General features: G+C 33.5%; 2 protein-coding genes across 4 annotated transcripts in view; both read right to left on the reverse strand.

The window, feature by feature from the left end:
• Window positions 1-2,749: 2,749 nt before the first annotated feature.
• On the reverse strand, window positions 2,750-132,526 carry LOC114339180 (septin-2). Of its 2 annotated transcripts, none has more exons than XM_028289816.2 (8): window positions 132,193-132,526; window positions 65,289-65,541; window positions 59,964-60,152; window positions 18,308-18,458; window positions 14,921-15,086; window positions 7,709-7,862; window positions 3,960-4,038; window positions 2,750-2,987 (listed from the first exon to the last, which is right to left on the reverse strand). In XM_028289816.2, the coding sequence occupies exons 2-8, from the start codon at window positions 65,453-65,455 to the stop codon at window positions 2,889-2,891; spliced, it is 1,005 nt and encodes a 334-aa protein (XP_028145617.1). In that variant the 5' UTR covers window positions 65,456-65,541; window positions 132,193-132,526; the 3' UTR covers window positions 2,750-2,888. The 2 variants fall into 2 exon arrangements, with proteins under 2 accessions (XP_028145617.1, XP_028145611.1); XM_028289810.2 differs by having other exon boundaries at window positions 132,242-132,525.
• Window positions 132,527-170,902: 38,376 nt separating this feature from the next.
• Window positions 170,903-288,358, reverse strand: part of LOC114339167 (uncharacterized) — a 123,240-nt gene continuing 5,784 nt past the window's right edge. Inside the window, exons 2-6 of one of the 2 annotated variants that reach the window (XM_050652538.1) lie at window positions 265,046-265,120; window positions 256,688-256,857; window positions 251,663-251,883; window positions 206,646-206,782; window positions 170,903-171,307 (exon numbers count right to left, since the gene is read on the reverse strand). In XM_050652538.1, the coding sequence (XP_050508495.1) occupies window positions 171,021-171,307; window positions 206,646-206,782; window positions 251,663-251,883; window positions 256,688-256,857; window positions 265,046-265,120 (890 nt within the window). In that variant the 3' untranslated portion in view covers window positions 170,903-171,020. Of the gene's footprint in view, window positions 171,308-196,217; window positions 199,254-206,645; window positions 206,783-251,662; window positions 251,884-256,687; window positions 256,858-265,045; window positions 265,121-288,358 lie in introns of those variants that run through there. The other variant, XM_050652537.1, reaches the window with a different exon arrangement.

Genomic DNA, 288,358 nt, shown 5'->3' on the forward strand with positions numbered 1-288,358 from the left:
TAGGCGCCGCCTACCCTCTTCAAATGTAGTACAATAATATAAATTATTAATATAAATTACTTATTTCAAAATTGTAATTTATAAATTTTGACACAATATCTACAATAAAATAGCAAAAATTATCCAAATTATTTTTAAAAATATCCAAAAAATTTTCTCCGTAGTTATAATTATTGTACGCTCCTTGTAGTATCAGTAGTACTGTATAGATTCTATATTCTCCTTAGTCAGGCACTCGGGAACGTAGCCTGAAATAGAACGACGCCAACACCGAATTGACGTGCGATCTCTCTCTGTTTACGCGAGCAGAACTGCTGCAGGTCTGCTCGTAGCGACCGTATTCTACGATTTTGAACGGGCGGATAGGCACAGAGTCTTATAGCCGGACCTACAAAATTTTATCAGTTGCTTCTCTTGTGTCTTGTGAAACTGTTTTAAAATAATTGTTTTTTGATTTTGGCTGTTATTAGTAGGTTAAGTATTGAATAAAACTAGGTAGGACAATTTAAATTTGTTTATAAAAACTGAATAATGTGTTATTAGATTATATAGATAATTAAAAATTTAAAGCGAGGTTAATTGTTAACTTATCAATTTATTCGAATAGTAAATTATTATTTGATACATAAATAAAATAAGTAATATTTGACGTTGTTGAAACGTAGGTGTGTTAGTTTTATTGGTGGAAAAACTTTAGTTATCGAATATGAATATTTTAAACGATGTAATATGCAGTTTGATCGAGACGCCTTTTTCAAGGCGCCAAAATCAAGAAAGATTAGTAATTATTTCAATGGGCCGGCCTTTACAAAATTTAACAATTTTATCCACAGATAAGACAAAAGACAATCAACCATTTTCGAGATCGTTTAAAACAATATGGTATGAAAATCATAAATGGCTAAGCGGAAGTTATTTTAAAAATTCACTTTTTTGTTGGCCTTGTGTGTTGCTCTCAAATTTGAAGCAAAATGTTTGGGTGAGTTAGGGATATTCAGATTTGAAAAATTTATCAGCTAGTGTAAAAAAACATGAATCTTCGAAAGAACATTTAAACAATTGCTTAGATTTAAAACGGTTAGAAAAAAATAAACAAACTACTGACAGTCAGTGCTTTCGCTAGACATATTTCTCTATCTAATAAGATATATAATGAAGAAGTTGAAAAAGATTGAAGAAGTTGAAGACATTGATGTTACAATTCTTTTAGCAAAACAAGAACTTACATTTCGCGGTCGTGATGAGAGCCATAATTCTTCAAACATGGGTAATTTTAAAGAAATTTTTAATTTAGTAGTTAAACGCGATCAGGAAATCCAGGATCATGTTAAAAAATAGAAGGGGTGTTCACGGGTTTGTCAAAAACAATACAAAATGATTTAATAGATTGTCTTGCCGATTACGTAAAAAATGAAATTTCAACAGAAATTAATGAAAGTCAATTATTTTCTATACTAGCTGACCATACTACTAATATAACCGAAAAATCACAGTGTACTTTAACAATCCGTTTTGTTAACAAAGTTGGTCAGGTAACAGAAAGATTTTTAGGGTTTTTTGATGTTAGCGATAATAGATCTGCAGACGCTCTATATAGTTTAATTTCAAACGTGCTTGAGCCATATGATTACAAAAATAAATAAATTGCTCAATTTTACGATGGTGCAAGTGTAATGGCTGGCTCTTTAAACGGATTACAATCAAAAATTAAAGTAGATGCTCCAAAAGCAATTTTTACACATTGTTGCGCTCATAGATTACATTTAGTATTGCAAGGCGGCTCAAAATGTATTACAAACTGTAGGATATTTTTTGTCGCCTACCCGAAGTATATGTGTAGCCTACCCGCATACTGAGGTCACGAGCCGCCACTGGTTCTAGGTCGTCAATTATTACTCTTGTAGGTGTCGGGTTGCTTGACCTAGTGCAACACATATATTCGGTCTTTTGAACATTTATATTTAGGCTCATTCTCTGTGCAGATGCTCTTAATGACCGAACTGCTTCAATCAGAGATTCTGTGGACCTACCTATGATGTCTATGCCATCTGCGTATCCGACAATTTATACTGATTTGTTAAAGGTAGTATACTATTTGTTAAAGATATTATACCATTCGTATTAATCTGGGACTCTCGAATTATATTTCCTAATGCCAGGTTAAATAAGAGACACGATAGACCATCACCCTGTCTGCATGGACTAAGCCATTTTTGCAATGGAAGGGTCTTGAGAAATTGTTTTGGATTTTTACCATGCTCTCTGCTTCTGTGAGTGGACAATTTCAGTTAACTGGACAAGATGAAGCGGTAATTGAAATTCTACCATAGCAAGTAGAAATTTACCTGTATTAACTGAGTCGTATGCGGCTTTGAATTCCAAGAATATGTGCTGGCTGTCGATGCCGATGTCTAGGGTTTTTTTCAAGAATCTGCCTTACTGTAAATATCTGGTCCGTTGTTGATTTATTAGGACGGAAACCGCACTGATATCGTCCCATTATATATGTTCGGCGTAGGGGAGGAGTCTTTTGTACAATATGTTGGACATATATGCCATGTTGAACAACACACTGTATATGAAGAAAAAAAGAATAATCATTGATTTATTAGGACGGAAACCGCACTGATATCGTCCCATTATATATGTTCGGCGTAGGGGAGGAGTCTTTTGTACAATATGTTGGACATTATATGCCATGTTGAACAACACACTGTATATGAAGAAAAAAAGAATAAAACACGACAACAGTTTTTAACTATATATTTTTTATAACATACATTACGCATATAAATATTGATATAAATATGAAAAAAACATTTTAACTAGACATCTTTGGTCTTAAATTGATAAATTAAAAACTAGTTTAATCAATAAATAATAAAAATCTACACATCAATAATACTTTCGTGTTTTTTATTGTTGTCTTGAGCATCAACTTTGAGTTTCTCCTGCATTTGCTTTAGCATTTCTTGCATCCGACGAATCTGAAACAAATAGAAAAAATAAATTAAAAGCTAATTGTAGAAACCTAATCTATTGTTATAATCGATAAAAGCAGTATAAAATTATTATTGTTGCCTTGGACTAGCCAACCAAATAGTGAATACTAGGTTTCTTCTTCTTCTGACGATGTCTAGCCGTTCCGAATGTTGGCGATTAACATGGATATCTTTATTTTGCTGGTGGCTATTCGAAGTAGTCCGGTTCTACACTTATTGAACTATTTTCTCAGATTCTGGAGCCAAGAAATCTTCTCCCTGGTCCTCTTTTTTCATACAATTTGATCTGAAAAACAAGTTGTAACAAGCCATATCTCTGCTAATTTCCCATAATAAGACTCACACATTCTAATTTACACTCTTGGATTGTCCGAACGATCTCACGTTTCTTCCCCATTCTAAATATAAACTTAATTCAGTATTAATATAAATAGTCAAACTACAGTCGAACCCGCTTATTATAACACCTGTTATAGGAATATCCCGGTTTAAGGAATAGAAATTTGAGTTCCCGATTCATTTCTACGAGGCATAAATGATCGATAATTAGAATATCCCGGTTATAGGAATACTTTTCTTTGACACGAAGGCTATTTCAATAAGAGGGTTCGACTGTATTAATAATAAATTAAGTATAAACTCAATTATATATACGCTAAACGGTGCATTTAAGCTTCTTTTAAATCATCATAACAGGTGGCAGAGTTCACCCCTGCTAGGACCCTATTTCATTAGACTATTATACGATTAATCCACCTAGCATCATTCATTCTCGCCTCTTGTCCGATCCTGTTCCACTTCATATGTGCTTCCCTTTCTACAGAAGCCGTGGTCACTGGCTCTTGGACCACTCAATGCCTGGTTTTCAAAGTCACTTTCATTTTTTCCATGAATTTTTTAGTGGGTGTTAAAATTTCTGCACCGCACTTCACCTATATTCACTTATTTTCAACTTACCTCTTCGTCCTTCTGTATTAGCAGCCTATCTGTTTCAGAAATATCTGAATCATATGGAGTTGAGTCTCTTTTTAGTTTCCTGAAATAATAAAATATAATTATTAATACAGTATATAAAAAGAATCACGCAAAATCATTATGCTTTACAAAAATAAGAAGTGATAAAAGTTTTAAGTAAGTATAGCTGTTAAGGTAAACAATGCATGTGAAAACCTATGTGTTGTAACGATAGCGTCGCCAAGCTTGTGCCGTCGACGCGCGACGTGCCACCGCTCCGTACGCATGCACTCACATCATTCTTTCCATCACCATCCACTCGGGCTAGGAGATGGATCATCGGCAACGATATAAAACGAAGTTCGCCACAAGCATTAAATTCTGAAAAGGACCGTTCATCACCATGTTCATCACAACTCTTTCTCCTCTGACGATTCTCGAAGAGCCTGCTTCTACTCCGCCAAATCCAAAACAAAAGATATCACCAGTGGTTCTGCGAACACAACGACCCAGTGCTATATACCAGCCAAAAACAAACCACGTTCTGAAGAGGTGTTAGATCACCTAAAATAGGACATAACGAATAAACCAGTCCAAAACAACGAAACTTCAAAACACACGGCACATTGGACAGAAGGAGAGTTATGTCGGAGTGTTGATCTCGTGTACGATATCCAGTGTACGATACAGTAAAGCACGACAAGCTGATGGAGATATTAACCAATATTGGAATAAACACCTGTGATTTAAGGATTATCAGCAATCTGTACTGGAATCAAACATCATCTATCCGGACAGAGGCAGGAGAATCCGACGATATCAAAATCAAACGTGGGGTCCGTCAGGGATGTATACTATCCCCACTGCTGTTTAACATCTACTCTGAGGAAATCTTTCAAGAAGCATTGGATGATGTTGAAGCCGGAATTAGAATTAACGGAGAATGTATCAATAACATAAGATACGCAGACGACACTGTGGTATTCGCTGACAGTTCTGAAGCCCTACAGGAGTTAATGAGCAGAATCGCAGAAGTCAGTCAGAGATACGGACTTTCACTAAACACTAAGAAAACCAAATGTATGATGATCTCTAAGAATGAACAGCAATTTGGACGAATCAGTGTGAATGGTCAACAAATAGAAAGAGTAAAAACATACACCTACCTTGGTACGAACGTCAATGAAAATTGGGACCATTCTATAGAAATCAAATGTAGGATAGAGAAAGCAAGATCTGCATTTCAAAAAATGGCAAAGTTGTTCAAATGTCATGATTTGTCGATACCCATAAAAGTCAGATTACTACGATGTTATATATTTCCTATACTGTTGTACGGAGTTGAGTCGTGGACTCTCACAGACGCCAACTGCAAGAAAATTGAGGCTTTTGAGATGTGGCTTTATCGTCGAATCCTGAAGATATCTTATACCGACCACATTACTAATGAGGGTGTTTTGCTGAGAATGAAAAAAGAAAAAGAGCTGTTAATCAAAATAAAAACAGCCAAAATCGAATACCTCGGTCACATCATGAGGAACAGTGAGAGATATGGACTGTTGCAACTGGTCTTGCAGGGAAAAGTAGAGGGAAAGCGAGGACCAGGAAGGCGAAGGATTTCCTGGCTGAGAAATCTACGAACGTGGTTCAACACAACCACTACAAATCTTTTCAGAGCAGCAGTGTGCAAAGTGCAGATTGCCATGATGGTCGCCAACATCCGAAACGGATAGGCACTACAAGAAGAAGAAGTTGATCTGGTAGTAACTCCACTGGCTCTAAGTATTGATTCGTCGCTTTCCGGTTCCTTACTGGATCGAGTATTTGTGACGATAATATAATTTTATCGTCTAGAGTACGCCAATGAATGAAGTAAAACGTGTTTTTGTACCGTCTTGGATGATATAAAAGTCGGATCGAAAAGCCTAGTTGATGATTATTCTTGGAGCGTTGATCGAAGAATAATAAACAACAGCGAGGTATAAGAGGTGAGTTTATGTAGGTAGTATTTTCCTCTTACCTATCCTTATACGAGCGGTGATCGTATATCCATAATATGTCTTTTCATCTGGCGAGCTGAGCGAGATTCCCTTTTTCCCTTTCCTTATACATACATTCATGTCGTATTAATAAAAGCAATTCCTATTTCACGCTATCGTCAAAACCATTCATTCATGTACAAAATATCGTCACATCGGCCCGAACAGAAAGCTCGATGCGTAGATTATAAATATATTTTATTAACGAAATTAACGAGTAATTAAGGCTAATTATCTTATCTTTTGTATGTTTTGATTTCAAATAAAAATGTCTTGAAAGGCGAACTCTTTTTTTCGACTGATTTAGTTACCTGGAGCAACAACGCAACGACCTCGTTACATATTGATCCATCTATAACCTAGAACAAGTACTTATTCCTTAGCGCGTGTGTGTACTAACTAACGCATGGTATTTTCGTTGTAATTTTCTTTTCCATTAACCATATTTATTGTTCGTAGGTAACAACAGTGGGTCGTGGCATCATCGAAATCTTCGCCGGGATTGATATTTTATTTTTATTGTACAGAGAAGTTAATTTCTTCGTCTTTTTGTGTAGACATTACTCTGTCTGTTTTTCAATGTGCCTCCAGTAAGTTGTCATTCCATCTTTTTCGTGGTCTTCCCACTGATCGTCTTCCTATTCGGGAAACGTCTCTCGCCGTCCTTACTACTCTATTTGTTGTCATTCGGCTTATGTGGTCGTTCCATTCTACTCTTCTGTTTTTCACTCAGTTATTAATGTTGTCCACCTTGCATCTCCGTCGTATATCTGCACTTCTAGCTCTATCCGATAGTGTCTTATCATCGATTTTTCGAAGTGTTTTCACCTCTGCTGTTTCTAGCATTCTTTTTGTCCTTTCTGTATCAGGTAGTGTTTCTGCCGCGTATGAGAATATTGGTCTGATGATTGTTTTGTAAATTCTGCCTTTCACTTCTTTTCCGATATTTTTATTTCTCCATATTGTTTCATTCAGACAACCTGCAGCTGTTTGCTTTATTTATCTGATCTTCCACTTCTGTTTCGAGCTTTTCGTAGCTATATAGATAGTGTGATCCCTAAATGTCTAAACTCCATGACTTGTTCTATTATCTGACCCTCCAGCTCTAATTTACACCTTATTAGATTTGCTGTTATAACCATGCATTTTAGTCTTTTTTGGAGAAATTTACATGTTAAATTTTCCAGCGGTTTTATTAAATTAGTGCAGCATACGTTGTAAATCATGTTCACTTTGAGATATTAGTATTGCGTCGTCTGCATAGCAGATTATTTTAAGTTGCTTTTCTCCCAATTGGTATCCTTTTTTGTTCTTACTTCTTTATTATTTCATCCAAGATCAGGTTAAACAATAGAGGGCTCAGTGAGTCTCCCTGTCTTATTCCATTGCCTGCTTCAATTGGGTTAGTTAGTTCTTCATCTACTTTTACTTTTATTGTGTTGTTTTGGTAGATATTTTCGATCGTTTTATTTATTCCTAGAGGTACCTCTCTTTTGTACAATATACGGATAACGTCCATTTACGGATAATGGTAAGTTAATTTTATTTTGTTATTTATTTATTCAGAGCACATTTTTATTTAAATTAAATTGATGTTTTACTGAGTCTGGTATTTAATAGTGTATGAAATGTACACATTTGCCTACACACCACAATAAACGTTATTTTTATAATTTTGTTAATTATTTGTTACAAATAAGTAAATATTCTTACCCTCGTTCTCGTGCATGCTGAGAAATTTGGGAAATACACGCAGCCCTGAAATTTTCATAATGGACGTCTTCTGTAACATCCTTTAAGTCTTGCATATGAGTTGAGATCAACATTGTCCTGAGTTTGATAAAATCACTGTGTTTTGGATTTTCCACTGAAAAAGACAGATGATTATTAAATTTTTAATATAGCCAGGCATTAGACTGGCATTAGACCAGCAATAGAGCATTAGACAAGCTATAGCCTGACATTAGACCAGGATACCTCAACGTATATCGACTTAAATACATCATCCAGATAAACAAATTATAGCAGCTATAGTCATTTATGGTGGTAACGTGTCTCTACTACCCTAACACTGGGCTTGATTAACTGGAAGATACTATATTTCCCATTAATGCTTTATTATTATATAAGGTACATTTATTAGTGGTTTCTAGTACCCAGTTGCCGATGGAATGAACGTCCTCTCTTCGAGGTGGCACTCTCTAAAGTAACCCCAACATTAGACTGCCCTAAATATCTCTGTGTACGAATACTTATTGATTACCTATGTTTGTGACACTTTCGTATATGTATGTCAAGATTATTATGTCAATAATAATATACAGAAATGCAATCTTGCACTAATACCTACATGTGTAAATTTTGTTTACAAGACTACTTAAACATTCGGCGTGCTTGATTGTTTACTAATATATTTAAATATATTACAGTGGATTAATTTTAAGATATTTGAAATTATCTGAAATATTGTTAAAATCTAGGACACATTGGTTAGAAATTAAGTTCACGTGTCTGAAAGTCTGACCTCGAGCTTAGTCTGGGATTAAATGGACTATAGACTACCAGAGGTAGCTGGCAATTATGGGCAGATTTAGGAAACTTGAAACACATTTTGAGGAATAATAATAATATCGTATTGCATTTTCACTGGGGAGGTCATTTCGGGTACGTTCCTGTGACACTTGCATCTTTAATCCTGTTTGAAGTGGCTATAGTGTTGATGCTCACACTAGACCAGGGGTCTGACGGTTTAACGTATAATAGAAACGAAAATCGGTCTGAATACGCAACAAAGTGGCAATATCAAGGTTTGGTGTCACTGTTTAAGAAATTCGAGTAGCCGCTTTAAAGATAAGCACATGCTGGTATTTTAACATCCCATTAATCATTGTAAATTAGTCATTTTAGAATTTACAGTAAACACTGGCATATTAGTACAATTAAAATAGTTAGACGATAAATATTATGCAAGAGAAATTAAACTTTTTTCTACTTGTAGGGACAAAAAAAGCAAGTTCATCAAAGCAAGCATATTTGAAACATTATTTGGTTAAAACATCTCATTTTTGCTGTTGAAAAAATATATTCATTTTCTGGACTAAATTACGGTTTGGTTGATATCCGAGAAGACCTGGTATTCACACAATGTTGCCAAGCTGAATTTTGTTATAATTTTCTAGCCGATTTCCGAGCCTATTATACCCTCCGAAACACGGTGAACGGCTCGTATCATTTTTAGAAATGAAAATGTCGTTATTAGTGCCGAGATTCGAACTTGTGCGCACTGGCTTATGAAGCCAGTATCTTTCAGCTGAGCTACGGCCGTTCATATTTTGCGGAATAACGATATTCAAGTGTATATGTATTTTGCCTTTTTGTGCATATGGATTGGAGACTGCGCCGCATATATGAAACAGTATGAAAGAGAACTTAAAACATCACAGAAAGTCACAGAATGAGAAATTCTGAGGATTTCAGTACAAGACTGAATCAGAAACGAAGAGATTAGAAACATAACCGAAATTAAAGATGTAAAAGAGGATACAACAAAAATGAAGTAACACTCTATCAGGCACGTATTAAGATTGGGATTATCGGAAAATAGATCGATAAGTACAGTGATAGAGTGAAGACCAAGACAAGCAGAAAGATATACCTAGAGGTAGATTCCAGAAACTATAATTAGATGAAATCTGAACTATTGCAGAAAAATAAGGAGTACTTAAAATTCATGACAGAGATCAGTGAAGAAATTTAGGTGAGACCTGTGTCCAGTGGTAGATGAATATGAGATGATAAACAATAAAAATAAGAAGTTCACACTCTTATTGTAAGAAGCAGTCAACTGTAGATCTAATGTAGAAACGATACTGGAACAACTTAACCGATATGTAATGCATTAGGGTAACAGTAACTGACTAATAGCTATTAAATAGTAAGAAATTGTTTAATTATCATTGGTCTGTTAAATATATATCATATATAATATTGTTTGTACAAAAATTGTTTGTTTATATATCACACCCCGACTTCAATCAGGGCTGGATTTACATATGGGCTGAATGGGCTATAGCCAAGGGCGGCAGAATTCAGGGGACGACAAATTTTGGTAAAAAAGTAAAAAATGGCGGGCGGGAGGGCGATAAATTGTGGATAGCCCAGGAGTAGCAAATCTTTAAATCCGCCTCGGACTTCAATAATGCCATAACCCTAAAAAATGGAAAATATATTTTTGGCCAAACACGTTCCTTTAAGCGTTGCCTTCATTGTGGAATAATGTCATATTATAATTTAGTTATATTAGAATCTGTATAGTGCGCCTGTGTCGTTATTACCATTTCCGGATTTGGCTCTCTCAGCATTAGCAAGCGCGCCACAAGGCAGTTTACATTATGCTGTAGTCGAGAGTGGATGTGTAATAAGTACCGTTTATTTTTAAATATTACAAAAAAAAATTACTCAAGTAAAACTACTCTAGTGCTGTATTAAATAGTGTGATGTTACTGCCTTCTGGTTCTAATTAATTAAAAAGACTAAACACGTCTTACTATACATTATATTTTATTCACTGGTATCCAATATCTAAACAATAACATTAATGATTCATAGCGCCTCGCCTTACTACATACTAACTTCTAATAATTATTTGTATATCTATATCCATACTGATTGCTCAGCGTGTTTTTATACCTATCTGAACCATAACAAATATAGTTCAAGTTCACTCGTAATAAACATGTGATACAAACTATAAGCTATTGTTTTTATGTATGTTCAATACCCTAAAGGTTAATAACATCATATTTAAATTATGATTTATACAGAGGGTTCATAATATACCACAGTGCCATAACCTGTAATGATACACCCTAAGACTCTAATTTTGAATATGGGTGCCTTAGAGCAATAGTGCCTTATCATATTTTAAGGTCGAATTTCAGGGTAAAACAATGTAAATAACTAACAATAAATACTAGCATTAGATATCTACACACATAATCAACACGAGCATTTGTAGACTACGAAGAAGCTTTCGACACTATAGAACACACGGCCGTAATAAACGCAATGCAAAATTGTAATGCAAGCTACAGCTACATACTACCTAAATGAAAATGAATACACGAACCCTGTACCATTAAACAGGGGAGTCAAACAGGGAGACACTCTATCACCCAAACTGTTCACCTTAGTTTTGGAGGACGTGTTTAAAAATCTAAATTGGAAATATAAGGGAATAAACATCAATGACCCCACCATGCTTTCAGAACTCATCATCATCATCAATGGTGCTAAAACTCTTCGTGAGTCTTTGCCGCGTTTACTATTGCCTTCCATGTTCGTCGGTCCTGCGCCACTAATTCCCATTGTCGCACTCCCATTTTCTCTAGATCTTCTTTAACTGCATCTTTCCACCTCTTTCTAGGCCGCCCTACAGACCTTCTTCCATCTGGCCTTTCCCAGAACACATTGTTTATAAGGCGATTGTCGTTACTGCGTATCACATGCCCTGCCCATCTGAGTCTATCTATTTATACAGGGCGTCCAGAAAATCTACCGACAAACGAAGACAGGAGATTCCTCAGATAATTTTAAGACAATTTAACCCAATTCACCTAGTCCGAAAATGCTTCTTAAGGGAGCTAGAGCTCTTTGAAGATGGCATGGCGTCATGAAATTAGTTTTTCATACATACCTCCAGAACGCTTCTATTTAGAAAAACGAAAATTGGTATGCATATTTACTTTTCAGAGATAAATCGATTCCATCCATTGTAAATTTCTAGTACCAGTCATAGGCGTCCGTTTTGGGTAGAGCAACGGGTATTTTATCGCATAACTTTTTTGTCCTTAACTTTTATGCATTTTTCTCACCGGATTATTAAATTGTGAGGTAAGTACTAAAAGGTACTCTTGCTTTAAGTCGGTAGGACACACCGTTTTCTAGAAAAATCGATTTAAAAGTTTTTCGTTTTTGGAATTTGAAAAAAAAATTAAAAGAACTTTTTAACAAAAAACCGAAGTATTTTACCAACATAAAGTAAGAGTAACTTTAAGTACTCGAATACCTCATAATTTAATAATCTAGTGTCAAAAATGCTCAAAAATTCAAGACAAAAAAGTTATGCTATAAAATAACTGTTGACCGTTGACCTACCCAAAACGGACGCCTATGACCAGTACTAGAAATTCGAAATTAATGAAATCGATTTATCTCTGGAATATAAATCAATGTACCAGATTTCATCTTTCTAAACAGTTTTTTTTTTAATTTTTTTTAATTCAAATAGCGAAAAATCTTCAAATCGATTTTTCTAGGAAACGGTGTGTCCTACCGATTTAAAACAAGAGTACATTTTAGTACTAGAATACTTTACAATTTAATAATCCAGTATCAGAAATGCATAAAAGTTAAAGATAAAAAAGTTATGCGATAAAATAACCGTTGTCCTACCCAAAACGGACGCCTATGATCGGTACTAGAAATTTGCAATGGATTAATTAGATTTATATCTTGAAGATAAATACGAGCACCGATTTTTGTTTTTCTAAATAGAAGCGTTCTGGAGGTACTTAAGAGAAACTAATTACAAGACGCCATCTTCAAAGAGCTCTAGCTCCCTTAGGAAGCATTTTCGGACTAAGTGAATTGGGTTAAATTATCTTAAAATTATCTGAAGAATCTCCTGTCTTCGTTTGTCGGTAGAGTTTCTGGACACCCTGTATATCTGACAAGATTTTCTTTCCCGAATAGAGAGCCTAGCTCGTTATTGTGTCTGCGCCTCCATTCGTTTGTCATGCTGTCTCTGCAAGGGCCATATATCATTCGAAGGATTTTACGTTCCCACACCAGCAATTTATTAACTTCTCTTTTTGTTAGCGTCCATGTTCGCTTCCATACGCGACTGCTGGTCCTATTATGGTCTTATATATCTGGATTTTTGCACCTCGTGAAAGAAGTTTTGACTTCATTAGATGTTGCATTGCAAAGAAAGATCTGTTTCCTGCCATTATTCTTGTTTCAACTTCTTGCTCTAATTTGTTGTCATTTGTGATTGTTGCTCCTAGATATTTAAATTCTTTAACCACTTCAAAGTTGTGATCGTTTATAGTAATGTTTTGCCTTATTCGCCTTCGTTCTTGTTTTGAGACGACCATGTATTTTGTTTTGTCTTCATTTATTTTGAGACCGATGTTTAATGCAGCTTCTTCAAAGCTCGAGAAAATATCTTTAATTTCTAATGTTGATTGTGCTACTGCGTCTACGTCATCGGCAAAGGCGAGTATGATTTTTGCTCCCCGAGCAGTTATGTCTGGTGTGATTTTGTGATATATTTTCCGCATGACATATTCTAAGGCCAGGTTAAACAACAATGGGGACAACGGATCTCCCTGTCTCAGTCCAGAATTTACGCAGAAAGCGTTTGATATTTCCGCCCCTATTCTAACTTGTGCAAAGGAGTTACTTACACACATTTGTGTTACCGCAGCTAGTTTCTTGGGTACGCCGAGCTCGATCATTGCCTTCCATAATGTTGCACGATTAATTGAATCATAAGCCTGTTTGAAGTCTATAAAGATCTGATGCACGTCCTGATTATATTCCCAATACTTTTCAAGCATTTGTCTTATTGGAACCAGTCTCGTTGGAACTTTACCGCGCTGAGCAGATGTGACGTGAATTGTAAATTGTAGAATTCCCTCATCTTCCTTAGTCTCAGCATCCGTATGGCTTGCAAATTGTAGAAGCCTCGGAGGTGTAACCAGAGAAGGTTCCCATTGTTTTCATTCTGGTGGGATATGTTATATGCCATTAGAGTGAAAACTTAGTCTTTAGTCATTTGTCTTATTGTAAATATTTGATCAATAGTCGATCTGCCAGGCCTGAAACCACACTGGTAGTCACCAACTATTTCTTCAGCGTATGGTACTAATCTTTTTAATAATATCGAAGCCAATATTTTATACGTAGTGTTGATTAGTGAGATTCCTCTGTAATTCATGCATGATTCCTACACACAGAATATTCATGCTTTCAGAACTACACACAGAATATTCTAAAATAGGACTGAAAATGAATTTAAACAAAACAAAAGTCATGCACTCCGAAGAAACCGTGACAATAATAAACGACAAAGTTAGAAAAAGTTGAAGAATATTATATATATTTAGGATAAAAAATAATAATAAATAGGGAAATTCAAACGGAAGAAATAAAAAGAAGAAGAAAGTTAGCATAGGTAGCATTCGGCAAACTGAACTATATACTCAGAAATCAGCAAATTTTTAGATCTAAAGTATTTGATGCATGCATTACTCCGATATTAACATATGAGGCACAAACATGGACAATCACAAAAAAGAATATGAACATACGCAGAGTCACTCAACACGCCATGGAAAGAGCAATGCTTGGCATATCACTTAAGGACAGGAAAACAAACACATGGATAAGACAGAAAACCAAAGTCACCGATGTGGTACAAAAATCATTAAAATTGAAATGGGTATACGCTGGACATGTAGCTAGGAGCGATCTAAACAAATGGCACAGAACAATTCTAACCTGGAGACCATACGAACACAAAAGACCCAGAGGCAGACCTCCTATGAGATGGACAGATGATCTGAAACGAACTGCCGGGAAAAATTGGCTACAAGTAGTGTACAACAAAAAATAATGGAAAGGAAGACTTGAGGAGGCTTATGTTCAGATGTGGACGTGAATGGCCAGACGAAGGACAAGAACAAGAATCAACACGAGTGCAGAATTTGGTTAACTTAGATAAGAAAGTCGCACAGAAAAAATGAAGAGTTCACATAATATCTTGTTTTTGCTCTCCTGAAAAGTTTGCGATTTCAGGGTTATGGCACTAATGAATTCGGGGTGCCATATGTTGTTAATACATAAAAGGAGTTTTCTTACCGTCAACAACACCCCATGGATATTGCCTTCCTCTGATTTTCTTTCCAGCTATTTCTAAAGTGGTATTGCTGCCAACCACAGCAAATGGAACGCTTGCTTTTAGTTCTTTGTCTTGTTGCTTAAATTCTTCATCTTCGTCGCTATCACATTCTGGAAATTCATACATCTGAAAAACCAAGGTATTGATTAATTATTTATAATAAATATTAAAATGGAATCGGCATCGGGTTGCATAATTATTTTTGTGTGAGGAAAGGACAATGTTGCTCAGGGGTAAATAATTAAATTGCAATAGTACCTATGTATGTTTTTTTTATAATTGATTGAGCAATTGGCAAAAGATAAATGGGTAAAAATATAAACAACATCCGTAATGCCGACGATACAGTCATCATCGCTGAAAGTGCAGACGCTACTAAACACAATCCGTAAGAGGTGTACAGTCGTAACAAGGATCCATATAAAGTGGACAAAATGAAATACGTAGCAGTCTTGATTACAGAAGATTTAAATCCGAAATCAGAAATTGGATCAAGAATAGAGCAATCAACAGCAGTCTTTTTGAAGCTGAGGAAATTTATGGGTAACCAAAGACTCTGCAAATCCGATATCGCATGGTAAAATGTTATATTAATTCTATTCTTCATTATGATGTCGAAGCTTGGACTAATAATGTTGACTTAATGAGAAAGCTTTTGAGATGTGGGTTTTTAGGAGAATTTTGAAAATACCGTGGACCGATCATATTACGAACGAAATAGTGTTGCACAGAATGGGAAGAGGAAGAGACAGAGAACTTTTGACCACCATTAAAAAGAGAAAAACAGTATATTTGGGGCACATACTTAGAGATGATAAGTACGAGTTATTACACCTGATTATGAAGGGTAAAATCGAAAGAAAAGGGGTCCTGGTAGACGACAAATACTCTGGCTAAAAAACATTCTCGACTGGACCGGGTTAAACACACAGACGCTTTTCAGAAAAGCAGAAGATAGATACTTATGAGAAGAATGCAATGGTTATAGTCAACCTTCATTAGTGGAGTCGGCACTAGAAGAAGAATTGGCAATTAAAGGAGTTTCTTCCAGGGTTGGGCTGATTAAAATCAAGTGATTAAAATCACGATTAAAATCATGATTTAAATCGCTTGATTTTTAAAATTAAAATCAATTTTTTTCTTTTTTATTCAGAACCAGATAACAACATAATATAAAAGTTTTCTCAAAGATGAAAAGAAGTATCTGCTTTTAGCAAAAACAACAAAAAAGAAGTACATAATTCCAAATTCTTAAACTAAACGTAACACCTAAATTTTATTACTGTATATTTTCAGTCTATTCATTTTCGTTATACAATTTAAACAAAAACACGAGTTTTCCTCCTTTTTCTATGCCTAATCTGTTTCTAATATCCGAGTGTACAAGACCAAAAGAGCTAAATACGCGTTCTACTGAAGCTGAAGAAGCAGTTGCACACAGGAACTGTTTTATTATTGGCAACTGTTTCAAGATTTCCGGCTCATCTTTTTGTGATAACCACCATTGTAGTCCGTTTACATTTTTTATTACTTCGTCCGAAAACATAACTTGCTTAAATGAAGCACTGCGGGCATTTAACTTTATTACTAAAGATAACAGTCCAGTGTTTTCATATAACTCGTTAATTGTTTCTAAAGCTATATTCTTTTCTTCTGGTGTTAACTGGTATTTTGTTTTTTGTGGATTCAACATATACGCTATAAAATGATATGGCGTTAGTGCTTGCTTATATCGATTATTAAATTGTTGTGTTTTTTGTAATGGTAATTCCACAGATTCATCAAAGATATATTGTACATGTTTCCACTGCTCTACAGCATCTGCGATAGTAGCATTTTTCCTCTGCACAGTATCAAGAGCAACTGATATAGGTTTTAAGATGTTTAAATAATCTTGCGCTGCATGTTTAATTGCAATATTTGAAACTTTTCGGGAAATAGTAGAATCAATCTCCTTTTTATTTTCTTCGCAGATTTTTAATATGATGTCCCACTGAGTGACATACATCTCTAAGCAGTCGCCAAGGCTATTCCATCGCACATCGCTTGGAAGGACTAAAGCGCTGCCTCCTGCTTGACTGAATTTAGCTCTAGCCAAATGGTTATTTCGAAAATATTAACAATTTGGACCACATGTTCTTTAACGTCTTTAACTTGAAAGTCCTTGCACAGTAAATTAAAATGAATATCTTTCCTGCACTTTCTACAAATAGCCCTACACCCCAATTTATTTGGATTTGTTGTCTTAATATAGAACTGCCATATTGGGTCCTCTTTTCTTCCACTCATTTTACTTTATTTTTATTTATATGTTTTCACTTCACTTAACTAACCTAACTAGCGAAATGCGTGAAATTGTTGGGCAACGTCAATTTATAGGTTGAGAAGGAAAACAAGCCTCGACAGGAATATTCTTGCAAAAAGCACAACAAACGCGTTCGTGTTCGTGCCTCGCCTCACTCGGCACTGTATAGCGAGTGTATAGGACAGAAGGAAAACAAATCGCGACAAGAATTTTCTCGCAAGAAGCGCGATAAATGCGTTGTCACAAGTTTTTGAGCCGCAAATTGTATTATAATTTTTAGACTTATACATTAAAATAATTAACAATAATTTCAAAGAATCAAAATGTTCAAATTTTATATTCAAATTTAAAAAATCAAAAAAATCAAATAAATCGTGATTTTTTTAAAAAAATCAATGGTTTTTGATTTTTTTAGTAAAAATCAGATTTTGCCCCACCCTGGTTTCTTCATCAGTAAATTTCCATGGATTTCATTCTTTATATTATGCGTATTCTCGATATCAATATCTAGTCGAGAAGAAATATCGTTGAAATCACATTCAAATTCCATTTAAACTTTTTCGTTCATTTGTATTTCTAACGAGTATCTACAAGTATTGCAACTCAAATAATAACACATAGGGAGTTGTTTGAGATAAGTATGTTTATGATTTGGCATAAACGAGTTAAGCGAAAAAGACGTGAAAAAAGTTGTATTTGATTTTAAATCTCACACTTTCAATAAATCCTACGAAATATTTGGTGTCAGAAGTGGGGTACATGGGTCGATTTTAAACGTTGGAAGCTACAAAACACCCAGAACTATTATACTCAAGACCCAATATATGCAAGGCAAGATGCCATAGTAAGAACACTAGATAGCTTCGTAAGGAGATTCAAAATAACAAAGATGAGATCACTCACTACACAGATACCTAGAGAGATGCATAATAGTACAGGGAACAGAAAGTAGTACTGTTTTAATTTAAAGAAGAAGAAATCTTATTGCCTGTAATGTTAACTGTATAAAACAATAATTATAAACTAGAAAATAAATTCCTACCTGAATATCGTTGTCTCGAATATCGTTAAGAATATTTGCTTTTAATTTGGCAACTTCAGATGATGTGAGGGTATCTGCTTTGGCAATTACTACTACTATGTTAACTTTACGGTGCAGTCTCTTCATTACTTCAAGGTCCATTTGTCTCAAACTAAAATTAAAAAAAATATATTTAGATACAAAAGTTACCTTTAATAAGAGAAAAGAGAATACATGGTAAAAAAATAATAGCTTAACTAACTAAAAACATCACTGACAATCTCGTTCCGTGACTGTCAGTAGATCCTTGGAGAAAATTGTAAGAGATAAATTTTGTATGTGAGTACAATTATATCAGATTATACCTCTAATAGTCTAGGCGCCAGAGGGGTCACCGTGTCATTCAATTCTGATGGACGAACTCAACGGTTTCTTATGGATTTTTGGCTGCTGATTACGAATTTTAAGGGGGGATTTCGATCAGAGTGGTCAAAAAATTGTTATAAACAATTTAATTGTTTATAAATTGTTTATAAGGCTCTGGCTCATAAATTAAAAGAGACAAAAAAGATGTTTCAAATAAAATTTGTTCCTTAATAAAAATTGAAGAAAAAACCGTTTACTAAACTTAAATCTAACAATTAGAACTCAAGATATTGTAAAATTAGTGCACAATGCAAATTGCAAAATAAGTATTTTTCGAAGCTTTATTGATCGTAACTCGGCTTCTACGCATGAAAATGAGCCTTAGAAGGTGTCGTTTTAAAGCTTAATTAACAGGCTTCCACACAAAGTTTGTTAAATTAATTGATCTTCATTTGTTTTAAAGTTATACCCGTTTGAAGTTACAATTTTCTTAAAAATATTGTACATTCATTTGTTTATAAGGGTTCCAAGCAAATTTGAACTATAAACATTTATACTTTAATGAACAATAATGATAGAAAAACTCAAAAGGAACAATTTGAGGTTACGAAAATGTTAATAAGTTTATTTTTGGCCAAGATGTCGATATTTTAATGGCGCGCGCTATGAGGCGCAAGATCGGCTCACCGCGTAAAGGTTCACGCGCTAACTTCTCAATAAAAAAATCAAAAATAAACTTACAAACATTTTCGTAAGCTCAAATTGTTCCTTTTGAGTTGTTTTATCATTATTGTTAATTAAAGTATAAATGTATATAGCTCAAGTTTGCTTGAAACCTTTATAAACAAATTAATGTACAATTTTTTAAAGAAAATTATAACTTCAAACGGGTATAACTTTAAAACAAATGAAGATCAAATAATTTAACAAACTTTGTTTGGAAGCCTGTTAATTAAGCTTTAAAATGAGACCTTCTAAGGCTCATTTGCATGCGTAGAAGCCGAGTTACGATCGATAAAGCTTCGAAAAATACTTATTTTACAATTTGCAATTTGCATTGTGCACTAATTTTACAATATCTTGAGTTCTAATTGTCGGATTTAAGTTTAGTAAACGGCTATTTCTTCGTTTTTTTATTAAGAAACAAATTTTATTTGAAACATTTTTTTATCTCTTTTAGTTTATGAGCCAGAGCCTTATAAACAATTAAATTGTTTATAACAATTTTTTGACCACTCGGATCGAAATCCCCCCTCGAAATTCGTAATCAGCAGCCAAAGATCCATAAGAAACCGTTGAGTTTGTCCATCAGAATTGAAAATGACACGGTGACCTCTATTTGGCGCCTAGACTATAAGGTAATAATGCTATGCTTTACTTATCTAGTTCCGTCAAATCAAATTTGCCATCCAAAAAATAACGGTCTAGATAACGGTGTTATTTACATGCAAAATGTCTAAATAGCTCTGTAAATGGTTTCTCCAACAGAGGGCAGATAAGTAGATGAACTGGATCTTGTAGCTCAGCATTATTGAAAAGTTTGTCAACTGAATGGTTCTATCTTTTCTAATTCTGAATTTGTCTTTGTTTTTTCTCCCTAATGCTATTTGAAAGCCACTTGGTTTCCTGAGATCTTTGAGAACCTGTTACTTCTTTCAGTGGAGTCTACTGTTCTGTGTCATGTTCAGATTTTCCAGGAGATTGCTCCAATTTCATCCTGTGTCTATTTGTAACAGTTGAGAAATGGGAGAAGGTTTAGAGTTACTCCTTGCAAATAGTGAGCCCGGTATCGTCAAGGAATAGGCCTGAATCCCGCGTACCAAAAAAAGTTTATTAATAGCAAACTGAAAATTTGTTAATAACTTAACTGTGTCTAGTCGGACAAACTTTGATATATGGGAACACTGGAACAGGGGAAGTTTTAATTGTGGAACGTGATTTTAATTGTGGAACGTGTCATTCTGACAAGTTTATGATTGTGAAAACTAGCAGGTTGTTTTTAAGTTTATTCACTTGAAAACTTTATAGAATATGTTTGTCCGCCAAATAGGTTGGGCATTTTAATAAGTCCGACACGTAGAACATGTCAAATGGGTCTAGGACGTTTCATCGCCGCCGTTTGGATGCCGCCAGTTCGATGCCGATGCCGGCCGATTCATCGCCAGTCAATTAATCGCTATCTGATATATTTCCGAATTTTCGACAGTTACAATTATTAGTTATTTTTAGTATTAATTAGGAATTCTAGGAAATGCGAGATATGACGGCGATGAAATGGACTGGCGATGAACCGGCGGCATCGAAACGGCCGGCGATGAACCGGCGGCATCGAAACGTCCCATTCCGTGTCAAATGACAGGAATTATGTTGGTGGTAACTAGCAGTCTGATTTTTGCATGAGAGTTTAATGAAAGGGTAACAAATCAATTCAATTCAAGTTCTGCCCGACAAAATATACCTATGGGACGTTTTCGTAGTCTGACGTTCGAAACCTGTAACCTGTTCCACATTTAAAACTCTCCCTGTTCCAGTGTTCCCGTACATCAAAGTTTGTGCGAATAGACACCGTTTAGCTATTAACACGTTGACGGACAGTGCGTCAAATGTATAAGCAAGTGTTGTGGCACTATATGTATTTTGCATAGTAGAATAGGGAAAATGCAACGTCTATAGACGTTGTGTTACATTCCATCAATGGAAATTAGACGTCTATAGACGTTCTGTTCGTCAACGTGTTAACAAATTTTCAGCTTGCTATTAATAATCTTTTTTTGGTACGCGGTATCCAGGCCTAGAATATTTCTGCTAGAAACAGTTCTCATAATATTGACAAATTTATCATAGTTTTTAGATTTTGGATGAATTTCACCAATTTCTTTGTCCAGATCTGAGGCGAATTAATCCCAATTTGTTTGGCTGTAATGTTATCTTCTTTTAAATGATGTTTTTGCGGTTTTATTAAAGCGTTAAAGTACCTATATCTGATTGGTTTGTATTGGGTGCAGTATTTGTCTCTGCGACATTATTTTTCCACTGAGCTGTTATCTATCTTGAGGCAAAAATATAATCTTAATTGCAGCCTCTATTCCATTTAGCACTGCTGCAATAGGAGAAATCTTTGGCGTATTGAAGTTAACGGCATATTCATTAATAACATCAGGCATACCGATGACACAGCGATAGTGGCAGATAACATCGAAGATCTTCAATGCCCTTTAAATGATCTCACTCTTGTAAGTGAAGCTCTGGGTTTGAAAATAAATATCAAGAAGACAAAAACAATGATTATAAGTAGAAGTAATTACCCAAACGGAAAGATATATAGGTATCTCTGGAGAAGAAATCGAACAAGTCAGGCAATTTAAATACTTGGGTTGTTTGCTGAACGAGGGTTGGGACCCTGAGAATGAAATAAAAAACAGAGTAAAACAAGCCAGAAATGCTTTTTTGAGGCTTCCTAAATTTCTGACTGATCGCAAGTTGGATTTCAAGCTCCGATACAAGAGGCTTAAGTGTTAAAATTGGCCTGTTCTCTTGTACGGAATGGAAGCATGGACATTAAAGGCCAGCTCCATGAAGTCTTTGAAATGTGGTATGTATATACACCGTTCTTAGGCGTCAACGCCCTTCGGTAGGGATATATGGGGGAGTTTCACCGAACCGCAAGCCATCCCTTGCCGTACTGCTCCCTCATAGGTCGATCAGATGCCCGCACATTCAGGTCTAAGCGCCAGATTCATATTTAGAATTTTATACTTTTTGTTTTCCGATGGCCTGGGCTGGGCTTGAACTCTCGTACCTCACGGCGAAGTGAAGTGCGGCTCAGCCGCTAGTCGCACTGAGCTATCTGATCGACACATCTGAAATGTGGTGCCTGCGTCAAATGCTTAGGATATCATGGACGGACAGAGTCAGAAATGAGGAGGTACTAAGTAGAGCGGGCTTACAGGATAGGGAACTTTTTAATTATGTAAAAAGTATGAAGACTGCATACTTGGAGCACATATTACGAGGAGAACGATACTTATTCTTCTTTAAGTACCGTGCCCAAATTTTTAGGCGTGGGTCGCTTCCATAACAATTTGCCGATATCGTTCTCGATCTTGTGAGGCATGTAACAATTGATCTGCTGATAAGGCAGTCCATTGAAGAAGCTTTAAGAAGCTTTCGGAGCCATGAATATTTCTTCCGACCAAATCCTCTTTTTCCGTCGATCTTTCCATTGAGTATTAACTGCAGCATCCTGTATCTGCTACCTCTCATTATATGCCCCAGATATTCAAGTTTTCTCTTTTTTATCATCTTCATTAAGTCACCTTCACCTTGACCTACTCTGTTTAAGACTTCTCTGTTTGAAATGCGTTGAACCCAAGATATTCTGAGCATTCTACGATACGACCACATCTCAAAGGCTTCTAATTTGTTCATCATGTTAACCTTCATGATCCAGGTTTCACATCCATATAGTAATACAGGATACACATAACATTTTAGAAACTTGATTCTTAGTTGCAAGTTCAGCTGAGAGTTGCTCAGAATAGATCTAAGTTTCATAAATGCTCCTCTTGCAATTTCTATACGAGTTTTAATTTCTTCATCCGGATTTAGTGTCTCGTTTATCCAACATCCTAGGTATTTAAAATGGTTAACTTTTGTTATTGATTCATCACTGACAATTAGTTGCATAGGGCCGACGACTTGTTTATTAACCACAAGTAACTTTGTCTTTGTTGCATTTATGTTAAGTCCGTTATTGGAGCATTCTCTAGTGACTCGATCTATAAGGAATTGAAGATATTCGATATTTTCAGTCATGATCGCGGTGTCGTCTGCATATCTGATGTTGTTAATAGTTTCTCCCCCGATTCGAACTCCACACTGTCCTTCCAAGGCTGCATTAAAAAATTATTTCTGAGTATACGTTAAACAAAGTTGGGGATAACACACAACCCTGTCTGACACCTCTTTGAATGCAAATTGTGTCTGTTTCTTTGCCGTCTACCAGAATAGAAGCTTCTTGATTCCAATATAGATGTTGTAAAAGTCTCAGATCTTTATCATCTATTCCAATCATTTCTAGATATTCAAACAACCTATCATGTTGAACTCTATCAAACGCCTTCTCAAAATCTATAAAGCAGACGTAAATTGGTTTCTGTACTTCCCATGATCGTTGAAGTAATGTTAACATTGAGAACAAAGCTTCCCTTGTTCCCAATCCTTCTCTGAAACCGAATTGTTTGTTTCCCATTGTCTCTTCACATTTCTGCTTGATTCTATTAAGAATTATCTTAAGAAGTAGCTTGAGAGAGTGGCTCATGAGACTAATTAGTCTAAAGTCTTTACATGACGATATATTAGGTTTTTTTGGCAGTGGAATAAATGTAGACTCTAACCATATCTGTTGCATCATTCCAGTCTCGTATATATGGTTATAAATGTTTGTTAGTTGTGAGACATTGTCGTCATCCAGAAGTTTGAGCCAGTTTGATGGTATTTGGTCAGGGCCTGGAGATGTCCCATTTTTGCTCTGTTTGATGGCTTTCTCTACTTCCGCTTTTAAAATACTAGGAACAGTATTCGTATACTTTGTGGTGTTAAGTGGTGGCCTCGTATCCAGAAAGAGCTCTTTTATATAGTTAGTCCATTCTTCCTTTTTTTCATCGTCGAGAATTATTTTACCTTTGGAGTTTCTCATAAAGTGAGGAGTTCTTTTTCTCTGAGTGTAGGTAATTTCTTTAAGCTTTTTATGTATATTAAACCCGTCATGTTTTCTTTCTAGTTCTTCCATTTCACGACATCTTTGTTCCATCCAGTCCTCTTTTGCTCGCTTAACCTCGTATCTTATTTGTCGATATATCTCTCTATATCGAATCTCGTCTTTGATTTTCCAATTTCTTCTTTGTTGAATAAGGTCTAGTATTTTAGCGGTCATCCAATCCTTTTTCTTTATTGGGTCTTTTTCTGGTTTCAAAACTTCGTTTGATATGGTGACCATGGCGGAATTCATGATATCTAGATTTTGACCGATATTTTCTTGTTCAGATCTTTCTAACTGTTTTTTAATCTCACGATTTATCTTATTTCCGAACTCATCTGCTATTACGGCATTTCTTAGGAGTCAAGTATTAAGTTTCTTCTGCGTTGTGGGGGCTTTTATTCTTTTTAGTTTTAGTTTGAATCCAGCACAGAGCAGATTATGGTTAGTTGTTGCGTCTGCACTTGGGTATGTTTTTGCAGATGTAATACTGTTTCTAGCCTTCTATTAATGATAATGTAGTCAATTTGATTTCTGACTATCTTTCCCTCTTGATCAGCTGGAGATTTCCAGGTATATAGTCGTCTTTTAGGTTGCTGAAACAAAGTATTTGCTATAATGCATTTCTCTTTTTGGCAGAACTGTATTAGTCTTTGCCCTCTTTCGTTCCTTTCTCCAAGTCCATACTTTAAGGTTATATCTTGTGTGATTTCGGCACCAACTTTTGAGTTGAAGTCTCCCATAATAATTGTAGCTTCATGTTTTTTGTGCTCCGGAGAATTTGTTTAATTTGGCTGTAGAATTGCTCAATTTCTTCATCTGGTTTGTCAGCTGTTGGTGCATAGACTTGTATTATATTAATATTCACTAGTTTATTTTGCAGCTGAATCATCATGATACGATCATTGAAGGGGACGAAATTTCGGATACAGTTACGAATTTCTTCTTTGACAATGATTGCGACTCCGTTACGTCTGGGTCCTTCTGCCTTTCCCGAGTGGTATACAATGTACCCATTACTCTCAAACGGTGATACCCCGTGGTAGCGGGTAGGAACTCTTTAAAATCTTGAAGATAGTCCTATCAGGGAAATTGAATCAATCTCTGCCCTCCGCAGATTCCGGGGGTTTCCTGATCCGGGAAACTAGTACCTGTTTAGGGTCCCTTGTCCAGGGTTACGGATGAAGTCCACAACGGCAGCCACGGCGGAGAAGCGGAGCTTCGGTACGGTACGGATGGCGGAAGCGGCAACCCTCGATTTTAGGGTTACTATAGAATCAAACCAAACCTGCAGCGTCTGATCCAGAATGGGCGGCTGCAAACAGCGTCTGACCCAGAGTGGGCGGCTGATTTAGAAACTCACCAACACGCAAGGCAAGCGTGGTGTTTTAATTGCCAAATTTACCCCCATCATGGCGAATTTCAAACAAATCGTGAATAGTAAACCCCAGGTGGGTAGATCAGTAATGGTAAGTCCCACACCTCATAAGGTCTGTCTCAAGGATTCTGGGGGAGGCAAAAATTCGCAAACGACAAAATCCAAAAAACACATATTGATGCATATTGCTACCTACAATGCGAGAAGTCTGTTGTCAGAAGAAAGACTTACAGATATGGAAAGTGAAATGTCAAATATCAAATGGGACATAATAGGAGTCAGCGAAGTGAGAAAGAAAGGAGAAAGTCTGAAGACCCGAAGTACAGGGCATCTTTTCTACAGTATGGGTAATGAAGAAACATCAGAGGGAGGCATTGGGTTTTTTATACATAGAAAGCATAGCGATAAAATTACATCTATTAAAGGAATACCGAACAGAGTTGCCTACTTAACATTACAACTCAATAAAAGATACAGTATTAAAATAATTCAAGTCTATGCACCAACAACCACCCATTCAGATGAAGAATTCTACGACGATACCTCAATAGCCCTAAACGACGTACCCACACAATACGTGATAATATGTGGTGATTTCAATGCGAAAATAGGAATCAAAGCATGTCCAGAAGAAACATCACTTGGACAATTTGGACTAAATGGAAGGAATGAAAGAGGAGAGACCTTAATTAGTTTTCTCCTTCAGAATAATCTAGTCCAAATGAATAGCTTTTCTATAAGAAACCACATAGAAGATGGACCTGGGCAAGCCCAGATAATAAAACAAAAAACGAAATTGACTTCATAATTATATATATTGTTATATTTCTATTTGATATGAAAATTAAATTTTAATAATTATAAACAAAATTCAATTTAATATAAAATATTTTCAATTTTCTCAACCACGCGCATATAAATTTAGAACAACCTGTATACAACAAATTGTTATATTTAATTTTAAGAAGTGATTAAATAAGACTCAAGTGAAATCGATAATAGGTCATTATCGTTGTTCGCGGAAGGATCGATCATTAGCCGATGCTAAATAAGACTAAATGGAAATAGAGAATAGGTCATTAAAATTTGTATATAGTAGAAAGTAATTTTAGAATGGGAATTAACTATTTTCTTTGAAATCCATTAAGCATATTTAGAAAGATTAAAAATTGGTTTTGAGGAAGACTGCGAATGAGAGTTGGTGGTGGAAGTTTGATTTGTGAATCTGGAAGGGATATTTAGAAAGTAGGGGAATGAATGACAAATAGAGATCAGAATGTTTTGAGCTGTCGAGAAGTGAAGTCCAGTAGTAGACGGTAGTGTACGGAGAGTGAGAAAGCCGATGTAGTTCCGTGAGTGTGTAGTATCTATCGTGCAACGAGAGGTAGGCCAGGTTGAGAGTAAAAGAACCTCCTTGAGCCAAGAGTTCCCGGTAGCTGATTGCAGTTTCGAAAAAGGTAGAACACAGCATCACGACAGAAGCAGGAAACGAGAGCTATACGAGCTAGTTTCAGAGGAGAACATTACTGGAAGCCAGGACGAGGTTTTGATTGCAGCCAAGGATAGCAGGAAACGGGTCTTGTGTGAAGACATTCTCAGTTCACCAGAAAAAGGTCAGTCTCATTTGTTTGGACATGAATGTATGGGTTTTTCGTATTAAATACCACATTTAAAATTGAAGAAACATAATCAATAATATCAGAAAAGCTTCATCAAACTTAAATAGAATTGTTGCTAATAAATCATAATAGTTAAATGTTAATAAAAACTTTCAATTGGAAACCAAAAGGAAATAAGATTCCCATGTGTAAATGTTATGTTTAAGAATAATAAGATATAGCAAATATTAAGCAGTGATTGCCATTTAAATAAAATAAACAATATTTTGATTACAATTGTAACCCATATGTGTTATTATTTTACTCTTTTCTTTCCTATCCCGATTAGGAACCATTGAGAAATACTTAGAAGCCACGTATGTAAGTAATTAATTTTATAAAAAGCCCTGAGATTGAAAACATATTGATATGTGATCTGGTAAATTAATTAGATTATTATTAATGCATTGATTAAATTAAATGACATATAAAAATATTATCTCATATCAATAATCAAGATCACATCAACTGGCGCCCAACGTGGGGTATGGAAAAGTATTTCTAGTGGCAAATTTGAAGGATAGAAAGAGTAAAGCCGGTATTTGAAAATTTATATGCCTGTGGTAAAAAGTGAGATACTTACATTTGATAACATAAAATTTTAGATCTCTTTAGGTACAAATTTTACATAACTGATTTAATATTTTATTTTACGATATTTACATTTGATATATTTATTGACAATTTATAATATTTGGGTGAGAAAAAGTCGTCTTGGTAACATACTAGTAAAATTTCATATTTGGCGGGGACATTACTTCTTGAAAACAAATGTCTGTGACAAGAAGCCAAAGCAAAGACAACAAAAAACAAAAAGAACATTCAGACCAAGAAGATAGTTTAGAGACGACAATCATGGCATCAGAAAATCAGGAATTATCAGGAATAGATAAACTATTACAACTGATGCAACTCCAGTCACAAAAACTGGATGAAAATCAAAGAGAAACACAACAAAAAATGGATGAAAATCAACGTGAAACGAAACAAGCCATGGAAGAAACATCAAAGAAAATGGATAAAGTGGATCAAAAAATGGATGAAACACAGCAAAAAATGGATGACAATCAACAGGAAACAAAACAAGCCATAGAAGAAAACAACAGAAATATAGAGAGTATTAAGAAGGAAATGGTTAAAAAAATAGAAGAGATTGCAGAAAAGAGCGAAAAACAGGAGTTAGAGATTAAAGAAATCAAAATCAAAATAAAGGAGGTAACGAATTGCCAGAAAAAGGAAATAGAAAATTTGAAAAACAAGTTTAAACACGCTATTCAAGCAGACAGAGAAGAAGTGGAAAGAAAGATTGCGGAAATCAATACTCAACAAAATGTCGGAGAAAGAAGAGAAATGGTTATACATAGCACAGATGACGTGAAGATAAGGTTTGGCGGGGATGTAAGAAGATTACACCCAGTGCCGTTCATAAATAGCCTGAAAAAGAAAATACAACACATCGGAAATTTCGAAACAGCAAAAGAAACTATCAGAAACCATCTCAAATATGAAGCAAGCCTATGGTTCGATAGCAAAGAAGAAGAATTCGGAAATTGGCAACAATTTGAACAAAAATTTTTGAATTATTTCTGGGGAAAGGTCCAACAATTGGAAATTAACAAGGAATTGCAAAATGGGAAATACAATGATAGGATGGGTGTATCAGAAAGGACATATGCTTTGCAAATTTACAATAATGCAAAACATTTACAATATAATTACTCATCGGAACAATTAGTCGAACTGATTGCAAGACATTTCGAGGAAACGCTGGAAGACCATATCACATTGCAAAATTACAAAGACATAGATAGTTTATGCCAATTCCTACAAATAAGAGAATCACGTCTAAGAGAAAAAAAATCAAGAAGGTCGCGAGAAGATTACAGGCCCCGAGAAACACAAGATTACAGAGATAGAAATCAAAATAGGAGGGACTATACAAGACGAGATTTTAATCCCAGAAGGGAAAACGAAAATAGAGACAACGGAAGAGGAAATTATGAACAAAGAAATAGGCAATGGAATGAGGACAGAAATCGAGAATACCAGAATAGAAACACCACACGCTCAAATCAAGAAAACAGAAATAATGGTAGACAAAATGAACAGGGATATCGAGAAAACCGAAACAGATCCGACAGACCTAGAGAAAATAGAAGAGAAGTAAATAATACCCAGACAGATGAATATGACGGAGAGAGACATTATGACGAAAATATAAACAACGATGAGCAACCGGCGTTTTTTTTCACGACGGCGCTCACTAAAAACAAAAAAACAAACAGGAATCTTTTGTCACCCCAAGGAGTTTATTAAATTGGCAGGAAACAACGAAAAGAAAAATGGAATTAATTTAAAATTTGTGGATGGATTTATCAACGAGACACCAATTAAAATTATGATAGATACTGGATCGGAAATAACATTGGTCAACAGAAAACTAATAGAAGAAGTTAACTTAACAAATTTAATTTACAAAATACCTAGGGTAAATTTAGTGGGCGCAAACAAACGGACATTGGCAACTATAAATGAAGGCATACGAGTAATGGTATGACTGGGTAAGAATATGTATGCACTACAATGTGTAATAATGCCAAATATGTCACATGACATGATAGTAGGAGTTGACGAATTGGCAGAAAAACATGTAGTGATAGATTTTAAAAATAATACGATGAAACTAACAGAAGAAAAAGAAAAGGAACAGGACAAGGAACAGGAGAAACAAAATACGGACGAATCAGGTAAAGAACAAAGAGTGGAAATGAATTTGGCAACGAAGCAAGGACAAAGAAGAAAAGGGAGAAAAAGTCAGAAAAGGATAAAAGAAAATGAAACCTGTGGCTCCTCAAAAGAAGAGTTGAGCCCAGAAGAAGAAAATTTGAGAGTATCCGAAACAAAGGAAACCTGGGATTCCTCAAAAGAAGAGACGAGCTCAGGAGAAGAAGAAATAAAGCTAAAAAATGAAAGTGAAAAGAATATGATTGAAACAGTGGTATTTGAAGAGGAGGTATATGCAAACGAGGATGCAGAATGCACGGTAAACATGTGTGAAGAATCTGAAAAAAAAGACAGAAAATTGATATGTGGAGAAGGGAAAGAAAAAGAATTGCGGTTGATGTTAAGAAACTACGAAAATTTGATCAATGAGGAAAACAGAGTGGCTAAAAAGTACGAACATTCATTTGAGGTGAAAAACTTGGGAAATTTTCGATCAAAGACTTACCCGATTCCATACAAGTATCGACCAGAGGTGAAAGAAGAAATAAATAAAATGTTGGAAGATCAAATCATCGAAAGATGTGATTCACCGTATGTTAACCCGATTGTGATAGTAAAGAAAAGCAATGGAGAATTGAGATTATGTTTAGATGCCAGGAATATCAACCAGCACACTGTATCACAATATGAATCACCTCTAAACATCGAGGCCATTTTTGGAAGAATCACCGGGTCACACATATTTTCGAAAATTGACTTAAAACACAGTTTTTGGTTGATACCGTTAGCTGAAAAGTGTAGAAACTACACCGCTTTTTCTATTGATGGTATTGTCTACCGGTTTAAAGTAGTGCCATTTGGATTGCAGAGTGCTTGTGCTGCACTCGTCCGAGCTCTACATACCATTTTGAATCGCCATGAAGATTTCATAGTTCATTATATCGATGATTTATTAATTTTTTCACAAGATACTCAGAGTCATCTGGAACACATAGAAATAATTCTGAAAGAATTGGACACAGCGGGATTGAAATTAAACATTGAAAAATGTCAATTTTTTCAAAAAGAAGTCATTTATTTGGGTTTTCAATTGGACACCAAAACAGTAAGATTAGCCGAAGACAGAGTCAAGCTCATAGATGAATACCCAAGACCAACGAATTTGAAAACATTGAGAGGTTTTCTTGGCACGATAAATTATTTTAAAAAGCTGATTCCCGATTTGAGCCAAAAGGAAATCCCTCTGATAAAATTGCTTAAAAAAGGAATAAAATGGAATTGGAAAGAAGAACAGGAGGAGGCTTTCGAAACATTAAAACGAGAATTCGCAAAAGGAACGAAAATATACCACCCCATTTACAATTTACCTTTTATACTCCGAACTGATTCGTCCATACAAAAATTTGCAGGAGTTCTGTCTCAAATACAAAACGACCAAGAAGTGCCGATATGTTTTATATCTCGAGTGACAAAAACACATGAGAGAAAATATAGTGTTACAGAATTGGAGTTTGCCAGTGTACTATATTGCGTAAACAAATTGAGGTTTTACTTATTGGGAGCAAAATTCACAATCGAAACAGACCATGCAGCTTTAGTACATATCATGAAGAATAGATTAGTAAATAATAGAATACATAGAGGCATTCTATTATTACAGGAGTATGATTTTGAGTTCCGATATATAAAAGGAAAAGACAACATAATAGCCGACGCTCTAACACGGGATGAGGACACCGGAAAAAAGGAAACAATTACTCTGCAGGTGGGACTAAATAGATTAATACAAGAAGAAGGGATATATTCATTAAATGAGATAAGGACAAACCAGGAAGACCTAGAGGAAAGAGAGAAAAGAAGAGCGGAAGTAGAAAATAACATGTATTTTAAGAGAATAGACGGAAAGGAACTATATTTAGTGACACAGACATTGGCCGAAAAGATAATAAAGAAATTACATGAGGACAATGGGCATATCGGTAGCAGAAAAGTTTGGCTCGTTTTTAGGGAAAATTACATCAGCCGACAGGATTACCGCATTGCAAAGGAAATTACCCAGAAGTGCGATGTATGTCAAAAATATAAGAGTCGGAATTTCAAAAACGAAAATGTTGCCAAAAATATTGAAGCCCGAAACAAACTAGACATTGTAGCAATAGATATGTTAAGCGATCTAATTATGACCACTAAAAGGAACAAACATATTCTGGTAATGGTGGATGTGTTTTCAAAATACGTAAAATTATATAGTTGCCGCACCACAAAGGGGGAAGAAATATTAAGAAAAATCGACAATTTTATAGCCATAGTAGGAACACCAAAAAAGATTCTACTGGACAATGCAACGTATTTCCGAAATGATCGTTTCAAGGGACAACTTCGAGAACGAGGAATAGAGACAAATTTTGTCAGCATCAGGCATCCACAGAGTAATCCGTCGGAACGATTCATACAGGAAGTGACGAAATTTCTTCGCATTGCAACAGATGGTCAACATCGCCACTGGGACAGGAAAATGGCGGAAATAGAAAGGTATCTAAATACAATTCCGAGCACAGTAACAAAAGAGACCCCAGAATACATCATGAAGGGTGTACTGCCGATAAGGCCATGGGAAGACCAAGAGCCAAAAGAATATCAACAGGTGATTGAAACCGTACAGAGAAGGTTACGGCGAAGCAACGAAAAATATATCCAAAGACAGGAACAAAATAGAAAAAGAAGACCAGTGACTTTCCAAAAGGGTGAAAAAGTACTCGTGAGGGCATTACGAGTATCAAATCTTCCTGGGGGCATTTGCGCAAAGTTGATGCCTGTTTTCGAAGGCCCGTACATCGTAAATAATGAAAATGGGATAAATAGTTATGAGTTGAGGCACAGGAACTCGGAAAAGATCCGAGGAATTTATAATATTCACGATGTATACAAATATCACGAATAAAAGACAGGTATCTACTTCATTTACATGAAGTAGATAGTAAGTTAGGATATAAGACGTAGATTAAAGTAAGGAAATATACAGGGAGTTGGTTTTGCCTCGAGAAAATTTATTTAAAAATGCAGATAAATTTTATCGAATACAAGGCGGGGATTTGTTATATTTCTATTTGATATGAAAATTAAATTTTAATAATTATAAACAAAATTCAATTTAATATAAAATATTTTCAATTTTCTCAACCACGGGCATATAAATTTAGAACAACCTGTATACAACAAATTGTTATATTTAATTTTAAGAAGTGATTAAATAAGACTCAAGTGAAATCGATAATAGGTCATTATCGTTGTTCGCGGAAGGATCGATCATTAGCCGATGCTAAATAAGACTAAATGGAAATAGAGAATAGGTCATTAAAATTTGTATATAGTAGAAAGTAATTTTAGAATGGGAATTAACTATTTTCTTTGAAATCCATTAAGCATATTTAGAAAGATTAAAAATTGGTTTTGAGGAAGACTGCGAATGAGAGTTGGTGGTGGAAGTTTGATTTGTGAATCTGGAAGGGATATTTAGAAAGTAGGGGAATGAATGACAAATAGAGATCAGAATGTTTTGAGCTGTCGAGAAGTGAAGTCCAGTAGTAGACGGTAGTGTACGGAGAGTGAGAAAGCCGATGTAGTTCCGTGAGTGTGTAGTATCTATCGTGGAACGAGAGGTAGGCCAGGTTGAGAGTAAAAGAACCTCCTTGAGCCAAGAGTTCCCGGTAGCTGATTGCAGTTTCGAAAAAGGTAGAACACAGCATCACGACAGAAGCAGGAAACGAGAGCTATACGAGCTAGTTTCAGAGGAGAACATTACTGGAAGCCAGGACGAGGTTTTGATTGCAGCCAAGGATAGCAGGAAACGGGTCTTGTGTGAAGACATTCTCAGTTCACCAGAAAAAGGTCAGTCTCATTTGTTTGGACATGAATGTATGGGTTTTTCGTATTAAATACCACATTTAAAATTGAAGAAACATAATCAATAATATCAGAAAAGCTTCATCAAACTTAAATAGAATTGTTGCTAATAAATCATAATAGTTAAATGTTAATAAAAACTTTCAATTGGAAACCAAAAGGAAATAAGATTCCCATGTGTAAATGTTATGTTTAAGAATAATAAGATATAGCAAATATTAAGCAGTGATTGCCATTTAAATAAAATAAACAATATTTTGATTACAATTGTAACCCATATGTGTTATTATTTTACTCTTTTCTTTCCTATCCCGATTAGGAACCATTGAGAAATACTTAGAAGCCACGTATGTAAGTAATTAATTTTATAAAAAGCCCTGAGATTGAAAACATATTGATATGTGATCTGGTAAATTAATTAGATTATTATTAATGCATTGATTAAATTAAATGACATATAAAAATATTATCTCATATCAATAATCAAGATCACATCAATATATATATATATATATATATATATATATATATATATATATATATATATATATATATATATAAATCGGTTTTAAAACGTCTTGCGAGGTTGTCCGATGCCTAATTTCCATGACACTCTATCATCCCATTGGCCCTCTCTAAGATCTCTTGCGCTCATCGCCTTCGTTATTCCCTCTCTCCAAGATTTCTTGGGTCTTCCTCTCTTTCTGCGGTTTGGTGGTACCCATTGCATAATTATTTTAGGGAGTCTTGAGTTATCCATCCTCTGGACGTGTCCGTACCATATCAGCTGTTTTCTTTCTATGTCTGTTGTTAGAGAGCCGTCAACCCCCATTCGCTGTCTTATCTCATCATTACGTATTCTCTCTCTGCGTGACACTCCTACTGATCTTCTAAAAGCGTCCATTTCTACTGCCTCCAGTTTTCTTCTGTTGTTTTCGGTTATCCGCCAAGTTTCTGCTCCGTACAATAGACTGCTTTTAATACGAGATTCGTAGATATTGTGTTTTCTTCTTTTTCCTATTTCATGACTCCATAGTACGCTGTTTAGACAACCTATTGTTTTTCTGGATTGTGTTATTCTTCTCTTTATTTCTTCATCATCTTTCCCCGTTGTGTCAAAAACGATTCCTAGATATGTGTAATGGTCGCAGGGCATGATGATTTCATTATTTTCTAATGTGATGTTCGATAGTTCGGTACCTATTGGCAGGTATTTTGTTTTTTCTGTATTAATTTCTAATCCCCACTTTCTATATTCTTCTTGTAATTTCCTTGCCATGTACTCTAGATCATCTTTATCGTTTGCTATAACAACCTGGTCATCAGCAAACTGCAATGTATATAAGCAAATCTCTCCAAGGTCTACGCCCATGCCTCTGCATTTTCGTTTCCACTCTTTCAATGCTTTTGCAACATATATTTTAAATAAGGTCGGTGATACACAACACCCCTGACGTAGACCTTTATTAACCAGGAAGCTTTGCGATAATCTGTTTCCAGTTTTTATTTGTGATGTTGACCCTTCATACAAATTTCTTAAGGCTTTTATTAAGGTGACACTAATATTCGTCTGTCGTAACACGTTCCAGAGTTTGTTTACAGGAACTGTATCGTACGCCTTCTGCAAGTCAATAAACATGAGGTGAGTTTCTTGATTTGTGCTTAATTTTTTTTCTATTAGTTGTTTGAGGCAGAAGATATTATCAGTACAGCTTCTTCCTGTTCGAAAACCGGATTGTTCTTCTTCCTCTTGGTCTTTGTACTCCTTCTCAATGCGGTCTCTAATTATTCGTCCATACAAACGGCTGAATGTACTAGTCACTGATATCCCTCTATAGTTTTCACATTTAAGCTTATCTCCTTTCTTATGGATCGACGAAATATAAGCAATTTTCCACTCGTCTGGCAATTTTCCACTTCATAATTACAAACAAAAAAGAAATCATCCAAGACGTAACGGTCCTAAATGCATTCTTCACTGGTAGTGACCATAGAATGGTAAGAGCAGAAGTTAAAATAAGCACAAAACAAGAGAGACGCAAATCAGTAAATACGAAACCAATACCAATATGGACCCAACCTAGAGACATTAAAAAATATCAAAACGACATCGAAACCAAACTGAGAAACAACACAGACATAACTCTCAACGAAAACATAGATGCACTAAACCAACATATTATGCAAGCCATTGGAGAAAGCATGAGAAAACACTGTCCAAGAAGTAAGAACGAAGAAAAACTTAGTACTGACACCAGGAATTTAATGAAACAAAGAAATCTTATTACAGAAAGAAATGATCCAAATGGAGAACAAAAGAGAGAGATAAACAGAGAAGTCAAGAAAGCAATAAGAAAAGACTTAAGAAAGTATAATACACTTAAAATCGAACAAGCCATAGAAAATAATAAAGGCTTAAAAAGTCTGCGAAGAAAACTAAATAATGGAAAAAGTCAGATCATTAAATTAAAAAACAAAAAGGGCGAAATAACAACAAATAGAGAGGAGCTTTTAACAATAGTAGAAGACTTCTATGGAGAACTTTATAAAAGCAGACGGATGAACCAAACACAGCTAAAAGATGCAATAAGCAAAACAATATTAAATCAAGGCTCTGAACTCATGCCAGAAGTAACTCTCAGTGAAATTAGACAAGCGATGAATAAAATGAAATCCAATAAATCACCAGGAGACGATGGAATAGTGATCAAGGCTGTTAAGAATGGCGGTGAACCTCTAATGAGAAAAATAAAAGATCTCTTTAACCTATGTTTGACAAAGAAATCCATACCATCTGAATGGAATAGAGCCAAAACAATTCTTCTGCACAAAAAAGGAGAAAAAACTGATCTGGGAAAATTACCGACCAATCAGTCTGTTAAATCATCTTTATAAACTTTTCACGAGAGTAATCCTTACAAGATTAAACAAGAAATTAGACCTGTATCAAAGTAGAGAACAAGCTGGATTCAGAGCAAACTTTGGAACCAACGATCACCTCCAAACAATAAAACAACTCATCGAAAAATCCATAGAATATAACAAGCCCTTAGTTTTAGCATTCGTATATTTCCACAAAGCATTCGACTCAGTAGAACTCGACAGTGTTATAGAAGCACTAAACGAGAGCCGCATTGATAGCCGATATTCGAGGCTAATATGTAATATATATAAAAATGCGACAAGCTCGATACAACTACACGCTAACAGCAAACAAATAAAAATCCAAAGAGGTATCCGTCAAGGGGATACGTTGTCACCTAAACTTTTCATATCGGCTCTAGAAAAAGCGATCAAAACCCTCGAATGGGGTGATAAAGGAATAAATGTGGACGGAGAGATGCTACACCACCTAAGCTACGCAGACGATATAGTCCTGATTGCAGACGATTTGGGACAAATATAGAAAATGTTGGAAGAACTTGGTACGGCATGTCATAAAATAGGCTTAAAAATGAATATAACAAAAACAAAATATATGACGAACTTAGTACCAAGTAAACACCTTGAAATACAAAATGAACAAATAGAACTGGTAGACAAATAGATATATATATATATATATATATATATATATATATATATATATATATATATATATATATATATATATATATATCTGGGTCACGAAATTAAGATAGGTAAGGACAATCAAGCAACAGAAGTATCCAAAAGAATAATACAAGGATGGGCAGCATACGGAGCTCTTAGGGACATTTTTAAGAGTGACATTCCAACTAACATGAAGAAAAAAGTTTTCGACCAATGCGTGCTACCGGTGATGACCTATGGTGCAGAAACATTATCGCTCACAAAGAAAAACGCACAAAAGCTAAGAGTAGCGTAGAGAAGAATGGAGCGATCAATGATAAAGGCCACTCTGCGAGACAGCTAAGACCAAAGTCATAGACGTCATTGAAAGAAGCTGTAATTTAAAATGGAAATGGGCTGGACACGTTGCCAGAATGAAGGACGGAAGATGGACTCGCAAACTAGTTGAATGGAGACCAAGAGCCGATAAACATAGCAGAGGAAGACCATCAATACGATGGCAAGACGACTTACGAAAGACAACAAAAAACTGGATACAGAAAGTACAAGATAGAACACTTTGGAGACAAACAGGGGAGGTCTATGTCCAGCAGTGGATTGAGAGAGGTTGATGATGATGATGATTACTCTCAAATATGTTTGACCCTAGCCATTTCGTCTCACATATTCCTAGGATAGGATTGTCTAGTCTGGCCATTTCTAGCTGAATATTTTGTAATTTCGCACCTTCAAACATAGTTCTTACGTTCCACGTAGCTATCTTGTGGATTTCCACGACACGGGGTTTTCGTGTGTTGACGACCTGAGAGGGCCCGTGGTCTGGTTGTGATCTTCCTCCCCTGCCGGATCTTGGATTCCGAAATCCATGATCATTAAATGTATGTATAGTTTCCTTATTTGTCATGGGAAGCTGTTCTAGAGATATCCACAAGGATCTTTAATGTAGTGGTTTCTCCTGACCTTCTACATCCTGATGCCGTTGACCATTTCCTGGTTCCTCCGCCTTTGAGACCGATTTCTCGGTCTCAGGACAACAGAGTGCCCTACCACTCACCAACTCATCCGCCCGAAGCCGTTGGTCAGTAAGTGGGGGGATTGCTTATACCGGTAATCATTCGGTGAGAAGTATTGATAAAAGAAGTGATAGAAGTAGAAAATAGTGACCCGTCTGCCCTCGGAAACCCAATAGCCATTCGGGGTCGGAAAAAGTAAGAATTGGCCAAGTGAGGCCGATAGGAAAGATTAAAGAAATTTTACTCAAGACAAGTTGAAAGAGAGTAAAATGTGAAGGCCCTCATGACTCGTGAGATGCGACTCATGAGAGTATGAGTATTTTTCACCTTTTGTTACCGCTCATACATCGGGGTGTTGACTACGATACAGTTGAGAACGATACAGTTTTCAGCAAATGATACTCGAAGGAAAGATAGATGATAAGAGAAGTCTGGATCCTAAACAGATGTCATGCTGCGTAATGAAATAAGAAATATGAAATGGTTCCCAATATATACTGCTAAAAACAGAATTATTTAATCCTGACTATCTAACATTTCACCTGACAAGACAATGTACGGTGGAAGCCTGCGCAAAAATGCACGGTACCTTAAGAAAAAGAAGAATACTCTAATAATTTAAATTGACGTGAATGAAGTTGGTGTTGCTGCTGTTGAAGTTATTAAAGTTGTCAAGTTCTATGAGAGTGAAATCTTCCCCAGGTGGCTTCTATCTAGAGGTCACAGAGAAATTTGATTTGCAGACAAATAGAATTTTTACATTGTCGAGTTCAGCGAGGGCTGATAATGTTGTGTTCAGACCAGGCCGAGGAGAGATATCAGTGCCATATTTTTCATGTTGTCTTTCAATGATCAACTCCATACCAGATATACTATAGGTTTGGGGAGAAGTTATAGACGGAGAGCTAGAGGCGAGAAATCATCGTCATAAGTAATATGGAGTTTGGCATGTGAAATGTGTCTATTGTATATTGATAAATATGACCCCTTTCAGGCTGACACCTCAGTGGATACAGGAAGTAGCAATAAGGGATGAAAGGGGAAAGTTGTTGCAGTCATTAAATGTTTTCACCTTCTATTTTGTTAAACCTCCATCGATTTGCATGAAAATTGGTGAGTAGTTAGAGCATAACTCAAGAAATAAAACTGATATGGTGCCAACGTGCGCTTTTACCCTGGGGGTGGATGCCACCCCTTCTCGGGGGTGAAAACTATTTTATTAAAAATAACCCCACTAATCGATAGAGGGACAAATTTTAAGGAAAATTTGTTACTTCTAATTATTAAAATAAATCAATACTTTTTGAGTTATTAAAGATCAAAAATTTGATTTTTTCGTGAAATAAATGCATGATGTAAAGCGGTTTTTCGTGAATAATTCAAAAACTGTAAGTTTTATCAAAATAGTTATGATTACCAAAATTGAAGATAATAAAATATAAAAGAGATTTATTATTCGAAAAACCTTTGAGAATTAATAAAAAGTGAGTTATAGGTGATGGAATGTATATTTTTTTCGGCTAGTACCCAAATCTAAGTATTCAAGCTCAAATAACGGGAAAACGGTGCATTTTATAAAATATATTTACTGAACACTTGTCAAAGTACTCAAGAATACCTATCAAGTGAGCTCCAGATGAAGTTTATAACATCAATGCTGAGCAAGTGATGATGAAAATAAGAGAACCCTTTCGAGTTTTTAGGAAAAAGTGAAAATAAAACATACGCTATTTATATATTTAATTTGTAATTTGTTAACAGAATAATTTTTAAAGGAATTTCGGGAATGAAGTTAGGATTATAATTTATTATCTATCAAGTTCGTTTTATTACAATTTAAATATAACAAATTAAAAATGCGAGCATTATTATGACGAAAACTTTGTTTTTTATGTATTTAAATTCCTAATATGGAAAATTGCTATTATGAAAAGTTGTTTAGAATGAAAAATTATGTTTAATGTGCAATTATATCCTACTATTTAAATATTGTGAGCTATAAAGGTACTTTACTGAGCGAATTTCTTGAGCGAAATTCATATTTTTTACACATCGACTAAAATCGATACAATTTTATATAATCTTATGTTTATGATTGCATCTTGGATTTTAGACCGTGCAGATCTTAAAATTAATAATAAAAGAGTTATAAATGAAAATGATGATTGGTAGGTATCTCTAATTTGAGAAAAAAATTAAATATTTTCTTTTTATTAGAAGAATGTAGATAATAGTTACATTATTATAATAATTATTAATTATTTAATTATAATAATAACAACTATTGCATATATTAGAACACAGTTTTTAATTCCAAACAATTTTTCGTAGTAACAATAATTTACAGCACTGTGAAAAAAAGGTACTTTAATCTTGAGCGAAATTCATATTTTTTAAAATACCTCCTATAATATAGATAAAATTTGCTATCTGATGATTGGATCGTAGGTTTTAGACGATGCAGAACTTTTTATGAATTATAAAATTATTTCGTAAAATTAAAAATAAAAATGTGTCCCATAATATATGTGTCCAACTTAAGTAGACACTCTGTATATTATACTATATAATATACATAATACATAAATCATTGGGTAGACAGCACCAAAAATTTGTAACCTGCCATTTAACATTACTTACATTAAAATTAATAAGTAATATTTATTTATTTGATATTTCAATTCTTTTACAGTTTATATGAAGTAATATATTTTTGAAATAATATGAAATTTTCATTAACATTTTTACGTACAGTGTCTCCATTGTAGAATTATCTCGCTATTTAAAATTGCTAAAAAATCATAAATTGCTGTCCCGAGATGCAACTTGTCTTTGAGGTCGGTTATCTCGAAGATAGTTTGCGATATCGAAATGCCGCTTAAAGATTTGGATTCAGGAGACAAAACTACATTGACATCGGTACATAAGCTCCAGATATTGCAGGGGTGGCAACGCAGGAACGAACGAACGGACTTTGCGAATTTATAAACGAAATCAAAATTTTCGTTGAAAATACTATTTATTTTTCACTTTCGCTGTCACATTCACTAAAATCGCTATCATAATTATTTTCATCACTTTCGCTATTATGAATGTCATCATCAGCTTGCTCATCATCCATCTCATCGTCTGTTTCATTCTCAAAAATAATATCTCTAACAATCTCTGGCATTTGAGGCCCTTCAAACCATTTGAATTTATATGTGTTATCTTCTGCAAGTTCCCAACCATTTTGTTCAATAACCAGATCTGTTAATTTTTTTTTATAGGCCCAGTTTTATAGTTCAACCAAATACTTGTAATGTATCGTGCTCGTAAAAGATGATGATATAGCTCAGATTGAGATGGATATATTCAATACAAACGCCGACTCCGAAATCACAGTAGCAAGTGGCATACAATAGCGTCAATTTAAGAGCACATGCGTGAAGTTACGAATGATAAAAAGAAAATATTATTATTAATTAAATGTATGTTACTAAAATATTATTTTTATATTATTTCGATATTTAATTGAATTTTTTCTATCGATATAAACTTAGTGGCGGTTCTAGCCAGGGGCAGGGGGTAGCTGTCGCCCTTCAGTTTTTACAGTACTTTTGTACTATAATTTTCGTTAAAAAGGCACGTTATCTTGTTTATTCAGCGGTTGTGTTCACTTGCCCCTCACTTTTTTTGGTCTAGAACCGCCCCTATATAAACTGAATATTTACAGAAACTGAGGGTGTCCAATAATGGGCACATTTGACATAATATTCAAATAAATTTTTGCTATATTTTATATAAATGTCTTAAAACAATTTTAAAAACTTATATAAATAATATAATAATTAAGCTCCAAATTTTTGGAGCCTAAATTTTGAAAAATGTTTGTAGCATAATGTTTTATGGTATCAACTTTTCCGGGAGCTCATTTGATACATATTTCTAAGTACTTTGACAAGTGTTTAGTAAATATATTTTATAAAATGCACCGTTTTCCCGTTATTTGAGCTTGAATACTTAGATTTGGGTACTAGCCGAAAAAAATATACATTCCATCACCTATAACTCACTTTTTATTAATTCTTAAAGGTTTTTCGAATAAGAAATCTCTTTTATTTTTTATTATCTTCAATTTTGGCAATCATAACTATTTTGATAAAACTTACAGTTTTTGAATTATTTACGAAAAACCGCTTTACATCATGGATTTATTTCACGAAAAATTCAAATCTTTGATCTTTAATAACTCAAAAAGTATTGATTTATTTTAATAATTAGAGGTAATAAATTATGCTTAAAATTTGTCGCTCTATCGATTAGTGGGGTTATTTTTAGTAAAATAGTTTTCACCTCTGAGAAGGGGTGGCATCCACCCACAGGGTATAAGCGCACGTTGGCACCATATCAGTTTTATTTCTTGAGGTATGCTCTAACTACTCACCAATTTTCATGTAAATCGATGGAGGTTTAACAAACTAGGAGGTGAAAACATTTAATGACTGCACCAACTTTCCCCTTTCATCCCTTATTGCTACTCCCTGTATCCACTGAGGTGTCAGCCTGAAAGGGGTCATAATTATCAACATACAATAGACACATTTCACATGCCAAACTCCATATTACTTATGACGATGATTTCTCGCCTCTAGCTCTTAGACTATTAGGTCTTTGTACGATACCTAAAGCACGTCAAATTTCTTTTTGGCAAAAGATGCAATTGGGTTAAAGTGCGGTGAACAAAATTAAATAAATTGTTAATGAAAATCCAAAAAAATCAAAATATTTATACAAAAGTTATGTGAAGAGCTTTAGAATAGCAACGAAAAAATAGTTGCAGTGGTGTGCAAATGCGGTATAAGGAAGCAATAAGTAGGTAAAGAATGCTTAATAAAACAAGAAAATTATGTACAAGACAAATAGATTATATTGAAAGAAATGACTTTACAGAAAATTGACACATATTTCTATGTTTTTTTCTTTAAAAACACACAATATGTCTACTAGTCTACTAGTCTACAATCATTCTATTTATATTTTTGTTGTTAGAGTTTTAGAATAACATAGTAAAATCACTTTTTAAAATAGACCTACATTCGCTGCATACTACACCTAATTATCGTAAATATGTTTTCAATAAATATATCGCAAACAAAAACAATTAGTATAAAAACGTCGCTTGGTTCTGGCATAACTAACATCAGGAAGTAGTTAGCTGCTATATTTGTATGTATAATTTGTAACCAGGAAGTCAAATATTAACACGATAAACATGGCACAGATAAAAGTACTTCTTGCCATTCTAATCGAAGGTGAAGGGAAACTATTATGTATTAAAGGTAAATAAACACCAGATGGCAGGTTAGGAGTCAAATTTAATTATATAATGTAACTAGATGACCCGGTGAACTTCGTTGCACCTTAGATAGTGTGTCAGAATTAGATAATGTGTCATAATTTTACTCAAAATCAACTGCTCGAAAATGAATTGCTCGACATAAAAATTGATTGAAATACAAATTCCTCGAATTAAAAATAAAATTATATGTCTAAATATTTATTCACAATAATGCAAAATTTGTAGGTATATAAAAAAAGGTACATTTAATAGGACAATTATATGATATTCGGAAACTAGAAAAAAATTAGACGGAAAGGTACATTTAATAGGACAAATTATGTGAAATTCATATTTTGTTCAATTTGAGTTCAAAAGTTAAACTGTTGCACTTTTCTTTTATAAAATTTCCCGCTCGTTCTTCTTCTGTGCTCAGAATTTTTCTACTGCTTACGGTTCGCTATTTCGGAAACGGACGGCGCTAGAGACAAAAAAAAATAGTACCATTATGTTCGGAATTCAGTAGGGAGTATGCGCTAACACAGACGGAACGGCGTACGTCGACTGAACCCCCGCTAAAATGTCGAAAGCGACGCATCCCTTACTATACTTTGATGCAGTGACACACACCAGGCGCTCTTAAAATTTTCGTTGCAGCGGCGTTACCGCGACCCATCCTAGAAACCATATCGCGCCCTAATGTCGCCAATCGGTTTTACGACTTCGACGGCATATCATAAATGCGTGTATCGTGGTATAACACAGACGTTTGAGCTGTTTTCTAGCGAATTTTGTTGTGAGTGTTACCAAAGCTTGTTTAATGATGGAAATTACAGACTTGAACTATATTTTGCCTTGAATTTTTTACTCCCATATCAAATTATTTTTATATGGGACTCATTTTATTTTTAATTTTTTATCTTATAGCTTAAGGAGCAACTTAATTAGGTACAATATTTCTATCTGGAAAAAAGTAATCTACTAAAAATAATTTTTTTTTCAAATTTTACACAATACAGTTTATACTAATAACTTATATATAATTTTATTTGATGTCTAGGTATGTAAAATAGTTCTCCAGTTCTCTAGTTCTCCACTATATCCTATTTTTCGCCTTTCCTTTCCAGTGTATAATTTTCATCGATACTATTATATTCCTGAAACTTTTTTGCAGTCCTAGTCTACCTCGTCCCTAGTCCCAACTGGTCTTCTTAGCAGTACCATCTTTGGCATTCTTTCCTTATCCATCCCCTCAAAATGACCTGCCCATCTGATTCTTTATGACTTTGTTTATCTTGTTATACTTGGTTCATTGTAATGCATCCTTAATTCTTGATTGCTGCTTCTATGCCAGCCGTCTTCCGTATCTGTAATATTTTCCCTGAAAATAGCTGTCAGTACGTTCCGTTCTCAACTCTTTATCATTTCTCCTTCTGTTTTATTTAGCACCCATGTCTCACATCCGGCAGGTGACTGTTGCTCTTATTACGGTTTTGTATATTCCGGTTTTCGTCTTTCTCGATAAGTACTGTGCCTTTAATTTGAATAATTTTTTTGTTAATAATAATTTGTGAAACATCACTATTTCCCAATAAATTGGGTATAATAGAGGGGCATCAATTTAACACCTGTATTTGCTCAGTGGCGTACCATTGAATGGACAGCCTCTTAGCGTTATAAATAGTTTTTCTTAGGTGATATGCTTTCCCTCATAATGGTGTTATTTCTTGAAAACGGCTCTTTTATACTTACTAATAACTCCTGAAAATATTTTTTAGACATTCTTGTAAAATTAAAAAACTTTTCTGGGCCTTTATTATATTAATTTCGTTATATAATGTGTAACAAAATTCCTTATAATTTCGTTCTTTTATGATGGGATGTATATAATATCTGTGTTTCTTTTTTTCTTTAATATAAGATAAAATAAACTTGCATTTATTACAAAAGACAAATCGTCATAAATTTCAGATATCGTATTGTACAGCAGCCAACACGCGACTAAATTTGGCAACTACAAACCTCCACCAAAAGCGTCCGCCAAAATTTTGATTATACCAGATTTGCGCCTCCGCCAAAATTTGATTCTTACACCAGAGATCTGGTCCTTCGGCAAAATTTTAAAATATTTTTTGTACATTAAAAATAGTAATCGTAAAGTTAAAAACTTTATATTTTCACGGATTTTAGTACAATTTTCGCTCATTAGTTTCGTGTGCTTAGTGTTGTCTCTAGTGCTCTCGTGTTGTCCTACGGCCTCGTTTTGCTATCTCGGAAACTAATTGAGCTAGAGAGACGATGTATACGCCGTTTTTTTCGCAATTGAGCAAGGAGTCCACCTGCCAAATTTCATGAAAATCGGTCAAGCGGTTTCGGAGGAGTACGGTAACAAAGCCTGCGAATTAGAATTTTATATATATAGATGTTAAACCACGAAATTTTTTTAAAAAAATAACGGTTAAAGATAGAAAAGTGAAAATTTAGGATTGTATGTATCTTTTGCTTCTGAATCATATACAATTAAGAAAAATCGGTTTGTCGAAAAATAAAAAAAAAATTTAGGGGGGACAAAGCCCCCTTATAACGTACGGCTATGAAATATAGATAACAACCTACTCCCTGTCCGGTCGAGTCCACCTGCCAAATTTCACGAAAATCGGTCAAGTGGTTTCGGAGGAGTACGGTAACAAAGCCTGCGAATTAGAATTTTATATATATAGATTAACTTTTTTCATATAGTTTTGAATTTTTCACTACCATTGACGTAGAGTCAGAAAAGCAGAAAGGGATGAAATAAAATCTGAAAGTCGAACGAATGAACAAGCAGAATTATTGCTTATAACGAGGAAGAAGAAGAAGAAGAAGAAGACGAAGAAGAATAAGAATAAGAATAAGAATAAGAATAAGAATAAGAATAAGAATAAGAATAAGAATAAGAATAAGAATAAGAATAAGAATAAGAATAAGAATAAGAATAAGAATAAGAATAAGAATAAGAATAAGAATAAGAATAAGAATAAGAATAAGAATAAGAATAAGAATAAGAATAAGAATAAGAATAAGAATAAGAATAAGAATAAGAATAAGAATAAGAATAAGAATAAGAATAAGAATAAGAATAAGAATAAGAATAAGAATAAGAATAAGAATAAGAATAAGAATAAGAATAAGAATAAGAATAAGAATAAGAATAAGAATAAGAATAAGAATAAGAATAAGAATAAGAATAAGAATAAGAATAAGAATAAGAATAAGAATAAGAATAAGAATAAGAATAAGAATAAGAATAAGAATAAGAATAAGAATAAGAATAAGAATAAGAATAAGAATAAGAATAAGAATAAGAATAAGAATAAGAATAATAATAAGAATAATAATAATAATAATAAGAATAATAATAATAATAATAATAACCTGTGGGAGTTTTTTGTCAGTTCTTCTATCAGGCGCGGCCCCCTGCGAATGGGGGATGCTTTCTGGGTATTCGTAGCGCCAATACCCAGAGAGTAGCAGGAATACTTGCCGTGGAACAAAAACTGACACCTGGCAGTAGGTATAAAATGCACACCCATGAGAATGGAGAATAATAATTTGTGTTTAGGATCGCTGCCTGGGGATCGCCAGGGCACGTCTGGAGCCGGCGCTGGACGTGACAGCATGCGGGACGTCGGTGGCAGGGTGTTGAGGAGGCGGGCCCCTGTCATACAATCAGCTACAGCCCAACCACAACCACAAGCGAGCCAAATAACAACAAGAGCTCCACCCGCCGAAGGTGCTGCGCTGGATCATCAGCCGGCGCTCACTCAAGCGGGACGACCGAGGCAGCGCATGAAATGGACTGTGTCCATCAACGAAAGCATTTTGCGCTTCTATTATAAGGTGACAAACCTCGGTCAAGAAACGATCGGCTACAGACAACAGCTGTATGCCGAATTTTGCAGGGAGTACCCAGATATTCAAGTATCGGAGCAAAGAGTATCAGATCAATACCGGGTAATCATAAGAAATAATCTTATCCCAGAGACTAGACGCGATGCCATCAAAAGCGAAGTCGAACGGGAGCTTAATAACCAAGAGCTAGTTTTAGATCAAGTCCCTAATGAAATCCTTGAGGAGCAGATTCATGAGATTCCCATACCAGAAACTCAACCTGACAATACACAGCAGGAAAACAACGAGTTGCGCGATAGTCTAGAAAACGAAATGGCTCGTGCCGTACAAGAGTTTAATGGAACAAATCCACTTAGCAGACCACCGCTACCACGAATAAACTCTTGTAAGAAACTAGGTGCGCTGTTACAAATTGTGAACACTGAAGTCCTACCCAATTATATCGTAGAAGCCCACACATTGGAATATCTGCATATGCTAATCTACTGTGCAGCAACAGCAATTGCCAATGTAATGGGCGTTAAGATCAGAACACGACGGGGGTACTAATAACGGAAGGACTGGTAGCAGAATTGCACCATGGGAAAAAAGACTTCTCGGAAAAATTGAATTACTGCGTAGGGATATTGGTCAAGTCACAGAATATATAAGAGGTGTAACAAGTAGAAAAGTCATTAAGAGAGCTGAAGAAATAATGCGGAGCACTGCAAGACACTCGAGATACGATCCAGAAAATAACACAGCCCAACAGTGTCTGGATACATTAAAACAAAAACTCTCCGTCTATTCAGGACGATTAAGAAGGTATAAAGTTAGTAGCAACCGAAAATGTGACAATGCACTTTTTGAGAACTCTGAGAAGGCGTTTTACCGAAAACTCAATTCCACCGTAGAAAGTGTCGACAAGTCTTACCCAAGCCAAGAAGAAATTCATGAGTTTTGGAGAAATCAACTTTCCACACCAGCTGCTTTTAACAACAATGCTGGCTGGATAGAAGATACGACGCACAACTGTCACCACTACGTCGCTGCTAACTACGAACCATTCACGACTGAAGAAGTCTCAAATGTCATCAAAGAGCTTCATAACTGGAAATCTCCTGGACCAGACGGAGTTCAGAACTTCTGGCTTAAAAAGTTTTGGAGTATTCATGAGTGCTTATCAACATTAATTAATCATGTTATTTCTAATCCGCAGGAATTACCATCATTTCTAACTCAGGGAACTACTTATTTAATACCCAAGGATCAAAATAACACCCAAGATCCATCCAAGTACCGCCCAATTACTTGTCTTCCAACTTTGTATAAATTGGTCACATCCTGTGTAACCCGGCGTATCTACCAACACTGTGCTCTAAACAATATCATAGAGCCTCAACAGAAAGGATGCGCTAAGGGTTCCATGGGCTGCAAAGAACAGCTTATCATCGACTCAGTCATTTCTAACCAGGCATTCACTAAAAAAAGGAATCTTTTTACTGCTTTTATTGACTATAAAAAGGCCTTTGATTCAGTACCGCATGAATGGCTAATAGATATTTTGAAAATATACAAGGTCGATGATAACATAGTGACCTTTTTAAGGCATATAATGAGAGATTGGAAGACTAAAATTCACCTCCAAATACCTGGTGAAAACAATATTGAAACCGAAAATATCGCAATCAACCGGGGCCTGTTTCAAGGAGACTCGTTGAGTCCACTGTGGTTCTGTTTAGCTTTGAACCCCCTTTCCCAGCTATTAAACTCCACAGACTCAGGTTTTAGCATTAAAAGCAATAATACTGTAGTAGCGAAGCTCAATCATCTGTTGTATATGGATGATTTGAAATTAATGGCTTCCACTCGAGAACACCTAGAAGAGATGCTAAAAACTGTAGAAACATTCTCTAATGATATTAGTATGCAGTTCGGTCTAGACAAGTGCCGTGTTTTGAATATAGTCAAAGGAAAGGTACAGCCCGGTGGATTCGATATGCAAAATGGCCAGAACATCGAGGCCATGGGCGATAACGATATGTACAAATATCTTGGAGTAAAGCAGGCGCGGAAAATTGACCATAAGCAAATGAAAACTGAGATAACTACTGAGTTTATAAGAAGGGTTAAACAGCTGCTTCGTTCACAGCTTAACAGTAAAAATTTGTTTAAGGCACTGAACACCTACGCTTGTTCCGCGCTTAGCTATTCATTTGGTATTGTTAAGTGGACAAAAACGGATATAGAAAATCTTCAGCGAAAAGTACGAACACACCTCACAAAGGCACAAAAACACCACCCTAAAAGTGCAGTAGAACGAACGACATTACCCCGGTATTTAGGAGGAAGAGGACTTATGGATATAGGTGAGCAATTAGATAAACAGATTGCTAATTTAAGAACTTATTTTCAGATGCAGGCTGAGACATCTACTCTACACCGCGCAATTTGCGCAGTAGATGACACGACACCGATCAAACTGAGGGAACCAGAAATGCGCATAAACCACCTTACTAAGGATGAAAAACTGCGCACCTGGATGGGTAAACCTCTGCACGGGCGACATCCCAATGAAGTTAGCCAAGACTATGTCGACAATATAGCGTCGAACTATTGGTTGACATCAGGAAAGATGTTCCCTGAAACGGAGGGTTCATTACTGGCCATTCAGGATCAGGTTATACCAACCAGAAATTACCTGAAATATATCGTCAAAGACCCTCAGGTTCAAAACGACAGATGCCGATATGGATGTCAAGCCCAAGAAACCATCCAACATATTACAGGGGGCTGCCAGGCATTTGCTGCAACTGAATACAAGGAACGGCATGACGCAGTGGGAAAAATCCTTCATCAAGAGATAGCTAACAAACTGGGACTTCTCCAAACGGACCATCTCCCATATTATCAATACGTTCCTGAGAGTATGCTTGAGGATGGCAACTACAAGCTATACTGGGACCGCAGTGTGCTCACAGACCAAACAGTGGCACATAATAGACCAGATCTCGTACTAGTCAATAAATTAACAAGACAAACAACACTAATTGATGTGGCGATACCTAACAACAATAATCTACGTAGTAAATTTACTGAAAAGATCGCCAAGTATAGAGATCTGGAAATTCAAATACGGAGACAATGGAGAATGCAAAGTACCCAGACGATACCTATTGTTATGTCTACTACTGGAGTCATTCCGAAGACCCTCCTCGAAAGCATAAAAAAGCTGGGTCTCAATGAACATATTTATAAGACCATGCAGAAAGCTGTACTACTTGCGACGGCCAGAAGTGTAAGAAAATTTTTGGGAGATACACCTGCATTCCAAGTCACCTAGGGCTCGATAACACGGAAAGAGTCCCACCAGAGCTCAATCCTTTTGATACCGTAGGTATCTGGTATGAGTCAATTTTCCCCTCAGAGGGAGTGTGAGCCGTATGGCTAAATCTGATAATAATAAGAATAAGAATAAGCATAAGAATAAGAATAAGAATAAGAATAATAATAAGAATAAGAATAAGAATAAGAATAAGAATAAGAATAAGAATAAGAATAAGAATAAGAATAAGAATAAGAATAAGAATAAGAATAAGAATAAGAATAAGAATAAGAATAAGAATAAGAATAAGAATAAGAATAAGAATAAGAATAAGAATAAGAATAAGAATAAGAATAAGAATAAGAATAAGAATAAGAATAAGAATAAGAATAAGAATAAGAATAAGAATAAGAATAAGAATAAGAATAAGAATAAGAATAAGAATAAGAATAAGAATAAGAATAAGAATAAGAATAAGAATAAGAATAAGAATAAGAATAAGAATAAGAATAAGAATAAGAATAAGAATAGGAATAAGAATAAGAATAAGAATAAGAATAAGAATAAGAATAAGAATATGAATATGAATATGAATATGAATATGAATAAGAATAAGAATAAGAATAAGAATAAGAATAAGAATAAGAATAAGAATAAGAATAAGAATAAGAATAAGAATAAGGATAAGAATAAGAATAAGAATAAGAATAAGAATAAGAATAATAATAAGAATAATAATAATAATAATAATAAGAATAAGAATAAGAATAAGAATAAGCATAAGAATAAGAATAATAATAAGAATAAGAATAAGAATAAGAATAAGAATAAGAATAAGAATAAGAATAAGAATAAGAATAAGAATAAGAATAAGAATAAGAATAAGAATAAGAATAAGAATAAGAATAAGAATAAGAATAAGAATAAGAATAAGAATAAGAATAAGAATAAGAATAAGAATAAGAATAAGAATAAGAATAAGAATAAGAATAAGAATAAGAATAAGAATAAGAATAAGAATAAGAATAAGAATAAGAATAAGAATAAGAATAAGAATATGAATATGAATAAGAATAAGAATAAGAATAAGAATAAGAATAAGAATAAGAATAATAATAAGAATAAGAATAATAAGAATAAGAATAAGAATAAGAATAAGAATAAGAATAAGAATAAGAATAAGAATAAGAAAAAGAATAAGAATAAGAATAAGAATAAGAATAAGAATAAGAATAAGAATAAGAATAAGAATATGAATATGAATATGAATAAGAATAAGAATAAGAATAAGAATAAGAATAAGAATAAGAATAAGAATAAGAATAAGAATAAGAATAAGAATAAGAATAAGAATAAGAATAAGAATAAGAATAAGAATAAGAATAAGAATAAGAATAAGAATATGAATATGAATAAGAATAAGAATAAGAATAAGAATAAGAATAAGAATAATAATAATAATAATATATGGCAGGGTGTTGAGGAGGCGGGCCCCTGTCATACAATCAGCTACAGCCCAACCACAACCACAACCACAAGCGAGCCAAACAACAACAAGAGCTCCACCCGCCGAAGGTGCTGCGCTGGATCATCAGCCGGCGCTCACTCAAGCGGGACGACCGAGGCAGCGCATGAAATGGACTGTGTCCATCAATGAGAACATTTTGCGCTTCTACTACAAGGTGACAAACCTCGGTCAAGAAACAATCGGCTACCGACAACAGCTGTATGCCGAATTTTGCAGGACGTACCCAGATATTCAAGTATCGGAGCAACGAGTATCAGACCAATACCGGGTAATTATAAGAAACAACCTTATCCCAGAGACTAGACGCAATATTATCAGAAGCGAAGTCGAACGGGAGATTCATAACGATGTTGTAATTGAAGATCAAGTCCCCAATGAAGTGCATGAGCAGATTCCTGAGCTTGCCATACAAGAAACTCAACCTGACAATACAGAGCAGGAAAACAACGAGCTACATGATAAACTAGTAAGCGAAATGGCACGTGCTGTACAAGAGTTTAATGGAACAAACCCACTTAGCAGACCACCGCTACCACGAATAAACTCTTGTAAGAGACTAGGTGTGCTGTTACAAATTGTGAACACTGAAGTCCTACCCAATTATGTCGTAGAAGCCCACACATTAGAGTATCTGCACATGCTAATCTACTGTGCAGCAACAGCAATTGCTAATGTAATGGGCATTAAGATCAGAACACGACGGGGTTCTAATAACGGAAGGACTGGTAGCAGAATTGCACCCTGGGAAAAAAGACTGCTCGGAAAGATTGAATTGCTGCGTAGGGATATTGGTCGAGTCACAGAATATATACGAGGTGTAAGAAGTACAAGAGTCATCAGGAGAGCTGAAGAAATAATACGGAATACTGCAAGACACTCAAGATACGATCCAGAAAACAACACAGCCCAACAGTGCCTGGATACGTTAAAACAAAGACTCTCCGTTTATTCAGGACGAATAAGAAGGTACAAAGTGAGTAACAACCGAAAATCCGACAATGCCCTTTTTGAGACTGCTGAGAAGGCGTTCTATCGAAAACTCAATTCCACCGTAGAAAATCTCGATAAGTCTTATCCAAGCCAAGAAGAAATTCATGAGTTTTGGGGAAATCAACTTTCCACACCAGCTGCTCTTAACAACAATGCTGGATGGATCGAAGATACGGCACAGAACTGCCAACACTACACTACTACTCTCTACGAACCCTTCACCACTGAAGAAGTCTCAAATATCATCAAAGAGCTTCATAACTGGAAATCTCCTGGACCAGACGGAGTTCAAAACTTAAACTTTTGGCTCAAGAAGTTTTGGAGTGCTCATGAATGCTTATCAACACTAATTAATTATGTTATTTCTAATCCGCAGGATATACCATCATTCCTAACTCAGGGAACCACTTATTTAATACCGAAGGATCAAAATAACACCCAAGATCCAGCAAAATACCGCCCAATTACTTGTCTTCCAACTTTGTATAAATTGGTCACATCCTGTGTAGCCCGGCGTATCTACCAACACTGTGCGCTGAACAATATCATAGAGCCTCAACAGAAAGGATGCGCTAAGGGTTCCATGGGCTGCAAAGAACAACTTATCATCGACTCAGTCATTTCTAATCAAGCATATTCCAAAAAGAGGAACCTATTTACTGCTTTTATTGATTACAAGAAGGCCTTTGATTCAGTGCTGCATGAATGGCTTATAGATATATTGAGAATATATAAAGTCGATGATAATATAGTGACCTTTTTACAACATATAATGACAGAGTGGAAAACTAGAATTCACCTTCAAATACCTGGTGAAAGTAACATCGAAACTGAAAATATCGCAATCAGCCGGGGCCTGTTTCAAGGAGATTCGTTGAGTCCTCTGTGGTTCTGTCTAGCTATGAACCCACTATCTCAGCTATTGAACTCCACAGATGCAGGTTTTAGCATCAAAAATAACAACAATGTGGTGGCGAAGCTTAATCATTTATTGTACATGGATGATTTGAAATTAATGGCTTCCACTCGAAACCAACTCGACGAGATGCTAAAAACTGTAGAAACTTTTTCTAATGATATTAGTATGTACTTCGGACTAGACAAGTGCCGTATTTTAAATATAGTCAGAGGAAAAGTACAGCCCGGAGGATTCGATATGCAAAATGGCCAGAACATCGAGGCCATGGGTGAAAACGATATGTACAAATATCTTGGAGTAAAGCAAGCGCGGAAAATTGACCATAAACAAATGAAAACAGAGATAACTACTGAGTTTATACGAAGGGTAAAACAGCTGCTTCGCTCACACCTTAACAGTAGAAATTTGTTTAAGGCACTAAACACCTACGCATGTTCCGCGCTTAGCTACTCATTTGGTATTGTTAAGTGGACAAAAACAGATATAGAAGCTCTTCAGCGAAAAGTGCGAACACACCTCACAAAGGCACAAAAACACCATCCTAAGAGTGCAGTAGAAAGAACAACATTACCACGGAATCTAGGAGGAAGAGGACTTATGGATATAGGTGAGCAATTAGATAAACAAATTGCTAATTTAAGAACTTATTTTCAGATGCAGGCTGAGACATCTACTCTACATCGCGCTATCTGCGCAGTAGATGACACAACACCGATCAAACTGAGGGAACCAGAAATGCGCATAAACCACCTTACTAAGGACGAAAAAATGCGCGCCTGGATGGGTAAACCTCTGCACGGGCGACATCCCAATGAGGTCAGCCAAGACTATGTCGACAATATAGCGTCGAACTACTGGTTGGCATCAGGAAAGATGTTCCCTGAAACGGAGGGTTCATTACTGGCCATTCAGGATCAGGTTATACCAACCAGAAATTACCTGAAATATATCATCAAAGACCCTCAGGTTCAAAACGACAGATGCCGATATGGATGTCAAGCCCAAGAAACCATCCAACATCTTACAGGGGGCTGCCAGGCATTTGCTGCAACTGAATACAAGGAACGGCATGACGCAGTGGGAAAAATCCTTCATCAAGAGATAGCTATCAAGCTGGGACTTCTCCAAACAGACCATCTCCCGTATTATCAATACGTCCCTGAGAGTATGCTTGAGGATGGCAACTACAAGCTATACTGGGACCGCACTGTGCTCACAGACCAAACAGTGGCACATAATAGACCAGATCTCGTACTAGTTAATAAATTAACAAGACAAACAACACTAATTGATGTGGCGATACCTAACAACAATAATCTACGTAGTAAATTTACTGAAAAGATCGCCAAATACAGAGATCTAGAAATTCAAATACGAAGGCAATGGAGAATGCAAAGTACCCAGACGATACCGATTATTATTTCTACTACTGGAGTCATTCCGAAGACCCTCCTCGAAAGCATAAAAAAGCTGGGTCTGAATGAACATCTTTATAAGACCATGCAGAAAGCTGTACTACTCGCGACGGCCAGATGCGTACGAAAATTTCTGGGAGATACACCTGCATTCCAAGTCACCTAGGGCTCGATAACACGGAAAGAGTCCCACCAGAGCTCAATCCTTTTGATACCGTAGGTATCTGGGATGAGTCAATTTTCCCCTTAGAGGGAGTGTGAGCCGTATGGCTAAATCTGATAATAATAATAATAATGTGACAATGCACTTTTTGAGAACTCTGAGAAGGCGTTCTACCGAAAACTCAATTCCACCGTAGAAAGTGTCGACAAGTCTTACCCAAGCCAAGAAGAAATTCATGAGTTTTGGGGAAATCAACTTTCCACACCAGCTGCTTTTAACAACAATGCTGGCTGGATAGAAGATACGACGCACAACTGTCACCACTATGTCACTGCTAACTACGAACCATTCACGACTGAAGAAGTCTCAAATGTCATTAAAGAGCTTCATAACTGGAAATCTCCTGGACCAGACGGAGTTCAGAACTTCTGGCTTAAAAAGTTTTGGAGTATTCATGAGTGCTTATCAACATTAATCAATCATGTTATTTCTAATCCGCAGGAATTACCATCATTTCTAACTCAGGGAACTACTTATTTAATACCCAAGGATCAAAATAACACCCAAGATCCATCCAAGTACCGCCCAATTACTTGTCTTCCAACTTTGTATAAATTGGTCACATCCTGTGTAACCCGGCGTATCTACCAACACTGTGCTCTAAACAATATCATAGAGCCTCAACAGAAAGGATGCGCTAAGGGTTCCATGGGTTGCAAGGAACAGCTTATCATCGACTCAGTCATTTCTAACCAGGCATTCACTAAAAAAAGGAACCTTTTTACTGCTTTTATTGACTATAAAAAGGCCTTTGATTCAGTACCGCATGAATGGCTAATAGATATATTGAAAATATACAAAGTAGATGATAACATAGTGACCTTTTTAAGGCATATAATGAGAGATTGGAAGACTAAAATTCACCTCCAAATACCTGGTGAAAACAATATCGAAACCGAAATTATCGCAATCAACCGGGGCCTATTTCAAGGAGACTCGTTGAGTCCATTGTGGTTCTGTTTAGCTTTGAATCCCCTTTCCCAGCTATTAAACTCCACTGACTCAGGTTTTAGCATTAAAAGCAATAATACTGTGGTAGCGAAGCTCAATCATCTGTTGTATATGGATGATTTGAAATTAATGGCTTCCACTCGAGAACACCTAGAAGAGATGCTAAAAACTGTAGAAACATTTTCTAATGATATTAGTATGCAGTTCGGTCTAGACAAGTGCCGTGTTTTGAATATAGTCAGAGGAAAGGTACAGCCCGGTGGATTCGATATGCAAAATGGCCAGAACATCGAGGCCATGGGCGACAACGATATGTACAAATATCTTGGAGTAAAGCAGGCGCGGAAAATTGACCATAAGCAAATGAAAACTGAGATAACTACTGAGTTTATAAGAAGGGTAAAACAGCTGCTTCGTTCACAGCTTAACAGTAAAAATTTGTTTAAGGCACTAAACACCTACGCTTGTTCCGCGCTTAGCTATTCATTTGGTATTGTTAAGTGGACAAAAACGGATATAGAAAATCTTCAGCGAAAAGTACGAACACACCTCACAAAGGCACAAAAACACCACCCTAAAAGTGCAGTAGAACGAACGACATTACCCCGGTATTTAGGAGGAAGAGGACTTATGGATATAGGTGAGCAATTAGATAAACAAATTGCTAATTTAAGAACTTATTTTCAGATGCAGGCTGAGACATCTACTCTACATCGCGCTATCTGCGCAGTAGATGACACAACACCGATCAAACTGAGGGAAGCAGAACTGCGCATAAACCACCTTACTAAGGACGAAAAAGTGCGCGCCTGGATGGGTAAACCTTTGCACGGGCGACATCCCAATGAGGTCAGCCAAGATTATGTCGACAATATAGCGTCGAACTACTGGTTGACATCAGGAAAGATGTTCCCTGAAACGGAGGGTTCATTACTGGCCATTCAGGATCAGGTTATACCAACCAGAAACTACCTGAAATATATCATCAAAGACCCTCAGGTTCAAAACGACAGATGCCGATATGGATGTCAAGCCCAAGAAACCATCCAACATCTTACAGGGGGCTGCCAGGCATTTGCTGCAACTGAATACAAGGAACGGCATGACGCAGTGGGAAAAATCCTTCATCAAGAGATAGCTATCAAGCTGGGACTTCTCCAAACGGACCATCTCCCGTATTATCAATACGTCCCTGAGAGTATGCTTGAGGATGGCAACTACAAGCTATACTGGGACCGCACTGTGCTCACAGACCAAACAGTGGCACATAACAGACCAGATCTCGTACTAGTTAATAAATTAACAAGACAAACAACACTAATTGATGTGGCGATACCTAACAACAATAATCTACGTAGTAAATTCACTGAAAAGATCGCCAAGTACAGAGATCTAGAAATTCAAATACGAAGGCAATGGAGAATGCAAAGTACCCAGACGATACCTATTGTTATGTCTACTACTGGTGTCATTCCGAAGAACCTCCTCGAAAGCATAAAAAGGCTGGGTCTAAATGAACATCTTTACAAGACAATGCAGAAAGCTGTACTACTCGCAACGGCCAGATGTGTACGAAAATTTTTGGGAGATACACCTGCACACCAAGTCACCTAGGGCTCGATAACACGGAAAGAGTCCCACCAGAGCTCAATCCTTTTGATGCCGTAGGTATCTGGGATGAGTCAATTTTCCCCTTAGAGGGAGTGTGAGCCGTATGGCTAAATCTGGATAATAATAATAATAATAAGAATAAGAATAAGAATAAGAATAAGAATAAGCATAAGAATAAGAATAAGAATAAGAATAAGAATAAGAATAAGCATAAGCATAAGAATAAGAATAAGAATAAGAATAAGAATAAGAATAAGAATAAGAATAAGAATAAGAATAAGAATAAGAATAAGAATAAGAATAAGAATAAGAATAAGAATAAGAATATGAATATGAATATGAATATGAATAAGAATAAGAATAAGAATAAGAATAAGAATAAGAATAAGAATAAGAATAAGAATAAGAATAAGAATAAGAATAAGAATAAGAATAAGAATAAGAATAAGAATAAGAATAAGAATAAGAATAAGAATAAGAATAAGAATAAGAATAAGAATAAGAATAAGAATAAGAATAAGAATAAGAATAAGAATAAGAATAAGAATAAGAATAAGAATAAGAATAAGAATAAGAATAAGAATAAGAATAAGAATAAGAATAAGAATAAGAATAAGAATAAGAATAAGAATAAGAATAAGAATAAGAATAAGAATAAGAATAAGAATAAGAATAAGAATAAGAATAAGAATAAGAATAAGACTAAGAATAAGAAAAGAATAAGAATAAGAATAAGAATAAGAATAAGAATAAGAATAAGAATAAGAATAAGAATAAGAATAAGAAGAAGAAGAAGAAGAAGAAGAAGAAGAAGAAGAAGAAGTTTATAAGGATACTTGTTTATTAAAATGCCGAGTTCAAGATTTAAGTTTCGTATTAATATTTAAAATGGGTTGTGGTCATTCATCTTGAATTATTTGTAAATTTTGTTAATGTGGTGGTGAACTAAAGGATGAACTTAACAATTGATACATTACAGATAGATCCATATTAGACTTGTTGAATTCATTCGCGCTATTTCACGCTTCATTTCTCGGCCTTAAAAAATCCAATGACTTATTCTATATGTGTAACAGATGTTAGATCTCTGATTAACATAAAATACTTTTAAAAATTATATAAAACAAAATAAAATATTAAAAGTAGTTATAAAAACTAAACATAATATCTTACCTGTGACCCCAAGGTGGCACAAAGTATAAACAACAGTGGACTCTGTTATCTTGCATATTCCGCCTATTGAGCCCACTTTCGTCTGTGAAATATTGCCTGAATTGCTCATCGATGTAATTGACACAAGTTTTCCAACTTTCTTCACAGTTGATGGCGTCCCCGAAACCAGGTGTGTCAACTACGGTCAACCTATAAAATTTTAACAAAATTGAACTAAATTTACTTAAAAAACTGAAGAGAACACACTTTGAAGTAAAAAAAAATAAACTATCAATGCAGGAGATGTGAGCACTGAGACAATTTACACTGCAGGTTTACACAGCATTACCTATTAGTCCAGAAAGCCACTGCGCATCCGCTAGGAAAAATATTCCGATTCGGATCTTTTGCACAATCTTACTCCAAAAAGGACCCTTTTTAACAAATTTGCATGTTGCCAGGACCAAAAGTGGGTCAAACATTTTTTATAAGTTTTTTTTGTTTTTTCCTAAAATTATTTTTTTTTGCATGGAACAAAGTTTTTTTAGGTTTTTTGGATCATTCCAAACAGAAAAGGTCTTTGCTGACTTTTCTCTAAAGTTGATGGTTTTTGACATATAAGCGATTAAAAATTGAAAAAGTGCGAAATCGGCCATTTTTAACCTTCAAAAACTATGTGAACAAAAAATTTAAATGTTGCCAAGGTAGGTATATATTCTTTAAACATCGATTGATGAAATCCCAAAGAGTTTTTTGCAATACAGTATTCAAAACTCCTTTGTGGGTCAAAGATTTTTTAAACGTTCTTTTTTGTTTTTTTCCTAAAATTATTTTTTTTGCATGGAACAAAGTTTTTTTAGGTTTTTTGGATCATTCCAAACAGAAAAGGTCTTTAGTGACATTTCTCCAAAGTTGATAGTTTTTGACATATTATAAGCGATTAAAAATTGAAAAATTGCGAAATCGGCCATTTTTAACCCTCAAAAACTATGTGAAAAACTGAAAATTTGAATGTTGCCAAGGTAGGTAGATATTCTTTAAACATCGATTGATGAAATCCCGAAAAGTTTTTGCAATACAATATTCAAAACTCCTTTGTTTTTTAATTGGTAATCAAGCGTGCGCGACACTATTTTCCACCGACAGTATGGTGCAAATGAAAGGAATAAATTCGTTATTTCGTAAACCGGCGACTAAGGAAAAATCCCGAAACAGGTCGATTTTTATTTTTAAGTTATGATATTGTGGCATATATGGTATACTAGTGACGTCATCCATCTGAGCGTGATGACGTAATCGATGATTCTTTTAAATGAGAATAATAGGGGTCGTGTTCTAGCCCATTTGAAAGGTTCTTCAATTCTCTATTCAGTAATATAAGCATTTATATAATTATTTTTAAAGGGTGTCCTTCTACTTCTTTTTTTTGTCAAATAATTTAATTTAATAAAAATTTTTTGGACACCCTATACAAATAATTATCTAAATGTTTACGTTACTGAATAGAGAATTGAAGAACCTTTCAAATGAGCTACAACACAACCCCTATTCTCATATAAAAAAATCATCGATTACGTCATCACGCCCAGACGGATGACGTCACTAAAATCCATATATGCCACAATATCACAACTTAGAAATAAAAATCGACCTGTTTCGGGTTTTTTCCTTAAAGTCGCCGGTTTACGAAATAACGAATTTATTCCTTTCATTTGCATCATAATGTATACACATGCAACGGTGGAAAGTAGTGTCGCGCACGCGTGATTAGCAATTAAAAAACAAAGGAGTTTTGAATACTGTATTGCAAAAAACTCTTTGGGATTTCATCAATCGATGTTTAAAGAATATCTACCTACCTTGGCAACATTTAAATTTTTTGTTCACATAGTTTTTGAATGTTAAAAATGGCCGATTTCGCAATTTTTCAATTTTTAATCGCTTATATGTCAAAAACCATTAACTTTAGAGAAAAATCACTAAAGAACTTTTCTGTTTGGAATTATCCAAGAAACCTAAAAAAACTTTGTTCCATGCAAAAAAAATAATTTTAGGAAAAAAAACAAAAAAAACTTATAAAAAATGTTTGACCCACTTTTGGTCCTGGCAACATGCAAATTTGTTAAAAAGGGTCCTTTTTGAGTAAGATTGTGCAAAAAATCCGAATCGGAATATTTTTCCTAGCGGATGCGCAGTGGCTTTCTGGATAAGTTTAATAACCAAATCAGACACAAAACAAATGTAGTCCGATTTGCAAACAATAGAGGGAGCACAAGAGGCTATGTTTACTTTCGATTTGAAACACTAAATTTTGGCAATCACTAGTGTTTTTTGGACTTTGTCCACTGCCTTTCTGACTAATGTTGTCATGTTTTTTCATACCATTGTCATAAATTAGTTGGCCAAGACTCCTTGGCCGTGGACTCCTTTTACTGCCTGTCTTACTTTGCATAATAAAATTAAGAGAACTTGGTGTCATGTATGTATTAGTATTATGCATATGTTCGCTAGTATTATAATTTTCTTCCCATCTAATACGTGCAGTTTCTTAGTCCTCGGTAAATGGTCATACTCCGATTCCATATGTGAATATGTTGAAGATATAACGTAATAATAAACGTACATACTTCAAAGTAGATTGATGTTACTGCTACATAAAATAGTATTCATCTTTATAAAAGCGACCCTAGATTGTTCTATTCGAGACCTTATCTCTTATGTGCTGTACCAGCTTACAAGTTGAAGCTTAAATTGTTGTACTGTTAAACGCGTTCTATGGGTTTTCTGTCACATTCCAGAATACCTAGACATCCCTCTATTTACTTACTTTAGTCACTTGGACATCTTGATGTTTAGCATGTACCTGAGGCGTCTGCCCTTCAAGACCGTTACCTTTCTTCAGCCTTCATACTAGGATTGTCACTGTATTTCTCTCTCAAGTCCTGGTGAGTGATGATACCCATCTAAATATTCCCTGCGACCGTATATTATCGTCCACCTTTAAGAGGTGTCCTTGAAAGAAATTCCCTATGAAATTTTTTAACGTAAAACGAAATATGCTGTGATAGATCAGTCATCTGAAAATTATGATTTACTAATAAAATGACTAATCTGCAATCATTAATGGGCAACTTCACGTGAGTATAATATTTGATAGGGGTAGAGTTTCGATGGGCTATATATCTCTGAAGTCGGCATTAGCAAGGCAACAATAAAGTTCTATACGTGCCATTTAAATAATTTGAACGCTCTATAATGGAACCATCTTAATAAATAATTAAGATAGATTATGGGGATAATACAGAAAGCTTCATGGGCAGTAACTCCAAACTACAAACAGTCAACAAGAAAAGAATCCTGCACTCCAACTATAAAAGGAAACATTTCAGAGAAAAGAAGGCTAAGAAGAAATTGGCAACAAAACAGAACAGTGAGCAATAAAAATAAATTTAATAAAGCAGCAAGGGAACTAAAAAAAAATAATACTTGAAATAAAAAATGATTCTATACAAAGATACTTAGAAGAGCTTACACCAACAGAAGCCACCGACTACTCACTATGGAAAGCCACAAGGAAACTAAAAAGTCCTCAGACACCAATACCACCAATAAGAAAAAACAATGGCAAATGGGCAAGAAATAACATGGAGAAGGCAGATGCCTTTAGTGGCTATCTCTCACAAGTCTTTCAACCAAACAGTTTGGAATCAACACCTGAAGAATTGGAGGAAATAAATAGAGTACTAAATGAACCTTACCAAATGGAGCTGCCCATACCGAAATTTAAGTTCAGTGAAGTTAAGGATGTAATAATGAAAGACATTATTCCTAAAAAGCTCCTGGTTATGATCTGATAACGGGTAGGATACTACAAAAATTAACAAAGAAAGGAATAACGGCAATATTACAAATTTTTATTACAATAATAAGATTAAATTATTTTCCGCAACAACTGAAAATGGCAGTAATAATTATGATCCCAAAACCAGGAAAAAAACTGGAGGAATTAACATCATATCAATAAGTTTACTACCTGTGCTTTTCAAAGTGCTGGAAAAATTAATAATGAAACGCATTAAGCCAATACTAGATAGCAAAAATCTCATACCAGAAAATCAGTTTGGGTTTAGGCAAGAACATGGAACCATAGAGCAAGTCCATAGATTAGTAAAACATATCAGCAACGACTTTGAAAATAAGCGATATTGCTCAGCAGCGTTTCTTGACATAAGACAAGCGTTCGATAAAGTCTGGCACAAAGGTCTACTCTATAAACTAATAAACCTATTGCCTCATCCGTATTATGAACTTCTAAAGTCCTACTTATCTCACAGATTCTTTTCAGGTAAATACCATTCAAAATATTCAGAATTATACTAAATAAAATCAGGAGTACCGCAATGCAGCGTGTTAGGACCAATGCTGTACAAGCTTTTTACTGAAGATCTACCAACTTTAAGAACCTTCGCAGATGACACTGCAATACTCGCCTCACATCATGATCCAGTAACTGCCTCAAGAAACTTACAAGCCAGCCATAACAATATCCAAGCATGGTTAAAAAATGGAAAATTCGAGTTAATGAGACCAAATCAATCCATGTTACCTTTACACTAAGAAGAGGTATATGTCCAGCAGTGTTATTAAATAATCAAATGATTACTCAGAGAAATGAAGTTAAATATTTAGGTTTACATCTTGACAGAAGATTAACATGGAGAACACATATATATACAAAACGAAAACAATTGGGTCTCAAACTAAGACAACTTTACTGGCTTATTGGCAGGAAATCACAATTAAATCTCACAAATAAGATATTAATATATAAAGCCGTACTGAAGCCAATATGGACGTATGGAATTCAATTATTGGGTTCTGCTAGCAATTCAAACCTAGAAATCATACAAAGATTTCAGAACAAAGTTCTTCGAATTATAACCAATGCTCCGTGGTATGTTTCGAACAACATAATAGAAAAAGACCTCCAAGTTCAATCCATAAAAACTGAAGTCACAAAGTACAGTGAAAAATACAAAAACAAAACTAGTGCTCACTCTAATGACTTAGTGCGCGAACTGTTTAATCTCAACGATGAAGTGCGTCGACTAAAATAAAATTAATTAACATTTACCACTACATTATTAACTTTGTTTGTAAATTATATGTTAAAGAAAGCCTCTCACTGGAGAGAATTCCTACATGTCATTTTTCCTTCTAATTGTCATAAAATTTACTTATTGTTACATTATTATGAAAGATAACAGATTGTAAATTAAATGGAGCTAAATAAAAAAAAAGATTATGGGGATAGTCGCTTATAAGGAATAAGTATAACACACCGACCTTAACTTAACACCCCTTTCTTCAATCTCCATTGTTTTCTTCTCGATGCTTGTAGTTTTGGATATTCTTTCACTGACATCTGGAATTTTTCTATTTCTATATAAGTCTTCTAGGAAGAGGCTGTTTAACAACGTAGATTTCCCCAACCCCGATTCACCTACTACCATCAGCGTGAACTCAAAGCCCTTCTTGACTGATTTTCGGTGGACCTGGTCAGGAAGAGTAGCAAAACCGATGTAGTCTCGATCTTTGTCTGAAATAAAAAAAAAACACAGTTTTAATAGTATATTATGGAACGAGCATTTAATGATGATCATTATAGTAGGGGAGGAAAGTATGCTAAATGTGCAGTCACTCGAGCGCTTTGGGGACCTATTGGGTTGTGAAGAGTAGGTTCTAAAACCAAAAAAAGTTAAGTAAAGTTTTCCATTTTAGTGTCGTTCCATTTTTAATTTAATTTTCCATTTCCAACAACCGTTTTTCCGATTATAGCGCCATTTATCCATAATTTGAAAAAATGTTTCAAATAAAAGTTACTTATTTTTACGTAAGGAATCTGAAGCTGCAATAAAAAATGGGGCTCCTATTTAAAATTTTTAACGTAACCCCCCACCCCACCTCCGTGGGGGGAGGGTTGTCTTTGGTGCCATTCGATAAATATTTTAAACATATTGAATAAGTGTATTTTTCAGTTTTTCGATCTGATATTCATTTCGCGAAATATCGTGGGATTTGTATTTAAAATTTTAAATTTATTCCCTACCCCTCGCCGCGGGGAGTCGTGTTTAGTATCATTCGATAGATTTTTGACAAATATTGGGCACGTATTTTTTAGTTTTTAGATCTATCGTTAATTTCACGAAATATTCGCTTTTTTCTTGTGAAACTTTGTGACTCAGCCATTTCCGCCCCGCCCAAATCGTCAGATTTTTTTTCCACAAAAAACAATATGTATAATACGAAGTATAATAACGAAGTATAATATGTACTAAAAAAATGTGGTTTGCACATTTATTCAATAAAAATTGTTTAACATAAAAAATTGTAAAATCGTTATATTAACTACTATCGGTATACTAAAGTCATATACTTAATATTACAAGAAACTCCAAATAAAAGTAAAAACCAAAAATTTCTATTAGAAAAATAGTTTGTCTTCTTTCCAAAAATCTTTAGTTTTCCTGCTCAAGTCTTCTAAATTTTCTGTCCCATTTTTTGCAGTATTATCAATGCTCATATTTTCAATAATACAGTCGAACCCGCTTATTGGAATAGCCTTCGTGCCAAGCAAAAATATTCCTATAACCGGGATATTCTAATACCCGATCATTGATGGCTGGTAGAAATAAGTGTACCTACTGAATAGATCTACATAATAATAGTACATACTATGTATGTACCTACATTTACATGAAGTATATTTATATGGTTTTAGGTCCTTTTATGTCAATGATACAGCAATGTAACTTATTTTATTAAAAAACCAAATTACATTTTCTGTGCATAAATCATTAATAAGCATGAAATGTGTGCAATATGTAAACATGTATATATTATCTTATTTAAAATGCATACGCCAAAATTACTTATCATTTTTTTTGAAAAATCTTTAAGTTATACAAATTAGAAAAAATTACATTGAATTGGCCCTCCAGAAATCTTCTAATAATATTACAAACGGTTAGGACTTGCCAAATTGGATGGAATATCCACAAAATCGAAAAAATCTTCATCTTTTGCCTCATCTTTCGCTTTAATATTAAGTTGGGTGGCTTCTGGTTTCATTGTTTTGTTCTAAATCTTCAGTATCTTCGAAAACCGATCAATTATCGTCAAAAGAATTAACTCTTAAAAATATCCGTCCTTTATTTTGTCGAATTCTGTGTTTTGATGAATTGGCACATTGGCAGGCAAAAAACGGATTGTTAAAATATTCAAACTCATGTTGGGTTTATGGACAGGGCGGTTATCAATACAAAAAACATTTCTATTCTTGTCTGCCATTGTATTGTCGAAGTCAATAAACCATTAACCAATAAAATTTATAACTGCAACGAGGTAGGTCGCAATAGAAATTTTTACAAGTTTTGTGAGACAGGTAAAAGTAGGTATTTTATGGCCTGTTGTATTTCGTAAAAGGGGTTAACTGGTACGTAATAAAGTATTTATTACCTGAAAAATATAATAACCCAGACAAAATTTTAATTTTTTTGGAAAATATGAATAAAAAGTTGTGCGGCCACTTGAATAATATTCGATTAAGCGATATTAATTAATTAAAACGTATTCCTGTAAGCGGATAAATTTATTAAGGAGTAAATAGAAACGTTTCGGGACCTCAAATTTCTATTCCTTAAACCGGGATATTCCTATAACCGGTACTCTAATAAGCGGGTTCGACTCTACCAATGTCCCTGTAATAGTTCTGCTAAATAGGCGGTATACATTATTATACGAGGTGTCCAGAAACTCTACCGACAAACGAAGACAGGAGATTCCTAAGATAATTTTAAGACAATTGAAGCAAATTCACCTAGTCCGAAAACGCTTCCTAAGAGAGCTAGAGCTCTTTGAAGATGGCGTCTTGTAATTAGTTTTTCTTAAATATCTCCAAAACGCTTCTAGTTAGAAAAACGAAAATTGGTGCGCTTATTTATCTTCCAGAGATAAACCGATTTCATCTATTGCTAATTTCTAGTACCGGTCATAGGCGTCCGTTTTTGGTGGGGAGTTGTTATTTTATCGCATAACTTTTTTGTGTTTAAATTTTAAGTATTTTTTACTCTGGATTATTAAATTCTGGGATATATTGGTACTAAAAGGTACTCTTGCTTTAAGTCGGCAGGACACACTGTTTTCTAGAAAAATCGAATTGAAAATTTTTTGTCTCTAAATTTTGAAAAAAAATAAAAATTTTTTCAAAAAAAAAAACGGTGTGTTTTACCTACTTAAAACAAGAGTTACTTTTAGTACTAGAATACCTCATAATTTAATAATCTAGTGTCAAAAATGCTTAAAAACTAAAGTCAAAAAGTTATGCGATAAAATAACTGCTGACCTACCCAAAACCGACGCATATGACCGGTACTAGAAATTCGCAATTGATGAAATCGATTCATCTCTGGAATCTAATTAAACGTACAAGTTTTCGTTTTCCTAAATAGTTTTTTTTGATTTTTTTTTAAATTCAAAAACAAAAAATTTCCAATCGATTTTTCTAGAAAACGGTGTATCCTATCAACTTAAAGCAAGAGTATCTGTTATTACTAGAATACCTCACAATTTAATAATCCAGAGTCAAAAGTGCTTAAAAGTTAAATACAAAAAAGTTGTGCGATAAAGTAACCGTTGCCCTACCCAAAACGGACGCTTATGACCGGTACTAGAAATTCGCAATATATGGAATCGATTTATCTCTGAAATATAAATATGCATACCAATTTTTGTTTTTCTATATAGAAGCGTTCCGGAGGTATTTAAGAAAAACTAATTACCAGCCGCCATCTTCAAATAGCTTTAGCTCCTTAAGGAAGCATTTTCGGACTAGGTGAATTGGGTTAAATTGTCTTAAAATTTTCTGAGGAATCTCCTGTCTTCGTTCAAGTATTGACAAATTAGAAAGTTTTTTGGATTTAACCAAATGCGAACATCGTATTTGATTTTTAAATCCCTTGGCTCCTTTTAAATCCCTCAAAACGAATGTCATTCCAGCTGGTATCGGATTGGTAAGTTCTCCGTTTGTTTTAGCTTGAATTTGATTCTCTTTATATATTTTTTGACGGTTTTGATTAGATTATGTGGAATTTGTCTATCATCACGGGCGCCCATATAAAAATTTTTAGGGGGGGAGGCAGACGTGAAGATGTTGCACATTACATTTTGTATACTTTGGATAGCCATATATAGTTTAAAGCACCCGAAAAGCTAGGGGGCCCCCTTCCCATGGTTATGGGCGCCCATGTCATCATAGAGGAGGTGTAGATAGATCAAAGAAACAAATACATATAGGCAAGCTTGTTATATACTACTGATTTTTTTATCAAATTTCCATAAAACTCCAGGAGACGAGGGTCATACTGAGCACGTGCCTCATAGACCATTGCCGACATGATATTAGTATTCGTCGACCCTAAAACCCCCGAAGTATGAGTTTGCACTCATCTTTTATCGAATTTCTATAAAACTCCAGATAAGACCCATTATGGGCCCCAGGAGACCCATTATTATGTCTCGGAAACCATCGGTGACATCATATTGGTGCACAGAGGCTCCAAAAACCCTTCTAGTAATGAGTTTGCATTGATTTTTTATCAATAATTTCTATATAAATCTAGAATACGAGGCCCACCCTGGGTATCAGGTGCCTCGGAGACCTTCGCCGACGTGATAGTAGTATTCAGAGACCCCAAAAAACCAAAGTAACGAGTTTGCATTGATTTTGTATCCAATTTCCATAAAACTCAAGGAGACGAGGCCCATCCTGGGTACCAGGTGCTTTGGAGAGCATCGCCGTCACAATGGCCATGTTTAGCCAGCCCAAAAAGCCCCGAATAGCAAAATTGAACCCATTTTCATGAATTATTTCCGAATTACAAATTTATCATTTTTCATCTCTTCAAAATGGATTTTGGAAAATGCATTTTCCTTGTTCAATAACACAATTTTCACTCGCCATCATCATTTTTGTTTACAAAGTTTCCTAAAGCTCTTACGAATCAAATGCAAGAAGTGTCATTAGAATTCATTAAACTGCAAACATTTGGTAGGATTTGGGCTTTCATTGCCTCGCCTAAATCCTGTTATATTAATTCCAAACTAAACTTCCAGCTACGAGAAATACGTGTTTACTAAACTACATTTTCTCTACATTAATTATACAAAATTTTATTGCAACTGTCATTAATCGTCAATTCACCTCCGGGAACTGTTTTCACATTTGAACAAAACTAGGTAAACGTTTGTTATGTTTTGCAAGTAATTTAATGACAATATTTATATGTAAATTGCAAAATTAAATTCTCGGTACATGCGTTTACATTCACAATTTATTTCCTGAAAGCGTGTTCAGGAACTTTAATAGGCAAATAAACTTATCTAACACACTTTGGATCGACCATAGGTGGTACTATGAGACAAAGGGCTCTAAATTGAATTTCTTTATATGAATTCTATATATTCTTTTTATGAATTCTAGAAAAAGCTATCTTAGAAATAGGTAAAATGAAAATAAAATAAAAGAATATGTGTGTACTTTGTACGCACGTAAGAAGTTATACTTCTATTATATTTTATAATCTCAACTAAATAAATATACTTAACAGTTACAATACCAAAAATTAACAATAATTACCAAAATTTAACCAAAACTTAACAATACCAAAAAAACGAATATGAATCGTCCGGGATTTGAACCCGCGATCTCTCGATCTCTGGTCCAATGCTATACCAACCGAGCTATGAAGACCCGTGATATTGACGTGTCGGATATAATTACACATCAAGGTGACAAATAGATCAAAGTGAAGTATAAAAATAGATATTTTTATTATATTACGCCTGAGGAAGACAAATCCAAAGACACAAAAATTATAATAAATAATACATTTACTAAGAACACTACTATATTATTTTAATAACTTATTTGCGCTGATACATACATAATTTAAAAGATTAGCAACGAACTACATACTGTCTGTCTGTAATCTGTCTCAATCGTAAAGAAGTATAACTTCAAAAATGATTGCCAAACATAGCGAAATGTATTTAGTGTATTAGTTTATCTATTTAGCTGAAAATATGAGATGAAAACCCTTCGAAAAATCGATGGTATCTAAGACACTTTGGGACACTATGGGACAGAGCTACAAGTACAGATATACGACAGAGATGCAAGGTCAAGAACATTAATAACTGGCTAAGAAACAGAAGAGTAGAATTGAATGAACGCATAAGACCATTGATCGTCTATTATCACTAATGAGATATTATGTCTTCCCTATTATTTTACCTATATGAGACATCTGGGTGTATTGTGAGACATCTGTAACGAGTAACGAAGTTGTTTTGCAGCTAATGGGAACAGTTAGGGCTATTTCACATTATAAGAATTTTGAACGTGCGAGGGTTTTCTCGTGCGGTACTTTTGACGCACCTATCCTTTTCACACAATAAGAATTGAGTCGCACGGAGATATTTTGCGGTGTTGTTTTGTATATTATTTTTATTTACACTTTGTGGCTGAGGTAAGTACATGATACGAGGTCTGATATGTATCATTACGATGTATCATTACAAATGATACATACGTTTGTCCTAATGTACTGTAATGCGTATTTAATTCATTTGCAAATTCTATTTTGTCAGTTATTATTTCTTCTGTTTTTAATTAAAAGCCTTAATTTGTTTTTAATCGTTGTTCTATTAAGTTATTTGTGGGATCTTGGATTAGCTCATCTAATTAGCTCATACAATATATGTAATAAACTATTCTAAATGGGAAATAAGCCACAATTGAACTAAAAAAATGATTTTATTAACGTTTAGACATCCGATTTGGGCGTCGAAACGTTAATAAAATTATTTTTTTTAGTTAAATTGTGGCTTATTTCCCATTTAGAATAGTTTATTATAAAAAATTCCACAAACAGCTTCAGAACAACATTATAATCTATGTTTTTCATGTACAGAATTTACAAGACCCTCTGTCATCCATTCATTTTTAAAAGTTGTTCCCCTCGTTTTAAATGTTGTTTTTAGATAATTTCACACAAGACGTGACCGCAGCCCTACTCCAGTCTTCACCGAGTCGTTTACCCTATAAAACTAAATATAATTTCGTAGAATAAAAGGTATATATTATATGGAGCGAAATCAAATTATAGCGTTGTGTTTACTTTATCGTCGAAGAAAGAGAACTAAGAGGAACCGAATTCATTGGGTCTATCCTATTAACGCAAAAAGATACGATTTATATATTTTTTTCTACAACCGTGTTAAAAATGCAATTTTTAGCACTCCATACGAGCTTTAAAAATGCTACTTTAAGGCACTAGTGCTTTAAAAATTTTATGGCACTGCAGTTCGTATTGACCGTATAGGCAATTTTGATGTAATGTCAAAAAAATATAAAAATTGAATGTCAGTCAAGTTCAAGTAAAAGTTTCTGTAGATATTGTCCTGTAATTACGTTTGTAGAAAAAATATCGTATGATATGCGTGTTAAAAAGTACATTTTTAAGGCACTCATGTGAATTGCCGAACTCGCTTCGCTCTTTCTGCAAACTTTCACATGCGTGCCTTAAACGTGTACTTTTAACACTTATATTATAAATAACTATTATATTCACACATATTGATGGAACACCCTCTATACTCAACGTTAATTGCAACTATGTAAAATAAAGTTTATTATAATATACTTAGCAGTTTTAATTACTGTTGTTATCAGTAACATATAATTAATTTTGCTGTACTTATAAAATGTGTATTTTTATTTATCACCCTAATTCGTCAAATTCACTGTTAAGTGCACGGAATACACCATTTCAAGCATTTCTCGTCAAGTTTCTATCTTTATATCAGTATTTCTATTGTTTTGTCCCAAATAACAGGTCTCGCTTCAATTAATGTTAGTAATATTTCACTATCAATCTGAGACATCATAATATAAAATATATTCACCTACTTTAAACAGCCACAAAGTGTAAATGAAAATAATGTACCAAACAACCAAAGAAACTACCTTCGTGCGACTGAACGACAGTATCATACGAAAGGATGCATTAAGTCCCCTATGCTACTAGGTGCGTAAAGACGGCACGGCTGCCGCCTGTTGTTGTAAGCGAGGGACGGCATAAACACGGCGACTTCACCGAACGGTCCAATCACCGCACCGTCTAGTGAGAAAGGCTCCATATGATTACATGAGCCACCATTGGAATGTCGTCGTGCGTTCTAACCCTCGCACGTTTAAATTCTTATAATGTGAAACAGCGCTATGTTATGCGTCACCCGAAATGATATAATATAGGTATTCTTGTTCTCATGATCATTTTTCAGTGCGTCACAGTTTTTCGATTTCTCTCTAATGCATTAAGTTAGATGAGACGGAAAAAGCGGTAGTTCCGTGATTAAACACAAAAATAATGCAGCATTACAATGGTTATATACATAAGATGTCTATTCCTAACCTACCTTTGATTCGTTGATATTTAGAATGCGCGTTTTTTCTAGCCAATCAAATACACGTATTACGAACATTTGACAAAAACTTCGTCCATTTTGGCCATTTTTAGAAGTGTCAAAGAGTCAAGTGACGGTTATTATTCAGGTCAGTATTTTGTGTACCTGTCATTTTGAAATTTCGAATTCGACTTCACTTGTGTTTCACAACGTCTTTGTGCATTATTTTGTGTTTTGGTTTAGAATTTAGTTCGTTAAAAGTTAGTCATTGGCGTGAGGAGACTAGAGACATTCGATTTGTACCGAAGAGTGCTAAATATCTCATGAGTAGATAGAATAGCCAACGTGGAGGTAATGAGACTTACGCATAAGGAACGAGAACTAACAAATAAGAAGAAGACTGAGATATATGGGACATGTGATGAGAGATGTATATCTAATACTCCAGGTCATTATGCAAGAAAAAGATCCATAGTAAGGAAACGTAACTCATGGCTGAAGAACCTTAGGAACTGGTTTGGATGTAATAACAATGAATTATTTAGAGCCGCTGTTGCAGAAATAAAGATCTCTCTGATGATTGCTAACTTTTGAAGCGGAGACAGCACCAAGAGAAGAAGATAAAAACACAGTTTATGGACAGTTTTGTGTCATTTTTTAATGTTTCCATATTTATAAATTTAATTAACAATATTGTTTACTTTTTATTATTCCCCTTTATAAAAAATACCTACATGTTAACATATTGTGTAAAAATCAAATCTACTAAATTACTAATTAGTTTAATTCCACAAGCTTTTCACCTATGGCTAAGTACGATTGTGGCATCTGTCAGATTCGTCAATAATTACATGAAATAAGTCTCGACACACCCAATACAGTATATAACGTCATAATTAATGACGCACTGAAAAATGATCATGAGAACAACAATACTTCATTTAATAATACAAGGCAAGATAGACGGAAGAACCGGGACGGGTATTCTGCATTTCTTTTCCGAGCTGACGTCATCAAGATTGGTATATAGCCAACGCACGATAATCAAGCATGGCACAGAAAGAAGAATACCTAACAAGTTGAGTTGTGGATTCTCACAGACGCCACCAAAACGAAAATTGAGGCTTGCGAAATGTGGCTTTATCGTCGAATATTGAAGATATCTTATACCGATCACGTTACTAATCAGGAAGTTTTATAACTTCCTGATTAGTAACTCCCTTATATTTAAGAATACAAAAAGAAAAAGAGCTGGTATGCACAATCGAATACCTCGGTCACATCATGTGGAACAGCAAAAGATATGGATTGCTGCAACTAATTTTACAGAGAGAAGTCATCATCATCATGCAACCTCTTCTGTCCACTGCTGGACATAGGTCTCTCCCATTTTTCGCCACTCTCCTCGGTTATGTGCGTCTTGTTGCCATTTCTTGAATATCCGTTTAATGTCGTCCATCCAGCGTGTTGGTGGTCGTCCTCTGCTGCGTTTGTCTTCTCTTGGGCGCCAGTCAAGTAGTTTTCTGGTCCATCTTGAGTCTTTCAGTCTCGCTATGTGACCTGCCCAATTGGACAGGGAAAAGTACTGGCTGAAAAATTTACGTACATGGTTCAATACAACAACCACAAATCTATTCAGAGCAGAAGTGTGCAAAGTACCATGATTTGGTTTCCATTTTGGTGCAATTTCCATGATGATCGCCAACATACGAAACTGGATGTTTATATAGGCACTATAAGAAAAAAGTTCTTTAATTCTTTTCTATTTCATTTTTTAATAATAGCGTCATCGCTTCGTTACAGGTGTTAGATATCTCCTTCTCTGTAATGTCATCTTTGCCAGGTGTTTTATTATTACGCACACATCGAATAACAACCTAGTAGAGAGAGAACAAAAGGAATGCTAGAACCAGCCGAGATAAAAACCCTTCGAAAAATCTATGGTAAGACACTATGAGACAGAGCTAGAAGTAAGTACATATATATGTTACAGTTTAAGTTGATTATCCAGTTGGAGTTGACTATTCCTAGTTCGAGTCAACTCAAACGGCTGGTTTTAGTAAAAGTTAATTATAAATATAAAATGAAGATTTTTATTCAACATTTACTAGCAAAAGTAGACTCCAACTAGAAAGAGCATACTTTTTCCAATGCCATTTAGTAAAAGTTGATTCACATAAACAAGCGATTCTAGAAATTAAATGTTTTGGGGAAATGCTGAAATTTTTACGATTTTTTTACCGAAAAAGGGGTAACTTTATGTTGAACGTATCTCACCTAATTTTGATGCTAGAAACTTTTATCAAAAATAAAAATGAAGATTTTTGATGAACTAGAAAAAGTATACTCTTCCCAATGCCATTTAGTAAAAGTTGATTGACACAAACAACCGATTCTAGAAATTAAATGTTACTGGATATGTTCAAATCGTGATAAGTATAGTTGAAGCGGTCAAAATAAGGAGACGCACACTCATAAAAAAAGTACGTGAGAATATTTCGTATAATCTACATTTACTAAAACGATCCAGGAATAGTCAACTCAAACTAGTAAAAGTTGAATTAAATTTTTAAATCAACTCTTACTGCTCGTTTTAATTTAAGTTGACTCGAACTAGGAATAGTCAACTCTAACTGAGAATCAACTTGAACTGTAACATATATAAGGGAGATGCAAGGTGGAGAACGTTTAGAACAGACTTGCTCGTCGAACAAAACTGTCAAGCAATAACGAAATTTGTGGGCCCCTTAAGTACACGAGTTCGTTAATCGTCTGATTTTACATGTCCTACTTTCGTTTTTAAAATAGCACACTTTGCCAATTTCCAATGTTCCAGTTTTGGTGTTGGAAGACACCAATTTACGTGATCAATCTTGTGCTGCCTGGATAATTCGGGATCCTGTAACTTTCTCCTGCTATATAGCCCTTGGACACACCAACTCTTCTTTTTATCGTTTCAACTAAAATACTTACAACCGATATCTTCTAAAAGCTGCTGGTCTTAAATACATGGTGATTCCATATAAGTTTGGTTGTGTATATGTTATAGTCAAAGCCCGAATTTCAGGCACTCCTAGGTTTGACTAGGCAATCCTCAGGTCTGACTGACGGTCTTAGTCAAAGCCCGAAATAAATTACAGTTTCGGCCTTTGACTAGTCAAACCTAGGAGAGACTAAGCTGGTCAGGCAAAGGTCGAAATTTAATTTTATGAAATCGGGGTTTGACTAGTCAAACCCCGATCAGATATTAAAATGTCGTAATTTGTTGGATTAGGTTTAATAAAAGGTCATTTTTTAATTGTAATGTTTATTATTTTTATATTGCCGTAATTACAATAAAAAAAATAGTGTTTATTCTCACATGTTGAGGCATTACAGCATTTAAAGTTGAAAGATATTTAACAAAGGTCGAAATTTAATTTTATGAAATCGGGGTTTGACTAGTCAAACCCCGAGCAGCTATTAAAATGCCCCAAATTTGTTAGATTAGGTTTAATAAAACATCATTGTTTAATTTTAATGTTTATTATTTTTATATTGCCATATTTAAAATAAAAAATATTAGTGTTTATTCTTACATGTTGAGGCATTATGGCAATTAGAGCTGCACAATACGTTAGACCTTTTACACTTACATAATTTTGAAGAGCATTTGTAATTGTTGTAGCATTTTATAAAGCCTTGTCCTCCAAATTTAGAATCTTTTTTTATACTAATTTCTTTTAGAGGCAGCTTAATGTCTGGAACAAAGGAAATGCGATTGAAGATCTTCTTGCCTATGAAACAATTAAGTGAAAAAAAATTTCCTCCAATTTCTATCGAAAAAACTGTAACAATACCTATCCCCAGCCTTGACAGAGCCAAAGGAGATGCTTGAAATATTTTGGATATCATACAAGATAAAACAATGGACACGGACGGTTTAAATAGAGTTGGTACGAAATACAGAACAATAAACACACTTTTTTCAAGAAATCAAGATAATGCAAAGAGAATTTTCCTAATTTCGAAGATATTCCAGACGTTAGGCTGTCTCTAAGAGAAATTAGTACAAAAGATTCTAAATTTGGAGGAGAAGGATTTATAAAATACCACTGCAATAAGAAGTGCTCTTCAAAACCATGAAAGTGTAAAAGGTCTAACGTATTGTGCAACTCTAAATGCCATAATGCCTCAACATGCGAGAATAAACACTAATTTTTTACAGGTATTTTTTAACACGTATTTTTACGACAATATAAAAATAATAAACATTACAATTAAAAAATGACGTTCTATTAAATCTAATCTAACAAATTACGACATTTTAATAGCTGATCGGGGTGTGACTAGTCAAACCCCGATTTCATAAAATTAAATTTCGATCTTTGCCTGACCAACTTAGTCTCTCCTAGGTTTGACTAGTCAAAGGCCGAAACTGTCATTTATTTCGGGCTTTGACTAAGACCTTCAGTCAGACCTGAGGATTGCCTAGTCAAACCTAGGAGTGCCTGAAATTCGGGCTTTGACTATAACATATACATATACCATAATTAGGAAATATAATTATAAAGATAAGTCGCGTAACTAGACATTCGTACAAACATAAAGAATGCAATAAAAATTATTTATAGGTTTATCACTAGTAAACGTAATTATAAAATTTTGTGCATTATTAACAAATCATCAGTGAATCACCCATGAAAATATAACCTCGCCACGTTTATGGCTTTATTGCTACCTATAGAGAATATAAAACGATAACGATTTGAATAGAATAGGCACACATGGTTTGATTCTATTTAATCAGGAGGTCAATAGAGATATCCATACTATAACCGCCTCTCGTGTATCGTGTATGTGTACAATAGTTTGAGTATAATTTTTCAATAAAAACATTATTATATTACAGACCAGGGCATATAGTACAAAATAAATTGATTTTTAAATACAGCACCTAGAGACGTGCAACTATTTGCATTGTGTTCTATATAAAATTTGGTGGAAATGCATAATTCCATTTTAAAGTGCATAAAATGTATGCATCCAAAAGTGCATAAGAATGTCAAAATAAGTGTATGAGGGCCAGATTTTGTTACTCGGGGGGTTTTAGGGTCGCTGAAGATGAATATGCCATCAGAACCAACTATTGCAGCGCCTGGTGCCCGTGCCCAAGTTTACTGCTAAGGCACGTCGTTTGAAGTTTCGAGAGTTTTCGGCATTATATTGATGCAAACATATTATTCAGGGGTTTTTTGGGGTCGCTGAACAATAATACGCCATCAGAACCGACGCCCGGGGCATCTGGTGCCCAAAACCTTCCAAACTCCAGAAAATAACATGCCTTAGCAGTGACCCTGGACCCCAAAAACCCCCATGTAACAAAATCTTGCCCTTGGTATGCTTATTTTGACCTGTTTATACACTTCAAAATGCAACTATGCATTTCCATCCATTTTTCTATAGTAGCCTTTTTTCCTGACATCATCCTGAACACAACGCAAAAAGTTACAAGTCTCTAGGTGCTGTATTTAAAAAATCGATTTATTCCGGTGTTTTTAGTGCTAAATGCCCTGATCTATTACAGGGTTTAAGGTGATACAGTAGCGATCAACAGGTAGCCAAAACGCGTTCCAAGATTGCGGCTGTAATTTTGAATATTTTTTCGAGATATTTGGCACACATATTCTTAATATAATAAAGAATAGCGGTACAGAGCCCAATTTGAAAAATGTGTTAATATGTGGAAATTACTCTGTAATTAAATAGAATATTAAAAAACGAGCCTGTACTGCCATTAAGAAGAACAAAAAAATACACTTTCTTCAGATAAACTTTTTTATTCGATGCCTAGATTTTGTGTCATTTTGGAACTACTAATGAAATAAAAAATTTTAGTAGTTCCAAAATGACACAAAATCTAGGCATCGGATAAAAAAAATTATTTGAAGAAAGTGTATTTTTTTTTGTTCTTCTTAATGGCGGTACAGGCCCCTTTTTTTTAATATTGTATTTAATTACAGAGTAATTTCCACATATTAATATATTTTTAAAATTGGGCTCTGTACCGCCATTCTTTATTATATTACGAATACGTGTAGGTACCAAATATCTCGAAAAAATGTTCAAAATTACAGCCGCAATCTTGGAACGCGTTTTCGCTACCTGTTGATCGCTACTGTTTCCTCTTAATGCGAATATAATGTTTTTTTTTTTAAATTGATTAAGCATACAGATTAACCAAAAAACGCCGTTGGAGAAAAAATATGTTAGGGGATCTGGCAATACTGAAGAGAATGTAAAAAAAAATATGATAGTGTATAATGATATAAGATGCATCGGGAAAAAATGGCGATAATGAACCACCACTACCAACACCAAAATTGACGATAAACGAAGAAATAAATACTGTGGAGGAAGAGGTAAAGACAGTATTAAGGAAATTAAAAAATACAAAATGACCAGGAGAGGACAGAATGCCGAGCGAACTCTGACAGTACGAAGTATCAGATCTGATAACCAACCTTAAAACGAATCATAACGAATCCAAAAAAATAATATAATAGAATAGAGTACCACAAGAATACAGATCATTCATCCTAATACCTTTCTTGAAAAAAGGGGATAAATCGGACCCGATTAGTTAGACTCGATCAGTCTGCAGAATCTTGAAAATGAATGTTTAGACTTTAGACTACAATTCAAGTACTTGACAACCTCAAAAATACTAATTTAAATTTGAGTTTTTAAGCCTTGAAAATGCGTATTTTCGCATTTTTCAGATTTTAAATCGCCTATAACTCGACAACTATCAATTTTTGAGAAAAATCACAAGATACCTTTCTTGTTTAGAATGACCCAAAAAAACCTAAAAAAAAATATTCTTCGGGTCAAGAAAAGGTGACCTTTTGTATTTGTTTAAAAAAATTGTTTAAACAATTTCTGCCCAAAAATTCCGCCCGGCACCCTTCAGATTTGTTTAAAGGAGATATTTTTGAATAGGAATCCACAAAGAAACCGAATCAGAAATTTTTTCAGGCGGGAGCGGTCTCACCACATGGACTATAAGGGCTACTGTATGCATGCTGTATCCATGATTTTTTACTATGTTTCTTTCATAACTATTGATGTATCTTACCATTGGACTGTATTCATGGTCCCAAGCATGTTTGCTTATTTAATATTTATCAAAATTTATGTTTTTGATGAAGATTCATGCTCATTCATCCTAACATTTAGTTGTCTTGACACTTCTCCCAGATAAAAGTTATTGCATTCGCAAGGTATTTTATAAATGCAATTAGACTCTTACTTTTCTTTTATGGTATCTTTTAAATCAGTAATTCATATGCTTCTTCTTCTTAGTCTAGCCATTCACGTCCACGTCTGAACATAAGCCTCTTCAAGTCTTCCTTTCCATTGTTTTTTGTTGTACGCAACTTGTAGCCAATTTTTCCCGGCAGTTCGTTTCAGATCATCTGTCCATCTCATAAGAGGTCTGCCTCTGGGTCTTTTGTGTTGGTATGGTCTCCAAGTTAGAATTGTTCTGTGCCATTTGTTTAGATCGCTCCTAGCTACATGTCCAGCGTATTCCCATTTCAATTTTAATGATTTTTGTACCACATCGGTGACTTTGGTTTTCTGTCTTATCCATGTGTTTGTTTTTCTGTCCTTAAGTGATATGCCAAGCATTGCTCTTTCCATCGCGTGTTGAGTGACTCTGAGTATGTTCATATTCTTTTTTTGTGATTGTCCATGTTTGTGACCCATATGTTAATATCGGAATAATGCATGCATCAAAAACTTTGGATCTAAGATGTAGTTTAATTTGCTGATTTCTGAGTATATAGTTCAGGTTGCCGAATGCTGCCCATGCTAACTTTCTTCTTCTTTTTATTTCTTCCGTTTGAATTTCCCTATTTATGAGTATAGTATTATTTTTTGTCGTAAGTATTTACGAGTATATTCATATGCTATTAAGGTTTATATACAAAGTCATTACATTATCATAATATGAAAATTGGAAAAATTCGCTGTCAAACGAAAGCACGTTATATTTTCATTTAATATTTACAATAATTATTTGAAAACAGGTTGAAATAGGTTTTAAAACTTAGTAAGTTATTTTAAACTACCTTATCATTTACAGACAGTCGTTAATATTAAATAATATGTAAATAATGTTTTGAGTCATTACGTGACTTCGAAGCGTGATTTAAACGATTATTTAAATTATGTTATTGTGAGACTATGAGACTATTTTGTGATTGATATGCCTACATAATTCATTATGCCTATTCGGAGAAATTAAATGAAAGATAACTACATACATCGCAAATAATAATAAAATTATTTAATGGAGCTGAACAATAAATATAGATTATAAAAAACATAAACATATTATGCATTTTTTAATTCCTATATGTAAGTTGTGTGTTTTCAAGAAAAAAGGACAAAATTTCTGACGGTTTGTAACAGTTTTAAAAGAGTATGGTAGTTAAGAGTTGCTTGTTTTTTTTATATAGGTACAAAATCCGTAAAAAAGATAAATATACAGGGTGTAACAAAAAGGCAGGTCATAAATTAAATCACATATTCTGGTACCAAAAATAGTTCAATTGAACCTAACTTACCTTAGTAAAAGTATGCACATAAAAAAGCTATAGATATCCTCCATCATATATATCCTATCATCTTCCTTAGTCTCAGCATCCGTATGGCTTGCAAATTGTAGAAGCCTCGGAGGTGTAACCAGAGAAGGTTCCCATTGTTTTCAGTCTGGTGGGATATAGAGTAACATTACGTTGTTTTATATGCCATTAGAGTGAAAACTTAGTCATTTGCTAGCAGTTGCCGCTAGGGCATCTATGCCATTTCGTTCTTTGCAATCCGTGACTGCACGCCGGGGTTTGTTTTGGTTGGATCAGAGAGAGCAGCATATGTGCCTCCTGATGAGAGACTAATAAGATTCGAAACCGGTAGAGGTGCTTGCTGCACTTCTCTGATTGGACTAGAATATGATGCGGCTGTATTTTCGTTTTGCAACGAAATTGAAAATGGTTATTCATTTTTGATTTACATGTTTACTCTCATTAGAGTACGAAGGGAACCATTCTCGTTGGAATTTTACCGCCCTGAGCAGATGGGACGTGAATTATAAATTGTAAAATTCCCTCATCTTCCTTAGTCTCAGCATCCGTATGGCTTGCAAATTGTAGAAGCCTCGCAGGTGTAACCAGAGAAGGTTCCCATTGTTTTCAGTCTGGTGGGATATAGAGTAACATTACGTTGTTTTATATGTCATTAGAGTGAAAACTTAGTCACTATAGATATCCCTTTGAAGTTACAAAATAAAAATCGATTTTCGCCAATATATCTATTGCCAACAAGATGGTCTGATGGCATAAAACGGATCGAAAAAAGTTGGATGCAAACAGCACAAAACAGAAATACAGTGGAACTCCGATAAGTCGGCCTCCGATAACCCGGAAGTCCGGCTGACCCGGACCGATTTCCATCAGACAAAACAAACATTTTTTCACTTTGATTGAGTTTTTTACCAAGAAATAAACAGTACTGTATGCAACTGTACGTAATTTAGATGTATCGTGCATATCTATTTTATTAATTTTTACCATACTCTCCGGCTAACCCGGATTTTCGATAATCCGGATCGGCCGCGGTCCCGATTAATCCGACTTAACGAGGTTCCACTGTAGGTACATGGAAAATACTGAGAGAGACCTATATCCAGCAGTGGATAGATTCGGATTGAATGATGATGATGATGATCGATTGCCAAACTGTTAGAGATTTTTTAATGAACATGGACTAACATTCTTATGTCAGGAACATCTTAAAAAAATAACAATGAAATTTTGTGCACCCCATAAAAACTTTATGGGGTATAACTAAATTATTAAAAAAAGGAGATAAAAAGCAGCCAGAAAACTACAGAGGTACCAACTTGTTAAATACTAGCCTAAAACTTACAACTAAAATCTTACAAGACGTAATGAATCAGAGGATAAGTTTAGCAGATGAACAATAGGGTTATCGTACTGGAATATCGTGTACAGATGCAATATTCCTCATAAACCAAATTACTGAGAAATCACTAGAGTATAATAGACCAGCATTTCTATGTCTGATTGACTTAAAGAAAGCATTTGACAGAGTAAGACTCAAAGATGTAATCCATCTTCTGTATAATAGAGAAGTCCCTCTAGATATCATAAAAACTATTGAGAACATCTACCAAAGCAACAAAATGGGAGTCAGAGTAGATGGACAACTTACAGAACTTATAGATATAGGCAGCGGAATAAGACAGGGAGACTCATTGAGTCCTATGCTTTTCAATTTAATCATGAATGAAATCATCAAAAACGTCAACAAAGGAAGAGGATATAGAATGGGAAACAAAGATGTACAAATACTCTGCTACGCAGACGATGCAATATTGATAGTCCAAGATGAAGATAGTCTGCAAAGATTAGTCCACAGATTTAACATAAGAGCAAAAGAATTCAATATGACAATTTCATCTCAGAAGACCAAAACAATAGTAATCAGTAAAGAACCAATCAGATGCAAAATAGAAACTGATGGTATCAGTATTGAACAAGTAATAGAAGTAAAATACCTTGAAATTACATTGTCAAGTTACGCAGACCTAGACAAAGAAGTGAGAAATCAAGCACAAAAAGCAAATAGATTGGCAGGATGCCTTAATAACACTATATGGCGAAACCGACATATTAACACTGAGATTGAAGTGAAGAATTTATAAAGCCATTGTAAGACCAATAATGACATATGCATCAGAAACAAGACCCGATACAGCCACAACACAAAGACTACTGGAAACGGCAGAGATGAGAGTACTGAGAAGAATTACAGGAAATACACTGAGAGATCGAAAGAGGAGCGAAGATATTAGAAGACAATGTAACGTACAGTGTATAAACGAATGGACACTAAATAGAAAAAAAAAATGGAACAACCACTTAACTAGAATGGGGGAGAGAGGTGTGGTCAAAATAGCACGAGCTAAATCACCAATAGGTAGAAGAAGTATCGGCCGACCGCGCAAATGATGGAGTGACAACCTTCCATAGAGGTATCAATCCGCCAATGAAGAATTGCTTATAAAGAGGAAGAAGAAGAAGAACTAAATTATTATTGTGGTACCATTAGTTAAACACAATGTTTTAAAAACTTTTTTGCCCCTTAGTACTTTTTCGATAAGCCAGTTTTTATCCAGATATTTTGAACATTTGTAAAAACCACCACACATTTTTAAATGGTTAAGAAAGATTATAAAGACCTAGTAATAATATTATGAAAATAATATTCGAATCCATTAACCAGTCTAATTTGTAATCTTACATAACCATTTACAAATATGTGGTGGATTTTACAAATGTTCAAAATATCTCGATAAAAACTGGCTTATCGAAAAAGTACTAAGAGGAAAAGTTTTCAAAACACTGTGTGTAACTAATGGTACCACAATTATAATTTAATTAGAATGTACAAAAATATTTGAGGAGGGGTTAAGGGAAGAAAACCCCCATAAAATTTTTATGGGGTGCACAAATTCCAGTGTTATTTTTATAAGATGTCCCTACCATAAGAATGCCACATGTACTTTTTCAATAAAAAATCTCTAATAGTTTTCGATATACATATTGAAAAAAAAATCGATTTTCATTTTGTAACTGCAAAGGACTATATGTAACTTTGTTTACGTGTACAATTCTGCCCTCCTAAGCCAAAAGGGCGTATCTCAAATTTTTGTTATTTTCTGTTCTTTTCACTTTAGTGTTGCTATGTACTAACCGGAACATAATACTAAGCGAAAAAGCCGTATCTCAACTTGAAACAGGCTAAAAACGCTAAGAAAAAAGGCACATCTCAATAATAATCCGGTCAACTTAAACATCAAAATGCTTGGCAAATAACAAAAATTGCCGGAGAGCCAAATTTTGGTGGAGAGCTAGGGTATACCATAATAAATAAAGTTTAAAAAGTCCCCATCGATCCCATGTGTGCGTCAAAAGTTATTCGGGGTCAAAGGTTTAAATTTGAGATTTTTTGGATTTTTTTCGAAAACGTTAAGTTTTATCAAAAAAAAACCTCAAAGCAAAGTTGTAAATCTTAACATTCTCTACAAAAATTGTCCTTACAATTTTTTTCCTAAGAGTTACCATTCCTGAGATATCGCGATTTTAAAAGTTACTTTATACATTATATGCACATATATAAGCCACGTATACATATAAGACAAGTATAAATGGCTATTTGTGTCTCTTTTATATAGTATATTATACTATTCTGAAAATATTTCTTCAAAAGGTAATCAGTCCCAAACTGAATTTCCTCTATCCACGTGTCCTTGAAAAACATTTGGCTATACCATTGTTTCAAAAATAACAGATTGTCTATGATAGGCAATGGCTACAGTATTGTCCGTAGGTCTGGTTCATAATATTATCTGTTTCTTTTAGTGCTAAAGGTTCAGTTCAAGTGAATATAAGTACTTATTACAAGCGTCTACCATTTAGTACCTTATTACATTATTGATGGAGGGTACCTACTACATCACGTTGTGTGGGATCGAGAAGAAACCTTCAGCGTTATTTTTCATAAATATGTTCAGTATCTACGCAGACATTACGGGCTTACAGTGACAGTGGTATTTGAGGGCTACAATGACTCGACAAAGAATATTAAAGCTGCAGAACAACGTCGTGGAACTACAAAAACATCATCGGGTTCCGAGATTATCTTTGATGAAAATATAACAGTTCCAGCGAATCAACAACAATTTTTCGCCAACAATAATAATAAATCTCGTTTCATTTCCATGTTAACTGACAAATTAACAGCTGCGAATATTGAAGTTAAACAAGCTAAAAATGACGCAGATGATAATTGAGGCAGCAATTGAAAAATTTAAGACAACAAACACAACAGTTGTAGTTGGTTAAGATGTTGATTTGTTGGTACTGATTACTGCAAGGACTCCAGTAGATAAAGTTATTTATTTTCTGAAACCTGGAAGGGCTCAACAGCGAACAGAGATATATTCTTCGAATAGTTTATCGGCTTATCCCAAATGCCAAAAGTACATTTTATTTTTCCATTCGATAACCGGCTGCGACACTACGTCCGCAATGTACAGAAGGGGCAAAACGTCAGTACTTAAATTATTCGAAAAAAAAAAGATTTGACTGACTGCTGTAAAGTTTTTACAGAACTTGATTATACACCGCAAACAATAATTACGGAAGGAATTCGCTTTCTTGTTGCGGTTTATGGAGCTCCAAAAAAATTGTTTGTCTTGATAAATACCGATACTTAACTTTTGTAAAAAATACGCGAAACAAGAAACAAGTACAACTATCATGTCTTCCTCCAACATCAGCATCTGCTTTTCAACATTTGTATCGAGTATATTATCAAGTTCAAACATGGCTAGGCAATGAACTGAATCCAGAAGACTGGGGTTGGAAATTAATAGATAATACTCTGGAACCGATTAAAACCTTACTCCCACCTACTCCAGAAAAACTCCTTAACACTATTTTTTGCAATTGCAAAAAAGGTTGTAGTGCCAAATGTGGATGTAAAAAAGTCGGGTTGCTGTGTTCTCTAGTGTGTACCAACTGCCAAGGTCAGTCTTGCTCAAATGTCCAGTTTAGTACAACAGAGGAAGACTCCTGTGATTTTAATGAAGAGACCAATGACTCAGTCACATTTGAACAATTTTTGAACATCCAGCAAGAGGAAGAGGAAGAAGATGAAATCGAAGAAGACTTGACTGTTGAAGTAGACTTTCAAGAATATGAATATGATTAAAATATCTAAAGAAATCAAAACAATAGTTAACCTAATAATCAATAGCAATATCAATAATCAATATCAATAATAAGGTTTTATCTAGAACTTGACCGGTATTGTTATGTAGAACTTGACCGGTCCTTAAATTATCCTAAAATTGTCAAACCAGTTAGTGGAGTAGGCCTACAGGGGAAACCAAGGTAAAAAAACGAGCCGAGTACACTACCTCACAGATGGTGTGGAAACGTGTGCATATCATGTATAATGTGACTCTTTGAATCGCGATATCTCAGGAATGGCAACTCTTAGGAAAAAAAAGTAAGGACTATTTTTGTAGAGAATTTTAAGATCTACAACTTTGGTTTAAGGTTTTTTTTGATAAAACTTACCGTTTTCGAAAAAAATTCAAAAAATCTCAAATTTTGACCTTTGACCCCGAATAACTTTTGACGCACACATGGGATCGATGGAGACTTTTTAAACTTTATTTGTTATGGTATACCCTAGCTCTGCACCAAAATTTGGCTCTCCGGCAATTTTTGTTATTTGAAATGTCTATATAGACCGGGTTATAAATTGTTCAGATCGTAAGCCAAAAAGTCATATCTCAAGTTACTTAGCAAAAAAGGCCTTTCTATGGGTTAAGGCAGTTTGTTTTAGAAACAAATAACCTGAAATAACAACTTTCCTTAGCGAATAGAACCTATCTCTGAGATATGCCTAATTCGCTAAGGATTGTAACATGTGCCAGATGGCGAGGTGAGCGCGAGAGTAGCTAACTCAGCTGATTCATTTTCATTTGAGTATCATGAAAGAAACAACACATTTCGTTACACATTGAAAAATGAAAATGGAGAATCTGTAATAGTGTGTAAAGTTTTTTTTTATAAGTACTTCGGGCTATGACAAAAGCAATGACAAAGTATTCCGGAACATTTTCAAAAGCAACAGAAACTCCGTAGTTCCTCAAAAAGACTCAAGATGTACGAAAGAACCTAACAACAAGATTAATAGCGACCTAATCAAGGGAGCATGCTCCTAATCATTTATATCTTACCAGCGAATTGAGCTTCACTTGTATGTTTAAACACTTCAAAGAAAAAATCCTTCTTTCGTGTGTTCATATGAAAAGTATAGAAAAGTAGCTAAAGACATGAATATTATATCAATAGTTAAACGTGGCCACGAGGAGTGCGAGTTGTATCAGGAATTTAATGAAAAAGAAAACCTGGATGAGTCATGTGAGAGTGGCACTAAATGGAAAGCTCGCAAGGAAAAGGCAAATAAATCAAGAAAATTATACACTGAAGACAAAGAAAAGGAAGAAAATGTAAAGTCTATAGTTTATTGCGCAGACATGGAAAAAGTAATTATGCTTCCCAGGCTGGAGATGCTTAAATCTGCCATATTTACACATAGAATATCTGTGTACAATGAAACACTTGTACCAGTGGGAGAAAAGCAGAAACATTGCAAACCTTTTGCTACTGTGTGGCACGATGGCCTGTTTGGTCGGACTAAAGACGAGTTAATCAGTACTTTTAACCAATTTCTTTTGTTTAAAAGGGATGTGGAAAACATAACAATATGGTTAGATAACTGTTCATCTCAAAACAAAAACTGGTCTCTGTTTTCTGCTTTGTTGTACCTAATAAATTCAGATGAAACAAACACTTCACAAGTAACTTTAAGATATTTTGAGCCAGGCCATACATTTATGGCAGCAGATTCGTTCCATCACAGAGTGGAGCTGTCCATGACACGCATGGGGAACAGATTATGCCTTTACAGATTTTGTGACTGCAGTCAAAAATGCATCAATTGGAACTGATGTTTGGGATGACTTCTCATCTCAATACAAACTCAACAAAATTGTACCACGACCACGACCGTACCTGCATGACATGCCAGAAGTAGTTGTTTCAAGAGGTAAACAGTCGTTTAAATACAAAAATGACTTTGATGAAAAGAAGTATAAGGAAATCAATTTTCTAAACTCAAAAATCACAAAAAACCACATTTTTCCTAAACCGAAGTCTCAAGTAACATAAGAGAACATCTACTGAAAAGAAGAACAGCATAATCAAAAACCTAGGAGGAATCATAGGAAAACCGTGGATGAAGTTTTGGGAAAATTTTGTAGTGTCTGATTAGAACTGTTAATTTGTGGAAAAGTTTTTTGCTTTAACTGAGTATGTAAAACATTAAAAAAGGGCTGTTTAATAAATTTTTCAATTTTATAAAAAAAGTTTTGCTATTTAATTAAATCTTTATTGAATTCAGCCTATTGTTGGTTTCTGCACTTTATTAAGTTAATTATTTGGTAAATGTGTTTAAGTTTCAAGTGTTCAGAAAACTCCCTTAAATCTAATTAATAGCGTCAGGGCCCCCGTGGCCGGGCGTGCAACGCGTGCGACGCACGCGGGCGTAACCCCGAAAGGGCGCCAAACCGAAGGTTTGGTTAAGAAATATGTATTTTAAATGAGATCATTTTTTTATTCAATCTTAATTTTAATTTTTCCATTGACTCCTAGAGAAATCTCAAAAAAATAAATATTGTGTTATTACTGAAAAAATAATTAAAATATTATTTTATATTTGGTGTTAGTAAACAATTTTACTATTATTGTATTTTTAAAAACAATATAATTTTCGAATATCCGTTTTTCAGAATTAATGTTTTCTAAAGTAAAAAATAGTATTTAACCTAATTATGGACTGTACCTCAGATTCAAGTAGTACAAAGCAAATAAGCCTGATTTTGAGTTATGTTGTATTAAACGATAATTCTAAAAAAAGTTCAAATACAAGAGAGTTTTTTAGCTTCTCGAATAATATTTGACACTACAGGGAAAGGGTTATTTAATTTTGTAGTTGAACTATTACAAAATTTAAATATGAAAGACATGAGAGGTCAAGGGTATGATAACGATGCCAATATGCATATATGATAAGGATAGGATAATCCTCGAGCTTTTTATACCACGCGCTGCATACTGCATACAGCTTAAATTTAATAATGAATGATGCTGCTAAAGTGTCAAATAAAATAGTAAACTTGTTTAATATAGTAGGTATAAGAACTTTACGTTTTTTTCTCTTCCTCCACAAAAAGATGGGATATTATAAACTACATGTTCCTGAGTTAAATCTAAAACCCCTAAGTCATACAAGATGGTCAAGTAGGATAGAAGCTACAAAGTCCTATAAATTTCATATAATTAAAGTTTGTGAGAATCTTATAAATATAACAGATAATGATACCTTTAACATAAAAATTGGACAGTATTAGAATAATTGATCAAATCCTAAGTTCGTTAAATAGTAGATTTGATAATATGATGTTTTTTATGATTTTTTTTTTGGTTTTTTAGTGATATTATTACGTTAAGTGACGATGCTATTTTAAAAAAACTGTCTTGATCTTCAACAAAAGCTAACTGATCCAGTAAACTGAACTGAACTCACTACTAAAAACTCTTAATAGTCTGTTGCTTCTGGTGGTGAGAGATCATTTTCAAAATTAAAGTTATTAAAAATTATTTGAGTGGTAGAGGAAAGATTATCTGGTTTGACAATATTAGCTATATAGGGTGAGGCAGATAAAGGGCCTATTAGAAATATCTCGAGAACTAAAGGCAACAGAATCATGAAAATTGGAATGAAGGGGTTTTGAAGAGTGATCTATTTAATGAAAATATTTTCATCTATTTTCTACTTCCGGTTATACCGGAAGTTGCTTATAACTTCGTTTTTTTAAATGGGGCACCCTGTATATTTTTACATTTTTGGATTTTATTATACAGGGTAGTTTAAAAGATAATTACGTGTTTTTATTAATTTCGTAGCAAATTTCACACCCTGTAGAATTATAGTACTTTGATATCAAAAACTATATTTACATTCAGATGGTTTCTAATATAGTCTACTATTGTTAAACATTATTAGTATAGCTATATATTGAATTTTAGTATACAGGGTTGGTCAAAACAGGGAATGAATATTTTCTGAGTTGTCTTAAATGGAACACCCTGTATTTTAGTATTGTAATGAAATTATATTTTATGGTACTTTTTTATTTTATAAGCATTCCCTATACCTAACTGCTTTAATTTGTGAGTTATTGGTGATTCAAGCCAAACATTAATTGCAACAAAAAATACGTGAAAATTTATTAGGTTGGCCTTGAAAATATTCAGTCACAAATAATTTTTCGGAAATAAATATTTAATACATATTAATCTAGACTGATCGTTAAAATTCCCAATAATGGTTGAGCTATCAAAATACTTACGTAGTTAAGATTGTTGGTGCGATTAACAATTAAGCACAAATTAAAGCAGTTAGGTATAGGGAATGCTTAAGAAATAAAAAAAGCAACATAAATAGCATTTCATTACAATACTAAAATACAGGGTGTTCCATTTAAGAAAACTCAGAAAATACTCATTCCGAGTATCGACCAACCCTGTATAGTAAAATTCAACAATTAGCTATACTAATAATTTCTGACAATAGTAGACTATATTAAAAATCATTTGAACATAAACAAAGTTTTTAATGTCAAACTACTTTAATTCTACAGGGTGTGAAAATTGCTACGAAATTAATAAAAAAATGTAATTATCTTTTAAACTACCCTGTATAACAATACAAAACCTCATATTTTAAGAAATAAGACTTCGAGTAGAATCCAAAAATGTAAAAATATACAGGGTGTCCCATTTAAAAAAACGAAGTTATAATCAACTTCCGGTATAACCGGAAGTAGCAAATAGATGAAAATATTTTCATTAAATAGATCACTCTTCAAAACCCCTTCGTGCCAATTTTCATGATTCTCTTACCTTTAGTTCTCGAGATATTTCTAATAGGCCCTTTATCTGCCTCACCCTGTATAGCAAGAGCTCGTCAATAAAATTGACTTTGAAGATAATATAAAAGAATTTGCTGCAGTCAAATCTAGAAAAACAAAGAGCGTAGGCCCAAAATTTCGGACCAATGTTTTTTAAATGTAAGTACTCATTTTCTTCGAATACTGAGAAAACTAATAAATATTTAAAAAAAATTTAAACCCAGAATGAAAGATTACATTATTACTAATGGCCGAAAGTCCGTTAAAATAAACAAAAAGTTTTTATTTTTGAATGAGATATTTACAATTAAAAATCATAATAAATTTTCTCTTTTTTTACCCCTCTAACTTATTAAAATAAACAATATAGAAGTTTTCAGGGATTTTCGGCTCTCGGTAATAACGTAATCTTTCATTCTGCGTTTAAATTTTTGAAAAATACTTATAGTCCTGTCGCCAGGGGGGGTACAACGACCTTCTTAATTCAGATGGACTTACCCAAGTTTTTTTTATGTATTTTGGCCCGTAGAACACGAATTTTTTGGGTAACAGTTGATCCGGATGTCGATAAGATTGTTATAAACAAAGAAGTTGAGGAATTACATAACAGCGATTTCTCGCAAAACAAAACATTTTTTGGTATTTTTTGGGTCATTTTAACCAAAAAATGTTCCTACAAGTTTTTTCGTAGGATGCATAGTTTTCGAGATAAACGCGGTTGAACTTTCAAAAAATCGAAAAATTGCAATTTTTGAACCCGAATAACCTTTGAATAAGAAATAAAATAGCAATTCTGCTTACCGCCTTTAAAAGTTTGAGTCAAATTATATCTGTTTTGAATATTTGCATTGCTAAAAATTTATTTTTTGATTGTTAAAAAAAGCTATAAACACATAGTGTTCCCGTGCCTAATACATGCGTTTTAATGCATGCTACATAGAAATAGCCTCGCTTGCACTTTTACCTCCTCTACCTACTCGTTCGATTTTAAATGAGAAATCATTAAAAACATCACTCAAGCACTAGGTGTTTATAGCTTTTTTTAACAACAAAATAATAAATTTTTAGCAATAAAAATAATTAAAACCGATGTAATTTGACTTGAACTTTCAAATGCGGTAAGCAGAATTGCTATTTTATTTTTTAATCAAAAGTTATTCGGGTTCAAAAATTGCAATTTTTCGATTTTTTGAAAGTTCAACCGCGTTTATCTCGAAAACTATGCATCCTACGAAAAAATTGGTAGGATCATTTTTTGGTTAGAATGAACCAAAAAATACAAAAAAATGTTTTGTTTTGCGAGAAATCGCTGTTATGTGATTCCTCAACTTCTTGGTTTATAACAATCTTATCGACATCCGGATCAACTGTTACCCAAAAAATTCGTGTTCTACAGGTCAAAATACATACAAAAAACTTGGGTAAGTCCATCTGAATACAGGAGGCCGTTGTACCCCCCTGGCGACAGAACTATTAAGTACATACTAGTTTTCTCAGGATTCGAAAAAAATGAATACATTGTGGATATAAACTGCTCGTCAAAAGTTAGGGATATAGAAAATTATGCTGTTTTCAAAGTTGATTTTTTCGCGAACAGACGGATTCCGCTATTTTTTTATTATTTTAAATTTTTCTTTAGTATTTACACAGATGTGCAAAGGTTTACTTAAACTTATTTTTTGTACTTATACCGGGTGGAAGAAAAGGAATGTTTTTCTTATGTTAAGTTTGAGACACGCTGTAGGGAGAACGAGGTAGAAATGTGAGTATACTTTAGAATCGAATTGTAGTCTTATGTTTTGTGAATATGTTGTTTGATTTTCCCTGATATCTTCAGAAACAAAAAAAAAAGACGATTTTGTAATTTAACATGTGTTTTAACCGAGACAAAAGTTTGAGACACCTTGTAGGGAGAAAAAGGCACAAAGGTGGGTATACCTCGATATTATTTTGTAGTCTCATATTTTCTGAATATTTTATTTTTTTAATTCCTCTGATATCTTTAATAATAAAAAAACTAGACGTTATTACTCTTTAATATGTGTTTCTATGTTTAACATGTGTGGCGCATGTCGTCAGTTAAAACATATATTAAAGAGTAATATCATGTAGTTTTTTTGTTATTAAAGATATCAGAGAAATTAAAAAAATAAAATATTCACAAAATATGAGACTACAACATAACATTGAAATATACTGTATACTTGCCTTTGTGTATTTTCCTTCCTACAAGGTGTCTCAAACTTTTATTTCGGCTAAAACGCATGTTAAATTACAAAACCGTCTATTTTTTGTTTCTAAGTATACCAGGGACATTCAAAAAACAAAAGGTTCGCAAAACATAAGACTACAATACGATTTCGATGCATATTAACATTTGTACCTCGTCCTCCCTACAGGGTGTCACAAACATAACATTAGAAAACATTCCTTTTGTTCCACCCGGTATAAGTAGAAAAAAAAAGTTTGAGTAAACCTTTGTATAACTGTGTAAATAGTAAAGAAAAATCTAAAATAATAAAAAAAAATAGCGAAATCCGTTAATATGTTCGCGAAAAAATCAACTATGAAAATTGAGCATAGTATTCTATATCCCTAACTTTTGACGAGCAGTTTAGTAGATTTAAAGGCGCTAAAATATATGCCGCACGCGGGCTCCGCTCAGCCTTGCGGGGGCCCTGAATAGCGTTAGCACTAAAAAGGTATCACACTGACTGATTTGTTTTCGATAGAAATGCCCTTTTCGATTAGTGAAATTTATGACTTATACTAAGCAAAAAAGGCTTATCTCATTGTTTGTAATATATAATAACAAATTTTAAAAATTCAGTAATCTAAAATATAATTGTATTATAAAACACACTTTAGGGCAGTTGAACTTGAAAAATATTGAAAAAATGTGGTTTTTTGAGATACGCCCTTTTGGCTAAGGAGGGCAGAATTGTACTAAGGTAAGTTAGGTTCAATCGAACTATTTTTGGTCCCAGGATATGTGATTTAATTTTTATAGCCTGCCTTTTTGTTACACCCTGTGTACTGTGTACATAATTAACTTTCCACGGTATCTAAATAATGTTTAAAACGGATTTTTCTCCCAACATGAAATTATATCCACATTTCTAACTTTAGCTTTAGACCGACGATATAAGATTTCCGTTATCTAATATGTTTGTTCTAAATTTTAATGCTGACTCCGAATCCGTCATATTGTTCTCCCATCTCGATGATTTTTTCTGTATCTGTCACAGGTTTTAGCCGCCTACGAATACGAATGGTCAGCTGGAAAAATTAAAGGATCCTTTTTTACTTCCATCTTGCATATAAAGGATTTTACATATTATCATGCACGTACCGTTCCAGCGCGTAGCGTAGTCTCCGAAAAACCTGATTTTACAAAGAGTTGTCTGATACTATACGCTCCGGGCGCGAACTTACAAAACCTATACTATTTCAGTCATGGGGGCGACTGAATTCGAGAAGGTTTTGTATTGTATGCAGAATATTAGTTACATATCCTATGCTATTTCGGTCCAGTAATTAACTGTATCGGTGTACGATTTGTAAGCGAAATTTTTTATTATTATTGAGTAAATGTCTATATAGGTCTAGATCCCGCGTATGAAAAAAAATTTGATTAATAGCAAGCTGAAAATTTGTAAATAGCTTAAGGGTGTCCAGTCGGATAAACTTTGATATATGGGAACACTGGAACAGGGGCAGTTTTAATTGTGGAACAGGTTAAAAATTTGGAACGGTCAGACCACGAAAACCGCACATTTATTTTGTCCGACAGAACAAACTTAAACTCTCCGAACAGGGATTAAACTCTCATGCAAAAATCAGACTGCTATTTATCACCTGTCATAATTCCTGTCATTTGACATATTCTACATGTTCCACTCATTAAAACGCCCATTTGGTGATAAATAGCAGTCTGATTTTTGCATGAGAGTTTAATCTCTGTTCGGAGAGTTTAAGTCTGTTCTGTCGGACAAAATATATGTGCTGTTTTCGTGGTCTGACCGTTCCAAATTTTTAACCTGTTCCACAATTAAAACTTCCCCTGTTCCAGTGTTCCCATATATCAAAGTTTGTCCGACTGGCAACCATTAAGCTATTAACAAATTTTCAGCTTGCTATTAATCAACTTTTTTTTCATACGCGGGATCCAGACCCAATACTCTTTAAGTCATGTAAGTAAAACTAATCAAATATTTACTGTGGATTTATTATTATATCATAAAATTTAGATATGTTTTGAAAATTCAAATTAATAATATATATTTGGATAATATTAAAAATTAAAAACAAATGAATAATTACTAATGTACGAATATATACAGTATATCCCTGTAAGTTGGAACCATATGGAAAACTTTTTTATTATTGATTTTACGAAAAAATATATTCTTCATAAAAAGTTCTGCATGGTCTAAAACCGAAGATGCAATCATCTGATATCAAGCTTTTTCAATAGTATACGAGGTATGTCAAAAAATATGAATTTGTCTCAAGAGTAAAGTACCTTTATATATTTCACAAGATTGAAAATTGTTATTACGAAAATTTGTTTGGCTTAAAAATAATTTTCTAATATGCAACTACATTCTTCTGATTGAAAAAAAAATTGAAATTTTTTCTCTAAAGATACTTTACTCTTAACAGAAATTCATATTTTTTGACATTTCTCATATACTGTTAATAAAACTTACTACAGTCGGAAAAATAAAAGAATACCCATGAACGAACATATAAAACACGCTGTATATTCCTGTCACCGTGTCACAAAGATAATTGCCCAGCGTATATATATTCGTATATTAGTAATTATTCATTTGTTTTTAATTTTTAATATTATCCAAATATATATTATTCATTTTAATTTTCAAAACATATCTAAATTTTATGATATAATAATAAATCCACTTATTAAATATTTGATTAGTTTTACTTACATGACTGAAACAGTATAGACATTTGCTCAATAATAATCAAAAATTTCGCTTACAAATCCTACACCGATACAGTTAATTTCTGGACCGAAATAGCATAGGATATGTAACTAATATTCTGCATACAAAACCTACTCGAATTCAGTCGCCCCCATGACTGAAATAGTGGGTGAAGTCGAGTTCGCTCCGCTTCGTTCAGGTATATTTTAGAAGGGTACGAATTAGCTCCCGCATGAATGCGGGTAGGCTCTCATATAATCACGGAAACATTAGACATTGTTGCCAAATCGTGTAATATTTATACTGCTTAGGAAATTTACATAGTGATATAGACTTTTTATAGGAAAATTATACTTTTAGACAAATACTTTTAGAGTTTGTTTTAGTTCAACATTGGCATATGTGGCAATTTTAACACAAATTATCGGTGTCGGCCGGTATGCGCTCGACCGTTTTGCGCTCTTACCTGAAATCGGCCGGTTTGCGCTCTACACTCTAATACCCGAAAGTTAAGTTAGGACCGAAGGGTTAGGTCTTCCTCCTTTCCCATAGATATTTCTAGGAAGGTACCTGTTTCTAACAAAAAGAGAAAATTTGAAAGAAGTGACAACGCTGGGTGATATTTTCGACATGTTTAGGTAAAATAAATTTTGTCTATGGGAGCCAATTCGGACTCTACCTTTTTTAGTTCAGGTAAAATTCTTACCATTGGGAGCGAACTCGACCCCGTCCGAAATAGTATAGGTTTTGTAAATTCGCGCTCCGGACAGTATGAATTGTTCATATTTAAAACCATTCAAATCAATATTTTTCGGAAACGAAACGCTACGTGCTGAAACGGTACGGGCATGATAAAGCAAGAATCAAGCAAAAATCATATTATCCGTTCCGGCACTTAGCGTTTCGTTTCCGAAAAATATTGATTTTAATGGTTTTAAATATGAACAATTCATACTGTCCGGAACGTATAGTATCAGACAACCCTTCGTAAAATCAGGTTTTTTGGAGACTACGCTACGTGCCGGAACGGTGCGGGCATGATAATATGATTCTTGCTTCATATTATCATGCCCGTACCGTTCCAGCACGTAGCGTTTCGTTTCCGAAAAATATTGATTTTAATGGTTTTAAATATGAACAAATATTCATACTGTCCGGAGCGTATAGTATCAGACAACTCTTTGTAAAATCAGATTTTTCGGAGACTACGCTACGTGCTGGAACAGTGCGGGCATGATAATATGATTCTTGCTATATGTAAAATCCTTAAGTATGTAATACAGTATTTGTTACTATTTAACAATAGCTGATTGCTGATTATTTGTATTTTGTAATTTACTAGATTGTGGATTTAACTGATAAAACACTCGTTACATCAATATATCCGAAACTCAAAAGACAAGTCTTTTAAGTCAATAAATTTGTAACACTTTTTAATGGTTAATTAAATAAGTACCTACTTAAACAAACATTTTTAAGTGTTTAAATTTGTACTTCGAATAAGAACCATTATTTGGTACCTATATTGATTTATCTATGTTGTAATCAATGTGTTTCAATTTTCCAATAGGTATTTACAATTTAAGTCAACTATATATCTGTAAAATTAGGTTAATCAAGATGGAATACAACTCATCCTTTATTTATCTGTTACGTTGTATTTGTTATTAACAGTAGAAAAAAATTGATAATAGGTTTATGTGGCAATACCAAATATTTCGGATTATTATCTGCAAATTCCACTTCGGAAATCGAAACGTCAAAATAATCTTATTTCAAACTAAAGTTGTGGCTAAGTTACAGTAAAAATAGTAAATAAATAAAAATCTATGCACGCGAACTGTAAACTATGTTAGTGTGAATAAACATCGAACATGATTATTTTTATTAAATATTATGAAATATGATTATCTTAAATACACTTATACACAACTAACAAGAGGTCAAGAATGCATCATAGACTATAATAAACGGACAAAACTCTCGTATAAAGTTGCAAGACGTAAAAGGTGTAACCAGTGTCCCCGTAAGGGCTGCTGGCGCCTGTGTGCAAAAAAGGATTTTGGCGCTCCTTAGGCATTTGGGTTCATGTTTATTTATTTCTTTTTTAGAAGGTAGCTCGATAGGTAGGTGCTTGAAATAAAGCATAAAACTGAAGTTTAGAAGTAATAATAAGTTTTAATGAGTTTTCCCCGAAAAGTGCTTCATTTCTTTTTGACTATTTCACGTTGAAATATTCGATTTGGAATTTGACGAATAAGAACTTCTTCTCATGAGCTCCAATTTTGCTTTTACTAGGTCTATAGACTTTATGAATAGGTACACCATTTTTTTCGTTTTTTATAATCTACATTTTTGATAACAATATTTTTCGATAAAATACTTAGTTTTTTAGTTATTTACGAAAAACCGTCTAAAAACATTTTTTTTTTGTCCAGAAATAAACATTTTCACTCGCAAATAACTAGGTACTCAAAAAGTATTGATTCAGTTACAAAACTATATAGAACAAAAGTTGCTTAGAATTAGTCAGTTTATCGTTTATCCATTTCTGGACTTATTTTAAACCTACATTTTTCACCACCGAGAAGGGGTAATATTCACCCCCCACGTAAAAGCAACTAATGACACAAGTCCAACTTTGAAGTGGAGGGTAAGGGTAGAACCTACATCCAAATTATCGTGCAATTCGTTGGTCACCCTGAGAATTACACGGTATCGCCGTATTTCACGTCCACTTACTGGGCTTAGGTACAATAGAAAAATAAAAAAAGCTATTATTGTAGTAGCGATATTTTCTGAGACTTTGCTGTTGCAAATTGATCAATTACATCTCTAACATTTATATCATCAAACATTTCTTGTTCAATTATTGCTAATATTGCTTGCCCAGGCAATCGTTCTTGAAGCATTGTCCTAATGATTTTTAACTTTGAAAAAGATCGCTCGTCAGCAGCTAAAGATACAGGTAATGTCAAAAGAATTCTTAGTGAAATGCTTACGTTTGGAAGGTTGAAGATTAAACTTTTTTCAAATATATATTGTAAAATACTTAAGGCGGTCGGTATCATCAGGTAATGAAATAGTTATTTATGAAACAGTTCGTGAAGTATGCTTTTTGCGAACGCACGCGATTTTTAGAGCACGAGCGACAACGGAGCGAGTGCTATAAATCGCGTAAGTTCGCAAAAAGTACTTCACGCACCGTTTCATACAATATTTTATCTACGATAAACAAATAAAAAAAGCTGTAACTCTTCATCACTGGAATTCATTTCTATTCTACAATTTTTAGAACTTTGACATTTAAAAATTCTAACTTCTTTCAAACCACAAAACTGTCAAAACTTGTGTCGTAATTTATTGCTCATTATGTCATCACCATGACAACGCAAAAGGTAAAGATATTTGATTATATTTGATTATATGAAAGTGTGTCAAAAACAGTGCGAAAAAGTAAATCCCATTTAAAATACATTGTTACTTCACGCACACTTTAAATCCTTCACGCACTGCTATCTATAATGACAGTTTTCACAAACTAAAAACTTATACATAATATGACATAGAGTAGATAAATAACTTTTTAATATCATTAAACAAATCATTGGAGTCTATACCTTATCGTTATTATCCTGATCTGTCAGTCATTCGTCAAGAACAAAACAACGTTTTAAAAGATAGCTGTCACTTAATTTAAATATGTTTCGTGTGTATTTATACCTAATCCTATTTAATTTCTCAACTTTTGTTTTAAATGTTGTTCTGAAGCTATTTCCTTGTGGCATTTTTATGATTAACTATTTAGATGGGAAATAAGCCACAATTAAATTGAAACAATAATTTTATTAACGTTTCGACGCCCAAATCGGGTGTCGTTGTCAAAATACTACTAAATTAAACAAAATGTTGTTGCTAAGTAAAAAAAAATTCTTCTAATAATTTATTTAATCTGACTCATTTATATTGGCAATTCAGACGTATATTATACATTTTAAAGTAGAAGAATATTGCCAATATTTTTGTTTTAAAATTTATTTTTTTTTTCAAATTATTTTTCAATTTTTGACCCTGGGTTTTGGCGCCCCTAAAGGATGGCGTCCGTGTGGATTGCACACTTTGCACATATAGTAGCGGGGGCCCTGGGTGTAACGGGTAGTTTTTTTCGGACAACAGACATCTGTAGCAATGATTTAGATGAAATCCTAGGCGTCGAACTAATACAATTTGTAGAATTTTTCAAAGAGGAATTCTGCTCATTAAATATAAGCAAAAGAACTTTAAATGTACCGATTGCTAGAAGAAAAGAATGTGAATGATGCGTTTCCAAATGTTGAGGTGATACTTCGTTTATATTTCTGATACCGACTAACTGTAGTGGGGAGAGTTAATAGGACTTTTCATCGATTGTCATTTGTTTCGAGCTTCCGTCATATGTCGTATAATCCGTGTATATTAATATTATACACAGACAACATACATGACAGAAGCTCGAAACAAAATGACTGTGAATGAAAAGCCCTACTTGAAAAGAAAAAAATCTCGAAACGTATCCGGACTTCAACCCTACATCCTACTATGTTTATTTTTAATATTTTACTGTAACAAATTTTAATTTTAAATTTTACTGAATTTAAAAATATAGTAGGACAGGGCCCCCACAACAATTCTGCCCAGGGGCCTCCACTGCCTTAAATCCGGCTCTGGTACGAAAGTTGATAATAACCGAAATACAGGGTGTCAAAGGTAAACTTTTATTTTATTTATTCTTGAATATTTCCTAACAGGCAAGGGATAATAACACAAAATTTTGTAAGCGGTGGTTGTTTGGGACAAGAAATCTAAATTCGCCACCAAAAATAATGTATTACCCAGAGAGCGTCACATACGCCTTTCAGCGCTCATTTAATGGGTTAAATTTTTTTTATTACCCACTCTACATACTTTTTGAATTAAAACTTTTATTCTCTTAATATTTTTATTTAAAAAAGGTAAACTGCATTCATCCCGCTAAACTCAACCGTTTTCGAAATAAACGCATTTTAAATCTGCGAGGCAACAAAATTTTTTTAATATCATTCCCGAAAAATAACTTAAAACCATAAAAATTATAAAAAATGTATCGCAAATTTCTTCAAATGAAATTTGCGATGCAATGACATAAATATGAGAACTGGCACAATTATTATGGTTTCAAGTTTATTTTTCAGGCGTAACTATACAATGATATGCAAAGAATTATCATTTGGTGATTTGTCTTCTTCACAAAAAGTTGCTATACTAAATTTACATTCAAGATGCAGTAGAAATAAACAAACCAAGACACGTTAAATGCTACTAGGAGCACTAGCGAATCATAATTTACAATGTATATATATTGTAAATCCCAAATCATGATTTCCAAAGTTTATATGTACATTGTAAATTATCATTCTGGAGTGCTCCTAGTAGCATTTAACGTGTCTTGGTTTATTTATTTCTACTGCATCTTGATTGTGAATTTAGTATAAGTAATTATTAATTTAAACTGACTGTCTCACACATTTTTTTAACTTTGAAGATTGTCTTTGCGCCTTGCGCTACATTTTGGGAATAAGAATCTATGGAAGCATTTTAATTATAATTATTGACAAAAAGCTGCATTCTAGTGAACAACTTTTTTTAGCAGAATCTGGAGGCTAGACACGTGTTAAATATCGCGTTTAAAATGTTACATCATCAATAAAATTATACAATAGATCGTGTTGTCCATCAATTTAAGCAATATACATAATCTAGTCGAAACTATAATGTTACGGCCAGTTAAGTTCATTGCTAAAAACTATTCTCATAAAAAGGATCTTGATCTCTTTTAAAAATATATTTAAATTCCATAATATATCTAATAAAAATATCCATTTAAATTCAAACTTCTAGTCAGTTGATTGTTATTCTAAAGAAATAGCAAAATTTATGCAGTTAATGTATTCCTAAAAGATCTATTAAGTACTGGTATATGTTTGTAAAACCTCTAAAAAATATTAATAGAAAATTAGTTGAGAAATTTTTACTTAAATATTATAATAAACTTGTTGTCCTTTGTACAGTAAAACCGATTTATCTGCAACCGCCAAGAGAAGACACGACAGATGTTCGTTAATGCGGTGCAAATGACCTTGAGGGTTTTAGTTAAATCTGTTTATCTGTACCAAATTTGTTAATGTAAAAATCATCATCATTCTCTTTGCCTTATCCCTCTGCGGGGTCGGCTTCCCTAATTGCATTTCTCCACACACTTCTATCCTGGGTCATATCAATATTAATCCCCTTTACCAACATGTCCTGCCTAACCGTCTCCCCCCACGTCTTCTTTGGTCTTCCTCTCCTACCCCTTCCAGGAATCTGCACTTCAGCTATTCTTCGTATTGGATGATTAAAGTCTCGACGTTGAACATGACCAAACCATCTCAACCTATGCTCTCTCATTTTGGCATCAATTGGTGCCACACCTAGACTTCCCCTAATATACTCATTTTCAATTTTATCCTTTTTTGTCACTCCACTCATCCATCTAAGCATTCTCATTCCCGCCACATGCATTCGTTGTTCCCCTTTCTTTTTCACTGTCCAACATTCAGTTCTGTACATCATAGCCAGTCTTATGGCTGTTTTATAGAATTTTCCTTTCAGCTTCATTGGAACTTTTCTGTCACACAACACACCACTCGCTTCCTTCCACTTCATCCATCCAGCCCTAATTCTACTGCATGCATCTCCATTTATAATAATAATAATAATAATAATAATAATAAGGAGGCGGGCCCCTGTCATACAATCAGCTACAGCCCAACCACAACCACAAGCTAGCCAAACAACAACAAGAGCTCCACCCGCCGAAGGTGCTGCGCTGGATCATCAGCCGGCGCTCACTCAAGCGGGACGACCGAGGCAGCGCATGAAATGGACTGTGTCCATTAATGAAAATATTTTGCGCTTCTACTACAAGGTGACAAACCTCGGTCAAGAAACAATCGGCTACCGACAACAGCTGTATGCCGAATTTTGCAGGACGTACCCAGATATTCAAGTATCGGAGCAACGAGTATCAGACCAATACCGGGTAATTATAAGAAACAACCTTATCCCAGAGACTAGACGCAATACCATCAGAAGCGAAGTCGAACGGGAGATTAATAACAATGTTGTAATTGAAGATCAAGTCCCCAATGAAGTTCATGAGCAGATTCCTGAGCTTGACATACAAGAAACTCAACCTGACAATACAGAGCAGGAAAACAACGAGCTACATGATAACCTAGTAAGCGAAATGGCACGTGCTGTACAAGAGTTTAATGGAACAAACCCACTTAGCAGACCACCGCTACCACGAATAAACTCTTGTAAGAGACTAGGTGTGCTGTTACAAATTGTGAACACTGAAGTCCTACCCAATTATGTCGTAGAAGCCCACACATTAGAGTATCTGCACATGCTAATCTACTGTGCAGCAACAGCAATTGCTAATGTAATGGGCATTAAGATCAGAACACGACGGGGTACTAATAACAGAAGGACTGGTAGCAGAATTGCACCCTGGGAAAAAAGACTGCTCGGAAAGATTGAATTACTGCGTAGGGATATTGGTCAACTCACAGAATATATACAAGGTGTAAGAAGTACAAGAGTCATCAGAAGAGCTGAAGAAATAATACGGAATACTCCCAGACACTCAAGATTCGATCCAGAAAACAACACAGCCCAACAATGCCTAGATACATTAAAACAAAGACTCTCAGTTTATTCAGGACGACTAAGAAGGTACAAAGTGAGTAACAACCGAAAATCCGACAATGCCCTTTTTGAGACTGCTGAGAAGGCGTTCTATCGAAAACTAAATACCACCGTAGACAATCTCGATAAGTCTTACCCAAGCCAAGAAGAAATTCATGAGTTTTGGGGAAATCAACTTTCCACACCAGCTTCTCTTAACAACAATGCTGGATGGATAGAAGATACGGCACAGAACTGCCAACACTACACTACTAATCTCTACGAACCCTTCACCACTGAAGAAGTCTCAAATATCATCAAAGAGCTTCATAACTGGAAATCTCCTGGACCAGACGGAGTTCAAAACTTTTGGCTCAAGAAGTTTTGGAGTACTCATGAATGCTTATCAACACTAATTAATCATGTTATTTCTAATCCGCAGGATATACCATCATTCCTAACTCAGGGAACCACTTATTTAATACCGAAGGATCAAAATAACACCCAAGATCCAGCAAAATATCGCCCAATTACTTGTCTTCCAACTTTGTATAAATTGGTCACATCCTGTGTAGCCCGGCGTATCTACCAACACTGTGCTCTGAACAATATCATAGAGCCTCAACAGAAAGGATGCGCTAAGGGTTCCATGGGTTGCAAAGAACAACTTATCATCGACTCAGTCATTTCTAATCAAGCATATTCCAAAAAGAGGAACCTATTTACTGCTTTTATTGATTACAAGAAGGCCTTTGATTCAGTGCCGCATGAATGGCTTATAGATATATTGAGAATATATAAAGTCGATGATAATATAGTGACCTTTTTACAACATATAATGACAGAGTGGAAAACTAGAATTCACCTTCAAATACCTGGTGAAAGTAACATCGAAACTGAAAATATCGCAATCAGCCGGGGCCTGTTTCAAGGAGATTCGTTGAGTCCTCTGTGGTTCTGTCTAGCTATGAACCCACTATCTCAGCTATTGAACTCCACAGATGCAGGTTTTAGCATCAAAAATAACAACAATGTGGTGGCGAAGCTTAATCATTTATTGTACATGGATGATTTGAAATTAATGGCTTCCACTCGAGACCAACTCGACGAGATGCTAAAAACTGTAGAAACTTTTTCTAATGATATTAGTGTGCACTTTGGACTAGACAAGTGCCGTATTTTAAATATAGTCAGAGGAAAAGTACAGCCCGGAGGATTCGATATGCAAAATGGCCAGAACATCGAGGCCATGGGTGAAAACGATATGTATAAATATCTTGGAGTAAAGCAGGCGCGGAAAATTGACCATAAACAAATGAAAACAGAGATAACTACTGAGTTTTTACGAAGGGTAAAACAGCTGCTTCGCTCACACCTTAACAGTAGAAATTTGTTTAAGGCACTAAACACCTACGCATGTTCCGCGCTTAGCTACTCATTTGGTATTGTTAAGTGGACAAAAACAGATATAGATGCTCTTCAGCGAAAAGTGCGAACACACCTCACAAAGGCACAAAAACACCATCCTAAAAGTGCAGTAGAAAGAACAACATTACCACGGAATCTAGGAGGAAGAGGACTTATGGATATAGGTGAGCAATTAGATAAACAAATTGCTAATTTAAGAACTTATTTTCAGATGCAGGCTGAGACATCTACTCTTCATCGCGCTATCTGCGCAGTAGATGACACAACACCGATCAAACTGAGGGAACCAGAAATGCGCATAAACCACCTTACTAAGGACGAAAAAGTGCGCGCCTGGATGGGTAAACCTCTGCACGGGCGCCATCCCAATGAGGTCAGCCAAGATTACGTCGACAATATAGCGTCGAACTACTGGTTGACATCAGGAAAGATGTTCCCTGAAACGGAAGGTTCATTACTGGCCATTCAAGATCAGGTTATACCAACGAGAAATTACCTGAAATATATCATCAAAGACCCTCAGGTTCAAAACGACAGATGCCGATATGGATGTCAAGCCCAAGAAACCATCCAACATCTTACAGGGGGCTGCCAGGCATTTGCTGCAACTGAATACAAGGAACGGCATGACGCAGTGGGAAAAATCCTTCATCAAGAGATAGCTATCAAGCTGGGACTTCTCCAAACGGACCATCTCCCGTATTATCAATACGTCCCTGAGAGTATGCTTGAGGATGGCAACTACAAGCTATACTGGGACCGCACTGTGCTCACAGACCAAACAGTGGCACACAATAGACCAGATCTCGTACTAGTTAATAAATTAACAAGACAAACAACACTAATTGATGTGGCGATACCTAACAACAATAATCTACGTAGTAAATTCACTGAAAAGATCGCCAAGTACAGAGATCTAGAAATTCAAATACGAAGGCAATGGAGAATGCAAAGTACCCAGACGATACCGATTATCATGTCTACTACTGGAGTCATTCCGAAGACCCTCCTCGAAAGCATAAAAAAGCTGGGTCTGAATGAACATCTTTATAAGACCATGCAGAAAGCAGTACTACTCGCAACAGCCAGATGTGTACGGAAATTTTTGGGAGATACACCTGCATACCAAGTCACCTAGGGCTCGATAACACGGAAAGAGTCCCACCAGAGCTCAATCCTTTTGATACCGTAGGTATCTGGGATGAGTCAATTTTCCCCTTAGAGGGAGTGTGAGCCGTATGGCTAAATCTGGATAATAATAATAATATCGTCTTTATTATTTCTTCAATATAGAAATGTACATTTTTATATAAAACATAATATATTATTTTCAGAAATAAAGGGCGAAGTTCATTTTCTGAAATGTCGCCATTTACAGAAAATGTTCTTCCACTTAATCCGAAAAAGAAAAAAAAACTTATCTATATAGTGCCATTATAAAAACAACAATAATTTCGTTTCATTTACTAATTTATTCGAGCTCGAGCATTATGTTCGTCCAGAACCAAAATTATGATTGAGAAATAAACAAATAGTCTCTAGATTTGGATTTAAACTGCCCAATGTTTAATACTTTTATTGTTGATGGTAATGAATTATACAAATGACATACCTGATACCTAAAAGACCTTCTAAATATCTCTGTTTTAAATTTCGGTATTGCCAGCAAACCTTTATATCTAATATTTAAGTTGTGTATGTCCGTTCGAAATGTGATTTTACGATGAAGATAAGACGGTTTTTTTGTTAGAATTATTTTATGATAAAGACAGATTTCTCCATTACTCTGTAATACCAATCCCAGGTACGTAAAACTGTTGCTTTTTACAATCGGTTTACCATCCAAAGATACCATTTTATTTGTAGTAACTCCATCTTTAAATGAACATTCCAAATACTCTGTCTTTGTCCTACTAAGTTTTAAACCTATTTCCTCCAGAGCTCGTGTCCACTGTTCCAGTTTTTGTTCTAAGTCTCTTTTACTATTTCCTACTAACACGACATCATCATCATACATTAAGCACCATGGAATGTTACCCAATAGTTTCGCTGTTATCTGGTCCAAAACTAATGAGAATAAATACGCACTAAGCACCGAGCCCTGGTGCAATCCTACTTTCACATGAAATGTATCAGTCTCTCCCACACCTGTCCTAACACTAGTCGTTACTCCCTCATACATATCCCTCACAATCTTTACATATGCACCAGGGACTCCTTTCTTATTGAGTGCCCACCACAGAATCTCTCGAGGAACTCTATCATATGCTTTCTGAAGATCAGTGAATACCATATGACCGTTTGTTTCTTTACTCCTGTATTTTTCCATCAACTGCCATATAATGAAAATTGCGTCTGTTGTTGATCTGCCCTGCATAAAGCCAAATTGTTTCTCGGATATGTCGGTCTCTTCACGTATCCGTCTATCAATTACTCTCTCCCATATTTTCATGGTGTGGCTAAGCAGTTTTATAGCCCTGTAGTTTGTACACTGCTGTATATCTCCCTTGTTTTTCTAGACATGTACTAGTATACTGTATACTGCTTCTCCATTCGTCTGGCATTTGTCCAACTTCCATAATTCTATTAAATAAACCTGCTAGCCACCTTGTTCCTGTCTGTCCTATATTTTTAAATATTTAATACATTTTTACATTTTTTTTCTTAATGTAAAAATGTATTAAATATTTAAAAATATATAGAAAGGAAGAGTGATTGGAAGAGTCGAAAGACAAATTCTTTTAAACCAAAATCAAGCAGGCAATAAATTAGATAGAATTTAGAACTATTTCAAGGTGTTGTTCCATTCACTTCTTGTGGTGCACTTTTTTTCAGTTGGATATATTCAGGATCTTCAAGTCTCGTTCTACTTGTTCCATGTATCTGAATCTGGACCTTTACTTTGGTCTCCTTCTAGTAGTATCCCTTTAGTTAAATCTTTAGTTAAATTCTTAGATACTTTCCGACTTTCATTTTATATGCAGCGTTATCGTCCAATTTTTATAAATGCAAAAATGTTTGGTTGCATTTTTCTCCTAACGTCTCTAAATAGACTAACCTAAAGTTATTTTGATAAAAATATGATTCTTTGATCAAATACAAATACACCCACGATGGGTGACAAATATTGCATAACATACGTTGGGTAGCAGGACATATAATGCGATGTTACTAATAATAATTAATCTCAGAGGGTTTAGAGTTTTTTACAATAAAAATCACGGTATTGGATGGAACGGTGTATTTTGTGTTTACCATACAAAAGTCGATCGCTAACTAAAAGCAAAAGCTAATATAAATATGTCTTTGTGTGTTCTATTCACATCTGCAAACCTTAAAATATAAACACCAACACTTGGACCTCTCACACACTAGGACACTGGACCTCGATTTTTGACTCTTCGCTTCGTTATCGATCATTCGCTATCTGTACACTAAACAGATACGAAGCGAATACGTCCGTAACGAAGCGAAGGATCAAAAATCGAGGTCCTGGCCATGTGTTTGTGGTTGACCATACACATATTAGAACATCCCTTACATAGGCGCCGCACAAGGGGCTGGTTTGTTACAAACTTATAAAAAGTTGCCATTATGTAAAAATACACAAGACTCATGAGAAAAATAAGTCATATCACAAGAAATGGCATTTACCAATAACTGTTATACGACAGCTGAAATCACACTTTTAAAATTCCGTGAAAAGGGTTGAAATTATCGTGTTTAAGCAAGAGTACCAATATTATGTAAAAACAATGTTTACGAATTATTTTCAAATCAAAATAACTAAAATTTTTCGAAAATTTTGCCAATTTTGAACAGTTTAAGTTAATTCCATTTTAGTGGGAAATTTCCATTTTTTTAATTTAATTTTCCATTTCCAACAATCGTTTTTTCCGATTTTCCGGAAATGTACTACTTAATTTTAACGCAAGGAATCCAAATTTGCAATAAAAAAAATGGGGACTCCTATTTAAAATTTAAAAATAACTCCCAACCCCACCGCCGTGGGGTCGTGTTTGGAGTCATTCAATAGATTTTTCAAAAATATTGAATACGTGTATTTTTCAGTTTTTCGATCTGATGTTCATTTCGTAGGGTATCATCGCGGGGTTCCTTTTTAAATTTTTCGATCTGACGTTCATTTCGCGAAATATTCGCTTTTTTTTGCGAAACTTTGTGACTCGCCCATTTCCTTATGTCCCACTCAAATCGTCAGATTTTTGAAATATACACTGCTCTGAATGTACTTAACTAACCTTATCTTAATCTGACAATTTCGAGTTTTTCTAAGAATAGATTTTTTTCGGACCCCCTTAACGAACTCCCCTGCATTAAGAACCAATATATGGTAGAGGTACATTTACAGGGTACGAGGTTTCTCCCCATGTGATTTTCTGACGCGCTCGAGTAACTGCAAGATCCAGGCTTGGCCTATCCTACCATAATTATTATGTATAAATAAAATTTTGAAATTAAAAAAAAATATTTGGGCGTTAATGGGTTAAGTACCTACACTTACTTTCTCCCACGTTCTACATTTTTCATAAATGCGCATTTCGCAATTGTAAACTTCACACTAATTTTATTTTATCAAAAAACAAACTTTGGCGTGATCACGTTCGTCTTTCCATCTGGCTGCATAAATGTTTTACACGATCTGTTTTGTTTCGTTTTGTTTTGATTATCATAAAATTACTAAAACTCTTTTGTATACAACAAAGCGCGCGAGGCCTGACCTGTGCAGCTGCAACTCTACAGTTAGGTTTTAAAACTTAAAAGCGCGTACGTATGTAGTTTATATTATTGAAATTTATCGAAAATTATTGTTTTTAGAATAGGAAAAAATGCCTGGATCTGGTGGTCATTTAAAAGGCAGTTGAAGTAAACGTATAGACCATTCCATGGTGATGTCATTTGACAGCGACTGATGGGCAAAATATTGTAAACAAACTAGGTTAAGTGTAGAAAACCATTGTTTAATTTAAGAATATGATTAAAATACCACCGTTTTGTTCAGTTTGAAAGTGTTCCAGTAAAGGTAAAAGAGATAAAGTAAGTTTTTTTTATAATACCAGCCGCATTTAAAGACTGAAATGTTTTAAATCACTATAATCACAATACACTGTAAACAGAACGACGATATGGGCCAAGAAAACTGATTTCCTGATTATACCGGGTTTTTGCATCCCATACGAGGGTGTCCTATATCCAATATTTGAAATTTGTGTAGTTAAAACCACAGATTTTTTATAATAAAACGAGAAAATAGCAAAAATAACACCAAAAACACAATTTTTGCCCCTCAGCAACGGTGTCGAAAGTCACGTGACCTGGAATGGTCAATTATCGAGTGGAGGCCGCGAGAAGAAGTACTACGGAACAGAGGACGCCCGCCAACCAGATGGGCCAATGATTTGAAGCATGTTATGATGATGATGAAGTCAGGGGGCGCATTGAGATAAGCATAATATTAAAACACAATTTAAGGATAATCTGTAAATTACAGAAAGCAATTCTGAATTTCCTTGGCAAAAAAATAAAAAATCTAGTGAGGCATTGTATGTACCTTATGGGAATAAAAATTAGGTAAATAGCATAGAATTGTTCGGAAAATATAAACGAAGCTCATATTGCTCAAGCCAATAGAATGAGCAGCGAGACATCAAAAGAGAGCAGAATTGTAAAAAAAAGCTTTGACCAACCTTGTACAGCATACAATTACTGGACAGTGAGGGCACCCAATATGCACCTGGAATCGCTGCTTAGAGAAAAAATATGAATATTTTATTCGGTAAAATTACAATAAAAATACTCGAACAGCGTTTTTCTCGAAATCAAATTTTTCAAACCTGGAGACTTTTCTCTTAAACTCAACTACACCAATCTCACTAAACCATTTTTTTTGATACTTGATAAAATATGACTACTAAAAAACCTCTAAAAATAAAAAAAAAACATCTTTTTACCACAGGAGTAAATTCACCCCCTAAACAAGTATTTTTTCGAACTATTTATGATATGTCCTTAAGTACCTTAACCATTGTTTAATTAATAAGACCACTGTCGATGGAATAATTCATATTTATTACTAATATGTTATTCAATACATTTTACATTCAGTTTTTCTATAACTACTTTCCTTGCCCCGTTGTTCTCCCCTCTACCTGTCAGTCCGCATGGAACATCACCGCAGAACAGTAAGTGCCAGATGGCCATCTCTCTCAAAGCTACCAACTCACTTTAAGCTGTGTTTACACTTAAAACATCCCAACTTATCACCCTCACCCTTAATTTATATCTACCCAAATATGATTAATATGATTATGTAAAACCTAACTGAACAATTTTTTTTTTTTTTTTTTTTTTTTTTTTTACTTACTCTAGAATGAAATCATTGTATTTCTTTGGCATATTTGTAACGCGTCTGCTTCTACCTGTTTGAGACATATTATCAGATGGATAATTAACAATAATGTTTTGTTCATTATCTGACCTGTAAACTGTATCAGTTGATGATCTGTTGCCAGTGTCTGAAGAAGTAGCCATGTCCAGCAAAACTGGCTCACCTTGGGTTTCCATCGTTAACTTCTCCAAATTTGATTCAGATTGTGTTATACTCTCACCTACCGGATGTACTACGTTTGGTAGTTTTATATATTGAAAGTCATTGTTACTGTCAAGTTCATTTTCCCTGTTGTTTGCAAACTCAGTGCTACCCCTGCCTACCTGATTCGTATGACGCTTCCATACCTGACCACTATCTAATCTGCAATAATAAGTTTTCTTACCTACTTTATTTATTATTTTAGCTGCCACCCACAACTTTCGGTTTGTTTCCCTATAGTCTCTTACCATAACCCTTTCTCCTATTTCAAAACATCTTTTCTCCTTTATAGAAATATTTTGCTGTTCTTTACTGGGCTTTTCGGCCATCATTGATATTCTTGTTCGCAATGATCTATTATATACAAGTTCAGCTGGTGACTTTTCTGTTACTGGGTGTTTTGTGTTGCGATATGTTAGTAAATATCTTGATATTAATGTAGACAGTGGAATACCAGAGTTTCTTGGATCATCTAGGGCTGTTTTCAGCTTCATTTTAAATGTCCTGACATACCGTTCTGCAGCTCCGTTGCTGGATGGATGGTAAGGTGCCCCTGTTAAATGCTTAATCCCATTTTTCTTAAAGAATATTTCCATGGTTTTGTCAACTAGTTGAGGTCCATTGTCACTCACACATAACCTTGGTAGTCCCATTCTGGCAAAAACTTCCCTTAGTTTTTCTTGCGTTTCTGCTGCTGTCGCCCTACTCATAGGAAATACCTCTACCCATTTGCTGTAAGCATCCACCAATATTAAGCACAACTTGCTTTTTAATTGCAAAAAATCTATATGCACTCTGTCAAATACCTTGTCCACTTCAGGCCACGGTGAAAACTCTGATGGAGGGTTGTCTCTATTCTTTAAACATGGACCACAACTTTTTACCCTATGCTCTATGTCGGAATCTATTTTAGGCCAGTAAACATATGATCTCGCTAATGACTTGCACCTGACTATTCCAAAATGTCCTGCATGGAGCTCATCGAGGATTTGTGGTCTTAGACTTGATGGTACCACAATACGATGTCCCCACATTATTATGTGCTCATCTAAATACAACTCTTGTCGTTTATGGTAAAATGGCATTATTTCATCACTTAAATGTTTGGGCCATCTTTCCGTTTTAATATACATCTTTATTGCCCTTAAAATGCCATCTTTGTCTGTTTCTTCTCTAAGTACTTTGTTGTTAATTGGCCAGTATTCTATAGACTCCGTGAAATGAATATATGTCATTCCTTCCGCTGGTTCCTCTACTGTTCCCGTAACCTGCACTGGTGACCTTGATAAATAATCAGCTACAGGATTGTTTATTCCCTTGATATGTTCAATACTGTAGTCAAACGATGACAAAAATAAAGCCCACCTTTGTATCCTGTTTGCGGACATTTTAGGGATGCTCCTGTGTTCTCCAAATAATGCAACTAGCGCTTTTTGATCTGTCCTTAATTTAAACTTATTACAGCAGAGGTACTGGTAAAATTTATTTATGGTAAAATGAACTGCTAAAGCCTCTTTTTCAACTGTAGAATATTTTTTTTCTGCTGGCATGAGAGTTCTTGACACACATGCTACTGTTCTCTCCTCTCCCTCTTTAACTTGGCTTAACATGCCTGAAATACCCTTGTCACTTGCATCTGTTGTTACTATTATTGGAAGGTCAGGGTCAAAATAAACTAAACAATTATCTGATGCTATTATATCTTTTATAATATTGAATGCCCTTTCACATTCTTTTGACCAGAAAAACTTTACATTACCTTTTAAAAGCTTGTATATTGGTTCTAAGATCTGGGCAGCCCGAGGTATAAATTTATGGTAATAATTTACTAGCCCTGTAAAAGCTCTAACTTCTGTTATATTTTCTGGTTTAGGTGCATTTATTATTGCAGCAATTTTACTATCTGTTTTCTTAAGGCCTTCTTTTGATATTTTGTACCCCAAGTATTCAACTTCCTCTTTAAAAAATACACATTTTTCTTTACAAACTGTCAGCCCAGCCTTTTCAAGTTTGCTAAGAACTTCCCTCAAGTTAGTCATATGTTCTTCTGCTGTTTCCCCCGTTACTATTATATCATCTAAAAAGTTTGTTACATTTTTCATGCCCTTAAAGAGATTTTCAATTTCTCGTTGAAATATACTACTTGCTGATTTTATTCCGAATGGTAATCTTTTAACTGCGTACAAACCCCTGTGAGTGTTCCACGCTAACAACTTACTTGATTCAATATTTAAGGAGAACTGCATATAAGCTAGTTGTAAATCAATTTTTGAAAAACGTTGACCTTTTTTTAGTTTATTCCATAATTCATCAATTTTTGGAAGTGGATATTTCACATCTTCTAAATGTTTATTTATTGTTGTTTTGTAATCCCCACATATTCGTATTTTCCCATTTGATTTTTGAACAAAGACTAAAGGTGTTCCCCAATCTGAATTGTCTATTAATTCTATTACTCCCTCTTTCTCTAACCTATCTAACTCTAACTCTACCTCTTTCGCATAGGCTAAAGGAACAGCTCTGTGCTTGCAAAAAACTGGTTTAGCATTTTCCACAACTTTAATTGAAATTTCCTTATGATTAAAGTTTCCTAACTTACTAGTAAATACGTTTGAAAAACTGTTTATTAGATCTAGAATTTTACTATTACTTACAATTTGATTCATCATTTCAAGCCTAATATTGAAGGCCTTTATCCAGTCTCTCCCTAGAATATTTGCAGAACCTTTTTGAACAACGTATAGCTTTACTGGTATTTTCTTGCTTTTATAGCCCATATCTATTATAAAATATCCCTCTGGTGAAAAGACACTACCTTCATAACTTTTTAGCAACAGATCATCACTGGTTAGCCTAAAATGAGAAAAATTATTTATATATGTTTCTTTTGTGATTGCACTTATACCAGCGCCACTATCAATGATCATCTCATATATTTTGCCTTCAATCTTTACCTGGATTTTAAAGGGATTGTCTACCTTGACTTGTACATGGCACAGATCAACAATTCTTGATTCTATGCTGTCTAATGTATAAATGTCCTCTTCCGCCTCACTATCTATAAAATTAACACTATCTTTATGTGCCAAACAGACCCTAGCCAAGTGCCCAATTTTTTTACATATATTACAAATGTAATCTTTATATTTACAACTATTTTTGTGTTTATTTCCACATATCTTACATTTTGACATCTGATTGACACTTGAATTTACATTGACGTTTGAGCTGCCATGCATTGTCCGCCTTGTCCCATGTTGCCAACCTCCATCCTGTCCCTGCCGACGAACTCGAGAACTCGACGATGACGAAGCTTGCTGATGATCTATCACATGAACATTTACAGTTGACCTCGAGCTTGTTTTTGAAGCCATAATAGCATTTTCTGTCTTCATTGCCAAACTCACCATCTGCTCCATCGTCGCCTTTTCATCCTCTTCGCATAATCTGTCGAGAATTTTACTAGGACACATACCACTCACGAACTTATTTAGCAGCACTTTGGTTAGATCTGCCCCAAACTTGCACGTAACTGCAGCACTTCTTATCCTAGCATACCAGTCCGCTATTTTTTCCTCAGTTTCTTGCCGCAGGTCAAAAAATGTACATCTCTCTCTCCATGTACTCACTTGACCTCCGTAATGGGTAGCTAATAACTGTGATAATTCTGCAAATGTTTTGGTTTTGGGAGCTTCTGGAAAACATAGATCTCTCAACAAGGTGTATGTGGGTGCACTTACCGAACTGATTAGGATCGCCACTTTAATAGCTTCCTCTTCAACCCCATTTGCCACAAAATGTTGTTCCAATCTTTCTTCGTAAATATTCCACGGTTGTAAATCTGGAATAAATTCTTCGAACTTTTTGTTCGCCATCTTGATTCACTAACAAAGGTACCGGACATCGGTTTACATAAAACAATTAGTATTTACTTCGTTACCACTTTTATCCTCGTCGCCATTGATATGTCCTTAAGTACCTTAACCATTGTTTAATTAATAAGACCACTGTCGATGGAATAATTCATATTTATTACTAATATGTTATTCAATACATTTTACATTCAGTTTTTCTATAACTACTTTCCTTGCCCCGTTGTTCTCCCCTCTACCTGTCAGTCCGCATGGAACATCACCGCAGAACAGTAAGTGCCAGATGGCCATCTCTCTCAAAGCTACCAACTCACTTTAAGCTGTGTTTACACTTAAAACATCCCAACTTATCAATTTATAAAATCGCGTATAAAGGCCATATTAATAAAAAAATAACTTTCGAAAGGTTTATTTATTAGTTTTAATTATCACGAATTAAATCCCGTTGAGATTAATAAAAAAAATAACACCTTTGAAAGACAATATCAAACATTTTTTTTATATTTATATAAATCGAATCTTTCTTAACACCTTGACGGACACCTAAGTTTTTCAAAAATGGTCAATTTGTACAGTGCCCTTTTTGTCGATATTATTATTCAAAAGGATGAAATATAACTAGGGCGACCTGAAATTTTACTCCAAGTATTAAAATTTTACAGAAAATATTGTTTAAGTTTTAACGCTTATCAGCGTTCTGCCACAATATAAGACTAGTATTAAGTCTATCTTGGCGGAACGCTGATATGCGTTCGACGTCATACAGCGTTGTGCCTATTGTCGTTTTCAACCTAATACATGCAGTGACTCGACGTCTATCAGCGAAATATTTTTCATTAAGAAAACGTATTTAAATAAAGCAATATTTATTTAAAGAAACCAAAAAGACATAATGATTCTTAAAACGTATTCAGAAGTCAAAAATATTAATTTATATCAACATAGTTTACGCATAAAGCTAACTTATACAAAGATATCTAAAAAATTATTCTTGATTTTTTGTTATTTCGTGCCACTCTTCAAAACAGTCTGGACATAACGGAGGCTTCTGGGGACATCCTTTACATCTATATCCTGATTCTTTCCGTTGACCTTTTTTGGCACACAGTCTACACTTCAAAAACACTTTTTTCTTATTCGATTTTGCACTTGGAATGCCTGGATTTCTTTCAGGCCAATGATTTGCTAAGTTTGTTTCATTTGTGAAACATTCAGGCTCGTAGTTTGAATTTTCCGGTAACCTGTTATCATGTTTTTCTCGACGAACTAAATTCTTTGCTTCTAAACCTGGTGGTAACTTCAAATAGGATTTAATGAGACTGTCACGGAACTCTAAATATCTGTACGTCTTGGAATTATTTTTACAATATTTTCGGTATAAGTAGAAAGAGTTCCATACAGTTACATCTAATAAATGGAAAATTACCTTCTTATACCAACGTATCGTTTTCCTTGGCGTTGAATAAGTTGAGGTCATCTGATCACACCTGTCGATGCCTGACATATGACGATTATAAACATCAACTTCTTCAGGTTTTATTTTCTCATGGCCATATCTGTTTTTCACTTGTATCAATCGTGGGTGATTTCTTGTGGTGATAACAAGAACATCGCGCTTATCACGCCATTTGGAAACGTAGACATTCTTTTTACGCATCCAGAAATGTTCACCCTTCTTGAGTTTTTTCTTTATAAGTTCCTTGGGGTTATTCCTGCGATTTGACCGGAGAGTTCCATTAGTATGAGTTTTTAAGCTTAATAACTTTTCAGATAATATAGAACTATTATAAAAGTTGTCCATAAACAGTTCGTGTCCTTTCATGAGGTAAGGCTTCATCAACCTCATAACTATAGCTTCTACTTTTGTAGTTCCCACATCGGAAGCGTTTTGAATATCCCCACTATACATTTCAGTATTTAAAAGATACCCATCGGAGGTTGTCAGTTCATAAAACTTAATGCCGTAACGTGCCTTTTTATTTTTGAGGTAAACTCTAAATCCAAGCCTGCCACGAAAATGTAAGAGGGATTCATCTAAAGACAACTCTTTAGACGGTCCATAAGCATTGTGGAATTTGGCTATAAGCATGTCTAAGAATGCTTGAATCTTTTCTTTATGTTTTGCGGTTCTCGAAGAGCAATTTAAAGTTCTCAATATTTTTTCAAACCTTCTTCCTGACATAATGTAACTAAAAATTGGATGAAAGTACAATACATCTCCATATGAAAACAACCTGCGCATGTTTGAAGTTGTAATTTGACCCTGCAATAAACACAGTGCCAAAAATTTCTTCATTTCGTCGATAGTCACAGGTCTAAAACTATTATCTCGAGCATTCCTTGTTTTGGGTCTATTAGATCTTGTTAAATCTTCTCCATAATTGTTGGTACATTCCACCAAATAGCTCATTATGTCATCGGTAAATAGGTATTCAAAAACATCTTTTGGACTATCTTCTGCATTTAAATTAATTTTCAGACGATTAGTGGATTCATCAAAGTTGAAATCTGGTATATCTGCAGTTGTAAACTCCCATTCTGTATCTATGTCATCTGAAGAATCAGAATTTTGATTCTGCAGTGCTTGTAGGGGTATACTGTCTTGAGATTTCTGAATAATTTTCTGGGAATCCTGGTCCAATGCGTCGGGCTCTTCTACTTCACTTTCCTCTGGCAGATTATATTGCTGGGGATTGTGAAGAGTATTATTAGACGTCTCTACATTGGAGAGCTCGGGGAGTTCGTTTAAATCAGAGTCTTCACTTTCATCTGACTGCGAGGCAGACGACTCACTGGGTACATAGTTTTCATCTGAGCTGAACTCTCCCTCATAAGCAGCATCTGAGTTCTCTTCATCCGACGTAATATCGTCATACAGCTGAATCAACCGCTGCTGTTCTCTCTTATACGGGTCACGGTCCGCCATCTGAAAGCAAAATAATATATTTTAAATTATACATCCTACTATAATAACATAAAATATTAGGCACAAAAATATCACACTAAATAAATTTATTTTTTACTTACATTTTTCGAGTAAAACTCGTATTCAACCTAACCTAACCACGTGTTTTACTATCTGCGGCACAGTACAACACACACCGCATACTTCAATATAACTGGCGACGCTGTACAGCTTCGCGTGTGACTTAGCCGGTTAGATACTTTAAATGGGTGGGGTGAAATAGAGAGGTGGAATTTACCAGACGGGTAACAGATTGGAAGGTATAGATAGGTATTCTATGACAGTGGCTTACGTGTTACCATGTATTTATATTATAATTATAACGCGGTACAGCGTTCTGCCACGATATTAGATTTTGTTAAGGACGCTTCACAGCGTTCTGCCACAACACAATTTTAAAAAAAGACGCTGCACAGCGTCTCTGTCCATCAAGGTGTTAACAATGCACTTATAAAAACACTATTACCGTAAATATAATAGTTTTTTCTTATAAAATATTACAAAAAAATTTCCAATTTAGAAAATAAAAGTTCTATGTACACCAAGGGCGGATCCAGGGAGGGGGCCATGGGGGCCATGGCCCCCTCCGAGAATTTAAAAAAATATAAATTTAAATATTGGCAGTTCAAATGTCCTTAATAGTTTCAAACACATATAATATGTATAAAACAGGGGATAAATATGTTTTCTGGACTAGAATTGATTAAAAGCAGTAACCGAAGTTTCAAGAATGACAAAGGATGTTTTATAAATCAAAATATAGATAAGTGCCAATTGTTAGAACGATCTTGGCAGCTATCAGAGTCCTATCAATTTCCATATTCTATACACACAAAGAATAAAAAAGAAATGAAGCGTTACTTGGATCACCAGAACTTGCAACAAAGGAGTTGGTTGGTATTTTCGAACAGTCAAAAGGGATTGTTTTACAAGTATTGAATTTTATTTTTCTAATGAAAAATATGGTCATAATAAAGGGATGACAGCCCAAAGCCTTGTCATGAAACCTTAAACATCTTTCGCCAAATCATGGGCAAAGACGGAGCCATACAAATCCATGAAAAAACATCATATCACAAGGAGTGCGTTGAGGTATAGGTGGATTTTCTACAAAGTTATCACAACCCGCAAAAGTCAGTCAAACCAGAAAGACCCTCAAAGGTCTAAACAGATACAAGAAAATAAAGAAAGACTACGACCAATAGTAGAGTCTATAGTGTTCTTAGGTCGACAAAATATTCCTCTAAGAGGCTGTCGTGATGATGGCCTTCTCCTTCTCGACGAAGGTGCTGGACCTAGCAGTGAGGGGAATTGTTAAGATTTAAAATCTCATCAGAAGATAAGACTATTCAACGACACCTATCCACAGCAGCATATATTAATTAGTAACACCAGTCAAAATCAATAATTAATAACATGTTGTGGTGAAGAAATAATTGAACAAAACATGAATCAGGTTCAAAGTGCAAATTATTACTCTGTCATATTTGACGAAATATCCGACGCGCGACGTATCCCACATAGAACAGCTTTATCTAAATTTGAAATACATACACAATAACAACATTGGTGAAAACTTTGTCAAGTTAATTGACGCGTATGAGAACATAAAAACAATTATTAGTGAAAATCAAGAAAAAGGGGAAGAACAAGGCCTGATAGAGTGACAGGAGAAGCATTGGAAAAAATAGTATTAAAGTTGTTGAAAGAACTGCACTTGGATCCGAAGAAATGTGGATGAATCGGTAACAACTTTAATAGTACTTTAATAACGATACCTTTTGAATGTCTTTATAGAACTCAGAAGTGTGTAAAAAGTGCCTTCAAACTCACCATTTTAACCGTAATTTTTAAAAATTACCCCCTGACCCCCGGTGCACCTCCCCAAAAAAAGTTCATGGCCCCTCCCGAAAATCGGTCCTGGATCCGCCCTTGATGTACACTTATTTTCTCCCACGTTCTACATTTTTCATAAATGCGCATTTCGCAATTGTAAACTTCACAATAATTTTATTTTATCAAAAAACAAACTTTGGCGGGATCACGTTCGTCTTTCCATCTGGCTGCATAAATGTTTTACACGGTCCGTTTTGTTTCGTTTTGTTTTGATTACAGTAAAATTGTTATTTCCTACTTACAGTCGTTGATAATTAAATAAGTACGAATAGGCATAACTGTTGTTTTATTGTTATCAACGGTTTATGTAGGTAGAAATAATATTGCGCGCTTGGACAAATTCAAATCAATCTGTTATATATTACAGGTCCGGGTTTTATTATTATTTTAATAATTTTTGCTACTAACCAAGTAATAAAAAGTAATAAAGATAATTTTACGGTCACTGTTGCATTTGGTTGTCTTTTTAAAGACAGATCACATGCTATGATTTTTTTTGTGACGGATATTCTTGGGTTGGGTTGATTTCATGTAATCGAATGAACTATCTTCCAGTAAAGTCGTCCCAGGAACGCAACTCATAAATATTGGCAATATTATTTTAAAGCCTTCTACTTTAAAATGTATAATATATGTCTGAATTGCCGATATAAATGAGTCAGATTAAATAAATTATTAGAAGATTTTTTACTAAGCAACAACATTTTTGTTTAATTTAGTATTATTTTGACAACGACATCCGATTCTGGCGTCGAAACGTTAATAAAATCATTTTTTTAGTTAAATTGTGGCTTATTTCCCATTTAGATCAGGTTATAATAAAAAGTAGGTATTCAAAACATCAATGGTGATGAAAAAAATGAAATGTAAAATTCCATACAAAAACAAGTACTTAGTGGTTCCTAATGATGGAAGGAAGCAAATCACGAAAGATAAATGACAATATGTATAAGTAGGCTTATAGCAGGGATGCTCTTCATTTCTGACACTGTTCAAGATATTTCTAGAACAAATATTAAAACCATGGAAAAGGAAATGTGAAGGGATGGGAATTCCAATCCGGGACAACTTCTTGTGCACATTAAGTTTTGCACATGACCAGTTGGTAACGGCTCAAGATGAAGAAGACCTGTCCTATATGCTCCGAAAATTAGAAGAGGAATACACAAAAAATGTACTGGAAATAAACCTAGAAAAGACCGAATACTTAACAACAGAACAAGAACCAGTGAGAAACTTAGAAATGGACGATGATTATACGAGGGAAAAACAGCACTGAAAAATTCAAATATTTAGGATTCATACTCTCAAAGAATGGAACCACCGAGCAAGAGATAACGAGCAGATTAGCAGACAAGAACATGTATTAAATAAATGAATGGGGTATTTCGCCTAATATTGAAAAACTGCATTTGTCCATACAAAAAATGCATTCTTAAATGCATCTCAAACAGACAATAAAAAATCAGAACTCGTCAATTATCGGCGGAAATGTTGTCAATTGCGGTCAATTTTGTCACTCGGGGGTTTTTGGGGCCGCTGAAAACGAATATGATGTTGGAAGTGATCTCCCTAGTACCTGGTGCCCAGGGTACCTACTGTTTACCTCGTCTTCTGGAGTTTTCGGCAAATTCATTAAAAAATTAGTCAAAAATCATTACTTATTGGTTTTTGGGCTCGCTGAAAAAGAAGATGACATTGAAAATTATCTCCAGATGCCATGTTCCCTAGGATACCTACTTTTTACCTCAACTTCTGGAATTTTCGTTATACAATCATTCAAACCTCTAAACATGGAAGTTATTGGATTCGCCGAAAGTAAATTTCTGAATATTAATGGTCTTTAAGGTACAGTCGGAAAAATGAAAGAATACCCATGAACGATCACATCAATCACATATTTTGTATTTGCTGTTTTTTTTTCATAAATAACAAACGAGAGAGATAGATCATTAATAATCTGAATAATATGTGATTGATGTGATCGTTGATGGGTATTATTTCATTTTTCCGACTGTATAAAGGTATAATAGTGAACCCACATTCTGTGCCTTGGTGTTAAAATGGCCAATATTAATGTTTTGCGTTTTGTTTTGTCAATACTGACAAACAGAAAGTGACGGTACTACGAACGACGAAAACGACAAGAAGAGAAAAGAGGAAGAATTTGAACGGGCTTTTAACAAAAGTCGAAAAATAAGCAGATCTCCCTCCTACAGAAAGGAGAAAATGAAGGAGAATGTACAAAAAATTATGGAAATGATGGCAGGAGTAAGTTTAAAAATCGAGGAACAATCAAGAGAACTTAGTGAGATGCATAGAGAGCAGAAAGAATATAGAGATGAAATAAGAAAGCCACAACAGGAAAATATAACATTAAGAGAAGAAAACACGAAACTAAAACAGGCAGTTTATCAAATACAAGAACGGCTTGAAAGTTTAGAAAATCAAAAAAGGCGAAAAAATATAATTATACAGGGTTTGAACATAGATACAAATGGTCCAGATATCCTAAAGCATGCAATGAAAAATTTTATGCAAAAAGAATTAGAAGTAGATGTACAAATAGAAAATATTCTCTAAAGTTAGGGGAAAAAGTTTGTTTGGTTGAGCTTGAAAAGGAAGAAGATAAAAGAAAAATCATGCGAAACAAAACTAAATTGAGAAATCGAGAAGAAGGTCTAGTTTATATCAACGATGATCTATCAAAGAACGACAGAATTGTACAGAAACGTGTCAGACAAAAAGCGCAAGAACTAAGAAAGGAAGGGAGAAAAGTGAAAGTAGGGTATAAGAAAATATATGCCGATCATGAAATATGGCGCTGGGATGGAAAGAACCAAAGCAGTGGTAGAGACCAAAGCAAAAAACTAAGCTACAGCAATGAAAGGAAACAAATGACGACGAAAAATGCAAAGAAGAGGATTACGAACTATGGAAATAAAACAAATCAAGACAGCAATAAAAAAGAAAAGCCGAAAAATGACAAGATACAGTTTGCAACAGAAATAAATGAGACGGAAACGACGCAGGCAATGGACAAGGCAATAAGTAAAAATAACAAAAAGAAAACTAAAGTCAACTTGGGTACATGGAATGTAAGAGGCACATACGAAACAGGAAAACTCAAAGAATTAATTAGAGAAATTAAAAGATATAATGTAGAAATAATAGCTTTACAAGAGACAAAACAATTGGAGACAGAAATAGTAGAAATAGAAGAAATAGTAGAAATTTTTTAAAAGCGGGGGAGAAACCAGAAGGTTAGGAACAGGTTTTATAATACATCGAAAATGGAAGGAAAGAGTAATGGCATTCCAACCAATATCAGATAGATTATGCACAATAAGATTAAAAGGGGACAAACGAAACATAAGTATAATAAATGTACACGCACCGATTGAAGATGCCACAGAAGAAGAAAAAGATGAATTCTACGAACAATTGGAAAGAGAATATGATAAATTACCAGGGTTTGACATCAAAATAATAATGGGAGACTGCAACGCCTAAGTCGGAAAAGAGAATATATACGAGCACATAATAGGGAAATATAGTAAGCATGAGGTGTCGAACGATAATGGCCAAAGAATAATAGGCTTTGCAACAGACAGGCAAATGGTGATAAAAAGCACACAATTACGACGAAAAGATATATATAAAGGAACGTGGATTTCCCCTGATAAAAAGACAGTAAATCAGATAGACCATATTTTAATAGAGAAGAAACATGCAAGCAAAGTAATAAATGTATAGAGCATGAGAGGAGCGGACTGTAACTCGGACCACTACTTGGTGAGAGCAGAATACAAAATCGAGCATAACATAAACAAAAACAATAAAACAAAAGAAACAAGAATGTGTGTGTACTTTGTACGCACGTAAGAAGTTATACTTCTATTATATGATTTAAACGAAATTAATATACTTTTTATTTATACTTTGTTTAAATATTAAACTAACTTATACTTACTACTTCTCAAACATTTTTATTAGAACAGTGCCAAAAATTAAAATAATAAAAGAATAAAACACACACAAACACATTAAACAAGCCACAAATGATGTCTGAACATTAATTGTCGAAAATTTTTTGACTAAATACGTATTTTCTGAAAATACAATTATATAATAAATTAACTTACAATCATAAAATGTATTAAAAAAAAAACAAAAAAGAAAGTTTCTATTGGGACTCGAACCATCGCTGATAAAAGCGGCTGGTATTGGAATTCATTCGCCCTCTCCGCTTAGCCATGGACACTATGTGTCATTATTTACGAAGATCGACTAACTAAACGGATTAAACTTGTGATATTTTGATATTTTGAAAATTGATCAAATTATTTTAATTTTGAATTGAAATGATTTAGAATTGAAAAAATACAACAAAACATACAGTAAAAAAACAATATATTAGGTGAATATTGATAGAAATTTTGATGGTAATCAAATTATATAAATAAAAGTATTACATACTATGTATTTTGGCAGATCAAATAGGTAGGTTTATACCCATGATACATTAACAATTATTACGTACCTGTTGCTTTTAAAAACTATTTAAAAGTCACTACAATATTATAAACTTTTTTGTTTCTGTCCTCACAACAATAAAACTAATATATTATACATTTGTTTACCTTTACCTCCAAACCACAGCTGCCATATCGGATAATTTTTGACATGTCATTTGAACATCCAATCAGAACAAAGTTATAATGCGCATGCGCCGGGCTGATAGGTTTTAACATATAAAAAAATCACCCTCTATCGCCGGTAAAGAAGTATAACTTCAAAAATTGGAAAACAATTCAACATAGGACTACTAAAAGATAACAACACACAGAAGAAGTATGAACAGGGAATAACCAATAGACTAATCAGGGAACAAGAAACGTCAAACCCAGACAAACAATGGGAAAATATAAAAGAAGCAATCTTGAACACAAGTAAAGCAATCCTAGCGAAATCCAAAAGAAAACACAAAACAAAAGATTGGTATGATCAAGAATGTCAAGAAGTAGCAGAAGCAATAAGAAAGGTAAGACGCAAAAATCTCACAAATGACGAAGAAAGCACTAGAAAAGAATACAGAGAATTGAGAAAAATCATGAAAAGAAAATGTAGAAGCAAAAAGAGAAAATACAACGAGAACAAACTGAAAGAAATAGAAGAAAAATTTCATAAAAAAGAAATAAGATCATTCTACCAGGAAGCAAAAAAAATGGAAAGAGGATATCAAAAAAACAACCCATATATGAGAGATGATAAAGGGCTGTTGATAAATGAGCCGGAAAAAATAATGGGAAACTGGCAAAACTATTTCACAGAACTGCTAAATAAAAGCGAAGTACAAAATGAAACAAACCATGAAATTGAAGATGATCAGATAGAAATAGAAATACCCACAGAACAAGAAATAAAGAACGAAATAAGGAGCTTGAAAAATAACAAAAGCTCAGGAATAACAGAAATATCGGCCGAAATGATAAAATCAAGAGGGAAAAGAATACAGAAAGAGATATGACCTGATAAAAAGAATATGGGAAGTAGAAAAAATGCCAGAAGAGTGGACCATAGCAAGGATATGCCCTATACATAAAAAAAGGTGATAGAATGCTATGCGAAAACTACAGAGGCATCTCACTATTAGAAATAGTTTACAAAATCTTGGCACAAAGTATAAGAAAAAGGCTAAGTCAATATTCTTAAAAAATACTGGGAGAATACCAGGCAGGTTTTAGAAACAACAGATCAACGACTGACCAAATATTTGCCTTAAAAGAAATACAGACTACCTGTTACGAACATAAAACAGTACTATATGCTTTGTTCATAGACTTTAAGCAGGCTTACGACACAGTAAATAGACAGCAGATGTACGAACTGATGAAAGAATTGGGGATACCAAGTAAAATTGTCAGGATGGTAAAGATGACGATGGAAAACACAACAAACGAAATAGCTTGGAAAGGGTATACATCCAAAAAGTTTGAAACCAAGGAAGGATTACGACAAGGAGACCCACTATCAACAACGATATTCAATCTAACATTGGAAGGAATAATCAGGAAAAGCAGAATAAACATGCAAGAAACGATATTTAAAAACAGCCACCAATGCATAGCATTTGCAGATGATCTGACGCTATTAGCAACAAGCAAAAAATAACTACAAAAGTTAATGAAAAACGTATTAACAAGCCAAAAAATTCGGACTTAAAATAAATGAAGAGAAGACAAAGTATATGATAATGGGAGAGATCCAAAAAGAAAAAGAGAATAACATCATAGTACAAATAGATAGAGAAAGGACATAGTCGTTCAAAAGAGCCAAAGAAATTATTTACCTGGGAGCCAAAATAGATGAAAATGGTCATGAAGAAGGGGAGATAAAGGCAAGAATAGCCAAAGGAAATAAAAAATATGGAGCATTACGCACATTATTGAAATCCAAATACGTATCAAGAAAAACAAAAATAAGAATTTATAAGACTGTTATCAGACCTACAGTAACATACGCATGCGAAACATGGGTGCTCAAAAAGTCAGAAACAGACCTTTTAGAAAGATGGGAGAGAAAAATGCAAAGAGCAATATATGGAGGTGTGAAAATAGAAGGTCAGTGGAGAAGAAGGATCAATAAAGAATTGGAAGAATTATATCAAGAGCCAGCGATCACGACGACGATCAAAGCACAGAGAATACGATACTTGGGGCACATCGAGAGAATGGGAAGTAAACGAATGTCAAAAATGGTACTTTCACGAAGACCAATACAAAAGAGGAGGAAAGTCAGGCCAAGGAAAAGATGGAAGGACAGTGTGTATGAAGACTTGAAGAAAAGTAACATTGAGAGATGGAAAGAACTAGCATTGGACAGAAGGAGATGGAGAGAGGTGGTGAAGGAGTGTATAAAAAGACTGAAGTGTAACTAAATAAAATTTATAAGTTTATTTATTATATTATTTATGTAACCAGAAATGTAAACATTTTAGCCTTAGGCCTACAAGGCCTGTTGCGCTTAATAAATAAAATAAATATTTGTCAATATTAAATTTTAAATAAAGCTGTACAAAATAGTAAAATATTGACATTGGCCCTTTTAGCACCAAGCCACAGATATATTTTAAGCGGGAGATCGTATTTTTACTTTCTCTATTCTCTCCGTCTTTTCATACTCAGTGGTACCATCGATTTTATAAAGATTCATCAATGCTACCAACAGAACTTAAAGCGCCAAATTAAAAAAAAATGTGTTATTTTTTAAAGATATCAAATGAAACTCTATGACGTAGAGGTTGCTCAGAAGATCGTTTTCGATGTTAAATACGTTCTAAGCGAGCACAAAACACCCAAGTATCAAGTTTTGACTAATTATTTATCAAAATTATCGAAAACTCCAGGAGACGAGGTAAACAGTAGGTACCCTGGGCATCAGGTACTCAGAAGATCACTTCCGATGTCATATTCGTCATCAGCGACCCCAAAAACCCCCCGAGTAATGATTTTTGACTAAGTTTTTAATGAATTTGACGAAAACTCCAGGAGACGAAGTAAGTAGGTACCCTGGGCACCAGATACTCCAGAGATCACTTCCTATGTCATATTCGTCATCAGCGACCCCAAAAACCCCCCGAGTAATGATTTTTTACTAAGTTTTTAATGAATTTGACGAAAATTCCAGAAGACGAGGTAAACACTAGGTACCCTGGACACCAGGTACTCCGGAGATCACTTACCTTACGACGTCATATTCGTTTTCAGCGACCCCAAAAACCCTCGAGTAACAAAATTGAACTCATTTCTGTTTGAAATGCACTTTAAGAATGCATTTTTTGTATGCACAAATGCAGTTTTTAAATATTATCTCACAGCTATGAGTCACAAAGTTTCTTGGCGCATTCACGAATCGAATGCAAAAAGAATTATTAAGATCCGTCTTGTCCTTTTTTTTCGGAGGTTCAGTGCTTTATTGCTTCGACTAAAAGGCAATCTACAATTTTAGGATTCATATGCGTTTAAGTTTATTTGATAATATACCGGGTGGACCAAAAGTCAGTTAATTGTTTTGTATATTAATAAAAGCAAAAATAACTGAAGTAAAAAAAACTTTTATTGTAAATATGTAGGTACAAAGAAATGCATGCTTTACATTTTATGTTCAAAATGTAAACCACCTTCATCAATACATTTTAGGCAACGCTTATGCACAGTGAAACAAGTCTTTCTACAGACTTCCAAGTCCAAGTTGGCACGGAGAACTTTAAATTGGCAAAAACTTTATTTTTAAGTACTCCCCACAAGTAAAAGTCACAGGGCTTCAAATCTCTCGAAAGCGCGGGCCATTCAATTGTGTCTCTTCTCCCTATCCAATAACTAAACTGGTCATTTGGAAACTCACGAACTTGCAATCCGTAATGAGGCGGTGCACCGTCTTGCTGAAAATATCGAATACCTTGTAACTGTGGATTATTTACAAGGCCCTTCACAGAGCATGATATATTTTTTTGGAGACACCGCAAACTTGCGTGTGACTTTTTTTGATAGCGTTAACTGACTTTTGCTCCACCCGGTACTATAGTTATTACGCATATGAATCCTAAAATTATAGATTGCCTTTCTAAAACAGTTTTAATTTAATCTCTCTAATATTCGGTTGCAAATTATTTTTGATAAAATCGGCATCACCGCGCTAAAAACTCTCATAATAACTGCATTGCCTATGTTCCTTATACTGTAAAGTCAAACTGTGTTTTTTCTCAAAGTTCACCACACCCTATGGAATATTCTAGCATTTATAAAACACTGAAATTAAAACCCAACTATAGCCTCATATTTTCTTAACATTCTGTTTTTTCATTCATTCGCCTATGTTGGAAAATAAAAAAGTTAGGTACCTACTTTAACAACTAGCCTCCTTTTTCGTCAATACAGGGTGTTTTTTTAAATAAGTATGGCAGACTTTAAGGGGTAATTCTGCATGAAAAAATAATGACAGTTTGCTTTATAAACGTATGTCTGCAAATGCTTCGTTTCTGAGATAGGGGGTGTAGATTTAAATAATTAAAAAAAAATCACTTAAATCGGACAACCAATTTTTAAAGGTGGCGCGTTAATTTCTTGGAGAAGTGTAGTTGTAAAAACTGTGTATTGAGATACAGATATAGAATAGAATCTCGTTATTTGATCCAAATACTCATTTTGCAACGAAAAAAATGGTAAATTAGTTTAAATGTTTGTTTTTTAGATTTGTTGCTATGTATTTCCATTGCATATTTATAAATTATTCAAAATCGAAGCAGGGGCAAAATGTTGGACAAGGAATAACATTTTATTTATCATTTTACGTTATGTTATAGATACGCAACATGAATGACTCGTGATGATGAAACAGAGTCGAAACTTTTTGGATATTTTCATTTGAAAATATTTCGTAAAAATTGTTTTTACATAATATTGGTACTCTTGTTTAAACACGATCATCTCAACCCTTATCATTGAATTTCAAAAGTGTCATTTTGGCTGTCATATAATTGTTATTAGTTATATAGGTCTGGATCCCGCGTATGAAAAAAAAGTTGATTAATAGCAAGCTGAAAATTTGTTAATAGCTTAAGGGTGTCTAGTCGGATAAACTTTGATATATGGGAAAACAGGAACAAGGGCAGTTTTAATTGTGGAACAGGTTAAAAATTTGGAACGGTCAGACCACCAAAACGGCACATTTATTTTGTCCGACAGAATATACTTAAACTCTCCGAACAGAGATTAAACTCTCATGCAAAAATCACACTGCTATTTATCACCTGTCATAATTCCTGTCATTTTACATATTCTACATGTTCCACTCATTAAAACGCCCCTTTGGTGATAAATAGCAGTCTGATTTTTGCATGAGAGTTTAATCTCTGTTCGGAGAGTTTAAGTCTGTTCTGTCGAACAAAATAAATGTGTCGTTTTAGTGGTCTGACCGTTCCAAATTTTTAACCTGTTCCACAATTAAAACTGCCCCTGTTCCAGTGTTCCCATATATCAAAGTTTATCCGATTAGACACCCTTAAGCTATTAACAAATTTTCAGCTTGCTATTAATCAACTTTTTTATATACGCGGGATCCAGACCTATTAATATGTCATTTCTTCGGACTTTGGGACAGACTTATTTTTGCTATAAAAATCTAGTGTATTTTTGCATAATGGCAACTTTTTATCGAGTTGTATTTGATCTCAAAATAATAGTTTTATCAAAATAACTTTACGTTAGCCTATTTTTTATAAAAGATGCTAAATGATAGATAGCTGTTTTCCTTGCACAATTTGTGCAATTTACTTTTTGACAAATTACAAAAATCTTCGAGTATTTTTTTATACTAAATTGATTGAATGTCATTTTTAAGAGAGTAACTAGTAATGAGTTTTAAAAATTCCATTTCCAAATGTAAAAAAAGATTGAAATGAAAAATCCCTATTTCTTATTGCATAGTGATATTAGAAAAAATCCAGACAGTTTAATAGTAAAAGAAAGGTAGTACATTCATCCCAAATTTAGAAACTATACAAAAAATTACCTGAAGCAGAACAGAATTCATTCAATTGTTGCACTATTTTCCATCTTACCTGACATTTCCTCCGGTTTTTTTCAAACACGCACGTCGCACACACTAATACTAATCTCACTCTCCTCAACGCGTACTCGCGTACTGAGCTGAGGGAACCACAACTTTCCGCTGCTACACGGTACTCGCTTCTATTTTATTATAATTTGGCCATTTTTTCGTGATTAATATTCACCGAGAGTACCTAAACGACGACGCTCGGTTCACACACAATTTCAATCTCATTTCGTGACGGGATGGGTGTTGGGTGTACTGAGAGAGAACTAGGATCGTCCGGGTTTTAGAAGCTCCGCCGGTTCTTGTCGACTTACTATAGCGGCACAGACAAGTAGTTGAGGATTCGCGAGTGCTGTTATAGATACAGGTGCGGATCTGATAAATATCGACCTATTAAAAATAATAAAGGGTTATAATTTAATAATAACGGAAATAGACTAATACCTATAAATCTATGTACCTACACAATTTGACCTGGAAGTTATGCATGGATTGTAAGTCCTCAAAAATATAGTTACATTTTACAGGGCCGCTCCGTCTACGTGTGCAATGTGTGCGGCGCACACAGGCGCCAAAAATTAAGGGGCGCCACTAGAGTTTTCGCAAAAATTTTAGGCGGATCAAAATATCGTTAAATCTCGTATCTTATCCATTTTTTTTTAGCTTCTACCAAACGTTGGAGTATCATAAAACAACACTTTACAAGTCTGGCTTTAAAGCATTTTTCTAATACACGCTGGTCCAGCAGAATTTATGCTTCAACTTCAAAGCCATTATACAAAAATTTGTCAGAAATGTAATATGCTTTATGTGATATAACGCATTAGGATAAAGATCGTGATTGAAATTATCAAGCTAGATGTTTAGGAGATAAAATATCAACATTTACATTCATATTAGTGATGTAACGAATATTCGTATTCGCATTCGCATTCGCGAATATCCGCATGTATTTGCATATTCGCATTCGCGTTCGCATTCGCAAAATTTGTGCGAATGTTTTGCGAATATGAATATCAAAAAAAATAATTTGAAAATAATGTTAGATTAATAAAATCAAAATCTATTTATTCTTTTTCTCATCTTTTTTTATTAAAAAAAGGTAACTTAACCTCGTTTAATCAGATTATTAGCCTTCACGTTGTTTTATTATTTGGTATAATGTAATAAAGCTTAAGATTCAGATTGATTTATAATAAATATCAATTAAATTCTCATTATAAATTTAGAAAACATTTCAAAAATAGAAACAAATTAAAAAAAACTGAACATTCGCATTCGCATCCGCATTCGCGAATGTCGTTATTAGACAGGGCCTATTTTACCACTAGGCCCATGAGGCCCCTGCCTCGGGCCCGCATTTTAATGGGGCCCGAAAACATCACTAAAAGAAAATTTTTATTAAAAAAAAAATAAATTTTCAAAATGATTTCATTTTACGAACAGGAAATGATAAATGATAACAAATTAGGTTAGAGTTATATTCATAAACCATAAACCAAAAGTGCAATAACAGAAGGTATAATAGATTGCCTTGTCGGCACCAATAACAATAAGCAAAATTTATACACCACTCCGAAGGATTACAGATGCAAGAGGTAGGATTAAAAAGAGGTATCGTCACGTATTGTCATATTTATTTAAAATGCACTTTTAAATTTAATATTTAGTTTGATGTTTAATGCCGTTTTATGCAAAGATAAGGTATTGCTTGATTGTATGTATTAGTTTTCAGTCCTGTGCGTTTTAAGTTAGTTCAACTAATCTATTCATTAATCATTAGTCGTTTTATTAAATTTCTTTAAACACCTATTTTTCTTATCTAAGTAATCGTTTCGTGACTTATCATGAGTTACAATCATTTAAGTGACAGTGAAAAACGAAAAAAGCAAAAATTAAGAGAACTGAAACAGCTGGCACAAAAAGATGCAATATTATCTTATTTTACACCTCAAAACAGTGAGCAAAAAAAGGAAGTTCGTCCTCCCATTATGTTCTTCTTCTTCTTGTTCTATGGCACCATAACCCAAATTGAGCCTTGGCCTCCTTTATTTTTTGCCTCCACACTTTTTTATCTGTGGCTGCTCTTATCCATACACGGACTTCTAAAAATGCTTGTGCATCGCTGGTTACTGTGTCTTCCCAGCACTTTCTAGTCTTTCCAACCGGTCTCTTTCCCTGCATCCTAGCGTTCATTGCTTTTTTTGGTAGCCTATCCTCTCCCACTCTTATCACATGTCCAGCCCATTGCAATCTTTGTATTCTAATGAAGTCTGACAGGGGTGTTTCCTTATAAAGTTGATAAAGCTTGTTGTTGTTTCGAATTATGAAGATTCCGTTTTCCCTCACAGGTCCTAGTATTCTCCTCAGTACTTTCCTTTCGAATGTGTCGAGTTTGTTTTTGGATGTTTCTTTCAGGACCCATACTTCACTGCCATAGCATGCTATTAGTCGAATTAAGGTTTTATAGATTCTCATCTTTGTATTTCGGTAGACACTTTTAGACCGAAATATATTGGAGGGGACTAAATAAGCTCTGTTTGCCTGCGGTATTCTTTTCCGTATTTCTCCATTTTTTGATCTGTCGGCATATATTTCTACTCCCAGGTATGTAAACTTTCCAACCGTTTCAATGTCATCTTCAGATTTAATGTTTTGTGGGACTATATTTTTTCTTGTCGTCTGTATTATTATTTTTGTTTTTTTTCTTTGTTAATTTCCAGACCTAGCCTTTTCGTTTGCTTTTTTAACTCTGCGTATGTTTCCTGTGCTGATGTCCATGTTCTACTCATAATATTACTATCATCGGCATAAGAGGCCAGTTAAACGGTTCTGTTGGTCAGGAGGTTTCCTCGTCCAGTTTGCATTTGCCTAACCGCATACTCCAGTGCCAGGTTAAACAATGTTGGGGCCAGCCCATCTCCTTGCTTCAATCCCTGCGAGACTTTGAAAAAGTCTGTCCGGTGGTTTTGTACTCGTACACATTCCTGAGTTTCATACATTGTGGCTTTAATGAGTCTAATTAGCTTGTGTGGTATTGCCAATTCAGCCAATATATGAACAGCTTATTTCAGAAAGGGACCTAAGTCAGTCTTTTGTTATTTTTGGTTAAGAGTGTTAATTTTTGTTAATTAAGTTAAGTTTTGTTAATTCACTATGATGGTAGACATATAGTTTATTGTAGAAAGGAACCAGGTTAAATATATTATAATAATAGACAAATCGTATGGCGTACTTCTCGTTTACTACAGAAAGGCAGTTTATATCGAGACAGTTTTTTGCATATTATACATATTATCTCGAAAGTTAGTTAACATGAATCGAGTCCCTTTCTGAAATAAGTTGTTCATATAGTATAGTCTGTTCCTTTTGATTGAGTCGTATACCTGTTTGAAGTCTACAAACATGTTGTGAACATGAATGCCGTGTCCCATGATTTGCTCAAGACCTGCTTGACTGTAAATATTTGATCCACTGTCGATCTTCCCCGTCTGCAGCCCGTCTGATACTCTCCAATTAATATTTTCTACAGTGGTTGGAGCCGCTGGTTTATAATATACTTACGTGAGGACTTTTAACCCGGTCTATATAGACATTTCAAATAACAAAAATTGCCGGAGAGCCAAATTTTGGTGGAGAGCTAGGGTATACCATAACAAATAAAGTTTAAAAAGTCCCCATCGATCCCATGTGTGCGTCAAAAGTTATTCGGGGTCAAAGGTCAAAATTTGAGATTGTTTGGATTTTTTTTCGAAAACGGTTAGTTTTATCAAAAAAAAAACCTTAAACCAAAGTTGTAGATCTTAACATTCTCTACAAAAATAGTCCTTACTATTTTTTTCCTAAGAGTTGCCATTCCTGAGATATCGCGATTCAAAGAGTCACATTATACATGATATCTTTTCATCAGTCAAATCTTTTTTTTTTCGAATAATTTAAGTACTGACGTTTTGCCCCTTCTGTACATTGCAGACGTAGTGTCGCAGCCGGTTATCGCATGTAAAAATAAAATGTACTTTTGCCATTTGGGATAAGCCGATAAACTATTCGAAGAATATATCTCTGTTCGCTGTTGAGGCCTTCCAGGTTTCAGAAAATAAATAACTTTATCTACTGGAGTCCTTGCAGTAATCAGTACAAACAAATCAACATCTTCACCAACTACAATTGTTGTGTTTGTTGCCTTAAATGTTTCAATTGCTGTCTCAATTATAATGACATCTGCGTCATTTTTAGCTTGTTTCACTTCAATATTCGCAGCTGTTAATTTGCCTGCGGACAATACTGTAGCCATTGCCTATAATAGACAATCTGTTCTTTTTTAAACAATGGTATAGCCAAATGTTTTTCAATGACACGTGGATAGAGGAAATTCAGTTTGGGACTGATTACCTTTTGAAGAAATATTTTCAGAATAGTATAATATACTATATTTCATAAGAGAGACACAAATAGGCATTTATACTTGTCTTAAGGGCCACATATGTAATATACGTGGCTTATATTATGTGCATATAATGTATAAAGTAACTTTTAAAATCGCGATATCTCAGGAATGGTAACTCTTAGGAAAAAAATTGTAAGGACAATTTTTGTAGAGAATGTTAAGATCTACAACTTTGGTTTGAGGTTTTATTTGATAAAACTTACCGTTTTCGAAAAAAATCCAAAAAATCTCAAATTTTGACCTTTGACCCCGAATAACTTTTGACGCACACATGGGATCGATGGGGACTTCTTAAACTTTATTTGTTATGGTATACCCTAGCTCTCCACCAAAATTTGGCTCTCCGGCAATTTTTGTTATTTGCCAAGCATTTTGATGTCTAAGTTGACCGGATTATTTATAATAATATGCTGTAGATAGTAGAGAAATTCCACGGTAGTTTTTGCACTTTAAACAATTCAACAATGTTTAATTATTTAAATATAAATTTTATTTATTGTTAATAAAAATTTAAATCTCTGGTGCAACTATATTTCTATTAAATAATTAATACATTTAAAAAATTATTATTACTATTAAATTTTTGTTAGGGGCCCGAAAATTATGTAGTGCCTCGGGCCTGATTTGAAGTAAAATAGGCTCTGTTATTAGATATTCGCATTCGTATTCGCGAATGTTCAAAAAAACGACATTCGTTACATCACTAATTCATATGCTCAGTTGTTCAGTCTACACACCTATGGTATAAATTTCTGATGAAAGTTAACTTCGTTAACAGAAGAACCCTCAGAAACCTCTCTCTGGGCTCCCTGTCAAATGCTCTGAAACTTTGGGTTCTAGTAGTCCTTGATGTGTAGAACAAAATACTCAATGAACCCCTAGCTCCAAAAAATCATGGTTTTAAGATATAAACCTCTGAGGTTATACAGTGAGGACGTTTTGAGTTAGAATAAATTAATTTACTCGAGAATGGGCGACTCTGTAGATAAATACCGAATCAGGTCGATTTTTGTTTTTAGATTATAATTTTTTGGAATATATATCATACGATGATTTTTCTAAATGAAAATAGGGGTCGTGCGATAGCTCATTCGAAAGGTTATTCTATTCTCTATTCACTAATATAAACATTAACGTAATTATTTATACAGGGTGCCCAAATAAAATGTTTTTGAAATAAATTCCTTGAGACAAATTCCCATAAAAAAACTGACAGTTCGATTACGAACATAAAAACGAACCGATTTTGGATCCTAAAATGCCATACAAAGTTAATTTCTTTCATTGTGTTCTCGAGCAAGCATCAATGTCAGTAAATGAAAGATTTTCGCATTGGAAAATCATGTTAATTCTTTCAAACTCTTATATAATTTAAACGATAGTGCAGAAAACTCACAATTAAAACTATTGTGTAGAAATTTGAAACAAACTGAGATTTAATGATTATCTATATATTATAGAGGGAGACGATTTGTTTAAAGAATTATCTGAATTATACAGTTTCAGCCTTTGTTAAAAGAATAATTAAATAATGATGTTTGTAAAATTTTAAAATATATATTTTTAATGGAATTAACTGTTTCTTCTTCTTGATGAGCCTATCCGCGACGAATGTTGCCAATCACCATGGCAATCTTTATCTTAGCTTATGTTGTGTTGAAGCAGGTTGTGAGGTATTTTAACCAGGATGTTTTTTTTCTTGATGGACCTCGCTTTCCAAAAATATTTTTCCTTGCATAGCAGGGCATATCTAGATTTATTTCGCATAATGTGTACAAAGTATTTTAACTTCGAGATTTGATGGTGCTCAGTACCTCTCGATTCTTCTTCATTTTTCTGAGGACCTTCTCATTTGTGACTCGGTGAGTCCACGGGATTTTAAGAATTCTACGGTATAGCCACATCTCAAAGCTTCCAATTGCACATATCTTCGTTCAAGGTCCACGATTCAACACAAAAGGACATAGAAGACGTAGCATCGCAGAATTCTTACTTTTATACCAAGAGAGAGGTTGTGACTCTTGAAGAAGGCCCCCATCCGGTTGAAGGTGGATCTAGCTTTTCCGATGCCCGCTCTTATTTCTTGATTGTTAGTCCATTCTTCATTTATTATGGTGCCGAGGTAGTTGTGTGCGTCACTCTTTCTACATGGGTTTGGTTGATTTAGAGTTGCCCTTTTGTTATCTTTTTCTTGCTAGTGATCATAAGCTTTGTCTTCATGATAGGTCTTCTAGGCAGGGCCGCCGAGAGGGATGAGCGGGCCCCGGTAAACAGTGAAGGGCGGGCCCCCGGCAAAAAGTGAAGAGCGAAAAAAATTGTTTAATTTTTATAGAAATAAAATTATTAATAATATAATAACAAACATTTTAAATATAAATTTTATTAAATTTTGATTATATTTATAATAGTGAAAATATTTATAATACAGGTGTTTTTCGAGTTTTCTGATCGGTAAAAATGTCTCTAATTTTCGAAAAATCGCATGATTTTGCCAAATCATTCTCAATTCACAAAGTTGATAGGCAGCTAACCGATCCTGTTTCATTGTAACTATGATTACCTCATAGCATTTTTTATGTGAAAAAGAAAACTACAGGATCTTTCTGCTTCTGCAACTGTCACCGGTAATGTGCAAAATATTCTTAACGCAATAACAATTCAAATTTGAGATGTTTAATTTTATTAAGCAAATCTATTGGAGAAAGTTGAGATTCACCAATATTATCAGTGTATATCGCTCTCAAATGGAAAATTTCATCTATTAATTCTACACTGATGTCTTCTTTATAAAACTCGCGCAATACATAAATATCATTTTTTTTAATATTGTCTTCATCTTCATCTCGGAATATCCATAAAATTTTAAATAGCGAATGAATTTTATTTTCCGCATTCAATTTTCTGGTTAAATTGCTTATTATAAGATAATTATGACAACATTAAATAAACTTACGTGCATAGAAATCGGCCCACTTAAAAATTTGGTTATATTTGATATCTCATATTTCCTAAACGTGTTGGCCGATTTAAGTGATATTTTGAACATGTTATAACCTGATTCTTTAACAATACGACTGTAATAATATTGTTGCTAAAGAGATAAATTTTCATTGTATACCGGGTGTACCAGTCAAACTGTGTTTTTTTCTCAAAGTTCGCATCACCCTGTGGAATATTCTAGCATTTATAAAATACTGAAATTAAAACCCAACTATAGCCTCAGGTTTTCTTAACATTCTGTTTTTTGATTCATTCGTTTATGTTGGATAATAAAAAAAGTTAGGTACTTTAACAACTAGACATGTTCTTCATCAATAAAAAAAGTTAGGTACTTTAACAACTAGACATGTTCTTAAATAATCGTCAGTTTGTAAGAAAAAATTCAATATCCCGTATCTCGGAAACGAAACATTTGCGGACATACGTTTATAAAGCCAACTGTCATTATTTTTTCATGCAGAATTACCCCTTAAAGTTTGTCGTACTTATTTAGAAATACCGTGTATTGATGAAAAACATGTCTAGTTGTTATAGTACCTAACTTTTTTATTATCCAACATAAACGAATGAATCAAAAACAGAGTGTTAAGAGAACCTAACGCTATAGTTGGGTTTTAATTTCAGTATTTTATAAATGCTAGAATATTCCACAGGGTGATGCAAACTTTCCGAAAAAAACACAGTTTGTTTGGTACACCCGGTATATAATGCAAATTTACCTGTTTAGCAACAATATTATTACAGTGGTATTTCTAAAGAATCAGGCTATAACATGTTCTAAAAATCACTTAAATCGGCTAACACGTTTAGGAAATATGAGACATCAAAAATTACCAAATTTAAGTGGGCCGATTTCTATGCACGTAAGTTTATTTTCCAGCGAAATATTGCGTCGAGCTCAAAATTATCAGTCGCATCACTACTATGATAGGCCCAGGCAATTCATCAAAAATCTCACAGGCTTTTTGCGCAGTTTTTCTTTATTTGATGTAAATACTGGATTTATTCCATAATTGCTGGTAACTAATTTAGATTCTTCAACATAGATTCTTCTGATTTTTTGTAAATCTTCTAGAAGCCCTGATATATTTTTAATCTCCATATCCATACCATAGTTTTATCTGACTGCACTGTAGTATGTACTTGACTCCTGTGATTTATTGCTGTTAAAATTTTAAACCAAATCGCTTAAAGGTCATAATATTAAATATAGCCGAGTATTACGGACGACGCATTATGGACATAAAGTGAAGAGCAAAAAAAAAACGGAAAAAATTACGTCTTTGGTCTGGTCGACGCCGGGCCCCTTACATCGCTGGGCCCCGGTAAAATGTACCGGCTGTACCGCCCTCTCGGCGGCCCTGCTTCTAGGTTGTCCGCAAATATTATGGTGTCATATCCATACCTGATGTTATTTAGCAGGTACCCGTTTAGTAGAATTCCTTTTTCAGTTTCGTTCAAAGCTTCGATAAATATTCTTTCAGAGTAGATATTGAAAATTAGAGTGTACAAAATACAGCCTTGCCGCGCTCCACGCATCATGTTCACGTATTCGGTGTGTTCACCTTCAACACTAAGGTTTGCAGTATGATTCCAGTAAATGCTGGAAGGCGCGAAAAGTGAATTTTTTCTGAAATAGATATTTATTTTCAAGTTTACCTGTATCTTTAGTTATTTATGTTGTCCCAAAAAGATTTATTTTTACTTATTTATTTTAACTTAGTTTATTTTCCTGATGCATATATGAGAATTTTTAGTTATTTTTGTTTGGTTACAATAAGTAATTGTTCATTTTCGCATTATTTAATTTAACAAGACGATTTAAAAGATGCATATTTTTGGGCGCCTTAAATGTTTTGCACACAGGCGCTAACACGTGCTGGCGCGGCACTTACATAAATATAATTGGCGACAGGACATAAGACAATTGAAATCAATTCATTATAGTTGAGCAGATATCAGAAGTGAAAATACAACACACCCGCACCCGTTTATACAGGAGGCGCCACCGTAGTATGCGGTCTACCGTCGCGTTTCTCCTATAGCTTGCCGTCTACCAAGGGATAACATGTGCGGCTAAACAACACCATAATCTTTGCTCAGAAGGGTTCGCACACAGTAATGAAAGGCAACAAACCGTTTGTAGACAAAATGTTTATTGCTAAGTAGTAATAAACATTTTTGAGGAATATACAATAAACTTATTTCTATTTTTTACTATCAATAACACCATAATCTTTTCCCAGAAGAATTGGCGCAAAATTAGTTATGACTTGACTATGCGAGGAAGAAAACCTGTTTCTCGCATTTTTAAGGGACGGGGCCCGTATAGATAGGGTAATAATTAAAAGGTACACTACACGTGTGCTAAGATTTTCTAAAAAAAAGTCTACATCAGAAAAAAATGTGTAGTTTTATTTTGTTATAAATAAGTTACTTTATTATAACAAAGCTAAACCATTTTTGGCATTTAGTAATACGTTAATTAGGTGGCTCTACTCGAGTTTCTTCGGATTCAAAAAAATAAAGGACATTGTTCTCAATGGGAAGTCGAGAAAATACATTTTTTTAATGTATTTTGTACAAATGGTACTAATGTAGGTACCAATTTTTAACTTTGAAATTCTATTTTCTTGAACCTAGTTTTTGATTGTGATTTAAGTGTACCGAAATAAAAAGGTAATGATTCTATGATCCTATTGTTTATATCATCGTCGCAAATGCTGAACAACTGTGACCGGTTGTATCTCAGAAACCACTCCTTCCAATTCAACTTCCTGCATCCTGTCGCCTTCTTTCCAATACCGTTTTCTTTATTTAATTCAATCTAATAGCTGCCGAGATATTCTATTGTTTATAAGCCAAAAAATTATTTATAACATTCCTGAGGCACCCCAAATAGTCCAATTTCAATTCTGTATAGTAAGTTAGATACTAAGTATAGTGCCTTTTTATACGAAAATCATAGTTATTCTGGTGTATCATAATTATTCTGGTTATTATTGCGACCGTGAATTTTTAATTAACAATTTAATTGTTGCTAAACTATTTGTTAGTCGGCTTCAGCATAATATAATCTACTACAAAAAATCTTTTCTAGCACCAAGCTATTTAATTATTAATAAATAATTACTTTCCTAAAATTTTAGTTAAAAATCCAAGATTTTGTTGGGAAACCCCGGATTTTCCGAGGAAAATTTTCATCGAAGGAAATCGGAAAAAATATCCCTGTGCACAGTTAAATTACGGTAAATTTTTAACTGAGTGTTTTTGGTCTAAAGTTAAAATCTTCGAAGTTACAGAGTAATAATAATTGGAAAAAATAAGAATTAGGTGCGCTATATAGAAACCTATTTTACATTACATTGATAGTTTCCCACCTTAAGATGTATCGGAGTCAAACTGTCACCGGAAAATTTTATAAAATTGTGATTACTGCGTCTTTTTAGTAAACTAATATGTTATATTTTCTGTTATATTTTCTCCACCCTTTTTTATGGGGTTGAGTCCTGGCTTATCGGAAGATATTCTAGGCGACTACCAATGCGGCTTTCGAAGTGAAAGGTCAACAATAGATCAAATATTTACCATCCGACAAATATTAGAAAAAACTGGGAATTCAACCGAGATGTACACCAAATCTTCGTAGATTTCCAGCAAGCATATGACTCGATAAAAAGAAGCAGACTATGGCTAGCAATGCTAGAAATGGGAATACCAAGAAAATTAGTGCAGCTCACTCAAATGTGCGTGGCAGACTCATATGCACAGGTACAGATAGGAAACAGAACATCGATGCCATTTAGTATAACATCAGGGCTTAGACAAGGAGACCCTTTATCACCATTGCTATTCAATTTGGCTTTAGAATACGCAATAAGTAAAATATCGTCTGAACTAACAGGGGGATTCGCAAATCGAGGATCAAAACTATTGTTGGCCTTTGCCGATGATCTAGATGCAGTCGCTCATTCTACAAGAGACGTAAGAGAGGTATTTTCACAGCTCGAGGAGGAAAGAGGTAACCTGGGCCTTCGAATAAATGAAGAGAAGACGAAATATATGCTGGTGACCAAAAATCCAAGACCAAGAGTTAGGCAGAACGTAACTATTAATGACCACAACTTTGAAGTAGTAAAAGAGTTTAAATATCTGGGAGCAGTAATCACAGAGGACAATCACATAGAAAAAGAGGTCTCAGCAAGAATAGCTGCGGGAAATAGAGCATTATACTCCCTATCATCATTATTAAGATCTAAGCTGCTGAAAAGACAATCTAAATTAAGACTGTACATGTCAATTATTCGCCCAGTTGTTACACATGGGAGTGAAACATGGACTCTACATCAGCAAGAAATAAATAAATTGCTGATATTTGAAAGGAAAGTCCTCAGAATGATATTTGGTCCTCAAAGAGATGAATTCACAGGAGAGTGGAGAAGGCGACGTAATGCTGAATTGGTGACTCTATATGGTACTGAAAACATCGTCAGACATATAAAAGCTAATCGGATAAGATGGGCAGGTCATGTAGTAAGATCAGAGGAAGACAGAGTGCTAAAGACAGTGTTCTTCGAGAGACCAGACGGTAGAAGATCAGTGGGCCGTCCCAGAAAAAGATGGAAGGATGATGTTGAAACCGATCTATCTAGGATTGGGGTACAACAATGGCAAATCGAAGCGCAAGATCGCAGACGATGGAGGGCCATAGTGGATGCGGCGAAGACTCACCCCGAGTTGTAAAGCCAGTCAAGAAGAAGAAGAGTCCTGGCCACTGAAACAATCCAACATTAAAAACCTTGAAGCATTCGAAATGTGTTATAACGTATTTTGACAATTAAATATCGAGGATGGATCGCAAAACAAACGCACTAGTTCTCGAACAACTATGCTTTGTATTTAAACCAAGAGGAGTAAACTAAAAAGACAGATTCACACACAAAAAAGTCACTAGAAAAATCACGTAATACATCTTCTTTTTTGGTTGATCATATCGGCATTCGACGGTAATCCGTAAAAAATATTATGTTATACTAGCATGTCGCTAAAGAGTTCTAAAAATAACTGTTTTTGAAGTTATACTTTTTTACGATCGAGGGTGAAATTTTATAATTTCCTGGTGCATGCGCAGACAGACAGTATGTAGTTCGTTGCTAATCTCTCAAATTATGTATGTACCAGCGCAAATAAGTCATTAAAAGAATATATTAGTATTATTAGTAAATGTATTATTTATTATAATTTTTGTGTCTTTGGATTTGTCTTCACTTCACTTTTATCTATTTGTCACCATGATGTGTAATTATATCCGACGCGTCAATAGCACGGGGCGGTTGGTATAGCATTGGACCAGAGATCGAGAGATCGCGGGTTCAAATCCCGGACGATTCATATTCATTTTTTTTTACTTTTGGTATTGTTAAGTTTTGGTTAATTTTTGGTAATTATTGTTAATTTTTGATGTTGTAACTGTTAAGTATATTTATTTCGTTGAAATTATATAATAGAAGTATAAATAACTTCTTACGTGGTACAAAGTACACACACATTCTTTTTTTATATAAAAGCAGACTGAAGATAAAAAATTAAAGGAATATCGCAGAAAACACAAAAAATCACTGATATAATCTATGAAATGCCTATAGTGTCAAAATTTCGTAAATGTCAATGGTGTCAAAATGGTAAACTTGCCTGAGGTTGGACCAATTACAAACAAGCATTACGGCGCGGTAAATTTGAATTACTCCTCCTGGTTTAAAAACAGGCCATAGGAAAACAATGTGTAGTTTTAAATTTGATAAAAATCAGGAAGTTGTAATACTTGGGGCACATTATATGAGAGGTGAAAAATACGAACTATTAAGGACTATTCTATAATGCGGGGAAAAATCAAGGGTAGGAAGACGTAAAATCTCGTGGCAACGCAATCTCCGTGAAGGGTTTTAATGCAGTTCAATTGAACTATTTAGGCGTGTACCATGTACATTAGGGTGGTGCGAAAATCGTCAAGTTGATAATTGCGTGTCGCTATAGTGCGGAAAAGTTGCGATGGGTAATTTCAAGACAAACAAAAAAGAAATTATTCAAATCGGAATTTATCTTCCGATCCCGCAACGGGCCTAAAAATTATGAAAAAAAAATGAAATGTTTCCTTTTTTTCAAAAATTTTTATTTAACTTCCATGTACGTTTTATTTAACGCTATAGTTAAATTTATTTACAGTTTGCATGATTGAGTAATAAAAAAAATACTTTTTCACATTTAACGAATATCTTCCGATCCCGCAAGGTCAAAATCTATAAAAAATTGAAATTTTTGATAATTTTGATCAATTAGAATATATTTAGTTATCTCATTTTTCTGCTACATTGTGAAGCTCTTCGCTTGTTTAGATATTGTATGAAAATATTTAAACAACGCAAAACTCACAACGAGGAGGTGGTTGCACTTCTACCTCCAATCACACCCTTCTCTCCAACTAACAAATGAGTGTGTGTTTTTTACATTATTTACATATGTACATTTCTTTTTGATCTGTTTGTGTCTAGCTTTTAAACGCCAACTCTGTATTGTGATTTGTTGGGAAAATCTGGCAGCATGTACCTTGATTTAAGTGTTGCCCTGATGAATCCATCTCTTGATTGGGGCTCACATACATTATTAGACATTAGACGATGCTTCCGTGACCAACTCTATGCACCGCTCGACAGCTTGCGGGTGGCAGGTATAATTTTTGTACATTCCAGTCCGGCATGATGTAATGCAGGAACTTATATTTTATTTGAAACACTGCAAAGAACTAGTGGATAAGATAGTTTTGTAACATTCCAGTCTATTATTTCAGTGTAGTCCTATGCTTCAAAATTTAAAGTAGGAGGAATGAAATGTCTAATACCTTAGGCCTTTGCTTTAGTCTGTCCTGTTTTTAACTCTCTCCATAGCCCTAGCTCTCTAATGTGTTTTCCTTTCTCCCTACTACTTGAAATATTGAAGCACAGGACTAAACTAAAAAAAATAGACTGAAATGTTGCAAAATTATCTTCTCCACCACTTCTGTGAAGAATTTCAAATGAAGATCTTCATAGATCAAATAAGTTCTTTCATGACATCGGGCTACATGTACAAAACTGTCCCTGCCACACGCAAGGTGACGAGCGGTACGTAGAGTTGGTCACGGAAGCATCGTCTAATGTCTAATGTATGTGGGCCCCAATCAAGAGATGGATTTATCAGGGCAACACTTAAATCAAGGTACATGCTGCCAGATTTTACCACCAAATCACAATACAAAGTTAGCGTTTAAAAGCTAGACACAAACAGATCAAAAAGAAATATAGATAATAAATATGTAAAGAATGTAAAAAACACACACTCATTGGTTGATTGGAGAGAAGGGTTTGAGTGGAGCTAAAAGTGCAACCACCTCCTCGTTGTGAGTTCTGGGTTGTTTAAATATTGTCATACAATATCTAAACAAGCGAAGAACTTCACAATGTAACAGAAAAATGAGATAACTAAATATTTCTTAATTTATCAAAATCATCAAAAATTTCAATTTTTTATAGATTTTGATTGACCTTGCGGGATCGGAAGATATTCGTTAAGTGCGGAAAAGTATTTTTTATTACTCAAGCATGCAAACTTAAAATAAATTTTACTATAGCGATAAATAAAACGTACATAGAGGTTATATAAAAATTTTTGAAAAAAGGTAAAATTTCAGTTTTTCCATAATCTTTACTAATCTTTAGGCTCGTTGCGGGATCGGAAGATAAAGTCCGATTTGAATAAGTTCTTTTTTGTTTTTCTTGTAATTACCAATCGCAACTTTTCCGCACTATAGCGACACGGAATTATCAACTTGAGTTTTTTCGCACCACCCTAATGTACATACATGTACCATGTAATCAACAAAATAATTATAATTGCCAGAATGATTTCCAATCTTCGATAGTAGGAAGAAAAAATTTAAATAATTAAATCAACCCTTTGTAAGTGCATCGATTTGGGCAACTGCTCGTGACCGTTCAGAACGGTTCCGAATTTATGGGGTGGGTATCCCCAATATATTGTTTTGTTGATTGTGAACGCGTGCACACACGGACGCTGTTGCGAATAACGTTCCCGATCAATAATTTTGTTCAGTGGCAGTGGCCGTGGCAGCTCTGAATGGCCGGCCGCGGCGCTCGCTTGGGATTTGGCGGGCTCTCCTCGTTCGAACTTTGACGTGCCCTTTCCTTGTTATCTTCCTTTGTCACCTGAAAGCCGGGCAGGGCTGGGCTGGTAGTTCACACCTGGTTAGGCTCATAATAAAGCTATTAAAATGCAGAGATAAACGCAATTTTCCATTTAGTTTATTTTTTTACAGATATCTACTGTTAAATTCATATCGAACGGTGGAAGTTCCTAGAATAGATATTATTTTATTTGTCAAAAGTGGCGTACGCTTAGTTATAAAAAATGAACTTTGATGTTTCCTGTATTAACCCTCCGGTGTCCACACTGCGACAACTCCGTGCCGCATTTTAAAGTTTTACCAATATTCTTTCGTACATACACATCACTATCTATTTAGATATTTGCGAGTGACTATCTTTAAAATACTACCTGCGGCTATTGCATTTTTTAAAGTGTGGAGGAGAGGAGGGTATTATGGAATACCATTTACATTTTTAAAAATAAATTACTCTTTTTTGAATAAAAATTCCCAAAATCGTCATGATTCCATATTACAACTTATTGCAATGAACTATCACTTGTAAGAAATTAAATATTTATTTTGTTTTTATAAAAATATTTATTTAAAAAAAAGTTACAACTGGAGGTTAATATGAAATAGTCGGGTAATATGGAATACATGTTATATTAATTGAAAAAAAAATTAGAGTTTATAAAACATTAACTGAAAAGAAATATTTTGAACTATAAAAACCATATTTTTAAGATTATATGCTAGTCATTACTGCTTCTACTTTATTTACAAAAATCACACACATAATCTTCTTTCTCTGTTCCAATACAGTCAAGGTGGGCCCTCAAATAACAGTTTAAGCATTGAATCCAAATCTGTCCTCGTTCATCTTCGGAGAATTTTCCATTACAGAAGATACATTCAGAGTATTTGTTTTCTGGTTCTTTAGCTAGCCATTCTTCTAGAAATACCTACTATTCCATAATAACCTTTAAACTGATGGACAAAACACTATTAGCTAACCACCGACCACGCTATGCAAAACTTTACTTCTTTTACTTTACAGTATGATTAACCTCAATGTTTAAATCAAATGTATAGTAGTAGATTAAAATGTTTAAAAAATGGCATGCAAAAACTTTTGAAGGTCACTAAACAAACTTTTTTCTGTAGCGCGTTGTAAAGCAACAACAAGCGGTCAACTCTGGCTGCATAACATCATAATGGAAGTATTATTCGGTAAATCATGGTATTTTTACACGATGGCAGCACCTAACAGAGCTGTAAACTCGGTATTCCATATTTCCCGACTATTCCATAATACACTCCTCTCCTCTATATGTTTGATATTGAGCGTTGAAGTGAGAGTTGCTCAATAATTTTTTTGAAACAATAAAAGTGAGAACAAATTCAGTGCGATGTGTGTTTATAAGACTAATTCAATTATTTTTTATTTAGGTAGGTATTTTACTTTTGGGATGTTTGTGAATTTTTTTTTGTAGTAAACATTTTCTTCGTTCAGATTACATTGTAAGACTGACTACTCGTTTATTTATTTTGCACCTGAGTCGTTACATTATGTTAAAGACATACAATAAAATGTTAAAAATAACGCTTTTCTTTTGTTATTCTAACAAATTTTTGATATTTCTAACATCTAATACCATTTTTTATATGTGCGGCATTAGGTACCGCAGTGTGTTACTCATGTAACTTTACGAGACGTGGCTACCGGAGTGTTAAAGTAGATGTTGTTGTTGCAGCTATTCTACAGTTTCCTGAAATGTAGAAATAAAAAACACTTCTACATTTTCATTCATCTCAATCTACAATCTCAATAAATATAATAAATACACAAATACTAAATTGTATGCGTTTTTTATTGAAACTTTGAATTTACTTATTTTATTTCCATGTGACATTATTGATAATTAATGTTTTACAACTTGTCACAGAGAACACCAAGAAAGAGGTTGAGCAAATATCCAGGTGAAGATATCAATAAAATATTAGTTAAAATGATTTAAAAAGTCAGTTTTATTCATAAAATATTCTCAGCGAATTACACTCGATCTCTAAAATTATTATCGACTTGTTGCCCTCGTGCACTTTGACATAATTTAGAACTGTCAAATTAAAACTGTCAAAGTGTCACTCGGGAAACAAATCGATAATTTTAGAGCTCTCGTGCAATTACTACTGATAATATTTAATTCTTAAAATCTTATTAAGTATTGTATTGAAATAGCGAATAAGGATCATTAATCTATAGTTATTATTCTCACTTGTAATTACAGAGGAGCTCTAAAATTACCGAATTGTATCCCGAGTGACACTTTGACAGTTTTAATTTCCCGACCCGAAGGGGAGGGATGATATGTCAAATTGTCACGAGGGCAATACAAAGCGGTAATTTTCAGAGGCCGAGTGTAATTCGGTAAGATTATATTTCATGAATAAAACTGTTCAAAACAAAAATATTATTATTTTTATTATTGATATCTTCGTTTGAATATTTGCTAAACTTGGTGTTCACTCATGGTGTTCACTTTGACCAGTTGTAAACATTAACGGTGGTTAATGTGTCTGAATGATTATTCAATTTTAAATTTGCGTAACAACGAAGTACCTAAATTTGCCGCGATACTTCATGACGGGAAAATATCAAAAATTATTATCGCTGAAATTTTGATTTTTGTAGATCTCTATTGGTCAAAATCTTTATCAATCAAATAATCACTTGTAATTACACAAGAGCTCTAAAATTACCGATTGATATACCTAGTGACACTTTGAGAGCTTTAATTTCTTGACCCAAAGGGGAGGGAAATTATGTCGAATTGTCACGAGGGCAATACAGATCGGCAATTTTAAGAGCTCAGTGTAAATCGGTAAGATTATTTTATGAATAAAACTGTATTTTTAAATAATGTTAACTAATAATTTATTGATAACTTTGTCTGAATATTTGCTAAACCTACTCATGGTGTTCACTTTGACAAGTTGTAAAACATTAATTGTGATTAATGTCACTGAACGTTTATTTAATTTTTTCTACAAACGTGTTAGTCCTGTCGCCAGTGGGGGTACAACGGCCTCGTTAATTCAGATGGACTTACCCAAGTTTTTTTTATGTATTTTGACCCGTAGAACACGAATTTTTTGGGTAACAGTCGATCCGGATGTCGATAAGATTGTTATAAACAAAGAACTTGAGGAATCACATAACAGCGATTTTTCGCAAAACAAAACATTGTTTTGTATTTTTTGGGTCATTCTAAGCAAAAAACGTTTTTACAAGTTTTTTCGTAGGATGCATAGTTTTCGACATAAACGCGGTTGAACTTTCAAAAAATCGAAAAATTGCAATGTTTGAACCCGAATAACTTTTGATTGAAAAATAAAATAGCAATTCTGCTTACCGCATTTAAAAGTTCAAGTCAAATTCTATCGGTATTGATTACTTTCATTGCTAAAAATTAATTTTTTTATTGTTAAACCAAGCTATAAACACATAGTGATTGAATGATGTTTTCAATGCATTTCCCATTTGAAATCGAACGAGTAGGCGCGCATACACACAATTTCTACGTAGATTACGTACATTAAAACGCATGCATTGGGCACGGGAAACACTAGATGTTTATGGCTTTGTTTAACAAATAAAAACTTAATTTTTAGCAATGCAAATAATCAAAACCGATAGAATTTGACTTGAACTTTCAAATGCAGTAAGCAGAATTGCTATTTTATTTTTTATTCAAAAGTTATTCAGGTTCAAAAATTGCACTTTTTCGATTTTTTAAAGTTCAACCGCGTTTATCTCTAAAACTATGCATCCTACAAAAAACTTGTAAGAGCATTTTTTGCTGAGAATCACCCAAAAAATACAAAAAAATGTTTTGTTTTGCGAAAAATCGCTGTTATGTAATTCCTCAAGTTCTTTCGACATCCGGATCAACTGTTACCCAAAAAATTCGTGTTCTACGGGTCAAAATACATAAAAAAAACTTATGTAAGTCCATCTGAATTAAGGAGGCCGTTGTACCCCCCTGGCGACAGGACTATGTTAAAAATGCAATTTTTAGCACTCCATAGGAGCCTTAAAAAGGTCACTTTAAAGCACCGAGTGCTTTAAAATATTTAAGGGCACCTGAAGTCCCATTTAACGACAATGTTAACATTATGTCATATAGCTCTGTAACCAAAGCACTTAGAGACCTAATTTTTTGTTTATTTTTAAACTAGATGTATTATTTAGTCCCGCGTAGATTTTTGTAAAGTTAGAGTGAAAGAAACATTTGTTTTAAAATTTTTTAAAATACTCTTACAAAAAACCTAAAAAAGTTTAGACTTTATTTTTGATTTTACTTGTTTTTGCACATTTTTCAATAAAACTTTACGTGGTACTTGATATTATCTATCTACAACTACTGTAAAAATTTGGACCTTCAATCATCTAAAGATCCAGAGATATTTGACATCAAAAGTTAAAAACCTAGTATTAGGGAAATCGCAAAAACAAAAAACACTCTAATAGGCTATAAAGCTGCCGGTACACGGCAAGTTGAGTGCAGACGTTCAAAACACAAATAATTTTGTAACCATGGATATTTTATACTATAATGTGTTATATATCGTTGGAAAGAGAAGATTTCAGAGAATAATTTTCAATCATAACCCAAAAAACTTAAAAAATTCAATTTTCAGACTTTGGCTGCCCTTAAGGCATTGCGGTTAAAAGTGAAATATCAAATTTTGAAAGCAAACGTCAAAATATTTATATTTCATTCATTAACATTAATATTCTCTGTCGGTTCTTTTAGCCATTGAGACTATGTTTTTTCCCAGTAAAAACACAAATATATACATTCTTCTAATCAAAAAAATTATTTTTGAATTACACCATGAGCAAAGAACAGTTAGATTTTTGTGGATTAAAGCTCACATAGGGCTCGAGTATAATGGGCATGTAGACATTCTAGTCTGAAAACAGATTATAAGCTCTGCATTCCAGATGTATTTATAAAAATCAAGAATGATCTAAATAATCAGTAGAAACAGGAATATTATGAATATAGTCAACATTCCCAGTCACAATATGCACTGATACAACCCACAATCCCGAGTGAATTTTGGTTTAAAAATTACTCTGTCCCACGTAGATACATTTCTATTATCAGAATGGGATCTGGACTGTTCTGGACACGCATGTTATCCGGCCCATCTGGCAAAACTTAGAATTTTAAGTTCCAATTTATGTGAAGATTGTCAAAAAGAAGCAGATTTAAACCATATTTTCTTTGAATGTATAAAATAATATATACAACAAACAGATGACTTAATAAAAAATTTATTCAAACACAAAATCCTTCCTTCCTATAACATTTGCTACCTTTTGTCGTTAAATAATAAAACCGTATATGACTATTTAACAGAATTTATTTTAAAAAGTAACCTTAACTTGTAAGCACAGATAAACTAGTAACCTTTGTTTTACCCCATTTGTTTAAAACCTTCTTTCCGTGACCCAGTCTAGTTTGTGTATTAATTTAATGTCTGGATGGGTCCCTAGACGAGAAGCGAGTAACCATGTTTATTCCTTACTGATAATCAAATAGGTATTGAGATAATTACTTTCTTTTCTTTGCTTTAGGAAGAACTTAAATAGTTGTGACTGGCTGAATGGCAAAAGCCCGTGCCAAAAAAAAAACATTAATATTAATAGTACAATTTGCGCAATTTAAAAAATGAATTTCTTGCTTTTTGGTTTTCCCATTTTCCATGGTAATATACGATGCAATTTAAAACTATCTCCTTTCAATGTACACTCACCGGCACAAAATTCCACCACCTAAAATTTTTGATTAAGTTTGACAATATATAACTTTATTATTTGCACTCCGATTTTCAAGATTCTTGCATCAGTTTATAGATACATGTATTGATGCCGTTTGTTATTATTCCAGTAACAAAATTTTTTTGTTTAGTTGGCATTATACGGGGGTGAATGGAAGCGTTGTATTTTCTGCGAATTTTAAAAAATTCTGTGGAAAAATTGGAGGGCTTATTTTATTTCATACTACTTTTGTATTATTCTGGAGGTATCACTAAGGTTTTGCTTTTTGAATTACTCGAAAATCTCTTTTCTTGTAAGAGCTGTCAATAAACACACTGCTTTGAAGGTTTATTTAATTAAAAATATCAAACGCACTAAAATTAACAACAAAGCAAAACAATTCAATAGCGGGTATGTCCATCTCTTGCAGCAACGACTGCTTGCAATCTGTTTGGCATCGAATAAAGATGTGTTATCCTAGCCTTGGGAATATTCCGATATTTCTCTACCAGGGTCATAAATGTACCAAATTTTCTGGAGGCATAGGATGACGGCTAATAGCTTTATTTAATTCATTCCATAAATTCTCAATAAGATTGAGATCTGGGCTGCATGCTGGCCATTCTAAACTTATCAATCCAACCTCTATTTTATGAGTCAATCAGTGTTTTTATTTACAAAAAATGGTGCGGCTCTTACAAGAAAAGAGATATTGGGATAATTCAAAAAACAAAATTTTAGTGATGCCTCCAGGATAATATGACAGGACTATGAAACAAAATCAGCTCTTCCATTTTTCCACAGAATTTTTTAAAGTTAAGAAAAAATACAACGCTTTCATTCACCCCTGTATAAGCCAACTCATCATCATCATCATCATCATTTGGCTCTACAACTCAATGTGAGTCTTGGCCGCGTTTACTATTTCCCTCCATTGTTGTCGGTCCTGAGCAGCTATTTCCCATTGCTGTACTCCCATTTTGCGTAGATCACTGGCTACTGCGTCCTTCCATCTCTTTCTTGGGCGACCAACTGACCTTTTTCCATCGGGCCTTTCCCAGAATGTGGCGTTCAGAAGTCTTTCGTCACTTGATCTTAGCACGTGACCCGCCCATCGTATTCTGTTTGCTTTATGTAGCGTACTATGTTTTCATCTCCATATATTGTCTGGAGTTCATCATTGTGTCTTCTTCTCCATTCTCCTGTTGTCTCGTCTCTGCAAGGCCCATAGATAGTCCGCAGTATCTTTCTTTCAAGTACCAGTAATTTTGTCGTTTCCCGCTGATTCAGAGTCCATGTTTCGCTTCCATATGTTATTGTGGGACGAATTATTGTATAAAGCCAACTAAACAAATAAATGAAACCGGAATAATACCAAACGATACCAATAAATGTACCTACAAACTGATGTAAGAATCTTGAAAATCCGTGTACAAGTAATAAAGTTATAAATTGTCTAACTTAATAAAAAAATTTGGGTGGCGGAATTTTGTGCCGGTGAGTGTATTAAAAGTTTTTTAAAAGGTTTTTTAAAATTTAATTTAAACTGTATCATTGCATTTTTAACACGTTTGTAGAAAAAATATTGTATGCTATACGTGTTAAAAGTACATTTTTAAGGCACTCATGTGAATTGTAGTGATGTTGAAAAAGTAACTATTCGTTACAAAGTACTCGTTACTTACGAATACCAAAAGTAACGATTACTATACACAGAGGCAAATCGTTACTTTGATTACTTTGATTACTCTGATTACTTCGTTACTTCGTATCGTACCAATCGTATCAGAGCGAGTAACGACTATTGTATCTACTTTGATTACTCTGGTTACTTCGTACCAATCGTACTAGAGCGAGTAACGACTATTGTATTTACTTTGACTACTCTGATTACTTCGTAGCAATCGTATCAGAGCGAGTAACGACTATTGTATCTACAACCAGTACACTTGATTACTTTCTATAAAAAAATACCAATTGTATCCCAGCGAGTAACGGACGGGACCGGTATTTTACGAGTGTTATCGAATATGGTTATCGGTATGAAGCGTTTTAAGGGTGTGACGGAATACCTATACAAAATACCTACCTACTGAGAAATACGATACTCGATATGATTACCGGTACTCAAATACAAAAGTAACAAAAGTAAATCATAGTAATCAAAGTAACGAATGCTGTAAATGATTACTTGTTATATCGGAATACCTATACAAAATACCTATCTACCGAGAAATACGATTTTCGATATGATTACCGGTACTCAAACACAAAAGTAATCAAAGTAATCAAAGTAACGAATACTGTAAATGATTACTTTATAGAAAAGTAACGATTTGTAACGATTACCCGAAAGTAACTATAATCAACATCACTAGTGAATTGCAGAACTCGCTTCACTCATCCGCCCTTCAGATATTCACATGCGTGCCTTAAAATTGTACTTCTATAATAAATAACTATTAAATTTGCGTAACAACGAAGAATATATGGGAAATTATCAAAAATTATCGGTATTGATATCACAAGCACAAGATAGTGAGAATAAATTAAAAATAATGCGACATTTTTCGATAACTGGTTGTCTGGCAATAGACATGAGAGCCCGCAAGGCTTTAGTCGCTATTGTCAGACAAACATGAAAAAACGCTCATCTTTGTATTACCTTCGTTCACCTTCCTTGAACGAGTCAGGGTTGGTGTACCACTTTTCTGCTATCATATTTGTTTCCTTTTTACCAGTCCTGTCACCCTATAGTTGCGCCACTGGTATTTTCTTCTTGCAACGTATCCATTGCATGTAAAAGCGAAATATCAAGAAATCAATGAAATATTGAACAAAACAACACAAAAATACCTACAAAATAAATCTAATACAAAATAATTCAAGTCCGTTCCATGTCATGTATTTTTCAAGCACATAGTGCTCTCAAACTCTTCAGTCGAGGGCCTTCCTTAATAATTCCATCCCGATTGTATTTTGAAGTACAGAAAAAATAAAGAATGTGCACAAGTATTGATAAACATACGAGAGGTAGAGAGATGAAACCCTCTCAAGGACGAGCGAGTTGGGAAAGGACTTGTGATGCAACTCGAGGGATCTTTGCACCCTAGGGATTTTTGTAAATTATTTATGTGCTGTGCATCCCAGAAGGATAGTAACTAGTTCAGAGCGATTAAACATAATATTATGTTATACAACATGTATATTAAGGGGATCGGTACATAGTTTCGGCTCCAATGCTATTTAAATGGGATTAATTTTTTTCGAATCCTGAAAAAACTAATAAGTAATTTTGAAAAATTTAAACGCAGAATGAAAGATTACGTTCTCACCGAGGGCCGAATGTCCCGGAAAACTTCTATAATGTTTATTTTAATAAGTTACAGGGGTGAAAAACTAAGAGAAAATGTAGTGTGATTTTTAATTTCAAATATCTCATTCAAAAGAAACTTTTTATTTATTCTAAAGGATTTTCGGCCCTCGAAAATAATGTAGTTTTTCATTCTGCGTTTAAATTTTTTAAAAATATTTATTAGTTTTTTCAGGATTCGAAAAAAATGGACACTATGTCCGTGGTGATATTTTACAAATCGAACATTCGCTATCTTTGTTATACAACGCACTGAGTCAAATAGAATATGACGACAAGACAGTGACAATTTTAAGAATTTGAAATGGCATCAGGAATATTTTGAGTTGTTGATTGAATAATATTGATAGTGTACCTATTTGATAAATAATTGATTTAAGGCGTGAACTTAAGGCCATCGGTACGTAATTCGCAAATATTTTACGGCTATCCCTACTTATTCTATCTTTACACGGCAAATTACGTGTAGTAAAATTCTCACTGGTATGGATATGTAAACATTACTACTTGACAATGTCATCATTAACTTTAAAGAGATGGCTTTTGAATGTTCTTGGATAACTGTTACGTGTATAATTGCAAATTATTAATTCAGTTAATAAATATGATAATTTTTTCACTAATTATGTATTCAGTGATTGTAATAATTTACATACTGTACAACAAAAACTAATACTCAAACGAGAAAAGAGGAAAAGCGTTAAAGTGATTTTTTAATAATATATTGTTACTATGGAACGCTTACAATTTTGAACATCTTTAACAACAAAATACTTGGATCACAGAATATATCCTGGTCAATTCTCTGCTTGGATCGTCCATAAATAACAAACAATTAACTTTTTATTAAGTTCACGTCTTAAATCAATTATTTATCAAATACACTATCAATAATATTTGAGGGGATGGGTACAAAGTTTCGGCTCAAATGCTATTTTAATGGGATTTATTTTTTTCGAATCCTGAGAGAACTAATAAGTATTTTTGAAAAATTTAAACGCAGAATGAAAAATTACATTCTTAACGAGGGCCGAAAGTCCCTGAAAACTTCTATAATGTTTATTTTAATAAATTACAGGGGTGAAAAACTAAGAGAAAATGTAGTGTGATTTTTAATTTCAAATATCTCATTCAAAAGAAACTTTTTATTTATTCTAAGGGACTTTTTGGCCCTCGATAATAATTTAGTCTTTCATTCTGCGTTTAAATTTTTTAAAAATATTTATTAGTTTTTTCAGGATTCGCAAAAATGGATACCATGTACGTGGTGATATTTTTCAAATCGAACATTCGCTATCTTTGTCATACAACGCACCGAGTCAAATAGAATATGATGACAAGACAGTGACAATTTTAAATATTTGACATGGCGTCGGGAATATTTTGAGTTGTTGATTAAATAATATTGATAGTGTATTTGATAAATAATTGATTTAAGACGTGAACTTAATAAAAAGTTATTCATTGTTTATTATTTATGGAAGATCCAAGCAAAGAATACATCATGATATATTCTGTGATCCAAGTATTTTGTTGTTAAATATGTTCAAAATTGTAAGCGTTCCATAGTAACAATATATTATTAAAAAATCACTTTAACACTTTTCCTCTTTTCTCGATTGGGTATTAGTTTTTGTTGTATATATAAATTATTACAATCACTGAATACATAGTTAGTGAAAAAATTATCACATTTATTAACTGAATTAATAATATGCAATTATACAAATAATAGTTATCCAAGAACATCCAAAAGCCATCTCTTTAAAGTTAATGACGACATTGTCAAGTAGAATGACATTCTAGTATTGTTTACATATCCATACCAGTGTGAATTTTACTACACGTAATTTGCCGTGTAAAGACTTGCACTTTTCTCTTAATTTACCCTTAAACCAGTTTTTTTTTGGCTCTAGCTCTAATTTAATGAAGGTCTCCTTCACATTGGTGATTGTGCTTCGTTGTGTTTCCCACAATGCAGTATCATCCGCGTGTACTAATAGTAATTTTGGTCCATTTACTGTCAGTAGTTCTGTTCTAATTTGTGCTGTTTTTACTACTTTCTTCAGGATTATATTAAAAATAAAGGTGGCAGAGTGTCTTATTGTTTCAGACCACTGCTTATTCTTAGAGTTTGTTGCCTATCCGTACTTTTAGTCTAGGCGCCAGAGGGGTCACCGTGTCCTTTTCAATTCTGATGGACAAACTCAACGGTTTCTTATGGATTTTTGGCTGCTGATTACGAAGTTCGAGAGTGGATTTTGATCCGAGCGGTCAAAAAATTGTTATAAATTGTTTAATTATTTATAAGGCTCTGGCTCATAAACTAAAAAAGATAAAAAAATGTTTTAAATAAAATTTGTTCCTTAGTAAAAAATGAAGAAAACAACGTTTACTAAACTTAAATCCAATAACTAGAACTGAAGATATTGTAAAATTAGTGCACAATACAAATTGCAAATTTCAAAATAAGTATTTTTCGAAGCTTTATCGATAGTAACTCGGTTTTTACGAATTCAAATGAGCCATAGAAGATCTCATTTTAAAGCTTAATTAATAGGCTTCCAAACAATGTTTATTAAATTACTTTATCTTTATTTGCTTTAAAGTTATACGCGTTTGAAGTTATAATTTTCTTAAAAAACTTGTACATTAATTTGTTTATAAGGGTTTCAAACAAATTTGAGCTCTAAAATTTATACTTTAATTAACAATAATGATAGAAGAACTCAAGAGGAACAATTTTAGCTTAAAAATGTTTGTAAGTCTATTATTGGCCAAGATATCGATATTTTAATGGCACGTATTTGAGGCTCAAGATCGGCTCACAGTCAAGTAAGTGTCGAAATTCGTTTAGCTTTATCGATCGTAACTCGGCTTCTACGAATGCAAATGAGCCTTAGAAGATCTTATTTTAAAGCCTAATTAATAGGCTTACAAACCTTGTTTGCTATCTTTATTTGTTTTAAAGTTGTACCCGTATGAAGTTATAATTTTCTTATAAAAATTATACATCAATTTGTTTATAAGGGTTTCAAACAAATTTGAGCTATAACCAATAATACTTTAATTAACAATAATCATAGAAGAACTTAAAAGGAACAATTTGATCTTACGAAAATGTTTGTGAGTGTATTTTTGGCCAATATATCAATATTTTAATGGCGCGCTATGAGGCGCAATATCGGCTCACAGTCAAGTAAGTGACGAAATTCGTAGCCAAAATATCGATATCTTGGCCAATAGGGGAGTGCATATAGATTTTTACTTCGGAAAAGATCAAACAAGATAGAACTTTTTGTAATTTAATTAAGAAATGTTTAATAAACAACATATCAAAAAGTTCTACTCGAAAAGTGGGTGCTTCATTTTTTATTAAACAAATCTACGAAATTAGATGTTTTTTTAAATAACTCCGAAAATATAAATTTTAGAAAAAAACTGACCTGACCACTGAAAAATTCCGAAAATTCTACAAAAAAATCTTATATAAAGAATTTTCTAAAATTAAATCTGTATCTTCTATAATTTTTTATTTATAACGCTAAAGTCACCCTTCTCACAAACATTGGCGCACTGTAAACTAACGTACGGCGAAGTGCACGGTTGAGTTATTTTAATGTAATTCTTTAACTAATGGATCAAATGAAATTTTATAAATTGAACATGAAAGAAGAATAATTAAGCTATCTTATGGTTATAATAGAAAAAAATAAAATATATGGGCATAAGTACGGTGTGGGCGGAAAGTTTACATGAATTTTGTTTAAAAATGATTTAAAAATGTGTAAATAATACAACAAGACGGTATTACTCAAGTTCGAACAGATGTATTACAGTTTTATAAGTACTTTTTTAAAGCTTAGGATGTAATATTTAAAATTCACTGAATAATTTTACTTTAGAAATGAAATAAGCTATTTCTTCTTAAGAAAATTAAGAAAGATAACAAAAATGTAATACAAAAACCGAAAATTACCAGCTAAAAAAATGTTTATACAAAGTGATCAAAACTTTTTTCTGTAAAACTTACCTAATATACATTTAATAATAAGCTTCAACGATAATAAATGTTCAGCAAAAAAATTTTTTTTTAGCTCTTATGCAGTATGTCTGCGTAACTTGGAACCTATTGATAACTTTTTTATTATCAGTTTTACGAAAAAAGTTATTCTTTATAAAATACTCTGCATCGTATTTAATCTAAGATGCAATAATCAAATATCAAATTTAATTAATGTTATACGAGGTATGTCAAAAAATATGAATTTCACTCAAGAGTAAAGTACCTTTACATTTCACAATATCGAAAATTGTTATTAAGAAAAGTTGTTTGGAATTAAAAAATTTGTTTTAGTGTTCAATTACATTCTTCTAATTAAAATATCGTGAATAATAAAGGCACTTAACTCTTAAGGAAAATTCATATTTTTTACATACCTCGTATAAAATTAAAAAAGTTTGATATCTGATGGTTGTATCTTAGATTTTATACCAGGGAGAGCATTTTATGAAAAATAACTTTTTTTCGTAAAAGTGATAATAAAATAGTTATTATAATTGTAATAAAATTATGATGAGTATCCGTAATCCGTAATCCGAATGATGTAATTGTATATTTAGACATAGTTTCTAATTTCAAACAACTTTTCATAATAGCATTTTTTGATATTCTGGAATATTAAGGTACTTTACTCTTTAACGAAATTCATATTTTTGACATAACTCGTATAAAATTGATAAAATTTGATATCTGATGGTTCAGTTTTAGATTTTTGACTATCCAGAGCATTTTATTAAGAATAACTTTTTTTCCTAAAATTGATAATAAAAAAGTTTTCCATGTGGTTCCTAGCTACGCAGACACATTTTATAAGAGCTTCTGTATAAGAATTTTTAAATTGCAATACCATATTCGGATTCAGCATAATCAAAAACAAAATAGAAACATATTTGATCAAAGTAAAATGATGAATTTAACGATATTTTTAAAATTATTTATACAAAACAATTGTTATTGTTTAAACTTTTACTTAGAACTTTTTACTTTAACATGTATATAAACTAACAAAGAAAGTTTTAGAAAAATATAAGCTTGTTTGAATTTTTCCGAAACAATGCATATTTTCAGTAGTAATTGCACAAGAGCTCTAAAATTATTGAATTTTTCCCGAGTGACACTTTGACAGTTTTAATTTCACGAGCCGAAGGCGAATGAAATTATGTCAAAGTGTCACGAGGGCAAAAATTCTATATTAATTTTAGAGATCGAGTGCAATTTGTTGCGATTATTTCATGAATAAAACTGTTCAAAACTAAAATGTTATTGTAATTTATTTATGTAAGTACAAATTAGTACAATTAAACACACAGTTGTTATAAATATTTGACGCTTGAAAGTCATCACTTTTATAATTTTTAAAACATTAATTGTTATTAATGTCACTGGAGGCCGGTTGTTCGAACGCTAATCAAAAATGATCATTATCAAATATTTAATTACTGTCGCCAACTGTCAATGTCAACTTTGTTTGGGTTGCTGAAAATATAATTATGGATTACAATTATGAAATTAGTTAATCAATTATGTTAATAATTGTTATGTTAAGGGCCGGTTGTTCGAACGCTAATCAACAATGATCACTATCAAATATTTAATTACTGTCACAACTGTCAATGTCAACTTTGGTTGGGTTGCTGAAAACATAATTGATTATAATTATGAGATTAGTTAATCAACTAACATAACAATTATTAAAATAATTGATTAACTAATTTCATAATTGTAATCAATAACTATATTTTCAGCAACCCAATCAAAGTTGACATTGACAGTTGTGACAGTAATTAAATATTTGATAATGATCATTTTTGATTAGCGTTCGAACAACCGGCCCTAATTGATTAACTAATCTCCTAATTATAATCAATTATGTTTTCAGCAACCCAATCAAAGTTGACATTGACAGTTGGTGACAGTAATTAAATATTTGATAGTGATCATTGTTGATTAGCGTTCGAACAACCAGCCCTAAATGTATTTTTTCATAGCAACGAAGGGCATCTGACGTAATATACTTGACGACGGGCAATTATCAAAAATTATCAATTTAATTTAGATTTCTGTAGCTTTCTATTGGTCAGAATCTCCTATGAATGAAATAATCGTTCTAATTGCACTCCGCTACAAAAATAAACTTACGAACATTTTATTAATCTCAAATTGTTCCTTTTGAGTTCTTCTATCATTATTGTTAATTAAAGTATAAATTTTAGAGCTCAAATTTGCTTGAAACCCTTATAAACAAATTAATTTATAATTTTTCTAAGAAAATTATAATTTCAAACGGGTATAACTTTAACGACGTTCTACACCTTCGTTGCGGGGTATGCCTCTCAGAGGAAAGGGGGGGAAACTTATATGCAAGCGAAAGTTGGTAACAATGCATTTATAGCAGAATACTCAAATCATATGTTTCAGTATTGAATACTTTATAAAAATAAATTATAATAAATTACGGAAATTACGGAATTAATTATAATAAATAAATTAAAAATAATTGGTACGGTAAACAATCCTCATTTTTTAATATGTTATTCCTTACAAAAAAACCTTTAATTTAAGCACAAATAATTAAAAATCGTAAATTTGGGTCAAAAGTTATTAACTTTTTAAGAACTCCCATAAGAGCCCATGTTAAAACTTAACTTTGACCCTTAATAGTAATTAAACGGCACGGTAAAACAACTTTTAAAAAATCAAGTTTTAGTTTTTTGAAGTAAACTATAACATACTAAAATTTCATGCAAATCCTTAATTCTTTGCCGAAAGTGTAGAACGTCGTTAAAACAAATAAAGATAAAATAATTTAACAAACTTTGTTTGGAAGCCTATTAATAAATCTTTAAAATGAGGTCTTCTAAGGCTCATTTACTTTCGTAGAAGCCGAGTTACGATCCATAGAGCTTCGAAAAATACTTATTTTGCAATTTGGGATTTGTATTGTGCACTAATTTTACAATATCTTGAGTTATAATTGTTGGATTTAAGTTTAGTAAACGTTTTTTTCTTCATTTTTTACTAAGGAACAAATTTTATTTGAAACATTTTTTATCTCTTTTAGTTTATGAGCCAGAGCCTCATAAACAATTTTAGAAATTCGTAATCAGCAGCCAAAAATCCATCAGAAACCGTTGAGTGTGTCCATCAGAATTGAAAAGGACACGGTGACCTCAATTTGGCGCCTAGACTATTTAGAACTACAAGAATTTACACATATCTTAACAAACTGAAACAGTTTTTTTTTTATTATGAAGGTTCTGACATTACCTTCCAAATCTTATCTCTTTTAATGGTGCTATACACTTATCGGAAATTTATATTATGGATAGTTCTACTAAATTCCCATCATTTTCCAAGCAGCTGCTTTAGAGTATAAATCTGATCTCTGGTCGATTTATTTTTTCTAATTCCGGCTTGGTATTCCCCAATGAAATTTTCTACAAAAGGTGTTAGTCTACTTAATAGGATGTTCGATAAACCTTCATATAGCCATAGTTACTTCATTTGATTGATCATTTGTTATTTCTGAGCCATACGGATCATCTATTACAGTTGGTCTTCTTGCTGAATCTTCGAATAATTTCTGCATTATAATCTTTCCATCTTAATTCATTTTCAATTACAGTCAAAATCTGGCCTTCGGTGCCTAAAAATATGCCTGTATTGCGTTGTTTTCTAGTGTTCTCTATCTCTACCTCATTAATTTATTTGTGCATACAAAATTGTCATCTTTGTGTTGTAATGTTTCTATTTCCTTATTTCTCAATCAGAATGCTGCTTTTGCTAATAAAAATTACAAAAATAGAATTTATAAGAAAACCTTAACATGCAAGATATAGATCAGCTTCAAATAAGTCATTATTGCTGTATTAAGGAGATGGACCTTGAAGCAAATCATGCTAATTGCCTTTTGTTCCTTTAGTTTTATATAAAAATTAAAATTCATTTTTTGTCGATATGCCTTTAAAATTCTAAATATTCTTGATATCTTAAAAATAAGTAGCTATTGACATCCTTTAAATAAATTTTCCAACACTTAATACTAAGTGCCCGTTTTATTACAATATACCGAAGGCATTTCCTTATTGTTATTGCATTGTGTAACACATCTTGATGCATATAGAACTTACATATTGAGATTGAGGGCAAGAAACCTCTAACAAGTTTGTCGGGTGCACACTTGGAATCGCCTAATGGATTCCTAGCTAAAAATAATTCAATAATACCTATTACTTGTCAATGTTAAATGGTGTGATGTATTTACTTTAATATTCGAGTGCACATATATGTGGCAGTATATAACATCGGCCGTGGCCCATTAACTCTGGGTGGTCACACATAAATAGCCTGCGCTAATTGAATAAGTGGAATAACTTTTTTCTACCACGTCCCCTAAATGAAGAATTATTTTATGCAATAAACTATAGAATTTAATGGCTAAATAGAGACTATATTATAAAATTCAAAATTAGCGCTAAAGAAAATACGACGATATTAATTTTCTTTTTTGGACATAGGTCTCTTCCAACTCCTTCCATCCAGCTCTATTTTGAGCAATAAAAATTTTTTTGACGTTATGTACCTATATTTATCTTATCGGTGGTATTTACTTTGGTAATCTATTTTTGTAAGGTCTCGACAATTGTTTTGGACCTTACAAGGTTAATACCATAGCTTGACCAATTTGTAGTTTTGGAGACGTCTTACAGGGCTAGAATCAACAGTCATTATATCGCAATTGTTTCCTTTTTTGTCTAGGAGACTCTCGTTCCAGTCTTTAGGAATTTTGCTATTATGCTGGCATCTTCATTTAGAGAGTTAAGCCGTTTCAATACCCTGGTCATTTTTCTTTGTTTTGTGTTAGTGATAAAATTATTATATTACTTGGATAGGGCAGCCAATAAGGGGATTTGGCTCCGAATTACATCCTACTACATCGATTTACTTGATATTTTCACAGTAAGTAGGGAATAGCTCAAGAAACAAAGTCTACCCTATGTCGATGTGCGCTTTTATCTTGGGGGTGGTTCCCACTCCTTCTCGGATGTGAAAAATGTTTTGGTTAAAATAGCCACGGAAGAGGCTGCAGGGGTCACCAATTATATTTCCTGAGGGTCCGTTTCGAAAACCTATGATATACTTCCGGGGTCCGGAGTTAACATTACCTGTCTGGTTGTGCCAATTCGGTAAACAAATCAGAAGGATTCAGTGTGAAATTTTTAGGCAGAAATAGCTTTTAACAGCTTTTTAATAAATCCAAAACATCACCTTTTTTTGCTCCCGAAAATATGTTTTTAGCATTTTTGGGTCATCTTAAACATAAAAGATTTTCTCATTTTTCTCAAAACTTGATAAATTTCAAGTTTTAAGCGATTTATAAACTGAAAAATGCGAAAATAAGCATTTTTGAAGCTTGAAAATTCATGTGTACCTACATTATTATTTTTGCGGTTGTCAAGTGCCTAAATTTAAGTTTAAACATTCAGTTTCAAGATTCTGATGAGTTATCGGAGATTATTTCAATTTCGACCGTTTGTGTTTATTGGCGTATTTAACTAGCACATTGGCAATATAATTAATTGAATTAATAAATAAATCACTAAGAAAAAAATATGTTAATAATAAATTATAAAATTTGTTGGACATTTTTTGCATAAGTACGTATAATATGTATAATAACTGCGACAAAGACGCACCATAAATTGCGATGTGCGGCGACTTAAAAGTCGAGTGGACTCGTATTAATTAACAATTAAAAAACAACTGTCTATATTCTATATTGAAGTAAGTCCCGATTACTCGTTAGAATCTTAAAATTGAATTTATAAACTTCAATTTAGGCAGTTGGCAACTTGAAAACTAATAATAATTTACATATCAGTTTTCAAATCTCGAAAATGCGTAGGTATTTTTCAGATTTTAAATCGCTTATAACTCGAAAACCACCAACTATTGAAAAAAATGGCAAGATACCTTTTTTAAATACAATTTTCGGGGCTAAAAGTTAATTTTGAATTTGTATAAAAAAAATGTTTTGCCCGGCATCCCGGGCCCCTTCTGATTTGTTTAAGGCTTAAGGGGGCATTTTTGAACAGGAATCCACAAAAAAAAAACCGAATCAGAAAATTTGTCATTCTTTACAAAATTAAAATATCAGTGCGAAAAATAACATTTTTTATTATGTACTACCTGTCTGAAGTTTGGAGTGAGTTTGGTGCAACTGATTCTCATTGGGGAGTTGAGATATTCATCTGTTAGCTGAGATCTGCGCCGATTTTTAATAAAGTTCATTCTTGATAAAGCGGCTTCGCACACATAACTTGAATTAAACATAATATACAATTTCATGTCCAAACATTTTCAAAATTGTCAAACGCTATATTCTGAATATAATGACGGTCCGCACAAAAGTAGCTCACGGTCCGGATGCGGACCGCGGTCCGCTAATTGGTGACCCCTGAGCTAGAGAACACAATTTTAAGCAAAAACTGTTCTATAATTATTTTTTGAAAACTCAATACTTGTTGAGTTATTCGTGGTTGAAACTTGGCCATTTTCATTGAAAAATGACACCTTTTCGGACGGATTTTTGCGAATATCTTAAAAACTATGCATCTAACAAAAAAACTATATAAAATATTTCTGTAGGTTATAAAAAACAAAGAGATTCGTTCCTTCACAAATCTTCTAGTTAAAATACAAAGAGGGATGCGGTAGGTAAGAATAGTTTGTTTTTTTGCTGCATGCTAAAATCGGTGTATTCAACTTGAAATAATAGAGAACCTGTCGATTTTAGGTGTATAATGATACTAATTTTGTAGTGCTTGAAAATACCTTTAAAATGAGTAATACTAAATGTCAATTTCATTCAAACTAAGCGAGATATTCTGCAAAAAATTGATGACTAATGTATTTTAAGAAGAAATGAGTATATTTAACCCCTCATCCATTAGAATTTAAATACATCGTTTTTCTTTTACAATACTTTTTATTATAGTGTTATTTCTAAGTTCAAAAAGTTGGACTGGATTACAATGAATGGTTTTTGAAAAAAATAAGATCAAATTATAGAGCGCATTTTTAAATTTTCTTAAAAATCTTCCTTTTCCTCCATGTAACTCGAAAAAGATAAGAGATACAAAAAAGATACCACACAAAAATGTAGGGCTATTTCAGATAAAAATTTCGTTTTTATTTTTCATTACTGTATCTCTTATCATTTTCAAGTTACATGGAGAAAAAGGAAAATTTTTAAGAAAATTTAAAAAGGCCCTCTATAATTTGATCTTTTTTTTTTAAATTATTCATTTTAAACCCGTCCAACTTTTTGAACATAGAAATTACACTATAATAAAGGGTATTGTGGAAGGAAAACGATGCATTTACATTTTGGTGGATGGGGGTTAAAATTACTTCTCATTTTTTCTTAAAATACATTAGTTATCAATTTTGTTTGCAGCATATCTCGCTTAGTTTCAATATAATGGACCTTTAATGTAGCTAATTTTAAAGGTATTTTCAAGCACTACAAAAGGTATTAGTAGCATTATACACCTAAAATCGACCGTTTCTCTGTTATTTTATGTTGAATACACCAATTTGAGAATGTACCAAAAAACAAACTATTTTCACCTACCATATCTCTTTTTGTATTATAACTAGAAGATTTATGAAAGCAATTGTCTCTTAATTTTTTTATAACCTACAAAAATGTTTAATATACACACACCGGCAAAATTAGCCGAACACCTTAAAAATGGGAGATGTTTGATGTCTCGTATTTCATAAACCAGTAGTCCGATTTGAGTGATTCTTTTAGTATGTTATAGCCTTATTATTTAAGAATATCGTTGTAATAATATTGTTGCTAGACAGTTAAATACCATTTTATACCGGGTGTACCAATCATACTGTGTTTTTTTCTTAAAGTTTGGAACACCCTGTGGAATATTCTAGCACATGTAATATATTAGAATTAATACTCGATTGTAGACTTAGGATTGCTTAACATTTTCCTTTTCGATTCATTTACTTATGTGCGATAATAAAAAAGTTATGTGCGTTAACAACTATCCATGTTTTTCATCAATAAATCCTCATAGTAGGGGAGGAAAGTATACTAAATTTGCAGTTACTCGAGCGTTATGGGAACCTATTGGATTGTGAAGAGTATGTGCTAAAATCAGAAAAAGGTTAAGTTAAGTTTTCCATAAAGTGGGGGACTTTTCATTTTTTAATTTAATTTTCCATTTGAAACAATCATTTTTCTCCGATTATAGCGCTATCTATCCATAATTCGAAAAATATGTCGAATAAAAGTTGCTTATTTTTTCGTAAAGAATCCAAATCTGCAATAAAAATTGGGGGTTCCTATTTAAGAATTTAAATTAAATCCCCACCCCACCTCCGTGGGGGCTCGTGACACCCCACGGAGAGGGGTGGGGGGTAAATTAAAAATTATAAATACGAACCCTGCGATATTTTCCGAAATGAACATCAGATCGTAAAACTGCAAAATACACCTATTCAATATTTTTCAAAAATCTACCGAATGGCACCAAACACGACCCCCCACGGAGCTGGGGTGGGGATTACATTAAAATATTAAATAGGAGCCCCCCATTTTTATTGCAGACTTGGATCCTTGACGTAAAAATAAGCAACTTTTATTCGCAACATTTTTCCTATTATGGATAAATAGCGCTATAATCGGAAAAAACGATTGGTGGAAATGGAAAATTAAATTGAAAAATGGAGAGTCCCACACTTTATGGAAAACTTAACTTAACTTTTTTTGGTTGTAGCACCCACTCTTCACAATCCACTCCAGGTCACAAGAACGCTCGAGTAATTGCAAATTTATGAGGATTTATTGATAAAAAACATGGCTAGTTGTTAAAGCACATAACTTTTTCATTTTCCAACATAAGCAAATGAATCAAAAAAGAAAATGTTAAGAAAGCATAATTCTACAATCGAGTTTTAATTTTAATATTTTATATATGCTGGAATATTCCACAGGGTGTTCCGAACTTTAAGAAAAAAACACAGTATGCTTGTTACACCCAGTATAAAATGACATTTACCTGTCTAGCAACAATATTGTTACAACGATATTCTTAAATAATAAGGCTATAACATACTAAAAGAATCACTCAAATCGGACCACTAGTTTATGAAATACGAGACATCACACATGTCCCATTTTTAACGTGTTCGGCTAATTTTGCCGGTGTGTGTAGTTTTTTTAGTTAGATGCATAGTTTTTAAGGTATTCGCAAAAAACCGTTCGAAAAGGTATTATGTTTCAATAAAAATGGCCAATTTTCAACCACGAATATCTCAAAAAGTATTGAGTTTTCAAAAAAAATTATATAACAGTTTTTGCTTAGAATTAGGCTCTCTAGCGAATTCCGTGGTAATTTTAACCAAAAAATTTTCCACCCCTAAGAAGGAATGAGAACCACCCCCAAGATAAAAGCACACATCGGCATAGGGTAGACTTTGAATTAGGAGATAAGTAGAGGCTAGGCCCAAAATTTCAATAAAATCCATGCAGTAGGATAGAATTCGGACGTAATATCTTATTCTTGCTCCCATTGACTGGCGTAGGAGTAATTTATTTCTATTGACAGTATTAACAGACATTCGACTGATATTCCCTATCAACCCAATGGCTGATAGGGAATATCCTACGGATGTGAATAAGATCTAACCAAGTACAACAAAAATTGGAAAATAAACAACAGTAGTAAATTATATAAACACACTTTATTCATAAGTCTCACAATAATTAACTGATGATAATAATCACAAGGAGTGAGAAATATTTGTTTGTGACTGAGATTCTGACAAAGATTTTGCATTAAACTAAAGCTTATTATCTAATTTTCTAAATTCTTTTATAACATGCACAATCTTCTTGGTGGCAAGATCTACATCTTCAGCGGTATGTTCCCAATAGGTAACAAGTCGTATGAATCCTCTTCCCAACACCCTAACACTGACTTTGGCTGGATCATCATCTTTAATTTCTGCCAACCTGCGAATAAATTCTACATACGATCGCGTAGGGTGACTGTAGGTAATCATGACTATATTTGTTTCCACTGTCTTCAGATTCACCGAAATCACTGGTGACTGTGCATCGTAAATAGCTAAAACAAAAATTAAAAATAGGATAATATTGCTAAATTTTATTTTGTTTCACGTTATACTCGACGCAGAGTACAAAATGATAGCGGTTTAGATGGGTAAACTGCTGATGCGTTAGTGTATGGTGCTTCTCAGAGGCTTTTTTCAGTGCGTCACAAGTGACAGAAGAAAAGGTACGTCCGTGATTAAACACATCGATAACATTTATTCTAGTTGTTGATAGATGGAGCTATAATAGGAAAAAAATGATTTACCTATATATACGACTAAAATCTAAAGTTCTTCTTAGTCTTTCAGTGTGACATTAATTTTGACGTCATATATGATTTTAAGTATGTAGAGAATCATTGCATGACATTTTTGTTCAATCTGACAGTTGTCAAAATCGTAATTAGCCAAATATGAAAAGGTGATTGCAATACATGTAACCCTTTTATTTGCAATTTGGTATAAAAATAAATCAATCGTGTTTAAAAAGGTATATTCTTTGATTTGTATAGTCGAATAAATTGTACCGGGTGTCCCAATAAGAATGTCTCTCGACCATATCTCAGGAACCGTTAACCGTATAACCGTATAACAAAAATGTTTCCTCGGGAAAAGCCTGGAAATTATTTTTATAATTTTAGGTCCACCGCTAGAGGGCGTAATTAAATATCAAAAATTAAAAAAATTTTTTAGAAAATTTACATAATGAAAGGGAACTGGAAATCCAATCATCATATTCTTCATAAAATTCTGCGCATATTTGATTTCACAAGTTTAAGTCTACCTTTGCAAATAAGAGGTGGGGGTGAGTGGGAACCTTCTTATGAAAAAATGGCTTGTAAGTCCGGTTATGCTAAATCGAATTTTGCATACTTGGTCTTGTTGAAGACAGCTTTTTGTCTTCAATGTAAGTGTCTTATTTTCGAAATAGCCTAATAAGTAATATGCAAGCTAGGAGGCGTTATTTAATTATTTTCAGAAATTTAGTTTTCTTTGGAAAATATTAAATACAAGTATGCATTTTTAATCCTGTATTACAAAATTAGACCAAATTAGCAACTTAATACCGAAAACCGCATGTCGATACCTTTTTTGTATCTCGAGATATCTGAAGAAATGTGTAAATTTTAAACATAACTGTTACAGTCACCGGAAAACGAGGTTAAGGAAAAGTAGTGTGTACTATGGAAAAAACAAATACCTAAACATTTTCCAGATGTAAACGGATATAATTAATTAAATCAACAATAAGACAAATAACACTATAAAATATAACAAAGAAATAAAAGCAACTACTTACTTAGTGACGACCTAACTGTTCAAATTTTTGCCCATCATTTTCGATGCAAGTATTTACTCTTTCAAGAGTAGATTGAACAGCAGTCTCAATTTCTGCTTTTGCAATGCTTTGAATGGCGTTTTGTGTTCTCTAGATTCTAGATCATATTTTCTCGAGTAGTGGGCCTAGCGGCAAAAACAAAGTCTTTAATCCGTCCCCATAAATAAAAGTCTAAATCTGTTGCTATTCAATTGAAAGAGTAAATGCGTGCATCGAAAATGATTGGCAACAATTTGAACATTTAGGCAGTCACTAAGACTAAGTAAGTAGTTGCTTTTATTTCTTTGATATATTTTATAGTGTTGTTTGTCTTATTGTTGTTTTAATTAATTATATACGTTTACATCTGGAAAATGTTTATTTGTTTTTTCCATAGCACACTACTTTTCCTTAACCTCGTTTACCGGTGACAGTAACAGTTATGTTTAAAATTTACACATTTCTTAAGATATCTCGAGATACAAAAAAGGTCTCGACATGCATACATATAAATATTTTCCAAAGGAAACTAGACTTATGAAAATACTTAAATGATGCCTCCTAGCTTGCATATTACTATTAGGCTATTTCAAAAATAATACACTTACATTGACGAAAACGAGCTGTTTTTAACAATACCAAGTATGCAAAATTGGATTTAGCAGAACCGGACTTACAGCCATTTTTTCATAAGAAGGTTCCCACTCACCCCCACATCTTATTTTCAAAGGTAGACTTAAACTTGTGAAATCAAATATGCGCAGAATTTTATGAATAATACGATGATTTGATTTCTAGTGCCCTTTCATTAGGTAAATTTTGTAAAATTTTGATTTTTTAATTTTCGATATTCAATTACGCCCTCTAGCGGTGGACCTAAAATTACGAAAATAATTTCCAGGCTTTTCCCGAGGCAACTTTCATTATAAATATTTTTTTCTTAAAGCTGTACTATAAACGGTTCCTGAGATATGGCCGAGAGCCATTCTTATTGGGACACCCGGTACAGATTATAGTCATATAAATAATACGTAAATCTATCAACAACTAGAATAAATATTATAGATGAGTATAATCACGGACATACCTTTTTTCTGTCACTTCCAACTTAATGCGTTAGAAAGAAATCGAAAAACTGTGACGCACTGAAAAAAGCCTCTGAGAAGCACCATAATAGATTGATGCATCGCCCAATGGCTTGATTAAGCCTCAGGCTCACAGTTTACTTTAATCGTTATCGACACTCACTTCATCTTTCCTCGTTAGAGGTCGCTAAACGCATGCATTGGTATATTATTGCAATATACAGGGTGAGTTTTTAGTACGGGATCGGTCGATAATTCCATTATGGTATAGAATATCGAAAAAAAATTTTTAGAAAAAACGCCTGATGATATGAAAAATAGAATAAGAAAAGCTTTTAATAATATTGACTTACAAAAATGTTAAGAAATGTGGCTCGGTCATTTGAATATCGGTTACAAAATTGCATAGACGTTGAAGGTGGACATTTTCAACATTTAGTTTAGACTTATATCCTTAACATCACATTAATTGGTACATTCATTAAAAAATATTGTTATGGCTTATATATTTTGTTAGTAATTTATTGAATGCAAATATTTGTTATATTATTAGAGAATACTTATTTGTTAAGTTATTTCTACTTATAAAAATTGAATGCATTCCCGGCAAATGAAGAAAACTCAAAAAAACTCAACTCACAACACTCCTAAAAAATAAAATATAGGGTGATCTATAAAAAATTGAGAAAATCGTAATTTTGTTTTGTAGTTTAAAAGTGCTTATAAAAATGGATTTTTTACTAAAAACTTCTTGGTTTAGAATACTGTTTTTTTGTAGACAAATTTTTTTTGTAGGATCTACGATTCTTGTATATTAGGGAAAGATGATAATTTCTTAATATCACATTTATTGGTACATTCACTGCATATCGTTATGGTTTATATTTTGTGTTAATTATTTATTGAATAAAAATAATTTTGTTTAATTATCACTCAATACTAACTTTTTCGACTTACAGAAATTGAATGTATTACCGAAATTTGAAAAAAACTTAAAAAAAATCTCGTAAAGTAATGAGTTTATAGGTATAGGGAATGTTATATAAAAATGAAAGAGTATCATAAATACAATATTTCTAAAAACATTAAATATAGGGTGATCCATTTAAAAAAATTGAGAAAATCGTAATTTGGTTTTGTAGTTCACCCTGTATATAAATATTTATGAATGATTTCAATTAAACTTAATTTAAAAACTACAGTATATTGTTTATCTTATTATATAAAACAAATGATTGTTTATGAATTATTTCTTTATATACATACATGGTGTTAATCTCATAGGGATTTCTAAATAAAAATGGTCATAACTTGTTAAATACTCTGTATAATAATGCAAAACCCTATATTATATGAACAAGAATTATGAGAGAAATATTGATATGAAAAATTATATAGGGTGTCCCATTTAAAAAATTATATGTTTGATATACCACGCAGTTACTGATCACCCTGTAGAAACGGATATATTTTCCAAGCCTGGAGAATATCATTGCCTACATTTTTTCTAAATAACTTTTTTCGATATTCTATATCATAATGGAAATATCGACCGATCCCGCACTAAAAAGTCACCCTGTATTTACCAACCATTCGGTGCGTTTTGATTCGATTCAGTCTTCTTACGAACCTCTTTGATAATAGGTAGACCTAGAAACACGTGTCAGAGGATAGTAAGAGGCTCGAATTGAATCAAAACGAAAACGTCTTTTATATTGCTAAATACTTCTTGTAATCTAAGACTAAGTAGTTGAAAAAATATTTCGTTCCTGATGCAGATGCAGGTTTTTTATATCAAATTAAAAGCATAGGCCCAAAATTTCGTGCCAATGCTTTTTAAATGCATTAATTTTTTTCGAATTCTAAGAAAACAATAAATATTTTTGAAACATTTAAACGCAGAATGAAAGATTATATTATTACCGAGGGCCGAAAGTCCCCTAAAAACTTCTATAATGTTAATTTTAATAAGTTACAGGGGTGAAAAATAAGAGAAAATTGAGTGTGCCTTTTAATTTTAAATATCCCGTTAAGGGGATGGGTACGTATTTTCGGCTGCAATGCTATCCAAATAGGGATTCATTTTTTTCGAATCCTGAGAAAACTAATAACTATTTTTGAAAAATTTAAACGCTGAATGAAATATTACGTTATTAGCAATGGCCAAAAGCCCCTGAGAACTTCTATAATGTTTATTTTAATAAGATACAGGGGTGAAAAACTAAGAGAAAATTTAGTGTGATTTTTAATTTCAAATATCTCATTCAAAATAAACTTTTTATTTATTCTAAGCGACTTTCGGCCCTCGGTAATAATTTGGTCTTTCATTCTGCGTTTAAATTTTTCAAAAATATTTATTTGTTTTTTCAGCATTCGAAAAAAAATGAACACAATGTCCGTGGTAATATTTTCCAAATATATCTTTGTCTTACAACGCACTCAGTCGAATAGAATATTCTCAGCATATTGTCAGTCAGACAGTGACAATCAGTGACAATCTTAAATATTTGACATGGCATCGGGAATATTTTGAGTTGTTGATAATATTGATATATAATGTATTTGATAAATAAATGATTTAAGACGTGAACTTAATAAAAAGTTATTTCTTGTGTATTATTTGTGGAACATCCAAGCGGAGAATACATCAGGATAATATATTCTGTGATCCAAGTATTTTGTTGTTAAAGATGTTCAAAATTGTAAGCGTTCCATAGTAATAATATATTATTAAAACATCACTTTAACACTTTCCTCTTCTCTCGATTGAGTATTAGTTTTTGTTGTACATATAAATTATTACAATCACTGAATACATAGTTAGTGAAAAAATTATCACATTTACTAACTGAATTAATAATTTGCAATTATACAAATAAGAGTTATCCAGGAACATTCAAAAGCCATAATAATGACATTTTCAAGTAGAATGACATTCTAGTAATGTTTACATATCCATACCAGTGTGAATTTTACTACACGTAATTTTCCGTGTAAAGACAGAAAAAGTAGGGATAGCCGTAAAATATTTGCGAATTATGTACCGATGGCCTTAAAGAAACTGTTTGTTTATTATAAAGGACTTTCGGCCTCGGTAAATATGTAATTTTTCATTCTGCAATTAAAATTTTTCAAAAATACTTACTAGTTTTCTCAGGATTCGAAAAAAATGAATGCATTTAAAAAGCATTGGTCCGAAATTTGGTTGCTACGCTCTTAAAGCTATTTTTTTTCTATTACGATGATATATAATGTTGCTTGTGAAAAATGGTCGCAAATTATGGTTGCCAGTTGTTAAAAACCCGAGGTACCATAGATAAGGTGAAAGAGAGCTAGCGCGCAACCGCAACACCACTGGTTTGACAAGATTGGCAAGGTTTGATGGCGAATGCGAGTTGTTAAATCAGTCATCTTGTCACACCTTTTTCATTTTATCACTGATACCTCGTGTTTTTAACAGCCGGCAATACTAATTTGCGACCAGTTTTTCACAGAGGCAACCTTTTATCATCGTATTAAAAAAATAGAAAAAATAGTTATAATTTGATACAAAAAACATGCATCTACGTCATGAATGAAATTTTAATTTTCAAATATGAATTACTATAAATTTAATTAAAACTATTTGCGGCCACTTTTTGACTGGCAATCGTTTATAATAACTGGCAATCAATTTATATAAAAATGGGATTTTAATTAACTATCAAATAAACTTAGTGATTTTGCAGTGGGATATCATACTATTAGATAGGTGTAAAATATTGTGTAGCTAATTATATTGTTGTACTTGAGTACTTGGGACATGTGATGAGAGGGCAAAAATTCTCATTATTACAACTTATTATGCAAGGCAAAATCCAAGGAAAGTGAAATGTGGGAAGACGAAGAACACCCTGGCTTAAGAACTTACGGGAATGGTTCGAATGCAGTAGTCAGAGTTATTTAGAGCGGCAGTCAACAGGGTCCGCATTGCCATGATGATTTCCAACCTTCGATAGAAGATGGAACTTAAAGAAGAAGAAATTATTTTATTAATGTTATTATTTTTAAGCCAATAATATATTTCAGAGATAATTTAGAGACATTTTTTTTAATCCTTCATTGGTGTGGTGGTGTATGACATGACCATTTTTTTTGGTGCACATTAAAAGTAAAAGTCGTCACCTTCCATACGGTACCTGTAGAATTACTATATTATCTGCATTATTTTGTGTCTAAGTTATTATCTAATAAAATATGAAAAAAAAATTAAGAAACGCTTTCCTTTAGTTACAAGTGACTAAAATTAAAAATATTATAAAAAAATCAATTAAAAAGCACAAAATAAAAAAATTCAAACTCAAAGGATTATTTGAAAAAAACTGTTAGACGGATTAAATATACAAAAATCTCACACATTCGTTAACAAATTGAAAAAATCTAACACATTCGTTAAAGAAAAGCGTGGGGCGCGAAAAGTAAAAAAGTATCTATCTTCAAACCGTTTATTCGATGAAGACGCGCAAGCTTTTCTTTAACGAATTTGTTAGATTTTTTAAATTCTTTAACGAATGTGTGAGATTTTTGTTTATTTAATCTGTCTAACAGTTTTTTCAAATAATCCTTCGAGTTTGATTTTTTTTTATTTTTTGCTTTTTAGTTGATTTTTTATATTTTTAAATTTAGTCACTCGTAACGAAAGGAAAGCGTTTCTTAAAAATAAAAAAAATAAAAATTTTCATATTTTTTTTTATTTTTTACTTTTTAGCCTTACACTTTTCAAATATTAAAATATATCGTCATGTTTAAAAAAAAGGATGTATATGATAGACACATTTTTTGAATTTATTTCAACATTTGATACATATATTTAGTCCTGTCGCCAGGGGGGGTACAACGGCCTCGTTAATTCAGATGGACTTACCCAAGTTTTTTTTATGTATTTTGACCCGTAGAACACGAATTTTTTGGGTAACAGTTGATCCGGATGTCGATAAGATTGTTATAGACCAAGAACTTGAGGAATCAAATAACAGCGATTTTTGGCAAAACAAAACAATATTTTGTATTTTTTGGGTCATTTTAAGCAAAAAATATTTCTACAAGTTTTTTAGTAGGATGCACAGTTTTCGAGATAAACGCGGTTGAACTTTCAAAAAATCGAAAAACTGCAATTTTTAAACCCGAATAACTTTTGATTAAAAAATAAAATAGCAATTCTGCTTAGCGCCTTTGAAAGTTCAAGTCAAATTATGTCGGTTTTGATTATTTGCATTGCTAAAAATTTATTGTGTTATTGTTAAACAAAGCTACAAACAACTAGTGCGTGAGTGATGTTTCTATGATTTCTCATTTAAAATCGAACGAGTAGGTAGAATAGGTACTAGTGCAATCAAGACTATTTCTATGTTACATGCGTTAAAACGCATGTAAAAGCACGGGAAACCCTACGTGTTTATAGCTTTGTTAAACAATAAAAAAATAAATTTTTACCAATGCAAATAATCAAAACCGATATAATTTGACTTAAACTTTCAAATGCGGTAAGCAGACTTGCTATTTTATTTTTTAATCAAAAGTTATTCGGGTTCAAAAATTGCAATTTTTCGATTTTTTTAAAGTTCAACCGCGTTTATCTCGAAAACTGTGCATCCTACGAAAAAACTTGTAGAAATATTTTTTACTTAAAATGGCCCAAAAAATACAAAATATTGTTTTGTTTTGCCAAAAATCGCTGTTATTTGATTCCTCAAGTTCTTGGTCTATAACAATCTTATCGACATCCGGATCAACTGTTACCCAAAAAATTCGTGTTCTTCGGGTCAAAATACATAAAAAAAACTTGAGTAAGTCCATCTGAATTAACGAGGCCGTTGTACCCCCCCTGGCGACAGGACTAATTGTAAATTTTCTGTAATTTCTTCATACATTTCTTAAATCAAAATCATTATTTACACCTATTACAGTTTTCGCAGTCTTTCCATCTCTTCTAATACTTTACTATTGCACGGTGTAGACCCTGCTAATTTCTCGCGAATTACGAATTCTTATGTTAATAATTATAGCACGAAACGTCTCTATCGTTGGTTTTTCTTCTTCTTCTTCTTCTTCTTCTTTGAGTGCCTCTCCTATCGGAGATTGGATATCATTACCCACATAACAATTTCATGTTCTTAGTAGATTCATAGAACATACTTTTCAGAAAAAGTATATACTAAGAATATGTGTAATTACCATTGCGAATGTGCATAGCACATACTGAGTATATACTACATTACAGTACTTAAACGTTCTATGTATATACTTAGAAAGTACTATCGCACTTCTTTTCAGTATATACTAAGAATATACTTTTTAGAACATTCCAAGGACGTGCTATAAACCGTCTCTTTATATACTTAGAACGTACTACCGCACATTTTTACTTTATCGTACTATATACGTAGTATAGTATAATAGATAAAGTTATAGGATCGTGCAAAAAAATTTTTTTCAGATTTCACTTTTTTTCGACGTTTTGAGTCCCCCTGAGTCTAAAAAGCAAATAAAAAAAACATGTCGGAAGTATGTACGTACGTACGTACGTATGTCGCCACCGCCCAGCAAAAACTACTGGACCGATTTTGATGAAATTCGGTATGAGTAAGTTTAAGAGAATTTTGTCGAGAAACTAAGCTTTTAAAAAAAACCTCTCAAAGGGGGGCCGAAATAGGGGGGTTATTTTGGGCCCATTTTTGCAAATTTTGACCGAAATGAATGAAATTCAACTCAAAGTAAGCTCATCGATAGGTAAATAAAAATACGGAATTTGACATTTCCAAATTCAAAATGGCGGCCAAAATGGCCGACCGCCCACCCGACACATTTCCCTATCTATCTAAAAATTTGTTGAAGATAAGTTTAATTTGAAAAAGTCGTTATATAGTCTAAAGATGGGGCTATAAGAAGGATGTTATCGTTTTTCAGAAAAAGTTACGGGTTGCCTATATTTAAGGGGTCACATTTTGACATAAATTTGAACTAGATTTTCTCAAAAATGGCTCCAAGGAATTTTTTTATTTTTTGATATATCTTTGATATCCTATCAGTAAATTGAATGACATTAGTCATATATCTTAACTCCTCATAGGAGGGGAGTTATGAATTTTTTATAAAAAAATATTTGAGTGCCCGTAACTTCCTTCTTAATAGAAACTAAAATTTGAAATTTTGCAAACATATATGGTACTTTATTATCTATTATCACAATAAATTTTACCAAAAATATGGCTTCCGGTTGAACCGGAAATGAATAAAAAATCTTAATTTTTTTAGATACGCCCTGTATATTTTAACATATATTGAAAGAATGCAAAATTACCTTTCCAATGACATAAAATTCATTGCTGTAGCTCAAAAACTCGAAAAGTTACGGTAAATAGAAATTTTGCTATAATCTTATGTGTGTCCTCTCTCACGCGTTCATAGCAGAGCATTATTGTAGGGCAGTCAATGAGGGTGTTTGGCTCCGAATTCCATCCTACTACATTGATGTACTTGATATTTTCACAGTAAGTAGGGAATAGCTCAAGAAACAAAATCTACCCTATATACTATGGCGCTTTTATCTTGGGGCGGTTCCCACTTCTTCAAGGGGGTGGAAAATTTGTTGGTCAAAATAAGCACGAAAGTGGCTAAAGAACCTATTTCTAAGCAAAAACTGGTCTATACTTTTTTTTTGGAACTCAATACTTTTTGAGTTATGCGTAGTTGAAAATTGGCCATTTTCATTGAAAAATGACACCTTTTCGGACGGATTTTTTGTGAATACCTTAAAAACTATGCATCTAACTAAAAACACTATATAAAACATTTTTTAGATTATAAATAATAAAGAGATTCGTTCCTTCGTAAATGTTCTATTTATAATACAAAAAGAGATATGGTAGGTGAAAATAGTTTGTTTTTTGGTGCATGCTCAAATTGGTATATTCAACTTGAAATAACAGAGGAACGGTAGGTTTTAGGTGTATAATGCTACCAACACCTTTTGTAGTGTTTGAAAAGGCCTTTAAAACGAGCACCGTTAAATGTCGGTTACTTACAAACTAAGCGAGATATGGTGCAAAAAAATATATGACTAATGTACTTTAAGGAAAAATGAAAAGTATATACATTTAACTCCCCATCTACCATAATTTAAATGCATTGTTTTCCTTCTACAATACCTTTTAATATATATATAGTGTTATTTCTACTTTCAAAATGTTGAACGGGTTTAAAATGAATGGTTTTTGTAAAAAATGTGATCAAATTATAGAATGAATTTTTAAATTTTCTTAAAAATCTTCCTTTTTCTCCATGTAATTCGAAAATAAAAATATTTCACCCCTGAGAAGTGGTGGGAACTTCCCCCATGATAAAAGCGCCATAGTATATAGGATAGACTTTGAATTAGGAGATTGGGCTACTCCCAAAATTTCATTAAAATCCATGCAGTAGGATAGAATTTGGAGATAATATCTTGTTCTTAATCTCGCGCATTGACTGGTGTAATCGAAATAGAATGAAATGCAAATATTGTAAACTATTAATTTCTCAGAAAAATAAACTAATTTTAAATGAAAGTATGACTATAATATTTTATTGATTTATGCAATAATCTACACATCTATAGTGTGTCCCCGAAATATGGCATCGAACATTTTCTCAAATGCAGGAATTAATGATGCGTAGAACCATAAAATACTTTTAAGTACAGTAGGTGTTTCTAAAATATCAAAATAACGAGTAACTTTGTTATTTTTATAGAATTCCAGTATCTAGTACCATAACGATAATAGATCGGTACGATAAAGTTCTCGGGCGGCCCTTCCGTCCAGCGTTTTTTAGTTTATACTAAGAACGTACTTTTTAGAATATTCCAAGGAAGTGCTATAAACCTTCTATTTATATACTTAGAACGTACTACTTCACATCTTTGTATTAGAAGAATATATTTTTAAGGATATTCTAAGAAAGTGCTATCAAGTGCTATATTGCTCAGAAGTATGTTTTCAGCATCACCTAATCTCATCTTAGGTTCTACTGGTTCTACCAAATACCTATTATATTTACATATTTTAATGGCAAATGAGAATGTAGTTAGTACCTACATTCTGCAATATTACTTAAAAAGTAAGTACATATTTATAAATTTTAGTTGTCTATATAAACTATTATATTATAAAATAAAAATGTGTGTACCATTTTTATATATTCGGCTGCAATACGAAGGAAAAACAATCTTACTTTTTAATTAGAATAAGGAGTGCAGCCAGTCCCTTTAACTGCAGTTTTCTGCTCTTATTGGAGCGTCATCAGAAGGAACGTAGGCACTGTTCTCCTTAATCCAATCAAATCGCATCGAAATGTTTTCCCAAATATTGCAGCCAAAATGATGGTAATGGGTGGCTAGCGCCATCTGGCCGTAAAAATACGAAGCAAGTTTTCAATCCTAATAGCAAATAATTAATATTGAAAAATATCAAAAATTACTAACAGATTTTTAAATTGAAAACTTACTGGTACACCTGGTTCCAAAAAAAACTGATACGACTCTTGAAGCGTATTTTGTAGAAAATTGAGCAGTGTATTTTGAAGGATAAATACTAAATATTTATATACATACTGTCAATGTCACTGCCAAATCTTAAAATTTGTCAGATAGCTTATTCTGTTCCACGGTTATTAGACTTTATTATAAATCTTTATTATTAGGAATACTTTCTCCTCAGCTGAGGGTATCTTATCAACTGTATTGTTTTTAAACAATAGATGATAAAATAAAAATATTGACAGTTCAAAAATGTGAACATTATTGCATTGTGTGTGGCCTAAGTTTGGGCTGAAAACTGAAATGTATTACATTTTTACAAAATTTTGGAATATGTTTAATTATGTAGACCAATTTTAACAGTTGTTTTCAATACTCTACAAATAGTTTCTAATGTCTTTTGATGTCAAATAATTAGGGAAGCTGGAATTCAACAGTTTAGAATTTTACATTGAGTTAATGCAAAATTGTGACGCATGTCAAAATTCTCAATGTATTTTAATTGTAGGTATTCATTTTTTCGAATCCTGAGAAAACTAATAAATATTTATGAAAAATTTAAGCTCCGAATGAAAGACTATATTATTACCGAGGGCTGAAAGTCCCTGAAAACTTCTATAATATTTATTTTAATAAGTTACAGGGCTGAAAATAAAAGAGAAGTGTGATATTTAATTTCAAATATTTCATTCAATAGAAACTGATTGTTTATTCTAAGGGGCTTTCCGCCCTCGGTAATAATGTAATCTTTCATCCTGCGTTTAAATTTTTCTAAAATACTTATTAGTTTTTTCATGATTCGAAAAAAATCATATTACGATTCAAATGACAGTACTCTCGTAACGTAATCCACGTTTGTTGTGTATTTGTTGTATAATTTGTTGTATAATCCACGTTTACAATAATTATGTGATCTATTTGATGTAAAAACTATCATTTATAATATACTCTTTATAAAATACAGGAATTCAAAATAATATAAACATTTAGACCTTAATAATTAGTACAATTTATGAATTAACATAATATGTAATCAGTTGCTTATTGTTTGTTTATTTTATTATTTGTCTGTCATAATAAATATAATGTCAGATCAATCAAATACACTGCTCAACATGATCAAATCTTACTAAGAGTCGTATCAGTTTTTTTAGGAACCGGCTGTACATCCCCATGTATACGCCTCCAAGACTTCTACAATTTGCAAGTCATATGGATGTACCAGTAAGTATACATGGGGATGTACCAGTAAGTTTTCAATTTAAAAATCTTTTAGTAATTTTTGATATTTTTCAATATTAATTATTTGCTATTAGGATTGAAAACTTGCTTCGTATTTTTACGGCCAGATGGCGCTAGCCACCCATTACCATCATTTTGGCTGCAATATTTGGGAAAATATTTCGATGCGATTTGATTGGATTAAGGAGAACAGTGCCTACGTTCCTTCTGATGACGCTCCAATAAGAGCAGAAAACTGCAGTTAAAGGGACTGGCTGCACTCCTTATTCTAATTAAAAAGTAAGATTGTTTTTCCTTCGTATTGCAGCCGAATATATAAAAATGGTACACACATTTTTATTTTATTTTCTTATTACTCAGTAGAGTAACTATGGTGCATCTTTCAGTTCCTAGCCAGCTGCAGACGGGGGATTTGAATTGCAAGGTTTAGAATTCCTTCCCTATCGTCTTTACTGCAGCATCCATATGACTTGCAAATTGTAGAAGTCTTGGAGGCGTATACATGGGGATGTACCAGTAAGTTTTCAATTTAAAAATCTTTTAGTAATTTTTGATATTTTTCAATATTAATTATTTGCTATTAGGATTGAAAACTTGCTTCGTATTATTATTATTATATTATAATATTTAGCTAAACTAAACTATGTATGAGTAACTAACATTTATAGGTATACTTATATGTACTTACTTATATTTTATGTATTTATTAAAATTTAATCTAGGCATGTACTAGGACTAAAGAACATACATTATAATCTCTTTATTTAAATAACAAATTTGTTTGCGGTGCTTCAAAATAGATTATACCTATTTTGAAGCACCGCAAACAAATTTGTTATTTAAATAAAGAGATTATAATGTATGTTCTTTAGTCCTAGTACATGCCTAGTATTTTATTATCATTCGTCTTCATCCTTAACACTGCCACACTGCATAGATACATATTTTCGATTTCATGTTTTACCGTTGTTTCCTACCCTGATCCATTCAGGTAAGAAATGGTCAGAATAAGACAAGACGGGGTTAGGGGGATATGTATTGTGGAAGTGGAATAACAACATCGGTGCACCAGCGAGTGTTGCCAAACGGAGGGAAATTTCACTTTTTGCGGGAATTTTCAACATAAAAGGTGATAAAGGGAAAAGTTAACTCAAAAGGGAATTTTCAAAAAGGCAAAATATTTGAAAATAATTAAACATATCTTCTCAGATTTTGTAAACAGGAGGGAATTTTTTTATAAAAGTGGGAATTTTTAAGGTTGACGGAAAAAGCTTACTCGATGGTTGGCAACACCAAAGCCTTTTGGTTGTGGGTTTTGGCATGCTTTGGTTCTGGAATGGCCCGTGTCACAGCCTCCCGTATTGAATTGAATGTACCTAAATTCAAATTCCAACAATGTAAAAATACTCGTGATAAACTCGAAATGGTAAAGTTATTTCAATTATGAAAACGAATTTTTAATAATAAACGTTAATACAATTAATGTTTAAACTTTTTTACCATACAACAATTTTGAAATGAAATTCGTCCAATACTACCTACATACATAAATTTTATTAATTATTCTAAAATATAACGAAGTTGATAATCTATAAGGCCAATATTATACTTCCTATACATACATATTATTTTTAAGATATTTTAAAAGTATCTACTTATAACTATGTGTTAAGGATGTACTTATAAGTATGTGCTAAGAATATTCGATAAAGGTATATTCTAAGAATAAACTTTTACGAATATTCCGAGTAACTACGTACACGAATGTACTCAGTATATTCGGTACGAGAATATACTTTAAAGTATATGCAAAGAACATGAAATTTAGAATGTTGTTTAAGGTACATGCTATGCTTGTACTACGCATATACTAAAAAGCATATACTCCGACGAATGTTGGTAGTATATGCTTAAAACATGATACGAACATCATTGTTATGTGGGTAGGGCGATTCTAATTTTATTTACTGCTGTTTTGAACAATTCGTTAGTGGTACAGCCAAACCACTATCCCAAATTTCTCATCCAGGACATTCTTCTACGGCATGGATTTCTTCATTTGTAATTTTATCCACCCAACTTATTCTTAGTATACGGCGGTAGCACCACATCTCAAAGCTTTCAAGATTTTTAATATTCCTCTGTTTAAGAGTCCATGACTCAACACCGTAGAGCAAAGTACTGAATACATAGCATTTTAACATTCAAGTTCGTAGATGAATACTAATATCACGATTACAAAATAATTTTTTCATTTTTATAAAAGTAGACCTGGCAATTTCAATACGTCTTTTTATCTCGTGATTTTGGTCACCTGTTTCATTGATAAGGGTTCCCAAGTATTTGTATTCGCTTACTTTTTCAAGTTGGGTACCGTTTATTGTGATACTAGTGTCATTTATTGGATTCTTACTGAAGATCATATATTTGGTTTTTTTGACGTTCATCCTTATGCCTTCTAAGACTAAGTTAAAAACACGAATTTTTTTAATTCGAGTTTTGGTTGAAGTTTTGTTTCGTATCGTATTGAAATTTGACACGAATAAGCGCTGATGTTTATATAAACAAAGATATGAGCGTTCAAAATCTTCGCCGCTTAAGATGTTTATAAACATGATGTACAAACATAAAAAGCAGTCTGAATCGGCAAAAAATTTGAAACTTTATTGTTTATTTATGAAGCATAACGTAAACAATTAACGTAAAAAGTGAAATTATGTATAGTTCATATAATTAGCTACAATCTTTAACACTTTCAAGTTTCTACATTGTAAAAAACAAGAGAATTTAAGCATTTTCCAATAAAATCGTTTTTTATTTAAACAATTAATAAACATAAAAAAAATTATTGACTATTAGTGTATTGTTCTCGCGAATGCATTTGTCTGCAAATTTTCATTCATTTCTGCAAATGATTGAACTAAAGAGAAGCGTTTAAAAAAATTACCCTTGGGATAAACAATTGGAATAAATTTTAAACAAAGTCTCCCCTTGCGAGTGGATCACAAAAGTGTAATAATGCTTCGACTGGCGAGTCGATTAATAAATCGTTTGTACTATTTCGGCGACTTTAAAACAGTACTTCCAGTTGCAAATCTGGAACCAGAAGCTCAAGGTTAAATTTCTCACCTTTAATATCATCCTTGAGTTATAACCCCTTATTCGGCGCCTCATTTCTCATTCTATTCGTGGACGGAAGGACAAATAGGCATGAAACCGGGAGTGTTTGGATTTATAGTTTGACGTAGCGTAGACGTAGACGCAACGGAGACGCACTGGAAAAGATCAACACCGAATTTTGTGTACTCGTGTTTATAAATGAACGCAAGCGCCTGACGGAACGTAAGAGAAACGTAACGTAACGGAAGAGATGACCAACTTTCATCTTTTATAGTGCGTTTCTTCCGTCTGGCCAATCATAAGGCAGAATTTTGTTCTGTCACTCAAAGTGGACCCGCCCCCTCATCCCTTGTGTTGTGTAAAAAGTTCTTTGTCAACATATTCGAATTTTGTTAATTATTTGTTAATACAATGGATGTTCAGTTAATAATTTAGTAAAAATATATCATAGAGTCATTTCAATATTTCAGATAAATATGAGTTGTTTATTAGCCTAATTCGTGGTTATCCACACGTATTATACAATACATAAATCCAATAAACATTTTAAAAATCAGGAAATGAAAAAAAAATAGTTGGAAATCCCACGGCATGCAGCACCAAAGAGCATACCTTCGTTTATTTCCTAATCCATGTAACACACAAAACAGATAAATATTATAATAAATAATAGTATAAGTATAAATAAATAAACACAAAGTTTGTTTACTATTCGTATAATTTATAGGCTATGTTGTTGAATTATAATTAAGTCATTGTTTACTCTTTCTACTCATGCGCAAAAATTCCGCTACGTCGATCTATAAATTGACATAATATTTTCTTCCGTCTCCATCCAGGCCAGCCCATCCATCAAATATCTAGGCGTCCACCTGGATAAAGGGCTGACATTTCATGCGCATACAAAGCAAATTAAATCCAGGGCAGCTCAGGTAAAAAGACTGATACAACCTTTCATTTACAGGACATCTCCACTCACCAGGAAGAAGAAAATACAACTATACCAGGCGTACGTACGACCAGTGATGCTGTACGCCGCACCAATCTGGAGTTCCACAGCCGAAACCAACTGGAGAAGACTGGAAAGGACAGAGACATCATGCTACCGACTCATCGAGGGATCAACATGGCAGGACCGGATCAGCAACGAAACAATCAAGGACCGACTGCAGTACACCCCATTGAGAGAAGTTGCCGTGAACAGGACCAGGCACTTCTTCAACACGGCTACAAGAAGACTCAGGAAAACCAGAAACATCCTCGCAGACAACCAGGCCCAGAGGATGTTTCGAGAAAAGCACCGACTAATCGACTGGGCGATCAACCATTAGAATAGGACGAACCAGGGAAGTAGGCACTTAGCCGGAAAAAAGTGCCTACAGAAGAAGACGAGGACGCCACCCACAACCAGGATCAAGAACCGACCAAGGAGACAACCAAGTGGGGATGGTGCTACGCGGAACATCTAAGAAGAAAGAAGACTAAAATATATTAAATTAAAAATCTGTTATTATTAAATGGCAATAAATGTTTTTATTTTTATTTTTTATTTTTATTTTTATTTTATTTCCGTCTCCAGTCCGTTTCTTACGTCTACGTTGCGTCTACGTCTACGCTACGTCAAACTATAAATCCAACTTAACTCTAAAACCGGAAGTCTGAGGTCAAATTTCTCACCTCTAATACCATATCTGGGTTATTATAAGTTCTCATTCAACACCTCATTTGTCATTCTACCTGTTTTAATAAGGGAGGAGATATATTCGTGGACGGACAGACAGGCATGAAACCGGAAGTATATATTTGTTCTCGTTTTGTTAAGGCGCGTCGAATAATATATCGCTTGTACTATTTCGACGACTTTAGAACAGTACTTCCGGTTAAAACTCTAAAATCGGAAGTCCTAGGTCAAATTTAATAACATTCTTAGGTTACAAGCATTCATTCAACACCTCATTTGTCATTCTATCTGGTCTAATGACGGAGGAGTTGTGTTAGAAAGTCTCTGGGACAGACAGACATATATAATTAATGTTGGGCTATTAAACTCGTCAAATACCTGGCTGTTGAGATGTCCTGAACACATTTAAATTTTGCTTATTTCCCTGGAGTACACACTGACACCGTTACTATATTCAGGATATAAATTTGTAATCAATCCATCATATTATAACGTTTTACCTCTTTACTTAGGTGTTACTGTTTTTATAAGATATTAGACTTTATAGACTTTAGAGTACAATTTCGAAATATAACAAATGCTATATTTATTTAAAAAATAAAATTGTTCAAATTATGTTTTGTAAATGTGCTCCTTTTAGTGATACAACCAATAATACACTGCAGCCATAATATCGCTAATATCTCCTTTCTCCCGCCAAAAATTAAACTTACAATAGTTTTAAAAACATTTTTATAAAAGTATATAATTTTATTTAAAAAATACTATCACAAACTATAAAAATATCTCTCAACTAAGGTGCATTCCCCATAATAAAGCGTTAATCTCAGGAAACTGATTAGAAAATAATGCTATTTTCTTAATAATATAGAAAAACTGTTCTTTGTTTATTCACTTTTTCTTCGTACGACAACCACAAAGACACGTATACATTGTATAACAAATTATAATTACATAAGTCTCTTTACATTTATCTCAAGTCTAGTCGGCTTTCCTAATTAAATATATCTCATAAGTTGATATCTATACCCATGGGCAGGGGGGGCGTGGCCCCCCTGGCTTTTCGGGTGCTTTAAATTATATATGGTTATCCAAAGTATACCAAATATAAAGTGCAACATCTTCACGTCTGCCCCCCCCCCCCCCCCTGAAAATGTTTATGGGCGTCCGTGTCTATACCATATCATACCAATACTATTCACGAACATGTATTTTCTAATTTTAGTTTAAAATAACTTTATTTTAACGTTTAGATTTCCACTTCGGAAATAGTTCTCAAATCCGAAGTGGAAATCAAAACGTCAAAATAAACTTATTTTAAACAAAAATGGTGGTTATTTCCCAGTAAAACTAGTAAATCATACCACTAACCTTCGTAAATTTTATCCATTAAGTTCTAACCCTAATACCTACATGCATTTTCATCTACTATCTCTATCTCCCATAACCTTCACATAGGTATCCACCGGAAACTTCTAGGCTTTCTCAAGGTAAATAAATACCTACCATAAGAGCTATTGTTTCTGTATTCGTATATACTAAGTTTTCAATCTAACAGCACATAAAACAACATCAAAAATGTTACTCTACATCTTACCAGATTGAAAACAATGGGAACCGTCTCTGGATACACCTCCGAGGCTTCTACAATTTTTAAGCCATAACGGATGCTGAGACTAAACAAGATGAGGTAGATGATTCAATCTGGTAGGATGTAGAGTAACATTTTTGATGTTGTTTTATGTGCTGTTAGATTGAAAACTTAGTATTTTGTTAGCAGTTGCCGCTAGGGCATCCATGCCATTTCGTTCGTTGCAATTCGTAACTGCACGCCGGGATTTGTCATGGTTGGGTCAGACAGAGCAGCATATGTGCCTCCTGATGAGAGACTAATAAGTTTCGAAACCGGTGGAGGTGCTTGCAGCCCTCTCTGTTTGAACTAGAATATGATGCGGCTGTAGTTTCGTGTTGCAACGAAATTGAAAATGGTTATTCACCATGGTTATTATTATTGTTGAGCAGATGGGAGAATATAAATTGTAAAATTCCCTCATCTTGTTTAGTCTCAGCATCCGTTATGGCTTGCAAATTGTAGAAGCCTCGGAGGTGTATCCAGAGACGGTTCCCATTGTTTTCAATCTGGTAAGATGTAGAGTAACATTTTTGATGTTGTTTTATGTGCTGTTAGATTGAAAACTTATTCTTTTGTTAGCAGTTGCCGCTAGGGCATCCATGCCATTTCGTTCGTTGCAATTCGTAACTGCACGCCGGGATTTGTCATGGTTGGATCAGACAGAGCAGCATATGTGCCTCCTGATGAGAGACTAATAAGTTTCGAAACCGGTAGAGGTGCTTGCAGCCCTCTCTGATTGAACTAGAATATGATGCGGCTGTAGTTTCATGTTGCAACGAAATTGAAAATGGTTATTCATTTTTTATTCGTATATTTTTATCAGTTGTGTAATAATAATACCACAATGATATTCGGATATTTTGTTTTCCGCAAGTATTCGTCTATCAATTATTATCTCTCGCATATTTTCATGGTGTTACTAAATAGTTTAATAACCCTGTAGTTTATTGTGTATTGTTGACCATCTTTGTTTTTGACAGGTACTAATATATTGCTTCTCAATTCGTCTGGTATTTTTTTTTCTTCCATAAATATATTTAACAAACTTGCTACTGCCTGTTCTAACACTTTCCATACTTCTCCAGGGGCAGAGTTACTTCTCGAAATATTTTGCTTTATTTGCTCTATCTTTAGCTATTTTATATATTTTCCCTCTGGTGTCCAGTTCACAGTATATAATTTGGACGCATCTAGTTTAGCTTTTGCTACAAATATTTTCGCTGCGTTTAATTATAAAGGTAGGTATGTATTCGACTTATTTCTGTATTCTGTCTTTCGCTGCTTCTGTCATTATGTATATAAATTAAACATAAGCGGAGAGATCACACGTCCCTGTCGAACGTCTTTCATAATAGGAACTACTTTGGACGCCAGACCTTTAATTCTCATGTCAGCCCAGGCTGACATGAGGAAACGTCAGTTTTTGGCTGAATATATACACGTGTCTTTTGTAGGTGATTTTAAATACGTAAGATTAATGACGTTAAAATACGTCCAAAAACACGTTTTCATTTCAGACAACTTAAGTCTGACGTCACAAAATTGGGAGGAGCTTAAAGACTTGATGCTTATGACTCCAAACAATTTCAATAAGAAGTTTTTCATTTATTGTTTACATGCTTTTTATGGTAAAATAAGACTTTTCATTTAGATATTTAGTTGAAGAAACGTATTAATTAAGAGATTTTCATTCGTTTTTCTCAAGTGAGTTAGTTTAATGCAATAATTCTTCTTGAAAACTGTTTGAGGTTATGTTTTAATTTTTTTTAGTGTTTATTTTCTGTTAATTAACTAATTATGTGTTATCGAGTTTAATTAAATTAATTTGTTAATAAATTGTTTATTAGTTCATATTATGTTGTTTCAATTTTGACACAGTAAGTATACAGGGTGTCCAGAAACTCAACCGACAAACTAAGACAGGAGATTCCTCAGATAATTTTAGGACAATTTAACCCAATTCACCTAGTCCGAAAATGCTTCCTAAGGAAGCTAGAGCTCTTTGAAGATGGCGTCATGTAATTAGTTTTTCTTAAATACCTCCAGAACGCTTCTATTTAGAAAAATAAAAATTGGTGTACGTATTTACTTTTCAGAAATGAATCGATTCCATCCATTACGAATTTCAAGTACCGGTCATAGGCGTGCTTTTTGGGTAGGGCAACGGTTATTTTATCGCCTAACTTTTTTGTCTTTAATTTTTAAGCCTTTTTGACTCTGAATTATTAAATTGTGAGGTATTCTAGTATTAAAAGGTACTCTTACTTTAAGTCGATAGAATACACCGTTTTGTAGAAAAATCGATTTGAAAATTTTTCATTCTTTGAATTTCAAAAAAGAATATTCAAAAAAAATTATTTAGAAAGATGAAAACTGGTACATTTATTTATATTAAAGAGATTAATCGATTTCATTAATGGCGAATTTCTAGTTCCGGTCATAGGCGTCCGTTTTGGGTAGGTCAACAGTCATTTTATAGCATAACTTTATTATCTTTAATTTTTAAGTATTTTTGACACTAGATTATTCAATTATGAGATATTCGAGTACTAAAAGTTACTCTTGCTTTAAGTTAGTAAAATACATCGTTTTTTTTTTTAATTTTTTTCAGCTTTTTTTTTCAAATTCCCAAAACCAAAAACTTTCAAATCGATTTTTCTAGAAAACGGTGTGTCCTACCGACTTAAAGTAAGAGTACCTTTTAGTACTAGAATACCTCACAATTTAATAATCCAGTATCAAAAATGCTTAAAAGTTAAAGACAAAAAAGTTATGCGATAAAATAACCGTTGCCCTACCCAAAACGGGCGCCTATGACCGGTACTAGAAATTCGCAATGGATGGAATCGACTCATTTCTGGAAAGTAAATAAGTATATAAATTTTCGTTTTTCTAAATGGAAGCGTTCTGGAGGTATTTAAGAAAAACTAATTACATGGCGCCATCTTCAAAGAGCTCTAGCTCCCTTAGGAAGCATTTTCGGACTAGGTGAATTGGGTTAAATTGTCTTAAAATTATCTGAGGAATCTCCTGTCTTCGTTTGTCGGTAGAGTTTCTGGACACCCTGTATACAGGGTGTTTGGTAAAGAATGGGCCATAGCTTAACTGTAGGTTCCTGATGTCAAAATAGGTCGATTTAAGCTAACTTACCTTATTACAAAAGTTGATAATAACCTAAATACAGGGTGTCAAAATTAAACTTATATTTTATTTATTTTTGAATATTTCCTGACAGGCATGGGACAACAAAACGAAATTTGGTAAGTGCTGCGGGTTCGGTACACCCTACTAAATTATGTTAAACAAACGTTTCTGGCTACTACCAGAGGCGTACGACGGGGGAACGTGAATGGTTGACCCTTGCCAAATTCTACGCCACTGGCGGAATTTTTATTTCAGTGCAATTTTTTAATTCTCCAATACTTTCTATGTAAATAACATACTCTTAATTCGTAACGATAAAGCCGGTAGTTTTCGAGATATTTGAAGCTAAAAATGAAGGAACATAATACATTAATCAAAATAAGTGTGCCTTTTCATTTTTAACTTCATATATCTCGAAAACTAATGACTTTATCATTACGAATGAAGAGGATATTATTTGCATAGAAAGTATTGGAGAATCTAAAAATTATGCTAAAATAGCAGTTCCATCAGTGGAGTAGAATTTGCGAAGGGTCAACCATTCACTTTCCCCTGTCTTACGCCTCTGGTATTAACCACAAACGATTATTAAACATAATTTAGTAGGGTGTACAGTACCTACACTTTCTGCCAAGTACCATAAGGATATGTCAAATAGTTATATAGTACCGGGCACACATATTTCTTAAAGTTTTAAATAAAGAATAAATTATTAAAAAAAAAGAATACTTTAAAATAATTTGACATATCAATGTGATACATGACAGAAAGTGTAGGCACTGTACACCCTACAAAATTATATTAAATAATCGTTTCTGGCTACTACCAGAGGCGTACGACAGGGGAAAGTGAATGTATGACCCTTCCCAAATTCTACGCCACTGATAAAACTGCTATTTTAGCATAATTTTTAGATTCTGCAATATTTTCTATACAAATAATATACATATTATATTCCGATATTAGTTTCCGAGATATTTGAAGTTAAAAATGAAAAGGCACACTTATTTTGATTAATGTTCAAAAATATATAAAATAAAAGTTTAACTTTACACCCTGTATTTCGATTATTATCAAATTTTTTACTGAGGTAAGATAACTTAAATCGACCTATTTTAACCTCAGGAATCTAAGGTTAAGCTATGGCCCATTCTTTACCAAACACCCTGTATAAAAAGTGAAAATTCTATATAGGTATGTTGCATTGAGGGTTGAGGGTATTGTAATTCTATAGTTACATTTTAGAGAGTCTTCCATTTGGTTTCACTTTTAGCCTATGGGCTAAATTTAAAACGGTTAAATAAAAAATTGCAATACCAACAATGCCCATTCGCAACAATGCAATACCATAAAAACTACGTTTTTGATATCACTTATTTAAAACGTGATAAAAATGACGTCAATTATGGTTGGACAAATTCACGTTATCTTCGACTTCGAAAAAACGTGATAAACGTGGTTTGGTGATAATTATGACGTCTTTTCAACGTTTTATAAACGTTATTTGGTTGCCTGGGAGCTATCTGATTCCAGAACAAACCGGCTATTATCTGTATGTCCTATCCATTTAGACCTATGTCAGTCAAAACAGCAATTAATTTCTCGTATTTAACAGTGCCAAATGCTTTTATGTAATCGACAAAGCAGGCATATACAACATTTACATCTCGACATTTTTGCATTGTTAACAATGCAGGGTTGTCTCCAGCAACATTGTTAAAGACTGCATTGTTGACAAGACTGTGCACCAAAATTTTGAGAATGAGAATGAGACTGTGACAAAAAAGGATAAAATTAAAAATTAGTGGAAGCCTAGGGGTGACACCAATTGATGCCAAAAAGAGAAAGCATAGGTTAAGGTGGTTCAAGAATGTTCAACGTTGAAACACTAATCACTTATTACGAAGAATAGATTATTTGCAAGTTACTGGAAAGTGGAAGGAGTAGGAGAGGAGGGCCAAAGAAGACCTGAGTAGTGAAGCTTAGGCAGGACATATCGATATAGGAGATTGATATTGGTATGAACCAAGATAAAAATTGTGTAGAATGATGATATTATTATTACAATCAAGTTTTATGTTATCGATAAATTCTAATATAATTTCTATAAATAAATTAGCTTTAGGACTGAAATGAGAAATCAAAATATATTATTAAAATATATATTAAAATAATAAATAAATAAACCTATAATATAAATTAATAAAAATAAAGTATAAATTACTAAAAATAAAATAAAACTTAAAAAATATTAAATACAAATACAAAAACATATAAAGTAATAAAACTGTTAGTATACACACATCAATAAAAAAAAACTAATACTATTAGAGAAGGACAAAGCAATTTAAAAGCTTACACAAACTAAGAGTGTTTACTATTCCACCAATGTAAAAGTTTATGAATTGAGTATAGACATTTTGAAAGCTTATTGTTCTAAATACCACCCTATTCATTGTCATATTTATATCAATATCACCTAATACGTGAACCTAAGCTTTTCTAAAAATTCTATACTTTTAAATGTGATGATGTTGACATACTTGTAACTAAACTGAAAACTTATATAGAGAGCTATCTTTGACAAAATTTTAATCTATACCTAGTATCCTTAGTAAGTAAAATAACTTTCAAAGTCAGTTGAAAGTGAAAAGATAGTTTACATCTATAAATATTCTACTCCTATTCTACTACTATTTAGTATACATTTGTTTTGAAAGTATCTACCCCAGTTAAATGCATTTTTATAAAATTTCGAAAGAATTTATAACAACCATAAACTAATTCTATCACAGCACATCTCTCATAGTTTTTTCTTAGATCCAAAAACCTTAACTAAGATTTTAAAAATTATCCAGTATCAAATACAAGTTTAAGTTCAAAAGATTGTGAAATAAAGTACGAAAAATCTCATACGACTGATTGAAAATTGGAGTAGAAGATTAGGTCACAAAATAGGAAACAATATTGTTTTCCACCTACCTCTACCGAAAGTATACTTTTCCGGACCTGATTGTAGGGAGCAAAGTTGTACTTTTCCTCCCTAGGGAGGAAAATATTTTTCCTCCCTAGGGAGGAAAAGTAAAAGTGACGTCATGGTATTTCATTCATGAAATATAACTTATTGACGCCCTGTACAATATCTATTTTTTATTACGTAAGTATCTATACATTTTAACGTTTATTTAAAAACACTCTGTATTTTGCAGAATGGTAAAAAACAGTAAATTTTTATTCTGATTTAACAATGTTTACATTAATAATTTGACTTATATTTGACAGTTGACAGTTATATTGTACCTACTTGTTTGTTTTAGTTCTAATAAATTTTGTTGGTTAGTTACATAAATAAATTAAGTAAAAATGCAAAAAATGACTTGTTATTTGAGGAAGGTGGAAAAACCATATGTATAACATGGGAGTAAAGTGCCTTTTCCTCCCTTGAATGATTACTGCCCTCCGCTACGCGTCGGGCAGTAAACTTCATTCTCGGGAGGAAAACTAGCACTTTCCTCCCTTGTTATACAAATAGCTATTCCTATTCTGTGATTCGGCCCTTAATGGATAGGCAACACAATAATCATCCACATATAAAAATGATGTTGTAACCCGTTTTTGTATCTGAATCATTGATCACGAAACACAGGGACATCCCAGGAGGAGATAAAACGCAGATCGCTTTGGGGAAGCTGGCCAAAATGACCAAACTAAGGAAAGACTTCATTATTTCAAAAAACCAAAAAATGATATTGCTCAACTTCCTAATAGTTCCAGTACTGACATATGGATCCGAATCTTGGACACTAAGGCAATCAGAAAGGACAAAGACGCCACTGAAATGTTTTGTGGGAGAAGAATATTGAGAATTCCATGGACCTACCATGGAACGAATAATTCTATTCTAAAAGAACTAAATATCAGTAAGAGACTCAGATCAACAAGATGGATTGACCAGATCATAGGAAGTTGCAAAAGACGTATCCACGATGGAATAGAAATGACCAGAGACAGAAGTCTATAAAAACGGACTATACACAATTATCACGACGACCACTATACTCCCTCTAGAGGGACAAAAGATTGACGAGAGAAATATTTATAAAGAAAGCTTGTGGAAAACATTTAGAAATATGTCAAAGTATGTTTTATAATTAAAAGGTAGTGGGAAGAGTATTCTACGTTCAAAATGACCATCTACAGAGCATTGATTGGACCCGTAGTAACCTATAGTTGTGAAACCTGGGTAATGACAAAAAGGGATGAAGCCCAACTCAGGACATTCGAAAGAAAAATAATGAGAAAAGTATATGGCCCGGTGCAAGAGGAAGACAGCACATGGAGAATCAGGAGAAACAACGAGGTTAATGAATTGAATGAAGGTTACGATACTGTATAGGAGATACAATAGGAGAGCCAGAAAAAATGGAGAAGTAGATATTTTGAATACGTAGGAATGAAATGACGTCAATTATTTGCAATATGTAATCATCTCAGTTTAGAACTAAGACAAAGAATGGTTAAGTGCTATATTTGGTCTGTACTTTTGTATGGTGCAGAATTATGGACAATAAATGTATCGACCAGTAATGTATGAACGCAGAATTTAAGCATTGGAAATGTTAATTCGTAGGCGGAAGCTGAAGATACCTTGGACAGCAAGAAAAACTAACAAGTTCATTAACTGAACATAGGGAAGGTCTAGTTGGATGAATAAGAGTCCAAAAAAAGAAAGGCAGCAGCAAGATTATTTACTAGAAGGAATAAGCATCTAAAATATTCGCATAAATGTTTGAACTTGTCGATTATTGGACCTGAATTTACCGGAAAATTATAATGAGCAACTCGGAGTACTTTCAACTCTCATTGCTTTTTAGCTAAATTTTCGAAATTTTTAATCTAGTTGATATTTAACATCATACTCTCTTATGACCAAACGGATCTTTTCTATGGCAAGCGATATATCTTCCTCTGAGATCTCGTGATAGGTGACGAACCTGACGCAGTCGTTTTTCAAAGAGGAACATCTGACACTCGCCCTTACTTCGTCTCCAGGTACCACGTTTTGCAATCGGCGCTGGAACTCTTTTATGTCGATCTTTGTTCGATCTATGTACACCAAAATAATGTTGGTTTGAACCTTGCTCAGTTGCACTTTAAACAAGTTGGATCTCATGTGATGTACAGCTGAAAATTGAAAAAGGTTTCAATTGTGCTGACTTCATTAGTTGGTTAATTGTCCCAATAAAAAATGTATTTTTCCCAAAAATGTTACATAAATAGAACTTTTTATTAGTTTTTTGCTCAAAAATAGATTAATATGATTCTCGAAAGAATCTACTTAAAATCTTACATTATACAGGGTGTTCAGAAACTCTATCGACAAACGAAGACAGGAGATTCCTCAGGTAATTTTAAGACAATTTAACTAAATTCACCTAGTCCGAAAATGCTTCATAAGAGAGCTAGAGCTCTTTGAAAATGGCGTCTTGTAATTAGTTTTTCTTAAATACCTCCAGAACGCTTCTAGTTATAAAAACGAAAATTGGTGCGCTCATTTATCTTCTCGAGATAAATCGATTGCATCCATTGCGAATTTATAGTACCGGTCATAGGCGTTCGTTTTGGGTAGGGCAAAGGTTATTTTATCACATAACTTTTTTGTCTTTAAGTTTTAAGCATTATTCACTTTGGATTATTAAAATGTGAGGTATCCTAGTACTAAAAGGTACTCTTGATTTAACTCGGTAGAACACATCGTTTTCTAGAAAAATCGATTTGAAAATTTTTCATCTCTTGAATTTGAAAAAAAAATTGAAAAAAATTTTCAAAAAAAAACGGTGTATTTTACCAACTTAAAGCAATAGTAACTTTTACTATTAGAATACCTCATCATTTAATAATCTATTGTCAAAATACATAAAAATTAAAGAAAAAAAAGTTATGCGATAAAGTATCCGACCTACCCAAAACCGATGCATATGACCGGTACTAGAAATTGTCAATTAATGAAATCGATTCATTTTTGGAATGTGATTAAACGTACCTACAGGTTTTCGTTTTTCTAAATAATCTTTTTAATTTTTTTTTTGAAAATTAAGTAACGAAATCTTTTCAAATCGATTTTTCTAGAAAACGGTATATGCTATTGACTTAAAACAAGAGTACCTTTTAGTACAAGATTATCTCACAATTTAATAATCCAGAATCAAAAATGCTTAAAAGTTAAAGACACAAAAGTTATGCAATAAAGTAACCGTTGCCCTACCCAAAGCGGACGCCTAAGACCGGTACTAGAAATTTGCAATGGATGGAATCGATTTATCTCTAGAAGATAAATACGCATACCAATTTTTGTTTTTCTAAATGGAAGCGTTTCGGAGGTATTTATGGAAAACTAATTACCAGACGCCATCTTTAAATAGCTCTAGCTCCCTTAGGAAGCGTTTTCGGACTAAGTGATTTGGGTTAAATTGTCTTAAAATAATCTGAGGAATCTCCTGTATTCGTTTGTCGGTAGAGTTTTTGGACACCCTATATACTGTTGTGAGTCACAGACCCCTGATTACGGCCCTATAGAGTCTCCGTCGCTAAAAATCGGGCCTTCTGGAATTTCGAATTTTCATCCGTCAACGTGGATTTAACCGTCGCCCAATAGCTGTTTCAAGAACATTTTTAGTTCTATTATATAAACGTGGATTATATAAACCCGCCGACGCAGCCTTAGATTAGATTCATTATCGACTATTCCAGCTAGTCCTCCTCCTCCTCAGTCATTTCCTCATTGCTGAGTGTCGTGATTCCCTATAATACGAGCAACTATCTCTTTCCATCGGCTTCTGTCCTGAGCTTCCCTCATGGATTCAGAGAATGTTTTTCCGCTGGCTTTCTGTACTTGATCCGTCCATCGAGTAGGTGGGCGACCTCTACTTCTGCGCCCTTCAGCGTTTCCCGAAATTATAAGTCTCTCAAGATTATCATCACTTCTTCTTGCAATATGGCCGAAAAATTTTAAGACGGTGGAGAGGCAAATAAGGAAAGTCGAGTCTGAATATTAAGCTCTTGGAGGATTGTGTGATTTGTTCTGTGTTCCGTCCATGAGATCCGAAGCATTCTTCTCCAGCACCACATTTCAAAGGCTTCATTCCTTTTTCTGTCGTCCGATTTCATTGTCCATGTTTCGGATCCGATATGGGAAAAATTAAGGCACGTACTAATCTTATTTTGGTGTTCTTCGACAAGGAGCGATCTTTCCAGATTTTCGATAATCGACTCATGGCGTTTTTGGCCATGCCTATTCTCCTACGTATTTCTGTTTCACAAGATCCTGTATAACTGATGTAGGATCCTAGATAATTGAACTCGTTAACCACTTCAAACTGGTCTAAGGCTCCTGTTGTCTGAAGTGAATTTGAATAATCTACTATCATAATTTTTGTTTTTTGTTTATTGATCTTGAGACCACATCTATTGCTTTCGGCTTCCACTAGCTGCAGCAGGCTGGACATTTCTTCTTCGGATGCAGTTATTAATGTTTTATCATCTGCATATCTGAGATTTGAGACCTTCTTTCCTGCGATAGAAATACCGCCATTCCATTTTTCGAGTGCTTTTCTCATTATATATACCCCATAGAAATTAAAAAGACTTGGAGATAGAATATATCCTTGTCGGACTCCTCTACCTATTTTAAAAGGATCGGACTTATGGTTTTCAATTCTTATTCTGGTTTCACTGTTCTCATATAGGCTTTTCACCAGAGCTGACAGATGATCAGGAACCCCCATCTCATGTAGAACTTTCCACAAAACTGTCCAGTCTACACAGTCAAATGCCTTCTGATAATCCAGAAAGCAGATGATCATCGGAATTTTGAATTCTCGTGCTTTCTCAATGAGTTAACGCATATTAAGAATTTGCTCCCTTATGCCTTTACCCTTCACGAAGCCTGCCTGTTCTTGTGGTATTTGTCTATCCAGGTATGTCTGCATGCGACACTTGATGATTCTCAACAGAATTTTACTTGGGTTTGGGTGTGAAATTAGTGAGATGGTTCGGTAGTTACTACATTTTGTGGTTACGCCTTTCTTATGAACGGGAGTAAATAGTGCGGTACACCAATCACTGGGCCATTTGCCGATTCTCCATACATGATTGCACAGTCTCCACATTAATTGGAGACCATGTTCACCCATGTTCTGTAAAAGTTCTGCCGTGATGTCATCGCAACCAGGTAATTTATTTCTTTTAAGGTGTTTTATGGCTTCATCGACTTCAGACCTTAGAATATCTAGTTCTAGGGTTGTTGTTGAGACTTGCAGTGCTGTTATATGATTAATGTTAGAGGTTTCAGCTTTATATAGTTCTGTGCAGTATTTCTTTCAAGTTTCCAGAACCGCATCCATATCGCTTACCATATTACCTGTCTCATCCTCTATATCGTAATTTCTGGGTTTGAATTCCCGAGCCAGTAACTTTACTTTCTGAAAGAGATCTCTTGTTTCATTTCGATGTAAGTGGATTTCTACTTCCTAGCAAATGTTAGACACATATTTGTCTTTATCTTTCCGGCAATTTCTTTGGATTTCTTTTGATAAGCTTCGATAGTCGTTTAAATCAAAACTGCCAACTTTAAGTTGCCTTCTTTGTTCTATAATTTTCCATGTTTGGTCACTGGTCCATGGTTTACGACTGTTGTTTTTTATGGGTTGGCGACTTTGCTTAGCTGTATCTAATATTTCTCTTTTAAAATCTCCCCAGAAAGTCTCGATATCATCTATGGGGGTAGTACTTGTCCCAGTTAACATCGTAGTAGTCCATCCATCGTCAAATGTAAACCTTCCTTAGTCCCTTCATGTCAAGGTGTGTCCATTCATGTCAACTGTTCGTTGTGTACATCTATTCTTGACCAGCGATTGGCTTGATGTTAGGCTCGATACACATTTGCGTGTTTTCAAGCCGCGTGTCCGCTGCGGTCGATCACTGGCAGTTCAGCACTGCAGGAATAACATCAACTCATGTACTGCTGATTACTGCTGAACTAGCAGTACATAAGTTAATGCTATTCACTGCACACTCGCGTGCACGTCGCGGGTCAGCTCGAGTGTGCAGTGAATAAATTCAACTCATGTATTGCTGAACCGCCAGCGATCGCCCTTAGTTTGCCCGCAGCGGGCACGTAGCTTGAAAACACGCAAATGTGCATCGAGCCTTATTAGTCCATCTAGTTTAAGATCTGCCTCTACTTCTCTTATTTACTCTTGATCCCCATTCAAAATTCGCTTCGTCCCATAATTTTCCGCTCTTCCACTCTTCCTGTGTCCTGTCCAGTTCCATTTTCACATGGCATTCTTTTGGATTACATCGGTTACTACTCTATGTTCTTCTTATATCTTCATTTGATTGGCGATTGATGAACTTAATATTGAGCATTTTGCATTCCATAGCTCTCTTGACCACTGAAGTTTGTGGACTATGTTGTTAAAAGCTCATGTTCCATATGTCAGAACCGGCAGTACGTACTGATCGAAAGTTTTTGCCTTTAAAGTATTTGGTAAGTTTAATTTATGTAAATACTGTTTGTAATTTTCCAAATGCTGCACATAGACCAGGGCGCATCTGTCAAAATATTAGTACATTTGGATGTTGAGAGGTACTCATATTTTTTTTGCAGAAATTGCTTGAAAATAACTCATATAATAATATTTGAGTTATCCTCCCACTCAAAAAGGTCCGGAACATTGTTTAAATAATCAAACTGTAAAAAAAAATAAGGAAAAATTCGATTTTCTTCTTCGTTTTTTGATTATAACTTTAAAAGTATTCATTTTCCAGAAAAGTTGAACTAACATAAAAGTTGCGTAATTAAATTTACTACAACATAAAATTAGTTAAAAATTTTAAAAGTTGTCACCCTTGTTGAAAAATAACAATAATTGCGAAAAAACCATAAGAAAACAAGTCTTCGCATTTTACGTTTTTCAACCATTTATGCTACATTTAGGACCTTCAAATTTCAACCAGAAAAACTTTATGATATAATAAATCAATATTGTAAATTTCATTAAGATCGGTTTAATAGATTTTGCAATCCAGCTTTCGCAAAAAAAATCATTTTTTAAAAATGTTGTAGGACTGAAAATAAAGCACACAGCAAGTTGAATTTTTTCTTACATATATAAGAGTACTGTACCTTTTATTTGTAAGTTGCAAAATTAAAATGGGTTAACTACCAAGGCGTCAGGATTTTTTTAAATAAACATTAATTTTTGGTGCTACGCGTAGGACAGCGGATACGTTTGCTCTGATTGGGCATTCCAATGACCTTTGATAATTATTGATAAATTTTAATTTTTAGTACATTCCCATATAAATAAATAAATTTGTTTATTGCAAAATAAAAACACATACTCTGTCCTTTGAAATAACACTTTTTAGCAAAAACTTTCTTTGTTCATATATATTTTAACTTGGAGAATGAAAGTTTATTATTTTTAAACATATTCAATTGTTTAAACAATATTTCACAAACAATAATCGAATTAGTTTGATTTTTGTGGAATTAAAATATTAAAATACAACAAAATATAGAGTAAGAAAATAATATATTAAATAAAGATTGGAAGAAATTTTGGTGGAATTCAACATGTGAGAATCGAACACCGCTGTCCTGCGCGTAGTACCAAAAATAATGTTTATTTAAAAAAAATTCTTGACGTCTGGGTAGTTAACTGATTTTAATTTTGCAAATTGCAAATGAAAGGTACAGTAAGTATTCTTCTATATGTAAAACAAATCAACTTGCTACCTGCTTTATTTTCAGTTCTGCAACATTTTGAAAAAATGAATTTCTTTTGCGAAAGCTGGATTGCAATATTTATTTTGCAAAATCTGGTAACCGATCTATATGAAATTTACAGTACTGTTTTATTGTATCATAAACTTTTTCTGAATAAAATATAAAGGTCCTAAGTGTAGCATAAATGGTTGAAAAACGTAAAATGCGTATACTTGTTTTTTTATGTTTTTTCTCAATTATTGCTATTTTACAACAAGGGTGACAATTTATAACATGTTTAACCAATTCTATATTGTAGGAAATTTAATTGCGCAACTTTTGTCAATGCAACTTTTCTCAGAAGCGAATACTTCTAAATTATAATCAAAAAACGAAGAAAAAAATCGAATTTTTCCTTCATTTTTTGACATTTTGATTATTATTTAAACAATGTTACGGACCTTTTTGAGTGGGAGGATAACTCAATTATTATTATATGAGTTAATTCCAAGCAATTTCTGCAAAAAAATATGATGGAGAAAGACAGATTTTAATCAAAACGAAACCGTAGATTTTCTTATTTTAGTATTTTACTAATGCCATACTCTGTATAAGAGTACACAGACTCGTTTCATATAAGTTCTCTGAACCGCAAAGTTTTCCTAGCGGTGCCTGTTGGTATGGTTATACCTGGGTAAAGCAGAGAACTTGAATCGAGTCGAAATTCATTTCGCTTATTCCCCGTTAGTTCTAACCATACTGCGATATAAATTATTTTAATTTATATCGAGAATCTACGGCCGTGATGGTAGAAATCTGTCTTTCTCAGAGCCTCCTTGAAAACAGGTAGACCTAGAAATAGTACTATCGGGGGATGGAAGAAGACAGATTTTAATCAAAACGAAACCGTAGATTTTCTTATTTTAGTATTTTAAAAAAATATGAGTCACCTCTCAACGTCCATCTCAAAACAGATGCGCCCTGGACTACCATGCTAAGGAACAATTTTATTTAAATCAGCCTTTAGGTTAACACGTTAGCTTCCGTGAGACACAAATGTTGTGTCTCATGTTGTTGTTGATAACAGCCGCGTGACACACCGTGGTTGTCTCAGAAGCATAGAAACGGGAGGCTCGTGGCCGTAGGGACCCATTTTTCTTTAACATTACGGCAGCCAACGTGTTTCTTTGATAGTTCGATGTTTGGTCCTAAGTTATACAACTCAACTTGTTCTATATTATTATTGTACAGAGTTATATTCTCTATTATATCTACACATTCGTTTGTTAGATATGTATTTAGATTTTGTTAGATTTATGTTTAGTCCTATTTCTTTTAATTTTGTATTTAGGTATTGCATTCCCTGCATTATTCTTTGTATTGCATTCTTTTGCTATTAACGCAACGTCATCGGCAAATCGCAGATGGTTAAGGTTTTTGCCGTCTATCGCCACTTCTTTATTACACATTGTTTCAGATTCACAAAATAAAAGTAAATTTCTGTTGTTTTCTCATTTTTCTATATAATACTTCTCCATATTCTCCCATTTCCATTGCTTCCAACATACTGCATGTCTCTCGGTCTAGTTTCTTAAGATGATGTTTCTTACAAGATGTTTTGCTGTTTTTGTTTTACTATCCCAAAAGACTATTTGACGCATAAGACAATAAGTTTCAAGCATTTATGTTAGTCTACACAATTAGTAAGCAGTGAAAAGACAAGCTGATCTAGCATGCAATTAAATGGTAAGTAAACGCAATAATTAAATGAATATGTAATATAACATAGAATCTATATTTACCTCTTGCAATTTTAAAAGCGTGGTCGTGATCAATCTTCAATCTGTCTATCATAGTATCCAGAGCTACTAATCCAGCTGCAGCCAGTATTCCAGCTTGTCTCCAACCACCTCCTAGGGCCTTTCGAATACGCCGGGCCCTTTAAGTAAAACAGAATTTCAGTTTAGTTTAAGGTATTGACCAAGTAAATTCACCTTAAATATATTATGTAATCTTTGCAATTGTTTAATTATGTACAAACAAAATGAAGTCACTTCTTGAAGAAAAAAAGAGTCGGTCATGTATACACGCTATATTCACAATTCTACCTGTAATCGAAAAACACCGTGAATATAACGTAGAAACTCATACCTCACTTGTAGATTTCACAAAACTTTCGATACAGTCAGGTCAGAACCTTGGGAAACCTGGGAAATATTAGAAAAGAAAGGCTCCCCAAAACATCTAATCAATGTTGTTAAAAGTTGTTAACCGCTATAGTTTTAACAACAATGCTGATGAAGTAATAGAACCAATCCTAATAAATCAAGAAGTATACAACAAAGATGCTGATTATCTCGATAGTATTTAATATATATGTAGATGACGAGGAATGGGAACAAGCTTCTTTAGGTGGAACTCGTAAAGAGACTACTGTCCAAGAGTGTGTTGGACACAGAAGAAGAAGGACAGTTTATCAACTAAACAAGGTAAGGTTTTTTACATATACAGGGGGCTGGAATAAGTATTGCCCCCTGTTAACTTATTTATTTTTAGCACATAAGCAAAACCCTCGGATAGGTCGTATTTAAAATAAACATAGTATATTATAGCATCAATGTTTCGAACTTTACGCGGTTCCTCTTCAGGTGAAAAGCATAACTTTGATTTTTTTAAATGGGAAAGTACAATATGTGATAGGTACCTCATTTAAAAGTTTTTTTGAAATACTAATTACAAAAATGTATAATACTTTAATGCTTTTTGAGAACGTAGGCACAAAATTTCGGTCGAATTATTTTTAAATGCATTTATTTTTTTCTAACCCTGAGAAAACTAATAGGTATTCAGTCCCGGATTAAGAATCTTAAGGCCCCTAGGCAACCCAAGCAATGAGGCCCCTTAAGGCCTCCGCCTTCTCTCTCCAAAACCACATCGGTTAACCCCTCCATCTCCATCCTACATCTGCAGTTTTAAGTTTAATCCCTTCTCTCTGCAATGATTTACTGACAGCGTTGACGCGTTCTAAAATTGTTGCCCAAAACTCGTTCAATACGAATGTTTTATTTTTTGATATTTCTTTCAACAAACACTTAGGGCCGGTTGTTCGAACGCTAATCAACAATGATCATTATCAAATATTCACTTACTGTCACCAAAACTGTCAATGTCAACTTTGTTTGGGTTGCTGAAAACATAATTAATTACAATTTTGAGATTTATTATTAATTATGTTAATAATTATTGTTATATTAATTGATTATAGTCTCAGAATTGTAATTAATTATGTTTTTATTAAAGTTGACATTGACAGTAATTAATTATTTGATAATGATCATTGTTGATTAGCGTTCGAACAACCGGCCCTTAGCCTCTTAAACTGTTTCATCCTTTTGATTAGTGTTTTCAGCAAGGGAATGCACAGCAGGTTTAAAGACGTTGTAACCTTTAGACAAAGCTTTTGTTGCGTTAGCCCTTGCACTCCATCCTCCATCTAATGCTGCGTGTTGTTTTAATGACTAGATCGTGGCGAATGGGATCGTTTAGTGGAGTTTCATTTAAGCCTAATGTTGTTCTGAAGCTATTTTCTTGTAGGATTTTTTATAATCAATTACTTTTAATGGGAAATAAGCCACAATTTTACCAAAAAAATTATTTTATTAACGTTTCGACGCCCAAGTCGGGTGTCGTTGTCAAAATACAAAATAATACTAATAAACAAAAATATTGTTGCTTAGTAAAAAATTTTTCCAATAATTTATTTAATCTGACTCATTTATATTTACAATTCAGGTTGATATTGCCAATATTGATGAGTTGCGTTCCTGGGACGACTTTACTAAAAGATAGTTCATTTGATTACATGTTGATTTCATGTAATGAAATGAATTATCTTTTAGTAAAGTCATCCCAGGAACGCAACTCATCAATATTGTCAATATCAATCTGAATTGCCAATATAAATGAGTCAGATTAAATAAATTATTAGAAGAATTTTTTAGTAAGCAATAACATTTTTGTTTATTAATATTATTTTGTATTTTGACAACGACACCCGACTTGGGCGTCGAAACGTTAACAAAAACATTTTTTTGGTAAAATGGTGGCTTATTTCCCATTAAAAGTAATTGATTTCATTTAAGCATTTGATCATAACTTTCCAACGGTGGGTAGAGGCTGAAAGAAAAATTGTACATGGACTGAACAAACCCAAAATACGATGTGGCGCCAACACAACTTTCTGCAGCACTTACTCCAACTAAATTAAGCGAGTGCGCGGCAAAAGGAATGTAAATTGCAAGATTGTTTTTCTTAGATAAATGAGCCTGGATACCATTATATTTGCGTGACATGTTTGCTGAATGATTGTCCCCCCATGTCGTTTACTTTAATGTCACAGTCGTTTAAAACGATTAAAACATCAAAAGAAAGATTTTCTCCAGTATGGCTACTTATGGATATGAATGTGAGACAAATCTGGTATTGAATCGACACTTAAGGAGTAGTATTTGGCTTCCTTAATTTCTTTACCAATTGTATTCAAAACGTGTGTTCCCATTAATTCTATTATTTTTTCCCAGATGTTTGAAGATAAGTAAGAAGACTTTCCAGTACTCTTATTGAAATACTTAGCTAAATGAGAGTTTAAAGAGGGTCGCACTCTGCAAATAGTTCTAAAATGCCTAAGTAGTTCCCATTATTTTGTGAACGAAGGATCTCTGTATCACTGCTAAACCCTAATCTGTGAGAAAATAAAAACTTAACCACAGAGACTACGCTTTTAGTCCAGGAACCGAAGCTTTTCACCTCGCAATTTTTACAGAATGGATCGATTTGCTCGAAAATTTGAGAATGTTTTCAAATGTTCGCCATGTTCGCCCAAAGGAATACATGGAAAGCAGTAAAAATTTACATTTGAGGAAGAGTACGTTACCAGTCTCTTTTAATTTTTGTTCATCATCATCATCATTGGCTCGACAGCCCTTTCTGGGTCTTGGCCTGTTCCAGGATTCTTCTCCACTCTGATCTGTTTCGTGCTTTTTTTCTCCAGTTTTTTATTTTTAAGGTTTTTATATCATTTTCTATTTGTTCTAAATATCTCAGCTTCGGTCTTCCTCTTGTTCTTTTTCCTACTGGCATCTGTTTGAATATTTTGTTTGGTATTTCGCCTTCTTCCATTCTTTCTACATGTCCCATCCAACGCAGCCGTCCTATTTTAATGAATGTTATGATATCTGGATCCTGGTATATTTCGTATAGTTCAAAGTTGTACCTTCTTCGCCAAATTCCATTTTCTTTTGTGCCCTTATATATGTGTCGCAAGATTTTTCTTTCAAAGGTGGCTAGCAATGTTTTCTCTCTTTTAGTGAGTGTCCAGGTTTCTGAGCCGTATGTGAGTACCGGTCTTATTAGGGTTTTGTATATTTGGCATTTTGTTTTCCTTGCGACGTTGTCTGATCTTAGTTGCCGAATTAAGCCATGATAACTTTTATTGGCAATAAATATTCGCCTCAATATTCGCCTCTTCACTTCCTCTGCTACGTTATTATCAGATGTGACTAGGGATCCCAAGTATGTAAAGTTTTTTACCCCCTCAATGTTGTATTCTCCTATTGTTATATTTTGTGGCTGCCTTATTTCTATGTTTTTACTTACCTGCATATATTTTGTTTTATTCTGGTTGATTTTCAGGCCACTATTTTGTGCAGCTCGTTCGATTTGATTGAATGCCTCTATCATTTCTCTTCTTGATCTTGCGATTATGTCAACATCATCTGCAAATGCTAGTATTTGCACGCTTTTATTAATTATTGTTCCTCGAGTATTGACTGTTGTGTCCCTCATTATTTTCTCGAGTGCAATGTTGAACAAGATGCATGATAGAGCGTCTCCCTGGCGTAGTCCCTTTTTCACATCTATTGTTTCCGTTAGTTCGTTTTGTATCCGGATTTTACTTTCTACTTTTAGAGATTCTTTTATCAGTTCTATTAGTTGTGTTAGTATATTAAATTCTTTCATTGCTTTTATTAAGAATTCTCGGTTTATATTGTCATATGCGCTTTCGAAGTCTATGAAGAGATGATGTGTGTCGATGTTATGTTCACTTGTTTTTTCAAGGATCTGTCGCAGAACAAATATCTGGTCTATTGTTGACTTCTGTCTACAGAAGCCACTTTGGTACCTGCCAACTATTTTTTCAGCGTGTGGTCTAAGTCTTTCATAAATGACGTTGGACATTATTTTGTATGCTGCATTCAGCACCGTGATTCCGCGGCAGTTTCCACATTCTAACTGATTCCCTTTTTTATGTAATGGTACAATAATACCACTATTCCACTCCGCTGGTAGCTGTTTATTTGACCATATCTTTGTTATCAATACATGTATTGTTTTCTGTAGTGCGTCTCCTCCTTCCTTCAGTAATTCCGATGCTACTTGATCCGATCCCGGTGATTTATTGTTCTTTAATTTGTCTACTGCTGTTCTAATCTCGGCTATTGTTGGTGGACTCTTTTCTCTGTTGTCTGCTTGGTCTAATGGTATATCAGGGTTCGTCTCACTCCCATCTCCTTCAAGCTTTTCCGTAAAATGTTCTGTCCATCTTCTTAGCATCTCTTGCTGTTCTGTCAATATATTACCTTCCTTATCTCTACACATCGTCGTTCTCGGTTTGAAGTCTTTTCTGCTTTTGTTCAGTTTCTGATAAAATTTTCTTGTCTCTGTCGATCTACTTAGTTCTTGCAGTTCCTGAAGTTCTTTGTTCATATATTCTCTCTTTTTTCTTCGGTGAGTTTTCTTTTCTTCTCTGCGTAGTTGTTTGTTTTAATTTTTGTTACAGTGATAATATTTTCGAAAACTATAGATTGTGTAAAAAACTTTAAATGCTTTCAAAATTTCTTTTTGGTGCTGAAAAACTTCCATCAAGATTTTTATATTCTGAAGAATCTTTCCCAATCCAAAATTTCCATATTTCTCCAGTTATGGTATTCCATAATCCTATGATGTTTCCGAATTCTGGGCCCAATTTACCTTTAACTTCAATTTCTAACTTAGTTTCGGTTTCTGGTTCTTATTTTGAACTGGAATATAACTGTCTGCATGTTTTTTCATTTTTTCCAGTTACGGAAGCTATGTTTCCTCAGCTCAGCTGAATTCCTTTTCATTGATTGCAGCTTCACTAGCTGTGGATTTCCATGTGAAACCGAGTTTATGGTATTGCGCGATATTTGAATTTTTCAACATACATAAGATTTATAGTTTTTATTTAATTCTAATTACATATCACTTTTTCGTTTTGGGCCCTATGAGGCCCCCTTTGGGGCCAAGGCCTCTAGGCAACTGCCTACTTTGCCTAATGGTTAATCCGGCACTGTAGGTATTTTTGGAAAATTTAAACGCAGAATGAAAGATTACATTATTACCAAGGGCTGAATAAACAAAAAGTTTCTTTTGAATGATATATTTGAAATTAAAAATCACACTAAATTTTCTCTTTTTCCACCCCTGTGACTTATTAAAATAAACATCGTAGAAGTTCTGAGGAACTTTCGACCCTCGATAATACTAGTCTTTTATTCTGCGTTTAAATTTTTCAAAAATACTAATTAGTTTTCTCAGGATTCGAACAAAATGAATGCATTTAAATAGCATTGGAGCAAGATTTTGCCCCTATCACCGTAACACAAAACAGAGTTAAAGGTGTGTTATAAATTGTTCAAAACATTTCGACCGAAATCTTGCGCCTACGCCCTCAAAAAGGATTAATATATTATACATTTTTGTAGGGGGGGGGGGGTACACTTATTCCAGTGCACTGTATAAAGCTATGATAGATTGTATAAAATCCTGGTGCTCGGCACCGATTATATTGTGATTACTGATATTGATGATACTGTGTACAGGTATTCTTATATACTATATTATATACATTTAAGTGCGTTTCTCTTTCTAGGTATCTCTATCTTATTTAAGTACTTCATCAGTTCTTAATAAAGGCTTCTATAAAAGACCTATAAAAAATTTACTCTAATGCGAAGAAATAAAGAGTATCAACTGTACTTGTAATAGAAAAATAGACTTTTAAAAAACTAGACCAAAATTTAAGAGTACTTGATTGTGTGCGAAATAAGAGATAGCCTAATAACCTTCCGAAGATGTGATGTAAGTAAGTTAGTTTTTAGACATTTAGGACATTTTGATAATGGAACTAAAATAGAAGTATTTGACATTTTATGATAAAATAATTCTATTATTAAACCATACCATATCACCTGATGATACTGCAAAAAGTTTTAAGACGCAACAATTAAAGTTTTTTGCGACATATTGTAATCAAAAATAGTATTTGACATTTTATGATAAAATAATTCTATTATTAAACCATACCATATCACCTGATGATACGGCAAAAAGTTTTAAAACGCAACAATTAAAGTTTTTTTTCCTACGAACGTGCAAAAATGTCTACTTTCGCGCACGCATTTTAGTTTAGAAAATTTCACTTTTCCGCACGCGTGTTACTTTCCGCACTTTTCCGCACGCGGTTTTTACTTTTCCGCACGCGTGTTAATTTAGATATGTTAATATGGCCTTAAAGTAATTATAATACATGCAATAAGCTAATATTTAGATATTATTTACTAATTTATTTCAAATATATCTTATTGTGTTCCTGCTTTAATGAAATTAACGCGAGAATTCGATGAAATAAAATTATTTTGACATAATATTCGAAAGTCAAATCGGTAGTCAATAACAGTCGTTTTGAATCATCGTCATGGAAACCAAGATCGTCGTCATGCTAACTAATTATATTGAAAGTTTGGTTTTGACAACCTTGTCAAAGAATTAATTTGTGTATGTATTTTCATATTAATCAAATTAATTGATTAAGATTTGGTAATTTTTTAAAGACTCTTAAACAAATATTGTTCCTAACTCTTGCAGAAAGTCTCTTTTCCGCACTCGACTGCTTGCCGAACTCCCGCTTCGCGTCGTTCGGCAAATTGCAGGCGCGTGCGGAAAAGAATGACTTTCTGCACTTGTTAGGAAAATAACTATTGCGACATATTTTAATCAAAAATGTTGTGCAAAATTTAGATATTTTTTACTATTTATTGATAATAATTATTGTTTCCATATTCTTGTGATTACTGTGTATTTTTAAAAGAAAACATTGCATAATTAGCAACTATGACGTTTTAATATCAGTAACATAATCAGTAATAAAAAACCCTTTGACATTAAATAAAATAATGATGTCAAATAGTTGGTAAACAGTAAATTTCATTATCAGGAATATATTACTACCTAAAATCCAAAATAATCTAGAATATTTTTAAATTATAACAAATTCGAAAAAAAAAATAGAAAATTGTGTATAGTAACTAATTATTGATAAAAGAGTAGGTAAACCGTGAAGAAACCGAAATATTCGACTAAGAGATGCAATTTTCGTCATAAGGCAACTGTTGGAAAAATACACAGCAACAGCAAATCTACTAAGGTGTAAATTAGAACTGAAGAGTCAGATAATAGAACAAGTGATTGAGTTTAAACATCTAGGCATCTCACGATCTAGTTACGAAAAGCTTAAAACAGAAGTGGAAGATCAAGTAAACAGAGCAAACAGAACCGCAGGTTAACAGAAAATATTTTAATTGTTTGCGAGCAGCATAACTTCTACAGAATTCGTTTTGGACGATGGTGCAAATTGAATTAAATCTGATAAAATCCGTTTGCTAAATAACTTGCACCGAATTGCACTTAGAAAAAAATTACGAGGTCAGCTAAAACAATTTCAAAATTATGAAAATCCGAAACTGCAACAGTGTTGTTCTTGATAAAAAGCAATTAAGTAGATATAATTTTATTTACAAACAATCTAAAACTTACATAGGGGTCTTGAATTAGGAAAAGAAAATTATTATCTAATTATATTAATTAATGTTATTTTAGATTTTATGAAGAAAAAAAATTATATCAATATTTAACATAAACTGTATAGTTGCTAAATAAATAGGCGTCAGAATGTTTATAGGGCAACCGTTAATTTCATCATCGGAATATTTATTAAATAATAATTTTTATCAACGACTAGTATAAAATATAATGTGAATATTATTTTTTTTACTTATTGCAGTATCATGCAATATATTATTTCCTTATAACTAAACAAATTATATTATTATTTTCTTATAACAAAAATTCAGAAATTAATTATTATGGCGGAAATAAAATAAACAAATTCAAAAGTGTCAGAAGTAGGATAAAAGTTAGTATAGTTCACGCAATCTATATAGTGTAATAGGTAAGATTTGTAGCTTTCTTTGGGTTGTTCTTCTTTAATATTAGGCCGGCAGCTGGTGTTTTCTGGTAATTAAATATGTAGTTAAAAATATTTTTTTTTTTTTTTTTTTTTTTTTATTTTTATTTATCCGCATCAACCACTCGGGTTATTAGCGGTACATTTATAATACAAAATAGATAGAACAAAAGATACATTTTTAGAATATAAGAATGACAAAAATATGGAAATTATTTAGAGTTTACAAAGAAAAAAAGAAATGAATCATAATTTGTTATACAGTTTACAATGATTTACAAAAGATAAAACTTCATTGAATTTTGTGACCAGTGCTTCTTTCAGGCTGTTGGGTATCTTGAATATTGTTTTCGCTGAAGTGTATTCTGGACATTCTATTATTACATGGTTAACTGTGAGAGGTATTTGGCATTTTTGGCACATTGGTGGCGGTTCCTTGGAGATTACGTAGCTGTGGGTAAAGTCGTGTGTGTCCGAGCCGGAGTCTGCTGATAATTACTTGGTCTTTTCTTTTTGGTGGCATAGGAAGATTTTTTGAAGATACGTCTGGTTTAATGGTTTTCAGATTTGTGTTTGTTTGATCCCATATTTCTTGCCAGATTTTGTTTACATGATTCTTGAATAAAGGTTTAGTGTCAGAGATTGGTATGCCTGTTGTAGTCGGAATGTTCACATTGTTTATCGCTTCGAACGCTGCTTTGTCTGCTAACTCATTACCAGTTATTCCTACATGGGATGGGACCCACATAAATGAGATGGTTTTCCCAGAAAATTGGAGCTGATGCAACGCGTCTTTAATTAGAAATAGATTGATGTGGGTAGGGTAAACATGTTTGATGGCCTGTAAAGAACTTAGTGAATCTGATAATATTAGTATTTGGTTTTCATTTGTATTTTTACAATGATTTAGTGCGTCAAGTATTCCTTGAAGTTCTGCGGTATAAATACTGCAGCCATCAGATAATCTAGTGGCGGAAATTACGTTTTCTGATACAGTAGCAGCAGCTATTCCGTTGCAACTTTTGGAGGCATCGGTAAAGAAAAATTTGTAAGAAGAGTATTTGAGTAAATTTGTATGATATTGAAGCCTGATCTCAGCAGAGGTGTGTGAATGTTTGTTAGAATTATGTAAGGAGAGGTCTACTATTGGTAAAGAAACTGTCCAGGGGGGTGTCTGATATTTTTTTATGGATGCTAAGGTGTTTTGATTGATGCTATACGGTAATCGTTTAATGCGTTCGTAAAATGGTATTGCCTTGGTGGTGTAATTTCTGTATTGTTCCGGTGGTTCTTCCGATACTAAACTTGCGAGAAAGGTATTTTCCTTTGCGTTTAGAATTTTTGAATTGTAGCATAGTGATAGGTATTGTCTTCTGAGGTATAATGGTATTTCTCCTGCTAGAACTTGAAGGCTTCTTATTGGAGTAGTTCTAAAGGCTCCAAAGATTAGTCGTAGAGATGTGGTTTGAATGATATCCAGTTTTTTTAGTTGATTTTTGTTTGCTGTTTCATAACACATGCATCCGTAATCGAGCTTGCTTCTTATTAAAGTTTGATATAGCTTTAGGAGAATTCTAGTGTCTGAACCCCATTTATGATTGGATAACACTCTTAGTAAATTTATTCGTTGTTGACAGGATTGAATTAAATTGTTGATATGTGAAGTCCATGTGAGTTGTGAGTCAAATACTATACCTAAAAATTTGATTTCACGGACTTGTTTCAGAGAATATCCATTTAGACACAGGTTTAAGTTGTATTCCTCTCTTCTTTTGTCAAAGATTATTACTTTAGTCTTCTCAGTTGAAAATGTTAAACCAGTCTCTAACGACCACTTTTCTAGGCTGTTTAATGTTCTTTGTAAAATTTGCCTAGCTAAACCTATATTTTTACTTTTAACATATATTACTAGATCATCAGCATAAATACTAGCTTTTACAGGAAGCTCTATATAGTTTGTTATATTATTAATTGCGATTAGGAATAATATTGGGCTTAAGGCCGATCCTTGAGGAATTCCATTATGGAGTGATTTCGATGTTGATATGAATCCATTGGTTTTTACTTGTATGGACCTGTTTTGAAGAAAATTTTTGGTAAAAGCGAGAAACTTACCATCTATTTTCCAGTTTTTCATCATTTTGAGAATATAATGCGTCCATGTCGTGTCGAAAGCTTTTTTAATGTCAAAAAATATTGCGATTACTTTTTGTTGTTTTGTAAATGCTTTATGAATTTCCGATTCTAGTGCGACAATGTTATCAGTTGTCGATCTGTCTGAACGGTATCCGCTTTGTATTGGAGTAAAAAGGTTTCTGTTTTCCAAGTGCCATTTCAGTCTTTTACTTAATATTCTTTCCATTGCTTTGCATATATTACTGGTGAGCGATATTGGACGATATGAGGATGGTAAGTTTTTTGGCTTATTCATTTTTAAAAATGGAATTATAATTGCTTGACGCCATATTGAAGGGAACTTTTTATTTGTGTAAATATTGTTAAAGATGTCGACTAAAATTTTCTTTGCCGATTCCGGTAATTTCTCAATAAATATAGTTGGAATATCATCAGGTCCTGGAGAAGTTTTTTTAGCATTACTTAGGCTTTCGTTAAGCTCGTCTAGTGTAATAGGCATATTGAGAGGGCATAAAATATCTTCTATTTCGATCTGTGACAATTCGGATTTTTCTTTGTGTTTTAAGAAAATAGAGTTATATTGGTCATTGTTTGAATGTAGTTGATAGTGATCTGCTAAGATTTCTACAATTTCTAGTTTATTTGAAGTAATTAAGTTATCTGTAGTAATGGTGTCGATATGATTAACTTTGTTTGAGCCTTTTATTTTCCTTATTTTTTGCCATATATCACTTATTGGTGTAGATGAATTTATTGACGAGACATAATCGGCCCAGCTTTCTTTCTTAGATTTTTTGATTAGAAATCTGGATCTGGCTCTTAAGGCTCTAAATCTAGCTAAGTTGACTTCGGAATTGTGTTTTTTAAATATATTAAATGAATGTTTTGTTTGTTTCAAAGAAGTCTCTATTTCGATATTCCACCAGGGTATGGGTGTTTTAGTGGTAGCTTTAGTTTTTCCAATCGCTTCTCTTGCTGAATCAACTATAACATTATTAAAATTTGTTATTGTTGTGTCTACATCTTCTAATATTTTGAAGTCTTCCATTCGTGCAGTTACTAAACTAATGTACTTTTCCCAATCTGCTGACTTTAATTTCCATGTTTCATATGGTTTTGTGTTAATGTTTGCGTCTTTAATATGAGTGATTAAAATTGGTAGATGGTCGCTGTCATATAAGTGTGAAAGCGTATTCCACTCAAGTAGTGGTGCTAAAGTTGAATCGCTGAGGGATAAATCAATGGTTGAAAACGTGCCATTGTATGCGTTGAAACGGGTAGGCATTCCCGTATTTAATAGTACTAGTTTGAGGTTGTTAATTATTTCCAATAGAGTTTTGCCATTTTTGTCAGTTTTTTCAGATCCCCAAGATTCGTTATGACAGTTTGTGTCAGCCAGAATTAATTTAGGAGATGGAATTTGTTCTATCACTTTTTGTAGTTCTAGGAGTATGGATTCGTCTGGATGTGGTAGATATATACTGCAAATGTTGATTTTGAAATGATGAAGTATTGACACTGCAACCGCTTCTAAATTTGTGTTTATCGGAATTTCTTTGGACTCGACAGTAGATTTCACAAAGATACCTACACCACCGCTAGCTATCTGCTGCACTGGTCTACATTTAGTGTAAGATGTATAGTTTTTTAAATTTACTTTATTATTAGAAAGTCGCGTTTCTTGTAAACATATTACTAAAGGTGAAAATTCATTGATTAGTATTTTTAAGTTTTCGATATGGCTGTAGAAGCCATTTAAATTCCATTGAACTATGAATTTGTTATTGAATAGGGTTACAGTCGCTTTCTTCCTCAGTAACAGAAGAGTAGTTGTCTGTTCCGTTTAGCTTTTTTAAAATCCTTGAAATATTGTTTTTAAGGCGTCGGTCGTTTGCGTTTGCGTGCACCATTTGCAATTCAGCGCTAAGTCCTTGTAGGTCATTAGTATAATCCTTTGCTATTGTTTCAGGCAATTTGGAGCCTATAGCATTTGTAATATAGTCACATAGTTCTGTATATTTTAGTGGGTAAAGAGTAGTGGCTGACGATAAAATGGCTTCTATAGGTTTCATTGAGGTTTCGATGTTAAGTGCTTTTTTTATTCTTTTGGGTGCAGATTGCTTTGGAGCTGGAAGTATTATTTTTTGATTTTCTGACTCTATTATTTCAGGAGATGTTGAAATTTGTCTTTTGATAGAAGTATGTGCTACTATGTTGGTAGTATTAGATGATGATTCAGATAGGTTTTGTGAGTTGGAGGAGGCACTTGGTGGTGGGTTGGTTATAGAAGTAGGAGGAGTACTGGATTGATGAGCAGTTGGAGACTCTGATGTAATGGATTTTTGATTTATTGGATAATTTTCTGTTTCAGAAGTATTAACATTCATAGGTTGAGATAACTGGTCAAGATTTTGTTCATTAGTTGATTCAGTAGTGCAGTTTTCATCTTTATGCCCTGTGGTATTACATTTAGAGCAATTTAGACCATCTAAGGAAAGATAAATTCTGTAAGCGGTGTTGTCGTGAGATATTAGAAGTGAATTTGGATAGACTTGTTAATTGTTGGAGAAACAAATACTTGACGCCTAAAGCTCAATATATGACTGTATTCAGATTCAGGCATGCCAACTTTTAAAAATGTTATTTTAGACACTGCAGTAAGCTCCAATTTTTTAAGCTCTTCTTCGATTATAGTATTTGGAATACTGGGACAGACACCTGATATCACTAGTCGGCTTGCAGGAGTAATTAATCTTCTGATCTCTATGTCATTTCCTTGTATTGAAACGGATTTGTGATTATGTAGTAAATTTTCTACGATTGTGGTGTTACTAAGATAGATGCATACTCGGTTGTTTGAGATTCTGGACGCGAAGATGATATTTTTTGGTTGTACTATAGTTCCTATTGCTGTTATGTATTCATGTATTTTTATGTCTGGTACAGATGACAAAACGACTGCTTGTTGCTTGGTGGGGAAGTTAAAATTCGTTACGGCGTTGGAATAAGTAATTGTTGAAGATGTTGAAGAGGTAGTTTGTGTTGATAGTGGTTTGGTATGAGTTAAATTATCGCTATCCATTTTTAATTTTTGCTTTCTTCATTTGAAGGAAATTTTCTAGAGCCGCTCCTGACTTAATTTAAATAAGCCGGTTATTCGGCGTTTTTATTTTAAATAAAAATGGATTTTCTGTTGGTTAGGTTTCAGCAATATTCTTTAAGAAATGGTTTGATATGGTCGAAATGAAAATTGTACTTACAATTTTTCTTCTCTGCACTTAAAAACCACTTTAAACTTCACTCTTATTACAAACTTGTTTTCTAATTATTGGTATAAACCAACAAAAAACACGTTTAATCGGAGCTGAAATGTATCGATACTTTTATAACGAGTTCCAGGGCCGGAGTCAAAATATTTATTTATACTTAGGTAAATACCGCTAAAGCAGGACATAATATTGTACGTGTTAAAATTAATTTTATCTATTTTTTAATAACATTTAGGGCCGGTTGTTCTAAAGCTAATCAACAATGATCATTATCAAATATTTAATTACTGTCACCAACTGTCAATGTCAACTTTGTTTGGGTTGCTGAAAACATAATATGAAATTACTTAATCAATTATGTTAATAATTGTTATGTTAATTGATTAACTAATCTCATAATTTTAATCAATTATGTTTTCAGCAACCCAATAAAAGTTGACATTGACAGTTTTGGTGACAGTAATTAAATATTTGATAGTGATCATTGTTGATTAGCGTTCGAACAACCGGCCCTTAACCTCACAGGGACCTCCCTCTTACCGCATGCTTGCATTAATACTGTCGGAAAAATGAAAGAATACCCATGAACGAACATATAAAACACGCTGTATTTTTCTGTCACCGTGTCACAAAGAAAATTGTCCAGTGCAAGTACATGTAACAATAATTATTACATGTACTTGCAATGGCCAATTTTTTGTGTGACACGGTGACAGGAAAATACAGCGTGTTTTATATGTTCGTTCATGGGTATTCTTTCATTTTTCCTACTGTAACTGATGTAGAATAGCTTTTATAATTAATCTTGTTATTGTTAGAATTACTGATACTAAAAGAACTTTATAAAAACACAGTTAGATCTAAAATTACTTTAGGTATACAGTTCAAAACTTTTAAAATTCAGCACAAAATGCAAGCATGTCCCCGCTCTTTTTTTATTAAAAATACAAAATCTAAAAATATTTTTTTAACCGAGTCTTTTCATAAGTACACTTATGCTTGGAAAATGAATTGCACAACACAACAATTAAAATACTGATACACTTAACTCATTTTCTCCTTCTTCCGTATTTTCTTCGTCACTATCATCGCCCAATTCAATAATAAATTTATTTCCACCATTAATGTGGAAGTGCCCAATCTTCTTATAATATTCTTCCACTTTGATCACTTTGGCGATTCTTTTCTGCCAGTCTACTTTGGTAATATTGGCTACTTCTTTTTTAATTATCTCAATTACCTTTTTGTCAAATTTAGGAAATTTATTTGAACGTCTTATACTTGGTTTTAATTGTCCCCAAATTAACTCAATAGGATTGTAAACACAAAAGTAGGGGGGAAGTCTCAATATAGTGTGTCCATGCTTTTCGCCAATACTCTCTAGAGCGTATAATTTTCTAAATTGCTTCGTGTGTAGAACTTCAATAAGTTGTTTTTTTGTGTAAAAATCTTCGAAATACAAATCATTTTCCATTAAAAAATTTTGCAGGTCAGCTTTCTTTGAAGATGTATTTGGTATTTTAGTGAGTTGTCGGGAATGATAGGAAGCGTTGTCAAGCACTATTACGCTGTTTTTCTCCAAGTTTGGGATCAGCGAGTTTTCAAACCAATCTTCAAAAATGTCAGCTTCCATATTCTTGTGGTAGTCAACGTTACAATCTTCCATTTTCTTCCCACCTAATTTTAAAGCGTTCGGAACCCATCCCTCACTTCCTCCGCAATGTACAATAATTAGTCGCGAGCCTTTATTTGCAGGCATTTCTGATATGCACATGCTTGAACCATCTGTCCATCCTTTCTTTACTGTATCGTGGGTATCATACCAAGTTTCATCTAAATAATAAATTCTCCTATTTTCTTGCCTATATTTAGTAATTTCTTCTAGGTACATATTACGTCTGTTGACTATTCTTTGGCTTTCCATAATTGCTTGACGTTTATTTATTTTTTTGAACTTAAAGCCCATTTTTTTTATCCAATTTTGAAGAGTTTTCTCACAGCAGTTCATATTTCGACCGGTTGTTTCCAATTTCTTTCTTATTATTTCTATTGTAGGTATTTCATTGCTTTTGTAGCAGTCGTATATTGTGGTTTTCAATAGTTTTACAAATGAAGGATTTAAAGGTCTTGAACATTTGTAGTCACATCGTTTCTTGCGATGATAGGGTTCATTTTTAACTATTTTATATACAGTAGAAAGTGGAATTTCTGTTAAATCAGAGGTGGCTTGTGCCAATAGTGTTTCATCGAAGCCGAATTTCGTACGTAGATTTTTGTATACATTCAAACATACTTGCTGTGTTTCTGCGTTTAAATGCATTCGAACCTTCTTTACGATCTCTTTTTTTTTAGTAATTACATTCACACTAGCACTGGCAATTTCTACAATATCAGCGTTATCGTACGCGATATTTACATTATCCCACGGGCGCCACATCACTATTCACATTAATTAAATTACAATAATCAACACTTGACACTCTCCAAACGAAATACTAAACCAATATTCAAAATAATTACAGCAAACAAAACACTCGTCACTTAACACACGTACACTCTAGTATTAATACACTGCTAGGCTACCGAACTAAAACTAAGATTTTGCATGAAACTTGTGAATAGATATGCGGGAGGTCTGACCGTAAAAACACAGATCCTTTCACAAAGGGCCGCTTCTTAAACGTTTGACCTAACATCTATATTTGAAGAATATCATATTTCACCGGCTTAAAGCTATTCTACAGTATTTTTTACTTGGACAATATTTGTCTATTTATTATATTATATCGAGATCATGATTGAGATAGGTGTCGCTTTAGTATGCGGTCTACCCCGAGGATGCGGTCTACCTATGCATATCTATTATATTGTGCAATGGACCGATATATAGGTTACTACAAAATATTATGCAAGGGAAAATAGCAGGCAAACGCAGTCTAGGACGAAGAAGAACCTCATGGTTGAGGAGCTTGCGAGATTGGTATGGTGTTGACACAAGCATTCTAATTAGGGTGACAGTGAATAAAATTAAGATAGCTATGATGGTAACCTTGGTTCTGAAAGGACATGGTACATGAAGGAGAAGAATGTATCAATCCCAATCTGAAAATTCCTGAAGGATTTGCGGAACATAATATAAAATGTAAGAAAACTCGTGTATAACAAAATATGATGCCGCTGTCGTTTCGTGTTGCAACGAAATTGAAAATGGTTATTCATTTTTGATTTACATGTTTACTCTGGCGTACGAAGGGAACCATTCTCGTTGTAACTTTACCGCGTTGAGCAGATGGGACGTGAATTATAAATTGTAAAATTCCCTCATCTTCTTTAGTCTCAGCATCCGTTATGGCTTTCAAATTTCAGAAGCCTCGGAAGTGTAACCAGAGAAGGTTCTTATTGTTTTCAATCTGGTGGGATGTAGAGTAATATTTTTAATATTATATTATGTGCTATTAGATTGGCAACTTAGTCTATTACAATTTTTATATGATGATATTAAACTAAAGATAATTTTATTTGGTCGATATCTTAAACTAAACTCCATTTCTTGCAGTTTCCGCTAGGGCATCCCTGCTATTTCGTTCGTTGCAATCCGTAGCTGCACGCCGGGATTTGTCCTGGTTGAGTCAGAGAGAGCAGCATATGTACCTCCTGATGAGAGATTAATAAGTTTCGAAACCGGTAGAGGTGCTTGCTGCACTCTCTGATTGGACTAGAATATGATGCCGATGTAGTTTCGTGTTGCAACGAAATTGAAAATGGTTATTCATTTTTGAAAAAAATATTTATTCACAAATAATAATCATTTGGAGAAAACCAATGTACAACGTAAAACAGTTTGTCACCTTTCATTATTGTGTGCAAACCCTTCTGAGGAAATATGATGATGTTGTTTAGCCGCATACTTATACAGTGCTGGTAAAAAATATTTACAAAGTTAATAAAATGTATAAATTAGAAGAATTATTATTTTAATTTTACAAATTATTACTTGGTCATATCAGTTTACTATTTTAGTTGGGAATAAGGCACAAAATTGGCTTCCCATTTACCAAAAAAACAATAATTGCAAAAACTGATTGAATAGTTGAATGAAGAATCAAGAAAAATATGATTACAAATGAACTTTTATAAAAATAAAACAATGACCAATCAAAACGAAGACCTCATTATTACAGTAGAACGAAAAAGAAACAACCCAAGTAGCAAAACTTACATGGAAATTTGCTGGACACACCTATAAGATAGGAGGATCGCCAATGGGACAAAATAAATGTACAAAACCTAAGAAGAAGGCCGCAACTTAGGTACCTAGTCAACTGGTCAGATGACATAAAACAACATGCTGGACCTTGATGGGTGCTAATAGTGCAAGACAGTTAAATCTGGGCGAAATGAAGAAGAAAATATTTTGTTACGTAAAAAAAATAACAGAACACACTGTAGAAATAAAAAAAGACAGAAATAAAAACTAAGTGTCAAAAGTTCAAAGAGTTTCCTAATTCTCAAAATATAATTATTATTTCCAATGACGCAATTATTATGTATTATTACAAAGATTATGTTTATTTAATTTTTTTATGTTATATAGTACAACAATACTAATTTAATAACAATATCTTTTTATTGCCAAATAATGAGACGTCATGCCAGAACAATCACAGCAACAGCTGATTTTGGTATCAAAACATTATTTGCAAATTGTTTTTGACTTCTTGAACCACATTTTTTTAAACATAGGTACATAGTTAACTAATAATCTGCCCATTAATTATTTAATACGTTTTATTTAGATCTTTTATCTAAATTTTGGTATTTAATAATCATTCGAATCTGTTATGTTTTCGTGAAAATCACTCCAGAACAAAACAAGTCCATGGAATGATAAATGAAATATCAAAAAGACTTGAAGAAAGAAAATACTGCGACGCTAGATTCCTAGACATTCACAAGCGTTTGACAAAGTCTGGCGTAGAGGCTTGCTTTACGAAGTAAAAATAGCACTATCAGTAATTATCCTGCCTCAGTAATATTCCTCCCAATCAAATCCTGCATATCAAATATATATGTCTCTATAAAATTCAATGTTGTTCTGAAGCTATTTCATTGTGGCATTTTTATAATAAACTATTTTCAATGGGAAATAAATAATAGAATAGAACAGAACAACGTAGAATGGGATCGTATAACATCCACAAGAAATAATACGAGGAAAATATCAATACCATATACAATAAAAAGACTATCCGAGAAACTTAAAACAATAGGAAATAAATTCAACATTTCAACAACATTCAAAACAACAAACACATTGAGATCTATTCTATCTAAAACTAAACCTAACAATGAACAAGAAAGAACAAAGAATTGTATTTATAAAATACCTTGTGAATGCGAACAATTTTATTTAGGTGAAACATCAAGACCATTAAACGTTAGAATAAGTGAACATCAGTCTTATATTAAAGATAGAGAATTTGATAGATCTCAAATATGTCAACACGCATGGGATAATGAACATAGAGTTCAGTGGAGAGATTCAAGTATAGTCCTGAAAGAAACAGATATAGTGGAGTCACTGAAGGTGGATATGAGCTATTACCTCCGATTTCGTTGAACCTCCATCGATTTGCATGAAAATTGGTGAGTGGTTAGAGGATATCTCAAGGAACAAAGGTGACATGGTGCCAACTTGCGCTTTTACCCTCGGGGTGGATGCCACCCCTTCTCGGGGGCGAAAATTATTTTATTAAAAATAACCCCATAATTCGATAGAGGGACAAATTTCAAGCAAAATTTGTTATATAAAGTTATTAAAATAAATCAAAACTTTTTGAGTTATTAAAGATCAAAGATTTTAATTTTTCTTGAGAAAAATGCATGTTTTTAACCAATTTTTCATCAATAACTCAAAAAGTTATTATTATCAAAATTGTAGCCAATGAAAAATTAAATAAACCGCTTACTACAAAAACCTTTTAGTGTTAACTAAAAGTGAGTTATAGGTAATTGAATGTATATATTCGGCGAGTAAAAAACTCTAAGTATTCAAGCTGAAATAACGGGAAATTGATGCATTTTAAAACATAAACTTATTAAACATTTGTCAAAGTACTTAAAAATATCTATTAAATGAGCCCCCGAACATGTTGATAGCGTTAAAATTTATGCTCCAAAATGTTTTCAAAATTTATCTTTTAAAAATGTTTCCAAAAAATGTTATTGTTTTTTTTTATAACTCTGTTCATGTTTACGATATCAGGTTCATCTAAAAATTGTTTGAAAGTTAATTCCAAGTGATATTTAAGCACGTTGAACCTAATCTTTTGAACCCCTTACTTTTTTAAAAATGAAAGGTTAAATGACCCCGGTTGCATGGTTCCCACAGCAAAATTTAAGATTTAAACGTTTCTATCTCGGTTATTTTTTACCCTATAGAAATAGTAAAACAGGTAAAATATTTGGCACAGAAAAAACTAAAATTTGCTTATATATAATTTTTTACGTATATTGAGTATTTTTGGAGTTATTATCAAAAGAATATGAGAATTAAAATAATTTTAAAAATGATGATTTTTTTAAATTACATATATCTTTTCTTCAAACCTATGCATTCCAAACCGGTCAAAATTATCAAAAACATTACTTATGCTAATATAAAGAAGTTCTTGTAAGAATTACTATAAATTTTGATTTTTGTGGAAATGGCGTATGTTTTATTTTTCACTTTTTCCTAAAAAATTCGAAACGGTTCTTTTATTTTCATTATAACTTGCTTAATTTTGACGCTATTACCTTGTTCTGAAGCTCATGTGATAGGTATTCTGAAGTACTTTGGCAAATGTTTAGCAGGAATATTTTATACATTGCATCGTATTCCTGTTATTAAAGCTTAAATACTTAGATTTGAATACTCGTCGAAAAAAATACACATTCAATTGCCAATAACTCACTTTGAACTAACATTAGTTTAGTTCTTTATGTGAGGAATGTATTACCTTGTCAAATGACGCCCCTGGTTGCATTTGGTTGTCTTTTTAAAGACAGATCACATGCTATGATTTTTTGTGGCGGATATTTTTGAGTTGGGTTGATTTCATGTAATCAAATGAACTATATTTTAGTAAAGTCGTCCCAGGAACGTAACTCATCAATATTGGCAATATCATTTTAAAGTCTTCTACTTTAAAATGTATAATACATGTCTGAGTTGCCGATATAAATGAGTCAGATTAAATAAATTATTAGAAGAATTTTTTACTAAGCAACAATATTTTTGCTTAATTTAGTATTATTTTGTATTTTGACAACGACACCCGACTTGGGCGTCGAAACGTTAATAAATCATTTTTTTGGTAAAATTTTGGCTTATTTCTCATTGAAAATAGTTGATTGTAAAATTCAAAGACTAACAATCCAACCTCTGTCCTGTCAACTCAGGAGTCCTGCAGGGTAGTGTTCTGGAACAGGACCTGCTGCTTTACTCACTCTACACAGCCGATATACTAGAGACTAATAATACTGCAGTACTGCTGCTTTACTCACTCTACACAGCCGATATACTAGAGACTAATAATACTACAGTAGCTTCCTTTGCTGATGACGTAACAATACTAGTTGTAAATGAAGATCCCATACAAGCCTCGCAAAACCTGCAACACCATCTGGACATACTCAGCGATTGGTACACAAAATGGCGACCAAAGTAAACAAAACAAAATCAACTCAAATAACATTTACCAACCGCCACAACACACGCCTACCTGTATAGGAATGGACAATGTACGAATACCAATACGTAGTAACAGACGTTAGATACCTTCACCTCCATTTTGACCAACGTCTCACTTGGAAGAAACATATCCAGGCCAAAATAAGACAGCTCGACCTAAAATTACGCCAAATGTATTGGCTCCTTGGATGCAAATCAAAACTCAACATCCAAAACAAAATTCTTCTATACGAAGCTATACCTACCCAAACCTATTTGTTACTATGAACTACACCTATGGGGGCTGTGCAAAGTCAACATCGCTGAATATCATCCAAATATTTCAGTCTAAATTTTTAAGATCGATAATGGATGCTCCATGGTAGATAAGTAATCAAACACTACACTACGACTTAAAAATTCCCTTCATCAGTGAAGAAATCCATCCAGTCAAAAATGAACGCACGAAAATGAGTTAGTAAGGAAATCATTCAACAATGCGTATGTCACAAGGAGACTAGATAGAACTTGGCCCCACGACCTACTTCGAAACTAAAACATAAATAGAATAAGGTGAGACATCATTGAATGTCTTTCCTTCACGCCCAAAAACAGGAACACGATTACTTAATACTCTGTAAGTCTGTAATGACGTAGATTGTAAATGTAGTTAAAAAATAATCATAAGATTGGTATTTAAAGATATATTACTTATGCAGTTGTCTAGATTCTAGATCACATAATATGCTGGAGCTGAACGATAATAGCTTAATACAATATTTTGAAAGAGAAGTGTTTGGAAGAAACCTATGATCTTTAAAAATTCCAGGATGTAATTTAACAGATAAATAACAAAGCACCAGGACCAGGGAACATACCAGCTGAACTAATAAAATATGGCACAACAAAATTATATGAAAACCTGGCTAAACTCTTTCAAAGATGCATCAACGGAGCGGAAATCCCAGAAGAATGGAAGACATCATGGATATCCACCATACATAAAAAAGGCAGACGGGATCAATGTGACAACTACAGAGGCATCGCTGTAACGAACTCGATCAGCCGAATATACGGAAAACTGATTAAAAATAAAACCGAAAACGAATATAAAGATATAGAAGCTGAAGAACAGGCAGGATTCAGGGCAGGGAGATCAACGGGGCCGTCAACCAGGAGGTGCATCTGTTATATGTGGACTTAAGAAAAGCGTATGATAGCATCCCACAAAACAAACTACGGGAAGCATTAGAGAAAACCAATATAAGCGCAAATTTAATAACAGCGACGAAACAATTGCATACCAAAACTGCAGCAAGGGTGAAAGTTGGAAGCAGGCTATCGAGAGGATTCCAAATTAGCAAAGGCCTAAAACAAGGGTGCTGCCTTTCACCGACATTATTTAAGATCTACCTCGAGCAAACTCTAAAACTTTGGAAACGCAAATGCAAAAACATGGGATTACCGATCAACAACAATACAATATACACTTTGTCATTTGCAGACGACCAACTTGTACTAGCGCAAGACTGCGATGATATAGAATATATGACAAGGAAATTAATAGAGGAGTACAAAAAAGGTGGTTTGGAAATAAACATAAAGAAGACCGAATATATGTGTATCGGTGGGACACAGCAGGACCTTAGAAATTATTAAACATTGCGACGCATATAAATACCTGGGTATGACCATCACACAAGAAGGAAACGTAGACCGGACGATAGAAGAAAGAAACAACCAGGGAAGAAAAGCAATTACGCTCCTCAATAGCATCCTGTGGGACCAGTCAATATCAAACAACAACAAACATATAATATACAATACAATTGTTAAGAGTATAATCACTTACAGCAGTGAAGTATGGCAAATAAAAGAAAGATACAAGAGAAAACTTGAAGCAACAGAAATGGATTTCTGGAGGCGCTCAGCAGGAAAATCAAGATTAGAAAGGGTAACCAACAACAGAATTAGGGAAATAATGAATGTGAAACACACAATAGTAGATGACATTAGTACCAAACAGCTTAGATGGTATGGACACGTACAAAGAATGTCCGAAGAACGACTCCCGAAACAAATCCTAACGTGGACCCCTCATGGTAGACGAAAAAGAGGAAGACCCCGCCTTAGTTGGAGAGAAGGCATAAATCGAGAAATGAGAGAAAGAGAATTGGATGAAGACCTTTGGATGGACCGAAGTGAATGGCGACTAGGCATCGGAAGACGTAGGAGAACGTTGTAAAACCGATATATGTATGTAATTCAACAGATTATATTTAGGCAAAGTTACTTTCAAAATTTCATATTTGTCAAATTATCGAAATCTGTCTATACAGATACATACTTGTGGCGTCTTGTGGTTTGTCGATAACTGCAAGGCCTTCGATAACGTAAAATTTGATCAAATGTGACATACACTTATGAGAAATGGGTACGCCAGAACATCTAATCTATGTACATATTACGAGAACTGTATGTAAATAATTCCGCTAATGTAAAAGTTAATAATGTGGTTTCGAAAAACTTCACATTGAAATCTGGAGTTCGGTAAAGATGTATAATGTCCTCCATTGTACTCTCCTCCTCAGTCGTTTCTATCTCCGCAACTATCTCTTTCCATCGGCTTCTGTCCTGAGCTTCCCTCATGGATTCAGATAATGTTTTTCCACTGGCTTTCTGTACTTGATCCGTCCATCGAGTAGGTGAGCGACCTCTACTTCTGCGCCCTTCGACGTTTCCCGAAATTATAAGTCTCTCAAGATTATCATCACTTCTTCTTTCAATATGGCCGAAAAATTTTAAGTGGAGAGGCAAATAGAGGAAAGTCGAGTCTGAATATTAAGCTCTTGGAGAATTGAGTGATTTGTTCTGTGTTCCGTCCATGAGATCCGAAGCATTCTTCTCCAGCACCACATTTCAAAGGCGTCAATCCTTTTTCTGTCGTCCGCTTTCATTGTCCATGTTTCGGATCCGTAATTAAATATGGGAAAAATTAAGGCACTTACTAATCTTATTTTGGTGTTCTTCGACAAGGAGTGATCTTTCCAGATTTTCGATAATCGACTCATAGCGTTTTTGGCCAAGCCTATTCTCCTACGTATTTCTGTTTCACAAGATCCTGTATTACTGATGTAGGATCCTAGATAATTGAACTCGTTAACCACTTCAAACTGGTCTAAGGCTCCTGTTGTCTGAAGTGAATTTGAATAATCTACTATCATAATTTTTGTTTTTTGTTTATTGATCTTGAGACCACATCTACTGCTTTCGGCTTCCACTAGCTGCAACAGGCTGGACATTTCTTCTTCGGATGCAGTTATTAATGTTGTATCATCTGCATATCTGAGATTTGAGATCTTCTTTCCTGCGATAGAAATACCGCCATTCCATTTGTCGAGTGCTTTTCTCATTATATATTCCCCATAGAAATTAAAAAGACTTGGAGATAGAATACATCCTTGTCGGACTCCTCTACCTATATTAAAAGGATCGGACTTATGGTTTTCAATTCTTATTCCGGTTTCACTGTTCTCATATAGGCTTTTCACCAGAGCTGACAGATGATCAGGAACCCCCATCTCATGTAGAACTTCCACAAAACTGTCCAGTCTACACAGTCAAATGCCTTCTGATAATCCAGAAAACAGATGATGATTTCAGATGATCACCTCCATTGTACAGGGTGTAACAAAAATGCAGGTCATAAATTAAATCACATATTCTGGGACAGCAAGAGAACGCAGAAAAAGAAAAATTGCGAATATTCGAAAGGAAAATCCTCAGACGGATTATGGGCCCGATAAGAATGGACAACGGAGAAATGAGAAGAAGGATGAACCATAAACTAAGAGACATAATGAAGCGAGAAGATATAGTTAGATTTATTAAAGTGCAGAGACTGAGATGGCTGAGACACATAGAGAGAAGGGAAAACGACCTACTGATTAAGAAGATCACCAAATGGAAACCAGTAACTGAAAGACCAAGGGGAAGACCCAGAGAGAGATGGGAGGACCAGGTCATGAGAGATATCAAAATTCTGGAAGTGAGAAACTGGAGGGAACTGTGCACATATTGAAATGAGTGGAAGAAAATTGTAACGAAAACCAAGTCATACAACAAACTTTGACAACACACAAGTGGAATGCGAAGTGATTCACCGCAATAAACGAATCAGAGAGCTCTAAGTAAGAGCGGCAAACGTTCCATCCGGAATGAAAAACCCTGATGATGGTTATGTCAAACGTGTTTTTTTTTTAAATTCAGTCATTCTTTGATTTAAGTATAATAGTCCTGTCGCCAGGGGAGGTACAACGGCCTCCTTTATTCAGATGGATTTACCCAAGTTTATTATGTATTTTGACCCGTAGAACACGAATTGTTTTGGTTCATTTGATCGGAATGTCGATAAAATTGTTATAAACAAAGAACTTAAGGAATTAAATAACAGCAATTTTTTGCAAAACAAAACATTTTTTTGTATTTTTTGCGTCATTCTAAGCAAAAAATGTTCTTACAAGTTTTTTTTCGTAGGATGCACAGTTTTCGAGGTAAACGCGGTTGAACTTTCAAAAAATCGAAAAATTGCAATTTTTGAACTCGAATAACTTTTAATTAAAAAATAAAATAGCAATTCTGCTTACCGCATTTGAAAGTTATATCGGTTTTGATTATTTGCTTTGCTAAAAATTAATTTTTTTATTGTTAAACAAAGCTATAAACACATAGTGCTTGAGTGATGTTTTCAATGCGTTTCTCATTTAAAATGGAACGAGTAGGCGGGCTTACAAATAGACAATTTCTACGTAGCATGCAAATAAAACGCATTAAAACTCTATTTGTTTATAGCTTTGTTTGGCAATAAAATAATTAATTTTTAGCAATGCAAGTAATAAAAACCGATATAATTTGGCTTGAACTTTCAAATGCGGTAAGCAGAATTGCTATTTTTAGCCCGATCAAAGAACAATCTGACCCAAAAAAAAATAAAGGAAGGATGAAAATTTGGGAATAGGTAGTTGAAATTGTCTATTATTATATAAGAAGAAGTTTAAAATTCTGCATCCCCTCCATTTTATAAAAATGGAGGGGAATACCCCCTCTCGAAAATGAAAAAAATACATTCAAAATAAGACCAGAATTGGATAAAATGACTAATTCTAAACAACTTTTCCTCTATAGAGTTTTTTCACTAAGCCAATACTTTTCGAGTTATTTGCGAGTGAATATGTTCATGTTTAACAAAATAAAACATGATTTTGGACGGTTTTTCGGAGATAACTCAAAAAGTAAGTATTTTAGCGAAAAAAATATTCTTAGTAAAAATATAGCCTATAAAAAATTGAAAAAAATGGTGTATACATGAGGTCTGTAGACCCAGTAGAAGCAGAGTTGCAGCTAATGAAAAGTAGGTTCTTCTTCTTCAAATTCCAAATCGAATATTTATAACCCAAAACGGAGCACTTTTAGGGGAAAATTCATTTTAACTTTTTTAAAATGTTTAAAAAAAAGGTTTATTTTTGTTTTTTAAAAAACTTGTAATATTAAAAGTTAGTGAATTACGCTCAAAATATTGTTGGTCCCTTTTATTTTTTGGTAAAAAAATCGCGAAAATCACCCCCTAATTAGCATCACATATAACATTACCACTTCACAAGTTACTTTGTCTATGTATTATTTATATGATCTGTAAGTTTCATCGGTTCAAGTTGCTTCGTTTTGAAAAAGCTGTAATTAAAATGGCTTGAACGAGTAACTAATCACGAGTTTAGGCAAATTTTGAACAGCCATAGCATAAACAATTTTTGTCTAACAAGAAAACAAAAAATCAAAAATATTCAGAAAAGCAAAACGTACATTTTATTACTCTTTGAGATTTTTGGTATTACTAATTGTTTTTAAGTTAATTCCATACGACTTTTTCAAAATTAAAAAAAAGTTTTATTTTAAACCCAATTTTTTCCAAAACTGAGCACTTTGAACCAACGAAACTTATAGATAATATAAACAATACATAAGTAAAGTAACTTGTAAAGCGGTAACGATTAATTTTATTTGAGAAGCTAATTAAGGGGTGATTTTCGCCATTTTTTTACCAAAAAATAAAAGGGACCAACAATATTTTGAGCGTAACTCACTTACTTTTAATGTTGGAAGTTTTTTTAAAAAACAACAATAAAATTCGATTTGGAATTTGACGAAGAAGAACCTACATTTCATTAGCTGCAACTCTGCTTCTACTGGGTCTGCAGACCTCACGCATACACCATTTTTTTTTTCAATTTTTTATAAGCTATATTTTTACTAAGAATATTTTTTTCGCTAAAATACTTACTTTTTGAGTTATCTTAGAAAAACCGTCCAAAAACATTTTTTTTGGTTAAAAATGAACACATTCACTCGCAAATAACTCGAAAAGTATTGACTAAGTAAAATAACTCTATAGAACAAAAGTTACTTAGAATTCGTCATTTTATCCAATTCCGGACTTATTTTAAACGTATATTTTTTCACGCCGTATTTTCCAATTTTTGTAAAATGGAGGGTATGTAGAATTGTAAACTTTTTCTTATATAATAATAGACAATTTCAACTACCTAATCCTAAATTTTCATCCTTCCTTTATTTTTTTGGAGGTTTTCGTAAAATTTTGCGTTCCCTGATCGGGCTATTTATTTTACAATCAAAAGTTATTCGGGTTCAAAAATTGCAATTTTTCGATTTTTTGAAAGTTCAACCTCGTTTATTTCGAAAACTATGCATCCTACGAAAAAACTTGTGAGAACATTTTTTTCTTAAAATGACCCAAAAATACAACAAAATGTTTTATTTTGCGAAAAATCGATGTTATGTAATTCCTCAAGTTCTTTGTTTATAACAATGTTATCGACATCTAAATTCGTGTTCTACGGGTCAAAATACATAAAAAAAACTTAAGTAAGTCCATCTGAATAAAGTCTGAAGATCGTCCCCAAAATGCAATAAGTAGATATTTATGATTAATTATTTATATGGGAAATAAGCCACAATTAAAATGAAAAAAATAATTTTATTAACGTTTCGACGCCCAAATCGGGTGCCGTTGTCAAAATACAAAATATTACTAAAATAAACTAAAGTGTTGTTGCTAAGCAAAAAAAATTCTTCTAATAATTTATTTAATCTCACTCATTTATATTGGCAATTCAGACATATATTATACATTTTAAAGTAGAAGACTTTAAAATGATATTGCCAATATTTATGAGTTGCGTTCCTGGGACGACTTACTGAAAGATAGTTCATTCGATTACATGAAATTAACCCCAACTCAAGAATATCCGTCATAAAAAATTATAGCATGTGATATGTCTTTAAAAAGACAACCAAATGCAACGACAGTAAAATTCTCGCGTTAGAGACTTCATAGTAAATCACAAGGGAAAACCAGGAAAAACCCTGTGATACTATCCCGACATCGTAAGTATTTGGTCTTACATTAATTTACTCTCAAAAAATAATACCAAATTCTGACTTGTAACATGTTTAAATTATAAATATTATTAATAATACTAGATATATAAGTAATACTAAAATATAAAATATGTACTAGCTCGATATTATTGACTTACTAATCTTGGTATTTTCTTTCTATTGACTTCCTCTTTCAGTATGGGTAACCACATCCTACTGCATTCTACCGAGGAATTTGCGACACAATTGGTTTCATTTAGCATAATTAGAGCCGCTTCTTTGATTTTTCTCTTTTTACTATCTGATTCTTTCAGGACTATACTTGAATCTCTCCACTGAACTCTATGTTCATTATCCCATGCGTGTTGACATATTTGAGATCTCTCAAATTCTCTATTTTTAATATAAGATTGATGTTCACTTATTCTAACGTCTAATGGTCTTGATGTCTCACCTAAATAAAATTGTTCGCATTCACAAGGTATTTTATAAATGCAATTTTTTGTTCTTTCTTGATCATTGTTAGGTTTAGTTTTAGATAGAATAGATCTCAATGTGTTTGTTGTTTTGAATGTTGTTGAAATGTTGAATTTATTTCCTATTGTTTTAAGTTTCTCGGATAGTCCTTTTATATATGGTATTGATATTTTCCTCGTAGGGGAGACTGTTGTACCTAGAGCCACTTTTTTTAAATTTCCGTCTAGAAAAAAAGTGGATATTTTTTTCAGGGATTTTACGTATTTGGTAAATTCTATACATATTTGTCCAATACAGGAAGAGATTAGATAAAAAAATACAAAAAAATAAAGTGTATATTTAAACAAAAATGACAGGCTTACATGGCGGCCCAAGGTACACGAGGTCATGTACCTTGAGACAAGCCTCCTGTACCTTGGGCCGCCAGTAAAAAAAGAGAACAAAACTGAAAATTGTAACGGTTTGAGTTGGCCCCATATTTTCCATTTCACGATCGGTTACATATAGGAGCCCAAAAAATCTTGATCTGAAAATTTTTCGCTGTCTAAGGGATATATTCCAGAAGCTCTAAATCCGCTAATAATATTGCTGGGGGTGAAAGCTCCAGGATAAGCTTTTCCAATGACTTCGGCCACTGAGTAGATACCAAAGGTTTTTCCACCATTACTAAACAACCAAGAATCACCTCCTTGGCTATAAAAGGTTTTGAGGGGCCCATATACTGTCAAATCTAGTGGTTGAAGTTTGTTCGAAGTGTAAGGAGGAAAGGTAATCATTAAAGTTCCCGCATTGGATGCTTTTTCTACTGCTTCGATAGACAGGTGAGATTCGTGATTATCTAAAAATAATATCACTCGTTCGTCCTTTGAACACTTGACATGCTGAATGAAGTGTCCAGAAATTTCAGAAACAGTTGATCATTTGACCACCCTGAGGCCGTTGCAACTCCGACGGTTCCTGGAGGAGCCCCAAAAATTATTCTATCTTTCAAAAACACCCTAGGAAAAATCAACATAGGTGGGATGTAGTTTCCTGTAGCACTTATCGCTGCTACTCTCGGCCGATGTAGCACTACCAAGTTGTTTAATTCCTTTCGCAGCAACTATTTTTGACTGCGATTGAACAGTGCTTACACCGGTCTAATCTAAGTTCCAAATTCTGTTAGGAGGAATTACTATAAATCGACTGTGGACGGTTTTGATGTTGTCAAAAATTTTTTTGACATTGACCCTGTTGAAACTGGTTGACCTACTGAGACTTGTTGTTTCGGGTTTTCGAATTGACAATACGTCCTTATGCCTTTTCAAAAAGCCTCTCATCCACTCTTCACCGGCAATTTTTCTGTGTGCCAAGAATCTGGAAATTTCTTATTATTGGCGACAGCATATTTGTAAGCTAGCTGTCTTACGCCTTTCTTAGATAAACTGTACTGCATTAAAGCAATATTTTTTATATATTCAACTAAGCAAGTTTCCTCTATGTCAGTAAACACTTGGCGTACAGCATAATTTACAGAATAGTGATATTCACCTCCTTCTGGTTCTTGAAATTTTCTGGCCTCTCTAGCAAGTGTAGCACGGCTAATCTTAATAACTTTGGAAGCCTGTCTACAGCTAATACGTTTTGTTGGATCCTCATGGAATATAGACTCCAAAGCCCCCTTTAACAATTCAGGATTAATCGCTTCTCGCTTTTTTCCAGTCTTGCTACGTGGCATAAGGAGAGGTTATATCCTGCAAGTAAAAAAAAACGAAATAAATACCTAGCTATAATTTAAATTTTAAAAAACATTAATGTCCGACTGGTGTATTATTTAATAAATAATGACATGATTTGACGTGAGTTAAAAACGCAAGTTTCACCAAACTATTTAATTATCTATACGAAAACCAAAGGCTCGTGTACCTTCGGCCATGGGTCGTGTACCTTGGGCCATGGCCCAAGGTACAGGATGTGTTTCTGGCCCAAGGTACAAGAGGGTACACTTTTTTAGAAAAACAAATTTCTAGCTTAGAGGTTATGTTTAAAACAAACAACAACAATAAATAAATACTTACCAGTAAACTGTTGATATAACTATACACTCAAATTATTAAAAACACAATCTTGTATTACAATACTGGCACTCAAATTGTTCAAAAATATTTACTTTTAAGTCTCAAAACTAACTTTTGTTGCGCAAAACCTCAGTTTGCCGCGGATTTACACCAGACTAAAATTTTGACGTAGCGGCAACCATAAGCAAATGATTTAGTTTGTTCTGGTGTTAGTACTTGGAGACACTGGTTTTAAATTTGAAGTGGCCCAAGGTACAACGGCCTAAAGGTACAACAGTCTCCCCTATTATTTATAAAAATATCAATACCATATATAAAAGGACTATCCGAGAAACTTAAAACAATAGGAAATAAATTCAACATTTCAACAACATTCAAAACAACAAACACATTGAGATCTATTCTATCTAAAACTAAACCTAACAATGATCAAGAAAGAACAAAAAATTGCATTTATAAAATACCTTGTGAATGCGAACAATTTTATTTAGGTGAGACATCAAGACCATTAGACGTTAGAATAAGTGAACATCAATCTTATATTAAAAATAGAGAATTTGAGAGATCTCAAATATGTCAACACGCATGGGATAATGAACATAGAGTTCAGTGGAGAGATTCAAGTATAGTCCTGAAAGAATCAGATAGTAAAAAGAGAAAAATCAAAGAAGCGGCTCTAATTATGCTAAATGAAACCAATTGTGTCGCAAATTCCTCGGTAGAATGCAGTAGGATGTGGTTACCCATACTGAAAGAGGAAGTCAATAGAAAGAAAATACCAAGATTAGTAAGTCAATAATATCGAGCTAGTACATATTTTATATTTTAGTATTACTTATATATCTAGTATTATTAATAATATTTATAATTTAAACATGTTACAAGTCAGAATTTGGTATTATTTTTTGAGAGTAAATTAATGTAAGACCAAATACTTACGATGTCGGGATAGTATCACAGGGTTTTTCCTGGTTTTCCCTTGTGATTTACTATGAAGTCTCTAACGCGAGAATTTTACTGTCGTTGCATTTGGTTGTCTTTTTAAAGACATATCACATGCTATAATTTTTTATGACGGATATTCTTGAGTTGGGGTTAATTTCATGTAATCGAATGAACTATCTTTCAGTAAGTCGTCCCAGGAACGCAACTCATAAATATTGGCAATATCATTTTAAAGTCTTCTACTTTAAAATGTATAATATATGTCTGAATTGCCAATATAAATGAGTGAGATTAAATAAATTATTAGAAGAATTTTTTTTGCTTAGCAACAACACTTTAGTTTATTTTAGTAATATTTTGTATTTTGACAACGGCACCCGATTTGGGCGTCGAAACGTTAATAAAATTATTTTTTTCATTTTAATTGTGGCTTATTTCCCATATAAATAATTAATCATAAAAATGCCACAAGGAAATAGCTTTAGATATTTATATTAGACCAAGGCGCATCTGTAAAAATATTAGTACATTTGGACGTTGAGAGGTGACTCAAATTTTTTTGCAGAAATTGCTTGAAAATAACTCAAATTTGAGTTATCCTCCCACTCAAAATGGTCCGGAACATTGTTTAAATAAACAAAATGTCAAAATATGAATGAAAAATTCGATTTTTTTATTGGTTTTTTGATTATAACTTTAAAAGTTTTCATTTCCGAGAAAAGTTGTACTGACATAAAAGTTGCATAATTAAATTTCCTACAATATAGAATTGGTTAAAAATTTAAAAAATAGTCACCCTTGTTGCAAAATAGCAATAATTGCGAAAAAACCATACAAAAACAAGTATTCGCATTTTACGTTTTTCAACCATTTATTCTAAACTTAGGACCTTCATATTTTACGCAGAAAAACTTTATGATACAGTAAAACAATACTGTAAATTTCATTAAGATCGGTTTAACAGATTTTGCAAAATAAATTTTGCAATCCAGCTTTCACAAAAAAAAAATCATTTTTTCAAAATGTTACAGGACTGAAAATAAACCAGATAGCAAGTTGAAATTTTTTTTTGCGTATAGAAGTGCACTGTACCTTTCATTTGCAATTTGCAAAATTAAAATCGATTAACTACCACGGCGTCAGGAATTTTTTTAAATAAACATTAGTTATTGGTGCTACGCGCAGGACAGCGGATAATTTGCTCTGGTTGGGCATTCCAATGACCTTTGATAATGACTGATACATTTTAATTTTTATTACATTTCGATATAAATAAATAAATTTGTTTATTGCAAAATAAAAACATATACTCTATCCTTTGAAATAACACTTTTTTAGCAAAAACTTTCTTTGTTCATATATTTTAACTTAGAGAATAAAAGTTTATTATTTTTAAACATATGCAATTGTTTAAACAATATTTCACAAACAATAATAAAATTAGTTCGATTCTTGTGGAATTAAAATATTAAAATACAACAAAATATAGAGTAAGGTCCGGTTTTTCAGTGAGCGGTTAAAATTTTGGTTAGCTAACCTAGTTTAAATTTTAACCAATATTTTAACCCTTATATCGTTTTTCAGTGCTTTAAACCACGATGTGCAATTCTATAGATTTTTGACAGAAAAATAAACAAAATAGAATTTCATAACCTATTTTATAAATAACAAATAACATAACATTACAAAAATGATTAATGCATTCAAGTTCCGATTCTTCATCTGATGATGAAGATATAATCAAGAATATAATAATACATAATACAATATTTCCCGCGATAACACAAAATGTCATAATTTAACTAACCTCTTCTTTCAGCAAATATAAACGTCTGTCGGAAATTCGGGGTTAAACCACCTATGATAGCGAGTATCGGTTAAAATCTTGGTCAACTTAAACGGGTTTAAGCGATAACCTAGTACTGAAAAACTGATTAACCATAAAAATTTCGGTGACCGAAAAATCTGGGTTAACCCAGCACTGAAAAACCGGGCCTAAGAAAATAATATTTTTTGGATAAACATTGGAAGAAATTTTGGTGGAAATCAAGTTGTATGAATCGAACACCGCTGTCCTGCGCGTAGCACCAAAAATTAATGTTTATTTAAAAAATTTCCTGACGCCGTGGTAATTAATCGATTTTAATTTTGCAAATTGCAAATGAAAGGTACAGTACACTTCTATAAGTAAAAAAAATTCAACTTACTATCTGCTTTATTTTCAGTCCTGCAACATTAAAAAATATGATTTTTTTTGCGAAAGCTGGATTGCAAAGCTGAATTTTGCAAAATTTATTAAACCGATCTTAATGAAATTTACAGTGTTGTTTTAATATGTCATAAAGTTTTTCTGGGTAAAATATGAAGGTCCTAAGTGTAGCGTAAATAGTTGAAAAACGTAAAATGCAAATACTTGTTTTTGTATGGTTTTCTTCGCAATTATTGCTATTTTGCAACAAGGGTGGCTATTTTTCAAATTTCTAACCAATTCTGTATTGTAGGAAATTTAAATACGCAACTTTTATGTCAGTAGAACTTTTCTCAGAAATGAATAGTTTTAAAGTTATAATCAAAAAACCAAAACCAATAAAAAAATCGAATTTTTCCTTCATATTTTGACATTTTGATTATTTAAACAATGTTCCGGACCATTTTGAGAGGGAGGATAACTCAAATATTATTATTTGATTTATTTTCAAGCAATTTCTGCAAAAAAATTTTAGTCACCTCTCAACGTCCATCTCAAAACAGATGCCCCCTGGACTATATTGAAATTATCCTAATCGATAAGTTGTTTTCTGTCGATTGGCGGTAAAGTCCATCCATTAGAATGTTTAGCCAACGATTATAATATCTTTATTCTTTGGATTAACCATATCTAATTATATTAGATTATAAAGTAAACTACCTTGAAAAGTCATTATCATTATTATATCCAAATATAATATTCATTTTAGTATTTCTATAAATATTTGGAATGACTGTTACGTCTTCAAACAGCTGCCATTCCAAGATATTTTCTTGTAAATTTTTGACTTCATTTTAACAGAGGGGGATCTAAGGGGGGAGGTTCCCCTCCCCCAACAAGGTTCAAATTAGAGAAAAAAATAAAAAAAATTGTTGAATGTTGAAACATAAAAATGTATTAGCTAACCGACATGAAATTTAAACCATAGACAAATTTAACCAAATAAACCCTCTAGTTATGAAAATTAAGGGAACTTACGTCAGACCCTCTAGAACTCTACGTCAACCAACTCCTGTAGAAAGAATGAATCGCTAACATAACCATAATAAATCAAGAATAAATCAACAACCAAGAGATAAGAGCGCGCATTGGAAAAGCTAGATCGACCTTCAACCGGATACATCTAAACATTCCGTATATGTACTTGGACCATAGGAGTTTTCTATTGGTTCATTGCAGCACGCGGTAATATTTTAACCAATAGGCGGCGAGGTTCCAGATGCATATACGGAATGTTAGTCGGTCCCAAATTCATATACGGAATGTTAAATATCGTACACCGAAAAAGATAAGTTTTTTTAGAGTCTTTTAAAAGGAGATTGATTTTAAAATACTTGTTACTGTATTATTAAATAAAAATAAAACAATTATATTATTTCGAATGTTATTTGGTGCGAAATTCATATGCGGAATGTTAATTATTCGTAGACCAAAAATGGGACTTTTTATTACTCAGTTAAAGGAGACTGATTTTAGAATACCTATTTTATTGATGTATTATTAAAGAAAAATAAAACAATGATTAGGTACCTATTTGGTGCGAAATTCATAAATGGGATGATATAGATTTGAGAGACATATTTCTTTATTTGACTAAGATTTCGCTTTCTCAGAATTTTTAATGACTTGCACGTGTTGTTAAGTAGTTTAGATCTGTTTCAGCTATTCAATTCAATTCTGTTGAAGTTTAGGGCTGTGTGCTATCAGACGAAAATAAATGTTAACTTGGTTGTAACGTTTGCGGTTGTGTTTTAAATATTATTTATTCTGGTTTATATATTTATTTTGGTCTACGAATAATTAACATTCCGCATATGAATTTCGCACCAAATAACATTCGAAATACTATAATTGTTTTATTTTTATTTAATAATACAGTAACAAATATTTTAAAATCAATCTCCTTTTAAAAGACTCTTTTTAAAAAAACTTATCTTTTTAGGTGTACGATATTTAACATTCCGTATATGAATTTGGGACCGACTAACATTCCGTATATGCATCTGGAACCTCCCGCCTATTGGTTAAAATATTACCGCGTGCTGCAACGAACCAATAGAAAACTCCTATGGTCCAAATACGTATACGGAATGTTTAGATGCCAACCGCATGGGGGCCTTCTTAAAGTACCACAACCTCTTCCTTGGCATAAAAGTAAGAATTCTGCGATGCTACGTCTTCTCTGTCCTTTTCTATGGTGTTAAATCGTTGATGTTGAACGAAGATATGTAAAGAAAACTCTTCTTCTTCTTCTTCTTCTTCTTCTTCTTCTTCTTCTTCTTCTTCTTCTTCTTCTTCTTCTTCTTCTTCTTCGTACGACTAGGATTACTCCTGTTTGTCTTCCTCTTATTCTGTTTCAGTTGTTGTTGACTGTACATTGTGTTTCCACCTTTTCGGCGGTCTTCCAACGGGTCTTCTGCTATACGGCTTGTTGTTTTTACATATGTACATGTTTACATGTTCGTTCCAGCTTTTCTTTCTTGTTTTTATCCACCTGTTAATATTTTCAATTTTGCATCGTTCTCGTATACTTCTGTTGCTTTGTCTGTCTCTTAATGATATGCCCGGTATTGATCTTAATACTTTCATTTCGATATTGTTGATTTGTTGTTTTGTTTTTCTTGTATCGGTCCTTATCTCCGCTGCATATGTTAGGATAGGTCTTACTGTTGTCTGGTATACTTTTATTTTGCTTTCCGTGGTCAGATATTTGTTTCTCCATATGGTTTCTCGTAGGCAACCACTTACTCTTGCCGCTTTTGTTGCTTGTGTTGTGGTCTCTGTTCTTATATTCCTGTCACTAGTGATCTCCACTCCTAGTTAATTTAATTTCATTACTTGTTCTACAATTTTGCCGTCTATTTCTAGCTTAAGCTAAACGCGGCTCTTTACTTATCACTATACATTTAATTTTTTCTACTGATATTCTCATATTAAGTATATTTGCTGTAATATTGAAAGTGTGGATATGTCTTTGTAGGTCATCCTCGTTATCAGCAATTAGTACTGCATCATCGGCATAGCATAGTATCGTAATTTTATGCGTTCCCATGTGGTATCCATGTCGTTTTCTTACTTCGTGAATTATTTGATTCATCACCATATTAAATAACAATGGGCTGAGCGAGTCTCCTTGGCGGATTCCTCCTTTAAGTTCTATGCGTTCTGTTTCTCCTGTTGAAATTATAACTCTGGTCTTGTTGTTCTTGTTAATTTCAATAATTAGCCTTATTATTTGGTGGTCTATTTGTTCAGCTTGTAAAAAATTTAAAATGTCATTTCGCCTCACCCTGTCAAAAGCACTTTTTAAATCTATAAAGCACATGTATGCTGGTTTTCCATATTCAATAGACTTTTCTACTACATATTTGTCTGATAATAAAAATTGCATCTATTGTGCTGCGGTTCTTCCGTAAGCCTTGTTGTTCATCTGCCATGTTCGCTTTTTCCTCGATTTTATCTTTTATGACTGCCGTCAACAATTTTAATGTGCTGTTCATCAGACTAATGCCTCTATAATTTTCAGGATTTTTCGAGTCTCTCTTTTTGAGTATCGGTAGCAGGAGACTTTCCTTCTATTCCGTTGGTACTACTCCGATATTTATTATATCGACAAATAATTTTAGGAGCCATTTGAGTAGTGTTCCTCCTCCATTTTTTAGCAGTTCATTATTTATCTTATCAGGACCAGGTGCCTTTGTATTTTTTAATTTTTTTATTCGTTCTTGTAGAAGAAAATTGGATACTTAAAATCTCGTGGACTGACCGAGTCACAAATGAGGAGGTTCTCAGAAGAATAAACAAGAACAGAGAGGCACTGACTGACCACCATCAAATCTCGAAAGTTACAATACTTCGGCCACATTATGCGAAATGAATCAAAATATGGACTTCTACAAGCCATCCTGCAGGGAAAAATATTTGAAAAGCGAGGTCCAAGAAGACGAAAAACATCCTGGTTAAAGAACCTCAGAACCTGGTTCAACACATCTGTGCATCTTTTCCGCGCTGCTGCATATAAGATAAAGATTGCCATAATGATCTTCAATATTCGTCACCGATAGGCACATCAAGAAGAAGAATGCATATATTATTTATGTCTTTTATGTTATTTGGGTTTATCTTTTTTATGCTTTTGGTTGGCGTTTCATTGGAAGTCCCTCTCCCCATGGCAATTGTCTACATCCACCAGTGCCTTTTAATATTTGCTCCTAATTACTAACATTATTATATCCAAATATTCAGTTTATTTTTGAATTTTTATATTTATTTAGAATAACTGTTACATCTTGTTCGAACACCTGCCAATCCAATATCTTTTTTTGTAAATGTTTGCCTTCATTTTAATAATTATACTTTCAAATAACTATTTTAACGTTACAACATAAGTATTTATTAAAAACAAAACCAAACCTTATTATTAATAAACCACGTGATACACCATTGTAAGGAAAATTAACTGCTTTGATAAGACGGTAAAACGTGACCAACAGAAAACGTGAGCAGAAAAAAGTTTCGTATATTTCCAATTACAACTTGAAAAAAAAAATCTGATATTTTGGATTTAGTTATTTTAGTAAATTTTATGGAATTTGGTATTTCTGTGAAGTCATCTTCCCAAATCACCGAAGATTACAAAGTTATGCGTAAACAATGTTAGCAAATAAACAAAGAAGAAACAATTTCAGTATTTATTTACAAATTTAACAATTTCCACACATATCAGTGCATCTGCACCAAGGCGATCTGATGAGTATTTAGCGTCCAAAACAAAAACGAAAATTTTGGAAAAGTAATGATTTATTTCTGAACATAGTCTTCTTTTAGCTTGGTGACCACTTGACCCAGTGATGCTCCTTGAACTTGTTTAACCAGTCCGAACAATATATTTTCTTGACGTCTGCAAAGTAGGCTTCCGTGGCGGTGATGAAAGCCTCATTAGACTTAAATTTCTGCCCGTCGAGTGACTTTCTCAAGTTTGGAAACAAAAAGAAGTCGTACAGGGCCAAATCTTGAGAATATGGTGAATAGAATAGTAGTTTGTAGCCCAATTGGATCAACTGGGCCGTGGCGTCGGCGGAGGTGTGAGCCAGTGCGTAATCATGGAAGAGTTTGGTTTCTTCCTCAATTGGGGCAGCTTTTTCTTAAATTCGGCGTCGAATTGGCCAAATAATGTGACATAGTAAAGTCCTGTCACCGTTTTGCCCTTTGACAGGAAGTTGAATAGATCACATCTTGTGAATTCCAGAAAATGGTAGCCAGCACCTTTCCGGCCGATTCGACAGTCTTCGTCCTCTTCGGAGCACGTTCGCAGAATGACCTTCACTGTATCGACTGTTCGTTGGTCTCTGTCTCTGGTGAGTACCAGTGGAACCATGTTTCGTCGACGGTTATGAAACGACGTGGAAACTCTTTTAAATTACGCTTAAATAGCTCCAAATTTGTGTCAACTCGACAGTAAAAATTCGATATCTCTTAATCAAATTGTCCTGTCGACAAAAATCAAAATGGTGTAACAAACTAATTACTTACGCTACGCCCCTGGAGGGTGACTCGGTGACTGGAATATTATCGTCAACCGTCAAATCCCAACATATGATTTTGCAAAAGCCCTGTATTTGGTTAAGTGACCCAATATGCCTGATGTTTTTGCATGCTTGATTGACTACAAAAAGGCTTTCGATAGAGTCCGACATGAACAAATGATGGAAGTGCTGAAGAGGACAGGGATTGACGGAAGAGACCTGAAAATAGTAGCTATCCTGTATTGGAATCAATCAGCAGTGCTCCGAATAGATGGAGAATATACAGATCAGGTCAAAATCTTAAGGGGAGTGAGACAGGGATGTATAATTTCACCGGTGATATTCAATCTGTACTCAGGTCACATTTTTGAAGAGGCTCTAAAAGGCATTAATGAAGGCATCTCAATAAATGGAGTCAATGGAGATGATACAATAGTGTTTTCCAATACCATGAAAGGGTTGCAAAACTTAATGAATAAAATAATTTAAACCAGTAGAACATATGGACTAGATATTAACACCAGCAAAACCAAGCTAATGATCATCAGCAAGCAAACCATAACTGGAGCAAATCTGTATGTGAACCAAATGAGAATTGAACGTGTCTCATAATGCAACTATTTGGGAACTATAATCAATGAGTCGTGGAACAATACTCAAGAGATTAAATGTCGCATCGGAAAGGTAAAGAGTGCATTCTTGACTATGAGCCCTGTGTTCAATAGCCATGACATCACTCTAAAAACAAAAATAAGGCTCCTTAAATGTTACGTGTACTCGGTGCTTCTATAAGGAGTAGAAACGTGGACATTGAAGGCAGAAACTCTATCGAAACTTCAAGCTTTTGAGCTATGGTTGTACAGAAGGATCCTGAAGATACCATGGACCATGGACAGACAAAGTCACCAATGAAGAAGTACTACGGAGGATAAACACAACCGTAGATTTAGTCAACATCGTGAAGGGCCGTAAGCTGCAGTACTTGGGACATATAATGAGGAATCAAGGCAGATACGAGCTACTCTAGTGCATTTTACAAGGTAAAATTGAAGGAAAAGGGGCCCCAGGACGAAGAAGAATATCATGGATTGCTAACCTGAGAGTATGGTATAGAAAGACCTCAACACAACTATTCCATATAGCAACCAACAAAGTCATCATAGTCAGAATGAACGCCAACGTTCGGACAGGCACCCTAAGAAGAAGAAGACCTATATATCCATCGTGTGTGTGGTCTTTTGACGATGGTTTGTATTTTAATGTTTTGCAGATGTAAGAAGGACACACTGACACTATTCTTAGTTAGTTCGCATTCAGATTTTGTATCATAAAGACGAAATACACAGCTCGATCGATTAATTATCATGATTTTCATTGTAAACAATCCTAAACCTAAAATTAATTATTATTAGTAATAGACCAGGACTAATCTGTAAAAAAACGTCTATTTTTGTTTCAGTATTGTGTATTCAGTAATAATAATTGACTTATGCTCCTTCTCAAATATGCCCGGAACATTAATAAAAAAATTAAAATATTTAAAAATTTCGAAAAACATCGATTTTTTTTCTGCTTTCTTTGCTTATAACTTTAAAACGATTCGTTTTGAAACAAAGTCGTACAGAAATAAAATAAAGATAATTGAATTTTGTATGATATACAACTGGTCAAAAATGTCTTAAAGTATTACCTTTTCTGCAATATAGCAATAAATACAAAATAAGGGGGCAAAATACGCCTGTTGTTATTCAATGTTTCTTAACCCTTTGGTGGCACTTAGAACCTTAGTAATTCAATTAGAAAATTCTTATAACTTACTTAAACGGTCTACCAAATTTCATTAAAATCGACTTAATAGATTTTGCATAATAAATTTGCAATCTAAATGTTTTTAAAAAAGTTCAAATTTTTTCAAATCTTTCTGAACAAAAAGTAGACCATTTAGAAGTTGGCTAATTTTTTTACATATAAAGAGGTGCTTTACCTATCTAATACACTTTACAGAATTAAAATCGGATTATTTAAGGGGCCTCAGCAATGTTTTAAAATTATAAACAATTTTTTGGCTTATAAACAATAATAAAAAAATTTATTTTTAGCAATGCAAATAATTAAAACAGGTATAATTTGACTTAAACTTTCAAATGCTGTCAGCAGAATTGCTAATTTATTTTTTAATCAAAAGTTATTCGCGTTCAAAAATTGCAATTTTTCGATTTTTTGAAAGTTCCACCGCGTTCATCTCGAAAACTATGCATCCTACGAAAAAACTTATAAAAACATTTTTTGCTTAGAATTACCCAAGAAATACAAAAATGTTTTATTTTGCGAAAAATCGATGGTATGTAATTCCTCAAGTTCTTTGCTTATAACAATCTTATCGACATCCGGGTCAACTGTTACCCAAAAAATTCGTTGTCCACGGGTCAAAATACATAAAAAACTTGGGTAACTCCATCTAAATAAAGGAGCCCGTAGCACCCCTTCCTGACCACAGCACTAATTTGTTTATAAGCCAAAAAAATTGTTTATAACTTTAAAACATTGCTGAGGCTGCTTAAATAATCGGATTTCAATTCTGTAAAGTGCATTAGATAGGTGGAGTGCTTCTTTATATGTAAAATAATTGACAAATCTTTGTATGCTCTAGTTTTTGTTGTGCAAGATTTTAAAAATTTTTAATTTTTTAAAAAAGTTTAGATTGCAAAATTATTATGCAAAATCTAGTAGGTAACTCAATTTTAATGAAATTTGGTAGACGGTTTTAGCACATTACAAAAATTTTCTAAGCGAATTAGGAAGGTTCCAAGTGTAGCCTAAGTGATGGAAAAACATTGAATAACGACAGGCTTGTTTTGCCCCCTTATTTTATATTTATTGCTATTTTGCAGCAAGGGTGATAAATTCAGACATTTTTAACCAATTGTATCTGATAGAAAATGTAATTATCTTTGTTTTATTTCTACAGTTCGTCTAATTTACTTACCGTTACACGTCATTATCTACGCCAGAGATCTAAGTTGACATAGTTGCCAAAGTATAAAAAAATCCTGAATCCATTTTAAATCAAATAGATCACGTAATTATTATCAACGGGGATTAAACAACAAAACAATTTAATATTCAATGTAAATAAGTAAAAACTTAAGAAAGAGAGAACAAGAATTAAGTTATAATCTTTTAAGATTTGCTGTGCAAGCGTTTTTGCACTGCATTGTTAATAATTAAAAAACGGCTCCGAACTCTTGGCATGAAGTCGGTAGGTTTCTTTGTATGTGTCTACATAGTCTACAATAGCAACTAAAAAAGTTGTCAGATACCTCGATTATTCCAAGTCGTGATAAAATTAGGTGAAATTTATATTTTTATAGTAGAAGATGTTTTTATAGTAAAGTAAATAATAAAAACAGTAAATATAATAAAACAGATACTTATAGTAAAGAATATAAACAAATATGAAGTGTCATCACCGCAACTGTCAAATAAATGTTACCAATTTATTCTAAAATGTCACCTTCGTTCGATTACAGTTACAGTGTGATTCGAGTAAATGTGCTTCATAAAAACGCTTTATAATTCATTTATACAAATTAAATGAAACATATTATTGTGCATTTCTTTAGGTTAACATTAATAGAAATCTTCAAATATTATTTCTACGCGTATATAATAAAATATGTCTAGTGGCTGCAATTCCAGTGTATTCGGCAACGTGGTTCTAAAAAAGAACACATCTGCCGCCTAAATATTTCGTGTTGGTATCATGCGACGTCACAGGCTATGACTCGGATGACGTGCAACGGTTAGTAAATTAGATGAAGTATATACGACTTTGTTCCAAAATGAATCGGTTTAAAGTTATAAGCAAAGAAAGTAGAAAAAAAAATCGAAATTTTTAAATATTATATTTTTTTTTATTTATGTTCCGGGTATATTTAAGGAGCATAAGTCAATTATTATTAACGAAGTTATCACCTAACTTTATCCGCAAAAATCCGAATGCCACCTCTCACATCCACCTAAAAACAGATCCTTCCTGGTCTATAACATTACATACATGTGTTCGGCTATCCAATATATTTGTGTAATAAGGTCGTCACCTATCGCGTTGCTTGTACCTTTTTCAAACTGCCTCCCTACGTGGAGCTTACCTTTTTACGTTGGCGACCATCTGTGTCGCCGTGTCGCTTATCTCTTTATTATAATTAGCACCAATTGTGGCGCTATCTCTTTATAATGGGTATTATGAGTATAACAGATTTTGTATTTTGACGTAAATTAAGTTAGTTTCTATAAAGCTGTAAAATAAATAAACATTGCACGATGTTTGCCATTTTTACAATTTTCATGAGATCAATAAAATGTATCACTTCTATTGGCCTGCCAATACAGAATTTTTATTGTTAGAGCGTAATCTTCACAACGTATAAGATAAAATTTCGATTTTGAGTTTTGGCCACACATATGAGACATTTGAAATGTGCCTAAAAAACGCTGAATTTAAACCTTCGCCTTACAGACGTTGTAAGATACCGGAAGTATTTTTTAATTGTATTCTATAATATATATATCATCACCAAGCCAACCTTCTCATTCTACCAAGTCTCTCATTTGCTGGTTGCGTAGAAAAATGTATAAAACCAAAAATGACAACAAAATATTTACTTACTTGTTTATGAAATCAGCAGGTCCCACTAACATTGATCCTATTGGGCATCCCAAACCTTTGCTGAGGCAAAAGCAGGCAGTGTCTACATCTCGAACAATCCTTCGAGGACTCACTTTTAAGTATACAGCGGCATTCATCATTCTAGCACCATCCATATGAACGGGAATATCGTGTTCGGCAGCTATGCTACCAACTTTTTCCAGCCAGTCTAGAGGAACCACCTACAAAATGATGTTTTTGTTTACTAAGTTTCGTATCCTAATTTCTTTCGCATTTATCACTAATCACTATGTAGATTCCCTAAATAAATGTCTTCATATTTATCTTTTTTTTTCTCATACCGATATTCTTCCTCCACATCTTCTTTGTCCTTTCTCCCCTAGATCAAGGAGTGCTGTATTGTTCGTATAGCTTTTTCATACATTCTATTTATTTCTACATATCGCAGTTTCTCAACTTGACAATATAGTACGTTCTTTAACAGTAAAATATTGCAAAACCTCTAAATTTTAAAGAACTGCTTGGACTAACATGAAATTTGACACACAGATAGCTAATAAGTCAAAGAAAAAAGTGATATTGTGCCGATGTGTGCTTTCATTTTTCAATAAAATAACCACGTTTTTAGAAGGGTTTTCGCAAATAACTCAAAAAGTAAGTATTTTGTCGAAAAAAAAACGTTCTTAGCAAAAATATAGCCTGTAAAAAAGTGGAAAAGATGGTGTATATATTAGGTCTCTATACGTAGCAGAACCAGAGTTGCTAGCTAGTGAAAATTTGTTCATATTCGTCAAATTCCAAATCGAATATTTTAACGTGATATAACCAAAAAATGAAGCACTTTTTGGGGAAAACTCATTTCAACTTTTTTAAAGTCCTTAAAAAATCTTTATTTGTGTTTTCTAAAAAAAATTATAGCATCAAAAGTAAACAAGTTACGCTCAAAATAAAGTTGGTCCCTTTTCTTTAATAAAAAAAACAGGAAAATCACCCCCTAATTAGCATCTCAAATGAACTTAATCGTTACCATTTCACAAGTTTCTTTACTCGTGTATGTATTGTTTATATGATCTGTACGTTTCATCGGTTCAAAGTCCTTATTTTTGAAAGGGCTGTAGTTAAAAGGGCTTGAACGATTTACCAATCACGAGTGTATGCAAATTTAGAAACACTAAATCTTAACCAATTTTTGTCTTACAGAAAAACAAAAAAAAATACAAAATATTTAAAAAAGCTAAGCCGACTTTTTTTATTGTTTAAGATTTTTGTTATCTCCAACAATTTTTAAGTTATTTTGAAAAACCGCATTTTTTTCAAAATTAAAATTTTTAAAAAGTTTTCTTTAAAACCAATTGTTTTCAAAAATAAGCACTTTGAATTAATAAAACTTACAGATCATATAAACACAACATAAGTAAAGGAATTTGTGAAGCGGTAACGATTAATTTCATTTAAGTTGCTAATTAGGGGGTGATCTTTACGATTCTTTTTGCCAAAACAAAAGGGACCAACTTTATTTTGAGCGTAACTTGCTTACATTTGATGCTAGAAACTTTTTTTTATAAAAACAGAAACAAAGCTTTTTTTAAACACTTGTAAAGTTGTAATAAGTTTTCCCCAAAAAGTGCTTCATTTTTTGTATATTTCACGTTGAAATACTCTATTTGGAATTTGGTGAAAGTGAACCTATTTTTCATTAGCTATAACTCTGGTTCTACTAGGTATAGTGGCCTAATATATACACCATGTTTTTCACTTGTTTACGTGCTATATTTTTGATAAGAATTTTTTCCTCCAGAGACCTCGTGCATACACCATTTTTTTTTACTTTTTACAAGCTATATTTTTACTCAGAACATTTTTTTCAATAAAATACTTACTTTTTGAATTATTTGCGAAAAACCGTCTAAAAACGTGTTTTTTTTTTGTTGAAAAATGAACATGTTCACTCGCAAATAACTCGAAAAGTATTGACTTTGTGAAAAAAGTTTATAGAACAAAAGTTCCTTAGAATTAGTCAGTTTATCCATTTCCGGACATATTTTGGACATATATTTTTTCACCCCCGAGAGGGGGTGAAAGTTACGCTCAGGGCAAAAGCACACATCGGCACAATATCACTTTCTTTCTTCGACTTGTTAGCTATGCGTTTGAAAAATTTCATGTCAAGCCAAGTGGTTCTTTAAAATTTACAGCAAAAACCGTGAAAGAATGTACTAATAATTCCTAAATTCACAACATCTTAAAATGTGCTCTCTTATTTTGATATTTGCCATCTCTATGTAGTCTCCCTTAATATATTAATTTACTCTAAGTATGGACGTTGATTTTCTCTCCTTATTTTTTCCCCGATTTATTTCTCCCGTTTCTAGGTTCCATTGAGAATCTCAACTATTCCATTGTCCTGAGAATCACATCATGAGAATCAATGATGTGTTATCATTTCGAAGTGTTATTGTTATATTATTTTACGTTGTGTGTTTAAAATTAACAACGTAAATTTCTAAATAGACGTATTTACCAAGTGAATCATCTCATAATATCTAGAAACTTAACCCCTTCCGGCCTACCGAAATTTTATGGTAACGACAATAAACTATAATGCTTTTTACATGACTGTTGAAAGATTTGAGAATTGCAATTTGACGAATTTTAGAACAATATTTCGAAATCTAGAAATGGGTTTTCTCTTTAATCTTTACCTACGTTTAGTATTTCGATACAATTATCCAGAGGTGTAACAGAAGCCCCCGCAGCATGAAGCTTGCGGGGGGCCCAATATGTCAAGGGCCCCATCTTATTATCTAATATATGTAAAAATGTGTTGTTTTATTATTTGCATACATACGTTTTTTAAGCAGTGCAGTATTGAAAATGAAGTTGTCCATCCGAATTAATAAAATAATTGTAGATATATTCGCCAATAGCAGATAGTGCACGAAGAAAGTTGTTCATCTCATAGAATAATACTAATGTAATCATTTAGCAATTTTTGTTCTATTTTATTCTATACCAATAAAGATGAAAAATGTAAGTCGTCATAAACAATGCATGAATACACCAATAGCTCAGTAAATGACAGTTTTGGAGTGAAATTATCACTCCAAAAATTATCCACTTTGGACGGACGTATTTGCTTGACAATTTGGATTTAGGTGCTAGTTACACTCCACTTAAAAGTTGGATTTATGCCATTTGGTTGCTTTTACTTCGGGGTGTGACACCCTCCTTGGGGTGAAAAACATACGTTTAAAATAAGTCCGGAAATGTATAAATTGACTAATTATAAGAAACTTTTGTTCTTCTATAGAGTTTCTTTATCTATGCTAATACTTTTCAAGTCATTTGCGAGTGAAAATGTTTACTAAAAAAAAACAACGTTTTCAGACGGGTTTTTCGCAAATAACTCAAAAATAAGTATTTATCGAATTAAATATTAGATATCGCAAACATATTTATAGCAAAAATGTAGCTTATAAGATACAGAAAATGGTGTACTTATTCATAAAGTCTATCGGCACAGTAAAAGCACAGTTAAAGCTCATGAAAAATTATTTTTATTTGTCCAATTCCAAATCGAATATTTCAACCTGAAATAACCAAAAAATTAAGCAATTTTCGGGAACAACTCTTAAAATGTATTTTAATGTTTCAAAAAAAGCTTTATTGTTATTTTTTATAAAAGTTTCTAGCACCAAAACTATACGAGTTACGCTCAAAATAAAGTTGGCCTCTTTTTGGTAAAAAAAATCGTGAAAATCGCACCCCAAATAAAATTTATCATTAGCGCTTTACCATTTACTTTAAATATTTATTGTTTATATGATCTGTAAGTTTGACCGGTTCGAAGTCCTTACTTTTGACAAATTTAAAAGTTTTTTATTTTGGAAAAATGCTTTTTTTCAAAATAACTTAAAAAGTATTAGTGATGCGAAAAATCTCAAAGAGTAAAGAAATATAGGTAGGTCTTGCTTTTATAAATATTTTGGCTTTATTTTGTTTTTCTGTAAGACAAAAATTGGTTAAGACATGGCTGTTTAAAATTTGCATATACTCGTGATTAGTGACTCGTTTAAGCCCTTCAACTAGAACCCTTTTAAAAATAAGCACTTTTAACCGGTGAAACTTACAGGTCGTATAAAAAAGTTAGGTAATTTTTAAGGCGATAATGATTAGTTTCATTTGGGGCGCTAAATAGGGGGAGATTTTCACAAATTTTTACCAAAAAATTGGATTAACTGTATTTTGAGCGTAACTGGCTTAGTTTTGATGCTAGAAACTTTTGTAAAAAATAAAGCTTCTCTTAAAACATTAAGTTCTAATGAGTTTCCCCGAACAGTATTTCATTTTTTGGTTATTTCACGTTGAAATATTCGATTTGGAATTTGACTAATAAGAAAAACTTTTCATGAGCTAGAAGTGTTCTTTTACTGAGCCGATAGACTTCTTTTTTGTTTCATTTTTTTATAAGCTAGATACATTTTTGATAACAATATTCTTTTCGATCGAATACTTACTCTTTGAACTATTTGCGAAAAATCGACTAAAAACGTGGTTTTTATGTTGAACAATAAATAACTCGAAAAGTCTTGAGTTGACCACTTCGGTGGTGACACTGAAAATTACACGGTATCGCCATATTTTACGTTGATTTACTGGGCTGTAATAATACATATGGGTATTTGTTACACATGTCGCATTTAGTAATTTTTTAAAGGGGGCCCCATTTCCAATTTTGTGGGGGGGGGGGCTCGACGGAGTTTGTTACGCCACTGTTCTTCTGGTAGCACTACAACCCGGGGTGGGTCTTGGCTGACTGCACAATTCGCTTCCATCTCGAACTGTCGTCCATGATAGTTGGGTCAGTGGGTAGCCCCATTGTTCTTAAATCTGACCATTCTGACCAATTTTTTATCGAGCTACTTAAACTCTTTTTTAGTGCAATATTTTTTTGGTTTTGTTATGTAGTGAAACAAACTATTTGTTTGTAAAAATTTAGAGAGAAATATCTAAAAACATACTTACCCTACCACCGCACAAATTATGGGTATTTTCGACGGTTATTAGAGACGTAATTGTCTCATGAATATCTACATTTTTCTTTATCTTTTCTCTGAGTTCATCGAGATCAAAGGTTCCATCGTCTTTGGTCTTTAAACAACGAGTTTGGATTCCAGCCAACTGAGCAGCTCCTCCTTTAACAGGAATAGAAAAAACTCTTTAAGTAAATTAGTAAGGAAATTAGAGAACCAAAACACAAAGAAAATGATACATGGATTAACTATATAGAAAGCTCTATGCAGAGGAAGGACAAAAATGCCAGAACCGGAAACTCAAGAGGTAACCACAAATGAAGAACAGAAAAACGGCAGGTAAAGACTGAACACCAAACTAATTACTGAAATATTGTGCAGCAGCCATGACAGAACAATTAACAACATTAATTAATAAAATTATGAAATACAATCAAATACCGGAAGAATAGACAACGAGTGAACTAGTTCTACAATTCAAAAAGGGAGATAAAAACAGACGAAAAACTACAGAGGCATCAACTTGTTAAATACTATACCCTGAAACTTAAAACTAAAATTTTACAAGACCTAATGAATCAGAGGATAAGTTTAGCAGATGAACAACAGGGTTTTAGCACTGGAAGATTGAGTAGAGATGCAATATTTGTCATACAACAAATTACTGAGAAATCACTAGAGCATATTTCACTAGAGTATATTTTACCAGTATTTCTGTGTTTGATTTATTTGAAGAAAGCAAAATAGAGACGTCCCCCTAAATGTCATAAAAACTATTGAAAACATCTACCAAAACAACAAAATAGACATTAAAATATATGGACAACTTACAGAACCGATAGACATAGGCAGCCGAATAAAACAGGGGAACGCATTGAGTCCTATACTCTTCAACTTCAATTCCTATAAAAAGTGTAAACAAAAGAAGATGATACAGAATGGGAAACAAAGACGTAAAAACACTCTGCTATGCAAGCGACGCAATATTGATAGCCCAAGATGAAGATAGTCTGCAAAGAATTGTCCACAGAGTAAAAGAATTTAATAATATTAAATTCATTCAATAATATCAAAATGTCATATTATAAAAATGTAATAGATGTAATAGATGTAATAGATGTAATAGATGTAAAATAGAAATTGATGACATCAGTATTGAACAAGTAAGGGAAATAAAATATTTTGGAATTACACTGCCAGCTACGTAGACCTGGACAAAGAAGTTAGAAATCAAGTACAAAAAGTAAATAGACTGGCAGGATGCCTTCGTAACACTATATGGAAAAACCGACACATTAACACTGAGATGAAGTCAATAATTTATAAAGCCAGTGTAAGACCAATAATGACATATACATCAGAAACCAGATCCGACATAGCCACAACACAAAAAGTACTGGAAACACAGCACAACAAAAAAACTACTGGAAACGGCAGAGATGAGAGTACCGAGAAAAATTACTCGGAATACGCTGAGAGATTGAAAGAGGAGTGAAGACATTAGAAGAAAATTTAACTAAATAGAAAGAAAGATCTTGCATAGACCACATATTTACACTCCAACCATTAGTTGAGAAACAATGGCAAAAAATAGACTAGTACACATGGCATTCGTCGATTTAAAAAAGGCATATGACACGGTTCCCAGAAAAAACTATGGAACACGATGAAGGAAATCGGAATACCTCAAAGGTTAATAGAGGCCGTAAAAAAACTTTACAACAACAACATGGTAAGAGTTAAAACCGGCAATAAATACTCCAACGAATTTAAGACCACAAAAGGCTTATTGCAGGGATGTTCTACATCTCCGACACTGTTCAAGATATTCCTAAAACAAATATTAAAACCATGGAAAAGGAAATGTGAAGGAATGGGAATACCAATCCGGGATAACTTCTTGTACACATTAAGTTTTGCAGATGACTAAGTGGTAACGGCTCAAGATGAAGAAGATCTGTCCTATATGCGAAAATTAGAAAATACACAAAAAATGGACTAGAAATAAACCTAGAAAAGGCTGAATACTTAACTATACCCTATTCCACGAACATACGCCTGTTTTGGATTCCTTCGAGAACGAATATTCTACTGTGCAAAAAAAAGAATGTGTGTGTACTTTGTACGCACGTAAGAAGTTATACTTCTATTATATGATTTAAACGAAATTAATATACTTTTTATTTATATTTTGTTTAAATATTAAACTAATTTATACTTACTACTTCTCAAACATTTTTATTAGAACAGTGCCAAAAATTAAAATAATAAAAGAATAAAACACACACAAACACATTAAACAAGCCACAAATGATGTCTGAACATTAATTGTCGAAAATTTTTTTAACTAAATACGTATTTTCTGAAAATACAATTATATAATAAATATACTTACAATCATAAAATGTATTAAAAAAAACAAAAAAGAAAGTTTCTATTGGGACTCGAACCAGCGCTGATAAGAGCGGTTGGTATTGGAATTCATTTGCCTTCTCCGCTTAGCCACGGACACTATGTGTCATTATTTACGAAGATCGACTAACTAAACGGATTAAACTTGTGATATTTTGATATTTTGAAAATTGATCAAATTATTTTAATTTTGAATTGAAATGATTTAGAATTGAAAAAATACAACAAAACATAGAGTAAAAACAATATATTAGGTGAATATTGATAGAAATTTTGATGGTAATCAAATTATATAAATAAAAGTATTACATACTATGTATTTTGGCAGATCAAATAGGTAGGGTTATACCCATGATACATTAACAATTATTACGTACCTGTTGCTTTTAAAAACTATTTAAAAGTCACTACAATATTATAAACTTTTTTGTTTCTGTCCTCACAACAATAAAACTAATATATTATACATTTGTTTACCTTTACCTTTACCTCCAGACCACAGCTGCCATATAGGATAATTTTTGACATGTCATTTGAACATCCAATCAGAACAAAGTTATAATGCGCATGCGCCGGGCTGATAGGTTTTAACATATAAAAAAATCACCCTCTATCGCCGGTAAAGAAGTATAACTTCAATAAGAAGAACGAAAGTAAATTGCAAATTACATTGTTGTTTATTGAAATAATTATTAGCGCCATCTACTTTCGTACTTCTTATGTTGCACACTAAAATATTCATTGTCGCGATAAACCAAAACAGGCGTATATTCATGGAATGGCTCATACAGAACAAGAACCAGTGAGAAACTTAGAAATGAACGATGATAGGGAAATTATCAGCACTGAAAAATTCAAATACTTAGAATTCATACTTCAAAGAATGGAACCACCGAGCAAGAGCTAACCAGCAGATTAGCACAGAAAAGAACATGTATTAAACAAATGAACGGGGTACTGTGGGATAGACAGATTACCAGAAATACAAAGAAGAGAATATATAACACCTTGGTACGTAGTATAATGATCTATGGAGTAGAGAATTGGGTAATAAACAAACGAAACAGGTCCAAAATTACAGCAACTGAAATGGAGTTCATGAGAAGAAGCTGCAGGGTGACAAGAATAGATCGCATTATAAATGAGGAGATAAAACGAAGAATGGCAGTAGAACAAGGCATCCTCAGCTACATCGGGGAAGAACGTTTAATTTGGTATGGACGTGGGAGAATATCAGAGCGTACAAGGAGGATATCAAAGATTTCGGATTGGAGCCCAATAGGAACGAGAAGAAGAGGTAGACCCCGAAGATCATGGAGGGATGAAGTGGACGAGGCCGTGGAAAGATGAGACCTTAGAGACGGAGAATGGCAGAACAGAAACGACTGGAGACGTTGGTCGAAAGAAGGAAGGCGGTGACAGCTGTAAAAATCCTGATATAGGTAGATAGATAGATAAAAAAGAATGTCATAAACACGTAAGCAGAATAGGGGAGACCCGTGGCCACGAAACCGGCCCATGGACTATAAATTGAAACACTGATTTTTCCCTTCCCATCTTTTTAAATCAGAATATTGCAGAATAAAAATAAAATAAAAATTCCATTTGTATTCAGTTGCAATGCGAAGGCAAAACAATCTTATTTTTCAATCAGAATAAGCGCAGTCCAGCCCTCTGAATCGACGATTTTCGACTCTTGTTGGAGTCTCATCGGAGAGAACGTAGGCCTGCTACTCCATACTCCAATTGACCAACACCGAGAGTTTACCCCCCACACCGCAACTGACGTGAATGGACTAGGTGACTAGCGTCATATGGCAATTGAAAGATGAAGTAGTTTTCAATCCTAATAGCAATATTAATAATATTTAAAAATATTAAAATATTACTAAAAGATTTTTAAATTGAAAACTTATTGGTCCATTTCCCTGGTGACAACTCCAAGGCTTATAAAATTTGCAACAAGAGTCGAAAATCGTCGATTCAGAGGGCTGGACTGCGCTCTGTATTCTAATTGAAAAATAGGATTGTTTTGCCTTCGCATTGCAACTGAATAAAAATGGAATTTTTATTTTATTTTTATATTGGTCGTTACTTCTTTGAGTAACTAGGTCCATTTTCTGTTGGAATTTACCAGCTGAACAGACGGGGTCGTGAATTGTAAGTTTTTGAATTCCCTCTTGTCTTCTTCGCTTCAGCATCCATCTGTCTTGCAAATTTTAGAAGCCTTGGAGGTGTTACCAAGAAAATGGAACAATAAGTTTTCAATTTAAAAATCTTTTAGTAATATTTTAATATTTTTAATTATTATTAATATTGCTATTAGGATTGAAAACTACTTCACCTTTCAATTGCCAGATGACGCTAGTCACCTAGTCCATTCACGTCAGTTGCGGTGTGGGGGATAAACTCTCGGTGTTGGTCAATTGGAGTATGGAGTAGCAGGCCTACGTTCTCTCCGATGAGACTCCAACAAGAGTCGAAAATCGTCGATTTAGAGGGCTGGACTGCGCTCCATATTCTAATTGAAAAATAAGATTGTTTTGCCTTCGCATTGCAACTGAATAAAAATGGAATTTTTATTTTATTTTTATATTGGTCGTTACTTCTTTGAGTAACTAGGTCCATTTTCTGTTGGAATTTACCAGCTGAACAGACAGGGTCGTGAATTGTAAGTTTTTGAATTACCTCTTGTCTTCTTCGCTTCAGCATCCATCTGGCTTGCAAATTTTAGAAGCCTTGGAGGTGTTACCAAGAAAATGGACCAATAAGTTTTCAATTTAAAAATCTTTTAGTAATATTTTAATATTTTTAAATATTATTAATATTGCTATTAGGCTTGAAAACTACTTCATCTTTATTACAGAATATCTTGTCATTGTAATAACACCCCATGTTGTTTTATCAGTTAGGCTAAAGACTTATACAATGTATAATGCAAATATAAACAATTTTTGCATTTAAAATACATTCCCATAAAATGAAATAATAGACTATAATAAACAAACAACTTAATGCAAAGTCTACGCGTATAATTAGTGCAAAAATTGTCCTTGGAAGATAAGAAATATGTACCTTCCACCAGAGACTTTAATGATTTTGAAAGTATATCATTACAATATGCAACCACCTTGCTGACTTTATAATCGGAAAAAGAAACTATACTTACAATAATTATCTGTTACGACAAAAACGTAAGAACGACCAATTTTGCGTAAGCAATACGTACCTACTGGTTAAATTAAGTACTTGCATTGCCTTTCACATTCAGAAGTACCTTTTTACGCTTTTTTGCTTTAATTAGGTATTTTCGTTCAAAACTTACTATACCAACAACGGTCGAGTACTGAATAAGCATTAAATTAATACAAAAATAAAATTGCAGGAGGCGAAAATACAATTATAAAAAATACAAAAATAGCGGCCGTGCAAGGTAGTATTAGGCAGGTACGTGTAGAGGATTATCGCTGTTAACTGCTGCGGAATACTAAATAGACGGAGAGCTAGAGCCGAAAAATCATCGTCATAAGTAATATGGAGTTTTTCCTGTGAAATGTGTCCATTGTATATTGACAACTATGACTCCTTTCAGGCTGACACCTCAGTGGATACAGGAAGTAGCAATAAGGGATGAAAGGGGAAAGTTAGTGTAGTCATTAAAGGTTTTCACCTGCTATTTTGTTAAACCTCCATCGATTTGCATGAAAATTGGTGACTAGTTAGAGCATACCTCAAGAAATAAAACTGATTTGGTGCCAATTTGCACTTTTACCCTGGTGGTGAATACCACCCCTTCCCGCGGGTGAAAATAATTTTATTAAAAATAACCCCACAAATCGATAGAGGGACAAATTTTAAGTAAAATTTGTTATATCATGTTATTAAGATAAATACTTTTTGAGTTAATAAAGATAAAAAGATTTGTCTATTTAAGAGCATATGCGTGAAGTTACGGATGATAAAAAGAACATATTAATTAATTGTATGTTAGTAAAATATTATTTTTATATTATTTCCATATTTAATTGAATTTTTTCTATCAATATAAACTGAATATGTCCAGAAACTGGTGGTGCCCAATAATGGGTACATTTGACATATTCGAATACACTTTTGCTAAATTTATAATATCGAAATATTATGAAAGTAATATTTTAATAACATACAATTAATTAATACAGTCGAAAAAATGAAAGAATACCCATGAACGAACATATAAAACACGCTGTATTTTCCTGTCACCGTGTCACAAAGCAAATTGCCCAGTGCAAGTACATGTAATAATAATTATTACATGTACTTGCGCTGGCCAATTTTTGGTGACATGGAAATACAGCGTGTTTTATATGTTCGTTCATGGGTATTCCTTCATTTTTCCTACTGTATGTTCTTTTTATCATCGGTAACTTCACGCATGTGCTCTTAAACAGACAAATCTTTGATCTTTAATAACTCAAAAAGTATTGATTTATTTTAATAACATGATATAACAAATTTTACTTATAATTTGTCCCTCTATCGATTTGTGAGGTTATTTTTAATAAAATAGTTTTACCCCCGAGAAGGGGTGGTATCCACCCCCAGAGTAAAAGTGCAAGTTGCCACCAAATCATTTTTATTTCTTGGGGTATGCTCTAACTAGTCACCAATTTTCATGCAAATCGAAGGAGGTTTAACAAAATAGGAGGTGAAAACCTTTAAATACTATACTAACTTTCCCCTTTCATCCCTTATTGCTACTTCCTGTATCCACTGAGGTGTCAGCCTGAAAGGGGTCATAATTATCAATATACAATAGACACATTTCACATGCCAAACTCCATATTACTTATGACGATGATTTTTCGGCTCTAGCTCTTAGACTAAAAGGAGGATTTATTTATGATAATTCATTGAATGGCAAACCCGCTTGCAATATACAGCCATACTGATTCTAACGTTTGAAACGGAGAATAGTCTTTTGGGAAAAACGAGATGGGCGAAGGTCTGTAAGACGGCTTATAAAAAGGTGGAAAAGAGTTGTAACGCCATTGATGGTGACAATAACGATCTTTCATACCTTCATAAAAAGATATACTTTTAGAAAGCACGTACTATTTGACTTTAGGAGGTATTTTGCACTTAATCTTACGGGGGAAGGTGCAAAATCTTGGGCCAATGCTATTTAAATGCATTCATTTTTTTTTTTTTTCGAATCCTGAGAAACCTAATAGGTATTTTTTAATTTACACGCAGAATTAAAGCTTACATTATTACCGAGGGTTAAAAGTCTCTTAGAATAAACAAAAAGTTTCTTTTGAATAAAATATTTGAAATTAAAAATCACATAGATGGATGAGTGGAGTGACAAAGAAGGATAAAATTAGAAATGAGTATATTAGGGGAAGTCTAGGTGTGGCACCAATTGATGCCAAAATGAGAGAGCATAGGTTAAGATGGTTTGGTCATGTTCAACGTCGAGACGTTAACCACCCAATACGAAGAATAGCTGAAGTGCAGATTCCTGGAAGGAGTAGGAGAGGAAGACCAAAGAAGAGCTGGGGGGAGACGATAAGGCAGGACATGTTGGTAAAGGGGATTAACATTGATATGGCCCAAGATAGAATTGTGTGGAGAAATGCAATTAGGGAAGCCGACCCCGCATAGGGATAAGGCAAAGAGAATGATGAGAATGATGATTTGAAATTAAAAATCACACTTAATTTTTTTTTACCCCTGTAACTCATTAAAATAAACATAGAAGTTTTCAGGGACTTTCGGCCCTCGGTAATAATGTAATCTTTCATACTGCGTTTAAATTTTTCATAAATATTTATTAGTTTTCTCGGGATTCGAAAAAAAAGAATACATTTAAATATCATTGGCCCAATATTTTGCGCCTACCCCCTTAATGAGATACTTACTTTTATCAACGTTTAAATTAGAAAAAAATACTTACCCTGTTCTAACAAGAAAGTGTGTGACTTATCTCCAGAAATTATTTCAGATCCTCTTTGAGGACAGTGTACCATCACTGTAATATAAAAATGATTAATCAGTAATTTAACAACACGCTAAAAATATACAATAGATATAATTAGAAGTGGAAATCAAAACGTCAAAATAAACATAACTTAAACTCAAATTGTGGTTAAATCATAGTAAAAATAGTAAATTATATATAGGAAGGGAGGTAGGCAGGGATTCTTGAAAAGTAGTCATTTTGTTCATTTTATTAGATACATTGTACGCTTGAATTTTTCTCAATGTGTCAATTTTTGTTGCTCTGTTAAGTTCTTAGCACTTTTATTATAATATTCAACAAAAAAACTTCTTGAATGTCCATTTAGTTGTCTTAAAATGGTTCCTCTGACAGCCGTGATACTTTTCGTGGTGGTGAGGTACTCTATATGCTCAGTTGTAATCGCTAGTTCGCACTAAATAAAGAATAACGTCTCCACAATACAGTGGAGAGACAACATTATCATGCACCAGATTTTATTAGCCTTCTCTTATCCTATGGGACTCGATGAGACTTTGGGGGAATAATGGATAAGATAAGAATAAACAAACATGGAATAGGAATATCGCAACCTCAGTTATCCAGAAATTATGGACAGCAACATGGAAAACGATCCAGCGAACAAGCGTGAAAAGGTTTAAGTACCTTTTAAAGGGTACATGACAATTAGACCGAAATCATTAGACCGAAAGCAGTAGACCGAACTCATTAGACCGAAAAGCACTTTACCAAAACCTCACTAGACCGAACGGCATTAGACCGAAATAGTGCATAAATTAAAACAAATTGCAGTAAATTATGCTAATATTTTTTATATCTGTCTTTTTGTTTATTGTATTTTTTTTTTGTATTATTTTATATAAAGACTGTGTAAATTGTTACTCTGTACATGTACAATGTACAGTCTGATATGAAATAATTTTCGTCCGTTAAACAGATTAGTGAAGGTAAAAATAAATTAAGAGTAAAGTGACGTTAACACCATTTTAACTGTTTCTAATAACCATCCAAATAACATTTAGTTGTAATTACATAATTTGGTCTTCTGCTTTTCGGTCTCCTACTGTTCGGTCTAGTGAGGTTTCGGTAAAGTGCTTTTCGGTCTAATGAGTTCGGTCTACTGCTTTCGGTCTAATGCATAGGCTTAAGCAGGGGGTGGCTTTGGGGGTTATAACCACCCCATTTGGATGTACTTTGAGAGCTTTACACGCTTAACACCATTACTATTTCATACCTCCCAGAGACTATCAAGTAGTTGTAACCCCCTCCCTTAGGATCATCCTGGTTACACCTCTGGTCTAATGATTTCGGTCTCTTTACAGTCATCATCATTCTCTTTGCCTTATCCCTATGCGGGGTCGGCTTCCCTAACTGCATTTCTCCACACAATTCTATCTTGGGTCATATAAATGTTTTTTCTTCTTTGGTCTTCCTCTCCTACTCCTTCCAGGAATCTGCACTTCAGCTATTCTTCGTATTGGGTGATTAACGTCTCGACGTTGAACATGACCAAACAATCTTAACCTATGCTCTCTCATTTTGGCATCAATTGGTGCCACACCTAGACTTCCCCTAATATACTCATTTCTAATTTTATCCTTCTTTGTCACTCCACTCATCCATCTAAGCATTCTCATTTCCGCCACATGCATTCGTTGTTCCTCTTTCTTTTTCACTGCCCAACATTCAGTTCCGTGCATCATAGCCAGTCTTATGGCTGTTTTATAGAATTTTCCCTTCAGCTTCATTGGAATTTTTCTGTCACACAACACACCACTCGCTTCTTTCCACTTCATCCATCCAGCTCTAATTCTACTGCATGCATCTCCATCTATTTCTCCATTACTCTGTAATACCGATCCTAGGTACTTAAAACTATTACTTTTCACAATCATTTCACTATCCAAAGATACCATTTTATTTGTAGTAACTCCATCTTTAAATGAACATTCCAAATACTCTGTTTTTGTCCTACTAAGTTTTAAACCTTTTTCCTCCAGAACTTGTCTCCACTGTTCCAGTTTTTGTTCTAAATCTCTTTCACTATTTCCTATTAACACTACATCATCAGCATACATTTGGCACCATGGAATACTACCCTCTAGTTTCGCTGTTATCTGGTCCAAAACTAATGAGAATAAATAAGGACTAAGCACCGAGCCTTGGTGCAATCCTACTTTCACCTGAAATTTATCAGTCTCTCCCACACCTGTCCTAACACTAGTTGTTACTCCCTCATACATATCTCTCACAATCTTTACATATTCGCCAGGGACTCCTTTCTTATTGAGTGCCCACCACAAAACCTCTCGAGGAACTCTATCATATGCTTTCTCAAGATCAATGAATACCATATGAGCGTTGGTCTCTTTATTCCTGTATTTTTCCATCAGTTGTCTTACAATGAAAATTGCATCTGTTGTTGATCTGCCCTGCATAAAGCCAAATTGATTATCGGATATTTCGGTTTCTTCACGTATTCGTCTATCAATTACTCTCTCCCATATTTTTATGGAGTGGCTAAGTAGTTTTATAGCCCTGTAGTTTGTGCATTGTTGTATGTCTCCCTTGTTTTTGTAGACAGGTAATAATATACTGCTTCTCCATTCGTCTGGCATTTGTCCAACTTCCATAATTCTATTAAAGAGACCTGCTAGCCAATTTGTTCCTGTCTCTCCCAATGCTCTCCATACTTCCCCAGGAATATCATCTGGTCCGACTGCTTTTCCTTTCTTTATTTTTTGAAGCGCTTGAGCCTTTCCTCGTTTGTTATTCTGGTAACCATTGCTGTTACTGTCTCCGTTAACTCCACAGGCTGTCTGTCAAATTCTTCATTTAATAGACTGTCATTTAATAGACTTCTTTTAATAGACTGTTCGGTCTCTTTACAGTAAACCCTATTAAAGTAAAGCTTCGACCCGAAAGAGACATTGTCGCCTATAATATAACCACAAAAACGAAAGAGATTGGACCATCAAATAAACGATCCAAGAAGCTCCGATATGAGCTACAATCAGAAAACCACAAACTATTGGAAGCGGTTAAAATTAACCGAGGAAAATAAGTGGGAAGGCGTTAGCAGCCAGTAAGGATAGTAATATTAACCCAAAATTATCAAGAGTCTTAACTTTCACTGTAGAACTTGGTAAATAAAAAATAAAGATTCAGCACAATGGCGATCCATACGCAAAGAAAGCCTGAAGTCAGACACTATGAATAAACGGACCAGTAAAAGTCTGCGATTTGTAAAGGTACATAATAATAAACTCAAAAAAAATGGAGATATATGTACAAGAAACGTCGTAATAGACGTAAGAGGCTCAACAATATATTATGAAAAATACTGTTGGCATTCCTTTTAAATACTAAAAAAAAAGAATGTGTATGTACTTTATACGCACGTAAGAAGTTATACTTCTATTATATGATTTCTTAAAAATAAATATACTTTAAACAGTTTGTTTTAATTTTTCTTTAAACACCAAACTAATTTTGTGCTTACCGCTTTCAAAAAAATTTAAAAAAAAAAGTATAGGATAGCACTGGATTCGAACTCAAGACCTCTCGATCTCTGGCCGAATGCTATACCAAATACGCTACGAAGACTGTATCCTGTATCGGTTCGAACGTACCTAATGACAATTCACGGTAACAAACAGACAAGGTGATGTATAATAAATATTATACAATAAAATGTTTTAATAATACTCATCTCACTCCTGAGGAAGACAAATCCAAAGACACAAAAATTATAATAAATATATTTACTAAAAACACTAATATATTCTTTTCACACCTTTTCTTGCACTGATATATTTCTACATAACTAGAAAGATTTAGCGACTAAACGCCATACTGTCTGTGTGCGCATGCGCACAATATAATGAAATTTTACTCTAAATCGCGCCTAAAGCTGTATAACTTCAATAAAAAATTCAAGGACTTTGCGATAGTAAAGCATGTATTTATATTTCAAAAAATACATAAAATTGGTGGTGAATCTCATACAATTGCTGCATACGGAAGGTACAATGCGTTCGCCTCTAGAATTATAAAATTAATACAACTGAACAAACAGCATCTGCAGTTCTTATCTCTAGCCAAACAGTATAATAAATATTTGAGGATTTTATTATTATTTAACAAAAATATTAAAAACCAAAAATATGCTGTAAACCTACTCTAAGAGAAAGAAACAAAAACTAATCAATACCAAAAAAAGCGACAATATTAGGCAGACGCCTTTTTTTCAAGTATGTAATACTATAGATAGGGTTACCATAATTTATTAAGGCCAAATCCGGACAGGGGTAGTCCAAGGAAAAAAACATATACTTTCCCTTGCTTTTTGACACCCCCAAAGTTAGTATTAGTATTATCAGCACAAAGGCAAACTACTTTTGAATCAATAGAGTATTTTTTAATACATTTTAAAACATGTTCTACTAAAAGATCAGATGTTTCACCCGGAAGTTCATCAAAAAATAAAAGTTTCACGTTGACACCTTCATTTTGCTTAAAATAACGAACACATACCGGATTCAGTTTGATTTCGTTTCTGTTTGAACTATCAATTATTGTAATCGTAATAAAATTTGCATCTTTGAGATCTTCGAGTAATTTTATATTTTTTTAGTAAAGAAAAAATTCGGACATTACTCATATCCGGACGCCAATCCGGACATGTCTTTCAAATCCGGACTTTCCGGACGAAATCCGGACGTATGGTAACCCTAACTATAGATCAAAAATGAATAACCATTTTCAATTTCGTTGCAACACGAAAATACAGCCGCACCATATTCTAGTTCAATCAGAGAGTGTAGCAAGCACCTCTACCGGTTTCGAAGCTTATTAGTCTCCCATCAGGAGGCACATATGCTGCTCTCCCTGACCCAACCAGGACAAACCACGGCGTGCAGTTACGTATTGCAACGAAATGGCAGGGATGCCCTAGCGGCAACTGCTAGCAAAAGACTAAGTTTTTAATTTAATAGCACATAGAATAACACTAAAAATATTACTATACATCCCACCAGACTGAAAACCATGGGAACCTTCTCTGGTTACACCTCCGAGGCTTCTAAAATTTTCAAGCCATAACGGATGCTGAGACTAAAGAAGATGAGGGAATTTTACAATTAATAATTCACGTCCCATCTGGTTTCAACGAGAATGGTTCATTTTATGATTTACATGTTTACTCTGATTGGAGTACGAAGGGAACCATTCTCGTTGGAACTTTACCACGCTGAGCAGATGGGATGTGAATTATAAATTGTAAAATTCCCTCATCTTCTTTAGTCTAAGCATCCGTTATGGCTTGCAACTTTTAGAAGCCTCGGAGGTGTAACCAAAGAAGGTTCCCATGGTTTTCAGTCTGGTGGGATATAGAGTAATATTTTTAGTGTTATTCTATGTGCTATTAGATTGAAAACTTAGTCTAATTCAAAAGAATTCGTTAAAAATTGCTCTAGTTATTGCTAAATATGTTTTCAAGTTTTCGTACAACTTAAAGTAACAACTTCTCACATCTATAATGCTAAATTAGAATTTGTCACCAGTGTTTGTTTCTTTTTTGTCACTTCTCGTCAGTGATTGGCGACAATCAACTGAAATTCTCCTCTATCTTGTGCTAATCATAATCGTATGATTGTGCTGATCTTCATGATGACATTTGCGTAAGAGAACTTCTTTCGTCCTCCTATGTCTCGTCTTCTTTCGATCATTCATTTAACGGCCAACTTAAAAGCTCAACTAGCAAGATGGTGCATACTTACAATGGGGTCGACATAACTGAATTGATCTTTAATGGAAGATCGGACAATAACGAAGAAACCGAAAAAAATGTACAAGGTTGCATGGTGGAACGTCAAATCATGAAACACGGAAAAGTTTAAAATCATAATCGAAATTAACAACCACCTATTACTAGGATAGCAGTAAAATTGGTGAGTAGGTAAATCGTAAGAAAATGGCAAAGTCGAAATGGCGTCACAGTACAAATAAGTTTGGGAAGCTTTGATATAAAGCATACAGCATACAGACTCAGACGCGACGAATGACGTAACATTGTACGCGGCGTACGGCGTTTATTGAAGACCACAGCATTATAGACCGGACTGTATCGTCGCCCCCGCTAGCGAAATTATGGACCGTGATAGTGTGACGTCAAAACGTCAAAAAGGTTTCCAAATATTGATATAAAAATACTAAACAAAGCAACTGTCAATTGATTATATACATTATACAGGTGATACACTACACAGTACTTACTGTGTTTCTTCAGGTTTTTAACCAGTCCTATTTGGAAATGTGGTGAGAAATATACTATGAGCATTGATTACAATCACGGGTACCCAACACATTACCATTTTGTAAAAATTAAACATCCTACAAGCAATATATTCCAATTATAAAAACCAAGACAAACACCATGTGTGAATTTCCGCTTTGTTTGGAAACCATTTCAGAGTAGCCAACATTTGACGTCACGACTATAACGGTCCATTCCGATTCGATTTTTTGCACAAACTTACTTAAAAATAGGTCCTTATAACATATCCACAGGGTGCCGAGCAATGCTGTGGTCGAAAAATTGTTTAAAAAAATTTTTTTTAAACAAATTTAGATAATTTGGGCCATTTTGAGCAAAAAAGGTCTCCTGTCATTTTTCTCTAAAATTGATTGTTGACGAGTTATATGCGATTAAAAATTTGAAAAATGCAAAAATGGCCATTTTCGAGGCTTAATAACTCGATTAAAAATTATTATTATGAAATTAAAAAAGTGACCAAATCAAGTTTCAAACCCCTTCTTCAAGGTCCTGAAGAGATTTTTGTCATTATTTTATTACAAAGCTGCTATTTTTAATTATTACCAATTAACGCTATAGACCAACTGTATCGTCGCCCCCGTTAGCGAAACTATTTCGATTAGATTTTTTTGCACAAACTTAAAAAGTCCTCATAACACATCCACAGGGTGCCGGGTGGTGCCGTGGTCGAAAAATTGTTTGAACATTTTTTTTTTAAACAAATTACAAAAATAATTTTTTCATTGTGAACGATTTTTTTTTACATAATTTGGGTTATTCTGGCAAAAAAGTCTCTTGTCATTTTTCTTTAAAATTGATTGTTGTCAAGTATGGCCATTTTCGCATTTTTCAAATTTTAAATCGCGTATAACTCGACAACAATCAATTTTAGAGAAAAATCACAAAAGACCTTTTTTGCTCAGAATGTCCCAGATTATCTAAAAAAATTGTTCGAAGTGAAAAAATTATTTTTGTTAATTTGTTAAAAAAATATTATTTAAACAATTTTTCGACCACAGCACCGCCCGGCACCCTGTGGATATGTTATAACAACCTCTTCTTGAGTAAGTTTGTGCAAAAAAATCGGATTGGAATAATTTCACTAACGGGGGCGACGACACATCCTGGACTATAGCGCTATTTGTTAATAATTAAAAATATCAGCTTTGTCATTAAATACTTGATTAGGTTTGAAACTTGATTTGGTCACTTTTTGAATTTCATAATAATAATTTTTAGTCGAGTTATGCCTTAAAGATGTCCATTTTCGCATTTTTCAAATTTCTAATCGCATATATCTCGACAACAATCAATTTCAGAGAAAAATGACAAGAGACCTTTTTTTGCTCAGAATGACCCAAATTATCTAAAAAAAATTGTTCTAAATGAAAAAATGTGTTTAAAAAAATTGTTTAAACAATTTTTCGACCACGGCACCGCCCGGCACCCTGTGGATATTTGGATATGTTATAAGGACCTCTTTTTGAGTAAGTTTGTGCAGAAAAATCGAATCGGAATAATTTCGCTAGCGGGGGCGATGATACAGCCCGGTCTATTAAGCAGCTCAATAAATAACATGGTGTACCTTTTTTAAACCTCTTTTAATTTCTAAAATAACCAATTATACCGCTAATGGTATTCTTTTAATGGCTTCCTAAACTAACTTTTTATCTTTCGCAATTACGTTTTTCAACAAATCGAGATTCTTATCATAATAATTACCTTAGGTATATTCTCTATTAGTACAAAAACCTGTTATTTACATCAGTGTAAATCATTAAATTTAACAATTTATTAGGAACTGTCTATCGCAAAGAAAATAATAACAAAATCATCGATGTCAGAATTTATTACTATTTTGGAAATTCCCTTCTTCTGAAAAATTGTTATATTTGCTTAACCACAAAATTACAGAAATCACAATTTTTTTCAATACATGTTTTTTCATAAGTTTTTTGGAAACATTACTGTGATACTTTTTTAATATATTAATTTTGATGTGTATGTAGCATTTAACTGAAATATCTTGAACGGCAACGTCAACAAAAGGTCGGAAATATTTAAAAAAAAAAGTCTTCTTCTTCTTCTTCGTCTTCCTCTTAATAAGCAATTCTGCTTGTTCATTGGCGGATTGATACCTCTATGGAAGGTTGTCACTCCATCTTTTGCTTCTACCCATTGGTGATTTATCTCTTGCTATTTTGACAACACGTATTTGCGCATTCTGATTATTGTACTTATAACACTTATATCATAAATAACTATAAAAATATCTATCTCCAGAAATAAAAAAATAATATCTAGCTCAAAAATTAAATGACTTATAATAAAAAGAATGTCAGTCCCTATTTTTTTCTAAGCGAAAAAGTGGTCGTAAACTTCCCCCTACTCACCACCCTAATAGTCTAAGAGCTAGTGAACAATCCGACTAACGGTCTTCCTATAAGGCTAGAAATTTGTATAGTGATAATTCATAGCACACCAAGGCTAAAAACCATGACCTGGTAGGCATCAGCCATGAACGTGTATCTACCAGGTGAATCGAAAAGTGCATAGTTTAGGGAAAAAATAAACTTTCTCCTGTAAAGTTTAAATTTAAGTATGTGTTTGAGTAAGTCATTTAGAAGAAATGTGTACAATGACAGGCGATTCTGAAGAGCATAAGGCCTTGCCAGGCGAGGGGAAAGATTAGGGGTTTTTCCTAAAATTATTTTTTTTGCATCGACCAGTTTTTTTAGGTTTTTTGAATCATTCCAAACAGAAAAGGTGTTTAGTGATTTTTCTCTTAGGTTAATAGTTTTTGTTATATAAGCGATTGAAAATTGCGAAATCGGCTATTTTTAACCCTAAATCGGACATTTAACTAAAAATTTCAATATTGCCAAGGTAGGTAGATATTCTTTAAACATTGATTGATGAAATCCCAAAGAGTTTTTTGCAATACAATATCGAAAACCCATTTGTTTTTTAATTGCTAATCAAGCGGGCTCAACACTGTAGTACCGGGTGTCCACTTATATTTTTCCCCATTTTAACTGCCTATAACTTCTAAACGGCTCAAGATAAAAATATGCGGTTTTCACTGAAATGTTTTATTTTAGTAAAAGTTTTATCTGAATGGATTGAATTTTTTATATCGCTTTCAAATACGAAATAAAATATGGCGGATTTTTGAAAAAAAACGTTGTTGACTTTTGTAATTTAAAAGAAAGGTCATTCACCTATCTAGCGATATAAAGTTTTTCAAAATCGGTTGTCAAATCACTGAGTAATTAATTTCTAAAATGAGAGGTGCAACGTGGATATCACATACCTAAATAACATAACTAACCAGGTTACGTGATTTCCACATTGCATCTCTCATTTTAAAAATTAATTGCTCAGTCATTTGACAACCGATTTTAAACATTTTTATATCGCTGGATAGATAAATGACCGTTTTCTCAAGTTTTTAGGTAAGTGACCATTTTTTATATCGCTTTTAAATAAAAAATGGCAGATTTTTGAAAAAAAACGTTATTGACTTTTTTTATTAAAACAGCCAGTATATTTTTTTGTATCTTGAAAAACGGTCATTTACCTATCCAGCGATATAAATTTCTTTAAAATCGGTGGCCCAATGACTTAGCAATTAATTTTTAAAATGAGAGATGCAATGTGGAAATCACATAACATAATATCATTTTGCTCAGTTAATGACCTTTCTTTCAATTTACAAAAAAATATACTGGGTATTCCATTAAAAAAAAAGTCAACAACGTTTTTTTCAAAAATCCGCCATTTTTTTCGTATTTGAAAGCGATATAAAAAATTCAATCTATTCAGACAAAACTTTTACTAAAATAAAACATTTCAGCGAAAACCGCATATTTCTATCTTGAGCCGTTTAGAAGTTATAGGCAGTTAAAATGGGGGAAAATATAAGTGGACACCCGGTATAAGTGAGGACGTTTGAGTTTGCATAAATTCATTATCTCGAGAATGGGCAAATTTGAAGAGAAATCCTCAGACAGGTCGATTTTTATTCTTAAATTAGGACTTTTTGGCATATATTATATAATACTAGTGACGTCATCCATCTGGGCGTGGTGACGTAATCGATAATTTTTTTAAATGAGAGTAGGGGTTGTGTAATAGCTCATTTGAAAGGTTATTTAATTCTCTATTCAGTAATATAAACATTTACATAATTATTTATACAGGGTGTACAAAAAATTTTTCTTATTAAATTAATTTAAGGGTCAATCCATATCAGCTCACCCAGTCAGTGTTGCTCAACATTTTTAATTTTCCTGATTCTTTTATCATGGATTCCCTATAGGTAGATATTCACAAAAATCCATTTGAAAAAAATTTTGTAAGCCATATTTTTTATTTGGTAGCCATTTTTAAAATGACGGCTCGGCGAATTTAAGGAAAAAACGGGGTTTGCGGAAAATTTAATTGCCAAGTCATTTTTAAAGATATCAGCATAATCTAAACACCAGTGTGTTCAGCATGAAATTCCCTTCAAAAATATGTTATTTAAATTTCTCTATCATTAAAGAAAGTCAATAAAACTTCCTCCAAAACTTCGGAAAGAATTTAGCAAAATCGTTCATTTTTAAGACCATTAATTCTTAGGAAGGAAAAGTATCTCACAAATAATAATTTATTTCTGTGTTGAATACTCAAAATACCACCAGCAGCATAAGTTTTAGTCTTGAGAATCAACTCCTTTTTTCCCTACAACTTTTCAAAAATGGCCGAAAGCACGTTAATGCCAATTTTCAAAGGTCAATATCTGAAAAGGGACTGAATGAAAACAAGTGAAAATTTTATTAAATGTTTTTTATACTGATAAGAATATCTCACAAAAAAATTATGACTGAGACTTAACTAAGTTTTGAGTTATAGAGTTGTGAATTCCAATAAAAACGCTATCTTTTTAATACACTCGTGCAATGCTAAATTAGCAACTGTAGGCTTAAAATTATCTTAATTGACAATAAAAAATAAAATAAAAAATAAAAGTTAAATTATGCTGAAGTCACTAAGTTACCAATACACTTTTAATTACTTCTTTTTTCCAAAAAAAATGGAACATACACTATGAGTTCCTGATGAACCCGGAAGAACACACCACTTAGGTCGTAGAGCGCAAAACATAGACCAACTAATTTTGTGATCTGGATATTTCTGTTTATATATGCTGTAGAGTTCATTTAGTGAGAGAAGAATTAACCTTTTCTGTTTGTGCACCTTGACATTGTCAATCACAGTTGAAACATATTCCTTTTTACCAGGGCATAAGCGACTATTTTGGTCATCTTCGTAAAACTCTTTAAGACAGTTAAAAATAGCTTCACTTAGTTTGTTGACCTGTCTTTTTGAAAGATGTGGTAAGACACCTTGATCCTTTACTAGTTGCCTAGTTAACTTTACCATGTGTTCAGATGCACCAAAGTCCTCAACTATTTTTTTCTTTGATCATGAGCTTGGTAATAGACTAATTATCTTAATTTTATCATCTTTACTAGACACTTTAAATTTTTCTTTCAGTTTAGTAATGAGTATGTCATACTCACTAATTGAAGTTTCTACAGCATTTAAATTCTGAGTTTCTAAGTCATTGTAGAATGATTCTTCCAACTTTCGCTTGACCGTGCTCGTAATTTTGTCAGTTTTTCTTTGCAAAGCTGACAGTCGTTGTTCTTTGTTAAGCTTTGTTATTTTACATAAAGGAGACAATCCCGAAGTTTCACAAATGGATTCCACTTGATGCAACGGATTCTCCTGTACTAATTCAAAAGGGCCAGGAAGAAATTCAGGATCATTTTCAACATTTTTTGTCTCATTTCTGGGCAATTTTTCTACAAATATATTTGTTGCACAGGTTGGACAATTGGACATAGAGCCTGTCCAGGAATTAGTTTAACGCCCACATTTTTACTCTTGGAAAGGTGTTCAATTAGTATTTTACGCAAACATTTTAATTGGCCTTTTATGACAACTAAATGGGTTACAATATTTTTTCCCAAAAATGTGGTTGTATGTACTTGTCTAAATATTTATCTCTGTGGTAATGGCAGATATTGGTAATTTCATTTGAAATTCTTAATTTGAGCAAACATTGTTCTTGAGTTGGCAAGTCACTTAGACTAATAAAATTTTAAGACACTTCTTTCTTGTAGTGTTGTTTATGACACTGTTCACTTATTAGTTCACCCACAAAACAACTCATACTGAATAATTAAACAATCAATTAAATAACGTTACTAGTGATACAATTCCAAAACTGCACTAACAGGACATGTTCACTAGTCAAATAACTATCACCAACTGAGCCTCATCAATACCAAAGCAATGGAGATTGAGGGATGGGGGGAGGGGGGGAGTTCATTTCTCCCCTTGCAGAGACATGTAGGTGCAGGTGTTATTTTAAAACTCTAATAATAATATATAGATTTAAGCATCATTTAATTTTGAAAATTAAGATAATTTTAGTCTTGAGTTGCTAATTTAGCATTGCACGAGTGTATTAAAAAGTTAGCGTTTTTATTGGAATTCACAACACTATAACTCAAAACTTAGTTGAGTCTCAGTCATAATTTTTTTGTGAAATATTCTTATTAGTATAAAGAACATTTAATAAAAATTTCACTGGTTTTTATTCAGTCCCTTTTCAGATATTGACCTTTGAAAATTGGCATTAACGTGCTTTCGGCCATTTTTGAAAAACTGTAGGGAAAAAAGGAGTTGATTCTCAAGACTACAACTTCTGCTGCTGGTAGTATTTTGGGTATTTAACACAGAAATAAATTATTATTTGTGAGATACTTCTCCTTCCTAAGAATTAATGGTCTTAAAAATGAACGATTTTGCTAAATTCTTTCCGAAGTTTTGGAGAAAGTTTTATTGACTTTCTTTAATGATAGAGAAATTTAAATAACATATTTTTGAAGGGAATTTCATGCTGAACACACTGGTGTTTAGATTATGCTGATATCTTTAAAAATGACTTGACAATTAAATTTTCCGCAAACCCCGTTTTTTCCTTAAATTCGCCGAGCCGTCATTTTAAAAATGGCTGCCAAATAAAAAATATGGCTTACAAAATTTTTTTCAAATGGATTTTTGTGAATATCTACCTATAGGGAATCCATGATAAAGGAATCAGGAAAATTAAAAATGTTGAGCAACAAATTATATTTATATTGGGTGATTTAAAATGGATTGAGCCTTAAACAAAAAGAAGAAAAAATTTCTTTGTACACCCTGTATAAATAATTACGTTAATGTTTATATTACTGAATAGAGAATTAAATAACCTTTCAAATGAGCTATCACACAACCCCTACTCTCATTAAAAAAATCATCAATTACGTCATCACGCCCAGATGGATGACGTCACTAGTATTATATATACGCCAAAAAGTCCTAATTTAAGAATAAAAATCGACCTGTCTGAGGATTTCTCTTCAAATTTGTCCATTCTCGAGATAATGAATTTATGCAAACTCAAATGTCCTCACACTACAGTGTCGCGCCCGCTTGATTAGCAATTAAAAAACAAAGGGGTTTTTAGATTTTGTATTGGAAAAAACTCTTCGGGATTTCATCAATCAATGTTTAAAGAATATCTACCTACCTAGGTAACATTGAAATTTTTAGTTAAATGTCCGATTTAGGGTTAAAAATGGCCGATTTCGCAATTTTCAAACTTTGTACTGGCTTATATAACAAAAACTATTAACCTAAGAGAAAAGTCACTAAAGACCTTTTCTGTTTGGAATGATTCAAAAAACCTAAAAAAAACTTTGTTTGATGCAAAAAAAAATAATTTTAGGCAAAACCCCTAATCTTTTCCCCCGCCTGGCAAGGTCTTATGCTCTTTATAATCGCCTGTCATTGTACACATTTCTTCTAAATGACTTACTCAAACACATACTTAAATTTAAACTTTACAGGAGAATGTTTATTTTTCCCCTAAACTATGCACTTTTCGATTCACCTGGTAGATACACGTGCAGGGCTAATGCCTGCCAGGTCATGGTTTTTAGCCTTGGTGGGCTATGAATTATCACTATACAAATTTCTAGCCTTACAGGAAGACCGTTAGTCGGAGGGTTCACTAGCTCTTAGACTATAATTAAACTTAGTCATTGACCTTATTTGATCTTCTTTATTTACAATACGTATTATTAATAGGTTCTAGAGTCTAGAGCAGGGGTGGGCAAAAGCCGGCCCGCGGGCCGGATCCGGCCCGTTTGCTTACTTTATCCGGCCCATTGAGAAATCCCGCAAGCAATTTTTTTAAGAGCGTAGGCGCAATGCTTTTTAAGTGCATTCATTTTTTCGAATCCTGAGAAAACTAATAAGTATTTTTGAAAAATTTAAACGCAGAATGAAATATTACTTTATTACTGAGGGCCGAAAGTCCCTGAAAACTTCTATAATGTTTATCACAGAGGTAAAAAAAGAGAAAATTTAGTATGACTCTTAATTTCAAATATATCATTCAAAAAAACTTTTTGTTTATTCTAAGGGACTTTGGGCCCTCGGTAATAATGTAATTTTTCAAAAATATTTATTAGTTTTCTTAGGATTCGAAAAAAATGAATGCATTTAAAAAGCATTGCTCCGAAATTATGTGCCTACGCTCTTAATCTCTTTTATGCGATTTTGCTGAAATCAACAGTATAAGTGTTCGTAGTGTTCGTATAAATAATGAATATCTATCTTCTGCTTTTCTTAAAAGCGTCTGTGTGTTGAACCCGGTCCAGTTGCGAATATTTTTCGGTCAGGGTATTTGTCGTCTACCAGGACCCCTTTTTTTTCGATTTTACCCTTCATAATCATCTGCTGCAACAACTTACTTGCGTTATCATTTCTGTAAGTATGTGCCCTTTCTCCTTGCTGTCTTTCTCCTTTTAATGATGGTCAAAAGTTCTCTGTTCCTTTTCCATTCTGTGCAACACCATTTCGTTCGTAATATGATCGGTCCATGGTATTTACAAAATTCCCCTAAAAAGCCACATCTCAAAAGCTTGCAGCTTTTTCGTTAAGTCAGCATTAACAATCCAATAAAGAAGAATAGAATGGACATAACATTTTTATTATTATAACGGATTTTTATAGTGTTCTACGCCTTCCGGTTGCCCGTTTCCAGCTTTGTCAGTCGTTGCATTCGTCAGGGTAAAGGTTCCTTTCCTAGCCAGGATTGTTTCGGCGTTCCTTTCTTCCTTCTTTTCCTTGGCGTCCATTTTAAAATTTGTTTTGGCAGCCTGTCGTCGTCCATTGACGTCGTACGTGACAATACCAGATCAATTGCCTCCTTTGAATTTCGTCTATGATGGTTGACTTGACATAACATTTTATCATCCGATATCAGATTTGCAGATTGAATCTTTGGTTACTCAAAAATTTCCTAATCTTCAAAAAGGCTGCTCTTGATTACTCTATTCTTGATCGAATTTCTGAAGTTCATTTTTTATCTGGATCCTTGTTATGGCTTAATATAATGGACCATATTAAAAATTTCTTAATTTTACTGGGAACAAATTGTTCGCATGTACACAATAGAAAGACATTTTATTATTATTAATAGTTAAATGTCTTTCTCCAAATGATTTAAAATGATACTTTAGTATTTTTGTCAAAAAAATTTCTTGGACAGAGAAAAACCTCCACCAAAAACATTAGCGTACATATTGGGTGTAGTCCTCCGGCCCGGAGGACATTTTGAAAATATCATTTTGGCCCGCCCTTAAAAGTATTTGCCCACCCCTGGTCTAAAGGTATGACCGGCTTAGAATGATTAGTTAAAAAAAAATGAAGTTAAAAGCAAATAACGAATTTTTGTAGTTTGGTAAAAAATTGCCCTTTTCTTCAGAATAAAAAGATTAGCATCAGAGTTACGAAAAAATATTTAAATATAAAACTGTAGCTTATAGTATTTAATTCCAAAGAACTGGGTTTGCAAAAAAATTTTCTGCGGCAAAAATTGAGTTAGCTATTGACAATTTAAACTTGTAAGAACATGCAAAAACCACCTTTACCAACCCTTTCAAACTCACCTCTTTTTGCGACTGAGGATTTTAAAAGGATTTAATATGAACAGTCTTATAGATCTTGTAAAAGCCTACGAAATTCTTTTTTAACAAACTTTCTAGGATAAAAAATAAAAAAAGTTACGGTTAAAAAATTAATATATTAAAAAAAGGAGAAATCCAATTGGAAGCATAATAATGTAAGTTAGCGATGTTTTAGTTCATTGGCCTTACCAATTCTTCTTTATTTATGTATTATTAATAGGTTCCAGAAGTTTGACTGGCTTAGAATGAATAGTTTTTAAAAAACTAGAGTTAGAAGCAAATAACGAGTTTTTGTAGTTTGGTAAAAAATGTCATTTTCTTCCGAATAGAAATAATATTATCAGAGATACGAAAAAATGTTTAAATATAAAATTGTAGGTTATTTCATTCTCAAGAAAGTGGTTTGAAAAAATTTTTTCTACGGCAAAAATTGAGTGATTGGTAAATGAGTATAATATCGAAAGCCATTGATGTTTCGGTATAAAACTAACACTTTCGATAGCGAATAAATCGAAAATTATTAATTTTATCAAAAAATGTATAGAACATTTTTTGCTTAAAATGAATGTTTTTATCAACTTTTGCTGTCAAAATATAACAAAAAATTTCCACCCCCGAGATGGGGTGGCAACCACCCCCATGGTAAAAGCGCCTTTCGGCATCATATAGATTTTGATTTAAAAAAAAAGTATTTTTTTAATTATTAATTAATTATAGTCTGGACAAAATTATATATCGGGCACCCCTTGTTTTTATAATTTTTAACATACTAAACTACACATCAAATAATTTTTATTAATTAAACAGATCGGTGAAGGTCGTTCTTATATCTGATCTTAGACTATTTGAGACGTCTACAAGAAAGATCAGTGTTAGCGACAGTATTTTTAATGGTAATAAAAAATATGCCATGACCCTTTTAAAATATAATGGCGGTTACTTTTAGTAAGAGGAAATATCATACGATGGCACTAATTGAACTTAATTAAATAATTCTATAACATTTGTAAACAAGTGGATTAAACGCGTCGTGTGACGAAGTTTGCAAAAATAATGTCAGCTAACTCTCTCCCTACCCTGTACTATTATTTTTAGGCCAATTGGCCCTGCTAATGTAATGTTATTTATATTATGTGCGTTATTCATCGAGGTTAAATAGATAAGTTTGTAAATGTCTAATAGTCAACTTGGTATTTTAGTATATTATTCAACTTACTTTATAAAAACCATGAATTATACATTTTAAGTAATATGGGTATACAGGGTATTTGGTAAGGAATGGGCCATAGCTTAACCGTAAATTCCTGAAGTTAAAATAGGTGGATTTAAGCTAACTTACCTTAATACAAAAGTTGATAATAACCGAAATACAGGGTGCCAAAGTTAAACTTTTATTTTATTTATTTTTGAATATTTCCTTACAGGCATGGAACAACAAGACGAAATTTGGTAAGTGGTGCTGGTAGTATACACCCTACTAAATTATCTTAAACAAACGTTTCTGGCTACTACCAGAGGCGTACGACGGGGGAACGTCAATGGTTGACCCTTCCCAAATTCTACGCCACTGTCGGAATTTCTATTTTAGTGGAATTTTTGAATTCTTCAAAACTGTATATGTAAACAATATACTCTTCATTCGTAACGATAAAGCGATTAGTTTTCGAGATATTTGAAGCTAAAAACGAAGGAGCACAATACATTAATCAAAATAACTGTGCCTTTTCATTTTTAACTTCAAATATCTCGAAAACTAATGGCTTTATCGTTACAAATGAAAAGTATATTCATTGCATATAAAGTATTGAAGAATCTAAAAATTATGCTAAAATAGCAGTTACGTCAGTGGCGTAGAATTTGGGAAGGATCAAACCTTCACTTTCCCCTGTCGTACGCTCTGGTATTAACCAGAAACGATTATTTAACATAACTTAGTAGGGTGTACAGTACCTACACATTCTCCAAGTATCATAAGGATAAAGTTTTAAATAAAGAATAAATTATTTAAAAAAAATAATACTTTCAAACAATTTGACATATCCGTGTCATACTTGACAGAAAGTGTAGGTACTGTACACCTACAGTCGGAAAAATAAAAGAATACCCATGAACGAACATATAAAACACGCTGTATTTTCCTGTCACCGTGTCACAAAGAAAATTGTTCAATGCAAGTACATGTAACAATAATTATTACATGTACTTGCGCTGGCCAATTTTTTGTGTAACACGGTGACAGGAAAATACAGCGTGTTTTATATGTTCGTTCATGGGTATTCTTTCATTTTTCCTACTGTAACTAAATTGTGTTAAATAATCGTTTCTGATTAATACCAGAGGCGTACTAGAGGGGAAAGTGAAGGGTTGACCCTTCCCAAATTCTACGCCACTGACGCAACTGCTATTTTAGCATAATTTTTAGATTCTGCAATACTTTCTATGCAATGAATATGATTTTCATTTGTAACGATAAGTCATTAGTTTTCGAGATATTTGAAGTTAAAAATGAAAAGACACAGTTATTTTGATTAATGTAGTGTGCTCACTACACAAAAATAAAAAATTATTTTGTTTTGCAACACATTTAAGTCAGAAAATGATGAAGTTACAGTAATACTTTGAGTAGTTTATGAAAGAAGAAGATTTACTCTATTAATTTAATTAAAAAAAATGACAAAAAATAATTCTAAATATTGCAAAATTATTTTGCAAGAACATGTGAATTAAAAAAAGGGGGGGGTACTAACTTCGTCCCTAATTTTCCTATGACAATTGTTTTTCTTTCTAAATGTGTATAAAAATTCAGTCTTTCTAAATATGAAAAAATAATTTGTCTACGGGTAACGGCTAAAAAGTTATTCTAATTGTTTATAAGTATGCAAAAAATCGACATGTATTTGCAAAATAATTTTACACTGTTTAAAATTACTTTTTATCAAGTTTTTTAATTAGGTTAATAGTATAAATGTTCTTCTTTTATAAACTGTCCGAAGTATTATTGTAACCTCATAATTTTCTAACTTATAGTGTTGCAAAAAAAATGAATTTGTGATAAACAAATGAAATAACTTTTAAACTATTTGACCAATGGCTTTGAAATTTAAAATATAATATAAGCACAAGAAGTTTCAGCGTTCCGTGTAATAAGAAGGTTCTAACTTAATTTTTAAATAAGTTATGAGCATTTATAAAATCTTAAAATTTGTGACTTATTTTGAAATTTTCTAAGCAATAAATAAGGATAGACATATTCAGCGAACGCCATATTGAAGTTTTTTATATGATTTATGAGTTTCTTATTCTCAAATTTGTTTAGAATGCTTCACTTTTTAGTAATAGACGAAAAAAGCGAAAATTTGCCGTTTTTTTATCCTCATTTGTTTATAACTATGTATATCATCAAAATCGGCTGCAGGAAACATATAGATTATTAATATAGATGTCCATACTACTCAAAAAATTTGGTTTCGGCCTGGAGGGGGATGTGTTACGAGAAAAATCTTATTTCTCTGGACTAACATTCATCATCATAAGTGGCTCGACAATCCGTTGTTGATCTTGGCCTGCTCGCAAAGAAGTCGCCACTCCGGTCGATTCGTGGCATTTTCCCTCCATCTTCTGACCCTTAGAATCTTTAGGTCTTCTTCCACATTATCAATCCATTTTCTTTGTGGCCGTCCTCTACTTCTTGTGCCCTCTGGTTTTGAAAATGTTAATTGTTTCGTGTATTCGTGATCCCAGCAATATGTTCAGCCCATCTTTCTCTGCACTGTGACCAATTTCACAGTATATGGATCGGTGTATAACTGACTAAAAATTTATAGACTAATAATTTATAAAAAATTGTTAAAAAAATTAATTTTTTTAATCCAGTTTTCTTTCTTTTGTATTTAATGTTTTCATAAACTAATTATAAGCAACATGTGTTATACATTTTTGAAATCTACAACGAGGAGAATCCAGATGTCAAATAAAAAAAGGGGATAATAATTTTAAAAAATTTATGGGATGGTACAGGCGGTGAGAGGGTGCCTTTCCCAGCAAGCTTAAATATGGCATAATGTCTCCCCTTCAAATATTATTTGACGTGTTTTTGCGCTTTTCCTAAAAATCAATGGTTCAAAAGTTATTTAAAGTTAATAGTTTTATCTGAAGAGCACTGTATGTATATTGATCTTTACTGCACGTTTTATATTTTTATTTTTTAAATGTTTCTGGAGACCGTGAACAGTTCTGTTTGCTATCGCTATGCGTCTTTTTATTTCGTCGCTTGTCGTGTTTGTTGCGTTTACTAGCGATCCAAGTTATCATCACCAAATGCGAGAATTTGCGTCGATCTATTAAAAATAGTTCCATTCATTCTAATATTTAATTTTCTGATTGTCTTTTTCAAGGCAATATTAAAGAGGAGACATGCCAGCGCGTCCCCCTGTCTTAGACTATTATTAATGTCAAAGAACGTAGAGTTTTTTCCTTCTAGTTGTGTCCTTCTTTTTAGTTGGGTGAACTTAACTAACTATAGAATAGAATAGAAATATGCTTTATTGTCATGAAAAATTTAACAATTTTATAGACAAAGCTTACAAGAATCATAAATAAGAACAATAACAAATAACAAATACAATTTACTAAAATGATATAAATCGTCTATATAAATAAAAATAATGAAGAGAAACAAAAAAAAAACAGTAACAATCTATTGCAAAATTTAAAAAAAAATTTGCAAATTGCATATTCTACCTTAAGAAATTTAATCAGTTAAGTTAAGCTGCTGCATATGACACTCAAATATAGATTAAGATTATACTTATAAATAAGAATACTGTACTTTCTTAGTTATTGGTTAAGAAACTCTGCTGTTGAATAATATGGTCTTTCAGATAAATAGGCTTTAGTCATTTTACGGAACTTGGGGAAAGATGTTGCAGATTTAAGTTGTAGAGGGAGATGGTTGTAAAGTTTTTTTGCAGAATATAATATAGATTTCTTTACTAACTCACTGGACGGGATCGGTAAATAGATGTCAAAGGTAGAATTTCTGGTGGAATAGTCATGTCTAGGTCTTGCTGGAAAGACATGTAGATGTTTACGAATTAAGCAAACAGTTTCTAAAATATATAAAGAAGGTAGTGTTAGAATCCTGTGATCTTTGAAGTAGCTTCTGCAATGTGTTGTTCTTCTGAGGCCAAACAGATATCTTATTGCTCTTTTTTGTAATTTAAAAATAACATCAGTTTGGGCAGCCGTACCAGAACCCCAAAAAGGGAGACCATATCGAAGATGTGACTCGAACAAAGAAAAATATGTTATTTTGGAAGAGGCTAAATTCATTTCCTTCGAAACAGATCTTATTGCAAAGCAAGCTGAGGATAGTTTCTTGCTTAACACATCAATATGAAGGGACCATTTCAGATTGCTATCTAAAAAAATACCAAGAAACTTTACAGAATCAACGATACTGATCTGGCTGTTATGAAGAGGTAAGGGTTGAAGAGCTCCTTTATAGGACAATGCTACTGTTTTATCTACGTTAAAAGAGAGTAAATTTGAATCGGACCAAGATTATATTGTAAGTAGATCAGAAGTTATAGTAGCATGAAGAGTTGCGATATTTGAGTTGCTCCAAGTGATACTGGTATCATCAGCAAAAAGAAAAACTTTTCCATCGATTTTTAAGCTAGTGATGTCATTAATAAAGATAAGGAAAAGTAGAGGACCCAATACTGAACCTTGTGGTACCCCACATACAACATTTTTGAGACTAGAGTCTGTATCATTTGCTCTAACCAGTTGTTTCCTATTATCCAAGTAAGATTGAAACCAGTTAGAAGAAATACCTCGAATTCCGTAGAAATCTAGTTTTTTTATCAAAATGTCGTGATTCACACAATCAAAAGCTTTGGCATAATCACAAAAACAGTGGCAGTGTGCAGATTATTGTTTAATGCTTGATAAACCTCATGTAGTACAGAAAACATGGCATCTGTGGTACATTTATTATTTAAAAAGCCGAACTAAGGTGGGATCTTAAAGTATATCATTGCATTATACAGGGTGTCCCGAAAAGATTGGTCATAAATTATACCACACATTCTGCGGTCAAAAATAGTTCGATTGGACCTAATTTACCTTAGTATAAATGTGCTCATAAAAAAGTTACAGCCCTTTGAAGTTACAAAATGAAAATCGATTTTTTTCAAAATATCGAAAACTATTAAAGATTTTTTATTGAAAATGGACATGTATCATTCTTATGCCAGAAACATCTTAAAACAAAATTATAGTGAAATTTGTCCACTCGATAAAAATTTTATGGGGGTTTTGTTCCCTTAAACCCCTCCAAACTTTTGTGTACGTTTCAATTAATTCATTATTGTGGTACCATTAGTTGAATACAACGTTTTTAAAACTTTTTTGCCTCTTAGTATTTTTTCGATAAGCTAGTTTTTATCGAGATGCGGCTTCTTTTTTAATATATTTACATAAAAATTGTATGTTTTATTCCTTTAAACCCCCAAATATTTGTGTACGTTCCAATTAAATTATTATTGTGGTACCATTAGTTAAACACAGTGTTTTTAAAACTTTTTTGCCTCTTAGTCTTTTTTTGATAAGTCACCTTTTATCGAGATATGGCTTCCTTTTCAAAATATACCTAAAAACGTAAATTATAAATAAATTTTCAGATTATTAACAGCACTATAATCGTACTTAACCATATACAAATATGTGGTGGGTTCGATAAATATTCAAAATATCTCGATAAACACTGACTTATCGAAAAAGTAGTAAGAGGCAAAAAAGTTTTAAAAACATTGTGTTTAAGTAATGGTGCCACAATAATAATTTAATTGGAAC

The sequence above is a fragment of the Diabrotica virgifera genome, chromosome 5, assembly GCF_917563875.1.
Source record: "Diabrotica virgifera virgifera chromosome 5, PGI_DIABVI_V3a".
NCBI lineage: Eukaryota > Metazoa > Arthropoda > Insecta > Coleoptera > Chrysomelidae > Diabrotica > Diabrotica virgifera.

Coding starts and splice junctions, on each gene's coding strand:
- LOC114339180 (XM_028289810.2), bottom strand. Junction 18,459..59,963: donor GTGCCACCTTGGGGTCACAG/GTAAGATATTAT, acceptor TTTTAATTTTAG/TTTGAGACAAATGGACCTTG. Junction 7,863..14,920: donor TCCATGGGGTGTTGTTGACG/GTAAGAAAACTC, acceptor TGTCTTTTTCAG/TGGAAAATCCAAAACACAGT.